General features: G+C 38.1%; 1 protein-coding gene across 1 annotated transcript; it reads left to right on the top strand.

Annotated features, from left to right (window-relative positions):
- The first annotated feature begins 48,958 nt into the window (after positions 1-48,958).
- ankhb (ANKH inorganic pyrophosphate transport regulator b) lies at positions 48,959-241,786 on the top strand. Its single transcript, XM_039754879.1, has 12 exons — positions 48,959-49,474; positions 146,460-146,676; positions 173,210-173,328; positions 189,681-189,764; positions 191,125-191,295; positions 191,663-191,797; positions 191,904-191,996; positions 195,525-195,620; positions 224,880-225,009; positions 231,605-231,728; positions 232,346-232,445; positions 239,186-241,786. The coding sequence occupies exons 1-12, from the start codon at positions 49,379-49,381 to the stop codon at positions 239,309-239,311; spliced, it is 1,491 nt and encodes a 496-aa protein (XP_039610813.1). The 5' UTR covers positions 48,959-49,378; the 3' UTR covers positions 239,312-241,786.
- Positions 241,787-243,793: the final 2,007 nt, after the last annotated feature.

Raw genomic sequence — 243,793 nt, forward strand, 5'->3', positions numbered from 1 at the left:
CCAAACCTCCTAAATAGAAAATGCTTTGTGAATATGTGAGGTGAACTGACAGCAGCAGCTTTGTTGGATGAGAAAAAAATGCAAGGGATATGGAGGGTCTCTGGGCTAGTACCTGAAGAGAGAAAAGATTCTAACCAATGTGTGTCCACTTCAGCAGGGAAGTACTGGGCAGTACAGTGGAGGGTGTTGGGGACTTGCAAGTGGGGAAAAAGACATGAAGAAAAAGAGTGTAGGGCTTTAAGGAGAATGGTGTGTGAGGAGATGTTCAGGGTCTAGGCTGCAAAAGAGGGCTTAGTGTGGGGGGAGGTTTGGTACAGGAGTTTAGGAATAGAACAGTAAAACCCTTGCTCGGTTAGAGAAATAGAGAGGGAGAGCTTAGTCATCAGATCCCTTCCTAACAGATTAACAGAGCAGAGTTTATTTAACAAAAAACGGTGCATCAAAGTGGAACCACTGAAATGAAGCTGAACACGAAGAGGTTTAGACACCAGCAAAACATGTGGTTGCCCAGAAGCAGTAAGCACAGTCAGTGTATCTTTCAAGGTAGGGACCTCCTTCAGCGAAAAAGTGGAACGAGTAGCTCCAGTGTCAACTAGAAAAGCAGTTTCAGTGCCATTCACCAGCAAAGTCAATAAAGGATCTGTGTCCGCATGGTGAGTGAGCAAAGGCAACTGAAGAGAGTGGCTGGGGGTCCCTGAGAATATCTAGGACCAAGAAATATCCTCAGGTTCAGGTAAGGGAGGCGGGGGAGGAAGCTGATGTGGGCAATTGCGGCGGAAGTGTCCCGTCTCACTGCACCCGTAACAGGCATAAGATGTACAGTAGGTGCTTGATATGAGGGGAGAGGCAGCTGAGCAGACAAAAAATTCGGATTAGTAAGCAAAAATCCACAACCTCGCCCCTGGCCTCGTCCCTGTCCTCGGAAACATCCACGTCCTCCACGTCCTCAGCCCCTGCCTGAGGCAGCTCCACCTGCATAATAATTCTTTTGTGCCGCGATTAACTTGGTCTGAGTATCTGACTCTTTTTGCTTAGTCTGTCGTTCAACATGTTCCGTGTGTCTTTTAACTTCATCAAAAGTGGCACTTTCTCATCCAATACAGGACGTGCGTACCTTATTTTGGATATCACTTCTGAGTCCTGACACAAAAGGTGAAACAGCTGCCTTGGCACAGTCGTCTGGGCTGTCTAAGCCAGAATGGTTTGTCATCAAGTCCTGAATGCGGTGTGCCCATTCATCTACCGTCTCATCTTTCTTTTATTTGGCAGCTGAAATAAGGGACCAGTCAGTGCCCTTTTTATATTTTGCGGCTATTGCAGTTTTCACATGTCGTCTAGTTGCTGCACCTGTTCCACAAACTTCATCCCACCGATTACCTTAGGATCAGGCAATTCGGACACTATGTCTTTCAGCTCTTGAATATCCCAGTTACGATGTATCATTACAGTCGTGGGGTTATCATTTCCTGTGGGTTGTGTGGGATCGTGTCGGGGGTTAGGGACTTCAATTAAAGGGCATGAAAATGTGGGTGCTAAAGGTTTTGGGGACTTAAACGGGGTAAGGTTTTCAGGGGACTTATCTTGGAGGGTCTTGCTTCTAGTACGTTGTGAAATGGAGGGCTTTTTGTGTAAGTTAGCAGAGCCTCCCATAGCTCCTAACAAGAGGCCGTCAGTCTCATCATCTGGATCCGTAAGTGAGGAGGGGTCGCACTGATATTGTTTATCAAAGAAATCATCAGTAGCTGGGGCATCGGTAACCAAAGGAGACATTGAGGCAATGAGTGAATGTGGCAGTGGAAGGGGTTGTGGGTAAAGTGTTGGGGAAGAGAGCATGGGATATAAAGGGTCTTTTTTATCACTCCTTTTCCTCCTTCCTTCAGACTGGGATCCCGAATCAGCCTGCACTTTCTGTAAAGCTATAAGCAGCTCTTCCTTTTCCTTTCAAGTCTTAACTTCGGCAGCTAAAAGCTCATTCTGTTTCTGTGCTGCTTCCAACATACGGATTTTAATAACCAATTCCCATCTGTCATACATATCCATCCGATAAAGACCTCCATTACAACAACCCTGTGTATTTCTGCACAGTGTTTTTCTAATTTCCTTCATCTCACTCATATCTCCGGTTCCTTCCACTGGCCATCTAACTCCACTGTCCTTATTCCACTTTCTACATGCCTTTTTTAAAATCTAATTCTGTCTTCTTTTCAAAGAGCTTTCGATCCCGACAGCACACTAGGATGCCTGGCGATCCCCCGAAAATAATCCTTCTAACATTAGGTTTTTTGGACTCTGGGGGGACTGTTTGACTGGCTTGCTGATTGTTTTTTCCATAGTGAGTGGCGGGATATCAGAGAAAGTGACTCAGCCCTCGATAAACCCCGTTCCACCCGCCGTCCGCTCCTATCCCCGGATTACAGTTTCAGGTGACTTCATGTCCATTTATTCGCATCAGTAGAATCCTACATCAATATGCCCCATGGAGTCCAGGATATTGAGGTTTTAACCCCGATCCCTTCATCAGACGGTTTGTATTCGTCAATCTGCCAGGGTATTGTCTCCGTCACCTTAGCAACCTGTTCAGACAAGAGTATAACTAGACAGCGGATGAAAAACTCGACCTCCCGTTTATTTAGACACACATTCTCTAAATAAGCCCTTTCACCCCCATTCCTCTAATTATTATAGGAGAGTGCCACTCGCCCCTTTCTATTCCAGTTCACAAGGGTGACCAGCTAACATTCACACTGTGCCATATTCTGTAGGGTCCCAAAGCCACTTTCCGTGAGTCCCTAGAACCCTCCTATGGGTCTGATACAGTATGCTCTCTTATTCTTTATTTTTGCATATGCTTTCTATTCTGTTTCTTTCTAATATTCATATTACGTTCGGTACACCAGTCAAACTAATAGGAATCCCCCGATCTACTCACCATGACTCCATTCACCTGCCTGGAAATGCCTGTCAAGTTGTGCCTTGTATCGGCTAGGAAGAGGTCAGGGACTCCCCACGCAGGAAACGCCCAAGGCAGGCCAGTCCTAACTTTTACCGGAACTGGACCCGATCAGGCCGGAATTGGCTCTACTACGGTCCTCTGGACGATCCTGCCCGAGGAGTCGTCTGCCCGTCTCCTGCCCCACGTTGGGCACCAAAAAACTGTGGACGAAGACTTTAGACTAGACAGCAGGTGTGGTTATAAAGCAGCTTTATTTTGCAGAGTCAAAGTGAGAAGAGTTTCAGAAAAGCAGACAATCAATATACATGACAGCGTCAGAGCTCTTCCGAACCCCGTCTGTTGGGTGGGGCAAGTTTTTATACCCCTAGAATGCGTGATTTAATATCATTATAAAATGTAACAGTTAACTTGTTTATTATACACAATCCTTGAGCCCCTTCAACGCCCCTTTGTGCAAATTGATTTCTTGGCCCTTTTTGTTATGGCGTTCAGATGTAAGCTAAGGGAAAACGTGATAAGGCAGACTCATGTGTGGAATGCTTAGACCTTGAGTCCTTTACACAAATATTTTTCTGTTTGCTAAAACAAAGCATGCTTTTACATGGTTTCGTAAAGCTTACTTCTCAGACATGAATTAGTACAAGGGAACAAAGAGAACATTCGTCTTCAACAAAAGTGCGGACTGCAAGGCCTTTTCCAGTTTCAGATAATCTTCTCCAATCGGCGAGCTATCGTGACCTGCGCCACTCACAAGTGTGCAGGATCAGTGGAACAGCCACATTTTACTTTGAGTTTTGTTTCACATTAAACATTTGAATTGTTTTCATGCCTATTTTGATTGTTTTAAAGATAATCCTTTTTTATTCTATATTTTTTCAAAGGTAAAATGTTTATTTTTGCTTTGTCGGTTGTTAAGAGAATGAACTGCATTGTGAAGCCTGTAAAACAATACTTAATATTTGTGAATTAAGCGTATCGTTTCTTAACTAGTAAGATTTAATCTTGTGTGTGCATGTATTATGGGGGGTTTGGGGGTGCGGGGTTGGCGGTAAGGTGTGTCAATAATGAACTTTGCCACAAGTGGTATTGTTCCATACACCAGACTTGGACAAACACAATTAGGTTCCAATGTTTCCTTTTAGCTTTGGTACGCAAAGATATGAAGTTCCTCTTTAATACCTGAGATTGCTGCAAAGCGATATTATTAGTGCCAAAGTGCCAATAAAGTGGATATTTTATTGTTGGCTAGAAAGCAAAATTTAGCCTCAGTGTCAGATATCTTTGCCCCTAGGGGTCAGTTTACTTTAACCGTATTACAGATTAGCCAATTATAAGCATTTTCTTGTTTTCAACCTCAGCAGACATGATGCATAGTGCTGATTACCAGTTCTGGGGCTATATTGGCAACCTGGCTGCCAGGGTACTAAACTTTGATTTTACACACTCCCCCATCTCACTGTCAAGCACTCATTCTCAACCCCTGTCATTGTGGTTGGAGGAATGAAGATCATAATAGTGAGAACTTGATTGGATGTTCAGGTTTTGTGGATTTATTTTTTGCTCTGTTTTTTGACACCACCTTTGGATTGACAGAGATGGTAATGATTTTTGACATGCACTGGGGCCTGAAGAGACTGTAGCTGAAATAAGAAATAGCCAAGTTATTTAAATAAAATGGAGTCATAAATTTTTGATTTGTCTATATCTTATCAGGTTCCAAAAGTGGTCCTCTAAAGCACAGCTTTTTTACCACCAATTCTAAATTAAGTCGAAGCTATCTGTACTGTGATCAGGAAGGCCTAAGCTGCACATACTACAGGGCATACAAAACTATAAACATACCATTGATAGACAAACAATGTACTGTAATTATCTTCAAGCTCAGGTTCAGTGACAAGTTCATTACCATCTGCTTATGCACTCACTGTCCTTTGTAAAGTTTGCACTGTGGGCTTAAATACCCGTACCTTTGTATTTTTGTATCTTTTTGTTAATTTAGCATATCCTTGAGGAATCTCCACATTGTTCTCATATACTCCCATGAGTATATTGCTGTTGTTTCTTTTTTTTGTGCTACAACATCATTGTGATTGTTACATTTGTTGGCAATTTCAAGCTGGTCTTAGTATAATGCAAGTGTGTTTATAAGTGGAACCTATGATGGAGTGCCATCCTTTCCAGGGCTGTTACCTTCCTTGAATCCAATGCTGCCAGGATATCCTCCATTCTCAGTGACCATTGCTTGGATTCAATAGGTGTGAAAATAATTTTCCTTTCATTTATTATTGCAAACATTTGTATCCTGCTTTTCTAAGTCACATTAGATAAAGGTGTTAATCAAGTATACAATAATTTATCCCAAAATGCTTCATTTTAATAAACCTGATCACCATTCTTAAGTAGATTAATTCGTCAGAGGCATTTCAAAGCATTTAGGTACAGTTTTTTGATTCTTTATTTTACTGGTGAGCTTAGTTCCCCTACATTAATCATGATCTTCTATAATATTTGTTCTTGTTTTCAAGATGTTTCTTGCTTTATTTCTGATTACTTTGCCTTACAATATGTTGAATGCTGCAGCCTATTCTATAGTAACAGAGTAACAGTGAAATGATGCATTGCTGCTCTTTGGCCATTTTACCCGCCACAAGTAAGTAAATAGTCTAAAAGTGAAACCACATTATATTTTAATTCTTTTGGACTCAGCAATTTGATGAACCAAAAGAAAAAAAAAGGTTCCTGAACAGACCGCCTAAAATGAAAACATTCACATTATTCCTAATATAGAATTATTGTAGCATAATGCGGGTCTTCTTTTTGTACACAGCATCAAAGAAACACATAAACATTGTCTAAATTCATAATTTGAGGTTTAGTAATTAAAAAACACACAAAAATTATTTCTGTGTTGGAACCCATTAGACTATCCAAAACAGTCACTGCAATTTGATCTCTGAATGCCACTAAACTTTATTTCTTTGCAAAATATTTTGAAAACAAGCAAGTCTTGTATTGAGATTGTATGAACAAATATGGTTGGCTTAGAGTAGTGAGGGCAGCATGATAGTGATAGATAGATAGATAGATAGATAGATAGATAGATAGATAGATAGATAGATAGATAGATAGATAGATAGATAGAAACTTTATTACTCCCAAGGGGAAATTCACAGTATACTGATACAAAAAAAACAATATTAAATTAAAAAGTAATAAAAATGCATGTAAAAACAGACAATAACTTTGAATAATGTTAGTGTTTACCACCCAGGGTGGAATTGAAGAGTCGCATAGTGTGGAGGAGGAACGATCTCCTCCGTCTGTCAGTGAAGCAAGACAGTGACAAAAGTCTGTCACTGAAGCTACTCCTCTGCCTGGAGATGACACTGTTCAGTGGATGCAGTGGATTCTCCATGATTGACAGGAGCCTGCTCAGCTCCCATCGCTCTGCCACAGAAGTTAAACTGTCCAGCTTCATTCCTACAATAGAGCCTGCCTTCCTAACAAGTTTGTCCAGGTGTGAGGTGTCCTTCATCTTTATGCTGCCTCCCCAGCACACCACTGCGTAGAAGGGGGCACTCGCCACAACCATCTTATTGCAGATGTTGAAGGACGCCAACTTTCTAAGGAAGTATAATCGGCTCTGACCTTTCTTACACAGAGCATCAGTATTGGCAATCCACTCCAATTTATCATCCAGCTGCACTCCCAGGTATGTTATAGGTCTGCACCCTCTGCACAGTCTCCTCTAATGATCACGGGGTCCATGAGGGGCCTGGGCCTCCTAAAAGGTGTAAGTGGTTTGAGTCACACCATTTAACAAAGTCTTTGATTAGCTTCCTATACTCCTCCTCCTGCCCACTCCTGATGCAGCCCACAATAGCAGTGTCATCAGCAAACTTTTGTACGTGGCAGGACTCCGAATCGTATTGGAAGTCTGATGTATATAGGCTGAACAGGACCGGAGAAAGTACAGTCCCTTGCGGCCCTCCTGTCTGTCTGTAAGATAGTGCAGTGGTAGCACTGCTGCCTTTACTCCAAGAAGACCAGGATTTGTGTCCTGAGTGCTCCCTGAGTGGAGTTTGTATGTTCTCCCCGTGTCCCATTGTGGGTTTTCTCCAGGTGCTCGAGTTTCCGCCCGAAGTCCAAAGACATGCAAATTAGGAGGATTGGCAAGGCCAAATTGGACCATTTGTGTATGTTTGTTTGTGAATTTGCTCACCTACTGATAGACTAACGCCCTTTCCAGTGATTGTTCCTGCCAGGGATGGAAAGTAAATGGATGGATAATGTTTACTGAAATAGTTCTTTAAGTATATTTATTTAGACCACATCCCAGCAGAAACAGACCTAAACATCATATTCAGATGGGGCCTTTCAGAGAGGTGCCCATCAAGGCTGTATACATTCCTCCTACTCTATTTCCTGTATCCCAATGACTGTAGGTCCTCTGACCCTTCAGTAAAAATAATTATGTTTGCTGATGACACCACCATTATTGGACTTGTTACTAATGGAAATGAAACATCTTAAAAAAAGATGGATGACTCGTCTTGTGTTTTGGTGTGCTACCAATAACCTGGTGCTCAATACCACCAAAACAGTGAAATTGGTAATTGGCTTTCACAATCAGCACTTACAACCTCTCCCAATAGAAATCAGTGATTCTGTAGTCAATATGATGGAATTCTTCAATTTTTTTGGGCACAGATATCATGAACACTCTCAGCTGGCACAACCTTCATCACTAAGAAGGCTCAGCAGCAGTTGTACTTTTTACGCCAACCAAAGTAATTAAATTGAAGTAATTTACTAATCTTAGTAAAATTTTACAAAACCATAATTGACAGTGTGATCACATTCACCATTGTTGTCTAATTTGACTCTGCAACAGTTCACTCCAAAAATAAATAACAGCATGTTGTGAGGTCTGCTGCTGAGAAAATAATTGGCTGTGCTCTTCCTTCAGTTGCAGACCTGTATGCATCTAGTGTCACTAACCATGTCAAAAGGATCATCATGAACTCATCTCACCCAGGTCACCATTTGTTCCAAAAACTCCCCTCTGGTAAATGCTTCAGGTCAGTTAAAACTAAACTAACAGGCACCTAAGCAATCTGTTTATTAGAGCCATAGCCCTCACAAATCAGTAATTCGCTTGTCTTCCAGGTTTACTAATGTGTTATCTTATACACTGTTTGAAGGTGTGTGTATGTACAGTACATGTACGTGTATTTTTGTAAATGTGCGTATACACTATGCACTCACACCTTCACTTGTGCATCATCATTTGCACATCTCCTTTATAACTACACTCTTCTGTAACTGTTTATATGTATGTTATTTACCTTATGTTACTTTTGTTATTTCTATGTGATGTTGTGTAATGTTATAAGCAGATCCAAAGCTACTAAGTTAAATTTCTAAACATTAATGAGTGGCGAATAAAAGTGATTTTGATTAATAACTAGCAAACTGGAACTGCCTGGTAGATATAGTACCTTAGACCTTGTGGTGTTGTAAGGTCAATGTTTAAATTGTGCTTTTAGACAACAGGCACACACTGAAGATCTGTTAAACCAGAAGTAAGTAATACATCAACCAAATGGATGCTTTATACAACTCCCAGAGAAAAGAACTGGAAATTAACTGAGACAATCCCAGCAGAGAAAGCAAGAGTCAAGGAAATGTTGCTCACAAAGTGTCACATTCAGCAGTAGAAATATCATGTAAGCTTCTAGTCTGCTTTATCCAGTCCAGGGTCACAGGCTGTCCCCTATCATAGCTAGCACAGGGCACAAGGTAGGAACAAACCCTGGACTGGGCACCAGTCCACTGCCGGACAAATACATACACACACATTTAGTGTTGCCAGTTCACCTAACCTGCAGGTTGTTGGACAGCGGGAGGAAACTGGAGCATCCAGAGGAAACCCATGCAGATACAGAGAGAACGTGCAGACTCTCTGCAGGGAGGACCTGGTATGTGAACTGTCATCTCCTTACTGCAAGGTCACAGTGCTGTCACTGCACCACCATGCCACCTCTGCAGAAGTAATGACGATTTAAAATATGACAATCACACAATATGCAATATAAGAAGAAACATTTTCTTTTTAGTTCGTCCTAGGAGATGCGATGCAGTGAGATACTGATTAAGATTTTTGTTGCTGCATTCTGAACTAACTGCAACAGACTTATATCTTTCTTAGGGAGCTCAGTTAAGAATGAATTATAATGATCTTATCATTAACAGTTAGAGTAATCACCTTCATGAAATTTGAAGGGAAGTCCAGGTAGCACCAGGCAAAGGGACTAACTCTGGAAAGAGTCACCAGTCCATTAAAACAGAGTGAGTTTCTATTTGCTTTACTCAATTTTGTTTTACAGGGAACCACTGCGCTCAAAGCATCTCTCAAGGTCATATTATAAGTTGATCTCAGCTGATCTACATTGTTTTCCATGACTACACTTGACTTATTAGAATATCTATAAATTTTGAAGATGAACTGCAATCTAGATATAGTACTGTCTTTGTTTTAATCTGTGACTGTATTGGTAAGGGCTTAACCAAATCACATGTACATAAGTAGTGTTCAGAAATAATATAATGGAGTCATATTTAAATTTTGAATTTCAAGTCTGTGAGTTATAATTAAATCTAATGGTGATGGTTATGATTATGAATAACAACAACAACAACAACAACATTTATTATATAGCACATTTTCATACAAACAGTAGCTCAAAGTGCTTTACATATTAAATAATAGAAAAATGAAAGACACAATTTATAAAATAAAATAAATCAACATTAATTAACATCGAATAAGAGTAAGGTTCAATGGCCAGGGGGGACAGAAAAAAACAAAAAACTCAGACGGCTGGAAAAAAATAAAATCTGTAGGGATTCCAGACCATGAGACCGCCCAGTCCCCTCTGGGCATTCTACCTAACATAAATGAAACAGTCCTCTTTGGATTTAGGATTCTCACGGAAGGACTTGAGGATGATGATGGTCACGTAGACTTCTGCCTTTTAATCCGTCCATCATTGTTGGAGCATCATGAAGCTTTGAGTACGCCACCACCACAAAGAAACCGGAAAAAGAAACAGAAAAGAGAGTAGGGGTCAGTATGGATTTTAGAGCCACCATGAATAGTTATTATGAGGAAAATTGAACATACAGAGTATCAGGATTAAGTTAAATTAAGATTAAATTAAAGTTATAGAAAAGCCATGTTAAAGTATAAAGTGAATAAGACAATTCACAGTCTAACAAATAAGTAAAACAAATAAATAAAACATTTTCTAATAGTGCTGGTTTCCAAAACAATGTGTACCTTAATGTCATCAATGTGAGTATCGAATACAAAAGTTCTGGTATGATGACACCCCTTTCCGATACTGTGCTACAAATGACTACCAGTCTTTTGTGCTACATAGAATGAAGCTTTGTATATTAGTAAAGCAGAAACTGCAAAGAGAGTAGTTAAGGACCTAATACTTTGGGGCTGCGTCACAGGGATTTAAGGGAATACTGGCAACAAAACTTGCCGGTCAGAAATTTTCTTTAAACCTCCATGTTTAATCAGTAAAGACTTGGCTCCATCTAGTGGCCACTGCAAAACTAAAATAAGCGATTGATAGCAAAACCTTAATACTCAGCCTACTGTGGCTGCAACACGTGCTTAGACAGATAGATAGATATGAAAGGAACAACATTAGATAGATAGATAGATAGATAGATATGAAAGGAACAATAGTAGATAGATAGATAGATAGATAGATAGATAGATAGATAGATAGATAGATAGATAGATAGATAGATAGATAGATATAACGGTGTGAATGTTTCATGTCTTCTTCGCACAGGTCAGTGGAGAAATTCCTGAAGCTCAGTTTCCACACATGCTATCACTGAGGTATATGCTTCATCTTGCGTTGTCAGGAAGATGGCACAGTCATTGACAGGCTTACTTTACAAATAAGAAAATCCAGAATATCTGATACTGTATGACTTTAATGTGAGGAATTTATATTCAATTCATAATACCAGAGTTATGAAGTAATTTTTTTTTTGAATTTGATAGACATTGTTAATCCACATGCATGACCTTTGGGGGTCAGATCTGGGAGAACAATGAGTTTCTTCTTGAAGAAATCAAGTCCGCAGCCTTGTTGATACTGAGCATATCTTTAAATACATTAACAATTGCAATTAGCATGAACTGGTATACTTCTGTTAAAACTGTATGAGCCACTAGATTCATGTTTAATTTTTTACTTTGATTTTTTTAAAGCTGTAAACATCAGGTAGAGTTTTCAGCAATACAGTGTCCTTTGTTTCCCTTTTAATTTTTCTTTTTGTCGCATCACTCAGGTTTCATTTTGAATCAGCATCCATCCTCATAAATGTGACCTATCAGACCCCTGCTTTGATTGTTCCCCACCCATATCAACCATCTAGGACTCATATTTTATCTTCTTTTATAGCTTATTATCTAGGTCTGTTTGGATATGTTTATTGCTAGGTTTAATGAGGGTAGGGGTGTGGGCAGGTTGCTGTGAGTGAGCAGGGTCCCAGGGTGTGCACTCAAGTCACCCTGCTGGTAGACCCAGCCTTAAGTAGGCGATGCAAGTTGGAATTTCACTAGACTCTGTACACGTGAAAATAATGACAATAAAAACCTACAGATGCCATACATAAACACTTTCAATTTATGCTAAACGTTTTATATCTTAGAGGCACATTGCATATAATTTTATGAAACACAGCCATTGTATGTTTTTATACCATGGACATTATTTTCTGTTGAACTGCCGCAGTAGCAATGATACAATAATTTGTGCAGACTGTGACATGCCAGACTTCCAGAAAACACAAAAATAATAACAAAGTGACCTGCCAGGATATCATCCAGATGTTCGCTTCTGTAAATTCTCTAAAGTTTTTACAAAATTTCTGCACTCACATGTCCCTGGAATTGTGGCTTTAAATTAATGATGCTGAATCTACTCAGCAGCTTAAGATGCCCTGTGCTTTTCTCAGCATTTCATTGTACTTTGTCAACTGAAGGCATTTTGAATGCAGGGTGCTGGATTCATAAGGCAGCTGTGTTAACACTGCACTGCCCCTTTTAGTACCAGCTTTATATACAGGTAAACATACATATTTCATACACTAGCCAGCATGAGAACACCAGGGCCACTAGAGGGTGGTAGGTGCTATAGGTACGTCCTCTGATAACACTGCAGTAGACTGTAAGGTGCAGCCTGGATGTGCTCATGCAGTACTCTTTTAGGGAGCTAACTGATAGGTAAGGACTCTCTGTTTACACAGTAATTGGGGCCAAATAGAAATGACAAGAGTTAAAACAGTACAGTTGATTTCAAACATGGCTGAGTGAGATGGTGCTGTCCTTTTAATAAGTAGATATCCTAATGGCTGATTGAGAGACTCGATCCTCTTAACGGCAACTAACAGCATAAGGGTGAGTGAACATAAGTTATCTATTTGTGTTTAATTCGAATGACTCTGGTGACAAAATGTTTTCCATTTTTCATCCCAAATTCATGGTTAAACTGCACCACACCAGGCTACATTATTGTATGTTCCATCTACCTATCAAACCAGCTTAATTCAATTCAGGGTGTGGGGGCTGGAAGAGAGAAGGTGAGCCCATACTGCACATAAAGAATCCTACTTGATTAACTATTTTTGATTTCCCTGTCAGAGAGCTCAGGTACAAAAAGGATGAAGTGAAAGTAACGCAAAGACATCAAGGTTAAAATCAAAAACACAAGAGATATGCAGTAGCTAATACTTTAGCTAGTCACTTATTGCTGCATTAGGAGACTTTAAGAAAGCTTTGTATTAAGCGGAAATTAGAAATTAACAGATGCACTACAGCTGACTCCTGAAACCTTTATTCTGAAGTGTTACGCAAGGAAGAAAAATCAAGAGGCAGAGGAGCGAGAAATTGACTGAATCTTTAAGCAACACCAGTTTATAATGAGGCTGGTAAAGTTCAATTTCCAGTAAGATGATAAATGACTGCCAAACTACTGTCATGCCACAGAAAGCAAGACACTAGGCAAGAGACAAGAAGCATGCAGAAGACATCAACAAAGATGTAAGATTGGGATATTTTACTTGGGAGAAGCCTTGGATTAGGTCATCACACGGACATTTTAAACAGACTGGAAAAAAGGGCCCACACTTGACTGCTGCTCTCTGCACAGCTCCTAAGGCTGCTATATTATTTTAGACCTTTTCTTTCAGAATGGCACAGGGGTGGTCTCTCTGGTGTATTATCAAAATAGAGCCTAACCCTTTTCAATTTCATACAGACACTGCCACATGCCCAGCGCTGTCTGGATATACTCTAGCTCTCTGTGGGCCTGAATTGGATTATGTTGGTACAGAAAAATGGATGGCTGAGTTGAATTGACAACTTATTTTCAGAGGAGTAAAATTTAATTGAAGAAATGAATACATAAAATAGGTTGTAGCTATAATGTATAGTTAAACTCAAATGTTGAATTTCAAATACAACTGTAAAAACCAATTAATTGCGAACAAAGTCACAAGAATCAGCAGAGCACTTTTATTACGTTAACATAATATAACATCAAATGCGCAGTTCAGGGTTACGTGGTGCTGCAGCCTATTCCTGAAACATTGGTTACAAAGCAGGGACCAACACCAGACCTTTATGACAGTCTATCACAGGGGTCAATCAAACCATTACAGGGCCAATTTAGAGCCACCAGTTAATCTAACAAGTGCATCTTTTGGGATATGGCTGGGAATCTGGACCACCTAGAAGAAAACTCATGCAAATGTGCAAAGTCCACATCACAGACTACAGGGTGTAGAATTTAAATCCAGAATACTGCAACCATGAGGCAGTCATGCTGACCACTGTACCAATATGGAGAAATGTTCTTGGCAAAATCTGTATTTCTTGGACATAAAGCTGTGCAACAAACCACCAACTATTTTCTGTTACTATCTGTGAAAAAGAATAGAAGACTGTGGGGAGATTGGGTGTACCTTGGGAGCATGAGGCACAAATCAAGAACCAGGAAGAATGCAGTCATCCATTAATTTGGAACATGGGAAGAATATTATAACAATAATAGAAATTCTTTACATTTATATAATACTTTTCTCACTACTCAAAGCACTTTACATAGAGAGTAGGGAACCACTTCTACCACTACAAATGTGTAGCATCTACCTGCACGATGTGATGACAGCCATTTTGAGCCACTATGCTCACCACACATTAGCTATTAGTTGGTGAAATGGTGAGAAAGAGATAGTTATCCAGTTAGGAAAAGGGGATGATTATGGGGCCAGAACGACCAGGCCATGGTGGCCAATTTAGTTAGGACATTGGGAAACACCCCAGGAATCTTTAATGACCACAGAAAATCATTTACATTTCAATCGAAGGACAGTGCCATATTTACTGCACTGGTACAATTGGATTCACACACAGACTACATAGTAAGCACCACCTGATCGCCTCGCTAACACCTCTTCCAGCAGCAACCCAAGCTTTTCCTGGTTAGTCTCCCATCTAAGTACTAGCCAGGCATGAAAATGCTTAGCTTCAGGTGAATCACCTGTTTGCAAGTGCATGTGGTATGGCTGCTGGCTTTAGAGCGATGATCCAACAGAGATGCAGGGAGAATACACAAAATGTGTCTAGACCACAATGTTTGAACCCAGGACTCTGGATCTGTTAGGCACTAATGCTAAATGCACCACACCAAATACACTAATGGAAAGTGTGCACCGCAGAAGTGGGGTTTATTTAGGAGAATCACCTGAGTGTGTGATGATTTCCTCCTTTAGAATGCCAGCCCATGCTTTTTTTTTTACCTGGAGGCAAAACTGATCAAGATTCATGGGGAGATATACAATCCAATCCAATCCCATACATGTTTGATTGGGTAGAGGTGCAGTGCTAGCCAAGGTACAGTATTTGAAAAACAGCCTCTAATGCATGCTGATTTGCAAAGGCCAAATGTGGGTAGGCGTTGTCCTACTTCAAGAACACATTTCCCATTTCATGCAGGAACGGAATCAAGGAAGGCTGAATGATGTCCCTGACACCAGGAAAGCTGGTCAATGTCCCCTCCACAAATATCAGAGCACTGTACCTGATAGCACTTCACACCATGATGCCCAAAATGGACCCGAAGTGTCACAGATGGATGTAACTGCTCACCAGGTTTCCATCAGACTCATACACGACAATCACTCATTTCAAGGCAGGATGTGCCATCCTCAAGAACAACAACATTTATTTATATAGCACATTTTCATACAAACAGTAGCTCAAAGTGCTTTACATAATAAAGAATAGAAAAATAAAAGACACAATAAGAAAACAAAATAAATCAACATTAATTAACATCGAATAAGAGTAAGGTTCAATGGCCAGGGGGGACAGAAAAAGCAAAAAAACTCCAGACAGCTGGAAAAAAAATAAAATCTGTAGGGATTCCAGACCATGAGATCGCCCGGTCCCCTCTGGGCATTATACCTAACATAAATGAAACAGTCCTCTTTGGATTTAGGGTTCTCACGGAAGGGCTTGATGAAGATGGTCATGAAGAATTCTGCCTTTTAATCCATCCATCATTGTTGGAGCATCATGAAGCTTTGAGTAGGTGGAGGTGGCGCAGGCCACCACCACAAAGAAACCGGAAAAAGAAACAGAAAAGAGAGTAGGGGTCAGAAGAAGATGACAGACTGGCATTTGTCCCTCAAATCACCTTTTTTATGCACCGTTTTTATGCACCACTGCAGGTGCATGTGGTAGAGACAAAGAGTAAGTTGCAGTCATTCCAGGCAAACACATGACTGCAAAACTACCTTCATTAGTTGTATAGACATTATTTCTTGTATAGACAGATGTACTGTATATGATTCAACTGGACAATCTGGCATCGCTCTGATGCTTGCTGCTATTGTTGGTCATTCTGTCACAGCCTCCTTTCTGATGTCTGGGCTGTCTAAAACCCAGTTTACAGCAGCATGAACCTTCTTCTTCCCACTCTCACAAACACTGGTGTACACCACTCATCCAATTCATTCAGCAATTTGGCCGTAGGGGCACCATGGTTCATGATGTCCCTTCAGTAATTGCATGAACAGTGCAAAATGCAATCTACCAGGAATTTTCCAGAACTCTGTGAGCACCACCTATTATTGGCAGTGGTATGACATTTGCCATTGTCAGTAATGCTATGTGGTGCTCCACTGACCTTGGGACTTTGACCACATTATCGTCTGTTCTCTATCTTTATCAGATGCATTATAATATTCCATACCAGATTCTTTCTGATAGTTCTGTTTTCATTTTCCATTAGTGAATATAGTGCTATTAATAAATGGAATTAGTTTTATTGATCATGAAATATTATTTGTCCTCTTTGATAGCTGGGAAAACCCATTAAAATAAAACAATTTATCATTATTATTTATACATTCCAGTGTAGAGAAAAGTATTTCCTGCTAATCCCACAAATACAGAAACATATAGTGGCATTACAGAACAGAGATATTGTAATAGAAATAAAATAGGCATTAATACATATATAACTGTGTCAAAAATAAGAATACAGTAAGTATCAAACACAAACATACCACATGAATCAAAAAGAGCAAGTAACAAATCACACAATACAAGTAACTGGGCTATTAGCAGGAATTAAAGCTGTCAGCCATGTTTGTCAAAAGGAAAACAGTGAAACATCAAAGTAGAAACAAAAAGTGTCAGAGAGCCAATTTGTCTGGTAATGTGACTTCAACTGTCCTGCCCCCTGTCTGCTATCAGGCCTGGTTTTGATGAGGACATGCTTCATTTCAAGACAAGTAAAAAGACATCAGAATAGTGTGCTCTCTTTTTGCTATTTAAGTACTAGGGTGTTGTACCGTGTTAGCCGTTATGAATGTAATGAGAAGTCAAGTAAAATTACACCTTTTATTGACTAACTAAAAAAGATTACAATATGTAAGCTTTTCAAGGCAACTTAGGCCCCTACTTCAGGCAAGATGTAAGGCCTCCAAAGCTTGCATATTGTAATCTTTTTTAGTTAGCCAGTAAAAGGTGTCATTTTACTTGACTTCTCATTACATTCTATTTAAGTTAAAACTACCAATAAAACACTCAGTTGCTCCAGCATGTTATGTATGTAATATGCTGGAGAATGTTGTTACAGTTCTACTGTCAAATGCAACCTTGTTTTAAATTGGCAGAATAAAATCAGCTATCCACAATGCCATATTGTGAAATGCATAATCTTCATGGAACTAGGCAGAGTTCTTTCATTTTATCATACAGCATATGACTCATTTATTTTTATATAATTTTCAAAAGCTGCCTACTTACAGATTTGCCAAGTGTTTATGATTCTTTGAATATTCTGAAGGAAGTGACACATTTTTTATCCATGAATTTTCACAGAGGAATGTATCACTTCAGGCCTAAAATGATAACAGGATCTTTTATATGTTCTGTAACATCTATATTTTAGGAGACACCTGCATCCACCGCAATACACATATGTCATGCTTCCCACCAGCTAAGGTATCAGACTGCCAGCTGAAATCGAACAAGTGACATCATTTGATTGTCCTCCAATTCCAAAGTTCCACGAGAAGTGTCCACTATAGAAGCATGCTTAATCCATGATGTCCAAAGTCTATCCTGGCAAAACTGGGTGCAATTTGGAATAGCCATTTAAACTACCTTACATATCTTTAGTGATGTGGCATGAAAAATCGTGCAGACACAAGATAAGATACAAATGTGCTATGGCCCAGATGAGAATACCCACTGCACCACCACACAGACAGATGCAATATAAAACCCATTTTGTTTGTTTTTCAGACAGTGGTAAAGACATTGATAAATAGTGGGCAACACTGCCTTGGGTTTTCTGTGTAAAGAACAGCCAAGATATGTATATTGGTGCCCACACTGAACATGTTATCCACCAATAAGACAATGCAAGAGTTTTTTTTTTTGTCAGATATATAAAACAAATGAATAATTAGATAAAAAAAATCCTGTAAGAGTTACCATCAGCCTAGCCTTACACAACAGTCATTATATTCATATTACAATAAAAAATGGAAATAAAACAGTATGCAGAGAAAGGCAAAGTGTACACGTATCTAGAAGATGGAAAATGAAGGAAGACTTGTTATGATCTCTGTAAAGAATCCTTGCTATTTAAATTTCGATATTGTGTTCATCATTTAGTGCTTTGCATATGTGTATGATTTCCATGATATGTTCTCTGATGCCTATCACTCTTATAATTCAAACCTGGACATATTTTAAAAATGCCACAATATGGCATGGCCACCATTGCCTTCTAGAGCTATTTAGAATTTCCACTCTATTTACAATTTCTAGTAATTTCAAGATTTTAATAGATTGGCAAAGATTTTTGTCTTTTTTATTATATTTTTCTTCCTCACATAAGCCAAATTAACTTCATATTCAATATTTTAAAACTCCTTCCTGAATATAAAAATAACAGGTTCTAAAGAATATAAAAAAATAATAAAATTCAAACCAAGGTATAACTGCTGTGGGTTGGCACCCTGCCCAGGGTTGGTTCCTGCCTTGTGCCCTGTGTTGGCTGGGATTGGCTCCAGCAGACCCTCGTGACCTTGTGTTCGGATTCAGCGGGTTGGACGATGGATGGATGGATGGTATAAAACTTTTCAGTAAATGGTCACCAGGACTAGAGCTGCAATACCTAATGGTGGCACTGGGTGGCAGAGAAGGACAGCTCTTCAAATTTCTTACATGTCAGTCTCAAGCACACGCAATCCAGTTCAGCATCATATTTTAGTATTTGGTACACTGTATTAATCTTAGAGGGGAAACTGTCTTTTCGCATGACCTTTGGAGGTCAGAGCACAGGGTTAGCCATTGTACAGAGCAATTTTCAGGTCCCATATTTGGTGTATGCGAAATAACCATTTAAATAATAATTTTGAACATTTCATAATTTGTATTTGAAATGTCTGAAAAAACTGCATTCTAATTTGTTATGTGATTCTTCTGTGGACAATGATCAATGCACTTTTAAGACATTTATTATTGTGACATAGCTTCGATAAACTGCTCATGGTGAAGTGCAGTGCTGTGACACGCTGACAATGTCTAATTTGTACACAGAAGGTCTGTTAATCACAGTGTCTGATCACCAAATGAGAAAACATTACTGGTAAAAACAGCATCAATCAAAAGCCATGGATAAACCCACAGGTCACAATATTACCCACTGATGCAGCGGTTAGCACTGTTGCCCGATTCCTCTAGTCCTAGGTACTGATAGGTGTGGAATATGCACGTCCTCCCTCTGTCAATGTAAATTCCCCTTTCCTCCCATCTATCAAACATGGGTAAATTTTGTTAAGTTGCCTTACTGTGCCCAAAACAAGGCTAGTACCAGTTTTGTGCCCAAAGTTGTTGAATTACTGAACTCTTCCTTTTTTAATTTACATTAGAACATTAGAACAACGCTATCAAGTACAGACCATTCAGGACAACTATCACATCTGTCCTTTTCACTTAGATTGTCCAAATTAATATCAATTTGAGGGTTGAAGGTCTCTAAAGCCACTACTTCAATGAGCCTTCCAGACATTTTCTTGAGTTATCATTACCTGTTCTCCTGCTACCAAGCTTCACGCTGATTTCTTTTAAACCCCCTCTCTTAGCACTTCCAAGGTCATTGGCTGTTCTCTCACAATTAGATCCAGGGTACCATGATAAAGCTCCATGTAGTGGTCTGTGCTGTTGTTGTAATCTCATGTACAATTTACTTTTAAGGGCTAGAAAACCATAACAGTCCTCTAACTATTATACATGCCCTTGCTGGGCAACCTATCTGCAAATGTTTCTTTTGTATTTTATAGCTTATTGTGATATATTTATTGAGAAAGTGTAATTAATAACAAGATATATTCTGACATGCCCTGCAGTGGGCTGGCACCCTGCCCAGGGTTTGTTCCTGCCTTGTGCCCTGTGTTGGCTGGGATTGGCTCCAGCAGATCCCCGTGACCCTGTGATAGGATATAGTGAGTTGGATAATGGATGGATGGATATATTCTGACATTAATTGAACTTACTGTATTTCTTCCGTGAAACAGAAATAAACAGTGATTATGGCATCCCCTCAAACTGCCTATCTTAGTGTAGTGTATTCTGAGGTGGACACCTGGAAAGATAAATGATATACATGCGTTACAGGTGGCCTCCTACCCAGCTCCAGTACAATTCATTTAGGTTAGTATGCCCAGGAATCCATTAAAAACCCTAAGAAACATTCCATATCAGGGCCAATCCTCTAGCAGACATATGTGTTCGATTGGTATAACAGACAACATCACTGCCTTTCAGGGCTTGGGTTTTAACTTTAGTGAAACTTCATTATAGAATTAGTGTGCTCTACCTGCAAGTCTCTGAAGTGCTGGTTTACTACAGTACTATAATGGAGAAACCAAGGTTTCATCCTTGGCTCAGGGGCCACTTCTTTTTATTTGTTGTTTTTTAAATATTATTTTTATTTAATATATTATTTCTTCTGTCTTAGTAGTATTGTTTTGTTTTTAAAATTAATTTATATTATCATTTTCTAATCCACTTAATCCAGACCAGGGTTGTAGAAATGGGCTAGAGCCTAACCCAGCTAGTATAGGGTACAAGGCCGCAACACTCCCTGGACAGGGTGCCAGTCCATTATTGGGTGAACACACACACGCACACAACCACACACTAAGAACACTCCAAAGCCAATTTAGTGTCACCAATTCACCTAAATAGCATGTCTTTGGACAGTGGAGGGGAAACTGGAGCACCCGGAGGAAACCCATACAGAAATGGGGAGAACATGCAAACTCCGTTAAGGGAGAACTCGGGACGTGAACACTGGTCTACTTACTGTGAGGCAGCAGCACTACCACTGTGCAACCGTATTTTATATTTAGTATGAAATATTTTTTTGTCATTATTGTTTCAATTATCATGGATGTAATTTTGCTTGTCTTGTACAAGTTATGTTGAGAATAAGGAGAGCCCTCTTGCTGTCACAGTTTTTTAATCATCTCCAGTTTAAGGGATTAACAGGTCATGAATTGAGCATTGTGGCATTAGAAATACTCTAAATTTATACTATACATGTGTTTTTTTTGTTCTTTTTGTTCCCTTGCTCGTATTTCTTATTCTTAAGTCTTGAATTGTGAATTTGTTAGTTTCTTCAATTTACCATTTATAGGTCATTTTCTGTTCTGTTTTTGCTTTGGTTTTTGAATCATTAAATAAATTCTTAAAATATAAAGACATGCTTGTTGTTGTTGTTGTCCATGAGTTTTTTATACATGGTTCACCTCTCCCATTTCTCTTCGAGATTTTTTTAAGACTTTACCCCTTTATGGCATCCACAGACCTCCAAAGCCTGCTTCTCAGATTTGGCTTCAGACTTATATTTGTGTTTAAGCCTACCCTGAGGTTGGAGGAAAATTTGTGGATGTAAAGCCTGGTTTTGAGTTTAGTGAGCCATGCAGATCATTAACAACTACCATGTTTCTGAGACAAATTTACACCTTCAACAGTTCTGGATATCACCTGTCCACCTGTATGTTATTTAAGGGACACGTTGAGACTGAAGACCTATAATAAGGCAACAGAAAGACCAGTGATTAAATTAGTCAAACAAATTCTTTATTTTGTTGTCGTTTACAAAGTGCAAATCTGAGAATATCAATTACATTCAAGAACATAAGATTAACATAATTGAAAAAGAGTGGGAGAGAGAAGATAAGAGATAAAAAATAAATTTGCTTTCAGATTTGTCCAAAAAATCCAAACACTCTTTTATTCTAATGAGCGCCTCAACTATACCCCTTTTATTTAGGCAAAACAGTGGTTCTGAACAAACAAGTGGCATAGTCAGCAGGATACAAACCAGAAAACAAACTGAGCCAGCCAAGAACACAGAAATGCTTACCCAAGCAACCTTACATTTCAAGAAATGAGGAACATCAGGAAATGCAAATAACAGATCACAAGACCCCACTGAGAGTAACAGTGAAACTGGAAAAAAGATGGGGAAAGAAGCCAAAATGAATTGGAGAGTAGGTAAATTGAAGAAAAACCAGCTCAGTTATCTCAGTGTAGAGCTATGTAATCCATTTTTGGAAAAGAACATAGATAAAATAGACCATAAGCAAGTACACAAATATTGCTTTGCTTGTATCTGCCTCATAGGACATTACTACTGCCATTTAACAGTCTGTTGAACTCAGCATTTGGACTTTAATTAGAATACCTGGTGGAACTGTCAGGTCTAACTATTTTGTAACGGCCGACCCCTTATTCCCAGCCGGCAGCTACACCTCCAAGACCTGTGGCCTGGATAATTAACTGAGAACCTTTCCTGCCAAGCCGTACTCTTACACAGATAAACTTTCCCCCCCAATCGACGGTTTGAAACGCAAAGACAATAAGCAGAATGTAAAATTAAACAAGAATAAATGTATTAAATGACACAAGACACGCCACAAGACAAATGTACACCCAAATATTCCTCCACCCCAACAATCCCAAAGCAACACTGACAAAATATATATATACAAATCCCCTCCCTTGTCCACGTAACATATAACACACACCACACAAACGACAAATGGCTAGCAAACAGAATGAGTGTGAACTTGAGTCCGATACGTGAATAAATGTCCTGAATACGGGTACTGATTAGTGGCGATTGTAATGTTTGTATTTCCCGGCGTTTGGAACAACCTCACCGTGATTCCTCGGCGTGTGGTGAATGATGATTCGACCCCGGGGTCTTCAGCGGCAAGCAGGTTGAAAGGCAGTCCGGATGAATGAAAAACAAACTGGATGAAAGCGCAATGGAATGATTCGGCAGGCAAGTTGTGATTGTGAATGCGATATTGTTCTCCTCTTTTTCTCTCTCTCTCTCTCGTGCTAGTCTTCTTCGTCTCCTCCTCTTCTCCTTAAATAGTCCGTGACAGTAGTAATTGATTAATTGATATACACAGGTGCTTTCCAGATTAGTGGTTGTGAACTCCTCCCATCATCCATCCTCCTTTACGGGGACAACATTAACTGATACACATACACGCAGTCAATGGGACAATGAAACGAGACACGCACAGAACTGACATTTAAACACTATGTGGCACCGCTACAATTTCTGTGTCATTATGATTACTTTTCCTCATCATGACTTGATTTTAAGTTAAGTTAAGTTAAGTAAACCCATTAAGAAAGCAGAGGGTAGACAGTTGTGAATGAAAGGACAGGACAACTGCTTTTAATAAATGTGGATTAGAGTATACCAGATTATGTAACAGGAGGATATTACAACATAGCTTAAACAGAAAAGGCCAGGGTAAAAGCTGGTTAAAAAATCAGAGCAAAAAGGAGGAAGAGAAGACAGTGAAATAAAGTCAAGCATTGATCCAGACAAAATGAAGAAGGAAAAAAAGTAAAGTCAATAAGTAACAAGCGTAACATCAAAAATCATGAGAGGTATACAAATCTGTAAAGTTACAGAGTGAGAGGCTATAATTTGATGACATTATTCCTAGTGACTCTAACCACTCTGCTTAAATGTACCCTTTCTGAAACTCTAAACAGCATAAGCGATAGTCAAGGCAGAGGTGTGATATGGGCAGGTTGATGGGCATGGTGGAGCATAACAGAGTACAAAAGTAATTAAAGGTAGGTCTTAGCTCTAAAATAAAAAATGATAATGAATATATTATCATACTTATATTTATTAAATATAAATATCCGTATGAGACAGGTAAGTAAACCTGCTTTTATCTCTACACGCTGGGACAGCTCTTACCTGATAATAGAAGCAGACCTCTCATTTTACGTGTTCTAGTCAATACAAACACAGAACTGCCATTGTCAACACAAGTCACAAACTTCCCATAAATTGCCTGTTAAATATGAGTTACAATATCTTTATATTTCTTGCTGACCTCTACCACATATTGCATCCTGTCACTTTGTGTTATTTGACAATTGTGATTTTAGGTGACATATTTTTTAACTTTCTTTGAATCTATTCATTTTTATTTAAAGTCAATAACTTCGTGTAAATGTTTTCCCCGTTTCATTCATTAGGTGTACACTGAATTATTCTGGTCCAGCCTGAGGTCATCAGAATGCTTGAGTGCTAGTATGTCTGGGAAGAAAACTTTGGATCAAACCTGAAGCACATCTTGGATGTACTACAGTATAAAAGGTTTATAAGGCTGTATGTAGCATGTGTATTACTGAAGGGTAATAAAGCTATAACCGAACAACAGACCACTAGAAACTACCAGGAGAGATTTGGGCACCAACCAGGTGATCCTTTAATGAACAAAAATGAAATTAACAGGTGCACATTAGCACAACAAAAATGTCGGTTGCAGTAGCCCAAAGTAACACTCAGTGAGCTTTTCTTGCTTAGTTAATGGCTCAGTCCCCAAAAGAAACCTCTTTCTATTTGCTCAGTAGTGGTAGAAGGGGCTAGGTGTCCATACTGGGCAGTTTCTCAGAGCTGAGGGTGAAAGGGAAAAAGCTGTAAGCATTTGCACCTCCTATCTTCCAGGAGTGGTAACGCTTACCTGAGTTGAGCCTTTAAGGTGATCCTGAAATGCACATGGGTGACAAAAACATAATCTGTCAGTGAATTGAAGAACAGTTTAACATAGTAATCTGGCAGAAGGTGTGTTGCGAACTTAGTAGTAGTAGGATTCAATAAACTATTATGTATTGTATCCTGCCAGAGACACACGCACCACTGCTGTACAGATATTAAACTATATTAAGCATGACTACAATACCACTCATAAAGGACAGTATTACAGTGGAAAGATATGTGATGTTTGAGTAAAGCTTTGGGAAATTCCATAATGTTAACCTGCTTTTCCAAAACTGTCTGCCGCATCATAGAACCCACACATCAGATGTGAGAAAAGTGCACACATGACTTTGAACCAGACCCAAAACACCACTCTACCTCTCATAATTTAAGCAACAATAAATAAAAAAATAAATACGGTAAATAAAAAATATTTTCTGATTATGATGGAATCACAGTTACTGGCATATTCAAGTGACTTCTGCAGAGCATTAGACCAGACTTCTGTGAAACATGATTTATAACAATTAACTTGTTGAAGTAATAATATTTGGGTGAAGAATCCACATAAAGGACACAACACAGTTCATGTTCCATTAGCTTTGTAGAGAAGCACTACTGAAGATTATATTTTTGTCTGACTAAAGAATTTCCACTAAAAGAGCAGCTTAGCCATCCCAGAGAAATAATAACTTATCTATGAGAGTTCTCATTCTCATGAAGAAATGGTACAGAATGCTTTTCAATGTGAGTTTATAACATGGCTAGCTACTCCTTACAAACTGTATTAAAAAAGAAATATTTTTTGATGTTATAACAAAGTACTGGGCTTAAAGCTCGATCTGCAATGTGTATGCTCTCCCAGTGAATTTGTAGGTATTTTCTAGGCATTAAAATTCTTCCCATGTCACAAAAATATAGGTTAGGTTGATCGGAAACTAAAAATTGTGTTGTGTTTATTGCAATGGATTGACTCCTGCCAACATCTTGATCTTGGCTGGAAAAGCAGTTTTTTTCCACCTTGGGATTGTTTTCCAGTGGATTACAATACTTTGATGCAGGCCAGACTCAAAGAGTCAAAGACTACAGCTTGGAAGGGTCTTTTTGAAATGCGTAGGGAATTTTCTTGGATCAGGGTTGAAGTAGAGAGAGGGTGACACAATGAGAGAAAGGGATGATCCACATGGCTGCAGAAGATTTTGTGGAATAAAAGAGGACAGAGTAAAGACAGCTTATACAGTAGAAGTGATTGACTGCAGTAGGAGTAATCAGAATGAATGCTACATGAAAAATGTCTGAGGATGGTCTGATGGATGCCAGGAAGTGGCAGGCTTAAAGAAACTTCTTCACATGAGTAAGCTATCCTTTGATACCCTATGATGAGACTGCTGTCTTGGCCTAAATGACAATGGAAGCAACATCCTCATTTTCAGTGTTCTAGCCTGTAACTAAGAGCACAAGCTGGCTCCACGAGTGTTGCAGGAAACCCTCAATTAGTCAGTCAGTTGCTAATAACGTCATATTGACATGAGAGCTCAGGGGATATATCTAAGCATTTAGTGCCACCATGTAATCAGCACTGTCTATTGGATAAATGTAAAGAATGTTAAAAAGCACTGATCAAGCTAGTATATTATTTGTCAATCTATGCAATGTGTTAATTGCTACAGCATATAAGCAACATTTGCCTGAGGATATCAGTAAGAATTAATAGAAACTCCCAACTTTTGCTTTACTAAAAACTAATGTGTGACATTTAGACTTACTAAAAAATTAAAGCAATGTTAAGAATAAAAAACAAACCTGAAACAATTCATAACAGTTAAACAAATACTGTACACTTTAAAACTGCTGAGCTGATGCTTTGCTAGAATATTTTCTTATGATAAATAGGAGGAACTTTTGCAGTAAACAGCCTTTTTTCTGAACCTGGCTTAGACGTATCAACTGTGTATTAATACTGCAGTTTATACCTTATTTACCCAGCATGTGCACAGAAGTCAAAAGATCATCATGTACAGATCCAATTCCAAAAAAGATGGGACGCTGTGTAAAGTGTAAATAAAGCAGTGTGCAATAATTAGCAAATCTCATAAGCTCTTAGAAAACATATCAAACGTTGAAAATGAGACATTTTTACTATTTCATGAAAAATATTACCTCATTTTGAATTTGATGGCAACAACACATTTCAAAAAAGTTGGGATGGGGAAGAAAATGCTGAAAAAGTTAAGTGATACTTAAAAGAAACAGCTGGAGGAACATTTAGCAACTAATTAGTTAATTGGCAACGGGGTCAGTAACATGATTGGGTATAAAAAGAGCATCTTAGGGAGGAAGAGTCTCTCAGAAGTAAAGATGGGCAGAGGTTCGATAATTTGCAAAAAACAGCATCCATAAATTGTGAAACAAGTTCAGAATAATGTTCCTCAGCGTAAAATTGTGAAGACTTTGAATAACTCATCGTTTATAGTACATAATATCATCAAAAGATTCAGAGGATCTGGAGAAATCGCAAGAGTCAATCTGAGGTGGCACTACATTAAAAACAGACATGATTCTGTCTTGCACTGCAAAAAATGAAATCTAAGCAAGTGAAAAGTATTTTTATCATGACATTAAATCTTGTTTTCCTTATTGTAAGAATGATTGACTTATCAAAAAATTTGTATTTACGATTATTTTGCTTACTGTAAGAAATCTTGTCAAGTAAATTTTGCTTACCCCATTGGTAGATTTTTCTGCTAAATAAAAGCAAAACAACTCCCATTTCAAGTTTTTTTGTCTAGTTTTTGCATATGCATTTTTTGCTATGTGGAAATCGCTGCATGGGATCAGAAACACTTTCAGAAATCATTGTCTGTTAACACAGTTCAGTGTGCCATCCATAAATGCAGGTTTAAAGCTCTATCATGCAAAGAAGAAGCTATATGTGAACATGATCCAGAAACGCCAATGTCATCTCTGGGCCGAAGCAAAGCAAAGTACTGTTTTGTGGTCAGGCGAATTGAAATGTGAAATTCTGTTCTCTGAACTAAAGAGTAGAGGGGCTATCCGGCATGTTATCAGAGCTAAATTCAAATGCCTGCATCTCTGATGGTGTGGGAGTGCATTAATGTCTATGGAATTGGCAGCTTGTGCATCTGGAAAGGCACCATTAATGCTGAAAGGTATATACAGGATTTATAGCAACATAAGCTCCCATCCAGATGACGTCTTTTTTCAGGGAAAGACTTGAATATTTCAACACTAAACTTCATGCTGCATCTACTGCAAAAACATGGCTTGATAGTAGAAGAGTCTGGGTGCTGAAATGGCCTGCCTGCTGTCTAGATCTTTCATCAATTGAAAACAATTGGTGTATCATGAAATGAAAAATATGACAAAGACGACCCAGGACTGTTGAGCAGCTGGAATCCTATATCAGAAAAAATTGGAACAACATTCCTGTCCCAAAAGTCCAGCAACTGGTCTCCTCAGTTCCCAAATGTTTATGGATTTTTGTTAAAAGAAGAGAGGATGCTACCCAGTGGTAAATATGGCCCTGTCCCAGCTTTTTTGTGACATGTTGTAAATTTTTGCATTCTGGTTTTCTTTACATTTTACACAGTGTCCCTTGGAATTGGAGTTATAATTGATTAGATATACAGTATTTATGAACACATATTTGGTGATTGGTATATTAACTCTTATACCAAATACAATTCAGTGTCTGTCTGTGTGCTGTCTCTCTTGTTTTTTCATGTAGTGAGAAGTCAAGCAAAATGACACCTTTTATTGGCTAACTAAAAAGATTACAATATACAAGCTTTCAAGGCAACTCAGGCCCCTTCTTCTTGCAAAATGTAATTGAAAGCTTGCATATTGTAATCTTTTTAGTTAGACAGTGTCACACACGTGCGAATTGGAGGCTGTCAAAGAGCCTAAAGGTGAGTGAAATCTCGCGAGACAAGGGACTGTCACGTGGTACTTACCTGAATCTCTTTCTACCTGCAGAAAACTGGAAGAAAAATAAAACCTCTCCATTTCCGGCTTCAAAATGGCCACGATGACGTCACTTCCAGTCCACTCCAATGACGTCACTTTCGGTTCCACAATCCATTACTTCTGACTACTCCTGATGATGCTGGTTCCGTGTTCCCGCCTCCAATCATCACTTCCTGCCAGCCATTTCCTCTCCCATCATACATTCTGTTATATAAACGCCATCTTGTCTACAGTAAATCATTCATTTTGTACTGCAAAGTCATTCTGAATCGCTTTCTTTATTTCAATTGTCTGGACGACAATATATGGGGACGATCCCCAAACCTTTTTCTATTTTGTGAAGACTCTTCTTTATTACAACAGTAAAAGGTGTCATTTTACTTGACTTCTCACTACATCCATAATGGCTAACATGGTACAACACTCTTGTCCTTTCATTAAAGCCTTAACTTTGTATCCAATTATTCACCTGCATTTGTGAAAAAAACAGAAAGAATGAATCTAAACTGTAATACAAAATAATGTACTGACTAATTGAGGAACATGGGTTTGTCACCTTTAATTCCACATTGTTTTTCACTATTTCCAGTTGATAAATTAGCATCCCTTTAGGTCTGTTACTGGATCTGTCCCAAAAAAAAAATCTGCTGAACTCATGCCTCTAATGATGCCACTTTCAAAATGTCACCTACATACCGTGGGTGACATTTTATCCCTCCTTGGGTCAAATAAGGTTAATGCTAGTGGCTACCAGCCTACACTGGTGTCGCAGTGTCTGTGAATAACAGCAATTCAGTAAGAACCATTACCTAATTTTGTTTGGTTTTAGTTTGAGTGTCAGAGATATGCACATGCAGAGGGCGCTAATATCAATGCACAAAGTTAAAAGCCTTACAAATGGGACCCCCAAGTAGCTCCTACTGGACATGTTTTAGGGGAACACAAAAAATGATCAGAGTCTAACAAACAAAGCTACATGTCTGTCTGGTCTCTCCCAGGTAAAGAGTTTGACATGTTACCAGCATACTCAGATGCATAATTCCACTCTGTACAGCTACGAGCAATAAAAGCAGCTCCCATATTTTATTAGGGAGTCAGAAAATCTATGAGACAAAGGGGAACAGACTCAGGTGTTCAGAAAGACACCGTCCTAAAGCACCTACTATGAAATTGCTGTCTTTCAGTTAAGCATAGTGACAAGCAGCAGCCCACATTGACCGTATGCTGTATATTTAAACACATTCTTGCCCCCTAAACTCTGGTCATCTTACTTTAGTGACAATGAGGTCTTCCTTTATCCACTTCCCTAAACTTGGATTCCCCTCTCATGGAACCAGAATTTGTACTGTGTTGCAGTTGACTGACTGAGGACTCCAGAGTTATTGCTGAGTCCAGATGATGCAATTTAATAGGTTTATTCAACTAGATGCTTAACTGAAGCCTGCAAGTCTGGAAAACGCTACACTGGCGTATAAATGGGATACACCCAGTAACAAAAATATTATCTGAAAATTAATGCACCCAACTATGTTCAAGTATAATTCTACTCCTACACCCCAACCCCAAAACACCCATTTTTCTCCAATGAAATACCACAAGCAAAAACAAGAGCCATTCACTCCATCATACATCTAATATCTATGTATCGTCCTTCCATTTTGCTGGCCTAGTGTTCCTAGTGTTTTTTGGATGGTCTTATTTTTAGTGAGACATTAGGAAATGGAGTAATGGGGCAATCAGTAGAAAATACATCTTTGTCACCATCATCAATTTGTTACTCAAAAAGGCGTAGTAAAGCTCTAAGCAGAATCTGGTCCTTTCTGTCCTTTCCATCAGGAGGCCAGCAGGAAATGGTATAGTCATTATGCACTTTATTAGGTACACCTCCTTGTCAGCACAGATAGCCTTATGCCAGGTATGTGGTAGTAACTCAATATCCAGAATTCAGATGTGGTTAAGAGCTTTAGTTTTTGTTTAACAAACATTAGCATGGGCAGGATGCATGATCTAAGAGACTTTGACTAAGGTATGATTGTTACTGTTTCAACGTTTTATATTTTCTGGTGGTTTAAGTTCTGCTTATAATGTGTTTTTTTATTTATTGTTTGTTCAGTGTCCTTGAGTGCTTAGAAATGTATTATTATTATTATTATTATTATTATTATTATTACTGTCACTCATTGTGATCCCAGCATCTCAAAAACAGCTGCTTTTTTGTGATTTTAAGATACTACAATCTCTAGTTCTTATAGAGAATGACGCCATTAAGAAAATGCAGTAGCCATGTGGGTGAAAACACCTTGTTAATAACAGATTATTATTATTAGTTAATATCTGAGATGAAATACCAGACTCTTTCAAGTTAATAGAAAGGACATCAACATTCAAATAACAATCCTTTACAAATGTGCAATGCAAAGGACATCTGGGCTGCAGCAGCAGAAGACCATACTGGATTCCACTACTGTCTGTTGAGAACAGGAAGATGAGGCTGCTGAATATTGGAAACTTATCACCTGGTCTGATGAATCATGAATTCTGCAGTGACAAGGTCACAATTTGTCATAAAAATATGAATTTATGGAACCTTACTTTTGTCAGCGGTAAAGACTGGTGGTGGTAGTCATGTGTATAGGAGTGCTTTCTCAGCACACGTTAAGTACCTCACATCGATACATTATTTGAATACCACAGTGTGCTTCTACTTTTTGCTGACCATTTGTATCCCTTTATATACTTTAGCTACAGACTACCCACTTTCAAATGGATACGTCCATTAGAATAATGTCAAAAAGCAGGCATCATCTCAAACTGGTTCCAAACATAAAACTGAATTAATTCTTAGACCTTAGGCCAGTACAGCAACTTTGGGATTAAGCTGAACATGTAAGTGTTCTAAAAAAAACTGCAGGAACTCTATTTCTGTTTAGTTAGCATGGACCAAAATTCCTAATGGATATTTCAAACACTTTGCTCAATCCACAAACAACTCAAGACTGTTCCTGAGGCAAAATTACCAAGCAAGTGTAAAAAATTAAACACAGGATCACAAAGATCATTAGAAATACAGTATAGATTAATAAAATATATAAATATATATATATACTGTATATATATATATATATATATATATATATATATATATATATTGTGGTCTATGGCCGGCTTGTCATCCCAACCAATACCCCCAGGCTGCCAGATGGAGTATGGAGGTGCCCCGAAGACCAGCAGGGAATTATGGACAATGGAGTTTTCATCCACAGCCCTGCTGGATACCCCAGGGGCCGCAAGAGGGAGCTGCAGGGAGGAGCAAAGAGTCATATGTGCCCTATAACCCGGAAGTGCGTCATAGGCAGAGCGACGGCAGAAATGACGTACTTCCGAGGTGAAGAAAAGGACTTTTGATCTGATCCAGAAGTGATAGAAGATCACATGGACTGGGGATTGGAACACTTCCGGTTCAGGGACTATAAAAGGATTGTGGGAGCTCCCAGACGGAGAGCTGAGCTGGGTGGTAGGAGGGCAACGCGTCTGGGAGTGGTGGAGAGTTTATTAGTGTGATTATTGTGTGTTTAATGAGTATCGTGGAAGAGTGGGTGCTTTGTGCACTGTGCTGTATGAATAAAGTCAACATTTGGACTTTTACTTGGTGTCTGGAGTCTTGGACAGGGGTTCAAGGGAGCGATACTGCCCCCTATCTGTCACATATATATATATATATATGGTCAGACATCCATATCTGTGTTAGCCATTTTTGCTGTTCAAATATAATTGACAATTGGCTAGTAACCAATATTTTCCACAATTTCTCCAGATTTTTCCATATATTGAATTAAGTGAATCCACACCTTTAAGTGAGTGTAGCATTGGGAGAAATTATTACATTTCAGATTTCATTTGGCAGAGCAAAAATGTAATGAAGTTGGGTTTTGAGTAAATGAAAAGTCTCTCAGACAGCCGAGCCACATCCATGTATTTTAATAAGTAGGAAGAATTATTAAATTGGAGAGATTATTAGGACTCATTAAACTACCCCAGGGGTTTAAATGAAACTGTGTGCTTATGCAGAGCCACAAGTAGAAGTTTTGGGTCATCAAATAATATTTCATTTAAGCAGAATGCTAATAGACCTCCAATAAATGACATGATTCAGACATTTTCAGATATTTTCAATGAAATCTATGTTCCTTTCCAAGTACAGTCGACTCTAGAATAATTGACACCTAAAGGAAAAGTATAACAACAAATTTGATTGAATTTGACTGAAATACTGATTGGAGAAACTGCTCACAAATTATTATTAGATACAAATTGTTATTATCTAATAAAAATAACTCCTACAAGGACATTATTTTGAGAATAGTGTATTCTCTGAAGAATATATGGGACATAAATATTGGACCCCATAAAGAATACCTTCAATAAAATCAAATTTAATCTGCATCCTTGGTAAAAAAAAATAATTTATTTTAATTGCTCCTGTTGTCCAGGAACTCAGTTGTTGTATAAAACTGTTTCCAGTTCCAGTGGGGTATAAGTACAAGGTTGCACACATGCAGAATCCTTTTGTCATCCATCAACATGGGTAAATCCAAAGAGTTATAACCTCAGATGAAAGTAGAGGTTGACCGGCACACATTAAGCAATAGCTATAAAAAATGAATAGGCAGCTGCAAGCACAACAAGTACAATCAGTGGCATAATAAAAAAGATTCCAAAGTTTCCAAATTTTTCCACAAAGAAGATGTATGAACATACTGCCCCTGTGTACAGTGAGAAAGGATGACAAGAAAGGCAAAGAACACCCAAAGACCACAGTTTCTCAACTGTACAGTTTGGTCGAATCTTGGGGTTATAATATTTCTAAATCAGCTGTTAAAAAACCACCTCCATGAAGTTTAACTTTTTGGAAGTTTCCAGGAAAGAAGACAAGCTTAAGAACAAGCTACAAAATGTGGCACCTGAAATTTGCCAAGCATCATCTCACTGAGACAAACTACAGATGAAATTGTGTGTTGTGAGACGAAAATTAAACCTTTTTCATGCACACCACTGTCATGTTTGGTGCAAAAACTGGTCGGCATACAAGGAAAAGCACCTGACACCCACTGTTAAATATGCTTGTGGATCATTAATACTTTGAGCATTGGGGCTGATTTGCTGCAAATGGTTCAAGAGCTCTTGTGAAGATTAACAGGAGAGGGCATTCCACTACATACCACCTCATATTCACCTAAAACCTAGCTGTCTATGCAGAAGGTTCATTCAACCATAACCTCATTCAAAACATCCACGTATGCAAAGGGTGACCCTACAAAGACCTAAGGAAGAAGGTGGCATGGCTCTACCTAACTTTCAATCTTATTACTGGACAGCAAATATACAAGCTATAAAAACATGGACATGGACACAAATAGATGAACAGACACAAGCTTGGTCTACAATGCAAATATAATCCTGCAGTACTTCTTTATATTTCTTGCTTTGCGCCCCAATAAATACAAGTTATCGCCAATATACTAACAACCCAATTGGGCTTCACTCACTCAGAATATGGAACCAATGTAGGACGCACTTCAATATAAAGAAGCTTTTATCTGTGGCACCTCTGCACGAGAACCACCTTTTTCCACCCTCTTAAACATATGCAGTTTTTAATGTCTGGAAAACATTTGAGATTAAATCACTTAGAGATTTGTACATAGACAACGTCTTTGCATTGTACGAGCAATTACATTCCAAATTTAACTTTCCAGCAACACATTTCTTTCACTACCTTTAAATCAGAAACTTTGTTAAACAGAACCTGCCCAATTTTTCTCATTTGCCACCTACCTCTATGCCGGAAAAAATATTGATCAGTCTTGAGGACTCAACCTGCAAATGTTGCAATCAAGTTCCAGCCTCACTCGGTCACATGTTTTGGACCTGCACCAAATTAACATCATTCTGGACCAAAACTAAAAATGGCGTCACAATCCCTCCTAACCCATTAACAGCTGTATTTGGTGTACTCCCACATGGGCTTAAAGTGGAGAAGGACAAACAAACTGTAATTGGCACATCTTGCTCAACTGGAAGAATCTTAAGTCTCCTATTCTAAGTCAGCGGGTAACTAATGTTATATACTATTTGAAACTGGAAAAAAATCAAATTCGCACTTAGAGGATTTGTACAAAACGTTTTCAAAACCTGGCAGGATCTAATCAATAACATTTTAGAATAAGCATTTAAATTGAGGAAGCAGGTTCTCTCCCCTCTTTTACTCCATTTATCTTTATTAATTTATTAATTTATCTATTTACTTATTTTTACTAGCTTAAACTTTTACTCTGCTGGCCTAGCTCTCTTTCTCGGGGGTGGGGGTTGATTTGTTTTGAACCTTTTTTTGTAGAACTTGAGTTATTTGCATGGAATGTTATTTGATTTTAATAAAATGAAAAAAAAAAGAAACTTGGCAATGCATGGGCCATTCAACAAGATAATGACCTCAAACACAGATCCAAAACAACACAGAAATTGTTGGGAGAACACAAAATCAAAGTTTTGCAATGGCCTTCTCAGTCTCTACATTTGGACGCAAATGACAATCTTTGGTGTGAACTGAACAGGGCTTTTCAAGCCCAAACAAAACAATTGTCACACATGTGCGTCAGTGGATCGCCTTCCATACTCAGCTGAGGTACTGTATGTATTACCACCCGATGCAAGAGAGGCCACTGGCGCTAACTTTGTCACCTGTTTCTGCCTCTACAGCTCCAAGATGACAGCCAATGACGGCAACAGACTCCGCCCCTTCTGGGCCAGGTCCTACTAAATCAGGCATCGCCGGAAAGAGGTGTCTCACTATGAACCGAGCCAACCTAAACAACGGAGCTCCATGAGAAGCAAAGACCTGCTTAACTGACCAACAATGTTACTAAAGAGAAAGCTACTGCCTGTAATTTCCCTTTTGTAAAGCCATCATTCATTTGTTTTGGTTTTCTATTGAAAGAATTAAATAAGACAACCCAGTTGGAACCTCAACATTTCACCCTTGAGTTCGGGTTTCACTACCAGTATTAAATGTTTTACTGTTAAGCATGGAAATGTGGTTCAAGATTGCCCTACAAGTGTTCTCTAATCATGCTAAACATTACAGAAAGGGGCTCAGTGCTGTTATTTTTGGTGGAAAAAGTTTCGCTAGATATTAATCAGGGGAGTGGCAATAATTTTGTAACTTATCTTTTTCAATGAAAAGTGTATTACTAAAGAAAGGTTTTTGTCTGAAAGAATGAACTGTGTTAAAATAAGGAACACGGTTTACACATTAGCTCATTCCCAAAGGATCATTCACTGCATGTATGTTCACCTTACATATTAATGTTTAACTCATCAGCATAAGGGATGCCAAAAATTCAGTAGGTGACTGTGTATTCTTGTAGAAAATGGTCTAGTTTATTTATTGGTTTTCACACCTTGTTTGTTAGTAGGAATTTTTCCAAAAGGTGCAGTTCACTCTCAGACATGCTTTAGTTGCCTATTTTGATCATGCAGTAGCAGATGAACAAACTGCACAAAATGACCCAGTAACAGCACGAGGTGAAGAGGAAGGTTTCGTAATCCCAAAATCAGGTTATGCCTTTGTATTCCACCCTGTTATTAACACCCAACTTACAACATATACAGTATAATGTTCACACTGTATAAAGTGTTTTGTAATCTGTTATTAATGACATGTCTACAAGCTTATTAATGGCATGTCAAATTATTTTCATCTACAGCAAATGAGGTTTTGCACTTTACTTTCCAGAGGTATTTTAATTTAAAGAAAAAAACAAAACTAAAGTCAACAATTATGGCCGAGAAAGTCTCACAGATATTGCAACTCCAAACACTGAAATCTGTGTGTTACTTTAGCTTGATAGCCTGCTGTTTGTCTCGTTTTTAGGGGAGTTATTAGTTTAACGATTTATGAATTAGTGGGAGGCCTGCACAAATGCACATGTGAAAACATATATACAGGCAATGAGTAAGAAATATTTTTATTAATAAAATATTCATTTTTTTCTAAGTGATGTTAATTTGCTGTTGGTCACATTGCATTCAATATTACATGTTAAGCAAGATACACCACTCCATTTTAAAAAGTAAAAGCTTCACATGGCCCTCCCTTTCAAGATTGTGATAATTGCAAAGCTTTGGGAGGTCGAATTGTCTTGCAACTTAGATACTACATGCATGAGTAGGATACATTTGCTTTGAAAATTTTGTAGCGTGTAAGCAAATAATAAAACCTCAAAGCCACAAATACTGCTGGATTCAAAACAAAGTAATCTAATTGAGTACAAAGGCCGCTACCATGCTGAGGAGGGGTTATTATATGTGGCTCTTTCATTTTGTCATCCGAAAAGTATAAAGTAAGCTTCCAACCATGTCTGGAGACAAAATAAAGATAGGGAACAACTCAGTTTTGTATTGCATAAAGTAGGTTTAAATAACGATTGGCTGTTTAAATGGAATTCAGTGACCTTCAATGAAACGAACAATGCATCTGGCACTAACTTAATGTAGGTGTTTTGAAAAGGTCCCTGTGTTGCACCATAAGCTATCTGTATCAGCTCCAACAGCCTGCTGTCAAGAACTGGACTATGCTGGCAAGTAACAGGATGGATGGACGGATTAAAAAATGCCATTTACAAATTACATGATGTTTTACTCAGTGTCTAAAATGCTGAATGATATCATTATTGTCCTTATTATTAATATGATTGCTTATGTGACACTTGCAGGGATCATGGGAGTCACAATCAGTATATCAGTGATATTTATTTACACTACTAACATTTTAATCACAGAAGAAACAGCAAAATAAGGAAACAGCACATGATTCATGATGTCACTAGATAGATAGATAGATAGATAGATAGATAGATAGATAGATAGATAGATAGATAGATAGATAGATAGACACTTTATTAGGGGAGATTCACATACTCCATCAGCAGCATACTGATAAAAAACAATATTACATTAAAGATTGATAAAAATGGAGGTATATCAGACAATAACTTTGTATAATGTTAACGTTTACCCCCCCGGGTGGAACTGAAGAGTCGCATAGTTTGGGGGAGGAATGATCTCCTCAGTCTTTCAGTGGAGCAGGACAGTAACAGCAGTCTGTCGCTGAAGCTGCTCCTCTGTCTGGTGATGATACTATTTAGTGGATGCAGTGGATTCTCCATGATTGACAGGAGCCTGCTCAGCACCCGTCGCTCTGCCATGGATGTCAAACTGTTGAGCTCCATACCTACAATAGAGCCTGCCTTCCTCACCAGTTTCTCCAGGCGTGAGGTGTCCCTCTTCTTTATGCTGCATCCCCAACACACCACTGCGTAGAAGAGGGCACTCGCCACAATCGTCTGATAGAACATTTGCAGCATCTTATAGCAGATGTCGAAGGACGCCAGCCTTCTAAGGAAATATAGGTGGCTCTGTTATGTCTTGCCCAGAGCATTAGTATTGGCAGTCCAGTCCAGTTTATCATCCAGCTGCACTCCCAGGTATTTATAGGTCTGTAACCTATGCACACAGTCACTTCTGATAATCACAGTGTTCGTGAGGGGCCTGGGCCTCCTAAAATTCACCACCAGCTCTTTGGTATTGCTGGTGTTCAGGTGTAAGTGGTTTGAGTCACACCATTTAACAATGATTAGCTTCCTATACTCCTCCTCAAATCCTCAAATGAGTGTCTCCTTAGAATTCCAAGAAGAAAGCTCAAAAGAAGTGGTGAGACGGCCTTCTGCTGCTATGCACCTAAAATCTGGAATAGCCTGCCAATAGGAATTTGCCAGGCTAATACAGTAGAGCACTTTAAAACACTGCTGAAAACACATTACTTTAACATGGCAGTTTTATAACTTCAATTTAACTTAATTTAACTTAATCCTGATACTCTGTATGTTCAATTCATCATAATAACTATTCATGGTGGCTCTAAAATCCGTACTGACCCCTACTCTCTCTTCTGCTTCTTTTTTCCGGTTTCTTTGTGGTGGTGGCTTGCGCCACCTCCACCTACTCAAAGCTTCATGATGCTCCAACAATGATGGATGGATTAAAAGGCAGAAGTCTACATGACCATCATCATCATCAAGTCTTTCCGTGAAAACCCTAAATCCAAAGAGGACTGTGACATTTATGTTAGGTAGAATGCCCAGAGGGGACTGGGCGGTCTCATGGTCTGGAATCCCTACAGATTTTATTTTTTTCTCCAGCTGTCAGGAGTTTTTTTTGGTTTTTTCTGTCCCCTGGCCATTGGACCTTACTCTTATTCTATGTTAATTAATGTTGACTTATTTTGTTTTCTTATTGTGTCTTTTATTTTTCTATTCTTTATTATGTAAAGCACTTTGAGCTACTGTTTGTATGAAAATGTGCTATATAAATAAATGCTGTTGTTGTAAATGTTGTTCCTCCTGCCCACTCCTGATGCAGCCCACAATAGCAGTGTCATCAGCGAACTTTTGTACGTGGCAGGACTCCGAGTTGTATTGGAAGTCTGATGTATATAGGCTGAACAGGACTGGAGAAAGTACTTCGCTCCTGTGTTGCTGACAATAATGTCAGACCTGCAGTTCCCGGGACGCACATACTGAGGTCTGTCTGTAAGACAATCCACGATCCGTGCCACCAGGTATGAATCTACTCCCATCTCTGTCAGCTTGTCCCTAAGGAGCAGAGGTTGGATGGTGTTGAAGGCACTAGAGAAGTACAGAAACATAATTCTTGCAGCACCACTGCCTCTGTCCAAGTAGGAGAGGGATCGGTGTAGCATATAGATTATGGCATCCTCCGCTCCCACCTTCTCCTGGTATGCGAACTGCAAAGGGTCGAGGGCGTGGCAGACCTGTGACCTCAGGTGGTGAAGCAGCAGCCACTCCTAATTATTATTATTACCATAGCCTTTCAGTGAGCTCAAACCAGTCTGACCGTTCTCCTCTGACCTATCTCATCAACAAGGCATTTCCATCTGCAGAACTGCCGACCGTTGAATGTTTTTTGTTTTTTGCACAGTTTTCACACCCTTCTGAGTAAACTCAAGACACTGTTGCATATGAAAATCCTAGGAGATGTAGCATATACAGTTGTGCTTGAAAGTTTGTGAACCCTTTAGAATTTTCTATATTTCTGTATAAATATTATCTAAAACAACATCAGATTTTCACTCAAGTCCTAAAAGTAGATAAAGAGAAATCAGTTAAACAAATGAGACAAAAATATTATAATTGGTCATTTATTTATTAAGGAAAATGATCGAATATTACATATTTGTTACATATATATTACATATATATATATATTACATTACATTTTGTGAGTGGCAAAAGTATGTGAACCTTGCTTTCAGTATCTGGTGTGACCCCCCCTTTGCAGCAATAACTGCAACTAAACATTTCTGGTAACTTTTGATCATTCCTGCACACCGGTTTGGAGGAATTTTAGCCCATTCCTCCATACAGAACAGCTTCAACTCTGGGATGTTGGTGGGTTTCCTCACATTAACTGCTCGCTTCAGGTCCTTCCACAACATTTCGATTGGATTAAGGTCAGGACTTTGACTTGGCCATTCCAAAACATTAACTTTATTCTTCTTTAACCATTCTTTGGTAGAATGACTTGTGTGCTTAGGGTCATTGTCTTGCTGCATGACCCACCTTCTCTTGACATTCAGTTCATGGACAGATGTCCTGACATTTTCCTTTAGAATTCTCTGATATAATTCAGAATTCATTGTTCCATCAATGAAGGGAAGCCGTCCTGGCCCAGATGCAGCAAAACAGGCCCAAACCATGATACTACCACCACCATGTTTCACAGATGGGATAAGGTTCTTATGCTGGAATGCAGTGTTTTACTTTCTCCAAACATAGAACTTTTTGGTTTAAATGAAAAGCGTTATTTTGGTCTCATCCGTCCACAAAACATTCTTCCAATAGCCTTCTGGTTTGTCCACGTGATCTTTAGCAAACTGCAGATGAGCAGCAATGTTTTTTTTGGAGAGCACTTGCAACCCTGCCATGCACACCATTGTTGTTCAGTGTTCTCCTGATGGTGGACTCATGAACATGAACCAATGTGAGAGATTCCTTCAGTTTCTTAGAAGTTACCCTGGGGTCCTTTGTGACCTCGCCGACTATTACACGCCTTGCTCTTGGAGTGATCTTTGTTGGTCGACCACTCCTGGGGAGGGTAACAATAGTCTTGAATTTCCTCCATTTGTACACAATCTGTCTGACTGTGTATTGGTGGAGTCCAAACTCTTTAGAGATGGGTTTGTAACCTTTTCCAGCCTGATGAGCATCAACAACTCTTTTTCTGAGGTCCTCAGAAATCTCCTTTGTTCGTGCCATGATACACTTCCACAAACATGTGTTGTGAAGAGTAGACTTTGATAGATCCTTATTCTTTAAATAACACAGGGTGCCCACTCACACCTGATTGTCATCCCATTGATTGAAAACACCTGACTCTAATTTCACCTTCAAACTAACTGCTAATCCTAGAGGTTCACATACTTTTGCCACTCACAAATACATAATATTCGATCTTCAATAAATAAATGACCAAGTATAATATTTTTGTCTCATTTGTTTAACTGGTTTCTCTTTATTTATTTTAGGACTTGAGTGAAAATCTGATGATGTTTTAGGTCATATTTATGGAGAAATATAGAAAATTCTAAAGGGTTCACAAACTTTCAAGCACAACTGTAGATGATGGCATTCTCTGATCCCACCTTCTCCTGGTATGCGAACTGCAGAGGGTTGAGGGTGTGGCAGACCTGTAGCCACAGGTGGTGAAGCAGCAGCCGCTCCATTGACTTCAGAGTGATAGGGCGGAAGTCATTCAGCTCACTGGGATGTGATACCTTTGGGAGTAGTCTAACAAAACAATTTATTAAGTTCACATGAGCAGACCTGAAAGATTTCTCATGTTCTCATCTGTCTGTCAGTGAACACATGTGAATTATTGTTTGAAGTAAACTAGCTTCTATAGAGCAAACAAAACAAACAGTGCAGTAAGATTCAAAAATAATTTCAGACAAAAGAAGCTGAACAACAAAATTCAGGATGACAAAAGATGAAAGTGAAAAAGGAAGAAGGGCAGGATAAAAATTTGAAAAGCCTCCCATATGTAGCGTTTGGGTCTCAAAACCTTCAGAAAAGCTAATGTGCATCTAAGTTTCTTTTTTACAGCGACTGACAATGTGCCCAAGCATGCCTGTACTCAACAACCTGCAGGACCATAATGACTGTAGTGATGACATCACAGTGATGTGACAGTCCTGAGAGTCTGGAACATCAGTGGGGTGAGTGTCAGATGTTTAAGGTTGAAACTTGAAAAAAACAGTGGGGAAATGCACCTGAATATCTAGCAGTCTGACACCTTTCCACACTGAGTTGTGTCTCTAAACTTAGAATACTTCCTATGTGTGGCTCACTTTTGGACAGTTTTCTTTTCTTCTTGGTAATTATTGCATCCACATATCCTATTACAACTAATACATAGAAAGGAAACAATCATTATCTTTGAAAATCTTTACCTCATTCATTTTCTTTTTTTTTTTTTTTTTTGATTTTATTGATTTTAATAACAAATAACATTCCATACAAATAAGTCAAGTTTTACAAGACTTGGTTCAAAATAAAGCAACCCCCACCCATGAGAAAGAGAGCTAGGCCAGCAGAGTAAAACTTTAAGCTTGTAAAAATAAGTAAATAGATAAATGAATAAATAATTAAAAATAAAGTACAAAAAGAAAAGAAAAGAAAAGGAAAAAAAGAGGGGAGAGAATCTGCTTCCTCTATTTAAATGCTTATTCTAAAATGTTATTGATTAGTTCCTGCCAGGTTTTGAAAAAGTGAGAATTAGATTTTTTCCAGTTTCAAATAGTATATAACATCACTTACACACTGAATTAAAAGAGGAGAGTTAGGATTCTTTCAGTTGAGCAAGATAAGTCTACGTGCCAATAGTGTAGTAAAGGCAATTACAGTTTGTTTGTGTCAGAGCTTGGTCCGAGTTGGACTCCGCCAGGGCTGCACTTTGTCACCGATTCTGTTCATAACTTTTATGGACAGAATTTCTAAGCGCAGCCAGGGCATTGAGGGGGTCTGGTTTGGTGGACTCAGGATTGGGTCACTGCTTTTTGCAGATGATGTTGTCTTGTTTGCTTCATCAGGCCGTGATCTTCAGCTCTCTCTGGATCGGTTCGCAGATGAGTGTGAAGAGGCTGGGATGGGAATCAGCACCTCCAAATCCGAGACCATGGTCCTTAGCCGGAAAAGGGTGGAGTGCCCTCTTGTCTAAATTCTATAAGTTTCATCAGAAACTGCTGTAACCTTTTAACAATCAACATACCCTCTGTAAATATATTAATATAGGGATAGGTGATTCATGGCAAAGTATTTCAGTGGTCGTCTTTTAAGGGAACTTAATGATCATGCCTGATAAAACCTTCTTCAATTTTATAAAAACCTCTAGAGCTAAGGGCCAATAACTACATTATTTTAAAACTCCACTTGAATGCTGCATATACCCGGAGAAGCAGATACCCATCAGAGATCCCCTGTGTATCTAAAGACCTAATTTCACACCAGTCATAAACTAACAGGAAAGGCAAGATTCAAAGCCCATCTTCTAAAATCATTGAAGTTGTGCAATACATACAGTACCTTGCAACACTAACTTATACCTAACATCTACTGAAATGACTCAGTATACATGATATAAATGGGCAATATAAAATAAAACAAAAAAATCATTAAAAATGTATAATACATTACATTATTCCAAAACAGGACTGGTACGGCACATACTGCATATCTTTGGGAGAAGAGGAAACACAGTATGGCAGGTAATAATATAAAAATAGTATTACTGTTGGAAACCTAAAAGAAAAAAAATCACAGGGATTATGTGCAGCTTTCTGAAAATTCCTTAATCAACTTTTGAAAATGACCATTGCCAAATATTTCATCAGCCTATGCCCTTATTGTGAAGTATTTGGTTTTACCGATTTGTAGGTGAGTGTCAGGAAATAGCACAAGATTCTAAAACAGACTTGGAGGTGTAATTGGACCAAATGTGGGGTTTAGGAAATTGCAGAGGATTCTGAAACAGACAGGAAATCTGGAGGTGTAATTGAACTAAATATGGTGTTACATGGACATGGTGTTCTGAATGTGTAACATGTATTGTCTTAACCACTGCTTTTATTGTTTGTTGATGACTCTCACATTAGTTTTTGTTTTAATAGTTTTTTGTACATAAAGTAGATGCAGTCAAACAGTATGATTTGGCCTTTTGATCCTTTGTAACTTTGAAATAACCAACCATAAGACAAATAATCAACTGTGAAAAGTTAAATGAGAAACTGTAATTATGCAGCAGCCATATACAAATCATCAAGTACAGTATATCATTTATTTAGCATTATGAAGGTTAACAATTGCATAACGATGAAATAATTATTAATTATGAACCTTTTTATGATTATATTTTAGTGTGGATATGCAATTTCTGGTTTGATTAAGTTATCTGGTAATATTTGATAACTATTTACATATAGCATTTTTAGATTGTTATACTGTAATTTGCAATTTATTATCTCTCATATGTATGATGTTTACTCCTCTGTGAAATACAACATAAAGACTCACTACAATTATCCTTCCTTATTAAAGAAGATACAGAATATTACTATTTTAGTACTGACATGTTCATCTTTCCAGGGCTCATACCACTGGACAATTGTGTCTTAGCTATCTTGAATCTAAAATTGTGCTGCCTACCTAATTAATCTGACATTTTGATGGTCATTCAGCTCATTCTAGCATCTCAACCCATTGTGACATATTATTGAGCCAGTGCGTACATCTCTACAGATGACAGGCTTTACCATTGCTGAAAAGAAAACAGAAGGTGCGTGACTATGTACGTATTTAAGAGATGAAAATAAAAGCATAACTTGCAACGTTATACTTTAACAAAGAAGTGTCTACTTTCCTTGCAGAATGAATAAACATCTTCAGTGAGCCAGCATCAGTGCTCAGGACAGACCATTGTTTTTGTGATATTAGCATGTTCTGTGTGTCCACCTAGATTTTAGCAGTTATTCCTGTTTCCACACGTATCTCTAAGATAGGCATATTACATTTCTGTTAAGAATATTTCATCCTTGCCTCACTTCTCTCTAGCACACTATGCTTCCAAGGTCACCTGCCATAACCTGCATTGGATATACAGATTTCAAAGTATATAATTTATATGCAACACTTAGTGTTGCTAATTCTCAATAAATTACAGATCTATTTTATTTATATGTAACTGTACGGTATGTAAATGAACAATATTTTCATAAAATGTAAGAGCATCAAGGACTTTAAGAGAGTAAACTTTCTAGGTTTTATTTATGTCTTTGCTAGAATCTACACATTTTCTGCAATGGCATTAACAAGAAAAATTAAATGAAAGACACTTATGAGCAACAGTTCAATAATTAAAAAAGCTTTCTTCACAAATGTGAAAATTACATATACAAAAGATGAGTCAATCATAAAGCTTAAAGAGTACAAGGAATCCCACATATTTGCACAAAGTTTTGTTTGTTAATGTTACATTTTCCTTTCATTTTCCTAACTAAACATGTATCTATCTCAGCAATTCAATGAGCTAAGAGAGGGGTACTATAGGTCTGCAAAATTCCACTTATATTCAGGATTGTGTACACTATGGAAGGCTTACTTAAAAAAAGACAATACACAACAGCCTATCTCAAGGAAACAAGTATGCTAAGGCTATATTTACAAAGCAGATCTAAGAGCACAATTACATTTTTCTTATTGAGTTCAGTTATTTATCAGAAAGCTGATTAAGATATTTTCATGTCATCTGTCTCTGATTTCAAAATTTATACAGTGTCCTGAAATGACAGACATCTATAAAATGTAACATTTTGTTTCCGTCAATAGCACATCATGACCATCTTCGCTAATGAAAATGTGAAAACAGGAGACTGACTTTTTTCTTCCTGTTCCTGTGGTTTTTAATATTTTGTCAGGTACTGAAGATGTTGATCAATTAAAATGTAGTGGTCCACTTCAAACATTGAATATTAAAAGTGGACCCCTTGTGGATGTAAAGACTGAAATCAGGGTAAAATGTGTTAGACCTTTTTCACCATCAATAATACCTTGTAACCAAAATTAGATAAGTAAAAAACAAACGCACGCCTTTTTAGGAAATATAATAAAAAACCGCCTTGATTGCAAAGTGTTCTCTTCATTTATATTGGGAGCTGCATCTTCTTCTTCTTCTTCTTCTTTTGGCTGCTCCTGTTAGGGGTTGCCACAGTGGATCATCTTCTTCCATATCTTTCTGTCCTCTGCATCTTGTTCTGTTACACCCATCACTTGCATGTCCTCTCTCACCACATCCATAAACCTTCGCTTAGGTCTTCCTCTTTTCCTCTTCCCTGGCAGCTCTATCCTTAGCATCCTTCTCTCAATATACCCAGCATCTCTCCTCTGCACATGTCCAAACCAACACAGTCTGGCCTCTCTGACTTTGTCTCAAAGCTGTCCAACCTGAGCTGACCCACTAATGCACTCATTTCTAATCCTGCCCATCCTCATCACACCCAGTGCAAATCTTAGCATCTTTAACTCTGCCACATCCAGCTCTGTCTCCTGCTTTCTGGTCAGTCCCACCATCTTTTTACTCATATAACATAGCTGGTCTCACTACCATCCTGTAGACCTTCCCTTTCACGCTTGCTGATATCTGCCTGTCACAAATCACTCCTGACACTCTTCTCCATCCATTCCACCCTGCCTGCACTCTTTTTTTCCTAATGATCCATTGTGGGAACCCCTAATGGGAGAAGCCGAAAGAAGTGAAAGAAAATGGGAAAAATTGTTCTGAAATAATTTGTCTGGAGTTATATACCAATAATAATAAGAACAATTAGAAGTAAATTGAAAGATTTCATGGCTTTGAACACTGGTTCTAAATAGTGAACTTGAAGGTTGTAATAAAATGTCCTTTATAAAGTTAACATTTATAGTAGATGGAAAAAAAAAAAGAAAAGAAAAAGAAAATAGACAATTTTAAGAAGATTTGAATGATGGGTCCAATATTTGGAAAAACATGAAAAATTATCCTATACCAACAATTTCACCAGTAAAATAATTTAAATGTAAACAAGTAATACATGCATATAAAGATTTTAGATCATTTTTAACTTTAAGGAAGAACCAATTCATGTTACTGTAGAAGACAGTTACCGTATTATTGACATAATTGACATCTAATGGAAGAGTTGATTTAAATACCTAAACATGCTATACATGTAGCACTTCGTCAAATTTTTTGGATTTTTTCCAAAAACAATGAGCATACAAATTACTTTAGAAAGCTAGTAACATCATATAAATGCTGCTTTAGAAAGTTAATAACATATTAAGGCAAAATTAATTGTTTTTCATCTTTGCAATTACGTTTTTTAATCAAAAACGAAGAGTATAACTATGTTGCATTTAGAACATGCAAAATGTACTGAGACCAAATCTATTCTCCTTACCCAAAAAAGTCTGCTCTGGTTTGTGTTTTAAAAAGGAAAATTTGACTCAGTCAGCTGAGTTAGGAAAGTTTTTAAAAATATTTTTTATAAGGCATTTAAGGTTTTTTAAGGTCACATTTCAGTGGCATGAAGTGTGAGAAAAAGCAATGAAATGAGACAGCAATTCTGTCTGTTTCCTGACTGGATACACCAAGCAGCTTAGACCTCAAAGCTGAATCATCCAAGGCATGCGATTACTGGCTCATATATCAGGCAGGACCTCCTTAGTAAGTACTGTTTTCCAAGATAACACCATGGTAAATCATCTCGTGTACTGAGGATGTTGCCTTACTGAGTTAATGTTTGTTGACTTACCTGAATTTAGACTGAAGTTAATGTTGTCCCATTCATTTCATGTACTGTATTAACAAAACTATTTGTAACTTGCAATTCTCTTATTGGCATTTAATAAATATTTGATTTTTTGGTGATAACACCCAGATCATTGTTGGTTACTGCTTTGCACCCACTGCAGCCTGTTGTAAGCCTTAGAATGCATAACACCAGCACCTTTACTTTTTCATATAAATTTCTTCTTTTTACCTTCTGCGTTATACTTTACTCTGTAATTTGCTTTACTGAACTATAATGATGTCAATAGATGACATACGCCTATTTTTATTAAAAAAAAAAAAACACTTTAAAGGAATACAAACCAAAGTCTGATTTAATATAGTCTGTATGCCACTAAACTTAGAAAGAGGTATTCCAAGCATCTTAGACTGGTATGTCCGTCATGAAGCCTCTAACAGGAGGGCTGAAAAATCCAATAACTAATAACAAGTCTTAGCAACACTCAAACAAAGGCTTTGTAATGAAATTAAACTGTCTGTTGTGGCGCATACAACGTTTAATAGAACTAAGATCGCATGAGGAAAGTAGAATAAAATGAAAACTTATTCATTCTGTATGTCGGTTCGATACTGCTAGTTCCTTGTAATTTTGTGTTAGTGACTAAAAAGATTATTTTAGCTAAGATTGCAGCATAACAGCCTCAAAGGCTTAGAATGATGTAGCGCTGGTACACAGTGCACGGAGAGCAAAACGTATTTATTTAAACTTGCGATTCTGTGTTATTTCCGTGATATTTTGAGGCTGTTTTATGTTATTGTGTTCGATGTTTTATGATTTGCAATATATCCTTGAATGTTTTGAAAGGCACAATTAAAATGCATGGTATGTTAAGTATATAAAAATATATGTTGGAAAAGGAAAAAAAACAAGCACTACAATATCAAAGGCCCAGTTGTTTAATTTTTAGTCTAGTGCTTCACTGCCTTAAGCATCTTATGTTATGACAGATGTACTGACATCGATTAAACAACAGTTAGAAATTACCAAATCTCTTCTTCATTTCTATTTTGACAAATATTTTGGATTCACATACCTGAATTATTTCTCATCGTATTTAGACACCGTTTACCAAAACAGATGTCAAAATGGTTAAAACCCCAACCGAATGTTTTAAAAATGCATTTGAATCGTTTGCCTTCAGTAATACATATGTTTGTAATGAAAGTTCAACATGTTTGCCGTTTTCGTGCCGCTTTGGTGTGCATTTTTGGAAAAGCGGCAGATAAGCCGCTAGCAGTGACGTCACCCATGGGGCGTGTCCTCATGTGTCAGTCCCACGTGCTAAGGCAAGATGGTTCAAGTGGCCGCGCAGAGCCGGCTGCTCCAGCTACCGCAGGGTGTTACTGCCTAAGCAGGCAGGCGCACCAGAACCGCTGGCTCCCTGTGACCGCCAACTACGCAGGGACGTAATGATCAGATCATAATGTTTTTTCCTGTCTGATTTTATTTTTTTTATTTGTCTCTCTCTTTTTCACTCTCTCGCCTCTCAATGAACAATGGGAAAGCTGTCAGCAGAAATTTCTAGCGTACCTCCTCTTTTTTCCTGCGGCAGATCATTGTTTTTGATGCTGTTGTTGTGTAGGAGGGCAGGGATGGACCAGATCTTTTTGGATTCCTGCTAGAAAACACGAAGAGGAACTGCACTATTGTGTCTATCGGCGTTTCGAGCACAGCAGATGTATTTGGGCTCATCGTACAAGCGAGACTATGGTGAAATTCCCGGCACTCACGCATTACTGGCCTCTGATCCGCTTTCTGGTTCCATTGGCGATTACCAATATAGCTATCGACCTCGGAGAGCAGGTTAGTATCTGGTGTTTTATTTTTGTGATTTATTTTAATAACACTTTTTTTTTAATTAAAGCCCTGTTGACCTAGCAGCTAACGGATCATTGAGCGTTCTCCATTCCACTACGTTGACATGTCCGCACGGCGACTTTGGCGAATACCTTCCGTGTATCACCCTACAACTGTGTATTTGGGGATTAAGTGGGGTATTTTTTACAGCGAATTAGTGCGTGTGACACATTTCTGGTTTCAGTACTTCTTCTATGACGCTAGGTGACAGCGCGCGTGCCTGTCACTGTGAATTAAGGTGGCTTCTCAACATCACTGTTTATCGACTCCTCTCTTAACAAAAGATAAAACGAATGAGCGAGGGGACACTACGGTTCAGTGTGGATTATCCCGAAAGGATATGTCTGCGCCGGTCACCTGCTCCAGCAAGATAATAAATACGAAGGCTTGAGCGGAAATCCCGAAAGGCTGATGTGTGCTTTAGAGACAAGCCGCTAGCCTGCATAGGCCATATCGCCAGTAAATGAAGATGCACTGTGGCTAGCTAATGCGCTCATTACAGCATACTGTACGGCGTAAACCTGCCTTACTATGATGCCTCCAGAAATCAGGGCTTGAAGAATAGTGATCGCCTGCCTGAGGTTTGTTCGCGCACCTCTCTAAGGTGTCAGTTGATTTGCCTTTGAGTACTCCGGTTTCCACTCCCATAGTCCCCAAATCTGGCATTTGACGGTAACTGCCCATTCAGAATGGGCCCATAATGAAGTGTTGGTGTGTATATGAGCGGCCCAGGTAACGAAATAATTTCTGTCTTGTGCCCGATGTGGCCGGGATGGCAAACGGCCTTCGTGCCCCAATATTGGATGGGAGAATGTTATGTTACATGGAAACACACATACATTCTCAGACCTGGTAAGTTTAATACAGGGGTGTAAGGGCTTGGAGCCCTTTCCAGTACACTGCATGTATTTGAATATTTGACTTCACCAAATCTTGAATGAAGTTCTTGGACGTGCCAGCCATAATTGCATGGGATTTCAGGCTTTTGATTCAAGGACTTTGCCCTCTTGCCCTTCCACATCCCAAAAGACATTTAACCTTGGGGAAATGATACTGGGCCTGTGAGCAAATTTCAGTGTGCATCATCGAGCCCTATTCTTGAATGGCATCTCTTCCAAACTTTGTTCCTACTTCTGAGGGCTGGATTGTGTGGCTTAAAAAGGCAGATTTAAGCACAGCTGTATTACAGTATAATTTAACTACAGATTGTTGCCTTGAAAGCTTGCATATTGTTCAGTTAGCCAATAAAAGGTGTCATTTTGCATGACTTCTCATAACATAAATAAAAAAGACAATTCAGACCCACTGTTTTCCTGTTTGCACATACTATATAATACTGTATATTGTCTATATGTTTTTATCCCATTCATGCAAACAACTGTATCTTTCAGTGTTAATAAATGTAGAGCAATTTTCTCCTTTTGTGAATACCTCCCTAAATTGCTGATCTATCTATCTATCTATCTATCTATCTATCTATCTATCTATCTATCTATCTATCTATCTATCTATCTATCTATCTATTGTAAAATATACCAGCTTCAAAGTTTTTATTGAATCAACCACTTTACAATGTCCATGTGTTTTTCTGCCAATTTGTCCATTTAAGCATTGAGTTCCATCTGAGTTAAAATATATACTGTACTTTACAACAGGATTTGGCTATTTTCCTTTAAATTCTGTTTTGCTGAATGACATAGGCTTTACATACATACATAACTGTATTCACACAATTTCTTAATGTATACCACTTGTAATCTTTGCAATGAAAAAACAATATTGTTAAGTAAACACTATTTTATAATTTATCTACATTAATGAAAATACATTTTACATATACTATAAACGTCCTGTGTCTATTATGTAAATGGATTAATAACCCGTACAGTATATATACAGTATATTGTATCACTCTGTCTAAAGAAATACACATTGAAAATATTCCTATATAGTTAAAAGGGAATTTTTTAAAGACAGGTGGAATATTTGTAACTAGTACTTGTTAGCCTCTTTGCTCTGGTCAGGTCTACATAAATGCTTTTTAATGGAGCAAAAACAATTAAACAAAAGCCAAACTGTATACATCAGATGCTGTAAAACTAAATATAAGAATAACATATCTGTTGTGAATTGTTAATTGATTTTGCTGGGGTTTTCCAAGCCCCCAGAAGTGTGACTCTTGACTGCCTTTGACATGGTGCTCTGGTGGCAGCACTACCCATCTGACACAGGCAGTGTTTTAAAGCCAATGGGCAATTATGTTTTGGTTATATTGTATATTTGATATGTGGATTAATGGAAACATATCTTTGTTATCTTGCTTGATAGCACATAAACACCACATGAAATCAAGCAAATTAAGTACAATGTTTCAAACAAATTACTGCAAAGCTGATTGTTTTATGACACAATTGATGTTCCTGTTTAGAAGGACTTTGGTGATCTGCCTGTCCTCTGTTATGCATAGCCAGTGCACTGTCAGTTCTGACTTATACTTTAGTTGAAATTGTATATTTTTTATTGTATGATGTTACATTTTAAGTTCTATGTATTAAAAATATGAATAAAATAATACTTTAAATATTCTAATTTAGTCCATTCAAAATGAAACAGAATATTTCAGATCAATGACCACACAGTTTTTAAACGATCATTATGGCTGGAACATTGAAGCACAATAATAAATTATGAAATAACATGTACCTAGTAGAGATGATGATTCAGGGAGTGTATGAAAAATAAGGAAATTACCTAAAAACTTTGAATAGAAGCAATGGGAAAATTTCTGTGGTTTAAAAGTATATGTCATTTGAATAGAGTATGAATGCAGGTTTATTTTGTGGTGGCAGCACAACACTGTAGTGTGTGTAGGTTAAAGAACAACGGTGAAGTCTTAAACCTAATTAAATGTAGGTGGCACTGTGTGTTGATTTTTTTTTTGTATAATTGACATGGAAAATTTCACATCTGTACATCCTTTTCATAACAGAGTCAGCTAAATTACAACAAAAACCACAAGAAAATATGAGAAATGAGGCAATATTGAACCCTAATTAGCTGGAGCCAAATAAAATGTCAGGTATTTTGTGAGAGAGCAGGCATGACATGAGCTTCCAGAAAGGCATTTTGTAATTATTTTGTGCTGTAAAGAATAAAGGATGTAGTACATTTTTTTCTTCATCTCATTTCCACCTCTACATTCTCTGTTGCAATTTTAGACACTGTGAAATAGTGTTACCACATCAGGAATACAGAATCCTAGGTGTCAATCCCAGGTCCACTTCTCTTCTATTTAGCTATTCCTCTTGAATTATTTTCTTCAATATTCCCCATGACATGAGCATGTTAAATTAAATTGACCATGTATAGTATGTGCATGTGCCCTGGAATAAACTGCTGCCCAGCTCAGCTTTACTTCCTGCCTTGCAGCTAGTGCTGCCGGGATAGACTCTAGCTCCCTGAATTAGGAGAAGTGGGTTTGCCAACGCCTGCATGTATGTTATACCTTTTTATGCCAGTGTTTATTGACCATCAAAGGTTTTTGTTTAACGACCAAATTAAGTTCTAACATTTTTATATATCCTAGTTTAAATAAAATTTGGATTATGTAGTTAGTAATTTTTTATGCAATCATTGATATTTGGAATCCATAACAGAAACATTTGTCAAAGTGCACAGATCAACCCAGGGTGAGAGTCCATCGCAAAGGGTGAGAATCCAGACATAAAGAACCTTAAACAGGGACAGAAGGCTCTATCTCAAAGCAGGCTGGAATTTGTACCAAGGACTGTGAGTTAACCACTGCACTTCTCAGTGGTTTAGTTAATCTAACTTCTCTGTTAAGAGTATAGCAACAAAAAACCCATGAAACGTTCTTACTGCAGCTTCATGAATTAGATTTCTATGCTAAACCAGAACCAGTGTGATACACCCTGAGTGAGTCTACTGTTGTACTTAAGGTAGTAGATCTAAACCTTTGTGGGCATATACTGTAATTCACTGGTTTCATCTGTCATATATTCTAAGTGGGGGTGGCACGGTGGTGCAGTGGTAGCGCCGCTGCCTCACAGTTAGGAGACCTGGGTCCTTCCTGCGTGGATTTTGCATGTTCTCCTCGTGTCTGCGTGGGTTTCCTCCCACAGTCCAAAGACATGCAGGTTAGGTGGATTGGCAATTCTAAATTGTCCCTACTGTGGGTGTGTGTGTCCTGCAGTGGGTTGGCACCCTGCCTAGGTTTGGTTCCTGCCTTGCACCCTGTGTTGGCTGGGATTGGCTCCAGCAGACCCCCGTGACCCTGTGTTCGGATTCAACGGGTTGGAAAATGGATGGATGGATATATTCTAAGTGTCATTAATAGGAATAAATTAAAAATTTGGATGTACTGCTCATGTTCTGCATATTGTATGGCTACATTTCCATCATATTCTGAACTAGTCTTCTTCTTCAAGACTGGTGGTGTCTTTCCTAGAAATGTCATTCACATTGTTGACAGATTCATGCACACCTTAATTAGGTAACCCAACTTGTCTCTCTTGGAGATGTGAAAGAAAACCAGGAGACCATAAAGACACAGAGAGAATATGCAGACTCGACACAGGCACTGCTTGAGCTGGGATACAAATTCAGAACCTTAAAGGCCGTGAGGAATACAAGTGTACCTGTATGCTGCCCTGTAAGAACTAAAGTACTAGAGTGCTGTTAGCACTGTACTGATTTCAAGTGTGCCCTTGCTACCCTGGGATCCAGCTCCTGTACTATGTATGTGTTTTGCCTATCACTGACCAGTGGTTAATAAAGAGGGTGGACATGAAGATAAGCTTAGTAATCTTCTTTTCAAAAAGATGCAAGGAAGGTATTCAGTGTCTTCATGTGTGACCTATGGCTACGGGTGCTGGGCTGTAAATCGGAAAGTTGATGACGTAGTAAACCACTGTGTGTCTGTGAGTACTTCACTTAACCTGCTTAAGTTGTTAAAAATACACGTGCAAACAACTGCAAAACATGTTTATCCTTGTTAAAGGTATGGACTAATTATACTGTAATAAACTAAGTAGTGACAGTTAACTTTAGTTTTCACCATTTGAAAACCCACACATCCTTATTCAGAGAAGCTCATAACAGGCCTCTTTTTGGATCACTCTGTATGTAGGCACAAGACATATTCTGCACATTTTGTAGGTCTTACACCAGACACCCTTGAGCTTGATCTTTCTTTCAGATAATTGAATTATTTTGTTGAAAATCTGCAGGTGCACATGCAATATGACCTTAAAGATTGAAAATAATGTTAAGTTTAGAAATCAGAAAAAAAATGGAAATATTGTTTTCTTGGCAACTTTAATTTAGCCTGTGTGGCTGCATGCATGATTATGCCCTGCCATGAAGTGGGATCTCCATTACAGCAGTTTCCTGCCTTTCACCTTTTAATGCTAGGATAACCCCCAGTGCTGGCTGTGGGAAAGAGATGCATGGAAGGAAGAATACAATTAAACCTACTAATTTGGATATTTTTGTTCCTCTTGAGTCATTCCGCTGTGACTGTTCTATCTAAAATGAAACTGTTGATGAAATCGAATGAATGAGATTTTGGCTGGTGTTTATGGTGCTAATTAAAAAGGGATGAACAGTGGGTGTTGAGTTTTTTTTTATGAGCAAATGTGTTCCTTATTTTATAGCTCGATTACAGTATATATTATTTCATGTTGGAATGAATCATCAATCTCCATGCTAGGTTACATTAGGAGATGAGAAGACTTATACTTTACTTTTACTTTTTACTTATACTGTTTTACTATACAGTAAATAGATAATAAAATGTGTCCGGTATGCTTTGTTCATTCTTAAGTGCAACAGTAAGTGAGGAAAACCTTTTTGAAATCCTAAAAGACACTCAGCCAGTGGCCAGTTATCAGAATCAATCGTTACATCTGTCTGTATTTATTTTCAGTCCCTGGCTGAGGGCTACAGGCATACATTTTCTAAAACCACTCAAAACAGTAATAAAGGAAGCATAATGACATGCCTCTAAACTGTCTAGGGCTCCTTGCTTATTAGAAAGTACCCAAAAGCTGCTGGCTGTTAAATATTGAATGTTACTTAATATATAGTACTATCCACTGGAACACAGAATTTAGTGAACACAAAAAAGCTGACTGATGCCATGTAATCCTAAGTATTCATACTTTCATAAGAAATACAGGAAAGATGCTTAATATCCTTTATGTAATAAATGAAAAACTTACAAAACTTACCAAACCTTTAAAAAGAAGTTTATCTTAACTTTATTCTCATCTGTTTTTCCTTCCTGTATATGAGGCGCCAAGTTTGGCTAGAAAGATTGAGATGCTGACACACCGCCCACCTCTTTTCTGTTCTTGTCATAGCTGCAGATGCGCAAAGTATATTTACTCAAAATTCAATCTGACATATTTTCATGAGGAATGATTAAAGGTTTTGAGCCTGACATATTATGAGAAGAATTGGTAAAACCAAATTTTTCAACATAATCCTGATGACCTCTAATATACCTAATACTTGCAAAGCTTTTCAGTGCCAGTCACATACAGTTTTTTGTGTTCCTTTTGTAAGCAGTGTTTCTGTAGGTGACTTGTTGTTTTCATCATTGGCATACAGGTAGTGTGTCCTGTGGAGGTGGCCCTTCAGATGGTTGTCACATGAGGTCAGGTCTGACGAACAGGGTGGGTGTGGCATTTCCTTGAATCCACAATTTTGCAGAACCGCCTTTGTAACATGAAAGAAGCATGGTAGTTGGATTTCTTTGCGGCTTTTTCTTGATTGACTGCCACAGATGACATGTACGACACTATCAACAGCATAAAAAAATCATGCAAGTGATCTTACTGGCCCCTAATTGGACCATCATTTTCTTCAGTGTTGGATAACCACTACCCTTCTTTTGTTTCAATTGTCATTAAATGAATACTCCACCTAAAAATGATATTTTTAAACTGTTACCACATGTTGTTTGTAGTGATGATTGAGAAAAAAATATAATTTCATGTTTTCATGGAGAACGGAGATAACAAAGTTTCTTACTGTATATAACAGGCTTCAGTGGGCACCAGTAGGGAATAAAAGCTAAGCAATGGTCAACATTATTAACATGTCCATGTAAACAATCTTTGGCTACTCGTTCTGCATAATCTATGTGTCCAAAACACTTGTTTTTATTTTTATTTTTCGGAAAATAAAAGTGTCTGATGATTGCATATAGCGCCGAAGTTACTGCTCTTTACCATTCTTTCCTCTGCATGTCCTGGAGTACAAAAGAAACAGCATACAGCAACATGCGGGGACTGGCAGGAACACTCAATAAAACTGAATAAAAAGAAAAGCAAGTGACGGTGAGATATGAAGAAGGCAGCTTCGCCAGCGTTTGTGTGTCAGAACCCTTGGGGTGCATTAGTATGCATCGTGGTACACTGCAGAGCTATAGCGCGTCTTTAGTGAAAACAGCCGTGTCAGATGGGGTTGTATGAATTGATTCTGAACGCGACTGAGAGAATGAAAAGTGAATTTTAAAAAAAAAAAAGCTAACCTTTACAAGGATCATAAATTGCACCGGCTGTTACAGACTGAAATCAAATGTATGCTTTTATTCTAAAACAGTAAGACTAAGAGCAGTTTACTTCTCAAAACGGAGTGGTGCAGGATCGAACTCGCGACCTTTTGATTCCCAGGCAAGAACTGATTCTATTGCACCATGGAGGCAGTTACAGTAAACGGGTGTCAATATCGCATGTTAAGGCGGCTTTTTGTTTCTGCAGTTATATTTTTGAATAAAAGCGCAATTGTGTTACTCTTATGAAAATGTTTCTTTGCTATTTGGACTTCAGGCTTCATACATTATATAGTTTATGCCTACATTTTGTCATCTACTACTAGAATATAAAAAACGTTTCTGTTTTAACAATGTGTTTACACAGATTACAGTAGAAACGGAACAGACATGAAATGCTTGTGTTCCAAATAACGATCTATTATTTCCACTCTAAAACTCCACTTTACTCCCAGATACTCAATCAAGGCATGAGCTGGAAGAAGTTCGTGCACGTTCTAAATTTGTGGGGGGATGGAATAGCCGGCTGCTCCTAGCTTCTCTTTATCAGCACATTTAGAAGACAAAGGACGCTGGCGGAGAGGTGTGAAGAAGCGATTTAAGGTGGGACGGAATTACAAGTTTTTTCGTAGGCTCTGGTAATTCTAGTGTTAATACAGACAGATGCTAGTGGAATGGGCTGTGGTACCAATTTGACAGCACTGCCTCTTTTGTCACATTGTTTACTGATAAAAGATTTATTCAGGCATTGCATGAGTACTGATGAAATGTTCTGTATTAATAAATACATCACAGGTCAGAAGGAACATAATATTTTGGTGCCGCTTCTGTGCATTTTATCTTTTTATCTCATTACTGTTTTTACTTTGTCAATGATAAAAAGTAGCACATTCATACTTGTATTTTTTAATAGTGTGTGATAGTCTTTGGTACCTGCATCCCTAGTCACATTCTTTGCTGGAATGGCCCTTATGTTATGCTTTCAAGAGCTACCCATTTCTGCCTCAGTTTTCTTAAAGATATGCTGTAATGGAGATAATAGCTTGACTTGCATGCTGGTGCTTGTGTAAGCTCAAGACACAGAAGCAGTAGGTGTGTGTGTGTGTGTGTGTGTATTGGTCTGCTTGCATACTTCTCTCCACATCATTTAACTGGCCAGCTTTGAAGGGTCAGACGGCCAACTCAAATTCAAATTGAGGCCTGCACTGAATATGTGCCTTCAGTCTCTTTTTTACCTATTGTTGTTCATAGTTGCCAGATATGTCGAAGGTAATGTAACTAAATATAATAAGGATGAGCAGGTCATAGTCTCTGTGGATTTTACATGCCTTTCCTTCCAAGACTTACAGGTTAGGTTGATAGGCAATTCTGAATTTATTTGGTGTGAGTGTGGTATGGGAATTTGACCCGCACTTGACTGGCTCTCCATTCAGGATTAGTTCCATCATTGCTCCTGGTATTCCTAATATAGGCTCTGGCTTCTCTTGTTTTTAAAAAATGGTTTAGGAAATGGACTGATTTATAGCTAATGAGACTGATTTTACTGTGTAGCAGTCCTTTAAAGCACCAGACATGTCAAAGAATCTCCCCACACTTGAAAGTTGCTGGTCTGGCAAGTAGTTTTTAGAGCCTAAATTAATTCTCAGATATCTATTGTGTGTAGAATTTGGCTGCACTTATCATTTAGCCTTAAATGGCTATCCATCTGGAAAAAACATATTTGTCTGTTATGTCTATAATGAGTGTTGCCGTGGATAACGCTTCAGTCTCTCAAGTACATGGACATGATCGCCACCTGTGTAGTATTTGCTTATTTTCCATTTGTCTGTCCTTTTTTTTTCTAGGCCTCTGCTTTTACACACATTGCAAAGATAAACACATTAGAGTTATTTATGTCTCTAACCTGGCTCATAGTGTTTGCGTTTGTCTGAGTGTGTGCATCTGTGTGCCCCGCAGGTTCAGAAAACAGATGAAAGGATCTTATATGTACCTGCGTGATATGAGGAGCATTCTGTTTCCCTGAGGGGAAGCAAATGTGGTAACATCTGGCAATTTCATTTTTAAGAAAGATTACTTCAGTGTTTACTTAGAGTAAGTTCATCCTCTTGATTTTATTATGAGTCTTGAGCATGAAATGAAAACTAAAGCTCTACTAGAAGCATATTTCTTGATAAAACAATTCAAGTGGCAGTTCACTGTTTCGAAATTCCTTGTTAAGGATGGCAGAAGTTTCAAAGTTGAACCAATGTTAGTATTGAAGTTTCAAAGCTGAACCAATGTTAGTATTGAATCATCCACAAAGCACTCTCTGGACAAACCAAAAACCAGAGAGTAAAATACTTGTGTACAACAACTTGTTGCAAGCTTTCAGAGAAGTGAAGGTCTTATTGTGAATGAAAATCGTTAGTTGTGTATTCTGTGATTGTAGAGACATATTTGGCTGAATGTGCAGTATTTCCATTACCCACGCAGGCTGTGGATTATTCAGTTGTAACAGTAAGGGTCTCCTTGTGCAGAAATTAGGTATACTGAATGATCAAAACCAAAAGCAAAAATAATACATATATCCCAATATATACCAATATCCATCCTTCTATCCATGCATTTTTTTTGTCTTTTGATCCCTGGATTGCGACAAGACGGAGTTGTTTCCAGAGCCCGTATGTTACTGTGGATGCCACTGGGTTTTGAGTTTCATTCATAATGCATAAACATGTTATGCAGTCCATAGCGATTGCCATGACATCATGGAGGCTATGTTGGTGGTTTTTCAAGCCCTCTTCAGTTTGCTTGGACCATGTCTTCTTTTGTGAAGATCTCTGTACCTTCCAGTTCCATTACCATTGCCACCATAGACGCTAATATGGTATTTGACTGGGGTTTATGTGGCATACATGTCCAAACCACCTCAGTCACCTTAGTTGAATTGCCACTTCAATACTTGGTTAGTTGTCATATATTGACAGAATGATCTTGTTTCAAATTGGATTGCAAAGAATAATACTTAAAATCTGTCACAGGCATTGCATTTTAAAAACCTCAAGTATATTCAGCTCTGGTTTGAGCATAGTCTACTTTTCAGACCCATACAGGTGAAATGGCAGGATCAGTGTCTGGAAAAGATGAATTTTGGTCTTGATGGTAATACTAGCCTTTTTCCATAGTGAACTTTTGTGGTAGAAGCTACTTTCTTCTCCTGGACCAGTGACCCCACATATTTGGACAAAAGGAGGGCAACACGGTCCTACTCCTTCCACTCAGTGCCTGTTTGTTACCATCTAATAGGTTAGAGAGATAAAGAGTCTTCAGAAAGTTATTTAGCCCTTAAATGATTTTCATTATTTGTTTCGGTTATACCTCCCAATTTTAACACATAGAAATTGTTTACATTAATATTTACAAAAATATGAACTCAGTTGAGGCAATATTTTGTACATTCTGTAGTCTTTCAGCAGCAGTTACAGCTGTGAGTCTTCATGGGTGTGTCAGTATGAGCTTTGCACATTTAGATTTTACTGTTTTTGCCTTTTCTTCAATGCAAATTTGCTCCAACTATGGCACATTTGATTAAGGCTAGTTTTCTAGTCATATCACATATTTTCAATTACTTTCAAATTTGGTTTATGACTTGGCTGTCCCATAATACTGACTTATTTTTTAGGCACACATTACTGGATAATCAACCTGATTTTGGGCCAGTTTCAACCCTTCTGACAAATTGATTTCAGTCAGGTCTTAAATGATAATTTTCACAGATAGTCCTGAAGTATGTGGTACAGATACTTTAGTAATCCCAAGGGGAAATTCAGATACTCCAGCAGCAGCATACTGATAAAAAAAAAAAATAAATTAAATTAAGTAGTAATAAGAATGCAGGTATAACAGACAATAACTTTGCATAATGTTAACGTTTACCCCCCAGGTAGAGTTGAAGAGTCGCATAGTGCGGGGGGAATACATACTGTAGTCCTCAATATTGACCTCCATGATTTACTTACAAGCCAGTCGGAACCACACCAAAATCTTTTTTAAATTGTATCAATATTTTTGATTCCAAATCCTATGATATAAGGGAAACATCAAGTTTTGTTTAGAAAATTTATCTTGACGTCATGTGTGAAAGACCAGTAGCCAGTGAGAGTTAACTGGAGGAGCTCATATTGCAAGACAGACAAGCCAAGCTGACTCTGTCTTCCCAGTCACAGTTTCATCCACCTGTTTCTTTTAAATTTCTGCTTTTCCCTTACAAAATAATAAACTATTGCAACAAGATGAACTTGACTGTCATCAGTCAAGTTTGTTCTGATGTCACATTTTTGTTTGCAAGGAATTCAGCAACATCCAAATAATAAAAAGATGCATTTAACTAGAACAACTGGTAAAAAAATGCAGCACAAGAAGACTGCAACTCCAGGACCCAGTCTCAAAGCCTTCAGAGCCTAAGGGAAGCCTGGAATATAAGGGTCATCAAGCCACATTTCCATGGCCTAGCCCAATTTCATGCCTACACGGACAAAAAGGGAGTCTGGAGCGTGAGAACAATACAGGCTAGTCACTCTGTGGTCCTTTCTGAAATCTGTGCTAAGATACGGTCTGTCCAGAAACCATTACTCTTAGTAAATACAGTACAAGCAGGGAAAAAGAGGGTGGCTACAAAATCAGAAGGACAGTGCCTATCACTTCCTTTTGGTTCCCCCATGCATTCCGGAGATCTATTGGGAAAAGGGTCTAATCCAAATAACCTGAAAAAAGATCTCTGGCTGATTGAAACAGGATCCTTCAAAGTTTTTCTTGTATTTTGCTCCCTCCGTGTTGCCATTGGTTAGGTGTGGGTGATATGCTGGTTGATCCTGTATACTGAATGAAATGATCCTTGTGGATGCGTTTTGTAAAAATGTTTTATGACATATGCATGTTTAAAACTAGTGGTCTGAAACAGGTTGAGAAGGTAGAAAAAGTACGTGCCTTGTTCTGTGTGCTCTTGGTGACGGAGTGAGTAAGAAAGAAGCTGCATACCTGATAATGAACCCATTAAAAAGCATTTCAACAGATATGTGGCATGCCTGTGTGCACAAATAATTATTAACATAGTTATTTTTTTTAAATAGGTTTCAGTCTTATAAAATATAGAAATAGAATTTTACATTATACTGTGATCAGGATCTTTGGCCATACTTCCCAGTCCTACGTTTGACAGCAACAACCTCCCAATGAAAAGCAACCCAGGAGCATGATGCGGTCTCCACCATACCAGACGTTTGAAGTCATTTTACCCAACATAACATTTTGCTTAGAGGCCAAGGAGCTAAACCTTAATTTCATCAGACCACAACATTTGCCCCCAAAAGGTTTCAGATTTTGTCACATAGCAAACTCCAGGCCTGACTTAATGTTGGTGTGTTCCCCCATTTCAGCCAAAAACCTCTGGAGCTCTGTCAGTGTTGTAGATGGCCTCTTTGTAAATTCTGTGACAATTGCTTTACTTTCAGTTTCTTAGTGTGGTAGGTTAGCCTGATCTTGGTAGCACCATTTTTTTGCTTTGTGTTACTTTGCACTTCACAGGACTATTCAGAAGGTTAATGCTTTGCCCATCATTTTATAACTTTCCCCAGCTTTTCTCCCTTCTAACAACAACATCTCAACATTCCACTGGCAGCTCCTTGGTCTTCATGTCAGCAGAACTTTTGCTGCTTTATTTATGAGATCTCACAAAATCAGGGATATTTACAGTATGCCTCTCTGTCCTGTGCCACCTTTGGCTTGCTAGACCCACCCGCCCCTGTCTAGCCAGCAATATATCATAAAGGTTATTAGCCATAATCTGCTTTTAATAGAGCACGTCTGAGATTGTATTTTTTTCATTTGGCAGTTATATTTTAGTTAATTATTTATGCTGTGATGGACTTGCACCTTATCTTCTTGTTCAGTTAAAATTGCTGACTGGCATGGCATTTGCAATACAGGCATGACGAGTGGCCATGCCAGCCTGATAAATTAAACATGTTATGCCCCAGATGTACCACTTTCTCATTTCTTAATTCTGTCTTCATATATACTTGGTTAAATTGATATGTATAGAAGATTATATATTAAAAAAAAGCATGGTACAAGTGAAACAAATCATTAGTTACAGTGCAACAAGCTAGATAAATGAGTTTTAATTTTAAAGAACTGCATCAGACATACAGTACCATTCATATGCAAGTGATGTTCTTCTAATAGCCAATCCATCTTTGTTTTATGTAGCGCCACCACAAACTCTTTAAAAAGAAAATATGCAATGAGTGCAGCAAAGTCATAAAGAGAATACTGTAAAATTAAAAAAAAATTGTAAAATTAATTAAACTGATTTTTGGATGAGTCAAAATTAGACTATTCCATAGGCCAAATGAGATTATTTTCAGAAAAAAAATATGCTCAGTTTTTGTCTATACATTTGTAAAGGAAAGTTACTGAGTGGTATAACATGTCCATGATGGGCATCATAAGCATGGCTTTCTAATAAGATGTGAACGTGCTAATCATTTGAATAAGCACAGACTTATTTCTGGATCACCTTAACATGGACATGGTAATGTATTGTATATCTTTGTGATATAAGCCATTAAATAAAGAGTTTTAAAAGAGTGTACTGAAAATGGCATTGATATGCATCTTGTGTTTCAAGCCTAACTCTTCTTAGATGATCAATGTATTAATATTCCATGTATAATGTATTGTTCATGTATGTATATGTTATGTATAATGTATTAATCAATGTATTAATATTCGGCCCAGTAGGGGGTACTGACTCATGAGGAGACTCATTGTGTAATGCGTGGTCTCCTCTATGTGTTATAATAGGCTGGCCTCCATAGGATTGCCTACCCCTTTAAATTTAAACTGGGGTTCATGACTACAGGGAGACGCATGGCTGCAAAGGGGGCCATTACAGGACATTATTGACAACAAAAGTTATGTGGGAGTTAAACATAGAAATGATCCTTGGAAGAAACACGAGAGTTATTTCCACTGAAAGTTGTTGATGAGAAGAATACAGTTGGTGGGAGGAAGTGATACAGAGATGTTGATAAAGATGAAACCGTGTTCAAGACAGTTCTTGTGTAATCAGATTTTAGAGCCTTCTACTGTTTATTTTAACCCTGTTAATTCTGGATAGGCAGGTCTTAGCAGGGCAGTGCAATCAACTCCAACTACCGACTCCTCAATTTATGGTACCATAGACTTCAACTCAGACCCAGACTCCTCTGTTTGTAATTATATTAATATATTTAGTATGCTGATTGAAAGCACACAGACTACTTTGTACCACCCAAACCTGTTAAAATTTGGGTTTAAGGACTGTAGCAATGCAATTGTGGCTTTTTTATATTAATTGTTCAAGAAGTTACAAACATTGAGTAGCATTAACATACGAAAAAGTTGCAGGCTAAGGCCTGTTTGTTCAGCAAGTGTCATAGGACAGGTAACAAAAAGTTGATCGCCACAAGTGAAAAAGATATAATAACCAATAAATATGCCATCATGGATTACAATCAATAAAGCGGTAAAACTTAGTGTAACCACAAATTAACAAACAACATAATTTTTTTTTCTTATCAGTTAGACAGATATTTTCAGAACACATGGATTTTCAATTGGTTCTTGAATACAATGAGGAAGTCAGCAGTACGGATGGAGGTAGATAACTCGTTCCACCAACTAGTAACTACACAGGAAAAGAGTCTGGAATGAGACGTGATACCACACAGATCCTGTTCCCTAGCAGACTTAGTTTAATCATATTAGCATATCTGAATTTGAAAATTATAACATATTATATTACAATTTACATTCATTAGCAGTCAGTACATTTTTACCAACTCTGACTCCAGTAACCCAAAAATTGCTTCTGACTCCGACTCCATGACACTGACTTGACCAGCCCTAGTTTAATTGTGTTAAATGTATAACTAGGGTAGAGTGTGCACCTGCACTGCAGCTCCTCTACTCCCTGCTCACATGGGAATGAAGAAGAGTGTCTGTTCTTCTTCCGAAATTAAGGCTATGTCCACACTACTACATTTTCATTTAAAAATGTTTCTGTTAGTTTCTGTTATTGCCTTATTGCAACACTGCAGTGTCATTTTTAACCACCGGGATCGGCAAAAAGAAGAATTTTGAATAAGCAGACTTTGATCACACTCTGATTGGTTCACGATTATATGGCCCATTCCTAATTGGATGCTGTTCATCACATTTTCTTAGCCATTTTGGATAAGCCATATTCAGGATATAAAACATTTGCTGCCTTGGAAAGGTGAACAGCAGAATTAACGAGCTTAGCCATCTTGTACAGTTGCTTTTCTTACTTCATCTTTCCGGCAAATGTTACAGGGCCATTGACATTCACACAATTAGATTCAGGGGCAGGGGATTTCAAATACATCTACTGTTAACCGTATATATATATACATATATATATGTATGCAAAGTTCACTCAGTCACTCACGAACAAAAATATAGTTTCCCATTTAGTTAAAAAGCAGGATTGTGCAACTAGGGTAGTAGGTATCCACTAACAAAGGACATTCTGATATATCAATATTTAAGGGTAAACTCCTCCCACAATAGAAAAAGTAAATACTCCAAAAAATACTTTGATTTGATTGAAATTTAGCGAGGTTTTAGAAAAAAGAAAATTAGCTGACCTGTGTTTTTTATTTGTCGATATTAATATTAATACTGTAGCTATGCTCATATACATGCTCTGCCTTGTGCGGTGAGGGGGCTTCATGCAAATGAAGGCCACAGCAGAAGCAGTTGACGGGACATGTGAAGACCTCCATTGACCATTACAGTGGACTGATGAGTGAAGAAAGAACAGTGTCCTGAAAATGAAAAAAGAGATGTGATCACATTTGGCCAGTACAGTGAGGTGTGAAATGGAAGGAGAAAGTTCAGTTAAGCCCATTATAGACATGGGAAGTAAGTGTTATAAAGCAAGAGTGCATAAGCCAGGCATTGTAGCTGTGAGTGTAGGTTTTACTTTGCTAGAAGCAAAAAAGGAATTAGAGAGAGGTTGAGGTAGAATTGGTCTACATGAATATATGAAAAGTTGAGACCAACGGCGTCACTTTAAACTTAATGGGTCCCCTACGAGCTACATCATTGTAATAAGCATTTGCATCTACGGACTTTGACCCTCCAAAATGGTTTACGTTTACATGTATGCCCCATCCCCTTGCTGTCTTAAATATATGCATTTGCAAACTTTAAAGGGGGACCACATACAACTGATGAAAAATATGAAAACAAATACCTGGCTGAACAATATAAACAAATGAAAATCATAAACATCTAATAATGATAATAATATAATACTTAAATTTGACATTATTCCTCCTGAGTACACGTTTCAATTCAAAAGATTACAGTTTCCTGTAAAATCAAGAAAAGCAAGAAGTGATCTGTGGCAGGAATGTTTTGCTCATGGGTATTTGTGTATACCAAGTTCAAAAGTGGCCTAGTAATATTATTATAATTTGACCGATGCCTTTATCCAAGGTGTACAACAACATTTGAGATACAATAGGTTACATTTCTTTTTGTTTTTCCAATTGGAGCAGAGTCAGGTGAAGTAGTTTGCTCATGGTCACATAGTGTCAGTAGCTGGATTTAAACCCACAATCTCAGAGCTTTAAGGCCAAAGCTGTAACCACTACACCACACAGACATGTCAGTAGTAGTAGCCCTTGATAAAAAAAAACAAACTGTATTTCTGATACATCTGATTAATTGATGGCATTATAACTGATAACCATTATCTAATGAAATTTCCTAGGCAAAGCCAGCTAGCACAACTGCTAATGTATATATTGTGTATAATTGTAAGCACACTTTTTATGTATGCATTTAATTACATTTATTTTTGTCTACTGTTCTGATGAGACATGTGACTATGAACTTCATTGTACTAAGTACACATGACAATAGACTTGACTTGACTTGAAGGTGTCACCCATGAGTTTATTGGGGTTATTTGGCCTGTTGTTAAATAACTTCTGTGGTTTTGAGAAGTCACATGGGATGTCATGTGTAGTTGAAAATCATACATTTTAGTTTAAGTATGTTAACTCCAAAAGCACTGCTTTTTCGTTGTTACTATAAAAAATAAAATTCTACGTACTCTTTTTTTAATTAGCATTCTAAAGCTTTTGTTCCTTGGCTTAAACGTAGCACTGAAAAAAGAAGCAACTTTTCAGCAGCTGACTCCTTACCCTACGGAGCTCATTTTGCTTTGCCGCCTTCCCTCTAATCTTCTATTCTCAGCGGCCCAGTAATTTACTCTTAATTGTTATTTACACCTGAGACAGAATAGTCTCTCAAGCTCCTCAGGGAGCCGGAGTGAGAAAATCTAAAAGAGAACCATCACTACACAACACAGCTGGAAATGGCTGAACTGAATGCAGTCTATCTATCTATCTATCTATCTATCTATCTATCTATCTATCTATCTATCTATCTATCTATCTATCTATCTATCTATCTATCTATCTATCTGTCACATTGTGTAATGTGCACATTTAATTGATTTATTCAAGGCATGTAAACACAACTAAAAAGTAAAGACATTTTCTGCTTCTCAGACTACAAACACTTGTGGCATGTTAAGATATCTATCAATGCATCCATCCATTCAACCATCTGATTTCTGAATCTGCTTTGTCCATTATACGCTCAGAAGAAATTGCAGCCTATTCTGGGAGCAAAAGTTAGGAGGCACGGACATTAACTGGATGGATAACTAGTCAGCAAAGCCAAACATATTTCTTATTATTGTGATTTGTTTTATTTTTACACCATGGAGAAAACACACACATCCACACACATATATACATAAAGTACCTGTACAAAAAGCTTTGGAACTTCAGATAGTTCACAGATGTTATTTTGTGTCTTCTGGACTAGTGTGTCAGTAAAAATAGAGTATTTTAGACTTCCAAACTTTCCTTTTTCAAAAAGTGAAGCAACATAATAAGATATCTAAATGTCCCCAAAGAAGGAAACTAACATCTGTGGTGGAGGGGGGGTGGAGAGCAAACATAGGGCATTACCTCCTGTGGAGTGCTAGATGGCAGCCCCCCTGGGTTGTTATGGCACAGCAGATTTCCACAGGAATCCATGGGAGTTGTGACTTCAGTACAGCCCTGTTGTGTACTGTGGGTGCAGCCAGGGAATGCTGTAGGGATTGTGAGGGATCTGCCTCAACCAGGAATGGTTCCTGGACTACACTAACGGGCCACTGGAAGCACTCTCGGGTGCGGGATTAAAGAAGCCTGCTGCACTGCTTCAAGAGCCAGAGTCGGGAGGGGGAGGACAAAGCTTGCTGGAGGAGGATTGGAGGTGGATTAATTAATTTGTGTTGTGCTGTGCTTTGTACTGGGGCTGTGCAGGTGGGAAACAAAAGAAATGCGTTTCCCACAGCTGAATAAATCTGTGTTTATTGTCTGCATCTGTCTGTGTTGGGTTTGGGGAGCTGGAGCACCCCCTGCAGGCCACACATCATAACAGACCACATCCCGGTTAAGGAAGTGTAGGCATATAGTCCAGTTCTTGATAGGTGCTAATGATTTCATGAAGGTTGAACCAAAGTGACTGAAACAGAAACAGTTGTGTAGAGGGAATAAAACTCAAAAGGGACAGCCATACTAAAACGGTGAGGTTATGGCAGAAGTGGCAGTTTAACCTGGAAATCTTACACCATGGCTAAATTGAGCATAGCAGTGAGACACAAGGTGACAAGGTGGTCATCGTGCATCATCAAGGTCTCTCCCAAGCAGATCATTTTCAGCAGTGGGGAGTTTTTAGATATGCTATCCCATTTCGCTCATTCACTCATCCTGTGTCAGAGGCAACACAGTGTATCACACTTTCCAGCAGCTCTATGAGTCAACCCAATGTCAGCACCCACATCTAAGACTAGCTGTCAGCCATGCTGATGGACTTTAGCAGTATGAGCACTTGGTCAAAGTGGCTCTCTAAGTGCTGTATCTGTGCCCCCAGCTCCACGCTCTCAGGGACTGCTTTGATGGACGGCTTCTCTAGGTGTCACCACTCGCTCTGAAAGTCTGTGGCCACCTGAGGATTGCGTCTTGCTCAGGTTTGGACCCAGGGAACTACAGTATTGACAAAGTTTTCAATTTGTATTTTCTGTTTATGGGATACCCTGTATTTTCTTCCACTTTCCAAACACTTTTTTTTCTGCTGGTTAGTGTATATTGTTGTGTTTAAGTAAAATACAGTAAGTAGCCATATATGCTCAAAGAATATTCTAGCATCGTATTGGAGTTCTGGATTTAGCAGCTGAATCTAGCAGAGGACGTGTGATTTTGATGTTTAGTTAATTACTGAAAAAGAATAATGAGTGAACTTTATGGTCCCTCTTAAGTATGCATTTTTTTCTTGGAGGTTCAAGTTGTTTGTAGCCCTATTCAAAAGGGCTATTAGTTTTACACCAGGACATGGGTTAAAGTAATTTTTACTGGAAGAACTCTGTAATTTCAGTCCCTTTTGAATAGCTCATGTTAGTAACATTTCACAGACTGTGCAATCATGGTTTAATAAAAATTACAGAGGTTTTTACCTTCTGTAAAAAGCCCATAAAAAATACCCCAGGTTAAACTAGTCCCGTGCAGATCAACACGTTAGTAACTTTCCATCATTTGAGCGATTCTAATGGGACTAAAGTTACAGATGTCCTTCGGTAAATTATTTTACCCACTCCCAGGGGTGTACTTCTTGTTGTGCACTCTGAATAAGGGGGGTGTCATATCCCCTCGGAGGTCTGTTGGCATGCTGATATGCACAATTTATATAGAAAAGCGATGGGTGCATGACCATCCCCTTGTGAACAAACACAGATTATTCTTATAAATAAGGGCTGCTAATGTGGTCCGAACTGATGGTACACTATCATTAACTAAAGGGAAATGGGAAATTGTCGGTTCAGGGAAAAGCACTGCCAGCAAATCCCCAACTTCACACCACATTCTGGTGTAAAAAATAATCCTATATGAATACAGTTTAAAAATGACAGAGGTCCTCCAGTAATTATTACTTTACCCCATTTCCTGGTGCAAAATGAATCCTGTCCAAGTAGGGTTTTATGCAGCAAAAAAAAAAAAATCCTTTAAGTTAACGGCTATTTCTAAAGTTGCACCTCATAACATACCTGGCTAGAAGTCAGGGCAAGAAACTGACCTAACATGTTCCCTTGATTTATCGTCTGCCATCGTGTCTTTAGTTGATTTTGCCCTGCTTTTAGTATTTTGTGTGTTAGGTTTGTGTATAATTGTTCAGTGTCGATCAAACACAGCTGCAACAGGTGTTTTGACTGATTATTATCATTAAGACCTCCTGTTTGGGAGCTTACTGGCGGTGTTTTCTGGTTTCATCTGGATAGCTTAGCTAGAATTCCAGGATCTCTCCATTAGACTCATATTCTCAAAAGGCAGCAATAGGACACGCATCATCAAGACCCTCAGAAAACCACAAAGCCTCTTTTAATTACAGAGCCATGATCTACAGCTACAACAAGTCTAATCTTTAAACTGATGTCTCCTTTTTATTTTATTTCATTTGGTTAATTTGTAAAAAAGTACTTTTTCAAACATGTTTGCTTCTCTAATTTCCCCTTATCACTGTTTTCTTTAAAAATGTTCAATACATTTGTGTTAATTCTGCACAGTTTTACATTTGAAGTGTTTCTGAAAAACTGGAGGCTGCTCGTTATTCTGCAGTGCAGCCTAATGGTGAATGGGACAGCAGTTTGTTTTTATGGTGGAATTGGCATAGAAGGAGAAAGTTATGCTGAAAGTTCGGTCTAATAGTATATATATATATATATATATATATATATATATATATATATATATATATATATATATATATATATATATATATATATATCCTTTGAAGGACACCCCTGCTGCTTATGTTCCAGGGGAGCCACCATGGGCAGTCCAGTATCTCCCCCGGGACCCTTGGTGGCAGCCTCCCTGGCCGACAGTGACTCCCAAACCACCTGCAGGGCTCCATGGGAGATGGAGTCCTCCACATCTTGGTTGGGGCCCAGGGTGGCCACTAGGGGGGACTGTCTGCTTCCAACAGCCTGGCTGGACGAGTCTTCAGCCCCACCCGGAAGTGCAATTAGGACCAGGTGGTCAATCACCTGGAACGCTTTCGGGTGGGCTATGAAAGGGCCCGGCCACCACCACTCGAGGAGCCAGGGTCGGGAGGAGGAGGACTAAGCTTGAAGAGGAGTGGAGGAATAGAAGAGAGTGTTTTGTGTTGTGATTGCTGTTTGGGACTGTGTATTGCCTGTGGGTCACAGGGAAGACGTGTGCCCATGGGTGAAGAAAAATAAAAGTTTGTTTATTTTTATATGTGCCTCCGTGTTCATCTGTGTCGGGTCAGGCGCCTATATAGCGCCTTTGTTACAATATATAAAATAATACTGACTTTGGATTAGAGTAAGTCCAATATACCTCTTGTGTGTCATAAAAGGGGACTAAAAGAGGTTGGCATCAGGAAGGGTGTCTGCCTGGGAGGATTTCAGCTGCAGTACCCCAAGATTTGTGAAACCAGAGGATGGATGTTAAACAGGCAGACACAGAATAGTACAGTAGTTGAATAAATACGAAGACCGGACCCCAGCCCCTGTCTTTGTGCATTCTTACATTCTTTTATATCTAAATCATTTATATGTAGGTATGCACCAAATTAACATCATTTTGGACAGAAGTCTTTGAATGCCTATCAGATAGCCCTCGTGTCACAATCACTTCGAACCCATTAACAACTGTGTTTGGTGTACTCCCAGATGGCTTTAAAGTGGTGAAGGACAAACAAGCTGTATGCCTTTACCTCAGTACTAGCACAGAGACTTATCTTGCTCAGTTGGAAGAATCTCACCCCACCTCATTTAAGTCAGTGAGTGACTGACGTCCTATACTATCTGAAATTGGAAAAAATCTCATTCTCACTCAGAGGATGTGTTTAAAACTGTTTTTAAAATATGGCAGGATCTAATCAATTACATTTTAGAATAATCTTCTATATCAGGGAAAAGGTTACTCTTCCTTCCTTGCTGCTTCAAAGATTTGCTTTGTTGGCTGGCTCCCCTCTCTTTCTTTCTTTTGGATGGGGGTTGAATTTTGGTTTTGTTAAGTCTGATTTGATTGTATGGTTTGTTATTTGCTTTAAATTAAAATAAAAAAAAAAATCCTTTTATATGTATGTTTTGTGTTTTTTTTTTTTGTTATCATATTCTGTTTTTGAGGTGTTTTTATTTTTCATTTCATTTATTTTGGCAAAGTTTAATTTCATTCTCATTTTTTTTTTTTTTTTTCCCAAAACGTGTCACGCGATCACGATCTTCACTCTAATGATGTCATGAATGTGACGCTGTCAATATGGCTGTGGTTTCATTATGTGTTATCCCTCGATGGGTACACAACATTTTGAATAAGCTTTACTTCCAATTGGGCCCTAGTGTCAGGTTTTGTTTTTGGCTACAGAGCAGAAGTTACGGACAAGGCCAAGCAATGACCTCAATGGTGGAAGCCAAGAGCTACGGTTTATAAGGATTTTTGACTTTTGATTTTTGTTTTGCCTTTTTGATTCCTAGCTGCCTGGTATTTCTGACTTCTCAGTTTTGACCCCCTTGCCTGTCCTGGCTATCATCTCCTTTATCATCTCCTGGTCTAATTTGATCATTCACAGTAATCTTTGGACACTCAGGTGTTATGTGACAATGTTTTAAATTATTTATTCTTATTGCACAGAGTTTATAGTCTCTTTTTTAATCAAATAATAATTATTTATATTATAAATACACAACTATTTTATATTATTAAGAAGTCCTAGGGTGTTGTACTGTGTTAGCCATTATGGATGTAGTCAGAAGTCAAGCAAAATGACACCTTTTATTTGCTAACTAAAAAGATTACAATATGCAAGCTTTTAAAGCAACTCAGGCCCCTTCTTCAGGCAAGATGTAATACAGAAACTGGAGTTCCCTGCGTTTATATAGACACTAAGACAGATATAACATGTTTTCCAATGTTGTATCTGCCCTGGGGTATCATGCATAACGCCGTGTGTAGAACTCACAATATAACATGATGTAAGCACAAAAGCCAAAATGTGCTTACGCACAGAAAAATCCAGATGCAGGAATCTATGCGTTCGCCAACTTCCGTGTTCTTCCGCTATATAAATCCCGGTCAAAAAAAAAGGCACACAATGGGAAAAAGGCACGAAATGTTAACTTTAATCTATAAATGTCCACTTTTATCACGTAGTTTATTTTGTCATTAAAGTAGAACATCACAAACTTCATCTTAAAATCATTTAATTAACTAGTTTCTCAAATCACATCGTAAGTAAAGTAGCACGGTAAATGCTTTGTTTTGTATGTGTTCTTATATGTGCTCTATGTGTGTGAATGACTACGTGCTTCTTAAACCGGCTTTCTCTACCTCTGACAGGAAACAGAATCCATTACATTTGTGATTTTACAGCTCTCTGAATAACTAAAATATTGAGATGTATACGTGATATCATTTTCATGATGATAGGAGTTAAAGCACGTTATTAAACATGTGAACACAGTGGCACAGTGATTGTTTGCGACCTTCGATGAAATAATTTATTGCAGCAGTACTCAGGGGCGGCTCTAGGCTCGTGGCGGCCATGGGCAGAGGAAGAATCGGTGGCTCCTTCACCCGCCAATGTCAATATGGTATCTTATGCACGGCGGATGGCCACATCCGTTCCGGACACTGCATAGCCGCCTCGTGCTCTTGACGTAAGCATTTAACTTTTGGCGAAATTTGCCGCTGCGTTTTTAGCTCTGTCGTTATTTTCTCTTTCTGTTTTATATTCAACTAGCAAAATACCCACGCTTCGCAGCGGCGAAGTACTGGCTTAAACTTTTTATTAAGAAGAAAATGAAACCTTTTTAAACTGAGGGAAAATATACCAATAATTATTTGTTAAGGATCTCTTTGTATACCACATTTTGAGTTCAGCCCTCCGGTTGTAATATGACCAAGCTGTGCACTGAGCTTACTTTTGAGCATGCAACATACAGTTGGCCATGTGAACAGTAATCTTGTTTCAAATCTCACAGCTTGGATTGCTGCTGTCATAATCGGTTTGAGTTTCATGGTTTCTTTCAATGACGACAGTATTTGCAGGACTGGTGTTGAAGTGATATTCGGCATCTGTCAAGCGTTGTAAGTATACAACCGGTTTCATCAATAGCATCGCATCCAACTTTTGAGAGTTTAAACATTCATAAACATCAAAGTGTCCACTACTGAAATCGTCACCTGTGAATCTAAGATGTTTAAGAGGCACTGGCAGTTGTCGAAAGGTGTAAAATATTTGGCCATTTCGGTACACTTGAAAGCGACAACAGAACAATTCAGCGGCATCCATCAACTCACATGCAGAACCATAGGTGAAGGGCTTAAGCATTTCACTCTTATAGTGCTCCTGTGTAGTACAATTATCTCCTGTACCGTCACCAGTCCACACCTTGAACCTGTCCCAGTTATTCAATACATAAGACACAATGTTCCTCCGGATATCAAGAGTGAGCCTGATATGGCCGTGCAATATGTAACAAAGAGAATGGAAAAGGCAGGTGCCATCTCCGGGCATGGAAACCACTCGGTAAGTGACAGTTCTTTGATCGATGGTAATCACCTCGCTAGACATGTTAATGGGGGTACGGTCGGAATGATAAAGGAAATGGGTACTTGAACAATGTAAAGTAAGTCTAAAATACCTAAACAATAATTATAATCATAATAAACTAACAATAAAACAGTGGAGAAGCCGTGGATTAAACAAAAAGGCTGTAGTTATCAGTAGGGAGACGTGAATCCCATGGCGAAGCAAGGAAGGGAATGTAGAGAGCAGAGCGACGGACGGCCTTATATAGGCAGGCAGCCAACAATGTGGGAGGCGTTGGGATGGGGAACCCAACGCCGCCTCACACGGTGACCGAGCTGCAGGCTATGGACGTATATATGTACATAAGTAGGATTCAGTTAGCGTTGGGAACCCGTGTACCAAATTTCTTGAAGATGGGCCCATAAGTAACAAAGACCGTTGAAAAGTTCAATATGGTGGCCGACAGTGGCATCATACCACCGAAATAAGTACGAACATTGGTTTCGGTTAGTGCAGGGAAGACGCCTACCAAATTTTGTGAAGATGGGGCCATAAATAAGAAAGTTCAACATGGCGAATGTTGTCGACCATTATCACCGTTACGCGTAGAATTTTGAAATGAAACCTGCTTAATTTTTGTAAGTAAGCTGTAAGCAATGAGCATACCAAATTTCAGCCTTCTACCTACACGGGAAGTTGGAGAATTAGTGACGTTGGAAAGTTCAATATGGCGGGCAACAGTGGCGTCATACCACCGAAATAAGTACGTACATCGGTTTCGGTTAGCGCAAGGAAGCCGCCTACCAAATTTCGTGAAGATGGGGCCGTAAATAAAAAAGTTCAACATGGCGAATGTTGTCGACCGTTATCGACCGTTATGACCGTTACGTGTAGAATTCCGAAATGAAACCTGCTTAACTTTTGTAAGTAAGCTGTAAGGAATAAGCCTGCCAAATTTCAGCCTTCTACCTACACGGGAAGTTGGAGAATTAGTGATGAGTGAGTGAGTCAGTGAGGGCTTTGCCTTTTATTAGTATAGATATATATTGGTGTGGCGGCCCCTGGGATTTGGCGGCCCTGTGCAGGTGCACAGTTTGCACATGCCTAAGGCCGCCCCTGCAGTACTGTCTCTTTCAAACGTACTAACCTCCAATTCCTGTCCTTCCTTTTCTTTCTTCAAATAACCGATCACCACACAATCAGCTCTGTAATGGACGTTAAGCCATCTGTAAGCTTATAACGCTGATTCCTCGGAACTTTTAAGGAACATTAAAATATCTTCGTAGTAGATGTTTAATTATTCTATCCTTCACGCCAGTCCCAGTGAAGCATACAGTGCGAGGCAGGAACAACCTTTAATTATTAACAATATAGATGATTTAAATTAAGTTAAAGTTTTATCTGTATAATATAATAAAAATATTTTGCTGCATTTCATCTTAAAAATGATATTGTCATTATATGTAAATACACTATAAAGTGGATCAGGTTGTGCAATATTATAACTGTAGTGCAAGTTTACAGTGAGGTAATTGTACTAATAAGTACTAACAGTTCTACAAGGAGCAGTTGATGGACTGATTGAGTGCGTTTAGAGTTCTTGGGATGAAACTGTTTCTGAGTCGCGAGGTCCGTACAGGAAAGGTTTGAAGTGTTTGTCATATGAGAAGCAGTTCAAATAGGAAGCATGGCTGAGGCAGCATGTGTTTGATGCTGTATACCGATAATTCCCTTTCCGATCAGCTTCTCCGAGTGGTGCAGTGAGAGCCAAATAGAAAAAGATGATCTGCTGTGGCAACCCCTAACGGGAGCACCTGAAAGAAGAAGAAAGTGCAGTGAGAGTAACAACGTTAAAGCAGCTATGGTATTTAGAATAGTTTGACCATTCTGTGGACCATTATATTGTTACTGGTTAATTACAATCAGATGCATTAAACTAATAAACAATATGCGGTTAATTTCAGTGTATTTATAAAGCTGCGTCAGGAATACAAAGGATAATCACACAGGAACAGTAGCACTGCTTTGACGCTGGGTGCCACCAGTCTGCAAAACCAAGTAGAGAACTTGCGTATGACAGGGTATGAGGTACCGTGGAAATGTGCGTGGCTTTATGCCAAGTTTAGGTTTTATACATCGTGATTTAAACGTGGAAACATTCTTACACAACATTTCTGTGTGTACGCACCGTTTTTACATGAGGCTCCTGGTGTCTATATATAGGGTGGTCCAAATCTAATTATGCAGTTTTCATTATGCTATAACATATTAAGTTTATTACATAGAAAATCACCCAAAAAATCCCAGACCATCGAGAAGTGTGCGAACTGACGACATGAAGAATTGTCTTCACGCCGAAAGTATGTGAATTTCCCCTTGGGATTAATAAAGTATCTATCTATCTATCTATCTATCTATCTATCTATCTATCTATCTATCTATCTATCTATCTATCTAAATCAAACATCCAGACAATCTGGATCTGCATAATTAGATGTGGACCACCCTGTACACTAAACACAGGGCACTACAGTTTCTGTATTACATTTTGCCTGAAGAAGGGGCCTGAATTGCATTGAAAGCTTGCATATTGTAATCTTTTTTAGTCAGCCAATAAAAGGTGTCATTTTGCTTGACTTCTCACTATTATTAAGAGAAAGACGTGCCTTTTTAATGTGAGTGCCTAATTCAAAATGTAAATTCTTAGTTGTTTATCTAATTGCTATAGTAGTATATCAGGAGACAGCTAATCTGAGGCACATAATTTAAAACAAAACATGTTAAACCTCCTTTATTGCAGTTTAAAATTTGTCAGCATTTTTTAACTTTTGGGTGTGCAAAACATTCGCTAGCCAATTTAGTGCTGTTCTATCAATAGGCTTTATCCTGCACACTCTGTAAATATAATGACATGTTTTGAGAGTGTGTCAGGAAGCCTTAGATGGAGCTACAGCAAATAGGAGTATCACCCATGTGCTCTATGAAGAGGGCATCCTGGGACTGAAGCGCTGAAAGGTTGCAGGTCTTTTACATTATGAAATCATACAGTAATCATTACAGATCATTACACAGATTACAGTTCATAACATTCCCTATTTGATAGGCAGAAAATGCTTTTAACAGATCGAGATGTACTGCTGTCGTAATTATGGTTGTAATTAATGGGTTCTTTGGAACTGGAAATAAGACATTTTGCCATCAACGCTGAGCACTTAAGCTTGATACTTGACTCAGTTGCCTACCTAGGCTAAGCTATGAATAAATAAGCTCACGTTGAATTATGAAAAGCGCTCCTGTGGTTTACAGTAGAGGTTGGTGTGTGCAGGAGGCCTTCTGCTGAACGTTAGCTGTGACAGTGAAAATGTTCTCTGTTGCAGTCTTCCTCTCTTGACTTTATATTTTTGCTTGAGAATTTTTCAAGGCAGGAGAAATAAATAGCTGAAATGCAAGAGCAGTAAGTGTTTCCAATGTAGCGTATAATAAAATAAAACACCTACTGTGTAAGACAAAGTATTGAAACTTGTATATAGCTACTGGTTAAATTGTCTTGTTTTCTGTTCTGCCTTGTTTTGTGTAAGCAATCTTTCACCTAAAAAATATTAAAATCAATTTAATAAAATTTTGTTTTCAGTTGCTGCATTACCAAGCCAGGGAACTCCTCTGTAAGAAGTCTATGTGCATTTGTCATGTCTGCATATGGTTTTTCCCACCTCCTGGAGATTTTATTAAAAAAAAATGTGCCAGTACTGAGCTGAATTACACTGACAAGGTTTGAATACCTGCCTGGTTAACGTTCCTCTGCAGTTTGCATGTTAACAATAATACATTTTATTTATTTGTAGGCACTTTTCTAAACACTCAAGGACACTGAACAATAGACAACACACAGATTATAAACAAAACTAAAATACAAAAGTTAAAATCAGACAGAGCAATTGTAATCAAAGAGAAAAAGCAGTCTTAAACAAATGAGTTTTAAGTTTAGATTTGAAAAGTGAGAAGGATTCAATATTTCTAAGCTCAGGTGGTAGTGAGTTCTAAAGCTGGGGAGCAGAGAAACTGAATGCTCTGCTCCCCATAGTGATAAGACGGACGAAGGGGACAGTCAAGTGGATGAAGGAAGAGGGTGAGAGGGTGAGGGTGTGGGAAGGAATGGCAACATGGAGGAGGTCAGACAGATATGGAGTGGCAAGGTTGTGGATAGCCTTAAAAGTTAGTAGGAGAATTTTGAATTGAATTCAGAACTGAACTGGAAGCCAATGAAGCTGCTGCAAAACGGGAATGATATGGTGAATAGAGAGGGTTCTAGTAATGATGTGGGCAGCTGAGTTCTGGACCAGTTGAAACTTATAAAGAGATTTGCGAGAAAGACCCAAGAAAAGGGAATTGCAATAATCCAGACGAGAAGTGACAAGGCTATGAACAAGGATAGCAGTGGTGTGGGGAGTGAGGGAGGGGCAAATATGATTAATGTTAAGCAAGTGGAAATATGCAGACTGGGAGATGTTATTGATGTGGGACTAAATGGATAAGGTACTGTCAAGGACTCTTAACCTGTGGGGAGACAGAGGAACCAATAACAAATGTAAAATGATGAGTTTTGGATAATGTTGATTTTGTACCAATGAGAAGAACCTCAGCTTTGTCAGTGTTTAATTTAAGAAAATTTGAAGAAAACCAGGATTTGATTTCTGCTATGCAATTGATAAGTGAGGAGGGTGGAAAGGAAGCAGTAGGTTTGCTAGTGAGATAGAGCTGGGTGTTATTAGCATAACAGTGGAAGCTAATGTTATATTTACGAAAGATATTACCAAGGGGAAGGAGGTTCTCTCTATTTCTCTGTTAGTGTCAATTTTATGCCAGGTTTCTTCCAGTAACCTAAGCCCAAGCGTTTTAGTACTTGCAACACTGACTTGGATTGACTGTTTATAATTATCTAGTTTAGCAATACAGGAGTTTTACATGAACTATTCTATTATTTTAAGTAAGTGCATTTCCTCTTACCACTACAGTACGTTATACAGTAATTACAGACATTATATGAAAAGCATATAAGACAATTAGGAAATAAAAAGAGAAACATCATGCAATAAGGTCAGCGTCATGCAGTTTCTGGTTGTCCAAGATTTTGGATTTAGCAAAACATATGTGCATTTCTAAGTGATTTAATGCTTCTGATTTTTTGATCTATTGCTTTTAAATTTTTTGACTACAGTTTATTATTTTGTTGGTTTTGCTGACTAGTATATTGAATACCTGGCACAAACCCTTGTGTATTAGCCCATAGTCCCTAATTGGATCAGTGTGCCATGCTTGCATGCCTGATGCTCTGATAGATTTATCATTTGGATGTCTCTCCCAGAAGCGGACAAAATAAAGATGCTCACAGACTGATGAAACCCCACTGAAGACTGTAATAAGTGATATTAGGGAAAGAGAATTTCGTGAAAAATCAGCCACAGGTTCGCTGGGTGAGGAGCACTCTCCTTAGGTGATGCTCAAATGCTATGGCTCTTAGGATTGTTATTCAAATAATATCAGACCAATACAGATTTGTCCTATTTTGGTCAGTGAACCTTGAAACTTCCAGCTGGAAAAAATGCATTCAATTATTTGTAAATGGGAAACGACTCTGATTATTTTAAGTACGAGTAGTTAAGTTCACTGATGGCTCCTGGACACTTCTCTCAATAAATGTTCTCCACATTAGCTGGCTTACATGTATTTAGAATTAGTTAAGAAATGCTTTAGTAAACTGGAGAAAACTGTGTGGACATCTGGGAAAACTAAAACTCACCCACTGGCCCTTTTTCTTTGTAAGTAAGTTAATATACTGTATATATTCCATGTGAATATCCATTGTCAATATTATGTCAATATTATAAAACTGATGTTTGACAATACAACTCCCAGTGTCTTCCCTCCTCCTGTGCTTAGTCATGGCTGCCTTTGTCTCTTTCTTACAGCAGCAGCCAGAAAGCTGTTAGTTTCAAGGTTGCCTTGACTGAAGACATGCACTCTCCTGCCTGGTACACCTGCTAGCAAGCTTCTCTTTTTCCTATGAAGAACAAGCTTAGAAAAAAAATTAATTGCATTTTTAAGGATACTTGGCAAATTATGCATTCAGTATGTTAAACTGTTTTCACTAAAGTCTGGCTGACACACTCACATTTATATAGTTCATTCAGATTATTAATGTCCAAGCTTGATTATTTTAAATGTAGGCCTAATAGGATTATTACAATTGCCCTAGAACACAACAGAATAGAACTGAGTTGTGTTTCATGTTCAATATATTTTTGTTTCCTTTCTTTTTGTATTTTATAATTCTTTTAATCAGTGCTGTCTTGTTTATTAATCATTTTCTATCTTATGTTAATTCTGTTAGTTATTGTCCCTGTTTCTATATATTGAGCCCACTAACGCTGCAGCTGGGGGACCATCTTCAGTCTGATAAAAGGCCTGTGAAACCTCAGCATCATTGCTAAAGCATTCATTAGTCTTCTTGTATTACTGTTGTTTGGCTCAGTTAGATTATTTGGATTTTCTTAAGTGCCGTTTGTGATTATTCTGATATTTGAATTCTTGCTCTTGTTGCTGGTTTTGTTTTTGGAATATAGACTTGGCTTTTTCCTCTTTTGATGTGCCTTTTAAACAACCTTTTTTGAGATTTTTGTTCTTGTTTTATTTTTAACTTTTGTTAATAAATCCTTTTATTATTGAGAATCATTGATCCTGATATTTTTGTTCCAGGGGCTTCATGGTTCCCCTCTTTTTTTTTTTTAAAGATGTGATTTCTCACTTAAGATACGCACCTCTATAGTTGTAACATTCTACCATAGTTGATTTTTTGGATATTCCATAATAGCAGAGTGAGAGTTAAATGTTCAACCAACGCTGAACAGAAGTGGAACCCTCTAATTACCATGAGGTATTTTTTCTACCATTTGAAATACAATAATTTTAAGTTGTACTAAGGAAAATCACTGGCTACATATTGTATTACTGGGATTACTGACTGCACTAGCCTCCCTTATGGGGAAAGTATGCCACGCAAGTAATCATGAGTTTGTTAAAAAAAATGCAGAAATAAAATCAGTCTATTAAATATAGAATTATTTAATTGAAGAGTATAGCATATGCCATGTGGGGCACTCTTACAAAGCTAACCATAATATGAACATCTTCCTTCATTTTATATGTTATTGTTTTCTAAGGCAGGTTAGGGTCATGTTGGGGAGCATGCACTGGTACAGAGTGTTGCTGCACCCACACATGACGAAACAGCTCAGGATCCTGGTTGACAACCCCCCAGGGAAACACACGGTCCAGTCCCACTCTCTGGAAGTAACCATCTATCTGCCATAGCCAGGTGTTATGTTGGCGTCGCCTTGGCCTGGTCCAGCCAATCAGTTCTTCAACAATAAGGATCGTGGAAGCCGAACCACCCTCAGGGAATCAAAGCACATGGCTGGAGTCCCGTAACTAACACTCCCTCAAAATGCAGGTAATGTGCTTCATTCGGGACTCCATGACCAACCACTTGTTCAACACTAAGTCAAATACCCAAAGATTCTCCAAAGATACAAAGTACCGAAGGAATCCAGTCTTCGTCTCAGGTCACTGGATATCGTCTATGACTTGCAACCATATAGCAAAACAGGAAGCACCAGGACTCTAAAGACTTGAACCTTTGTCCATATCTTAGAAAATACCACACTAGCAAATGTGCAGATGTAGTTTGTGAATGAAGTGTGAAGGCATGCAGAGTTCAGTGACGTGATGTCTAGATTTTGTTGTTCACTGTTATAAGTTAAATGGTAAACATTTTATATAATAGCTCCACTGAGACTCTTTGTGTAGAGTTAATTGCTTTGTTAGCCATTAAAGGCCCTGTTGTACACATGCTTCAGTGTTATGAAGAGTTGCAGCTCATTATTTTAGATAAATATAAAGTTAATTGCTCAAAATAAATATAGAGTGGTCTGAAAAAGAATTTTTCCTGTTTTTGTTTGTTTTTGTTGTTGTTTCATATACTGTATTTCAGCAAACAGTATGAGGTCCACAGCTTTAAACCTAATATTAGATAAATAGAAAGTTGTTGATACTTTATTTCATTTTAATTATTATTATTAAAGCCAGGGAAAACCTCATCTTTCTAGGTGACCCAGCTGTTCTTCTTGTTCAGTTTAGGAATGAGTGGCTAGACATTCTCCTACTTAATTATAAAATTAAGAGCAGAATTCATATTTGAAAAATTACTGAAATACCAGAGTTTTACTTTTGGTACTATACCAGCGTTATATACAACACGGCACCAGAATTTAATTGTTGAATGAAGTTACATAGTTTTCTGTTATATATCAGCTTGATTGTAACTCCAAGAGGGACCCCCTATATATATATATATATATATATATATATATATATATATATATATATATATATATATATATATATATATGGCAATGTTAATGATTGAATCACCAAACCTGTGTAATAGCATGCTGTAGACTCTGAGAAGAACCCATCCCTCTCCCTGCTATGATGTGCGGCAGAGCAAGGAGGCATGTGCATTTGTTTTGAAGGAAAGGAGTGTGCATGTCTGGGGAACTAAACAGCTGGGTACTTGTTTTGGTATTGGTATTGAGGTGTGAAAGTTGGTATCAGTACCAAAATCAAAATTTTAGTATTGATCTAACACTACTGCCTAGCAAATAGGGATTTTGATTGCATGTTGTTTATCATTGCACTTTAAGGGCTCAGTTGTTTGTTTCCATCTTGGCCCTTTGTCATGAATCTTATATTTTCTCAGGGTCTTCCTTATAGTAGAAACAATAACCTAATCTTAGTCAAGGTGCAGGAGGCCTTTCTTTCTCTAGATGTTATCCTACGGTTCTTGGAGAGTATAAACTGCAGGCCTAAACTTTATCTATTTGGGTGGTATGTGACTTTGTGGTTTGGCAGAGCCGCTAGACATCAAGATTATTTTAAAAAATGTTTTCATATTACACTGTACACTGGTACTGTAAGTGCTGTGCAGAGTGGAGGCAGAACCTCTGTGTTTTTCCCAGTTGATTCTGGGGTTCATCAGGGGTGTGTTCTTGCTCCTACTCTGTTCAATACTTTTATGGACTGGGTGCTGGGCAAGGTCGTGGGGTCTAACGACTGTGGGGCATCTGTTGGTGAAGAAAGATTAACAGATCTTGACTTTGCTGACAATACTGTGATCTTCGTGGAGTCAGTGGAGGCTCTGATCGGGGCACTCGAGAAACTGAGCGAGTAATCTGAGTGTGTGGGCTTGCGAGTGTCCTTGATAAAAACCAAGATCCAGGCCTTTAATGACCTCTTGGGCACAGCCATCAGCAGCGTGTCTGTTTGTGGAGAGAGTGTCGACCTTGTCAAGAGGTTTACTTACCTCGGCAGTGACATTCATGTCTCTGGTGACTCTTCCTATGATGTCAGTAGACGGATTGGGAGAGCATGGGGGGTCATGAGGTCACTGGAAAGGGGTGTGTGGTGCTCCCGATATCTATGCAAAAGGATGAAGGTCCTAGTCTTTAGAGTTCTGGTGCTTCCTGTCTTGCTATATGGTTGCGAGACATGGACACTATCCAGAGACCTGAGACGAAGACTGGACTCCTTTGGTACTGTGTCTCTCTGGAAAATTGGGTACCGTTGGTTTGACTGTGTCGAATGAGCGGTTGCTCATGGAGTTCCGAATGAGGCACATAACCTGCATTGTGAGGGAGCGTCAGTTATGGCACTACGGCCATGTGGCGTGTTTCCCCGAGGGTTATCTGGCTCATATGATCCTCATTGTTGGGGACCCGAGTGGCTGGACCAGGGACTTGACCGCATGTATGCCTGGGGAGTTGCAAATCGGGATTCTGAGTTGTTTTGTCATGTAGTGGGTGCGGCAACGCACTGTACCTGTGCATGCTCCCCAACTTGACTTGACTTGGCTTTTCATATTAGGGGATGATGTCATGTAGAAGCTTTATGCCAATAACGCCTATGGGATAATAAGGGCCCAAATTAGTCAAACATAAGTTGGGCAGGCCTGGCCTAAATTGGGCCTGTTTACAAAGATCACTTTAATTGATTTGTGTTTCTCTTTCTTGGGTGGGAATAACTGTTTCAAGCCTAAGAACTGCATATTTGATTCTTTTACACACCAGAAATGAAAATGCTCCAAACTTTGGTGTCTTTGGTGTCTCCGGAGACAGGGACAAGTGGGGAGTTTGACAGGGTTGTCCTAAGGCATACTTAAGGTGGCCAGAAACTTAGCTGTGGAGTAGAAGGGAAAAAGCTTCCTTGATCTTCATTTTCAGTATGAGTATATAGACCGTGAAAGTGGAGCCTCATGATCTTTATGGCTGTTTAGATTTGAAGCAGAAGCTGTCAGAAAAGTTATGTTCACAGCAATGTCGCTTTTCGATCCTTCAGTGTTAGTTCTTCCTGTTATTGTGAAGCTGCAGAGTTCAAACAACAATGGATTGTTCATCCACTAAAAGGGAATGTGAACTGGGTTTAGATTGCTATGAGACCGGTTAGTTTTACCCTACTGATGATGTGTTGTTGCAATACCAATCCTGCTCAGTACAAGAGGAACTACGGATTCAAACATTTGCAGTATACAGTATGCTTGGCTGAGAAGCCAGTGGGGCAAAGTTGCTTATCATCAGCAGGATTATAACTGAACGCCCCTACTCTTAAACATAACAACACCATAGAGCCGTGGAGCTATCTCAGAGGCCAAACCCTTATTTCTCATCACCTCAGGGCAGACCAGGCTGAGAGCTGTTCAAGACGTGGTTGGAGAGCAGGCCAGATGAGCAGCCGCTCCCTCTTCCTCTTTTGCAATACGTGTGGAGAATCCATTGCTAAATCATTCACAAATGACCTGAAAAGTATGCAAGTTTAAAAACCACACAGTGACAAATGCTTTTGATAGCATGTAATAAAACAGGGGGTGAAACAGATGAAACATCTTTTTCATTCTGTTTGTGATTTGTTTTCATGTGCTCATGTCCCAGCCTTCTCCAGTAATTTCAATGTACAAAAGAAGCCTGGTCAGTAATGCAACAATTTCATATTTTAATACTGACTTTAGCAGGACATGTTTACTAGTCTGTAGCAGAATGTGAACTTATTAAAGATAGATTTTTTTACTGATGTGTCTTTCTGAAAAATAGTAATTTACACCGCCATTTCTGGTAGGTTGTCCTGTGCTAAAAGCTGTTTGAATCCTTTGCCTATAACCTGAAATGAAGGGGGTTTGGGGAACAAAACACTAAAGGGATGATTAATAGTTCTTAGAATCAGCCAGTAGTAAATGACAAATAATTCTTTAGCGATTGTTTAGAAATATGATCATAAGAAATAATTTTTCAGATTTCATTAAAAGATATTTAAGTAATTACTTTTTACCAATTCTTCCATTGGTATAAATGGCAGTTCTTCTAACTTGACCCACGTTGTTTTATGTGAGAGCAGAAATCACTATTGGGCAGAGTACTGGGTAGCACTGTTAACTGACATCTACCGTTTTTGTGGCCTTTGTATCTTCTCACCGTGTCAGATGCTCTTGTTTTCTTTGAGTACACAGCTTTTCACAAAGAAGGTTTGCACATTCGGGAAACTGATGATACGTGGTGAATGCCCAGGGATGGACTGATCCTCTGTCTCCACCTTTCACGCAGTGCTGTCAAGATAAGCTTCTATTACTTACAGCTCTGAGCTGGACAGATGAGATAGAAAATTAGTGGTTAGACAGAAGAAACTATTAACGGTTAAAGCAGAGAAAAAGTGAAAAATATGAGGTTGAAGATGAGCGGAAGAATTTATATATATTTTATAGACAAATTAATCCTCTGAGGTTTCTGCAGGAATACTCTAGGAAACTCTGAAGGCATTTTTAAGAGGACAGATTATCTCATTCACTATTAGCACGTAGACTTATTTTACTCAAATGGGAGAATCCTAATCCACCCCTGTTAAGTCAGTGGGTAACTAATGTTATATAAACAACTATTTGAAATAGGAAAAAATCGAATTCTGTCATAGAGGATCTGTTCAAAACTTTTTTAAAACCTGTCAGGACCTAACCAATAACATTTTAGAATAAACATTTATATTAGGAAAAAGACTCCTTTGTCTCTTTACTACTCTCGATTGTTTTACTCTGGCTTTTTGGATTCCTCTCTTTCTCAAGGTTGGGGGTTGATTTGAATTTAGTTTTGTTATGTTTTGACTTGATTGTATGTAATATTAATACATTAAATAAAACATCAAAAAAAGAAGATGAGCGGAAGCTAATCTGCTAGATTAAACAAAAACTGTAAACTGCATTTTTACAGTGCCTCCATGGCTATGAAGTGGATTAACCAGGCTTGAGAATGTGAAGTTTTCTCTGCAGTGAAGGTGAGAGGGCAGATTTACAGAATGAACATCAGAAAATTATACGCTAATATTACAGATTAAAGGATTTCCATTTTATTCTCTCTTCTTATTGTTTTGTATCTGCTGCTGATAAAGGCCCCCAACTCTTTATTGACCCTTTAACAGACAAAATGGGTTTCAATAGACTGGCCTCCAATTCAGGACTTGTTTTAGCTCTTTCTGTATTTTCATTAGGATAGGCAATGTCTCCCATCCCTAAAACAAGGAAAATGTGGGTTTGAAAAATTGATATTTTATGAATAAAGAAAATAAAAAAGAAACAGCGTTTAGTTGCTAAAACTACAAGAATAAAATTGAAAAACTTAACATGTAATATCAACCTCACTATCAGCCCATCATCAAAGCCCCGTGTGCTTTTTAAAGTCACAAAGAGGCAGAACCAGTCTTACAAGCAGCGGAAAAAATGCAGGATATGACCAGACTGCCCCCAGCAAATGACTAGTGTCACCTGCACAGACCCTGGGGATCTTTACAGTTAAGAGTCAGTGACATTTGGCTTTGGACCGGAGGAAAAATTACAGTCTTTAGAGGATATACACACAAACACAGGGAGAACATGCAAAAGGGGAAAAGGAACCTTAGAAAAACTTTTTTAAGGGTAAGTAAACATCCACTAGAGATGTACTTTTCTTTGTCACTGTTTATTGGCTTCTGATGGCACTGTGTAGTGTGCTACTTGGTTGAGTAAAATGTGGCCACCTCTGCATTGTCAAGTAAAAATTCTTATTGCCTCATTTAGCATAAACACTAGTATACAGTATATGCAGCTGGCACCATAAAGGAAGATACACAGTGGTGCTGTGTATCGTTCAACAGGCTGTCCTGTTATTTCACCACACAATAAAAATTGAATAATAAAAATAGAAGGTTCCTTCTTAATGGCAGAGACCTTCCAGTTAGTAAAGAAGTAAGTTTTAATTCTGATTGTGATGCATTTATACCCAAATTGGCTCACAAATCTCTCTGGGGAATCAACTCTGTTTTTGTCATATCTACGCCAATGCTAAAAGAGGAAAAGTTATTAGCAAACCTGATACTATAAAAAAATAAATAAATAAATAAAGGTGGGAGGCTGAAATGTTAGTTAGTTCTGCAACTGAGGACATATGCAGGCAGTTGCACTGGAGTCCTTATTTGACAAGTGTCTTATATAGTGTCTACTATGAAAAGGTGCTTGGCAAAATCCTGTGCTCACTTTTTCATTTGTTCATTTTTGCCACCTACTTGTTCAAATACATGCTTGCTGGAGCCTCACCAGGCAGCACTGGGCACACAGCAGGAAGAAGTGTTTCTCAGAGTATGCCACGAGTGCCATTTTAGGATGTTGAAGGAAACAGAAGTACATGTAGAAACCCACTTCCACATATGGAGAACGTTCAGACTCCACATTGATAGTGGGCAGCACTTTGGAGCTGACTGCCAACAGTGTTCTACACTGCATCTGTCATGGCCTGGTTTCCTTGTTGGTGTCATCTTCTTGGTTGATTTTCTGTTCTATAGAAACCTTCCATGTTCTCTTTGATAGGATAGACATTTATTTAAAATATCGATCGAGAGAGAGAGAGGTTAGGAGCACGTGCTGATACAAAGCATAGTCACACCCACCACATGACAAACCAACTCAGGATCTCAGATTAGGACCCGAGAGCAGCCATGCAACGGGTGATACCTTAGCAACACACAAGTTCAGATGGAATGGAACATATTTAGGCTTAGCTTAAACATTCACAATGGTAAACTTCAGTTCACATAAACCAGTGGTTCTGAAGTTCAGTCCAGGGTGCCCAGTGTGGCTTCAGGTTTTTATTTCAGCCAGTTTCACAATCATTAACTAACTTCATTGTTAAATCTGCCAGTTTCCTTTTTTCTTTTATTGTTCTGCATTCAGTAATTTGTGAGATTTACATTTACAGTGGACCCTTGACTTACAAACTCAATTCGTTTGCGAGGGCTGGTTGTAACTCAAGTTGGTTGTAAGTCAAGACTATTTTTCCCATAAGAAATAATGGAAATACCCATAATGCGCTCCGAACCTCCCACAGCAACACTTACTTAACCTTTTCATAATAAAAAAGGGTTGTATAATGTGCATAATTTACCAAAACACCAATAATTTTTCTAATGTACTCACCAAAAAGTTATAAAAAGTGCCTAGCCTACCAGAAACAACAATTTCATACTGTACTCACCATTTAATTTGACATCTTTGGGCTGCAGGAAGGGAGGAGGAGGAGAATGAAACGGAAGGTGGTTATTGTTTAGAAGGAGCCTCCTTATGCAAATCTTTTCTTTGTAAAATTGTCGAGATGGTGGATTTCAACATGCTGTACATATTAGTGAGATGGGTCACACGAACACCACTCTCATATTTCCACATACAGTAATTCCCTTCTTTGTTTCGATTGTGATCGCTTTTTCTCAAGTTAATAATGACAGTAGTCGAGCACTCAGTTCAAAGCTGGTCGTGTTGTTAACTGCTGTAATAATTACTCCAAAGCAAGCCGGTGCTGACTCAGCCTGATGACATCATCATGTGCCGCGCCAGCCCGCTAGCTAACATCCCTTACCAATCGCTTTCTTTACCTTCTCTTCCTTCCTTAGCAATTATGCGTCTTGCTTGCCATGGTCTTAGTGAATTATATATATAGATAAATCACTGCACTGACCGAAATTACGTCCACAAACACATGTATCTGGGCTCCGACTGACGCTTATGAACGCTCTCAGCTGTTTGTTTACAGTCGCACAATCGGATACACGTCACCGCATTCAGGTTGTAACGCAAGATGTTGGTTGTAAATCAAAACAAAAATTTTGGTCGTAAATCAAGTTGTTCGCATGTCAGGCCGGTCGTATATCAAGGGTCGACTGTATAAGAAATGTAAAAATTTTATCTTTTTGTTATTTGCCTGGGCAGTTTGCTCCATCGATTGTATCCAAATAAAGACAACAATTGATAAGTACTGATGGGGCAAATAGCAGTGAAAGGCTGTAGCTACTTCAGTGTCAGACCCATTAGTATGAAAGTTAATAAATAACAGCTTAAAGTAGTAGTGGATGATAAAGTAGTTACTTCAGTATATCCAGTGACACAATTCAACCAGTCTGTGACTCTGTTTGTGCTAGAGTTGAAAACCAATGAGCAGTCAGCCAGAAGTACACTGCATAAGGGATCCTACTCTGCTGAGCCCTTGAGCAAGTCACTGTACAATGGCTGACCCCCTATGGCCATCCAAAATGACCAAGTGTAGCAAATCAAGTATAATGCGGTGACGAGGAATAAGGAACATGTCTTAGACATCGCATTCAGAACAGAAATTTGTCTGTTGATACCTTGTGTTTTATGTACCACAACAGGATGAAGAAAGAAAAAAAGGACATAAATTATGGCAGACCATGCTATACATGGAAAGCACTTGAACAGCACACACTTTGTCAGACATTATGTTATTGGCAGTTAGAGAAAACATTATTACAGTATTATAGAAATTATAATCTGAAATACTACGACGACGAGATCAGCAACTTTAGTCATCAAATTGAAATCCCCTGGAAGATGTGTAAAGTAACATTGGCTTTAGACAGTCTAGTCACTGAAGAACTCCATTGTCTCCAATGAATAATTCAGCATCTGACTGCAATGACTGCAACTGCAGTGGAAACATTCCATTTGAGTCCTGCTAATGTCAGGGCTTATCACACGTGTATTCCTTGAAGTTGTGTAATGTGCCACTGGCTTTAGAGTAGCACAGCATTAACAAGGACTTCTACGGATAAGAGACTAGCCTGAGCGCACAATTATTCATTAATACAATTGTTAGTTGTTAGAAAGGCATGTTTTAGTCTGAAAATATTTTTCGATAAATTATACCAGTACCTGCTGAAACCAGCACAATTTTTAATTACACCATGAAATAGATTTGTGGCAATATATTGAACCCTTAAAGCAAAGCTTAAATAATCAGAACACCTTGAAATACAGAATGATAATTATGATGATGTTGGTGATAAAAAAAAAAAACTACATTATTCTCACATAACATACTTAATACTTACAACATTCCAATCAAATATTTGTGATCCCAGTGAAAAGAAGACGTTTCTATAGGGAGAAAACACTGCAGCCACGGTGGGCTCTCAGGACTGAACTTCAGAACTACTGCTGTATAGAACAGAATACCTTCCATTAAATCAACTTCACAGGTCAATGACAATTATATTAATACATTCAGGTCTCAGTTGGGGAAAGGCAGCTTCAGAAAATGAATGTGTGTCTAGGTGGAAGCTATGTGATGCTCAAGAATTTATTAAAACCAGTGGAGTAAGAAATCTCCTATTTTTTCGAGCTTAGTATTTAGCATATTCTTTGTGCATTTGATGCGTCATTATGTGTCACTCAGATTCTTTTCGTGTTCTTATGTCGTACTGTATAATCATATTAATATTATATCAAAATTATTGAAATCTGAAACGCTGGGGACGGCTCTCAGCCACTGCTATTATTATTTTGGATGATTAGTTTCTCATTTTATTCTGCTTTAGTGTGGGATTAAAAGATTAATTAAATTGTCCTTTTATTCTATTCTTCAACAGAAACAATTCAGGTGCAAATGCTTTATCAGAAAATTGCCTGTCAAGTGCTTGTCAACTGAAGAACGTTTCCACCTACAGTTTAGTACATCGCAACTAATGAGATGTATTATATAGCATTCATTTGTAGCACTTTCGTTTATGGCTGGCAATCATTACTGTGGTATTTTTGTTACACAGACAAGTAATAGTTGAGGGCCCTCACCGTATATTTTCATTCATACTTTTATAGCATGGCCATTGCTTGTTGAGGTACTTTCATTCATTTTTAATTTTTGTGCTTGCAACATTGAGCCCAAGGAAGGAACCAACCCTGGACCCTGCCCCAGTGTATCTTGGGGTCCAAACAAGGTCACATCCATACTCACATGTGACCAGTTTACTTTTGCTAGGTCACTTAACATGTAAGTGTGACAGGAATACCAAAGCACTGTGGGGGGAAAAAAGAGAGATACAGTGAACATACAAACTCAACTTAGAACTTCATTTCCACGTAAACATATTTTATGAGTCCATCAAGTGGTACTGGATAATTTTTAGGACTAACAATTGTGGAAACAGCATAAAATATCATTTCAAAAAAGATTTAAACAGATGGATAATGAGGAACAAAATGATCTTTTAAAATGTTTCAGTCAGGATTCCCTTTATCAGTCTATACATTCCAAATGGTCTGAAACACAGCTGTCTGTTCCATTTAACAGTTAAGGAGGGGGCTTTACTGGTATAATTTAAAATCCCACTTCATTCCTATTACAGTACGATCTGGGTATGAGGGTAGTAGGCATGAAAAACTTCATTGTTCTTGTCTTTACAATTCATTTCATTTTTATAGTGCTGTTTCATTTGGCAAGCACAGAATTCTAACACATTTACAAATGTAGGTAAAATAAACCACTTTCAGTAAAAATAGTTACAGCAACTGTCAGTAGAGATTCTCAGTACTGAATGTATTAGCAAAATGCTGCACGATAATCAAGGCTGCAAACAGCCAAAAATAATTTGCATATAAGAATTATTCAAACAGAGATTAGGACTCCCAGCCTGTTTGGCAGTGACCTTACATCACGTAAAAAGTATCTCATTTACTCACAGGTAATTTTCAGAAATTATCCTACAGAGATCTAGGATAATCAGATAATTGAATATATGAATGTGTGTGCCATTGCTTTTACTAATTATTGATTCCTTCATTTCTGAACCAGCTTGTTGTACTACATAGCCATGGGTACCACAGCCAATCCTAATAGTATTATTTGCACAACAGACCAAGTCATGGATTGGGTGAAGGTCCGTTGCAGGGCACACTTTTACAGGGCTAATTTAGAGTCATAAATTTTTGAAATGTAGGAGAAAAACAGACTGGCTGGCCATTTGAATGTGCAACCTCTACATAGACACTGCTTGGGTGAGGACTCTAGAGCTTTAAACCAGTAATTCTGACAATTAATGCATGAGTGTTTCTTGTATATACAATTATACATAGTGTAAGCTTGTGTGTGCATGAGTATGTACATTCACCAGCCACTTTATAAGGTGCATCTTGATAGTACGGGATTGGACCTCCTTTTGCCTTCAGAACTGCCATAATTCTATGTGGCATAGATTCAACAAGATGCTAGAAACATTTCTCTGGGATTTTGGTCCATATTGACATGTTGCTGCTGATTTGTTGGCTGCACATCCATGATGCGACTCTCCCATTCCATCACATCCCAAAGGTTCTTTACTGGATTGAGATCTGGTGACTGACTGTAGAGGCCATTTGAGTACAGTGAATTTACTGTCATGTTCAAAAAAAAGGTTGAGATGATTTGAGGTTTGTGACATGGCGTGTTATCCTAGTGGAAGTAGTCATCAGAAGATGAATACACTATGGTCATAAAGGAATGGACATGGTCAGCAACAACACTCAGGTAGACTGTTGTGTTTAAATGATGATCAATTGGTACTAAGAGGCCCAAAGTATGCCAAGAAAATACCCCCCACACCATTACACCACCACAATCAGCCTGGACCATTGATACATGGCTGGATGGATCCATGCTTTCATGTTATTGACACCAAATTCTGACCCTACCATCCGATTGTGGCAGCAGAAATCGAGACTCGTCAAACCAGGCAATGTTTTCCCAATCTTCTATTGCCCAATCTTGGTGAGCCCATGTGAATTGTAGCCTCAGGTACCTGTTCTTAGCTTACAGGAGTGGCACCCGGTGTGGTCTCCTGCTGCTGTAGCTTCTAGGTTCAACATGTTGTGCATTCAGAGATGTTCTTCTGCATATCTTGGTTGCAAATATTGGTTATTTGAGTTACGGTTGTCATTCTATCAGCTCAAACCAGTCTGGCCATTCTCCTCTGTCCCCTTGTATCAGCAAGGTATTTTTTGCCCAGACAACTGCCATTCAATGGATATTTTCCCTTTCTTGGACCATTCTCTGTAAACCCTTGAAGTGGTTGCAGATGAAAATCCCAGTAAATCACCAGTTTCTGAAATACTCAGACCAGCCCGTCTGGCACCAACAACCATTCCACGTTCAAAGTCACTTAAATCACCTTTCTTTTCCATTGTGATGTTTGGTCTGAACTTCATCAGGTTGCCTTCACAATGTATACATTCTGAGAGGCATGGAGTTGCTGCCAGGTGATTGGCTGATTAGATACTTTTGTTGCAAGAAAACAAGAAGTTGAACAGGTGTACCTAATAGAGCTGCCGGTCAGTGTATACATGTATTACATTTAGTGCATGATTTTTGTGTGAAATCCCATGGGACACATGTAAATAAGAATTTAAACTACTGTACATCCAATACTTTTAGCATTCCTACTGGGAATTGAGGATTAGTAACCTCAATTACCGTTTTAAAAAACAAGAGTTAAGAAATAAACCAGTGCTTGTGTAATACAGTACAACCCAACGTGAACACCATACACTTACTTCAGTTTAGTATTTGAACAACAGTTTAGCGCCATGGGTCTGTTAAGGTTGACATAGCCGAGTGCTCTACATGAACAGCTTGAAGATTGTAACACTTTACTCCTGTCATTCTAGATTTTACTCATGCTTTATGTATGAGCGCCCTCACTTGGAACATTTAGCTAAAAAATATGAAGCTGTTCTTTAGTAATTTACAGATTTTATATGAGCAAGATCTGAACAAAGATGAGCAGATGAAAGTTTTGGCTGTGAACAGTGCCATTTTAACATTTTACTTATGGTACTATGCCTTGTTATTGCTGCTAAACTGATTTAGCATTCTGTACCATAACCTAGCAATACCCATGACAGTTACTAAATTATACTGGAAAAATGTACACTGATGTCATAAAACTGAGACTGAAAACAATTGTTGGTAAAGTGATTGGATACCTTTCTCAGCCCCATGCCTGCCATCTGTCATGCAGTGGCCTTTAATTTACTTTTATGTTATATCATATCTGATGAAGCATTCAGCATAAAGTGAATTAAAGCAGAAATTAATAAATAATAAATTATTTTTCAGGTACGAGATCATGTCCATATTTTTACATTACAATAATAATAAGAAGAGAAAGAAGCAGTCAATCTGTCTATAAATTAAATTATAGGATACCCTTTGAGATCAGATGTGCTACCTTCATCTTTGACAGGAACTCTACCGGTGTATACATTAAATTAACCTTTTATCCAGCAGATATGGGAATTGTTTATTTCCTCTGAATTTAATATCTTGGAAAGCTAACTCACTTCTTTGTATATGTTTATATTTTAAAATGCTAAAATGTACTTGTTTGTTATGGCTTTTGTATTATCACTTGGCATGTCCACATTTTCCAAAACAACTTCATAAACAGAAGGGTCAAAGCTTCAAAATTTAATTAGCTCAACAGAGAACTTTACCCTGGCACTGCATTAGTCTGTCACAAGGCTTATACTGTGGAAAATTAGTGAGTTAATCAGCTAAATGGAATGTGTTTTAAGTACTGGAAAAAATTCAAGATTTATGAAGAAAGCTCACTCGGACAGTGGGAGGGTAGACTATTCTCCAGGAGGCAGTGTGGTGTAATAGCTAAGGCTTTGGACTTCAAACCTTGAGGTCGTGAGTTCAAATCCTGCTTTTGACACTGTGTGACCCTGAGCAAGTTACTTCGCCAGCCTGTGCTCCAATTGTAAAAAACAAAAGAAATGGAACCAATTGTATCATGAGTGTTGTAAGTCACCTTGGATAAAGGCATCAGCCAAATAAATTAATATAAAGTCACTGAAGCACACACTTCTGACTCATCTGTTGCTTCCAGAAGCATACAGAATTTTGCACCCTTAAACCAGTGTTGCATTTTTAAAAGTAACCAGTTACAAGGAATGTCCATCCATCCATCCTCCAACCCGCTATATCCTAACTACAGGGCAGCCAACACAGGGCGCAAGGTAGGAAACAAACCCTGGGCAGGGTGCCAGCCCACTGCAGGGTGCGCACACACACGGGTCAATTTAGAATCGCCAATCCACCTAACCTGCATGTCTTTGGACTGTGGGAGGAAACCCACGCAGACACGGGGAGAACATGTAAGCTCCACGCAGGGAGGACCCGGGAAGCAAACCCGGGTCTCCTAACTGCGAGGCAGCAGCGCTACCCATTGTGCCACCGTGTCGCCCTACAAGGAAGGTGCTATACCTAATATTCCTTAGTGCATATCTTTTTTTTTGTTAAAAACAGCAGTAACTAGGATACTTAATCCTACCTCTCACAACTCTGAGGCAGTGTTAACTAATGCCGCATTTTTTTACATTCTGTTTAATGTGAAAAATGTTGACTGGTAGTAGCAAGTTCTTTGTAATAATGCTCAAAATAAAAATTGTTTTATTCTAATAATAATATTTTACACATATAACAGTTGTAACAGTTTTTTCATTGGACACCAACTCAAAAGGCTTTTGAAAACTCTAGAGAACAGATAAGTATTTTTGGTTTTAGTTTCACATTACACAGTAAAATTCTAGTGAACTGATTTTTTTGCTATAATAGACCAATAAAAAACAGTAATACTACTACTAACTTCAAATGTTGGCAAGTCATCAGGTGGATCATCAACACGTATCCTTGAGGTGTTCTCTTCCTGCAGGGCAGTGGCAGGGTTGAAGACTTGGTAAGATCACACATACCATAAGAGTGTCACCAAAATGTAGACTTGAAATTCTATAATAACCTAAATTCAGAAAGGGAAATTACTCCAATTAAATGTAAACGTACTACACAAAAATATCAGGGAAGTACAGTATATATGAAGTTTCTGCCGTGGGCTGGCACCCTGCCCAGGGTTCGTTTCCTGCCTGGCATCCTGGGCTGGCTGGGATTGGCTCCAGCAGACCCCCATGACCCTGTAGTTAGAATATAGAGGGTTGGATAATGGATGGATGGATATATGAAGTTTTGTCAGTGCTTGATTTTTGAATGTTTTTTTCTTTTGAGTATTCAAATATTTAAAAGAAAACTAGCTTATATTTTGTAATTAATGCTGAAATGAGAGTTGTCAGAAGTCAACAAGCAGATGGTAAGCTGTCACCAGAATCTGGACTTCAAACCATACAATAACTTGAATATAAAAGAGAAATGATTTCAAACTAAATGTAAATGTACTACAATATTTGGGATGTGCATATAAACTTATTTAAGTGCTCGATTATTGACTATTTTCTTAGGGATATTTGATCATTCATAAGAAAACTAGCCTATTTTGTAACCTATCATGTGGATTTCGAGTGAACTTGCTTTGACCACAGAGATACAGTAATTTTAACAATAAATAAGAACAACATTAATTTGCTTTGAGATCAGTTTATTTAATCTGAATAGACGTAAGTGGATGTAATGGCACAAAGAGCCACATACTGCACTGTGCCTAAACTGAAAATGGACTGAAATCTCTTTAGTTAGGCTATCATAGGGTATAATTTAAATTCAGCCACAGCTTAAATGACTTTCCAGAATGCGTCTGCATTGTGCATTTAATGACAAAGTAAAACGTAATTAAAAAAATCATAATAAAAAAAAAAGATTTAAGAAATAAAAACAAGTAGGCTAGACAGCTAGAAAGTGCAAGCTGCACCACAAAAAATCTGCATGGCCAGCAGCTCAACTGTCTCAGGTTATTCATAAGAAGACAAACCAGTCTGTACGAGTGTCCTACAGAGAGCTGGGTTTGAAGCTTACTAACAACCAGCCATCGAGAAAACGTATTTTCTCTACTGCATTGGACTGTGATGAACAGCAATGGGTGGCTCACTGAAAAATAACTCTTCTCCTTCCTATTGTCAGTGACACTGTAGCTGCTTCCCTGCAGAACAGCAAACAGTAAGTGAGTCTGAACTTGTGACAATTTCTGTTGTTTGATCATTTTTAGTCAGTAGGGTTCTGGGTCCTAATTTTCTATGTGTTTCCTCACATGTTTATATCACGGATTCATCGCTGATGAAATTAATGATGCAAATGTTTTTGCTTTAGTCTGTTTGGGGTGATAGCGATATGTTGCCATTTAATATGAATTCAGATTGTTTTGAAGTCAAATATAACAATGCCAATTAAAATTAAACTCTGTAAGTCCACTGTGATAGTTGTGGGCTGAGTTTGGGCTGGAGTTTCAATCAAAAATCAAGCAGTAATGGCTGTTTGAGTATTCAAGTACTCAAATATTCACGCGTATTGCCATAAAATATTGTAGGCAAAGCATTAAAACATACTGGTGGTCAAGTTGAAAATAAATGAATGAAAACTGAGCTGTACTGAAAATGGCGTATACTGTACTAGAGTTGAATGATGTACTATAGATAGATAGATACTTTATATGGAGGATGGGCTGCTTAGTCCTAGTGTAGAGTGATCAGGGTACATGTTAAAGTTTTTATTTCTCCTGGTTAGCTGCTTTATACATCAAAGCAGTTGCTTTTAAACATGCATTGGCAGAGGATTATCCACGGCTGTCTGTGTGGGGATAAGATGGGTGATGGGTTGAGCAGATATCTAATAAGTATAATATTCCAAGAAAACATTTCTTTAAATATTTACAGATAAGGAGCTTTGTTCTTTCTAGGCAGAATCAAGCACTAAACTTGCCTGTACTTTCTTCTTTGGAGGAATTAATTAATTACTAAGAAGTGCAATAATAAAGGATTAATATCAGTTTTTTACAACTGGCTTGTATCAGGGTCTACTGAATCAACAACACCAAAACTTGAATTATGGAAGACGGGATTGAACGAGGATATATCTGAGGATGAATGGAGACAAGTTTGTAAAAATTCTCAGAAACAGTTAGGGAGCGTTAGCTTAAAACTACTTCAATATAACTGGTTGATGCAGACTTATATAACTCCTGTCAAAATAAATAGGTTTAATAAAAATATTCCTGATACATGTTTCAAATGCAGAGAGGCTCAGGGTTCATTTGTGCATTGTGTTTGGGAATGTAACATTATTAGAGACTTTTGGGTGGAAGTGATTAATATTACAAAGATAATTGTACCCTTGAATATTCCCTTAGATGCAAAAATGATTTTGCTACATTTATATCCAAAGAACCTTAAACTAAATCTTCAGCAGCGCAAATTCATAGACTATGCTATATTACAAGCTAAAAAAACGATAGCTCTTAACTGGAAAAGGCCTGATCCGCCATCTATTGGAACTTGGATTAATGCCATGGCACAGTGTATGGTCATGGAAAAAGTAACATATTTTATTAAAAACAAAATGGATGTATATGAAGAAATATGGAAGCCGTTTAAGTACTACACATTAACAACAATAATATTGGTCATTTATTACAAGAGGTGTAACTATGTATAATTTTTTATTATTTTTTTTTGGAAAAGGTAACTTTTATGTGTAAAGTACAGTAATGTATATTTGGTTTTTGGGTACCTTGCAATATTTGTTTTGCATTTAAATTGTCTCGTGTAACAGAATTCTGTGTATATCTATAGGGGAGAAGAGAGTGATGTTCTCTTGTTGGGGTGGGAAATAATTGTGACGAAATGGAAATGTGTTTCTATGCTACCTGTTTTGTATAATTAAAAACAATAAACACATTTTTAAAAAAAAAAAAAAGATGGGTGATGGGCATCTGAGCTATGGATCTGTCAGGCCTCATCGTACTTTTGTAAGTAACATAACATTTCTAAGAAACCCACGTTGTATTTAAGTTAATGGTCATGTAACTGGGATCTCTTTGCTTGGTAAATATGGTATTCCTCACATAGTTCTCTGCAGGCTTCCCTAGACATGAAACTTATGTTCTCACTCTGCACAGAGTGCAAAAAACAACTGAATAATTAGGCTTCTGACTGTGATGGTGCCTCGTGTTTACAGTGGGAACATTACCTTAGAGCCCCACTACAGTCAGTGCTTCACACACATTTATTGCTTGTGTGAATGGCAACTCCTTCAGGTTACACCTTTTGTAAAACTCCATCCACCCATCCATTATCCAACCAACTATATCCTAAGTACAAGGTCACGGGGGTCTGCTGGAGCCAATCCCAGCCAACACAGGGCGCAAGGCAGGAAACAAACCCTGGGCAGGGCGCCAGCCCACCGCAGGGCACACACACACACACACACACACACCAAGCACACACTAGGGATAATTTAGGATCGCCAATGCACCTAACCTGCATGTCTTTGGACTGTGGGAGGAAACCGGAATACTCGGAGGAATTCCACGCAGACATGGGGAGAACATGCACACTCCACACAGGGAGGACCCGGGAAGCGAACCCAGGTCTCCTAACTGCGAGGCAGCAGCGCTACCCACCATGCTGCCCTTTGTAAAACTCTTTCGATTAAATTAAAAACTTTTTTCATTTTTTTTCCTCATGGGCCCTCTTTGCTTTAACAGCAGGGCCAGCTGTACCACTAACATTTTTCTGTCCATCATAGACCTCAATCTACAAACACTTGTACCCAAAACAACACCAAGGGTAATGTCATGATCAATACTCCAAGTGAGTGTGCCCCCAGTCCACTGTTTGATATATGAATACACTATATGAATATCTCTGTGGCTGAATCACCAAAGGGAAGCCGCTCTTTTATGTAATATATAAATAACATTGCCTTCAAATCTCTGAGTTTCGGGCATGACATTCACAGCTTTGCCTAGGGTAGCAAAAAAGCTAAAGCCGGCTCTATCTGATGGAGTAGTTCAGAGCCATATGTGGGCCCTGCATTGTGCTTCCAAGTCATAGCTTCTTGAATTAATTCTGAAACTGCCATTGTGTCTTTTTTTGTATCCAGCTTCTCTGAAATTACAGTAAATATAAATTCTCTTCAGCCCATCACATCTACAGCTGTTTCAACAGTACATATTTACTGTATGTTAATACAGAGTTACCAGCTCTAAACCATGCGTTTCCTTAGGAGGCATTAGCTCTCCGGAAATGAGTTCATTTGAAATTGCGGCACATTAAGTAACTAAACATTACAGTAATATGACAGAAAAGGCGATATCCCTCCCATCGTGATTACGGCGGTATAAGAATCACATGAGAAAAATATACTTTAGCTTACATTTACTGATGGTTGACGCGATTACAAACGGGAAGCTTTATGACAGACTTATCAAGGTGGGAATCTTGATCTATGTAGTCTGCCAGTTTTTCGTCACCACGCTGAGAGGGTTTTCGGACGGAGGTCCGACACAGCTTCAAAGGGTTTGGCTGTTGTCCAAGCCTTTTAATACTGTCTGCTTCACTTGCTGGTCTTTTCTGTCACCAAACAAGGGCTGAACTCCTCCTCCACAAAATACAGAAATATCATAATGCCTACATGCCGGTTCTCATTCTCCTAACAAGGAAAGAAGATTTTTGTACTGACAGAGGACAGAAATATTTTTCTGTGTTTAGGCTGACTATACAATCCTCCAGTTGTCTTTGGCTATCTAGTCTATGCTTGGCTAGCAATTCTAAATGCTGAGCCCCTGTGTGCCAAACTTAGCATGCAAATGTGAATGAAACTCATAACAGCTTGCACAGAGACAGTTACAATGACTCTTAACAGTGTTGTCCAGATATAGTGACATAAGTATTAAAGAAAAATGTATTATAACACCATGTCTCCTGCAGCCACACAAAGAGGACAATAATGTCACGCATTGCTTTTATCAGTAGCATTGAAAAGTGTGCCTGACAAATGGTTTGTCTGGTCCATGGTAATGAACATAGCATCCCTGTCAGTATTTGCGTAAATAATTATGTGGTTTGCGTTTCTAAATAACCTGGCTTTAAAACAGGATTATGAAGACTTTACCTTGGTGTTTACAGAGTACATAGCTGTGGCCATTCAATTCCACTGTAAAAGCATTGAGATTTTCCTGTATAGTCACCTAATCTCAACTACAAACTCTGTTATTTTCATCCTACAATAACGTTTGAATTTGGGTGAACAACGTCTGTGATATGCTAGAAAACAACACTAGAGGTAGCTAACATTTTTATAATGTCATCTTTCAATTGATAGGGAAAAAAGAAAAAAAAACAAATGTTTTAATCCTAATGTCACATACAGTACACATTTTTACCACAGCTTTTACACATTTCAAAAACCAAAAACCGCTACAAACAGATGTTTAGCCTGTGTGCCAAAACCTAGTAGGGAAAACCAAGGATAGATCAAGGTTTACTGTAAGTACATAAGTTAGAAAATCTCATTTTAAAGCCTCCTATTGTGTTATGGGCCTTTTCAAACATAGGTGCACTCTAGTAACAATGGGCAGATGACAACAATTCTACCAAAAAACATTTCTAAGTAAAAGTGTCCAATTAAAATGTGGATGCAATGTATTAAATGTTGTTTCCAGAGGTTCCTGGATCTAGTAAAATAACTTCTAGCTTGCTTATTTACTGCTCCATAAGTGAAAGCCCCCCTTCAACGAGACCATGTTGGTAATCATGATGATGGACTGATTTCAGACGTGCAGTTAAGAAAACTATAGTTAATGCATGGTCTCTAATTTTGCATGCACTTTAGTTGCTTGGATAGGTTTTGTGTAACGCAGTTCTAGATTTTTGTTATAAATGGAGTCACAGCTGTGTTGAACCACAAAGTACAATTTGAAGTTTGGGCCGATGATGGTGTCCTGTGTAATTTGGAAGTAGAGGCATGCAGTTTGTTGAGCCAGTTGTGAGTGTCCAAAGAGAATCTGCTGGACCACAGCATAGTCAGTATCCACTTGTGTTTTTGGTTTTGGCGGATCTCCTTCAATTGCCTGTTGGCAGAAATGAAATGTGAGAAACAGGAAGAATGGTGTTAACTGGACTGGAAGATGCACGTTCATTCGAGAAACTTTAATGAGAGTTAAAGTGGAAACATAAGAGATAGATAGATAGATAGATAGATAGATAGATAGATACTTTATTAATCCCCAAGGGGAAATTCACAATTGTTAACTACAAGTTGCATTGTTACAAAGACTGAGATGCTACAACCATGAACAAAGTCCAGAATTGGAATGCTATGTGTTATAAACCAGAAGACATGAAATAGTAAGAGGGCGTAGACTTAAGTTGTTCAAAGGATGAATCCATAAATCAGAGAATCTGTAGCCAAAACTGAAGTGTAAAATTATGACTAATGCTGAAAGAGGAATTGTCAGAAGCAAGATTTTGCAAAGATCTGGACTCAAAACCATTGTGGCGCACAGCTGGTGCCCTTGTCCGTCCTGGGTGCCTTCTTAATGAAAGGACCAGGGGAGAGAACATCAATAGGGTGTTATCTCCCCCAAAGTGCTAGATGGCAGCTCCCCGGATTGCAGCGTTGCCTCAGCTTCCCACAGGGCTTCATGGGAGTTGAAGTTTGGCACAGCCCTGTTGGGTTTTGTGGGTGCTGCCAGGGGGTATTACAGGGAATGCAGGCTTCCACCTCACCCGGATGTGCTTCCGGACCACGTTAACAACAACAACAACAACAACATTTATTTATATAGCACATTTTCATACAAACAGTAGCTCAAAGTGCTTTACATATTAAAGAATAGAAAAATGAAATAAAATGATGGTTATTGGACCACCAGAAGTACTCTTGGGTGCAGGATAAAAGAAGCCCGCTGTCATTGCTCCAGTGCCCTCTGCAGGCCACACCATACATTAACTTGAAGGCAAGCTGCCTCAAAAAAAAGAGTGTAGATTTAAAACCATGCTGTACATGAAGGTTAGTTCACAAAGTTTAAAGCCTTCCAAAATCCAACAATTAAGCTGTAGAGAATTTTAACAAACTGGCTCAAATCATAACACATTTCTGCAGGAATTATGACTTTATCCTTGACTGTAGTGCATTGGGCAGATGAAAGTGAGAATTATGATGGTTGTATGCATTACTTGGAATTAACCTGAGATGAAGTCTTTAGAGAATTTGCAGGAGTGGCATTAAAAATATCTGTCATACACAGCATTCTTACCCCCATTTCAAGATAGGATGGGAGTGAAAGTGACAAAGGGATGGTAATTTCATTGTGCTTGGAGAGGCAGGACAACGTTTAATGTGTGGGAGAGAAGCAGGAGGAACTGAGATTGTTTCAGTGTGGGAGTGGGATGAAAAATTTTGAAAGGTGCAGGTATGAGTGGTATTTAAAGAAACAGTTCTACAAAGCCCTCTGTTTTGAGACTTTTATCAGTAATGAAAACGTCTTTAGGTGAATATAGTACAGTGAAAATCTTCTTTGCACGTACTAATCTTAAATTGAAGCCTCTGTCTTCCTTAACTGAAAAATCCTTGTACAAATTTGTATTTAAAAGAGTAAGAAAATGTAAGTTATTCAGAGTTAAATTGCTAAGTTGTTCAGGTATCAAGGAAGAGGAAAGAAAATTTTATTATACCCAATATTAAAAGAATAAAGGAAAAAGATTAAACAAGCATGAAAAGGTAAATGAACACTTCCGTGTTCCTGTATGTTATCTTCACTGTCTAATTCAGGTTTATTGTTTGAGTGCACAGTACAATGAGATTCTTACCTGAGACTCATGACAGTACTAGTATTAGTGCAATACAAACAACAGAAAATGAAAACAACACCATATATATAAGAAACACACATCAGGAATGCTCAAGCAGTAGTCAGTATGCACAAGTGTTTGGTAATCTTGTAAGCTGACAATAAAAACTGTTCCTGAACGGAGTGGTGGTGTAAGTTTGAATGGATCTGCACAGTTCAGTGGAACCAAGGAGAAAGAGAAGTGACTGTAGTGGCTGAAGTCTTTAATAATACTATTTGCCTTTCTAAGGCGGCATGTGATATACTGTATACATGATGTTTAGAACAGAAGGCAGCCTGTGTACAGTATATCATTAAAATTCTGAGGTGACCTCACTACTCACCGTAGCGGACTGTGGCTAAGCTGAGTGGGTGCCATATCATGCAATAGTGTGGATGGAATTCACTGACTGTATAGACTAGGTGAACATTTGGGCTTATCTTAAATATCTGAGCAGGGATACCTTCTGCATAATAGTTGAGAAGTGTTGAGTCCAGTTTAGGTTCTCAGTGGTGATGATTCCAAGAAACATGAAACTGTTATTCCTGATACTCAAATGTCTGCATCATTTGTTTGGTGTAATCAGTTTAGAGGTAACCCCTTCTTTGGGGCTTTTGTTCATGATGTAAACTAACTGGAGTATTTCAGTTTCCTTGGTTTTATTGTAGATATGACATTAAACAAGAGATACAAATTGATGTATTGCTGACTTTCAACATTTTTCATACTCAGTGCTAGAAATGTGTAATTGGCATTCACATTATTTTGGTTCATGACCAAGGGCAACTTGTAGGGCATTAACAGTCCACTCAGGCAATAGAGGGCCACAGAATGTGCGGGTTCTTAGGCCTAATTAGTGACTTAATAATATTTACCTTATAGGAATTGTGAAGAGTAAGATTAAATTTATTAAATGAGAGATTTGCTGTGTTATTTGTTTTGAAATGTCATTGTTATTAAGAAGTTATGATCACCTAAATTGAAATGTTATTGAAATAACAGCTTCTCTTTAGGACTTTGTGTTCGAGTTAAAGTTCTATAAAAAGGAAAAATAAAGAAAATAAAAAATAGAATCACATTTATTGAAATTTGTCGCAAAAATATAAATTCACATTGACTTTACTTTCTGGCTACAAAATAAGGGTAGGGAAAGGCCACGTAATTAAATGAGTGTAATTGGTATAAGTACCACTTTTTTGTACAGTGTCAGGTATGGATATTTCATTGTGGTGTCTACTTCTGTTATAATTAGTAACTTTATTAAAAGTAAGACTTTTTTTAAAGAAATAAATCAGCCATATCTTAAATATAAAGTATACATTAATCCTTCTTGTTAAATTCCTTTTAAAAGGGTAAATGACTCCTGTTATGCATTTGACACATATGGACACAATAAAGACTGAAACTGCCAAATAGTGGCACGTTTAATTAAGATGGGGGTCCAATTAACAGCAAGAATTGCTTGGAAGAAACTCCTCTGTGGTCTAAGCAGAGTAGTTTGGTTCTTGGTGGATTCTTCATGTTCTTTTTCGGAAAGGATAGGTCTAACCCACAGCATTCTCTTTCCCTGATCATAATCAGGATGCAATGGTCATACGTAATCAAAAATTGTATTTTGGGAATGTAAATAATAAAATTACAAATGACTTGTTTTGGTATTTTTTTAGAAATGCTCACAAATATATCTAAAATACACTGCTCAAAAAATTAAGGGAACACTTAAATTACACATTTGATGTTGATGAATTAAATAAAAGTGGAAAATCTTTACTGAGAAACACTGTGTATTTCATTGAGAACAGAATGGAGTAACAACTGTCAATGAAAACCAAAATCACCAATCCACTGAGGGCTGGATTCAACATCATACTGAAAATCAAAGTCAAAAATTTAAATCACGAGCTGATCCAATTTGTGTGGATTTCATCACAGCAACTCATAAAGTGACTCAGTATTGTGTATGGCCCCCATGTGCCTGTATGCACTCTTGATAACATCTGGGCATGCACCTGATGAGACAGCGGATGATGTTCTGGGTGTTCTCCTCCCAGACCTAGATCAGGGCATCAGTGAGCTCCTGGACAGCCTGTGGAGCTACTCGGCAGTGTCAGATGCACTGATACATAACATCCCAGACGTTCTCAATTGGATTCAGGTCTGGGGAACATGTGGTCAGCCAATGGCATTAATGCCTTCATCATCCATGAGCTGCCTACACACTTTGGCCACATGAGGCCGAACATTATTCTGCACCAGGAGGAATCCAGCGCCCTTTGCACCAACATAAAGTCTGACAGTGGCTCTGAGGATTTCATCTCAGTAGCTTACAGCAGTCAGGGTACTATTACCTCGCACATGGATGTCTGTGAGACTCACCAAGGATATGCCTCCCCAGACCATCACACTGATCCACCGAAAAACCAGTCATGATGGATGATGTTGCAGGTTGCATAACATTCACCACGGCATTTCCAGACTCATTAATGTCTGTCACATGTGCTCAGTGTGAACCTGCTCTCATCTGTGAAGAGAATGGGGCGCCAGTGATGGAGCTACCAATGGTGGTATTCTCTGGTGAATGCCAGTTGAGCTGCATGGTGATGGGCTGTGAGCACAGGTCCCATTAGAGGATGTCGAGCCCTCAGGCCACTCTCTTGGAGTCTGTTCTTGACAGTTTGGTCAGAAACATGCACACCAGTAGCCAGCTGGAGGTCATTTTGTAGGGCTCTGGCAGTGTTTCTTCTGTTCCTACTCACACAAAGGAGCAGATACCAGTCCTGCTGCAGGGTTGATGCTCTTCTACGGCTGTGCAGCTCTCCTCAAGTTACGGCCCATCTCCTGGTATCTTCTCCATGCTCTTGAGATTGTGCTGGGAGACACAGCAAATCTTCTCGCGCACGTGAATGTGTCATCCTGGAGGAATTGGACTACCTGTGCAACCTAAATCGGCTGCAGGTAACGCCAGTAGTGACAAGGACACTAGCAAAATGCAAAACTAGAGGAGAACCAGTCAAAAAGGATAAGAAGCGAGAAATTGTCTGTGGCTGCCACCTGTAAGAGTTCCCTTTTTGGAAGTTGTCTTGCTGTTGCCTCTCCAGTGCACCTGTTGTCACTTTCATTTGCACCAAAGCAGGTAAACTTGATTCACTATCGCTTATGCTACCTAACTGGACAGATTGATATCCCGGAAGCTTAATTGGTGTCAGACTGTGATGATTAAGTGTTCCTTTAATTATTTTGAGCAGTGTTGTATCGTTCTTGGGAACTAAACAAGTTGCACGCTCAGCTAACTAAATCCAGTGTGATAATGTTTAATTAGTGAAATAAAACTACTATGATCAGTTGGGATTAAGTGGCAAGGGAGCAAACATTTACCTGCACATGAAACCCAGCTAGCTGCGAATGACAGTAAAGTTAAAGCCAAGAGGCAGTGTTTCCACTTGAATGGTTACAGAGCAGAATAAAGAACTGTTGGAAATGTACGATTGGGTTTAAATACTTGAGGTCCAATGCTTTATGGGTCCATCCTTCTGAATCTCATGTTATTAAGGCTTCACAGATGTAGGTGAAAGCATTGTATTTAGCTGTTGTGAAGGACAGTCTTTGATTTCTACCAAGATTATTTTCCTAATGCAATTAGAATTTTCTAGTAGCATGCAAATTCCCAGTCAGATGCTTGCTGACTTTCATCCTGTGTTGCACAATCACCTTTAACTGACTTTAGGGAGTCTCTAAGTACATTCCTATGTCAACACACATTATATTTTACTGTGCCTGATTAGAGGGTATTAATAGGTTTAAAGTTTTTTTTTTTTTGCAAGAATATTTGTGCAAAGGTGTTGCAAGTTAAACCTTTTGAAAAGCACAACCAATAAGACTAAGGTCGTCAAATTTTATTGTTATGCAGTTTTTTTATTATTTACCACAGATGTCAGTGTGAATACAGTATACTGTGAATACTCAACAGTAGTGTAAAAACCTACTCAGCACCATACGCAGAATAAAAGCAAAGTTTAAATTGTTTAATAAAATGAACAAATTAGCCAGTCATTCTAGTAATTGATCAATAAATAGGTAAGAAAATAAACAGAAGATTGATTGAAGTATTGTTCCATCAAATTTGCCAGAAAGTGAAAACACCAAATTCTTTACTACTATATACGGTATACTGTATTAAACTGTTTGGAACAAAATTTAAAACAACGAGTGGCCCTGAATTGGACAAACCAGATAAACAGAGAACACCAATTGATCCCAAAGTCATATTCTTTTTCTCAAATTTCTCAAATTTCAAATCTCTTTTCTCCATTTTTGAAACCAGTGCTGCAACTTATTATTTTCTCATTGAAAATCAAAACCTGTAAAACATTTGTGAAGTATTAATTATTAATTGCCCCAACCCAACATTGCTGTTTGTGGTAAGCCACTCTTAATCACATTTTAAATTCATCTGTTTTGATGCTAATACCCCTGTCCAGAATGAAAAACCCTCTGACATAGCAATTGCTTCAGTTGTCCACTGTCTGCAGCTACACAGAACTACAGAACAAAATGGAGCCAAGCAGCTCACATTGAATATACTCACGGATGAGCATATAGAAGGAAATGCTTGGCGATTTTTTTTCTTGCACACCTTTGCTCATGTGTAAATGCTTCCTTGTGTTCACAAGTCAGATCTTATTTTTCCTTTATTCTTAATCCACCATTCAACCATTTTATCAAATCCTGTCTACGGTTGAGATGAACTACACAAACTTTGCCTTTTCTTCATAATAGTAAAAAAAACGAAAGAAGCCAGAAGCCATCAAAGCGCAAACAGTTTAGACTGATGCAAATCAGAAACTTTTAAAAAAACGAAGTGGCTCCCTAATGTCCATTTTGAGTACAAACTTCAGAAAGTCGCCTGTATCAATTATTAGTTATCTTATATTTACAGGTATTGCAGTGAACATTCAATAGCGCACAATATACACATGAAGGCTCAGCTCTGAGTGACTTACTAGGTGATGTGGTGTCTCCTGGGATACATAGCAAAATAAATTGGGGATAACAATGAAAACAGTTTCGAGGGTAAAATAAAAAAGGATTTTTAAAATAATTGTTAAATAAAAATATATTTAATTGTACACTTGGGAACACAATTATTTTAAACTTCTCAAAAACATTTAAATGTATTTTATAAGAATTTAGCTAAAACATTTTGTTCTTGTTTTTAGCATGTTACAACTGAAAAGTGAACTCCTGGACATGAATAATATACTTCTTAATTCAAACCATTATGTGTAGATCACTCAACTCATGATTTTACTTTGTTTCATTACAGTGTAGTAATAGTTCATGCCCATTGTTTGTCACAATGGCACAACAATAGGTGTTAGCAGTAAAAAATGTCCATTCAAGATAAGACAAATAGTCTCTTTTTCGCTATTTTTCCAAAAAGAAAACATCACTGGACATTTTTTCAAACAGGATGTTGCAATCCTGAGCAAACAACATGTGCTTTATATAATCTAGGCTTTTCTAAGAAGATCTCTTAGGATTGTTGTATTGCTGGCATGTTTAAACCCATGTCCAAGGTAGGTCAGCATTCTTGTGTTTTCATGGAATCATGGAAACTAATGTCACACTGGGGTTTACATGGTAGTTGTACAGAACCTGCTTAGGTAATGTACAGTATTTAATCAGAACATAGAAAGAAAAAATCTATCTATCTATCTATCTATCTATCTATCTATCTATCTATCTATCTATCTATCTGTCTGTCTGTCTGTCTGTCTGTCTGTCTGTCTGTCTGTTGCCAAGGTACCTATTATGACTATTATGCTAAATGATGGTGAAATCAATGAATTGGTAGCTGCTACTAAATATTGCTACTACTTCTTAGCTTTACTTTACATTATTTTTTTTTTAAACCATCCACAATCAGGTCCTACCTTGCACACTGTTCAGCTGGAATGGGCATATTTTCTCTACAACACTTTAACTGAATATTTGGGTCAATACATGTATGGACAAACCACTCAGGAGTCCATTATTTATGTGTGGACAGTGAGTTTACTAAGGAGTTATATCTCCACTAACTCTTCTTACATAATTCTTCATTAGATCATGCTGTTTTTTTCAAGCTATAGAGCAACTAGAGATAGATAGATAGATAGATAGATAGATAGATAGATAGATAGATAGATAGATAGATAGATAGATAGATAGATAGATAGATAGATAGATACTTTATTAATCCTAAGGGGAATTTCACATACTCCAGGAGCAGTACACTGATAAAAAACAATCCTTCTATATAAAAGCGGTCGGGATTGTCCTTCCGTCCCGTGAGTGCTACGCAGGCGCGGAGTTTCACACATGCCCCGTCCATTTTGCAATGCATAATGGGATTTGTAGTTTCATTTTTCCAGGTAAAAGATGATTTTCTACTCCAGACTGTGCGATATCTTTTTCTTCTTTCTTACTATATAAAAGCGGTCGGGATTGTCCTTCCGTCCCATGAGTGGAAAGCATAGCGGTATTCCGCTTATCACAGACTTACTACTTGCAGCTTGCGGTACGAAGCGACATGATGTGAGCAGAGTTCTGGTGCTCCCATCGTTCCCTTGCTTTTGTGCGCGATGCACTGGAAGAATAGACAAAATTATGTCTCTGGAAATAATTAATGTTGATGGAGTATAAATGCCTCACCGCGTAGTAAATATCAGGGGGGTTCAAAAGGGCGACCTCAATATAGAGAAAAAATTTAAATTTCATCACAAAAATAACAGAAACTACGAGTATTAAAGTAATACCGCTCAAATGCAATATAACCAAATTAATGAGTTTGTATAAAATATCAAATTGATCTACATATTGAATTGCCTTAAGAAGTGGTCAACTTAAAAGTCGGTCGCCTTAAAAGGCGGGTGAGCCAAGTATTAAATTAAAGAGTGATAAAAACACAATAATATAATGTTAATACTTGTATTATATTGATTTTAATCATTTTAACGTATTTCTGATTTAGCATCTTTCACCTTTGGACTTTGAACCAGATGGCTGCTGAATAAATGCACACCTCTGACTTACTGTGTGGCCATGAGCAAGCCACTCGGCACACCTGTCTTCTAACTGTAAAAAACTAAACGTGTACAATTGTTCTGAATAATGATCTTCTAAGTAATTTAGGTTAACAGCAAATATAAAAGGAATGTGCAAAATCCACCCACACAGTGACCAAATGGGGATTCAAACTCTGTGCCAGCATGCCACCCTCTGTTCACTATAATATTCCATGCACATTAACATGCAGTATATGGTGTCACTGTTGCTTTAATGCCAGGCTTGAGCATATACAAGAGGCCTCCTTGAATGACAAGAACTAAAATAGCAACTATTTATCCCCATTTCTGTAATTTAGGTGATTTTCAGGATAAATGACTGTTGTGGCACCTCATCTAGTGACTGAAGAGCTATGCCACTTGTTCAGTTCTCAGCCTCACACATTCAAAGCACTCACCAAAATTCAGCTTGATTAGGTTGTTATGCTGACTCAATGAACAGATGGGAAATTCCACTTTTGTTTGGTTCCATGCCAGTCCTTTTACTTTGGCTGAAGATCAGCTGCCTCTTCCACAATCAAACAAAATCACAAAATGTCACTTTCGCTTGTACACTGTAAAATTGCTATAACAAAATGGGTGTATTTAGCCATTGCTAAGTCTGCCTTCACTTATATACTGCAGTCTCGTTCAGTTACTCACAAAGTACAAAGCAGTTATATATAAAAAAAAAAAATGTCTTTGCTTCAGAAAGCTGAATGTATGGTAATGCTAGCCAACTTTTCTTCCTGTCTTTTGGTCATCACATTTGTCATTTTTTGAATTGCTTACAGCCAGACCTCCATGTGTTTCTATTTTTCGGTCTAATATTAATAATCTGCAGCTCTCAGTTTCCGGCAGATAGTGAAAGGCATCTCCTGCTGGAAAGCTGCATGAATACCAATTAATGAGCCTTTATGTAAATCAGAAGAGCACAACAATGCCTACAGGGCCCAGAGGAAATGAAGACAACTTACATCATATGCTTTTGTAGTGCCATCATTACCCTTCAGTATGTTTGTGTTAACACTTGCAGCTCAAGAAAAAAGGATTTTGATTCTTTTAATGGTACAAATGAAATACTGTTTATAACTTTTAATATCAATTATAAGACTGTACTCAAATGTGTGTGACTTATTGTCTTTTTGCAGTAATAGTGCATACCCCATAAGCTTATTATACACAAGTTATCATACATTTATAAAATGCTTTAGAAACAGATGCAGGCACATTAAAAATGTAATGCAATAATGGTAATCTAGGTAAAGAAAGACAAGAGACCATGGTCAAAGAAGTTATTAGGGAGCAGAAATGTCACAGTACCCTGATAAAGCTGCAGAAGTGTGAATGGCCTTAGCCCTCATCACATTACACAGCTTTACCAGCAGTTTTCAGTTGTTACCTTACATAATCTTAGCAAGTCACAGACAGTCGTGATATACTGTATATGCCATCCCCAGTAACTCGGACATAACACTCTGTGACTAGTCACAAAGAATCAAACAGGTTTGATTTAAGGGCTTGCTTCTGTGTGCATAAGAGTTAACAAATATTGAGGGCTCAGATGAAAGTACAACACATGCAATGTCGAAAAACAGAAAAGTGCCCAATCAAATCTACAAGATAAAGGAGAACACAAAGGGAGAGACAGTGCAAACAGAGGAGAGGCTCGTGGAACTTTAGAGGCACCACAAATGTCTATTTGATGTCTTGTTTTTGCCATACCATGCTGAGAGTAAAAAAGAAAACATACTCCATGTTAATTGACTGCCAAAATGTATTGATATCTCTTTACTTTTACAACACGCTATGACATTTGAGACTGCTCTGAGAGGCTGCGAGGAAGTCGTGTGATCAGTCATCCTCTGCTGTTCCTAGTCATGTCATCTTTGATGCAGTGAGATCCAGCAAAACTGTGACATAATACTGTCTGATGTGAAGCTATATAGTTAAATGTTGGCTTAGTAGTTGTATTGTCACATTTTGACTAGTTTCTTACCAGGCTCAATATTGCCTCTTCAGAAAATGAACGGCGGGTAGTAGTTTTTAGAGGTACTCGACATTTTTCTATTCTTTAAGAATGTATTTCTGTGCACTTATTGCCTGGTGTTTGTACGCTTCAGCAGTATGTTTGTTTATTTGTTTGGGGTGGGGTAACATGTTGGTGATTTACTAAGTAGTGCTGCCTCACACTGGGTTCAGCTCTTGCCCCAGGTATAGTCCCTGTGTTTGCCTTGGGTTTTTCTCTGGACACTCCACCTTTTCTCAAACATTGAAACAACATGTGTGTTAGATTGATTGGCAGTTCAAAGTTGACCCAATAGGGATAATAATAATAATAATAATTACTTTTATATAACGCTGTTCTAACCTACTCGGAGTGCTTTACATAGACATTAGGGAACCACTTCAGCCACCACCAATGTGTAGTATCCACCTGAACAATATTGATGGCAGCCATTTTTGAGCCAGTATGCTCACTACACATTATCTATTAGGTGGTGAAGAAGTGAGAGAGAGAGAGAGAGAGAGAGAGAGATACATAGTTAGCCAGTAAAGGTCAGGGAATGATTTTGGGTGAGTAGAGTGTCCAGGCTATGGTTGGCAATTTAGTCAGGACATCAGGAAACATTCTACTCTTTTACGAAGGAGACCCAAGTTTATTTTTTGATCATAGAGAGTCGGGATCTCGATTTCACATCTCTTCCCAAAGACAGCACAAGTTTTTACTGCACAGTGTCATCGATACTGTGCTGAAGCATTGTGATCCATACAAAGGCCAGAGAGTTAATGCTCCAGCAGAGACCCAAGCTTTTTCCTCAATGGTCTCCCTTCCAAGCACCTGCTGGGCCCAAACTTGCTTAGCGTCAGGTGGTCTATTTTGTGATAGACAAGTGTTGGGTTTGGTGTTGGTCCTGCCTTGAACTTACTGTTTTAAAGGACTGGTGGTGATAAATTAGACCAGTGAAAGTGTTTGTGCATTGAGATGGACTGGCTCCGCTTAAAGATTTAATAATGCTTTGTGCTCAGTGCTGCCAAGAGAGATGACCCTAATGTGCATTACGTTAGTTTGTTGCTGAGTTTTTATTTAACAATGACTCCCTGCTCACTTCACTCTCCAACCCCGCGGCCTGTGCTGTGCACCAGCCACTTTGCGTCTCTGCCTGTCGCGTATGTGGATTTCACTTTCACCAAACAACAAATCTTTTATTTCTTGTGGATACGCCTCTTCATTGGGAAGAAACACTAGCTTTCCCTGATGGCAACACGAATTAGACAATCTACAAGTCTCTGACTTAAAGTTTAATTCTGAACAATATATTCGATCACTTTACGCTGTTCTGTTATTTCACAGAGTAATAATTTCAATTTGTTTGCGCTAATGCGATCTTTACTATCATTTTCTTGAGACTTTCAAATTGTAATACTTTCATTATCTCTAACCTGCTCAGCATGTGTATCATGCTAACATTTTGGAACCTCTTTACGACGTCGTACTGTGTCATCTACTCTTTGTCTTTTATTTCCGGCCCTAGGCGCGGTTAAATCTCTTGGCACAAAATCTCGTCTTGTGGGACTTGAAAGTATCTCTCTGAAAAAGTCACATCTTGTCCCAGGCTAAAAGGTCTCATCTCATCCCAGGTTTTTTTAATATAATAGAGAGATGTATGTGTAGTAGGGAAAAACATTCTTTCTATAAGTCAAACTGTATTTTATCAGTATAAATTGAAAACATTTTTTTCCTAGTTTTCTTTCACTGTTAAACCCCCCACACCTAATGGTTCAGAGACAGGCTTTAGCTCCTGTGACATTGTATTACTTATAGAATAAGCTGTATGTGAAATCTTTTTATTCCATTACCCTGAAGTACTGATGCCCCTTAAATAATACTGACTCACAGTAGCCATATCTGTCATCTGACTCAACCAGACATTTAAACTGTTTATCACCCTGGATCTGCTGTTTGATATCCTGTGTCACAATGTTTCCATCAGGCCCTTGGCACTATTAGACTGAATGATAAGCCCATTTGTTAAGGTAGAATGAAATGAGAGGTGATCCAGTAGACATCAAATAATCCCTGGTGTCTGAGACTTGCTTGTAGAGTACCCTTATATCTGATCGTTTTTTATTTATCAGTTTTTTGAGTAGGGACCAGTCCCTCCATTCATTTTCTCAATATTTAAATACACTAGGTTTGGCAATTTACTTTTAAAATAAAGATATCTATCTGAGTTGTAATTTTTATTATGAGTCTATTAAAATGTTAGGTATTATTTTTAATGTATTCATGTTGTGCCTCATAATTATTTGCCCTTAACTATACCAATGAGAAACAAGCAGACCCTCATGTTCATGACACAGTAGCCTACTTGGCAGCAGCTTCCTCTATTTCATACTGTAGGTTGCCCATGATTAATGAGTAGAAGTACCTTACCTCAAAGCATCTGTCTTTTGTGTTGTAAATAACTAACTCCCTTATCTTAAAATAAAAAGATACTTTTTGGTTGTATGTGCATACCTTGAATAAATCAATTAAAAGTTCACATTAGATAAACTATAAAACAACAACAGATAGAGAGGGAAAAACTACATACAAATTGTATATACATAATGGGAGCTAATAATATGGAAAAACATGATATCATATCTATCATAAAATAAAGTTGATTAAAGAGCTCCTGGTTATTTTTAGTATTTTGGAAAAAAAAATGTGTGCTTGGTGTGTGTGTGTGTGTGCCCTGCGGTGGGCTGGCGCCCTGCCTTGCGCCCTGTGTTGGCTGGGATTGGCTCCAGCAGACCCCCCGTGACCCTGTGTTAGGATTTAGCGGTTTGGATAATAAACGGATGGATGGATAAAAAAAAAAATGAAGTAAATACACAACAATAATATTCTAAAACAATAACCTATACCTAACCTTTGCAATTGCAGCATATGAAATGCAAACATCTATCCTATTTCATAAATCCATGTGTGTCAGTGACGTTGGGAGTAAATTAACAAACAACCCTAGACAGGGCGCCAGTGGTTCACACTCACAATCACAAAGACATTGCACTCAACTCTCTGACTTGCAGGTAGTCTTCCCACATGCCTGCTCTACACAGTTTTTTTGGCACAAGTGGCATGGCCTCCTGCTGTTAGTGCAATTTGCCATGTACCAGCCTATCAGAAGCACATAACTAAGGATCACTGGGAATTATTATTGCTTTCTTGGTATACTTTATCATTCTAATTATGTTTTTTGTGAAGTTATTAACATGACATATACAGGATATGGGGGATGCCTTTATCCAAGAAAACATGAAAGATCAGCATACAACTCTATACATATCTATTTTTCGGAGCAGGGAGGTGTCAGGTGACTTTCTTAGGGTCATGTAGTCAGATATAGATTGTAACAGAACAAGTGATCATGTGATTTTAAGTCCAGCACCTTAATCACTAAACTGCATTGCCCATTCAATTTCCGAATTTAAATGAGAAAAACTCAAAGCATGCTCCCAAATTCCAACCTCCAAACTAATCACAGATCTCGAGGGCTTTCACAAATAGGTTTATGAAACACAGAAAATTCTTTCCTTATATCTTCATTGTCTGATATCCACTGACCATTTAAAGACCAGTTTAATAAGTTGGGAGTTTAGTTCTTAGTTATTTTTCCAACACAATTTGGTAAGACTCTTATCAATTAGCGGTTTCAGAAGATGAACTACGGAGAAAGAAAATGGAAATGGCAAGAAGTACTGAAACATGAAGGATTAAGAGTAAATGCCGGAAGGACAGACATTGTTGTGATCATTAAAGTAAGGATAAAAGAATTAGAGTCATACACAGGAGTTAAAACAGATCAACCACTTTAAATACAGTATCTGGGCTCAGTGTTCAAGGCAGGTGGTGGTGAAAAACAACAAAAGAGAGTTAGGTCAGGATGGATAAAATGGAAGAAATTTTGAGGAATAATGAATAATTACAGACTGTCAAGAAAGGTCATGTGAAAGTAGTCTTAAGATGGTGGTGTGACCACAGTGTTGCCATATGGGTGTTAAACTTGGACCTTAAGAATTAAGAACAGTAAGGCATATGCTGAGAATGCTGCTAGAGCTCTCATTAATAGAAATAAGAGCAGATCAGATAGTGACCGACATTTGCGCGATAGACATATGAGCGGCGACAGAATAGCGCCCATTAAAACGCGGCGTCAAAATCGCGAAAGTTTTATTAAATATGAATTACTAGTTTAAAGCATATATAATAATTTTTATTTTAGAAGTCAATATTATGAGACACGGCATGCAGATAGTCCTTAAGATCACGCCCTGCATATGTAGGAAGAATTGCAGCAAGACGTCTTGATAGTTGAGCGTATTTAGACTTGCTGGCTGCCTAACTGCTGGTAATTCTGCTTTGTATACAATTGCGTCTCTATCGACCAACGTAATTGTCCTCCCAGTAATCATAAACATTCTGGAGATTGTCAGGTCTACTCTTGCTCAGTTCATCGAAAGTGGACCCTACATCTTCCGGAGGAATGAAACTCAGTGCAATTAGCATCTTTGAATAAAGTTATAGGCTAGCACATAATGTGTACATAATGCGCACGTACGCGTCCCACTCTCTTGGCCTCTCTCGCGATTTTTTCGTGGCGATTTTGTCGGCGCACATTTGTCGAAAACCAGTTAGCGAGTTGGTCGGCGCTCATTTTTCCATCGTGGTTTTTTCGGGGCTCATATGTCTATCGCGCTTTTGTCGGTGAGCCGATCAGATTAATTGGGGATCCCTGTACTGGTAAGATTGTGCGTGTAAGCTCTGTGAACAACTGGTTCCCCAACCTTCCCAATTGATTCATGCCTAGTGTTTCAAGGATAGGCTTTTGCGTCACAATCCTGAAATAATTGTATCATGTTAGATTATGGACTGATAGATGGATAGATCACATAAATGTTCTAACATGTTTACAGTTTTACCATTGGGAAATGAAATGCAGAGAAATGATAGCCTGTACTGCACTCCTCATCTTTTTGACTCCTTGATTTTCCTGTCAGAAAATATATTATTTTAATGGATGATTTTGATCATTTATATTTTGAGAGTTTATAATAATTTGATCTGTTAAACGGCCTTGCCAAAACCTTCTGAATTATTGAGGTATAAAATAACTATTGTGTAAACATCAAAAGCTTTTTTTCGTGTTTTCTGGTTCTCTTCATAACTTACAGTATAACAACAGCAAACTGAATAAACTGATATCCACAACAAACAGGCTTCCGCTCCACTTTGAAGAACATTTATGTACATAAAATGAAAAGCACAGCAGTAGTACAGCACTTGATTAAAACTGGGAGAATGGTAGGATAGAATCAATGAAAGTAACATCAGAGGTACAACACTGAAATCTAATGTCACATGATTATGGTATTTTTATTTTTAACAAAAGTGGGAGTAGGTACTGTAAATACAGAGACAGTTAAACTGTTTATCTTAGACACAGTTCAATTTATGGATTCTTGGATTGGAGTCAGTCCAAGACAACACCCTGGCTTGTCCGCCTGTCTACAGACTTCAGCTGCTTTTTTGCAGAGTTTGGTCTGTAAGAATGCACTGTCAACACTAATGGCAGAAAAGCTGGTTGTGTTCCATCGATATAGATGATGATGTCAGCTCTAATTTAGAAAACAGAAAACCTGTAGTAAAATTTTACAAGTGCCTGAAGTCAACAAGGGAACACAATAGGTAATTTCCATGTTCTGCAATCGAAAAATTATAGTAAAGACTCTCCATCCATTTAGAGTGCATTAATTGCATTATTTCTTTTTTAGACCATCCCAACCACAAAGAGAGGAAGCTGATACCACAGATCTGGAACTAGGGGTAAGAGGGGCATACTGACGGCCACACACCAACATCAACAAAGTAGCATCTCCAGTCCAAGTACTACAGTGTGTCTGTTACTCAGCTGTATTAGATCATCTAAAATGTGAGAACATTCAAAAGAAGCTATGAAACAGGCCATATTGGATTGAAATTTAGGATTTCTCCAACTATATTAGTTTGATACGTATGGCAACTTTCTGTCATAAACACTTTTGCTAAGGTGCTTTACAAGAATACAGCTTTACTCCAAATGGTTTGCATAGATGTTTTGCAATTGGAGAATGGCCAAGTGAAGTGGCTCGTCAAAGGTTAATAGGATTAAATCAGCAAAGTTTTAAAATCTTCTGCCTTTGCTACAAAGAAATAGATGAACAGATAAGTTTGTAAACAGACACATACTGTAGATAGACAGATAGATAGATGGGCCTCTGTAAAGCACAATCTCCATTTGTATGTTGATTTTTTTGGGCACAGCTTCGTTTTCCAAACCACAGAGTTGACATTTGGCACACAGGTACTTCTCACTGTAACTTTCAGCTGGGGATGGCTTGGGTTTGAAGCAAGTGGTACGAAATACTAGAGAGAGATCTTTTGACAGAGAAACAGCACCACAAGTGGTGTGATGGTTAGCATCCTTGCCTTCCAACTAAGAACTCAGGGTTCAGGTCTTGCCCATTACATTTATCTTTTTAATTATGTATTATGTATCATGTAATGTATTACATATGTCACTTAATTGACCACTGTAACATTAATCACATTTTGAGATGGGACTGGGACGAAGAATGTAAATACAGAGGAGGGTTGAAGATGGTAGGTATGGAATTATTTTAAACTCCAATTCTTGTAAGAAATCTGTGCTTTGTAAGATCTATACAAAATAATTCATTTAACACACAAGCGCAATAATGTGGAAGCCACTCAAAAAACTACATCGGAGCAATGAAGATCCATCTTTTACTCACTGATATTTGGAGAAAATCTAGCAGCACTCTCAGTGTCACACTATTCTGGCAGCTCAAAATCTGGTTTTGCAGAATTCGAGTTATCAACAATATGCAAAACTTCTTCTTTTGATGATAGAGCTGGATGGTATTTGATGTTGTATGGTAAGAATAAAGGAGGCTTGAAGCGTGTGAGACTCAGTTCTTCTTGCAAGCTTTGCTGATGCCTAGCAGACAAAATCAAACAATCCACTCCAGGTAACTTTTGTTGATGCTCAACAATGGTTTCAGCCTTCTATTGCTTGATAGTGACTTTGAAAGTGGACCTCACAGTTAGTAAGACTGTGACTTATTCTGTTGCACCTTTTTGGCAAATGTGATTTGGTAACACACTTGTATTGTTTTTAAAAAAGTAAGAGCATTGTGCAATTTTATTGAATTTATGAAAACCCCTGTATTTACTGGTTTTTAGAAGTAGTAAGAGACCAACTCATTAATTAGCCACAGCCCTAGTATTATCACAGTACAACTCACCTGTCAGGATAATACAGTATATGGTGGGTTCCTTTATAATTCCCGCCTCTAATACTCACTACTTTCACCTGACTGGGGTCATAAAACTTGAGATGGCACTCTTTAGCTCTGTGAAGGGCAACTTCTTGCCTACCAATAAGGGAACAAAAAAGGCTGCTTACAATGGGTTATATCTTGTTTCTTTTACTTATGTAAGTTTTAATTTTATTCATTTACTAGAAATACTTGGATCCTTTGTCCTTGAAGAAGCACCTCTCACAAAACACAGCATCCCAGGTCATTCTACTGAGGTTGCTGTAACGTCCTTCACTGCAAGCCGTTGTCGCTTTATGAGTTACATTAATTATGCTCATGTTGTGTGGTTGACCTGTCACTTTGGTATGGCACTTTGTTTTGTGATTAGAGTGCCTGACATTCGGTTATCAGTTGGCTTGTGCATAGCACTTGACTCTCAGTATTGTGTCTTAACGCACTTTTTGTTATCTTGCCAGCTAGGACATGTGCATGCACTGCCACTTGCTGTGTTTGTGCCTGTATGGCTGTTGGTTTCCAGGCTGCAGGCATGCTGCCATATTGTGATACCCTGGAAACCTGCAGGCAATTATCCATAAAAGCAGTGCTTTAGGAGGTTAAAGATCCAAAAAATAAGGGCTGAGACTCTGCTGACTGTATTCCACATAATGACTCCCCTTGTCTTACCACCTTCATCAGCATCTGCCAGACGCTAGAAGCATTCCATTGCACTGATTCCCAAGCTCAGCAGGAGTAAATAGATCTGGCCCTGGACCACCAGAGCCTTCGCTCCTTCATAGGACTTTCTCGATTGCTCGTTTCTTTCACCTGCATTGGCTCCAACTTGATACTGTTCTTTTCTTCAATTCTGTTTCTTTCTCCCCCATCTCTGACCTACTCAGACCATTTACAGAATATCCTTCTGTCGTAGGTGCCTTCTCAACTATCCATTGAGCACTAATGAGGGATGGCATAGCTGATCAGTGTCATGCACATGCAAACCATTCCCCTATTAAGCACTCTGTAGCTGCCCATTTCACCTGCTCACACTTACACCTGCTAGGTCTGGGCTGCACTATTTTTAAAAATATCCTTCACCCACTGGATCTCAGTATGGACCCCAGACCTGCTCCACCACACGCGCCTCCACTTGCCATGAGAAAGACCCAAAGCCAGATTTTGTTGCCATGGTACCCTGTACAACCAAATCATGGGGTGTTTTACATGTGTCATGGCATAAGCTCTCGATAAGACCCAGTTCGTACTGCAAGGCCCATGGGAGTTTTTCTGTGACAGACAGATAACACCTACCATTTTATATACATTGATCAAGATTATATAATCCATCCATCCATTTTCCAACCTGCTGAATCCGAACACAGGGTCACGGGGGTCTGCTGGAGCCAATCCCAGCCAACACAGGGCACAAGGCAGGAACCAATCCTGGGCAGGGTGCCAACCCACCGCAGAGATTATATAATTTGTTCCGTTATTTTATTTTGGGAAACATAAATTTGATGAATGTCCTGGTTCTGCTTCTGAATTCCCTTATAATGTTGTACCAGGGAGTCCAATTAAGAGAAAGGAATTAATAAGTCAAAAGCTTGGGGATTTTATCACTTTGTTTTACAACTCACTGTATGCATATGCCACACCTATAAAAAAAGTCCAATGGTTTGAAATAGTCATATATTTAAGATAATAGCATTTATTGTGGCATAACTGTAGCTCTTCACAGTTTACCTTATCAAAGCTCACTCTCATTGAGCACCAAACTCATAGTAATTTACACCATACAGATATTCATACTGTGGCACAGCCATGTGATACTCCAGTAACATTTTATAATATATTTAATTAGTCAATCACTAACAAACATATAATTATTTTCTTAAGTCACTTATTCAATACTTGTAGGTCTTTTTGCAGTACCTAATCTAACTTTATTCATCCCTTATAAAGGTTTATTAATGAAAATAATTAAAATTATTATAAAATGTTACCACTATTTCAGTCAATCATATTCCATGACCATTTATTATGGTAGTTTACTGTGTGATGTGTGACCCATTTTTTTTATTAATATGCATAAATACCATGGTATATTGTATTACTGTGATTCTTATTACTGGCAAAATGTATACTGTATATAATATATGTTATAGGACTAATATGGCATCAGTGTAAATGTACTTGTTTTGAAATCCAGGACAGCAGTTCCCATAGCACTTCCTGTTAAGGTTAAATCTCAAAAATATATAGAATAGTAAGTGGGTAATGTCCCATTATTTATGGCACTTTGCCATGTTTTAGTAACTTAGTTGAAGAGGGCATCTTTTGTGTACCATGGTTTAGGTTACTTTATGTGAAAAGCCTTCTGCTTAGCACTGAAAAAAACAGGGGCAAAATAAGCCCCCAAATTAAGCAATTTTTGCCCCTTAAAATACAAGGTGAGAAGCAAAAATACACCAAAGATTAAACATAGTATTCATTTATAATATGCCTGACTATCACAATCACTCCAATTCCATCAAATGTTAGGGTTTCTCCCTCTCACACACTGGCTGTAATGGGGACCCCCACACCTTTGTAGAGATAACCCTGGCTGTCAGGCTTCCTACTGTCATATTTCTTGGCTGAGTGGTTATTATACATCACCAGGGCTTTCAAACACAAATTTGATTAGAATTTGAATTAGAGGTCAAATTCAAATTCAGAATATCTATTTGAATAGAATTACAGAATTATTTTTCATATAAATACCATTAGCAAAATAAACAGGGTGACTATAAAGTGAAATTAAGCTACAGAGTGCCAGCTGACCCTAGGTAGTCCACTGTTATCTTTAGTAAACTGGTCCTGTAGTCTGAAACACTTAATAAGTACCACGGAAACAAATAAAGGGTGTGTTTCTCTTGCATGAATCAATATACTGCTAATCGCTTATGTTATGACAATTGCTTTAATGAAAAAGTATGGAAATGAAATATATGCACTGCTTAATTTGTATATGTGCTATTAATGAGTAATAATAAATCTCTTTCACTGTTCTGAAAAGGTAAAATATTACCTTGTATATTTTGTGAAATACACATACCTTTCTGTCAGTGGGGCAAAATGGCAGTCTTCTTCTTCATCTTACCGAGTTAAGTGAAGGTAATTTTGTCCACTTGCTTATCAACTTGATGTCTTGCCTGTTTAACAATCAGGTAGTTGAGTCACTGAGGCCAGAGTGTGTTGTGTTAGTGAGAGTATGATACTCCAGCCACAGAGTGACTTGAATTCACTCACTTCAAGCTACGAGGAATAGCAGGAGCCATTGTTTCAATTCAGTGGGTGTTCAGAGTGAAAGAACAACTCATGTTGACCTATGAATTGCTGTCATGTTTTGCTCATACAGAGACTACTTAGGAGCTATAAATAATGGCCTTCATCACTATGCTAGTTATGACTTGCTTGCACTTTTGTGGTTTTTAGTAGGCTGGTAGGTAATTTGTTAAACAAGTAACCCCTAAGTTTAATCACATCGAAGTAGCTCTGTGCTGTGTTGAACATCACTTAATAGAATTCAGCACTACTGTTTTAAAGAACATTAATGTTTCACTTAATTGTGCTTTTAAATGAATAACACAGCTATATATCCAGAGCCCCAACAGAAAAGAAACAAATAAGCCTTCTTAATTGACAATTAAGGAAATGTATATGTTAATTTATTAAAGTGTCCTGTGTGAGTTGAATGCATGAGTCTGCATAGCATTAGCCAGTGTACACCTGATTCAGGCTGTCTTTAATTTTCCCTTCATTTGTTTTATCCATTCATTTTTGAAACCCATTTATTACAGACACTATACAGTAATATGCAGACTTTCATGCAATCAAGCCAAAGATTGTCTTCTAAATGTAGTTACATGTACAGTGGGCCAGTATTTTAGTACCAGGCTCTTCAAAAAGTTACTAGCAGCAGTTCAAAATTTCTTACACTTGTAGATGTTCTTAAATTGAAGTTAAAGCTAGACTTCATCATGCTTTTGTTTTGAATAACAAACACAGGCTCCCATTTCCTTATCTGAAATCTTTTGGAATTCAGAATTTTAAAGATGCTATAATGGTACTATCAAGCCTTATGAATATTCTGAATGAGTGATCTAAATAAAGGCAATCAATGAAAAGTACAAGGCAATATTTTGTGTTACTTTTTAATAGACAACATATTGATAATCTCACTACCACCACATGGGACGCTTAGTCCTGAACAAGGTCGCAAGGGGTGCAGGAGCCCATCCCAGCCAGCATAGGATGCAAGGCAGGAACACACCCTGGACACAGCGTCAGTCCACCACAGGAAGAACACACGCACACCCTAACCACACACATTGGGGCCATTTAGTATCACCAGTCCACCTATCCTGCATGTCTTTGGACTGTGTGAGAAAACCAGAGCACCTGGAAAAAAAAACACACAGACACAGGTAGAACATACAAAGCCCTGTTGTGTTGCTGAGGATATAAAAACAGACATAACACTGGGTGTGGAGGAGGAGGAGGCGCATTCTCACTTCTCCCACAGAGATTAGTCTATTTGGGCCTCATTCTCTTTTGAGTGTTGATATTATTAATTTGCTTCACAATTGTCAAAATTGTCATTTTCATTTATCGAACATACAAGAGCACAACAAAATAAAACTTAGCTTAGACCATTTACCAGTTCAAAGGATTCAATGCATTACTATTATCAAACATTAAAGAAAGGAAACATTACACAAAAACAACAGCTTTGATATTTTAGTGATGTACCACTTAAGATTAAACAAACTTCATGAAGACATTTTAAGACTGCTACAGCAGCTTACCAGTTTCTTCCATGCATTCATCACTGCCTCCTCTCCTGTTTGCACCATAATGCTCTGCAGGGAACACACAGCTTTGAACTTGACTCTCAAACATGCACAAAGGCTCAGAGTGTAAACCACCTACACATTATCTGGCATCACTGAAATTCAATTGTGCAACATTTTCATGCAGCACTCATTTTTCTTTAAAGCCATGCATCATATAGTATACAGTATGTCTACTGTAATAAAGGCGCTATATAGGCACCTCTTGAACCCTCCGATGACACATCAGACACCTGGTATAAGTCCAATATTTTTAACTTTTATTATAATACTGTGCACAAGCACCACTATTCCACACTACTCCAATAAACAATACAATAAACAATCAATCCTCCACTCTTCCCAGCAGCTCTGTCGCACTTCCTCCCAACTCCGGCTCGGGCTGCTGGGGTTACCCATAGTCCCTTTATACTTCTCGACCCAGAAGTGTTTCTGTCCCTCAGTCCATGTGACTCTTAACACTTCCGGGTCAGGTGAAAACTCCTTTTCTTTAACCCGGAAGTACAACATTGCTTCTGTCCCCTCGACTGGGAAGTACTTCCAGGTTATAAGGCAAATAGAAGTCCCTGTGCCTCCCTGGCGGTCCCCATGGTATCCAGCAGAGCTGTGAAGGGAAACTCCAAGGTCCATGAGGCTCTACTGGCATCTCCACGTTACAGGGAGGACTCCACCTGGCGGCTTGGGGGTATTGGCCGGGATAAGCTGCCGGCCATAGTCCACACTATATATTATTTTTTGTCTTCGTTAGGAGAATAGAACAATGATACTCTAATGTCAATACAACCAATTTTACCAATTTTTAAAAAAATACATTATATACATCTGCTCTGCTAATAATAGTAGTGGTTCAGTTGTGTTCCAGCAGTTGACAAGCCACGCATGTGACGCAAAGGCAGTGTAGCTGTCTCTCAGTAAGCAGATCATGAGTTTGCGTCCTGGGTCCTCCAATGTGTAAAATATTGTAAAAAGGATTATTTTTTTCATTTAACAAAAAAATTCCACTATGATATAGAAATTAGCCTGCTGAATGAGCATAAGAAATTTGCAAGAGTGCAGACTATGGTTTTTGGTACAGTGAAACAGGAAGGCAGGTACCTGTCATTCCTGTCTGAAAATAAAAATAAGGAACGTGCTAATGCAGAATATAGAAATGGATTTGCAAGATTTGTGTTTTCAAACTACTGAGTTAAATTATTTGTTCTGTTTTACCTATCATCCATCCATCCATTATCCAATCACGGGAGTCTGCTGGAGCCAATCCCAGGGCGCAAGGCAGGAAACAAACCCCGGGCAGGGTGCACACATACACCAAGCACACACTAGGGACAATTTAGGATCGCCAATGCACCTAACCTGCATGTCTTTGGACTGTGGGAGGAAACCCACGCAGACACGGGAGAACATGCAAACTCCACACAGAGAGGACTCAGGAAGCGAACCCAGGTCTCCTTACTGCGAGACAGCAGCGCTACCCACTGTGCCACCGTGCTGCCATTACCTATCATTGTTCTAAAAATTAGCTTTCATTAAACCAATTTTAAGTTTGTGGTTTATATAAAGGCTGATTAGTATGAGCAATATTAGAATGTCAGAAAATTAGAAAGATTTAGACGAGAACAGGCCATTCAGCCCAACAAAGCTCGCCAGTCCTATCTACTTTATTTCCACCAAAATAGCATTAAGTGAAGATTTAAAGGTCACTATAATCCTACGGACTACTGCACTACTTGGTAACATATTTCTTGTGTCTGTGGTTCTCTGTGTGAAGAAAAACTTCCTAATGTAAAAAAAAAAATGGATGGTAGAATAAAGCAATTTTTAACTATTATCTGACCTACAATAATAATAGTGTGTTTGAAGTATATTATTCATCTAGAAGATCTGCTAACCTGATGGAGATATGTTTCTGTAGGAAATGGGATGGAATGACATGATTGTCAAGGGAGACTGTTTTTAGTTCATACACATGTCATGTCTACTGCATTACTGTAATGACACTCACTTCTATTTTAGGATAGATGTGGGCTATTAGCCGATGGCACTAGCACTGAGGGATATGATGCCATCAGTTGCGACCCACTTGTCACACTGTATTATATTATGAGTCATGCTTAGGTAATTATATTGAGTAATATAGAGGAAAATGAAAGTGTAATATTCTCAACAAGTCGCAGGCATCATTTCCTTAAAAGCGGGTAGGTGGGAAAGAAGGCTCCACCTTACTTTTAATATGTTGGATTAAGAAATGGAAAATTTTAATTTATGACTGTAGATGTCTAGTAGCTAAGAACAGAACTTCCTGAAATCCTGGTACTTGATTTAAAAGTCTTTAAAATTGTCAAGTGGTCTTTTTGGTCTTTAATATTATTGCTGTCCAAACAGTCATAGTATTGTGTCTCTAACTTTCTCTTTAATTTAACAACAAAATCTTTTTTATTTTTCAGTTTTCAGCATCTAACTAAATGGATGTTCAATATTGGCTTGAAAATATATAATATTAATATATAAATATTTTTAACATGTAAAAAGAAACATCATTTAGAAATTATATTTTAATCATGACTTTGATATGGGAGCACAGTGGCTGAGTGGTTAAGGCTTTCTTGATCACCACTCCAGGAGAAAACATTAAACTCCATTAAACAGACATGGCCTGTGTGGTTCTTGCACATCCTTCCAGTGTCTGTGTTGGTTCTCTAAATACGTTTTCTCCTCCTGTGTATCAAAAAGACACATTGGTAGGGTTGATTGGTCAAGTATAAGTAAGTGTCACCTGCCACCATCAATCTCTGGTAGAAAAGTGTGTGATTTGAGGCTGATTTTAGCCCCACTCCCCTGGGATTAGACTCCAGTTCCCAAACACCTAGACTAGAATGAGCAGAGACAGGAAAATAATGGATATATGGATTTTTTGCAAAGAGTTTGGCAGAGAAACAGACAGACTATTAATGTTCTAACATTTCTCAATCCATTAGACATCAAATTTGCGTAATTCTAATTCATTTAAGAATGTTTTATAGAGCATTTCCCAAACCTTCATCTGCAGGACCCACATTAGTAGTTCTTCCACATATTGCAAAAGTTCAATAGCATTTCAGATATCAAAATCTTGACTAAGCTTGGGAGTTTCTGACCAGGATGATTAATGTCTCTCTTTGATGCTGTGATCTGTTTTTCATTTTTATTTTTTCATTTTACTATCACAATTGCCCATTGCATTTCTGTTACATTTAGAATAAGTGATATTAAGTATGCAGTGGTGTTCATATACAGAAATGTGAATGTGAAGAAACTTTAATCAATAGATCCAGTTTCTTGTATGTATTGTTTGCCGTTACATCTGGGAAAAAATCTACATCTTTGCTCCTGGTGTCTTTTTTCCCATTAATACACAATAACATGCCAGGTAAATCATTCATGTTGTTCCCTTACTGTACCATTTTGATAAATATCAGCCACACTCTGCAGTATTTGCTTTCTCTCCACATGATAGCTCTCAGACTGGTATATTTTAAATCATTTATTTATTGGTTTTTTCTTTTGTAATAATGGAGGCTTGCTATGAATGTGCACAGCACCCTATTTCTTTAAAAAATATGTTTTCTATGTTTTTTAACTATATTCCAGTCTATTGTGCTAAATCTTTATTATTTAAAAAGGCCTGCGGTGGGCTGGCAGCCCTGCCCAGGGTTTGTTTCCTGCCTTGCACCCTGTGTTGGCTGGGATTGGCTCCAGCAGACACCCGTGACCCTGTAGTTAGGATATAGCGGGTTGGATAATGGATGGATGGATTTAATAAGGCTGTCAGTTGAGGTAACTGATAGTAATCAATGTGTATTTATTCAAATATATTTGAATGTGGATTAACATTTTGGGGGCAACATATGAGGGAAACCACTGTAGCGATGAGTCTGTTAACATGCTGCTTATTGTAGTACATTACTAAATATTCAAAAAGACTGAACATTGTTATAGATACATGGTAATTAACCAAAAATACATATTGTTCACATCACCCCCACTCCTTTAAGGACATATTTATTTGTTGATTTTTACCTTTTTGTATCACTTGTACACAGTGCTTTGTTTCCTTCCAAGCTGATGTGCATGTCCCGAACTTTGTTTTGCCAGGATAAAAATGCCCAGAGCAGAAAACAAAAGATTATGAGATTAGATGAAAATGTATTCAAAATAGGCAAAGGTCAGAGCCAGAAGATTAAAATACCAATTTCTAAAAAGGAAACAAAAATTGAAGTTAAAATAAGCAGCAAAGTTTAGAAAAACCTTTCTTAAAAAATAACACCACAGAAGAGAATTTTTTAACAACAGCTTAGAAACATGGACATGAAGTAATGGCTGGCCGCCACATTTTATACTCTAGTTGCAATGATATCATTAGCGCTCCAGTAGGGGCACCAGTGCCATGTTCAACACTGCCACGTGGTAGCAACAAGGGGGCCATTACTAACAACAAAAGACACGAAAAACAACGGCCAAAAACAATGAAAATGTTAGTGAATAAACAAACAAAGCAACATTAACCCATTTATGCCTAAGGAGTCTGTGCATGAAATTCACATATGTTGCGTAGTAAAATATAAGGAACAAGAATTTGAAGAGAAAAAAAAATTATTACATTCCATTGTTGAGTTATGTGGTGTTCCAAAATTGGAAGACTAGGCAAATCCACTTCTTACATTATACATAACGCATAAAATGACCTGACTGTCATTCCAATAATGGAACACGAGGTATTAATGGATTAACAGTGAAGGTTTTGTGAAAATAATAATATATCAAAAAGACATTTATAAAATGAAATTCAGCAGTGACCAAACCCTATTTCATTACAAACCTCAAGTTTACATGACTTGTTTGAAAGACTCAGACAAATGTGGCAAGCTGTTCTGTGCCCCTTCTCCTGGATGAATACAGCCATACTGACCATAACAAATATCACTCAGTTATCATTTTGTTAGACTTGGATTTTTTTCTGGCTATGGGAGCATCTTGTGCTCCACTATAATCTTTTGTTCTTTATTTGGTAACCTTATGCTTTTCTGCTAATCTGTTTTATTTATACTGATTTCTTATAAATCTCTTCTGATAAAAGTGTCTGGTAAATGATTATTGAATACTGCAAAAGTATAATTACAATAAATATTACATGCAGTTGTTTTGTGAAACATCAAAAGACTCAAAATATCTCAGTTTATGTATAAAAAATCTGCCTCGCACCCAATTTTACTGGATCCTTATGACCCTGAATTGGATTAAATGGGCCATAGAATAATTGGACTGGCACTGCTAGTGAAACTGCCAATAAAGGAGTATCAACTGCTGTAGTATGTTTGACCAGTTATATGTGACTTTGTTATTTGTGCCAGTTTGTAATAGCCCCAACTGTTCACATCAAGTACAACATGACATATAGCACACAAATGACATGCTTCTTTGCTTTCTATGATTATGCCACACTGGTGGTTTCCTGCCTGGCACCCTGTGTTGGCTGGGATTGGCTCCAGCAGACCCCCATGACCCTGTAGTTAGGATATAGCGGGTTGGATAATGGATGGATGGATTTAATAAGGCTGTCAGTTGAGGTAACTGATATTAATCAATGTGTATTTATTCAAATATATTTGAATGTGGATTAACATTTCGGGGGCAACATATGAGGGAAATCACTGTAGCGATGAGTCTGTTAATGGATGGATTATGTCACATTGTGAATGCAGAGAATCTAAAACTCTCCTTCATACCTATCAGCAGAAGTCTATAGTGGGAAGCTCTGTAGACCTCTCTGTGTTTGAAAACGAAAAACATAATTCTTTTTTTCTTTGGACAGAAGGCTTTCAGTTTCATTGTTTAAAATATTTAAAATGAACGGGCACTTCTTGAAAGTGCTGTATGAATAAGGGATATAATAAGTCATGCAATGTTATGTGGTTTTTGTATGCTTCAGGCAGTTTCCAAAAGGGGAGGGGAAATCGTCAAAACCCTGGCCAAAGCACAAAACTATTACATTATTAAAGTAAAAAAATTGAAAATTAGAGAGAAGGAAAGTAAAACAATTTGAAATAGGAACACAGATTCAAAAATCCAGAAGTCAAAAAAGCAAAATGTGAAATGCAAAGAAAGGAAACAGACAAAACATAATATCAAAGCCAAACTGTACATACCAACCTAAACTTTGAAAAAATAAAAACAAGAAATTCAAAACCAAATGGTCTCTAACATACAAAACAATTGGGGAGCAAAAACACAGACTAAATCTAATGACACTTTACTCCAAGAATAGCCTTGTCCCCTCGCCATCAAACACAACATAAAAATTCACAATATAATTACTAAGAGACTGCACAAGCAAAAGCAGTCAAACATCAAAAACTAAAAAATGATGACTAAGAATAATGAGAAAATTAAGCAAAATAAAAAAGGACACTACAAGAAAAAGTGAAAAAAGAAAATACACAGCAAAACATAGAAATAGTGAATAGAAAACTTTTTAAACGTTTAGTTGACTTTCAAAAATTATGCAAATTCAAACTTATTTAAAGGTCATGACCCTGTTACGTAATTTCAGCTAGTGAGTATTCATATTTAAAAATGAAATTTGATTGATGAAACTGTTTGCTGTGGCCATGTGAATTTAATCAGACTAAAAAATTGAAGGGTATTTTATTATCTTGGTTAAAATTTGATTTTCAACAGCCAAACAAACATTAGCCTGCAGTTAGACAGTAAGGTCACATGGGTGAGGTAGTTGACATCACATGGGTGTGACATGTGACCTCACCAGGCTGCTGTTATAGAAAATGGCATCATGCAGCAGTGAACGTTTTGATAAAAAAAATAAAATAAAAAAAAACAGTGATTTGATTTTTTGATTTTTGTTAAGGAAACTATTGTTGGTAATTATTCCAACCTTTTCTTCTTGAAGGTACGTATTCCCTTAAGGAAGTGATTTAAAATAATTAGAGAGTATTGTGCCTAGCAAAGGATTTTATTGTGGACAGATAACAGCAGTGTTAATTTAAACAGGGAGAAGTCAGTACAGGGAAGGCTAGCCGTGAGGAGTCTAAATTTAGAGTTTTGACTTTGAAGCCATATCAAAAGTTGCAATTTTAATTGTTTTCTAAGTTTTCTTGCTAGTAGTGCAAAGGTAGAGAATGTCACATACTATTATCCACTTCAATAGCAAATACAAACGACTCGGGTGCTTCGCTCAATCCTTAAAAAACGATCCACCATTCCAGCTTGAGATCAAGGTACTGCTTTCCCCTGTAAGTCACCTTTGGGTCTCAAAGTACTGCAATCAAAGATCACAAATGTTCAAGAAATCATTTGGAGTGTATTGTTCCAGTGGGTGCTTACGTATTGCACCAGGATATTCTAAAGCGCCCCTATCTGCTGCTGTCTAGTCTTCAGCAAGGTGCATTCTAGCTCAGGTTTCTTAGTACTTATTAACACTTAACAGTTATAGCACCCCCAGGGGCCTGAGTTACCTCAAAAGCTTGCATATTGTAATTTTTTTAGTTATCCAATAAAATGTGTCATTTTGCTTGACTTCTCATTACATCCATAAACACCCTATTACAGGGGTGCCCACACTTTTTCAGCTTGCAAGCTACTTTTAAAATGATCTACCTACATTAAAAATATATATACTGAGTATACTTTATACATAAAATATATGTTGTTGTACCTTGCATAACTGAATAACCTTTATGGAACAATAACAATTCAATACATTTATGGTTGTTACAGTATTTGGATTTAATAATCTTCATGTGGGAAAAGGCTGATTTGCATAAATAAGTAGAGCCGAATAATGCAGTCAAGGAGCTTTTGAATTCAGCCAAGTGAAAAATGACGGCTGTGCGATTAACTGCGATTTTAGTTCCCTCTCCTTTCTCTTTCTCTGATCGCTTTTCGGAAGGAAGTCAGTTTCGTAGTTTTATGAACAGTTCGAAAGTGCCTTTCCACATTTTCCTTCTTTGGAATAGCAATGATAGATTGACAGATCAGACAAACGCACTTTGACTGTGACATTGTGAGAAAAAAAATCCTCTTCCAATTCCACATCAGCCCATACCCTCCCCAAACAATTTTTTTTAAATCCTTTCTTTAGTCGTTATAAATTGGAAGGCTAACTAGATCACAGCCGGAGTTTTGCAGTAGCTCGCGCGTTTGAATGTGTGTGCGGGATGACCAGGGTATTAGAAGAAAAGGGATCTCAGACTGGCCGCCCTGTATGTCAATCAAGTGGCAAATGCCATAGGGAGGATATATAGATAACGTTTTAAAAATTTTTTTTGGAATGCAACGCGATCTACCGGTCGATCGCAAACGACGCATTGGGCACCCCTGCCCTAATACTACTCTGTTATAAAAAATCTAATTTGCTCATCTTGTTCAACACATCTGGTGGTGGTGGTTTCTACTCATGTGTTCATATAGATTTGTTAAAGAAACGTCCAGCTTGCTGGTGAGCATCATTCAACAGCAATTGATTTTTTTTGTTCTTTATTTCGCCTTATACAATTTCTTGTATTAGGACTTTGTTAGTTTTCGCATACCCCTTGGGGTCAGAGCACAGGGTCAGCCATTGTACAGCACCCCTCGAGCAATTACAGGTTAAGGGTCTTGCTCAAGGGCCCAGCAGAGTAGGATCTCTTTTTTTGGCAGTGACAGGGATTCAAACTGGCAACCTTCTGGATACCAGCACAGATCCTTACCCTCAGAGCCACCACTTCACCCATTTTTTTTTTTTTTTTTTGTTCTTTATTTCACCTTATACAATTTGCAAGTCTTTATATTTGTTTTTAGGAAATTCCTGCATAGGCCATATGAGGACATTCTGTTTTTGTTCTGAAAACACATCAGTTCAGTCTGAGGAGTTTTGTGTTTTTTTTATGTCATTCCAAACATGCTGCTTCTTGCCTGATTGTTAAGATTAAGAAAATGTTATTCTGTAGGATGGCTGCATGCTTTTTTATTTCTTTAACAGAATGATGGGGATTTTCAACACCTTTCTCAAGCCTATAAATTTACATTATGTTTTGAATTGAAAAACAGAATTGAAAAACCACATCTTAGTCTTCATGACAGTATTTCTGTTTTAATATGCATTGTCAAACATGTTTTTTTGAAAGACAAGTATATTTAGTCTAAAATTGTTTTTGTTAATTGAATTGAGGTTTAGAGTAACTGCATAAGGAAATTGGTTGCACATAAGCAAGTGCAAAGAAAATACTTTTCAAATGAAGATGTTCCCCTTGTTTTACTTGCAAGTACATGTACAGATGTTACAAATTTTCAATTTTTTTTTAAGAATTGTTAACTAAATTTCACAGTAGAGGTAAATTAGAATTACTAAATAATTTATGATAGGTCAAAGCTTTCCATCTCAAATTCTGAATACTAAATAGAAAAATTGGTTGCATGTGCTGAATTTTCAAATACATTGTTTTCCACTCACCACTAGAAAAATAATATCTTTTGAAAAGCGCTGGCTCTGGGGTTTCTGTCTGCCATCTTCCTTTTAACCATATACCATGGAGGGCGGGAAATTCCAGTCCATCACTGAAATCCATCTTGTATCTTTCCAGCTTCTTTATAGTCTCTCTAGCTGTGGACTTGTCCCAAGTAAACCTTTTTATTTGCTGCAGATTGTCAAAGGAGATAAAAACTATAGACCCTTATATATGACCAGCTACATTCCAATTTTACTGGAATGACTGCCTTTAGTCTATTTAAAGCTTGTGGATAATGTCAGTACATTGATTAGAAAAAGATACTTGTTTGTTATTGCACGGATACAAAAGAAATATGTGGTTTAATATGTGTTTGCATAAAACAGTATGACAAAATAAACAGAGGCTGTTAAACACCTTTTTTTAAAGGCACTGCACAGATACTGAAATGGTCAGGTATTTAAACAGGTAATTGTTAAAGGCATAATTTTGGTTTTAAGCTTTTTCCTAATCTATTTGTGCACTGCTGAAACGAATGCTTTAAAATTATAACAAAATTTCACAGTTCCACCCACATGATGCACAGAGTCCTAGAAAAATATGTTAGCTCCTTCCCTTCTTGGTTCTAAAATTTCCAAATAACAGATATATAAAGCATGCCTCAGCAAACTATTTAATGAAAAAAATAAAGAGAAAAGTATTTTTTAACAATTGCAGAAAACTTGATGTCACTACTCCCCAAGGCTAAAACCACCAGCTTTTGTCGAGGGGGCATTCAGATGGGAATAACATGTTTGCGTGGATAGTGGAAATAGCGTGCTGGAACAGGAATACGTTAATGACACAAAAATGTTATCATCCTGTAATTATAATAAAATGGTACTTATTTAATGTGCAAAGCTGTTACCTAACAAAATAAAGTCACAAGCAGATCATCTGGATAGTACAAGTCCTGAAATGCTGTGGCAGACTGTTGTCCCATTCAAGGCTGACTACTCCCTTGTGCCCATTGCTACTGGGGTTGACTTCTGCTTGCTGTGACCCTGACCAGGATTAAAACGGTTTAGAAAATAAATGGTTGGGTAGACAGTGAAAAATATCATGTAAGATGCTTACCACACTATGTATTATTTAGTGGCATTTACTAAGGGCAGATGGGATGAAAACATGCAGCAAGAGCAGAGGGTTACTGTTCAAGTCACATTATTGTTATTAAAGTGAAGCTACTTTTACAAAGTATCTTTGGTTATGAGGGTGCCATGTCTTTTCTGAACTTGCTTACTAAATTATAGGGTTTTTTGGAGTGTTATTTAGTCACAAGGCAGGAATGAATGAAACAACAGGCTTTCACAGGGCATGCACTCACATTGAAGGCGGATATAGACTTTAGGAACCTGAAACCCTAAATTGGATACAAAGAAAATGGATGGATGGATGGATGGAGGCAGCTGAACAAGTAGAGTATTGTCCTGGACAGGGAAAAATGCAAAATCCACTTGGTATTGACCAGAATGAGATTTGAACCCACATTCTTATAGCAATGAGGCAACAGTATTGCTGCAGTGCCAGCATGCCAGCCTGCTAAAAAGTACTGTAAAAATAAAAATAAATACCCTATTAAATACCAGTTTTTGAATACAAGCAGTAACTCAGGGGTTCAATGTTTAAATTATTCTAAATTATTCGTACTACATGAGATAATTACCTTGGATTTTCCCACATTCTTAGCACATCTTCTAGTAGAATAAGATTATGCAGGCAGGCACTATGGTGTAGTGTTTAGGACTTTGGACTTCAAGCCCTGAGGCTGAAGGTTCAAATCTAGGTGCTGACATGTTGTGACTGTGAGCAACTCACTTCACCTGCCTCTCCTCCAATTGGAATAAAACAAAAGAAATATAACCTGTTGTATCTCTCAAATATTGTACGTTGTTCTGGATGAAGGCATCAGCCAAATAATATGTAATATTATTTCTATGTCTGCCCGTCTGTCTTTCTCTGTCTGTACATGCAGTATCTCTGGAAATAACTGAACAAATTTTCGATTATCCTTTGTGCTTTGGATAGATATGGAAAAGATACAGCATACATGCCAAACTTAGGGCCCGTGGGCCAATTGCAGCCTGTGTTACAATTATATTCAGGCCACGAGATTATAGCTTATGTCTATCAGAGCTGGCCTGCCGGTATGTAGTACACGCTTCCTTAAAACTACCAATCCATGATTGCACTGAAATAGCTAGCCCTTTGTCACATCAATCAAGGCCTGCAAGTGCCAACTCTCCTTGCCTCCCTGTTGATATACTCATCAGTAGCCTGGAGTCATACTTAAGCTAGCCCCTGAAAATGGCCAAATGATAGGTGGACTGTGAAAACAGGGGCTTTCATGACAGTTGGGAGGCAGATTGTCTGTTCATTAATATAAAGTATAATCCTGTTTGTCTTGTGCGCAGAGCTGATGTGACCATAATTAAAGAATATAACATAAGCAACGCTATGAAACAAAACACCAGGACAAGTACAAGGATCTGAAAATACAGTAGAAACTCCTGAAAGTAGAAGAGTTGAAAAGAAGTCTGGTCTCACAGTGGACTATGTTCACAAAAGCAAAATCACAACATAATGCTGCTGCTGCGGTGGGCTGGCGCCCTGCCCGGGGTTTGTTTCCTGCCTTGCGCCCTATGTTGGCTGGGATTGGCTCCAGCAGACCCCCGTGACCCTGTAGTTAGGGTATAGCAGGTTGGATAATGGATGGATGGATGGATAATGCTGCTGTTAAGGCTAGTTTTATTGTGGCAGCCTTGCCATTTACCAAGAGAGAGGTTGTCAAAGGATGCAGGATTAAAATGTGTGACATCTTGTGTCCAAGCAAAAAGCAAGAATTTTTAAATGTGAGCTTGAGGAGAAACACCATTGCTGATTGTGTATGTGAGCTTGCCACTAATCTAAAACAACAGCTGATGGAAAAGCATATTCCTTTGCTGTGGGTGAGAGCAGTGACATATCTAATACTGCCTAGTTGTCAATATTCATCCATGGAGGGGGCTCTAGTTTATGCATTGCAGAGGATCTTTTGGGAATTAAATCAATACATGGCACAACCATATGAAAAGACATATTTGAAGAACTATCTAAATGTATAAATGAAATGAAGCTGCCTTGGGACAAACTGGTAGGACTGGTGACAGATGGAACACTGTGCAGTGAAAAGAGTGGAATAATGGGCAGGAATTGAGAAAAAATGTGAAAGGACAATTACGCAGGTGAACTGACAATTTATCACTGCATCATACACCAGGAATTGATGTGTGGTAAGGCCCTGAAAATGGAGCACCATAACACAAGCAGTTAACTTTATAAAAGCCAAAGGTTTAAATCACCATCAGTTCAAGTCTTTCCTGGAGGAACTGGGTTCGGAAAATGGTGGTGTGTCCTGTCATACAGAGGTACAATGGCTAAGTCAAGAGAAAGTGCTGAACAGATGTTTCAAGTTGCGTGAGGATATTTGTCAGTTTATGGAAAGCATAGGGCAAGACACCACAGAGCTCCAGGATGAAAAGTGGCTGTGTGGAATCTGTGCAACATAACAAAGCATCTCAGTGTGCTCAAGCTGCACTTCAAGTGGCGGGACCGTGTGATCACGAACATCAATGCTGCATTGAGGGCTTTTAAAGCCAAGTTACACCTGTGGGAGACACAAACGCTACAAAGGAAACTTGGGGGTCACTTTCTGTGCTGCCAGTCCATGACAGACCACTGCATTTCCATTTGCACATTATGCTGAAAAACTGAGTATACTGAATGCTGAGTTCACACAAAGCGATTTGCTGACTTTGAAGTTCAGAAAATTAAGTTTGAATTTCTCAGTAATCGATTTGTAGTTGACATGGAAAGAGCACCTATGAACGTCCAAATGGAGCTGATCAAACTCCAAAGCAGTGACACACGTAAGGCAAAGTATGACTGTGTGGGCTATGCACAGTTTCCACAATTAATCCCTGACCCACTCAATGCCCCAGCTCCGCATACAAGCTGCTCAAATGTTCTCTATGTCTGGCAGCACATACCTTTGTGAGCAACTTTTCTCTGTGATGAAGATGAACAAAACATCACACAGGAATCATCTCACTGATGCACACCTTCATTCAATCTTGAGAATTTCCACAGCTCAGAGCCTAATCCCGAACATTAATGAACTTGTAGCCAAAAAAAGATGCCAGGCAAGCAACAGAGAGTGTGCATGTTTTCTTTTTGCTCTTTTCTGTAATTGCAAGGTAGAATCTTAGTATCTGTATGTTTAGATTTTCACTGAGGAAATTTTTTGGCTGTTCTGATGGCTTGCAATAAAATGTTTTTATTAGAAATGATTCGGTGCTGATAGAGAGCAAGGCATAAGAAATGAATGCTAGTGATGTCTTTTATTTCAAATTTGATCTCTCATTTTTTTATTTAATCAATAAGCTAGGTTTGTTCTGAATTCTAAGATGTCTTGGGAAAAGTTAAGTTCATATTTCTGTATGAATAATTTGACATAATACATGTGAAAAATGTGCTGAATTTTTTCTTAATAAATACTGACCCCTTGTATGATTGAGTTTGACACCCCTGAGCTATAGATTTATGTGCAAGTGTTTTAACAAAATAAATTGGTATATTTTTCTTGAAATTTTGAAGAGCATGTGTAAGGTTATTTGGACTTGCCCTGAATTCAGAGAGAGAGAAGAGCAGATTTTAAGAGGTTAAGTGTAGCCAAGTGCTGGACCAAAGTCTAAACTAGATGGTCTACCAGGACTGTCATCAAAGCCTAAACGCTAACCAGAATTCAGGGTCTTAAAGCCAGAAAGAAACGTTGAGAACCCAAATCTTATTTAGAATTGCTAACCAAGCATTGTGACTTATGGAGGTTAAAGAGGAGGCTAACGGATTTTTGTATACGCTAGTGATGAATAAGACGAGAGATCAAGTCATGGAAGGACCATGAAGCATAGGACTGATGTTAGTAATTTTGAGCAAATTGTTTGGCGGAGCTGAAAGTACAGGGGATTTGGATATTTCTCCAGAGCAATATCGAACGTGCATATTGATGTTTTACAGAGGAAGGCAGATACCAGTGAGTTCAAACTGAAGTGTTGTTAAAAATGAACAAGTTGATAATGTTGTAGAAGGAACTAATTTATGAGTTACTGTCTACAGAAAGGAAGGAAAGATTCACCTTTAACAGAAAGTGAAGCTGCTAACAAAGCATTTGTCCAGCATTTTTTCTGCTATTTTGCTGCTATGCAACTGGAATTGTTAAGTTTAAATTTAAATAATACAGAGGACCATATATGAAGATTATCTCTGTACATTAGAAATTAAAAGCAACTGTTTATAGTTCTGTGTATGCATGACTAGTTTGTCTTTTGCATGCATCTGTTATTTTCCCTACGTACATTACTCAACAGTTTAAAATACCAGTTTTTGTCTTGTAACACGTATAGAATTCTGAAGAAGCCTAATTGTCCATCTTAATATAGAGTTTACAGGCACAGCTGATTTAATAAGCAACCTTTTGCGTAGAAGTGGGAAAATGGGTAACTCTGCAGTGTATGCTGCTTCCTATGTAAATTCAATACAAACATACAAATGTCTGATACTGGGCACTAGTATTTGTTTGTAATCATGAATATTTGTGAGTGCAGTACAGGTCACAGTTCTTAAATCAATGGCTCAACTCTGGTTTTGATTAACTCTTTCAGGGCTAATGTTGACTTTTTTCAAAAGAAGGAGTTGACGATGGTAATCAGCTGTAAACTGTGACAAAACCAACCATTACATTGGGCTCTTGTTGCTAGAAGGAAAGTCAGATTCATTGGTTTGACCGAGATTCCCTACGCTGTCGTGAGCAGCAAAGCGCACACAACGGCAAAAATGGTACATGTCATCTGGCGAGAGATCAAATCGAATGCGAAAAGCAAAATAGTCTGTGGATGATGCTTATCAAACTTATGCCTATTATCACCGAATTGGACTCTGACTTGTTGGACTCAGATTTTGATACAAGTGATCGAAAACGAATGTGAGGTTCCAGCTTCAGCTGATCAGTCTCCAGCTAGTCATGGTACTGACAATGTTTGCCAGGGAGGACTACCACTTAACAATGATAAAATGTAGAAACCAGATTGTAATGCACTGCAACCGTGACCGCTGCTGCTGTCCCAGCCACTTGAAGATAGCCTGACAGCAAACTTGACAAACTGGCAGCCACAGCATGCAGCAACAGACGTTTTAGGTTGATTTCTGTGTGAAAGAATAATTTTTTGGAAAAAATATTCAGCCCTCAAAAAGTTAATGGTTATATGCAGACCACGATTTGGGTGTGGTTTAATAACTGTGGGTGAGAAAGTCATACAAGACTGTACTCTAGAGTGTATTTTGGGGTCATTTTGCTGCCAGATGATTGATATTTCCAGTCTTATTTCTGTAGCAGGATCTCTTTTAGGATTTCTCTCTGCTACTTCAATTTTACCTGATTTTCTACTAGGCTGTAATGTGGAAAAACAACCCAATACGCCTAATACTGTGTTGCAAAGTTGAATTTAGAATGTGTGTGAGGATGTCTTTTCCTTGGTAAGTTTACAGTTGATCCATATTTTGTCATTTTTTTCATATATTGGACTACACTGTGCTTTACTGAAGTGTTAATGTCTTGGAATGTTATTGTACTTTTCCCAGGTCTTGTGTGTTTCAGTAACCCTCTCCCAGATTTCACACTGCAAAGTGAGTTTTGCAAACAGCCTAAGGTAAACCATTGTTAGGCATTCTGTTTATTGAACATCATATAAAACACTTTAATTCTACAAAGATGAGGCTCAGTTTATATGAGTTCTAAAGAGATCGTGTTGTGTTTAAGTTTGGTGTCTCAGTAAGTTACAGTACTTCAGACTGATTAAAAATGGGCATGTTGCAAGTTGCAACATTGATGATTTGAGTTGAAATGTAGACAGATGACTATGTATTACGACAGAGTGTTTGTAAGTGAATGTGTAAATGCCAGTTAAAGAGTACTGTAACCTCTTCTAATTTCTGCACCTATTCTAGATTATGCTGTCTTAGTGGGGTATACTGTACATGGAACTGATCATGCTAGGTTTTTGTTTGTACAGAAGAAATTAAGAAGGATCCATATAACTTTGTTTTTAATTTGAATTTATGCAATTTGGTTTTGTGTTATCTCTAACTCTAACTGGATTAAGTGGTTCAGAGAATAGATGGAAGGCTTTGCGCTGATTAAATGCAGGAAATCCAAGTTAAATACATTGAGTCCATATTGTTACACAGTAAAATGTGTCCTGATGTAGCCTCATATCATGGAGATCTTTTATAAAGCTTTGGCCATATGCTGGTAATGCAGTTACATCTGCTCAGTGGCTTTGCCTGATAAATTATCCTCTGGTATATTTGTTAGTGCCAATGACTGGTAAAAGCATTTGCGTCTTCAGCACTTTTGGTCAAACAACCATTTTGGGCTTTGATTTTGACCACATGTGGCACCATTTTAATTTTTTTTCAGTCAGTCTTGGCCATGTTGTTCACAATACTGGCTTCCCATTGCCAACACATGATCATTGCAAGCATGGCAAGTGAAATTATTGTAGTGACACTGCACTCTTATTCTAGAGTACAATATTTTGGATTAAAAACTGAAACATTTTCAGTTGCAACTTATTTATGATTAATCAATCTAGATTGCAGGCTCTTTGTGTGTTTTTTGACTTTTAGTATCATTTGTTTTACCCCTTTTGGTTTACTGATTCTCCAGCTTTAGACTTTTCCTGTTTAGACACTGCTTCTCATTCATCCCCCAGTCCTTTTCTCTCTAATGTGGCCTTTTGGCTTGCCTGTTTTTTCACCTATGTAAAATAATTGAGAATATGAAATCTGTTCAAATGCTGATTTCTGAGTGAATGTTCCTTACTAGGCACAACTACATTCTTTCAGACTGCCACTTGTCAGACAACACATATGCAAAGACCCCAAAAGATTATGTTATTTGGAAATTTAGACATAGAGAGCTAATAGAATAAAAAATAATTAATTAATTAGTGGAAGATTAAAACCTCTAGCACAAGTGTACAATGCAATATTATATATAGTTATATTAAGCGTATATTATATATATAAACATGCATTTTAGTTTAAGCATATATTACAAATAGTAAAAGAGAGTAATTTCAGTGTGCTTAATGTAAGTGAATTATGATGATATTCAGCAAAAAAAAGCTTTGATTCACTAATAGTTTTGTGAAGCTAACAACAAAATTCATTTTGCAGATAATTTATGGATTGCAACATACAACATAATACATATTTTTTTAGTGTTTGAAGGTTTTTTGGTTGGAAAACAAGAAATATTGCTTCTGAAAGCTTCATTCACACATCTGTGTTTACTGGTGTTCTTTTTTGCAGCTGCTTAAGCCATGTGATCCATTGTAGACAAGTACGATCAATTTACTGTATGTCTTTCGTTCACTCACTTTTGAGAAGTACAGTACATTTTTTTTTAAAAATGACAGCATGCTATGTATTTTTCACAAAAAGATGCACCAAAATGCACCACTGTGCACATATCTGTGGTTTTGCCAACTATCTCTATTGTTACTTCTTAAGGTCAGGAGAAGCAGGGACCACAGTAGGAAAACAGAAGAGGGTCTGTTAAAGTTCTTCATTCCTGTAGGCATTTTTGTGCAAATGACAAAAAAATAGAATTGTAATAGTAACAACTAATCAGCTTATCTAATCAGGAGATATGCTACACTAAAATCTTCAACATGGATTTAAAAAGTGAGAATAAAGCTGCATCTCTTATACAAATACGCAGATCACTCAGCAGCTATGGGGCCTTTCAGGTAAAATGTGACCTGCCAATGTTGTAATAATCGTAGGCATTTATGGTAGACAAATATCTTAATATCATAATTTATTAGCATGGTAAAGGAGCTATATAAATAAAATACATTATTATTATTAGGCCTATTATTAACAATAATCATATTATTCTGATATGCATGTAGTGATTAGTTCAGACAAGTAAGTAGGACCTTAATGCTGTGTCACTCCTTCCAATTACTATTATTACTTTATGGTTATTAAAGACAAGTACTTTTTGCTCATTGAAACAATTAAGGATACCGGAGAAGAAATGTTATTTAGCCTGAAGAAAAGATATAGCCAGATATCATCTGCATACAAGTGATACGATGTCTTACAACTGTGTCTCCCAGGTTTAGCACTGACTGACACCATATGCACATGCAGAATGTAATAACAGAGTATTGTCATTACATTTCTGTACATATTGACTATACTATAATATAGTGTATGATAATTAATAATATTATAATGCACTGGGTCAATACCTTAATATCAGACATGCAAAAGAGGGTCAAGTACTAGGGAGTTTTCCTCCATCATAGCAAACAGTATTTCTCCCCACCACCCAAAGAAGATTTGATTTTCCATTTGGGAAATGTAGTGTAATGAGATTTAGTGATAATGCAGCCTGTCTAACACGGGCACCATCTACACTTAAGAAATACTATGGCAGGGGGACCTACACTTTTTCGGCTTGCAAGATACTTTTAAAATAACCAGGTCAAAATGATCTGCCTACATTAAAAATGCTATATATATGAGTATACTTTATACATAAAATATATGTTGTACCTTGCATAACTGAATAACCTTTCAATACATTATAATAATAATTCAATAATTCAATACATTTATGGTTGTTACAATATTTGGATTTAATAATCATCATGTGGGAAAAGGCTGACTCGCATAAATAAGTAGAGCCGAATAATGCAGTCAAGGAGCTTTTGAATTCAGCCAAGTGAAAAATGACGACTGTCCGATTAAATGCGATTTTAGTTCCCTCTCCTTTCTCTTTCTCAGATCGGTTTTCGGATGGAAATCAGTTTCGTAGTTTTCATGAACAGTTCGAAAGTGCCTTTCCACATTTTCCTTCTTTAGAATAGTAATTGGATTGACACATCAGACAAACGCACTTCTACTGTGACATTGTGAGAAAAAAAATCGTCCAATTCCACATCAGCCCATACTCTCCCCAAACAATTTTTTTTTAAATCTCTTCTTTAGTCGATATAAATTGGAAGGCTAAATAGATCACAGCCGGAGTTTTGAGGTAGCTCGCGCGTTTGATCGTGCGTGAGGGATGACCAGTGTGTTAGAAGAAAAGGGATCTCAAGACTGGCCGCCCTGTATGTCAATCAAATGGCAAATGTCATAAGGAGGATATATGATAGACTAACGTTTAAAAACATTTTTTTGAACGCAACGCAATCTACCTACACTACCACGATCTACCAGTCGATCGTGATCGACGCATTGGGCACCCCTGTACTACGGTTTACCAGATGTCACAAGGAGAATTCATGTGTGCTGACTGAATATTGAATAATACCAAAGTAGTCATTACTGAAGGAACAACAGATTCAACTGTGAGGTTATCAATAATGATATTAACACTATAGAGTTGTGATTATGATTTTTTTCATATATTTGATGCAGATTGAAGTTTTGTGTAAATTCCCAAAATCCATACAGACTCAAATTGTAGAAAGTAAAAAAATATATATGAAAGTGCATTCTGATTTGTGAATCTATAACATAGATAGCCTTTGCTTTTTATACTAACAGTGATTCTCTTTCTATCTCTCTTTCCTTTCTTTCTTCTATAGGCTTTAAACCGGGGTATAGCAGCAGTAAAAGGAGATGCCATTGAGATGCTAGCCAGTTATGGGCTAGCTTATTCACTGATGAAATTCTTCACAGGACCCATGAGTGACTTCAAAAATGTTGGGCTGGTTTTTGTAAACAGCAAGCGGGATCGCACCAAGGCAGTCCTGTGCATGGTCGCAGCTGGCACTGTGGCTGCAATTTTCCATACACTTATCGGTAAGCCCCGTTTCAATTCTAAATTTGCTTAATAAGTTACTGATTTATGTTGTGGCAGTGACTTTAATTAGCTTTAGTTCAGTGAACTGATGAAGTGCACGTCCTTTTAACAAGACTCCAAAGTCCTCTTCACAAAAATGAGGTCTAAATGTAATAGCGTGACAATACGTTATTATGAAGGTTTTGGAAATTACTTACAGTTTCATTAATCTTTTACAATCATGGTAAGGCCAGCAAGCTGAGTGAAGATTGAAGAAAAATGACAGTAATGTGGTCTTATAGACAATAATATGTAAACTGTCAAACGCCTTCATTGTTTTATGTTGTTTTTTAAACACCATTTATCAAATTTCATCAAGTATTCCATTAGTTTAGAATAACTGATCTGGACTGGTAAAGAAGATAATCTGGGAAACCAACCACTTTTATTTTATATAGTGGGTTTTTGTAATGAACATCATATTAAGATGCTTTACAGGTATAGAGATACATCACAATTGTTTGCATGCAGCTTGTACAGCTGGAGTACAGGAATGTTGAGTATCCTGCTCTGGAGCACACAGGTCAATGTGGCGATTGAACCAGCAAATGTGAGGTTTTGTTATTTAGCACAGTACTTTAGTACCATGGAGCCCCATGCAGGGCCGGCTCAAGGTATAGGCTGAGTAGTCACTGGCCTCTGGCAGCGTATCCTGGGTTGGGTTTCCAGACCATTCCGTAGATGCATGCTGAGCCAAACCCTGTGCTTGTCAGTTTCTTATTCGATCAAAGGGGTGCCAATCTCCGAGATGGACCCTCTGTTCATGAATGCTAGCCTTACTTTAAATTGATCTCATTGTTTAGTTATCTGGCCTACATATATTTCTAAGAAATTCATAAATATTTGTTGCCTTAATAGTATCCAAGTGTTGATTAGCAACAAGCACTACACATACGGGTGCAAATGACATTTAATTCTAAAAGGGACTAATAACTTAACTGCCATTTTCATTGTTGCTTACTAATTATGAAGTAGCCTTACAAATGAGCAGGCAAGTTAATATGGCACTGACGTAATTTTTCCTCTTTAGTAAAAAGAACCATTTTAATCTCATGTTTTCGTGCAGAACACAGCTAGCAAAGTTTATTATGTAATGGAAATGGGTAGTGACAACTCTGGACAACAGCCAACAATATCAAAATGTCCATGAAAAAAATCTCACGTTACTCATGTTGCACAATCCACATCAAGTCATTCAGAGTGTTTTTGATTTTGCAATGCAACGGGCAGACATCCCATCCAGGAGTGGTTTTTGCCCACAATAACAGTGCTTCTCAGATAGTTTTTGGCAGCTGAAGTTTAAAAAATAAATAATTGCTCTAATGGACATTTCCTGGGAAAAACACATCTTACAGCAAAACATCTATCTGTCTATATTCCAAATGTGTGTTCTTTATTATAGAATTATTTCATTTCATGGGAGCATAAACACAAAACACGATCAAAGCTATACTCATTATTTAATGGATTTAATTTTTAAAAATATATTAATAGTTGTTACTTGGTGCAGAGTCCCGGCATAGACATTTAACATTGCTATAATGGTATAACAAAATGGTTCCATTCTAGCTCCTGTTGCTCTGAGGAATCTATCTATCTATATATATATATATATATATATATATATATATATATATATATATATATATATATATATATATATACTAGCAAAATACCAGTGCTTTGCAGCGGTGAAGTAGTGTGTTAAAGAAGTAATGAAAAAGAAAAGGAAACATTTTGAAAATAACGTAACATGATTGTCAGTGTAATTGTTTTGTGACTGTTATGAGTGTTGCTGTCATATATATACACACACACACACACACACACACACATATAAACATATATATACATATACACATATACATATATACATATACATATATATCAACACATATACATATACACACATATACACTGTGTGCACAATTATTAGGCAAGTTGTATTTTTGAGGATTAATTTTAATATGGAACAAACACAGTGCTTTCAGTCAATCCAAAATGTTAATAAACCTGAAACCTGAATGTTTCACAATGGAAATGTGAGTGTGAACATCATCAGGGGAATACATATGTGCACAATTATTAGGCAACTATTAGTGTGCAGATTTATTATGCAACTAAAGGAAAAATGAAAATTTTCCCATCTCACTTGTTTATTTTCATCTGTTATAGTGAGAATAATAAACAAACACCTCAAAATTTACAAATAAACATCTCTGACATTTCAAAAAAAATAAATCAATCAATCAATGACCAATATAGCCACCCTTCTTTCCAATAACAGTCATAAGCCTTGCCATTCATGGAGTCTGTCAGTTTCTTGATCTGTTGACGATCAGCTTTTTGTGGAGCAGTGACTACAGCCTCCCAGACACTCTTCAGAGAGGTGTATTGTTTTTCTCCCCCGTAAATCTAGCGTTTAATAAGTGCCCACAAGTTCTCGATAGGGTTTAGGTCAGATGAGGAAGGGGGGCCATGTCATTATTCCTTCATCTTTAAGGCCTTTACTGGCTGGCCACGCAGTGGAGAACTTTGATGCAAGTGATGGAGCATTGGCCTGCATAAAAATCATGGTCTTTTTTCCTGTATCACTGTTTGAAGAAAGTGTCTTCGAAAAACTGGCAGTAGGTTTGGGAGTTGATTTTGAGTTCATCTTCAATGCAAAACGGTCCAACTAGCTTATCTTTAAAAATACCAGCTCATACCAGTACCCCACCTCCACGTTGGAGTGGAGCTCTGTGCCCATTACTGATCCACAGGTCCATCCATCTGGTCCATCAAGAGTCACTCTCATCTCATCGGTCCATAAAACCTTTGAAAAAATCTGTCTTCAGATATTTCTTGGCCCAGTTTTGACGTTTCAACTTATGTTTCTTGTTCAGTGGTGGTTGGGTTTCAGCCCTCCTTACCTTGGCCATGTCTTTGAGCACTGAACACCTTGTACTTCTGGGCACTCCAGGTAGGTTGCAGCTCTGGAATATGAAAGTACTGGAGGATAATGGGTTCCTGGTAGCTTCACGTTTGATTCTTCTCAAATCTTTGGCAGTTAATTTGCGTCTTTTGTTCTCAACACGTTTCTTGCGACCCTGTTGACTATTTGCAACAAAATGTTTGATGGTTCTGTGATCACACACCAATATCTTAGCAATTCCAAAAGTGCTGCATCCCTCTGAAAGACTTTTTACAATTTTTGACTTTTCAGAGTCAGTTAAATCTCTTTTTTTGGCTCATTTTGCCTGAGGAAAACTAGCTGCCTAATAATTCTGCACACCTTGATATAGGGTGTTGATCTCCTTAGGCCACACCCTCCCTCATTACACAAATACACATCACCTGACGGCTTAAATCCAATAAGCATTCAAGTTAATACAGCTTGGAGTTGGAATATACGCATTAAAAATGATGATATGGTCAAAATACTCACTTGCCTAATAATTGTGCACACAGTGTATATATATATACACATACATTCACATATATACATATAGCAGATCTACATATATATACATATCTACACACATATATATATATATACATATCCACATATATATACACATATATATATACATATCTACATATATATATAAACATACATACATATATATCTACATACTGTATATGTATACTGTATATAGCAAAATCCCCGCACTTCGCAGCGACGAAGAACTGCTTTTAAATTTTTCTTAAGAAGAAAAGAAAACCTTTTTAAACTGAGGGAAAATATACCAATAACTATCTGTTAAGGATCTCTTTGTATACCATGTTGTCATTTCAGCAGTCTGGTTGTATTATGACCAAGCTGTGCACTGAGATTACTTTTGAGAATGCAACGTATAGTTTTGTCCAGGAGGAAAGCAATGTTGCCTCAAATCAATGGCAACCTTTTGTAGGGTGTGTCCCTGAGACTTATTAATTGTCATCGCGAAGCAGAGCCTTACTGGAAATTTGAGGCATTTCAATTGAAATGGGAGATCAGAGGGTATAACGGTGATGCCAGGAATACATTCAGAGTGTGGCACTCTGCTGTTGTTTTGTGTAGCTGCCTTCACACAGCTTCTCCTCAGCTTTATAAACGAACACCAAATAAGGCCATCGTTTCTCCTTGCTTCACGGTTCTGTACTGTTTTATTGTTTGTTTATTACGATTCTTATAGTTATTGTGTAGCTATTCGAGACTTACTTCACTGCTCAGGTACCCATTTCCTTTATTTAATCCGCGGCTTGTATGTTATTTTTTGTTCCATTATTACGATTATAGATATTTATTGATTCCCTTCTTTAGCTGACTGCCTGCTCATATAAGACGCTCCGTTGGTTTTTTGTGAAACAGCCTTTACACAGCTTCTCCACTGTTTTATAAACGAACGACATATAAAGCCATCACCTTTTCATTTTTGTAATGCATTTTTTGAACAGGTTTGATGCATGGAAGTGATCACTGTCATCATGCTCAGTCAGTTCATGTGAGCTGCTCTCTTGTGTGATGTTGCGATGTCCACGGCTTTATTTGATGTTAGCTAAGACCCGGCACTTAAAAGTTTCTCGCTACAGCAAGTTTAACTCTGTTACAAAGTGATCCTAAGTCTCGTTTATACCTCGTATCTTCTTTTTTTTTTTTTTTTTTTATTTATTAATTTTATTACAATCAATACATAGCAATCAAGTTTTACAAAAAAAAAGAATTATGCTAAGAACAGATCGATCCCCACCCTTGAAAGAGAGAGCAAGCCAAAGCGGTGTAAAATTTAAGGCTTTTAAAAATACCTAAATCAACAAATTCTCTGTGCTTTATAAAATCATTTCAAAATATTACTGATTAGATCCTGCCATGTTTTGAAAAAGTCTGCACAGATCCTCTAACTGAGTATTTGATTTTTCCAATTTTAAATAATATAACACATCAGTTTCCCACTGACTTAAAGAGGAGAGTTTGGGTTCTTCCAGTTTATCAGAATAAGTCTGCGTGCCAACAGTGTAGTGAATGCAATCACAATTTGTTTGTCTTTCTCCACTTTAAGACCCTCTGGAAGAACCCCAAACACAGCTGTTAATGGGTTAGGAGGGATTGTGAGTCCAAGACTGTCTGAGAGGTAATTAAAATTTTTGTCCAGAATAATGTTAATTTGGTGCAGGCCCAGAACATGTGACCTAGTGAGGCTGGGGCTTTTGCAGCGTTCACAGGTTGGATCATGCCCTGGAAACATTTTGGAGAGTTTTAGTCGAGACAGATGTGCTCGATATATAATTTTGAGTTGTATAATTGTATGCTTTGCATATGGAGCTTGAGTGAATTCTCTGCATTGCTACTTTCCACTCCTTTTCTGATATATTAATTGAGAGGTCATTTTCCCAGTGTCCTCTTGGATCTTTGAAAGGAAGGGATTGTAAAAGGATTTTATATATTGTAGAGATGGAGTCTAACTCCTTGAAATTGAGCAATAATTTTTCCAGCGTGGATGAGGGTGCAAGATGAGGAAAATCTGGAAGGTTCTGTTTAACAAAGTTCCTGATTTGAAGATAGTGAAAGAAATTTGTAGCTGGAATGTTAAATTTGGAATGTAATTGTTCATAGGATGCAAAGGCGTTGTCTATATAAAGATCTCTAAGCAAGTTAATTCCAAATTTTTCCAGATATTAAAACTGCATATGTTTGTGAGGGTTGAAAGAGGTGGTTCTTTTGCAGGGTGCCACAGAAAGAAGCTTCTCCGTCTTAAAATGCTTTCTACATTGGTTCCAGATTCTAAGTGAGTGGAGCACAATTGGGTTATTAGTGTATTGCCGATAACGTGTGTTTATTGGAGCACAAAGCAAGGAATACAAAGAAGTACTGCAGGATTTTACTTCTATTGCGGTCCATGCCTGTGTATGTTCTTCTATTTGTGTCCAGGTTCTTATCGACTGTATATTTGCCCAGTAATAAAACTGGAAGTTAGGTAGAGCCATGCCGCCTTCTGCCGTTTGTCTTTGTAGGGTCGCTCTTTTGATGCGTGGATGTTTAGAATTCCAAATAAATGAGGTTATTGTTGAATCTAATTGCTTAAAGAACGATTTATTAATGTATATTGGTATGTTTTGAAATAAAAAGGAGCTTAGGAAGAATATTCATCTTAACAGTGTTAATTCTTCCAGCTAGTGTGAGATGAAGGGTTGACCATCTATGCAAGTCTTGTTTAATTTTTTCCATGCAGACACGAAATTTTGTTGATAAAGAGCTTTATGTTTACTTGTGATGTTTACAGGTATTTAAACTGTTCTGCAATGATAAAAGGAAGGGTGTCTAATCTAATATTATATGCTTGCGAATTCACGGAAAGAGTACACTTTTATTCAGATTAATTCTGAGACCAGAGAGCTTTTGAAATTCTGTGAGTGCTGCTAAGACTGCAGGCACAGAATTTTCTGGGTCCGATATATACAGTACCATGTCATCTGCATATAATGAGATTTTCTGTTCCAGTCCTTCTCTGCTAATCCCCTTTATCTGATCAGTATTTCGACAATGTATTGCCAGTGGTTCAATGGCAATTGCAAACAGCAGTGGTGACAAAGGGCATCCTTGTCTTGTGCCACGTTCTAGTTTAAAGTAGTCTGAGCAAATGTTATTGATGCAAACTGAAGCTTCTGGGTTAGTATACAGTAATTTAATCCATGCACAAATGTTGGGCCAAACCCAAACTTCTCCAAAATAGTAAAAGGTATTTCCATTCAATCATGTCAAATGCTTTTTCTGCATCCAATGATAATAATATTTCTGGGGTGTTTGATTTAGTTGGTGAGTATATTACATTAAACAGGCGTCGAAGATTTGAAGATAAGTGTCGGCCCCTAATAAATCCAGTTTGGTCTTGTGATATTACTGAGGGAGCACTTTCTCCATCCTTCTAGCTATGATTTTAGAGAGTATTTTAACGTCGTTATTCAGAAGTGAAATTGGTCTGTATGATGCACATTGTAATAAGTCCTTATTTTGTTTTGGAAAGACAGTGATTAGTGCTTGGCGAAAGGTTTGTGGAAGAGATTGGTTATCTCTGGCTTCTGTAAATGTTGCTAATAGGAGGGGAGTTAGCTGAGCGGAGAATTTTTTGTAAAACTCTGCAGGGTAGCCGTCAGGGCTATCCAGTAATTCTGATAATGACAGAGGTTTATCGAGCTCCTCCACACTAATAGCGTCAATTTGTGGTATCTGTAATTTATCCAGAAATGCATTAGATTGTATATTGTCTTCTTTAAACTCAGTAGTATATAGGGATTTATAGTAGTCTCTAAAAGTGTACATTATATTTTTGTGTTCGATGATTTTATCTCCATTCGTGTTAGTAATTACGAGATTGCTATGCACATCTTGCTTGTGAATTTGTTGCGCTAAAAGCTTATTAGCTTTCTCTCCATGTTCATAATAATGATGTCTGGATTTGTAAATTAGTTGTTCGGTTTCTTTAGTTGTCAAGAGGTTTAATTCTGAATGTAGAGCCTGCCTCCTCTTATGTAGAGTCTCGCTTGGTAGTCTGGCATGTTCTTCATCTATTTTAGTAATTTCGCTTTTTATCTCTGCTACTTTCTTCGCTTCGGATTTATTTCTGTGGGAAAGATATGAGATAATCTGTCCTCTTAAGAAGGCCTTAAGAGTTTCCCAGAGTATTCCTGCAGAGATCTCAGGGGATGTATTTGTCTCTAGAAAGAATTCAATTTGTTTGGATATAAATTCAGTACAATTCTCGTCAGCTAATAGAAGCGGATTGAGACGCCATCTGCGGGGTGAGTGTATGGGGCTTAGTAATTTCAGCTCCAAGATCATCGGAGCATGGTCTGAAATAACAATAGCATCGTATTTACAAGATTTAATCTTAGGCAAGAAGTTATTATCTATAAAGAAGTAATCAATCCTTGAGTAGCAATGATGTACTGGTGAGTAGAAAGAATATGTTCTTGAATTTGGGTTTAAAAACCTCCAGGGATCTGATAAGTTGTGATCAGTTATAAACTTTGTAATTATCTTTGCGGTGTTAGTTGCGTTCCCCTGTGGAGGAAGTCTTATCTAAAAGTGGATTTAGAACACAATTAAAGTCCCCAGCCATTATAAGTTTATGAGTGTTCAGATTGGGAATGGATGCAAATAAATTTTGTATAAATTCCTTATCATCAACATTAGGTGCATAAACATTTATCAAAATCATTTTACAGTTAGATAAGTCTCCCATGACCATCACATATCTCCCTTCAGGATCCAATACTACATCTGATGCTACAAATGGTACTGTTCTATGTATGAGAATTCCCACCCCTCTAGTTTTCTTTGTAAAACTAGAATGGAACATTTGGCCAGTCCAGTCTTTTGCAGCCGGAACTGATCCTTACTTAGTAAGTGGGTTTCCTGTAAAAATACTATTTTAGCATTTAGACCTGTTAGGTGAGAAAGTACTTTCTTTCTCTTTAATTCGTGATTCAGGCCTTTAACATTCCAGCTTACGGTTAACTGTCCCATCATGGAGACACTGATTCTGAGTTTTTGGTGTCATATTATAGTCTTAACTGGAAGTGAAATAGTTTAGGTCTTAATTTCCTATTCCCCCAAGAGTTGTTGCCATGCAGCTTATTATTACGTTGATAGTTATAATTATAAAGATTGAGATGATAGATTAGATATAGATCAAGCCTGCTCTCTTTCTCTTCCCCTTAACCCCCACCCTCCCTTTTTGCCTCCCCAGGTGAGGCTAAAACCCACTTCATGCAGTCCCAGTCCTCTGACATACCCAGAGACAGAGCACGTCCAAAGCACATCAAGCCCCCATGCAGTGGCGCTTTAAGGTTAAAAGATAGAGATATCTGTTACCAATATAGTCTTTAAAAGAGGAAAAAGAAAAAAAAAAGAAAAGAATTTTGCACTTATATATATATATATATATATACATACATACATATATATATATATATATACATACATATATACATATAATCTTCATCAATTTTAGTGCATTAAGATGATATCCCCAGATAATAAACCCAGGTGATGGTGTTAAAGATGTGTCCAAAACAAGCATAACAAGTCTTAATGCAGTAATAGCAATAACAGCAAACCAAGGGTATGATATTGAACAGTCTCATTTAGGGTACACATGAAATAATTAGAAAAGAAAAAAGAGGAGGAAAACGTAATTAAGCACAATAAAACATAAACATTTAGCGCCTAGTAATACTAAGTAATGATAAGTAATAAGTAAGTAATAATAATATAAGAATATGAGAATATATGCTGATAAAAACCCGTATTTTAAAACAAATAGATCAGACAGTAGATTATTAATCCTAGCTTTATCATTTACCGCCATGACTCACAATTATGTATCAGAATAGTCCGGGATCAGCTTTCTTAACTCATTTTCTGCCTCCTCCTTGCTAGCGAAAACATAGAAATGACCCTGCCATTCCACTTTCAGTTTTGCGGATACAGGAGGCCGTATTTGACATTGGCTTGCCGTAGCGCTGTTTAATATTATAGAAGGCGGCGTTTGATAGCTGTTGCTGGAGAGAAGTCAGGGAAGACGAATGTGGCAATCTTCATATATAATATCTTCCTTTTTTTCCTGAGGAGTTCCATCACCTCTAACTTAAATGATAATCGTTCAAAACGAACTATAAAAGATCTTGGTCGGGGTCTGACGGTGTTTGATCCGCGTACGCGTAAGCGCTGCTATCTCAGATTCTGCTTTAAAGTCGCCCCGATTATTTTAGAAAAAGTTCAGTTGCGAATTTCACGGGTTTAAACTTTCGATTCTCCGCAGCCTTCAATTCTGACATTATACCTTCTATTCCCATCTTCTAAAGCAGCCAGTCTGTCTCCAAGTTTTTCTCCGAGTTTTTACATTCAACTGACATTTACTGCTCTTTCCTCGGCACTGGCAGCTAGATGTTCGCTATTTCGATCCGATTCGTGAATGTCTCACTAAGATGCTCCAATCGATCAGCAAGCGTGCTCAGTTTAGCGAGTTTTTCTCAATGCGCTCTTCAATTTTACCCAGCACCTGTCGAAGTTCAAGTTGTACCTCTTGACGCAGCCTTTCATTTGCCTGTTGGATTTCCTGTCGCAGCCATTCATTGCCTGTTGGATTTCCTGTTTTAATTCCTGTTTCAGTCTCTCATGTGCCTTTGCCGTTGCTTTCTCATTAGCCTTCTCGCTTTTCTTTATATCTTGCCTGAGCTCAGCGAGCAACACTTTCAGTTCAGATAGCTCAAATGTGCCTTCTTGTACCGTAGATGAAGCAGCAGACTCTGCTGAAGCCGGTGTCCCTGCTGCTCCAGTCCCGCGTGATTGCGTAACTGAAGCCGCGGACCTCCCGCCTTTTCCAGTTTCAGGTAATCCTCTCCAATCGGCGAGCTATCCACATCTGCACTCACGATCGCACCTTCGCTCCCCTTTTCGCTCTCAGCTGGCGACGATGTAGCGGACCGTGGTCCCGAGGAGTCTGTACTTTCGCCCATCTGATCCAGGTCTGTCTCTGAGAGGCCGTATCTCGAACTAGGGCTTGCTGATCGCAGCTTGGATGTAGCTTTAGTCTTGATTCTTTGGACCCCCTTCTTGTTGGCCATGTTTATATGTGTTTACATATACTGTAGCGGTCCCTCTCGGGTTGAATAAATACAGGATATCTCAGAGTAATAAGCAAATAATATGAAAAATAGCACCACTGCTAGCGGAGCTCCACTTCAGACGTCCATCTCTCGCATCGGACGAGACCAAACTCCTATACCTCGTATCTTCTCATTAAACTTGTATCTCGCAATTAAAGTGTTCAGCGTTTTTCTTCAGCGCTCTTTGGGAGCTCTTCCTCCTTTTCTACGTACTGCGGTCACAGTCAGTTCACTTGATTTCGTGGGAGGCGTGATGATGTCACACGCAGCTCCGCCTCCCACGGCCATCGAGCTAACGTCCATTACAGTATATGGAGAAAAATAGGTTCCAATTATGACCATTACGCGTAGAATTTTGAAATGAAACCTGCCCAACTTTTGTAAGTAAGCTGTAAGGAATGAGCCTGCCAAATTTCAGCCTTCTACCTACACGGGAAGTTGGAGAATTAGTGATGAGTGAGTGAGTGAGTGAGTGAGTGAGTGAGTGAGTGAGTGAGTGAGTGAGTGAGTGAGTGAGTCAGTAAGGGCTTTGCCTTTTATTAGTATAGATATATACATATGGTCCTGGGTAACAAGCATGGGCTGTACAATACCTTCCACGGGGCGTTGGATGGAAGCCCCCCTGGATGGCAGTGATGCCTCAGATACCATGGGAGATGAAGTTCTCTTCGGCCCTGTTGGGGCTCGCCTTTACTATATATATATATATCTATACTAATAAAAGGCAAACTGGAACCTATTTTTTTGTCCATATACTATAATAGACTTCTGCTCATATAAGACCGTCCGTCAGCGTCAATCCAATAGAAACACTGCTGCTAAATATTCATGGGTGAAGGACTGTGCTTATGCAGAGGAAGATGAGATGGTCAGGGTGGTGTTTGGCACAAACTCAGCGAAACTGCGAGAGGAACTTTTAAGTGCCGGGTCTTAGCTAACATTAAATAAAGCCGTGGACATCGCACGAGATGGCACCAGCACAGCTGTGAACCTTCGATGCAAGAACACCGAGCGGCTCACGTGAACTGGCGCGAGTGCACAGACAAAAAGCAACAGTTCCAAAGAGTGCTGAACAAAAACTGAATTACACAATTGAGAAGGCGGCAAAAAAATATGAAGCGTGTGATACATACAAGCATATTCATAAGTGCAGCTACTGCGGAAACAAAGCACACGGTGGAAAAAGTCAATCTCCCGCTAAAGGAAGACAGTGTAAAAAAAAACCTGTGCATGCAGTGTGTCACGTCTCAGATAAAGAAGATGAGCTGTTTATTGATGCAGTAAGAAACGAATCGATGAATGAAACCTGTTATCTTTACAACGATTGACAAACACGGAATGTAACTTGAACACAACACATCCTACAAATACGAACCTGATTGAAAGAAATAATGATAATCAAATCCTTGATGACAGCAACACTCAGTAACACTCACAAAACAAATACTGTATATTGACAGTCATGTTACGTTATTTTTAAAATGTTCCCTTTTCTTTTTCATAACTTCTTTAACACACTACTTCTCCGCTGCGAAGCGCGGGTATATATATATACTTTGTATATGTATATATATACCCCGATCTACATACTCTCAAATAGACAAACCACACGCCGTGGCGCAATGGTAGAGACTTCGCCTCTAGCTCCGAGGTTCGATTCCCGACAGGGGGTGCACTGAGTATGTACGCGCGCTTCCAGATTCATTTTACCCTCGCATCCCCTTGGTTTGAGACATATGAAAAAATATGCTGTTAACGCAGAAAGACAGATCACCAATTGAAGCTTTATGAATAATGGATACAAACCACGTTCCTAAGACTGATCGGAGGCAAATTTCATTTCAAAACACTACCCGACGGAAACTTTGATAAAAGCGTGGTTTTCTCTGTCCAAATACGAACCTGAGTAAAAGAAATTATAATCAAATCTTGTTTCTGTTTTGAATTGAAATGCAGTTTAAAAGCATTTTTTTTTTAGGAATTAAAAGAGCTTGAATTTACAATATTCATGTCCATGTCAATTATTTGATTCTGTCGCCCACTAAAACCCTTTTAAATTAAAAAAAAACATTTGCGATTTGGGGCAAATTTTCATGTGTGATTACATATGATTAATCAAGATTAATTATTACACAGCCTCTAATTAATTAATTATTTTTTTTAATCGAGTCCCAACCCTAATATATATATGTAGATATATATATATATGTAGATTTGTATATATATATGTGTATATATATATCTGTATATATGTATATATATATGTGTATATATATATGTATATGTGTATATATGTATGTATATGTATATATATATATATATATATATATATATATATATATATATATATATATATGTGTATATATATGTTTATATGTGTGTGTGTGTTTATATATATATATATACACTCACCTAAAGGATTATTAGGAACACCATACTAATACGGTGTTTGACTCCCTTTCACCTTCAGAACTGCCTTAATTCTATGTGGCATTGATTCAACAAGGTGCTGAAAGCATTCTTTAGAAATGTTGGCCCATATTGATAGGATAGCATCTTGCAGTTGATGGAGATTTGTGGGATGCACATCCAGGGCACGAAGCTCCTGTTCCACCACATCCCAAAGATGCTCTATTGGGTTGAGATCTGGTGACTGTGGGGCCATTTTAGTACAGTGAACTCATTGTCATGTTCAAGAAACCAATTTGAAATGATTCGAGCTTTGTGACATGGTGCATTATCCTGCTGGAAGTAGCCATCAGAGGATGGGTACATGGTGGTCATGAAGGGATGGACATGGTCAGAAACAATGCTCAGGTAGCCTGTGGCATTTAAACGATGCCCAATTGGCACTAAGGGGCCTAAAGTGTACCAAGAAAACATCCCCCACACCATTACACCACCACCAGCCTGCACAGTGGTAACAAGGCATGATGGATCCATGTTCTCATTCTGTTTACGCCAAATTCTGACTCTACCATTTGAATGTCTCAACAGAAATCGAGACTCATCAGACCAGGCAACATTTTCCAGTCTTCAACTGTCCAATTTTGGTGAGCTTGTGCAAATTGTAGCCTCTTTTTCCTATTTGTAGTGGAGATCAGTGGTACCCGGTGGGGTCTTCTGCTGTTGTAGCCCATCCACCTCAAGGTTGTGCGTGTTGTGGCTGCACAAATGCTTTGCTGCATACCTCGGTTGTAACGAGTGGTAATTTCAGTCAAAGTTGCTCTTCTATCAGCTTGAATCAGTCGGCCCATTCTCCTCTGACCTCTAGCATCAACAAGGCATTTTCGCCCACAGGACTGCCGCATACTGGATGTTTTTCCCTTTTCACACCATTCTTTATAAACCCTAGAAATGGTTGTGTGTGAAAATCCCAGTAACTGAGCAGATTGTGAAATACTCAGACCGGCCCGTCTGGCACCAACAACCATGCCACGCTCAAAATTGCTTAAATCACCTTTCTTTCCCATTCGGAGTTCAGGAGATTGTCTTCACCAGGACCACACCCCTAAATGCATTGAAGCAACTGCCATGTGATTGGTTGATTAGATAATTGCATTAATGAGAAATTGAACAGGTGTTCCTAATAATCCTTTAGGTGAGTGTATATATATATATATATATATATATATATATATATATATATATATATATATATATGCCAGCAACACTCATGACAATGACAACACAATTACATTGTCAATCATGTTACGTTATTATTAAAATGTTTCCTTTTCTTTTCATTACTTCTTTAACACACTACTTCTCGCTGTGAAGCTGGTATTTTGCTTTATATATATATATATATATATATATATAAATATATATATATATAAATATATATATATATATATATATATATATATATATATATATAAATATATATATATATATATATTGTGGCAGTAGGGCAGTAGTGCACCCTCGAACCCTCAGGTACGACTCCTGACACCAGGTAATAGTCCACGACCTTTTATTATTTTCTTTAGTGCACCAAGCACCTTCCACACTACAAATAAACACACTCTCAACACTATCCACAAATCACTACTAACAAACTCGCTATAACCTCTCCTCCTCGCCCAGACACTTTGCTCCTCTCCCACCCAGCACAGCTCAGTGTCTGGACTGAGGCAGCGTCCTTTTATAGCCCCTGACCCGGAGGTGTTCCTGTCCCAGGAGTCCACAGTTCCCTACTCCTTCCGGGTCAGGGCAATCAGTCCATTACTTCAACCGGGAGCACGCCATACCTTCCTGTCACATGACCGTGGCGTACTCCCGGTCATAAGGCACAACGGAGCCCATAAGTCCCCCCACAGCGACTCCTGGTGGCGCCCAAGGTATCCAGCAGGGCTGTGTATACACACCACAGAGTCCATAAGGCCCTGCTGGACCTCGAGCACGATCCGCTGTCTGGAGAGCTCCTCCTGTCGGCCTGGGGTGCGGACCGCCTCGGAAGCCGGCAGTCTTCCACAGTTCCCCCTTAGTGACGACTTCTGGGGCGGAGCGTCCGGCCCCGAAAGGGACGTCCTCCTCCAGGAGGACGCGTCATCCGGGCCCTGAATGCGTTGTCCCTGTCCTCGAGCGAACCTTGGAGGGACGGTGTACTTCCTGTCCCCCCGGGGACAATAGCGCCTCTCGTGGCCCGGTTGCCGGCAATTATAGCACCGACGAAGCCCTCCCGGTTGCTTCCCTCTGCGGGACCAAAACACCTCGGAACTCCGTCAGCGTCAACTCCGCCTTCACCTGCCAGGGAGGGCATTACGGCCGCTTGGCTGCCCTCAAGCCTTCTCTTCATTATGTCGGGAGACCCACCTTTCCTTTGGGGATCTCCGCTGATTTGGGCTTGCGCCAGCCTGAGACTCTCCATGGAAAGAGGGAGCCTCTTTACTGTCTGCACACCCGTTTCCTTACGTTTACTAGGAGCCGGCTTCATTAGCACCGTCTCGCTCCGATGAACAGCACCAGTCAGCTGCACCGCACGCGGCGCTTCGCCGCACTCCCATCACCGGCGTTACCCCGCATTTATGACCGGTCGGGTCCTCGGGAGCCGTACTGCTCCGGAAAGCCACGCCACGCGCATGCCCGGGCCGTTTGCTCCGTCGCCGACCATTGGTCATCATGCCCCAGTCCTTGTCGGGCACACAGTGCTTTGACACGCGCTACTCATTCTCAGCGGTGCCCGATCGCACTGTGTCCCCTTACACTCTACGACACGGAGGGACTCACCTGTACTCCGCATCGATCATCTCCGGAGGTTCCCGCCCAGCCGCTGCACGTAGTCCTGTAGACGCTTTAACGGGGCTGCAGCCGTCGCTCCCAAGTCCTCCACACGTTCCTTCAGCTGTTGTAAGTCCTGTAAGAAACGGTGCAGGGGCTCGAGGTGTTTCTCGAGACCCCGTAAGTCCAAACAGTTAGTTATCACGGCCGGCTGCATTTTCGCTTCCGCGTTGAGCTTACCTTCCGGCCGGGAACCAATGAGCACGTCGCCTCCAGGCACGTGTTCCGCTGGGTCGCGCAAAGGCTCCTGGGAGTTGGAGTCCTCAGAGGGACGGCTGGCTACTACAAGCCGGCTGCGATCTGCCTTCTCCTTTACCGCGGCAGACTCGCCAGCCACAACCCGTCCCTCTTTGTCGGCGGCTTTCTCTTTCGGCGGCGCTTCGCCCGCCTTCCCCTCCCCTTCGAGGAGGCTCGGACCCGTTAGGGGACGACCGGCCTCGTCGGCGGACTCCGGATTTCCTCCACCGTCCCGACACCCCCCGCGGGTGACCAGTCTGTTGTCCCCAACCGCGGATGTCTCTAGCCGCCTTTCACCGCGACTTGCCTTCTGGGAGCCGCGGCCATTTTGCCGAGGCATGAGGCCGTCATCCAAGACGCCGCTGCAATCCTCCCGGCGGACGTCTGCAAAATAGGAAAAAAAAGACGGGACGTCGGGCGGTTTACCTGCAGCCGCCTCCGCAATGGCATGCGGCACCCCCGGACCGTCTAGGGAGTATGATGCGCTCGGCAATTGTCCGTGTCCCGGGTCTTTCGCGGCCCGGGCTTGTTTGGCCCGTATCAGCGCTCTGTCTTCCTCGCTCCCGGTCAGGAGGGTCCAGGACATCGCGGCGTCCGTCATGCCCTGCAGGCGGCTGGGACTGACCTTCTTTTTTCCCGTTTTCTTTCCCATGGCCCTGTAGAGCGGGATAGCACGCAGTGTTGCCGCTTCCTCGACAGCGGGTGGTGTTGTGCACCTCCGTGTAAAGATGGGGAATCCCCTGAGGGTTGTCTGCCCACACAAAATTTGTTTGTTGTGCAGGTCCTCTGCCAACAGACGGCCAGAGAATCCTGCCGACTACGCCAGTGTGGCAGTAGGGCAGTAGTGCACCCTCGAACCCTCAGGTACGACTCCTGACACCAGGTAATAGTCCACGACCTTTTATTATTTTCTTTAGTGCACCAAGCACCTTCCACACTACAAATAAACACACTCTCAACACTATCCACAAATCACTACTAACAAACTCGCTATAACCTCTCCTCCTCGCCCAGACACTTTGCTCCTCTCCCACCCAGCACAGCTCAGTGTCTGGACTGAGGCAGCGTCCTTTTATAGCCCCTGACCCGGAGGTGTTCCTGTCCCAGGAGTCCACAGTTCCCTACTCCTTCCGGTCAGGGCAATCAGTCCATTACTTCAACCCGGAGCACGCCATACCTTCCTGTCACATGACCGTGGCGTACTCCCGGGCCATAAGGCACAACGGAGCCCATAAGTCCCCCACAGCGACTCCTGGTGGCCCAAGGTATCCAGCAGGGCTGTGTATACACACCACAGAGTCCATAAGGCCCTGCTGGACCTCGGAGCACGATCCCGCTGTCTGGAGAGCTCCTCCTGTCGGCCTGGGGGTGCGGACCGGCCTCGGAAGCCGGCAGTCTTCCACAATATATATATATATATATATATATATATATATATATATATATATAGTGGTGTATGGCCAGCCGTTCATCCCTGCCAATACCCCCAAGCCGCCAGGTGGAGCTTTCCCTGCAGTATGGAGGTGCCCCGAAGACCAGCAGGGCATCACGGACATTGGAGTTTTTATACACAGCCCTGCTGGATACCATGGGGGCCACTAGGCGACGCTGCAGGGAGGAACGATGGTTATTTGCCTTACGCCCTGGAAGTACGTCTGAGTCACATGGACAAGGGGTATGACGTGCTTCCGGAGTGAAGAAAAAGACTTTTTATCTGACCCAGAAGTGATAAAGAATCACATGGACTGGGGATTGGGAACACTTCCGGGTCAGGGAATATAAATGGATTGTGGGAGCTCTCAGACGGCGAGCTGAGCAGGGTGGAAGAGTGGCAACGTGTCTGGAAGTGGTGGAGAATTTATTGTAGTGATTATTGGTTTATTGTATGAGTATTGTGGAGAGTAGGGTGCTTTGTGCACTGTTGGTGAAGAACAAATATATGTTTAAATATATATACACACACACAGTATATCATCAAAGGGTGAATACTTTGATGAATTGAATATTTGAATAAAATTTTGTTCACTTAATGATTCATTGACTTATGTTTTTATTTGCCTTAGTTTATTTGTTCTATGCTAGTGTAATATTGTCCAAGTAGTACTTCAGAGGGTGTAGTAACACAGTCTGTTCCCGCTCTGCTTTAAGATGGACAGAGGTTTTCTAAGTAATTAACAGAAGTTTGGACAATTGTGCAAATTGTTTGCTTTAACTTGCAAGGCTTAATTTATTTTAATTGCTCTCAAACATATGTAGGTTGTAACCTAATAGTTGTTTCCTAAAGAAGGTGAGTTTGTAATATTCAGAAATTTCTGTGTTTTCAGTTTTTGCTAACCTCTGGCAGTTTATTGTTTAACTTTTCACCATTTTAGGTCATTCATTGCATACAATATATATATATATCCATCCATCCATCCATTTTCCAACCTGCTGAATCCGAACACAGGGTCACGGGGGTCTGCTGGAGCCAATCCCAGCCAACACAGGGCACAAGGCAGGAACCAATCCAGGGCAGGGTGCCAACCCATCGCAGGACACACACAAACACACCCACACACCAAGCACACACTAGGGCCAATTTAGAATCGCCAATCCACCTAACCTGCATGTCTTTGGAATTGTTTCAATTCCTTCATCCTCCAGGTACTGCCTGCATACTCTTGCCACATGAGGCCGGGCGTTGTTGTGCATTAGGAGGAAACCAGGTCCTACTGCACCAGCGTAGGGTCTGACAATGGGTCCAAGGATTTCATCCTGATACCTAATGGCAGTCAAGATGCCGTTGTCTAGCCTGTAGAGGTCTGTGAGTCGCTCCATGGATATGCCTCCAAGATCATCACTGACCCACCACCAAACCAGTCATACTAAACGATGTTACAGGCAGCATAATATTCTCCACGGCTTCTCCTGACCCTTTCACGTCTTTCACATATACTCAGGGTGAACCTGCTCTCATCTTTGAAAAGCACAGGACGCCAGTGGTGGACATGCCAATTCTGGTATTCTATGGCAAATGCCAATTGAGCTCCCCGGTGCTGTGCAGTGAGCACAGGGCGCAGTAGACATTTGGGCCCTCAGGCAACCCTCATGAAGTCTGTTTCTGATTGTTTGCTCAGAGACATTCACACCAGTGGCCTGCTGTATGTCATTTTGTAGGGCTCTGGCAGTGCTCATCCTGTTCCTCCTTGCCCAAAGGAGCAGATACTGGTCCTGCTGATGGGTTATGGACCTTCTATGGCCCTCTCCAGCTCTCCTAGAGTAACTGCTTGTCTCCTATAATCTCCTCCATGCCCTTGAGACTGTGCAGGGAGACACAGCAAACCTTCTGGCAATGACACGTATTGATGTGCCATCCTGGAGAAGTTGGACTACCTGTGCAACCACTGTAGGGTCCAGGTATCGCCTCATGCTACCAGTAGCGACACCGACTGTAGCCAAATGCAAAACTAGTGAAGAAACAGTCAGAAAAGATGAGGAGGGAAAAATGTCAGTGGCCTCCACCTGTTAAACCATTCCTGTTTTGGGGGTCATCTCATTGTTGCCCCTCTAGTGCATCTGTTGTTAATTTCATTAACACCACAGCAGCTGAAACTGATTAACAACCCCCTCTGCTACTTAACTGACCAGATCAATATCCCATAAGTTTCATTGACTTTATGCTATACTCTGATTAAAAAGTGTTCCTTTAATTCTTTTGAGCAGTTTATATAAAATGCAAGACTGACTCTCACTTTCTCACTCACTTATCAAGAAAAACAATGAGAATTTAGGCAGGATGGCACATCTAGGTCAGTAGGTATCTGTTAAGAAAGAACATTTTGATATATCAAATTTGGCGATGGTATGGTGAGGTATACAAGTGGTTTCCAGCACAAGCAGGTAGAGACTATGTCAGTTTAATTGCTAGCGCAGCTCAGTTAATGCCTCCAATATAACCAAAAGGGAATGCGTTGGATGACTGTACCTATACTCTAGTTATTTCTTTTTATCTGTTTTTTCTTTTTATGTGTTCTCTTAGTGCTGGGCGGTATGCCAAAAATTCTGTATCACGGTATTTTTCAAAATTATACCGGTTTCACGGTATTCAACAGTATTTTTTTCCCATGCATGAGTGGATGTTAACCACATTTTCCATTGCAATTACTGCAGTAGATTGGCTAAGAATAACCTATTCCACTGTCCTGGGAATTGTACATTGTACAAAAAAAAATTTAATGTCCACACAAGTATTAATACAGGTTTGCAAGGCCCCATAAAGTGATAGTTTTCAAGGGGGTGGCATGAATGAAGAGAAGGAACCACATTGCATGACAGTTGCAGTCAAAATATAGTCTTTTTATTGAATATATTTTGCAAACAACTTAAACTAAAATTTTGACAACATATTTTCAACTAACCAAAGAGGCATTTAGACTTAGTAAAATATTCAGATGTGCTTATCAAAAGTTGTATTGCACTGAACATGTCTTAGAAAAGGAATAGTAAATATTTTTTGTAAATCAACTACACTTTCTGTTAATGTTAACAATCTCTGTCCACTGACACATCAAAGTGACTTCTTAAACAACTTTACAATCATTAAACTGCATAATATTTAAACTAATAAATAACAATAAAATAAATAATAGTGCAACTTCCAGTAATAATACTATTATTTCAAGACTTCAAACCCAGGTGCATTACACAGTATTCACCAAATAAAAATAAAATAAAACAAGTGCAACTTGGTTATCAACTGAACCATCATTAAGGCAAACTGCATTAATATGGACCTTGCTTCAAGCTAATCTATATACATAAATAATAAAACTACAACTTGCATTTATAATGATATTTGTGGTATAGCCCTACGGAATTGTATTAGGGAAACGGTGAAGAAAAAAAAATATGGACAGAGTGAAAAAAAAAACTATGTGTCGAGAATAAAGTCGACATGTTGACTATATTCTCGACATTTCCACTTTAATCTCGCCATTAATGACGAGATTAAAGTTGACATTTCCAATTTATTCTCATAGTTTATTTTTTCATTAAAGTAGAATGTCGTAAACTAAACTTCATCCTAAAATCAATGTTTAATGTACTAGATTTTCTCAAACCCCGTCATAAATTAGTGTAGCACATCGAATGCTTTGTGCTAAGTGTTCCCCGACCCAGTTGTTAATCGCTACACGCTTCTTAAACTGACTTCTGGGACCCCTTTGCTGCGAGGCAGCAGCGCAACCTCCATGCCACCGTGCCCCCCACATGATTAATACATGCTTCAATGCATTTCATCATGAAAATTATATCAAGTATTGATCTTAGCATTCTAAATTTACAGGAAGAGGAATATCATGAAATTAATGTATTCTGTGTGCTGCCTGCGCCTCCTCTTCGTGCAGAGGAAGTCAGTTTAAGAAGCACGTAGCACTTAATACAAAACATTTAATGTGCTACATAACTTATGACGGGGTTTGAGAAAATCTAGTAAATTAAATATTCATTTTAAGGTGCAGTTTAGTGTACAATTTTATACTTTAATGACAAATTACGAGAATAAAGTCAACAAGTCGATTTTAATCTCAACATAAACGGCGAGAATAAAGTCAACATGTCGACTTTATTCTCGTCATAAGCGCCGAGATTAAAGTGAAAATGTCACACTATTACACAGTACCCAGGTACATTACACAGTATTTAAAAAAAAATAAAACAAGTGCAACTTGGCTTGCAGTATTATCTAGTAGTATAGAAACAGTATTCACACATTTGAACAAAATAGTCCACATCCAACCTTTTAAAACCAAAGTATCTCCAGACAACAGTCATGGCTCCTTTCTTCGGCAAAAGTTCTTCTGTGTCATCATGTTCAACATTATCGTCTGCTACAGCTTCAGTTTCAGAATGTTTTCTGTCCATTTTCACTGTTTAATACCTCTACTAGTGCATGTTAAATAAACCTGGCTGAGATCCCTTACAGCTAAAATTTTACCGCCCAATTTCTAATCTTCCATTTATGACTAAGATATTAGAAAAGGTTGTCGCTGCTCAACTCAATGATTATTTAAATTTACATAACCTTGCTTGAGTCTTTTTCAATCTGGATTCAGAGCCCTACATAGCACTGAAACTGCTTTACTTAAGGTAACCAATGACTTACTGATAACCGCAGCTAATGAAATGGCCGTTATTCTAGTTCTTCTTGACTTGAGCGCACCGTTTGATTCAGTTAACCATAACATTTTACTGTCCCGACTTTCAGCTATTGGCATCTCTGGTCCCACTCTTTCTTGGTTCACATCATACCTCAGTGATCACCAGTATTACGTCTTCATTAGGGAATCCTAATATAAATAGCACACACACCCACAGTCAATTATCATACTGCTTCTTCAGTATGACTGGAAAGTTTGTTCTAGATATCCTTTATCTTATGTTAGTAAATAAAGATTGCTGAAGGAGAAGTTATGAATCATATATTAGACATATCCACAGCTAGTATTTAAGTTCCAGGTCACCTGGGTTATTATTCAGGAAGAATAATTAAGCAAGTCATATGGAAACAGTGGTAAGGAGGAAAGCCTGACTGGTAATATCAGACACTGATATATAACGCCGATTTTTGGTCTCCACATATGCATCAGTATTGGTTGAACCAGCTCTGATATTAGGATCCTAAAACTCATCCAAGCAAAGCACGTTCAATTGTTAATTTTCTAGTGTAAAAGATTATAGTTTGAAAAGCCTTTTGCCTTGACTAATATGCATAATGTTGGTAACAAAGTACATGCTAATTAGATCCATGTGCTTCAAGATGTTAAACTTTACCCACATTCAATGTCATTAGGACTGACAAGGCAAATTTTTACACAGGATACATAAAGTCATTCTTTTACTTACTGTTATGCTTAAAGTTCACAGTTTTTCTGTTAAAATGCTGTATTCCATGTTTTTCTGTTTCCCCATTTCTTTCACTCCTACCCAAATTTTTTGCTGCACAGCGTACTCCAAGTATGCAAGATCTGGTCCTGCACCCTCAGAGAGGTCAGACCTATAAAGTTCAAAATGGGAATAGATAACTTATAAACTCCTCACCTAAAGAAAAAACTGTTTTATAATAATAATATGTTTATTTAAAATGTGTTCAAAAAACTAAAGAAGGAATTTTAAAAAATGTTCAAGGAGAAGACCTACAAGCAGACACAATCCAATCTGAAACATATTCATTTGAAAACGAAAGGCAAAAGAAATTCAGGAAAGGGAAACCAAACAGTAGCTACTGTCTCAGTAATACACAGAGGTATCTCAGGCATTTATATAGGCCAATGGCTGTCCGCACAGCTGCAATGTCATAGGGCCCCATTCCTTTTAACTCAAAATGGACACATTTGTTGGTAACCCTCCATAAAAACAGAACAACCCACAACTGTCTCTGAAATAACTTGAAACTGACAATAGTAACTGGCACCCATCATTGTTCATTTCATATGTAACAAACAACAGACTGTTTTTGAGTTTTGATTCAACAGAATATTTCAAATAATAACATTTGAAAATGGCATTAACAAAAATGATGGAACCCTTAACCTGATCTTTTTTTGCACAATCTTTAGGGGCAATCTCTGCAAACAAACAACTCCTGTAGCTGTTAACAGGTAGTTTCACCCACTCTTTCTGAACAAACTTCTCCTTCACTATAGGTATGGTGTTCTTTTCTCTGAAAGATTCATTTTTTTTGTCTGTGGACATAGAGGTGATGTGACTTGCAAAAACAGCTCCTGTTTTGTCTCATCTGTCCTTAGAACATTCTCCAGGAAGCATTGTGGCTCTTCCATTATGTATTTTAGCAAATTCCAGTCTGTTTTGTTATGTTTTTCTTTGAACAATGGAGTCCTCCTGAGTCTTGTTCCATTTGAGCCCACTGTCATTCAAACAGTGACAGATGATACGATCAAACACTGATGGTCCTTGACCTTGGAGTTCACCTTGTACAGTATCTCTTTGGAAGTTGTCCTTGGCTTTTGGTCTGCCATACTCACTATCCTACTACACATTCTGAGGTCAATTTTCCTCTCACATCTACTGTACATCTAGGGAGATTGGCTAAAATCCCTTGGACCTTAAAACATCTTAGTAATATTCACAACTGTTGTTACAAGAACATCAAGTTGCTTGGAAATGATTTTATAGCCTTTGCCTTTAACATGTCTGTCTATAATTTTCTTTCTGATCTCCTCAGACAGCTCTTTCCTTTATTTTATCTGGTTTACGTTCAGTGTGAGACACATGATATTACCAAACCGCGGAGTGACGGCTTTTCTCTATTTAAATAGGCTGCGTGACTGATTGCACGACTGGAGACGTGTGATACTAATTAAAGGAAACAGCTTCTCCGCAAAATCATTCTAATTCAGTCATTTATGATCTTTCCTAGGGGTACCAACAAATGTGTCCAGGCCATTTTTGAATATCATTGTAGAATAAGCAATACTTTACATCTTTTCACACTTGATTTGCTCTATTCAATGACATAGCAAAGGAATGCAGGTATACATGGAACAATTGCTTTTTATTTAATCACTTCCCAGGAGGCAAACATCACTTTTTCAATGAGTATTGTAGTTCTGTGAAGTTCAAGTAAGTGTTAAATCATGATTTAAAAACAGAAACTGAATGAGATGATTTAACACTGAAAGGAAAACTATTCCAGAGTCTTGAAACCCTAACAGCAAATACCTGCAAGCCCTACATTTTAACCTTGAATTATGGACATTCAGGAAGTCCTGATCTGGTGAGCTGAGAGTTTCTGAGTCCCATAAAGGTTCAGCATTCCATTAATGTGTCGTGGAGGCAAAACAACGGAAAGTCAGTTCTAAAACCCAAAGGCAACCAATGCAGGGAGGCAGGCACAGGTAATATGAGCTTAAGATTTTAATTCACTAAACAGTCTTTCAGCAGGATTTTGTACACACTAAAGCTGATTCAGTGTTTGAAGACCTGAACAAGGAAACAAAGCATTGCAACAATGTGGCTTGGTACGATTTATAGGTTTTGGATCTTTCAATTTTCATGTTCATTTTGTTTATTTTTAAGTAAATTTTATTGCTTTCAAAATAATTTTTCATTATGTGTTTTGGGAATTCCACACTACCATTTTGTTTTTTGTTTTGATCGCGGGAGCAGTGAATTTGCCCACATTCATTGGCCATGGACATTTGTTGTTAGTAACAGCTGCCACGTGGTCGATGAACGTTGCAACAACACGTACCATCATGCCTGTGATCATTTATAAAATGATTCCAAGATTCAAAAACAAATATTAGCAGGTCACTCTTATTTAATTATTTAGTTAGTTATTTTGATTACGAGTTTTGGTTAATGTCTTGGTTTTAGGTACTTTCAGTTTGGTTTTGATTCAGACCCCCTCTGCACATTATTAGGTTTGAATTTTATCTTCACTTCCTGGTCCTTCACTGCTCGATACACTATCCTACCATTTTCCTTCAGACAGAACACAAAGCAAGATAAAAATAATCCAAGTATTATCTTTTCTGTGTCACAAAAAGATAACATACATCTATAGGTAGTTTTGCTATATTTCTAAGTTGGTAAAAACAGCACTATACTAGTTTTCACATGTAACACCTAAACTTATTTTTGAATTGCAAATTACTTCTAGGTTTTTAGGCTGAACAGTAGAAGCCATTATCCCATGCACATCTTGAATTTGTTTAGAATACTGATTTGATCCAAATATTAAAATCTCTGTTTTATTTAGATTTCGCAGTAAGAAACTGTACAACATCCACTTATTAATGTAGGCAATATAATCATGCAGCAGAACAATCCTACTGATTTCATTAGAGTCAATAGACATTTAGTTGGGAGTCATCAGCATAAACATTACCATGCACACATCACTCTGTGTTTCGGTAGTAAATATAAAGAGGTTTAATAACAAATCAGAGTGACAAATAGAAATAGGTTGTTTAAATTCCACAATTATGACTAACAAAATCAGTAGTTTCACTAAATTCAGTTTCACTAATTTGAATTTATTCTTGTACATGTCACTTCTATTTCCATCCATCTAATATCTAAACCCTCCTCTCCAGTTAGGGGTCACAGGGAGCTGGTACCTTAACTGCAATGCTGGGCACAAGGCTGGATTCAAGCTTCAGCGGGGCACCAACTTTTCACAAGGACCAATCATCAACCTAATCATACTTTCTCTTGATTTTTGTACACATTTTTCAAAATGCTCATTGTACTGTATATTAAATATATGTATTTTATTATCTTTCAGGCAAGCATCCAAAGTATGGGAATTAATATTTTAAATAACTTTTATCTTCCTAACAGCTTATACAGACCTGGGTTATTACACCATTAATAAACTTCATCATGTGAACGAATCTGTTGGGAACAAAACTAGGAAGGCTTTTCTGTATTTAGCTGCATTTCCACTCTTGGATGCACTGGTAAGTTATTCTTTAAGACATTAAGCTTTTTGTCTTTCATAGTGTTTTAATGAGAACATTTTGGATTACAGTATCCACAAAAAACATTAAATTCTTTTCATAATAGTTTGATCATTTTTCAAGAGCAAGATGCAGATTGTATGAAATATGTTATTAGCCACATAACTGGAACAGACACCAGGTTTAAAGGCGGTGAAGCTTTTAAAATACATTTTATATAAAAATGAATTTTTGCCTAATGTACTGTAGAGTTTTAATTTCTACATTATTAGCAGAAAATAAAACAAAGGATGTTGGGGATCCAATGTTGAGTACCCTTTTAATTGCTGATTATGCAAGGGAATTGGTAAAAAAAAAAAAAAGAAAAGTAAAGAATGCTCATACTTCACTTACACCAGTGTGCATCCGTCACTCACACATCCGGACTGATGCTGTTTTGGAGGATCTTTGGGTCTATATGCTCTAGAGACCAGATGATGTGGTGCTTAGGGCAGGTCAGAGGTGGGCTCAGAGGAATTGTTTTTAGTCCTTCTGGCTGCAAACAGTCAGTACATGGTGTAAAGTCAATCCCCCTAAACTGGTTCCCTCAAGGAACTACACACATGTCAGCAGACGTATTTGACTCTCCTAACAGTGAATTCTTTCTTGCAGCATCCAGAGTTATAAATCATTAGGTGGTCAGTTCAGCTGGATGTATGAATCACACATCTTTCAGAGTAAAAGGGAAATGAGAAAATATGTACAATGGGATGCATTCTGTAGAAACAGTAGGAGTATGCAATTCTAAATTTAATGTGGCTTTATTTTACATAGTTCACCCAGTGCATTGTGCTGATCAAATCATTTCATCAGCAATAAAATATTTTTTGTGTCTGCAGTCCAGCATTCTATGTCAACAGTTATTCATTTCTGCTGAACAAACACGTCTTGTGGTAAAAAGGAAGCCCAAGCTTTACAATACAAAGAGTAATTTGGAGCACACTGTTAAGGTTAAACAATTGCTGTCTCTTGGAAACCATCTCTGGGTTTGCACTTTGAAATACATGGCCAGATTGCTTGACTAGATGCATACTAGATGATCACATCTGTCTTACTAACATGACAAGCAACCACCTGGTTACATTGATGTAAGAAATAAATAGACAAAGTAGTTCAGTGGCCTGCTTGGATTATGAGTCTTTATTAAAAGGGAGACTTCAACACATCATGTAAAATTCTAGAAGCTTTCATACTGAATTGCAAATCCGCAAGACAACTAAGCTACTGTGCTTCTGTAGAGGTTTATGAAACTTTTTGAGTTATTCTCATTTTGTCCTTCATTTTGTAGTTTCATTAAAAAATGCATTAATTTATGAATAATAAAATTATTATTTAAAGTTATATTTTGCAACATTGTAGTGCCTTATTGTTTTGATTTTTGATGCAGCCATCCAGTTGTAAATGTCATGCAATATCATGGCTAAGATTGTGTTTCCTTGATACTGTGGTGCATGTTATCATTAGTGGAAAATTTAGACCAACTACACAATTCAGCTTTCATCCAAGGATGTGTGCAAAAGTATTTTGAAGAGTTTTAGTGAGTTTTTGGGTTATGAATTCTTGCCATGATCTTTTGACTTTGAGATGTGTTTTGTTAACTAGGTCTTTGATGTTTGACTTTGTTCTGACTTTCAGTACAACTGTGATGCATTCTTTGACTACGATTCTTATGTAGTGTTTAGGATTTGGTTGCTGTTTTCTCAAGTTGCCCAGACTTGTGTTTTCCTGGTACTTAATATCACATTCATATCCTGATGCATACGACTTATTTTCCATATATCTGCCATTACAATTATTAGGCAGAACTTAAGGAAATGTGCTGCTCCTTAAAGAGAGTAGTGGAGGCTGCTCGACAAACCTAGCCCATTAGGGGCATCAGAACATGCATGGGTACAGGGACATTAGGAGCACTAGAGGTGTCTGGTCTTCATCTTCCTGAAGTTGCCCCAATCTTGGAAATGATTTTGCATCTTGGGTGAAAACTTTCCTATGGTGGGATTTTCTAAGCCTGATAGCTCATAGAGAGACTGCAGTAAGGCAAGAAAGAAGGGAAACATGGTAAGTGTACATGTGAGCACCCAACCAATGTTGCTAAACTACAAACACAGCACCCCGAGGCGCTTGTGCTAATCTCTGGAGACTTTAACCATGTGAAGCTGGACAAAACATTACCTGCCTTCTCCCAGTATGTGGATTGCAACACCCGGGGAAATAGGACTATTGACCTACTGTATGCAAACGTTAAAGACGCATACAGCGCTACCCCACTGCCTGCGCTTGGGAAAGCAGATCATAACCTGGTTCTGCTTCAGCCTCACTACAAACCAAGAGTGAGGGAGCTACCTACAACCACACGATCATTCAGGAAGTGGTCCCCTGAGGCAGAGCAGGCTCTAAGAGACTGCTTTGGAACCACTGACTGGGATATCCTGCAGGGGTCACATAGTGAGAACATTGAGGAGGCTGTTGACTGCACTACTGACTACATCAACTTCTGTATGGACATTGTAGTTCCAGTAAGAACAGTACGCTATGCTAACAACAAGCCATGGATTACAAGTGACATCAAGGGCCTTTTGAACCAGAAAAAAGGGCTTTTAAAGGCGATGATCAGCATGAGCTCAAGCGCGTGTAGTAGGAACGCTGAGTCCAGCTCAGGGCAGCGAAGGAGCAGTACAGGAGAAAGCTGGAGCAGAAGTTGCAGAATAACAGCATGAAGGAAGCGTGGGATGAGATGAAGATCATCACTGGCTGCAGCTCGAAGCGGGGTGCCACCATCGAGAGAGACAATGAGAGAGCAAACCTGATGAACAACTTCTTTAACAGGTTTGACCACCCTAACCCACTCTCACCTCAGAGTACTGCATCCTCCACCCATCCTTCTGCTGATACCAGCATAGGAGAGAGTTTCCCCCAACCCACAATTACAGCAGCCCAGGTAAGCAGAGAGCTGAGGAGACTTTGTGCCAGCAAAGCAGTGGGTCCAGATGGAGTACCGCTATGACTGTTGAAGGCCGGTGTGTTGGAGCTGGGGAGTCCTCTACAGTGCATCTTCAACCTGAGCCTGGAACAGGGAAAAGTATAGAGGCTTTGGAAAACATCTTGCATCACCCCAGTCCCAAAGGTATCACGTCCTGGTGGGCTGAATGACTTCCAGCCTGTTGCTCTGACGTCACATGTGATGAAGACCATGGAGTAGCTGCTGCTTCACCACCTGAGGCCACAGGTTCGCCATGCCCTCGACCCTCTGCAGTTCGCAAACCAGAAGAAGGTGGGAGAGGAGGATGCCATCATCTATATGCTGCACCGATTACCACTCCCAATTGGACAGAGGCAGTGGTGCAGTAAAAATTATGTTTCTGGACTTCTCTAGCACCTTCGACACCATCCAACCTCTGCTCCTTAGGGACAAGCTGACAGAGATTGGAGTAGATTCATACCTGGTGGCATGGATCATGGACTATCTTACAGACAGACCTCAGTATGTGTGTCTCGGGAACTGCAGGTCTTTCATTGTTGTCAGCAGCACAGGAGCACTGCAGGGGACTATCTATCTATCTATCTATCTATCTATCTATCTATCTATCTATCTATCTATCTATCTATCTATCTATCTATCTATCTATCTATCTATCTATCTATCTATCTATCCAACTAGACAGGCTGTCAGTCAAGACCTATTTAGGAAGGCTCAGTCGTTTTGTGTTTTCATTGTACTTTGTTTAATGCCTTTTTTACAGTATATATGATGTTTAGTAAAGGAGCCACTTTTAGTTACTTTCTTACCTTCTTTGAGTATTTCCACAAACCCCATCACAATGTGTTACAGACAAAACTCTTGAATTAAAACAGATGTCAACATCTGAAAAAACAAAAATTGGCATAGAATGGTCCATACAGTAGTTTCATGTAAACTGAAATCACTTAACGATGTGTGTGCACTTATGTGTATGTGACCAGAATGGAGCAGACTGCAAAGATCCCAGGTAAATTAAACAGATTCTAAGGCAGTTATCATTGGGCATAGTCAAACTGTGTTTTTAAGATATGGAGATAAGTGCTGGATTAAGCTGAACAAAAAACAATAGCCCACGAGTATGTGACAAGACAAGCACGGTGAAACTTTTTTGAAGAAGATGGGTCAGGTTTTTTGGAAATTATCGTTGTGCATTTCTTTCTTGTTTATCTTTGCTTCTGTCATTCAGAAGCTCTACACAATGAAAAAAAACAACTTATAATTATCTGATGAAAATTGTAATTTTAAGATATGAAAATCAATTTTGATTTTCTGCAGATACACAAACATAGACACCATGACAAAATCAATTTTTCTCATCATTTTGAACATTGTAGAATCAGAATTTGAACTTGATAACGCATTTATAATCCCCTCATCAAGGTCCCATTTACATGGAAGTAAAATTTTAAACAAGAGAAACATAACAGTTTCTTATTGCAGTAGCTCTTAAAAAAAAGATAAAGCAGTCTCTGGATACTGTCTTCTGAAAGCACCACTTGTCTTGTGAGAGTTAATAGAATAAATGCTGAATTTCTATCTGTTTACGGAATATATCCTCCAATATTAAGTTATATGTTGCAATAACAATGCCAGACACATGAAATTTTATTTGGTGATGCACAGTAAGACAAACTTCAGTACCAAACATACAATATTTTTTGTCACGTTTATACTTTTATAAGTCAATTCACTAAAGTTATTAAAAATATTATTAATGTTTTATTATAAAAGTATTATTAAAGTTATTTTAGAATTTTCTGTTCCTTTCAATAAGATTTTAAGAATATTTTTGAACAGCTGTTAAAGAGTGTACTGTATTTACAAGTTGAGTTTCTGTTGTGTCTCATTCACATATTTTCTGTTAATTTAAATTGCACTAAAAATATTACCCTATAACTATACAAGGCTAAGACAACTTTTATGCCTTTCATTTCTTTTAATCTACAGTCCATATTTCTAAGGAAAGAAGCTCCATAGCAATCAGATACATTTCAGTTTCTCTGTATTAGAAGTAAGATCACCTTAGCTTCTTGGTGCAGAATGTGGGGACATGAAACTTAAGTCTTTAGTTTCCTTCGTTGTGCTTTTGCAATTGTATATTGTTTGGCTTTGGGTTGATTAAAATTGTAAATCTGGCTTTTAAAACTCCACATTTAAGTAGTATTTTGAAAATCTGTGCTATGTTATTAGGTTGTGCCTATCAAGTGACCGAGATCACTGCTCTTTATTGGGAAATGGTGCCAGCCTATGCTGCACCTTCAGAAGAGTGACTATATTTTGGTGATAGCGATGAAAAGAAACCTTTCTGATGAACTTGGCTTTGTAAAGCACAAGCACAGTTCCTCTGTCTTCCCATGGCATTCCTACTAAACCTACTTAACAAGTCAGCTGCCAGCTGTCCAACCCGATACTATCCTCAGCTGTTAGAGGAGTAGCACTCCCACTCTTCCCTTTTCCTATGGCAGCAGTTTAGATGTGCATATTGACATTCACATTATAGCTTCATCCAGACTCTCACTCCATTGTCCTGTACTTCCAGAGCCTACTGTGAACCACCTCTGTTGTGATTTCCCAGGTGGAGCTGGATGTGAGGCTCTTCTAAAACAATGTCTTTTGTTAGTGACAGAGAGAGAGCTAAGCTTTTAAATCACAAAACTGATATTGAGCAGAACATACAACTTTGTGCTTTTGGAACTTCTAAACTGTCCACCTATTACAGCATTTTGAAAGAAATATAATGTAAAATAAAGCAATGCAATAACATTTCAAACATACTTAATTTGTAAGTAAAGATATTGCTTCTTTTTACATACAGCCTAGCAATATCAGTCAGCATAAGTGTGTTCAGAAAATGAAGGGGTGGGAGAGTCAACAGCATAAAAAAGTAATAATGAAGAAACAAATCATGAAGAAAGCAAATAGTTTTGTGGTGTGGTGTAACTGCATGTTGCTTTTGATAATGACATGGAAGGTTATGTATACAGAGGAAAAAAAACATAATACTTCCCTGGAATATGATTAACCTAAAAATAAACAAGTGTTTCAGTGTAATCTAAACACTAGATTTGCTAGAGTCCATAGGCTCTGTGTCAAAATGCAGCACTACCTGAGCTTTTTGAATTATCAAGGTTAATTATGTTTGGCATACAGCATATGTGGCATATCATCATATAGACTATAAATCCTTGTTTAGATGCCAGCATTCCATCTACAGTTGTGTTTGAAAGTTTGTGAACCCTTTAGAATTTTCTATATTTCTATGTAAATATGACCTAAAACATCATCAGATTTTCACTCAAGTCCTAAAAGTAGATAAAGAGAAACGAGTTAAACAAATGAGACAAAAATATTATACTTGGTCTTTTATTTATTAAGGAAAATGATCGAATCTATATATATACAATTCACTAAGGGCACGCAAGACACTGAGCGCAAAAAAGACACTGAGGGCACGCAAGACAGTGAGCGCAAGCAAGGCAGAGCCCCACCCGGCAACTCTAAGACCATGGGATACGCTCGACAGAGCCCCGCCCGCCAACTCTAACCCTCCTACCGCGTCATGGGATACGCACGACAGAGCCATGCACGCCAACTGTAACAGTCCTTCCGAGTCCAGTGTCGCTCTCGAGACACGCAACAACTCACCAAACACAGCCTCAGTCGCTTTTGTCTGTGCAAATGTCCACATGCACCTCTGAGCCACGTTGACATTACACCGCACGCAAGACAGAGAGCCATGATCGCCAACTCACAGAGCCCAGCCCGCCAACTCTAACTAAGGGCAAGCAAGACAGAGAGCGCATGCAAAACAGAGAGTCACGCCTGCCAACTCACAGAGCCTCACCCACCAACTCTAAGACCATGGGATACGCATGCATTTAGTGTATAAATGGATATAAATAATTGCATGTAAACGATTCGCCAAAATCTGTTAACGATTGTAAACGATACTGTTTAAAACATTATTGTTTTTTCATCAGAAAACTCGGTTTCCACGTTTACCTGTATTAGTTTAAATGGCACTTTTACTACTCGCAATAGGGCAAACGTGCTGACTTATCGTGTCGAGTGGGCAACACAGTGAATGCGGCGTCTATCTATATATGTCTATGTTTTCCGTAGTTTGCTACAGGAAGGTACTCTCTCGACCATTTGCATTGGTTTGCTATTTTTATTATACTGCGATGGTGGTTTCCTAAGCCTTTATTATACTGAATTCCTTTCTCACCGTTTTCCATTCCTATTCTTACACCGCCGTATGCTACGGCGGGCTTCGACTAGTATTACATATTTGTGAGTGGCAAAAGTATGTGAACCTTTGCTTTCAGTATCTGGTGTGACCCCCCTTTGCAGCAATAACTGCAACTAAACGTTTCCGGTAACTTTTGATCATTCCTGCACACCGGCTTGGAGGAAGTTTAGTCCATTCCTAAGTACAGAACAGCTTCAACTCTGGGATGTTGGTGGGTTTCCTCACATTAACTGCTTGCTTCAGGTACTTCCACATTTCGATTGGTTTAAGGTCAGGACTTTGACTTGGCCATTCCAAAACATTAACTTTATTCTTCTTTAACCATTCTTTGGTAGAGCGACTTGTGTGCTTAGGGTCGTTGTCTTGCTGCATTACCCACCTTCTCTTGAGATTCAGTTCATGGACAGATGTCCTGACATTTTTCTTTAGAATTCTCTGATATAATTCAGAATTTATTGTTCCATCAATGAAGGGAAGCCGTCCTGGCCCAGATGCAGCAAAACAGGCCCAAACCATGATACTACATCATGTTTCACAAATGGGGTAAGGTTCTTATGCTGGAATGCAGTGTTTTCCTTTCTCCAAACATAACGCTTTTCATTTAAACCAAAAAGTTCTATTTTGGTCTCATCCGTCCATAAAACATTCTTCTAATAGCCTTCTGGTTTGTCCACGTGATCTTTAGCAAACTGCAGATGAGCAGCAATGTTTTTTTTGGAGAACAGTGGGTTTCTCCTTGCAACCCTGCCATGCACACCATTGTTGTTCAGTGTTCTCCTGATGGTGGACTCATGAACATGAACATTAGCCAATGTGAGAGAAGCCTTTAGTTGCTTAGAAGTTACCCTGGGGTCCTTTGTGACCTCGCCAACTATTACACGCCTTGCTCTTGGAGTGATCTTTGTTGGTCGACCACTCCTGGGGAGGGTAACAATGGTCTTGAATCTCCTCCATTTGCACACAATTTGTCTGACTGTGGATTGGTGGAGTCCAAACTCTTTAGAGATGGTTTTGTAACCTGTTCCACCCTGATGAGCATCAACAACTCTTTTTCTGAGGTCCTCAGAAATCTCCTTTGTTCGTGCCATGATACACTTCCACAAACATGTGTTGTGAAGAGCAGACTTTGATAGATCCCTGTTCTTTAAATAACACAGGGTGCCCACTCACACCTGATTGTCATCCCATCGATTAAAAACACCTGACTCTAATTTCACCTTCAAACTAACTGCTAATCCTAGAGGTTCACATACTTTTGCCACTCACAAATATGTAATATTTGATCATTTTCCTCAATAAATAAATGACCAAGTATAATATTTTTGTCTGATTTGTTTAACTGGTTTCTCTTTATCTACTTTTAGGACTTGAGTGAAAATCTGATGATGTTTTAGGTCATATTTATGCAGAAATATAGAACATTCTAAAGGGTTCACAGACTTTCAAGCACAACTGTATAATTCCAATCTTTCCCTATATTCACAAGGGTTTCTTAGAAAGAAATTCATTTGCGCTCCACAATCTAATAAAGCAACCTCTGAAACGGATTTTGGGTTTTACGGCAACACCACATTCTCATCATTTAGGTTATGCCAGAAGCAACTAAAAAGACAAATATTAGATTAGGTTATATTGTAAAATGTTTAAAAGAATTAAGAGACATAAGGGTCAGACTGTGTAATGTGCAAGTAAGAATGCATGTGGAGAACCTTCTGCAGCTTCTTCACCATGCTACAAAAACGACATAGAAGCAGTGCAAAGGAGAGCTACCACAATGGTAAAAGGCAGGCCCTAAGGGTATTAAACCTGTTTTTTTCTTGAGCAGCGAAGGCTGTGTGAGGTTTGATCCAGGTTTTCAAAATTCTCAATGGCATTGGTGAAGCTGATTCATCAGAATTATTTTGATTAAATGGTGAATTGCGAACTTAAGATCATAAATTGTCTACTCTTATTTGTGGATCTTCTTTTATTCTTATATCCTGAAAAACCAATCTGAGGTAGGGAATTAGTGAAGATTTATGTAGGATGAGAGCAAGTATCATTCACTTACTGTCAGTCCACTTCTCTTGCATCAGACACAGCAATGTCAATAAGACTTTCTTTCATGTAGCAACAAACATCTTGTGGGAATTTCCACAAACTCCCCGGCCGACTGCGTTCTCACATAGTAGCTGTTTATACAATTCAGAACTGACACAGATATCCAGTAGTGATTTACTGCTCAAATTCATAAACCAGAAATCTCAATTAGGTATCTTTGTAATTCAGCACATCCATCCATCCATTATCTAACCCGCTATATCCTAACTACAGGGTCACGGGGGTCTGCTGGAGCCAGTCCCAGCCAACAAAGGGCGCAAGGCAGGAACAAATCCCAGGCAGGGTGCCAGCCCACCGCAGGGCACACACACACAAAACCACAAACCAAGCACTCACTAGGTACAATTTAGGCTCGCCAATGCACCTAACCTGCATGTCTTTGGACTGTGGGAGGAAACTGGAGCACCCAGAGGAAACCCACGCAGACACGGGGAGAACATGCAAACTCCACAAAGCGAACCCAGGTCTCCTTATTGCAAGGCAGCAGCGCTACCACTGCGCCACTGTGCCGCCTTGGGAGAAAGTGTTAAACGTAAACTGCAAAGGCATCATGGTTTTTCATTTTGTTTGTAGTTTAGCTGCCAGACACATGAAAATGATTACAATTTTATCAGAGCCTTGACCTCCTTGTTGTTGTCATTTTTTTCTTGCTTTTCAATTTTCTGCCATTTTTTGTTTACCTGAAGGCTATCTATTGAAGAGGAATACATAACAAAGAGCTGTGCGAGGATGATGTTCAGATAGCATTGCTAAACTGGGGCACATGTCATATCATGTTTGTTGTTTTACGACAGGGAGAGGAAATGGGGTGGCATCAACACCTTAAGAAAAAACCCACAAAGAAAGAAAGCTTACTCTTGAGTGAAAAGGTTTATTCTTGTGAAACTTTCACAGATCTTTAAATTTCAGTGATGGTTGGGGAGTGGTGGGGTTATTACAAAGTTGACAATATTTAAAAGAAAATGTAATGAATTTGTGCAAAACATCTGCATTATATAAATAATGTAAATAGTGAACACATGTGAAGTGCTAAAGACATTTCAGTTAACACATTGTAGAGATCTGAGACACATAATGGACATACCGGCATCCTGGCAGTTGAGGAGAGTGATCTATTACCCTTATGGAAGGACAACATGGATGGATGCATCTCCCAGCCGGGGTGGTACCTGTTCCCTTTCTCAGTTGAGGAGAGACTATAATGCACTAGGGGAGACGGCATCCAAGGAGTAGTTGTTACCCCAGTGAGATGGGTGGCAGTACTCATTTGGTTTGGCTCCAGTCTAGACACCCACAGGGCTGAATGAGACTTGCATTATGGGAAGGCAGCCCTGTTGAGTTCCTCAGGGACCAACAGGGGGTGCTGTGGAAAGAGACAGCCTGTAATTGTGGAAGAGAGTCTCTTTAAAGGTATTGAGCTTAATTAGAGTAAACCTATTTGAACCTGGGACTGTTTGGGTGCCAGTGTGTCTAGGGGTTTGGGGTTGAATCACATCCCCTAGTAGTCACAACATTCATTGCAATGAGAAATGAATATGTAACTAGTGCCATAATTAGAATGAAAAAGAAAATTACATTTTACTGTTAAAGACATCTGTAAACACTGAAAATTGTAAAGTGTTCCCTTTCCTTAACAACTGAGAAAATAAACAAATAAGTAAGCAACAATATAAATGAAGAAAGAATTGCAACATAGATTGTTGACAGATTGAGGAATAAAAATCAATGCAGAGTAAAGCAGCAATCTTTAGACAATACTGAAAGTGCACAAGTGGTTCGCTTACTGTGAATGACAGCTAATGCTTCACAATAGATTTTTGGTTGCATACACAGTTTGGCATATTTGCAGTGGAAGCTGTGTTGTCTGGCCCACCCAGTAATGTTGATGTAAATCGGAGAGCACAAATAGCCGCCCTGTGCATTTGATCCATGTTATGCTATAGCTGTATCTTTTTCTGTTTCTTCTACTTCGAAGCAAGCCCACAACCATTTATTTTTAACATCTTATTCTATTGCAGATGCATTTTCCCCAGTCTTAAACTACTTTGATTCTGTTTTGAACACAGACTTGAAATTGTGCTCACAGAAAACTCATGGCATCTCACAGAAGTCAGTCTGCTGATGATTAGCTACCAGGCTACCCGGCTCACATATCATTGGTAACTGCCAGAATACTAATACATGACTAGATAAAATATTTATTAAACATAACCTGCATTGTTCCCCTTGACTTTTAATAAGATGGCATAACAAGCACTCAATAATTTTATGAATCTAAAATTCCTATACACTAGAAATCCAGCATGTTGCTGGAAAATTTTAGGCCCTGCCCTACTTCTCAGGATACCTTTCATGTATTGTGGGAATCTGGATCATACTGCTTTGTTATATAACCGAAGCAGAAACTGTGACAACATTTAAAAGGTAGAAAAAGATATTAGAACAACTTAGTAATTAACCAAATAAGCATGATGCACTGAATGGTTTCCACTGATTTGTCAATCTTTTAATGCTTTGATTTTCTAGACAAAAAAAAAAATGTGTCTGAATGGTGTCGCTGTGCGTAGTAGTAGTAGAATTGCCAAGTCTACAAAGTACAATAACATTGTTACTTACATGCCCAACTATCATGCAACACTTTGCCACTATCCAGAGCCATGATAAACAAGAATATATTAAAACAACAGTTTATTTTATTTAATAGGAAACAAAAATCCACTTTCCTAATGTACTCCCTCTCCAGCTATACTCCCAGTTACTGAAATGTATGTTCATTTACCCTGCTAAAAACAATCCCATCCCTCTATTTTCAAAGTGTCGTATCCATTTTAATGGTCTGTAGAATACATTTAATATGTTGAAACATACATCCCCTATACATGTTGTCTGTCAAAAATCAGAATTTATTAAGTACTTCTATGTAAGGATTGTGTAATGTATACTTTAAAGTCAAGTTCAGAGTTAGGGTGGGAGCCATTTGCTTTTTCTGACAATTAGCAAAATAAGCAAAAATAGAAGGAAATACTGAGTATTTAAAACATTTTCCAAAAAATATGATTCATAGTATCCAAACTATCTTGGCAGTGCTTATCCAGAGAGAAAATAATTAATATATCACCATTTCTCAGTAAGTGTTTTGATGTCTGTGAGAAAATCCCAATGCTGTCTGACTGACTAGTGGACCTATATGGTGTAAACTTCAATTCACTGTTACTCAGTTTCTCTTCCTGTACAAAAACACCTTAGCATATATATACTCACCGGAAATTTTATTAGGTACACCTTGCTAGTAACGGTTTGGACCCCCTTTTGCCTTCTGAACTGTCATAATTCTTGTGGCAAACATTCAGCAAGGTGCTGGAAACATTCGTCTGGGATTTTGGTCCACATTGACATGATTACATCACACTGTTGCTGCAGATTTGTCGGTTACACATCCATGACACAAATCTCTCATTCTACCACATACCAAAAGTTCATTACTGGACTGAGATCTGGTGACTGTGGAGGTCATTTGAGTACAGTGAACTCACTGTCATGTTCAAGAAACCAGTTTGAGATGATTTGAGCTTTGTGACATGGCACGTTATCCTGCTGGAAGTAGCCATCAGAAGACTGGGTACACTGTAGTCATAAAGGGATTGACATGGTCAGCAACAATAGTCAGGTCAACTGTGGTATTTAAATGATGTTCAGTTGGTACTAATATCCCCCACATCATTACACCACCATCATCAGAAAGGATCGGTAATACTGGGCAGGATGGACACATGCTTTCATGTTGTTGATGCCAAATTCTTACCCTACCGTTCGAATGTTGCAGCAGAAATCAATACTCATCAGACCAGGCGATGTTTTCCTAATCTACTGTTGTCCAATTTTGGTTAGCCTTTGTGAATTGTAGCCTCAGTTACTGTTTCTTAGTTGACAGGAGTGGCACCCGGTGTGGTCTCCTACTGCTGTAGCCCATCTGCTCCAAGGTTTTTAATGTGTTGTGCATTCAGAGATGTTCTTCTGCATACCTCGGGTGCAATAAGTGGTTATTGGAATTACAGTCTGGCCATTCTCCTCTGAACGCATATGATCCATTTGCTTGAAATCCAAGACTCTTCATCTCTCCTTGGTTTCCTGTATTCTGCATTTTTCTTTCACCAGTGACACAGGATTACCGTACACCTATTTACAGTGCACATTACTTTTGAGGGCAGCTATTCCTATTTATTTTATTCTAAGCAGTAAAGAATTTTGAATGTTTTAATAGTTTGCTGCTTTTGTTAGCTACTGTTTTGGCTCTTTTTACAACTGTTATCCCTCATGTTTGAAATTATGTTTTTCTAGCATTTAAACTAAATCTTATTCTACTTAATTTTATTACAAGCTTATCTGTGCAAATGTCAGAAAAAAAAGTTGTATCATATAATATCTTAGTGTAAATATTTCTTTTCTTTGCCAAAATGTCAACTTCACAATACTTCCACACTGCAGTAGTAGTAGAATTTTGAACTCTGTTAGCCATAATGGATGCAATGAGAAATCAGGCAAAAATTACATCTTGCCTGAAGAAGGGGCCTGAGTTGCCTCCAAAGCTTGCATATTGTAATCTGTTCAATTCGCCAAATAAAAGATGTCATTTTGTCTGACTTTTCATTGCATACTACGGTAGGAAATTTAAATCTGTGTTGAAACATAATGCCATCACTCCCTACTATGCCTATTCGTGTAATCTGACATCTACAAGTCCATAACACATAAAATCTGTAATTGCTGAATGTGACCTGCTGTCTGACTTAAGGCCATGTAGTGTGATGCTGACCTTTGACACTCAAGGTCAGAATGGATAGATAGGTTTAGTGTTGAGCTTTCTATTTAACTTTAGTACTAGGGTGTTGTACCGTGTTAGCCATTATGAATGTAGAGAAAAGCCAAGCAAAATGACACCTTTTATTGGCTAACTAAAAAGATTACAATATGCAAGTTTTCGAGCCAACTCAGGCCCCTTCTTCAGGCGAAAAGGGGCCTGAGTTGCCTCGAAAGCTTGCATATTGTAATCTTTTTATTTAACTTTAAAAATGCTAAACTGTCATTGTTTTTTTGGCCAATGCCTTTTCAATTATTTAGAGATATGTTTACTGTTGTAGCACAGGCAATTAAAGTGGCATGCTTGATGGGACACATAGTGAGCCACAGAGAGTTTAAAGCTGTATTTCTGGGGTTTACCATCCAATGCTTTTGCCACAACAATGTACCGCCTGTCTATTTCTGTTGCTCCTGTTAAATTTTAGAATGTATGAATTTCCAAACATGTCTATTCCAACAGGGTATAAATACAGTTACATCTTATCTCTAAATGCACAATGGTGTTTTCTTTCCGATATACAATGTAAAACAAAAGAATGGAATCTTTCATTTGAAACTTGCTGTGCTACTCATCTAAGATGGATTAAATTGTGAGTAATCAACGTAGACCTCAGTGTTATAGTTTGCAGTACACCATGCCGTGCTTATGGCTCTATTATATAACATTTGGTAAAAGCAGTGTTGATGTTTGCGATGCTGGAGTGACACATGCAATGAATTTTATTACTAAAAATGTTAGTGTTGTGCCAGCTTTTGCCATGACGGAGACATAGCCATTTGACATACATACATACAGACAGATGTGCGGTCACTTATCCTTTTGTTAAGGTGGATATTCCCTCAGTTCATTCAATCATTTTCCACATCCAGTTACACTAGTTCAGGGATGTTAAAGTAAGTACTTCATTTGAGGAGGATCAGCTATCTTACTAGTTAGACAGGGAACTTACAGTAAAAAACTTCAGATTTGTTCATTTCCACTGGTTTTGAACTTTGAGCCTCCTTTAATTACATAATTAACCATATTTTTGTATAAATACATTTTATCTTCCGTTTTTGTGGCTTTCTTGCTCTCATGTTTGAGCACCTCTTAATATCCACACAATAACAGAAGAGAACATTTACATGAGGTTAATTAACTGTATTTCAGCTGCCAATTTCAATGTCAAAAGAGTAAAACCCATGTCAAGTTTACTGATCTTTTTGAGGACACTGATCAGCAGTAGTCACATCTTGCACCTACAAAATGCCTGCAGTCAGGCCACCTCCTTCTGAATTTTTTATGGTACACCAATTAATAGTGTCACTTGAACTTGGCCCAGATAATGAATTACTTCCTATTATTACACCAACCAGGCCAAAAAATAAAGAGCTGAGCTTGTATATGGAGTATGATTTTCTGCATTCCATCTTAAGAGACCAGTTGAAAAACAGAAACTGGTAGAATATAATACTACAATAAATGTTCTGAATCAGAAGTGGACATTCCAGAAGCAATGGGGAGACAACACAGGAAGTGCCATGGATGTTTTTAAATAAAATTATGCCTTATTTTGTTAAGGTTTTCTTGTTCATCACTTTAATGATTGTTTGCTTTTACTTTTATAAGGTGGTTTAAGACTAATGAATAGTAGTTCTCTGTTATTTCTTTATAAAGCAATGTGTTAAGTAATTAAGTAAGTAATTAGGTAAGTTGAGTAATTAAATTAAGTAAGAATAAGAGTAAATCTGTTAAATTAGGTGATCACTGTGGTAGTGCTAATAAAGTGTGTTTAATTAAGGGGGAAAAGCAAAAACTCTTTAATAGAGGATAACGAGGGTCGAAGTCAGATGATTCAAGACACATAATTCAAGATAATACTAAATTGTGTCTTCATCATTACCATAAGTAAATAAATAAAAGAATAGTGCTGTAATGTAATATTGCACTGTTGTTGGCAACAACCCCTCTCCTTGTACCACCCTGTCAGTTCTTTATTATATGATGTTTAGGACATCCCTGTGACGCTGAATTCATGAATTGGTCAAAGTGGGTATGTTATGTTATGGAGTTATCTGACTGAGTGGTTTCTTTTACTTTTGCAGGCTTGGACTCATGCTGGGATCATGCTGAAACACAAGTTCAGTTTTTTGGTGGGATGTGCTTCAATTTCAGATGTTATAGCACAGGTAAAATCTATCCATCCATTATCCAACCCGCTATATCCTAACTACAGGGTCACGGGGGTCTACTGGAGCCAATCCCAGCCAACATACGGCACAAGGCAGGAAATAAATCCCGGGCAGGGTGCCAACTCACCGCAGGGCACGCACACACTCACCCACACACCAAGCACACACTAGGGACAATTGAGAATCGCCAATGCACCTGACCTGCAGGAAACACACGCAGATACGGGAAGAACATGCCAATTCCACGCAGGTTCGCTTCCCGGGTCTCCTAACTGCGAGGCAGCAGCGCTACCCACTGCGCCACCGTGCCGCCCTGGTAAAATCTATATATTTTTTTAAGTGCATTATGTTGTGCCATTCACAATAGTAGAATGGTGCCTTACTTTGCTAAATTAATTCAGATATTTAAATTACTGGAGGTATTGGTTAAAGGTGGGTAAATGTTAGGGTATATATGACCTTTAACTATCAGAAAGGTACTATTCAAATAAAATATGGCATAAATTATTATTCTTCTCTTCCTTTTCAACCTATTTTCGCAGCCCTTTCAACATACCTCTCACATACTTATATTTTTTACAGCATTTTCTGAGGTTAATTTAATATTAACAAAAATGTAGCTTTATTTACTTTGTTAGGAAAACAAAACACCCTGCATGAAATAAATTAACATTTGAAAGAGTGTTGATAATGGTAAGTGAAAATTCCAGAGGCCAGAATAAGAATACTAATAAGTGTATAGTTGGAAAAAGTGCAGAAGTCATAGTAGCCCATTTACTGTATATACAGTCTATTAATTGGTGGACAATGCAGTTTGTAATAAACAGTATATTTCTTTACTAAATCAAGGCAAAAGGAAAGAAAATTGCTGAATATGGAAAGGTTATTAATGAGTAAATTCGGAGAAAAAGGACTTTTGTATCTTATTATAAAAAATAGGTGAGAAAGTTATGTTGGTCTACTGTCATTAGCGGTCTTCATATGCTTAGATTTCTACCTTTTTATTTAACATTTAATGCAGAACACTAAAAGTTTTTCCTAGACTACACATCTCTATGAAAGCTCGTGTATAACGGTCCAATTTGTTCTCAGTTTCCACTAAATATATGTGTATGTCAGTGACATTAAAATTGTGAATTTTTATCTCAGTTAATTTTGTTTTGTTTCTTAATAGCAAACTGTACTCTCCAAACTCTGAAATGCATGAAATATTAAATATCACAAATGACGTAATTGAAATTAAAGTTCTGAATGTTTTTCTGCTTTAATTAAAATATATATAAATATATAGTAATGCGCTAAAAATATTGCTCCTGAAGTAAATTCTGTTAATTTCTGCTTCTCCCTGCTCCTGCAGATTGTCTTTGTTGCCATTCTGCTTCATAGTCATTTGGAGTGCCTGGAACCGCTTCTCATCCCAATCCTTTCCCTGTACATGGGAGCATTGGTGCGTTTCACCATCGTAGGACTAGGCTACTACAGAAACATTCATGATGTTATTCCTGATCGGAGTGGGCCTGAAGTTGGGGTAAGATTAAAAATGCTTTCTTTAGGAGATATTGTCAATGAACTAAAAGTTCCACTCAAACACTCAAATGTCATGGCAGTACACAGCAACAGGAGTGATCCAAGGCTGTCTCAGCCCTTTCCTGACAGACAACTGTGCTTTGCAATATGTACTCACGAATACATCCATAGTCAGTCACACAGGAACAGTTTTGAGCCGCCCATTAAGCTAATACATGTATTTGTGGAAAGGGAAATTGGAGTACCCAGAGAAAAAACAATGCAGACATGGAACAAATGTAATGCAAAAAAATATTCCTTAAGCTCAATCAGTGGAACATATAATAAATTGCTATGTATATTTCTAATTTATTTTTATTTGTACATAGGGCGATGCCACAATAAAGAAAATGCTCAGCTTCTGGTGGCCGTTAGCGCTTATACTTGCAACCCAGCGAATAAGCAGGCCCATTGTGAATCTGTTTGTGTCTCGGGATCTAAAAGGCAGCACTGCTGCCACTGAGGTAAGCGATTTTTCAGTGTTAAGCAGCTTAAAATTGAATATACCTTTATAATATTCAGTGATAAATACTGCAGCACTTTCTAACATTTTTTTGTCTCTTCTTATAGGCAGTGGCTGTTCTAACAGCAACTTATCCTGTAGGCCACATGCCTTATGGATGGCTTACGGAGCTTCGAGCTGTATATCCTGCCTTTGACAAGGTATGATTGTTTTACTCATATTTGTTTGATTATGAGCTTAAATCCTCTATACCGCTTCTTTATTACTATACAATTTGACTTCATTTAACATGACAAAAATTAAACAAAGTAAAGGTTAGACAAAGACATGTCACTTAAGATGGGCTTTTGTGCACACCAAATGTATGCTCATCAAAGAAAAATTGAAGTGTACTTCTGAGGAAATCAGATGATGTTCAATGGAATCTGCCCCTGATTGGCACACCATAAATCTCTACCATCAGTAATTCAGAATTATTAATCACAGTTTTTCACTTTCTCTTTGTCTTCTTCTTCCTCCTGTTCATCTTTTTCCACTTCTACACAGGGTGTATGTGCTTAATCAGCCCTCCCCAAACAGCTCGGTCCTGCACCTCCTTGCCAGTCAAGCATTTTTCCTTTAGACTTCAGTTTTTCTTTGTAATGGAAGCATATTCTCTATAGTAATTTTATGATTTTTGAAGAAATATGGCTAGTCCTGTTTATATGCAGTAGTACTTTTAGGGTTAGTTTTATACACTGCTATAATGGAAAGCTGGCAAATGTGAAACATCTCTCAATAGGTCACTGGCTCATGCCAGAACACCTAGACATTTACACAGAATTCAGTAAGTGCTACAACATCACTAAAAACCATTGACTGAAACAAACATGTAGATGTACTGTATGTGTTAACTATAGAACTATAGAAGCATTGGGAAATTTAAAAGAAGCTAAGAAATGTTACAAACAAAAAAATCAGCATATAGTTCCTTGTATTATTATGAACAAATGTTCTTAATGGATTATATGATTTTGGTAATGGATGAATGAATCACAACATTTGTAAATATAACAAAAATCTGAAAAATCTTTTGACCGGTAGGTCTAGTATTTTATGAGTAACCTGTTTTTGACAACAGGTTCAGTCTCATTGCAGTGTTTATTTGACATCGGTTTTGAACTATAACTGAATTATTTAAAATCCTCTGTACATTGCTATTTAAAAACCGAGTTCTTTGCCCAGTGTTTACTACTGGGTATCATTAGTACACCCTTACACGCTGTACTCCTTTTTGTAACTTCATTTAGTTTGCCCTTCAGAAACAATGAATTAATCAAAACAATACTACTACGACTACGACTACTACATACATGAGTTGTCTGCCTTTATGATGCTCTATTATGGTGTCGAGTATGTAGTTAATATCGTCTGTAGAATGTAAATAATTGAATGTCCTGAATAAAAATTTGTAGATTTTTAAGGCGACCTGTGTTTAATTTTATTATTCTAGTTTTCACTGTCTTATGTTGGCATTAATATCTTCTGCCAGATAAATGGAAATGAAATCAATTTATATATTTTATGAGAAAGAAATTTGTAAAATGGCTTTCAAACTCAACTAAAAATTTTTAAAAATCTAAACTTTTGCCTTTTATTCAGTGTTTTTTATAAATCAGTTTACGTCCTGTTTCACAAATCAGCAAAAAGATTTCACAAGATTCAGATTTTTAATTTATCACAGTAAGAAGTCATTCCTATCCTAAAATGTAAATGTAATTTTATAGATTTTTGAGTTCAGAAATGCAACATATAGTGTAATACTTTCTTTTATCAAAACCATGGAAAATCTTTGGCTAAGTTAAAAGAGTAAATATTTGAGTATGTATGTCTGTCATCAGACAATGCTGTATATCTTGGCTACACTCACATTCTTGATACAAATGAAGCATACATATTTACACCATTTGAAGTTTGTTTTTTTTTAAATCAATGCATGCAGTACAGCTTAAGCAAAGATAAGCACATACCACAGAGATGACACATTTGGGCATTTAGCTCATTCAGCTTCTTCCCATACACACTTTCCTTCCATGCTTAATATCCCATATAATTTTTTCAAATGACTGTGGAGCGATGATTCAGACATTGATAATAAAAGTTGAGGGTGTGCCATAACACATCTAGTGGTCCCAAACATCATTCTTTCAGAATCACAGGAGAATGAAGGCTGCTTTGTTTTATGCTATTTTTTGACTTGAATATCTCCTTTCATCTTGAGAACTTCATTCTTCCTCACAGGATAATTCATCTTCACGGTTGGATTCAGTATTGTCTTTGGTTTCAAAAGTTCCCTATTCTTTTGTACAGTAATTATTCTTTGTTTTATGGTCATGATCAAGGTATTGATCAAGAATATTTATGAACAGTAAATCCGTTATTCATTTTTGAAATGACTTATACTACCCTAAAGCCAAAACATTAAAGTATTTAAAGCAAACTTTATTTTAGCTTTCATCACAAACAGAAGTTCTTTTATCGAGGTTAAACCTTATTCACATTCCTTCCTTCTTTAGATCCGGTGATAGTAACAGTAATAATTAGTAATAAGAATTCTGAGGTTGTGAGGTAACAACAAGGGGAAATACATATGTATGTATGTATTTATTTTTATAAGTATGAATGTTTGTATGTATGTATCAAAGCTCACTAGGTAGATAGTGTGTGTATGTGTGCATAGTGTGTGAACATGTCTGAACCTGGTTGTTGTGTGTTGTTGGAATATCTAATTTCTCTTCTATTTCTTCCCACAATCAGCAATTATTTCAAGTAATCTTTTTCACTGCTAGATTAATTATGACCTAACAAATAACAAAACTCTTGAGTGACTCTTCAGAATTACCAAAACTGATAACTTTTAGACCCAATGTTAACAGTTTGGAGTAATGATTAATTATCAACAACTCCAGACTGGACAGTCTAAGTGAACTGGGTGTGTGCCTCATAATAAAATGGCACTCTCTCCAGCTTTGGTTGCGGCCTTACTCCCAACACTATCCTAAAATGGGGTCAGTCGGGTTCATTAAGTGGATGGACAATAAGAATATTAAGCAAAAAGTCAAAAGTACTCTGAGTGTGAAGAACATGTGTAATCACCCATTTGTAATTGTTGAATTGCTTTGTATGATACATCATACTGTTTTTCCTATATGATATAATAACACCATTTTAAGTGCAAGATCAATAAAAAGCCTTTTTGAGACCCTTTTGTTATTCAAACATAATTTTTTCCCTCTACTGACCAGTAACGTGTTAAGTGACTCTGTATTCAGGAGCTTTTCATTTCTTTTGTTACATTAGTTTATTATTTGCTTTCTGCATTTCATTTTTCTGGTTGGGAATTTATTTTTCAACAATATGAGAAAAAAAATAAGTTTGGATTTGTACAATTAACAACAGTGCTAGATGAATTAAATCTCTAGACCTGGTAATAAAGCTGCCTTGTGACTGATTAAACCAAACAGACAAAACCAAAACCTTAAAAACAAAAAGTAAATATGTTTATTGTCTGTGATGTTGTTTTTCTTCACCTTTCATGATCCTAGCCCACTTAATTGTTTCTGGATTATCTAATTTTTACTTTTAATTAAAGATGTTTATGATACTGATGTAGAAGGTTTGACTGTACTTTGTTGAATAATATATTGTAATTATTTATTAATAAGTAATATTTGTCTTTTTTCTTCTAGAATAATCCGAGCAATAAACTTGTAACTAGTGGGGCAACTGTCACCAAATCACACATCAAGAAGTTCACCTTTGTTTGCTTGGCTCTGTCCGTGACGGTAGGCTGATTTACTCTCCAGTTGAGCTATTTGAGAACCTTGTGCTGCACACAGCATGTTGTGCAAACTATAAAGTTTAATTATGCTTGTGTAATGTGTCTATCGAGACGGCTATAATCCGACTCCTGGCAGCTGTGTCATGGAAATTTGCTTTCTGATTGTAGTATCAGGTAAGGGGTGAAATATGCAATGTTCCAGGGAAACAGAGACCCTCTAATGAACTCTTTGAACTCCCTGAAAGGTTCAAAAAGAAAATAATACGGGACCCAGAAAATATATTTTTAAAACATGTTATAGTGTTACAGATCACCCATTGCCCATTACTGAGTTTGAGAAATTGTGCTCAAATCCAAAATTGAGATTAACTTTTAGGTTTTTCTTTTTAATTACTGCCTGCCTTGTCCTCAAAATGGCATGCTTCTGCTTTCCATGCTCTTAACTAAGTAGAAAAAAAAATTAGATGCTTGTAAATTTTAGATTTGCATCTAAAAAAACAATGAAAATGTTCCAAAAGAAGAAATGTCAACTAAAAGGTTTGCTTTTGCTGAAGCTAACATCCGCATTGCTATTGCATATGAGTTTTGCTTTCCTGCACATGTGTCATGAAAAGTAGCTGTTCTGCATGATGCTGGTCAGAAGGACAAGGAGGTTACGTGCCTTTTATTTACAAACTTGGTATAAATGTATGATATGATTTGTCTGTTAAGATATGAATAATCTAAGTGTAGCGCTATATAAATGTAATGAATTATTATTATTATTATTATTAATGGTATTATACATAGCTAATTGTATTTTCCATTGTAGCAGAGTACGACACTGCAGGACAGGAGTATTTTGTTGATCACATGCATGTTAATTGTCTCTAAACCATTGTTTAGCATTACTTTGTGTTCAGTAAAACAGTTTTTTGTAATACTGGGTATGAACAGGGTATTAAGAAAGAATGCCTAGGTTGAACCTTTGCTCACAAATCAGTCAGTTTTGACAAACTTTCATATAAACACAGTATGCAACTTTTTAATATCAAACTTGCTGCACTACACATTGGTGAAAGTCTTATTGCTTTTTATTCTGTGTGGTATTTAGCACATTGTGGGTTTGTAATATCACTTTATATCCATCTTCATTTATTAGTTCATTTATTTTTGTCCCTATTAATAAAAGTAAAAACAGCTGTGCTTATATGTGAGTGAGAGTGCAATACAGTGGGCAGGGGCTCCATCCAGGGATGGTTCCAACCTTTTACCCAAACCTGCTAGAATAGGCTACAACCCGCTGTGGTCCTAAACTTGAATTCAGAGGAAACCGAATGGATATGTAGATGAATGGATGGATGGATATACAGTATTTGGAATTATTTTAGATCACCTTGTAGAAATCTATTTTCACTTTGAGATTAAAGAGTCTTTGTCTGTGGATCGGTGTCAAAGATAATAATAATAATAATTCTTCACATTTATATGGCACTTTTCTCACCACTTAAAAGAATCTGAATTAAATCCATTGAGATGCAATGATGTATACGTGTAATAATAAAATCTGCAGATGGATGATTATATATTGCAAGTAAAACATAATCCTTAACGTGTACCGCAAATAAAATATTGTCAACACCATTGTCAACACCATTGTTTAATTTTACTCTTACTTTCCATATTTGTAACCAATCCATAGAAGTTAATGGCTAATGGCAGTGCCACTTGGACACAGACCTTTATCTTGAGAGATGATCACACACCATCACTCAACATTTCTCATACTATAGAATTAAACAGGTATACAGGGTGGTCCAGATCTAATTGTGCAGATCCAGATCATCTGGATGACTTTGATTTATGTGGGGACGACTCCTGTTCAGCGCAAAGACAATTCTTCATGTTGTCAGTTCGCACACTTCTCGATGGTCTACTAGCCAGTGAGAATTGGCAGCATTGTGATTTATATGTATGAGTTTAATTAGCATCGACGTGCATTCACACACATTTATATATTGATTGTGACTTTATAAAGATTGTGGACTCTGGCCCGGACACACACAGATGGACAACATAGTTTCACCCAACACACCGTTTATTTACAATATTTACAAAGTCTACCGTACTCACAAACCCCAGTGCCTCTTGCACCAATCCCCCAATGTCCAGGCCACACAGTCCTGTGCCTCTCTTTTTCCTGGCCGCCTCCAGTCCTCACTTCAGCTCCGTCCTCTTCCACCCGACTTCCGCCAATGACTGGCCACCACGCGCACATTTTTTCCCAAAAATTAGCATTAGAAAATCAGGTGCGCGTCATACACGAGGAAATGTGCGTGTCATACACGAGGAAACTTCTTCTGCTTGGGCGCGCTCTCTCTTGCTCGCCCACTCGCACTCTCTCTCGCTCGACAGTGCTCGCTCTCTCTCTAAACGCATCCTATACAATCACAACGCGCGTCGTACACGTGGCAAAACTTTTTTTGCGATTTTCTTTGTAAAAATTAGGGTGCACATCATACACGAGGACGCGTGGTACATGAGTAAATACGGTATTACTTTAATTTAACAACAATTTAAATTCAGTTTGAATCTGAGTTATGAACACTATGTTGATTTTATGCTTAAGCATCCTGATATTTTTGATAATGACACTTTATCTCATGGAGTTGGAAAAGCAGATTGCGTTTTTTCCATTGTGGTTTAGCACTGATTCAGTGTTATCTGAAACAACACTTTCTTTCCTTCACATAAATTTAATTTTTCTTTTCAACCCCACCACCTTCACGGCTGCTAAATGAACAAAATGATTGATAATTATGACTAAATATGTCCAGTAAAGCTCTACAATATGCCTTAGCATTACTTTCAGTCGTTATGTATTCCTCCTCTTAAAAAAAAGTTTTATTTGTAAGTAAAAATTAGAAGTAACTATTTGAAAAGCATATGAAATTCAGTGGGGAAAATAACAATTATTAGATTATGTGTGTTTGTTCATATCCGTGGCTTGCCATAAATTGAACATTTTAAACTCCAAATAACAGAAGATGTCTGACAAACAGGAGGAGACCATTTAGTGCATGTAGACTGTTTAGTTATCAGAACTGTACAGTTATCTCATCCAGGTGGCTAAGTTTTCTGCTCATTTACAAGACTCTGCAGTTGGTTTCACATTTTCACCAGCCTATGTATGAAGATTTTTCTTATGACATTGGATTTGTTCAAGCATATAATTCACTGAAAAAATTCACTTGTCATGGTTGATACATAAAGATTTTTGAAGGCCTGAATTTGGTCCCCACAAAGTCTTATCTGTTGAAGACTAAGAGGGTTAATTTCCTTAACTTTACGTAAGATTACCAAAGCAACCTTGCACTTCTCATGTATCTTTACTTTCTTGTTCAAAATGCAACACTTTCAATGCAGTCTTGACCACACAGGTATCCTCCAAGATATAAAGGTTCTAGTTAAAAGTTTTCAAATTTCATCTATTGCCCTTTATCAAGTTACGAGGCATCTTCTTCAAAGCTGTAAGAATCAATGTAATATTTTTTTAATTTCTACAGATAGCTGTATGTACAAAAAGTCAAGCAGACCAGCATCTTATTGTTCTTTCCTGAAACTAATCTAATTAGCTTTTGCAGTCACTCTTGCCACTGACGCATCTGTGCCCTTGGCTTCAACATCTGGCCTTTTTTGCCCTCCCGGTGTGATGAAAGAGAACGATGCAAAAATCAAAGAATGAAGATCTGGACAATCCTAAAAAGAAATTCCACGAGAGTGGTGGCTGTTTATCGTTTCCTTACTGATAACTCACTTATTGCAGCAGTGATGCTGCCTCCACTCTTGCATTTTCTGTTCACTCTCAGTTTGCTTGCTGTGTTGGCAAATTACCTGTAAGTGTATGCAGTGTAACACAGTAGCTGCAAATTAGCTTAATGGGAGCTAGTAAACAGTTGTATTATTGAGCCATTAATGAAGGAAAAATGACTAATTAGATTTTTTTGGTAACTAGTATTAACTGTTGAAGTGGCTGGGATGTTTTAGTAAAACGTTGTGTTAGCTTTGGACTCAGAAATGCATTGCATTTTTTCCTATTGTAATTAATAGTGATTTATGTTTTTGAATTACATTACAATTGAGTTTTTTCAGGAATGCATTAAACTTGTAAAGAGATGGAATGTTGAATTTATTTTAGATTCATAGTTTTCAAAAATAAACCTGCACTGTACACTTGAAATAAACACCCCAGTGACGTTTGCATTAAGGGTTTAGATGCAACAAAAGCATTACAATACTATCTAGTCTTCCGTCCATTTAGCAAATAAGTTCTGGAGTCATTAATACACGTATACTTTAAAGGCAAGCTGTAGTTGTGCTGTCATTGTTATCATGTATTCCTTCTTTTAAGCTACGGTGAATTTTTTGTTTTTAATTAGTAAAACAGTTTCTGTCTGTTAACCAAATAAAAAGGTGGCTGTAATTCTTTGAAGGCTACATTTCCAGTGGATTATCAGCCCTTCATTCTGTTTTACTGATTAGAATTGGGTAACTAAATGTTTAAATGGTTCTGTTTAGCTTTGAGTTTAGATGAAATGCCTCTGTATTCATGCATCACAACTCTTACCATTAGACTAGCAAATAAATGCCTTGCTCTATTCATTCTAGTGTATACGACTAGTGCACTGACTAAACCTTCTGGAATTTTAGTTTCAAATTTTTTTACTTACCTATATAATACTCCCAGCATGCCTTTATTTGGTGTAACAATTTTCTGTAATTGTTTCACCCTCCTATTCCCCTCATCCTGTGTCTTATTCCCCATGTGCTATAGTCAAATGCAGTATGTTGTCAAACCTTAAAGCTTTAGGTCAGGAAATTGATTAAGAAGTGTGCAATTACATTTGAATTTCATATGTGTGATTTTTTTGTGAGTATGTACTGTACATATCAATGAGACATGCTGTATGTAGTCTTTGACTTTCTGCTTCCAGGTCTTCTTCCTTCATGTTTGCTTGGTTTACTTTATCATACTGCAGGGGTCCACAGCTTCAGTCCTGCAGAGCCTCAGTAGCTGCAGGTTTTCATTCTAATCCTTTTTTTTAATTAGTGACCTGTTTTTGTTGCTAATTAACCTCTTTTGGATTAATTTTAATTGACTTGCTATTTAAGACTCAGACACCATAATTGTTTCTTTTTCCTTAATTAGCAGCCAAACAGTGAGATACAAAATGAGCCAAAACATGACCAAAAAACTGTGTGCATCATACAATACCTGAAAATAAAGAAAGATGATGTTGATCTGCTCAGGTCCAGAAAACATTTTACCAGTGCTCTTAAAAAAGAGAAAATCAACAATTTCGGAAGTGTATGCTATTACACAATGAGAGCAGCAACAAGCCATGGAGTTAACAAACAGGCTTAATTAACAACTTGAATCAACACCTAATTAAGCAACTAGTTGGAGTGAAATTGGTTAGAATTTGAGGCCCTGTCTTAGTTGGTCTTCTGTTGGCCAACAACTTCACATTTCATTTCTGTTTGGGTGCCATTTAAGGAAAGAAATGAAGCAATTCAGAAGAACGATGAAGACATTTGGGGGAACAGATCTTAAAAAAAACAAGTCAATTAAAATTAATTCAAAAGAAGTTAATTAGCAGCAACAACAAGTCACTAACTAAGAAAATGGTTATAATAAAAACCTGTAGCCACTGCGGTCCTCCAGGACCACTGCCATACTGGTTTCTTCCCACAGTCCAAAGTCTGGTTTAACAGGCTTGGTTAAAGATGGCATAGGCTGATTCAAGCAGTATGCCATTTTCTCCAGCAGCCTGATGATACCCTGCCATCTTATACAGGTGTGGAATTTTGATGAATTATTGATATTGTATATAACTAGTTGCAACACAGTAGTTGTATCTGACTTTTTACTATTAAAAAGCTAAGATTTCTCTTAAAAGATATTAAAGAGAACATATCTTTGTTAATTAGATAGATCTTAGCAAGTTATTGGAAAATTAGATTTAGCACTCTTGTACTTTGCACTGTATTGTCCAATTAGCAATGTTGTTTATGTTCTTAAAAAAAAAAAGTTAAAATTCATAAATGTATTTTTAATAAATGGGAAAAAGTCATTTATTTCCATAGCTGTCATTTAGTTCTGGAAAATATATGATAAAGAATTATTGAAAACACTGTTGGCTAATTGTTTATTTATGACAAACATTTGGCTGACAGCCTCTCCCAGCAGCTGACACCTTATGAATCATGAAGAGCCATCAAAACCTTAATGACAATAACTTCTCCCATAGTGTTAAAAAGTAGCAGATACTGTAAGTCTGGCTCACATTTGCTTAACACTTTGAAGGAATGAGTATCATTTTACCAGTGTCTGTTGACATAAAAATGTGCGACAGTGAACTTTACTGAATAGCGGCCGATTCTCTCACATTGATAGAGTGAGAATATGATGCAGTAGTCTAGAGTGTAATTGTTTGATCTAATGGCAAATGAGGATCTTAAGACAGTCCAGGTAGACTTATTTCTAATCTTGACTTACTGAATAGAATACTACAATTGGCTGTTTGAAATAATTCAGTTATGCTAGGTGCAGCTTTGTGTGGCATAGATTTTCAGTGATTACTTTGAATTTTTCAGGTTACAATTAGTATCTACCTTAATGTAACTGCTTATATAAATTCTAATATGCACTGCTCAAAAAATCATCACAGCCTAACACCAAGTCAATTAAGCTTCAGGGACATCAGAGTGCTGAATTAGGAAGTCTAAGCGATTGTGAATCAATGTCACCTGCTTTGGTGCAAATGAAAGTGACAACAGGTGCTTTGGAAAGGCAACAGCAAGACACCCCCCAAAAAGAGAACTGCTTTGCAGGTGGTGGCCACAAACAATTGCTCTCCCTTTATCCTTCCTGACTGATTCTCCTCTAGTTTTGCATTAACTAGTGTCCTTGTTTCTACTGGTAGCAAGAGGCGATGCCTACAGCCGATTTAGATGGCACAGGTAGCAGCTCCTCCAGGATGGCACATCCACGTGTGCCATCGCAAGAGGGTTTGTTGTGTCTTCCAGCCTAGTCTCAAGAGCCTGAAGGAGATACCAGGAGACGGATGCTGCAGGAAGAGAGCTGGAAAGGGCCATAGAAGGGCATGAACCCAGCAGCAGGACCAGTATGTGCTCCTTTCTGTGAGGAGGAACCGGAGCCTTACAACATGACCTCCACCTGACTACTGATGTGGATGTTTCAGGCGCGCCACTGGTTTCCACAATGTGTATATATATATATATATATATATATATATATATATATATATATGTTGAGAGACAGAGATTGTGCAATATGAAAGTTTAAAATGACACTTGGTAGCCATTAAATCACAGTATGCACATCAAGTGTTAAAAGAGTCTGACTCTTCAACCATTTATTTTGAGAGAGAAGAAGAGAGGAGGGAAAATTAAAAAAAAAATCCTGGCGCCTAATTATTTTTGCAGTATCTGATAACACTGTTTTGCACCCTGGAGATACATGAACAGCAGCTTTGAAAATCACCCAAAGCTCAAGTTACAACATGCACATTCAGAAGAGGCATCAGAGTTTACTTTTTAATAATAATAATAATTAATAATTCATTTTATTTAAAGGCACCTTTCAAGGCACTCAAGGACACCTTACAATAAATACTATCCATCCATCCATTTTCCAACCCGCTGAATCCAAACACAGGGTCACGGGGGTCTGCTGGAGCCAATCCCAGTGAACACAGGGCACAATTCAGGAACCAATCCTGGGCAGGGTGCCAACCCACCGCAGACAATAAATACTAAACAAAACAATAATTAAAAAGAAAACAATACAATGAAAAATAATAATATACAACCAAAATAACATTATCCTCTTTAATAAAACCCCTGTGTGTGTCCAGGTGTCCGTGTGTGTGTGTTTTTTTTTATAGTGTGCATGCACGGTGTTGCGCCTCACATCGCGCCATGCCCCACCCATGCACATGGCACCATGGACGTACTCACACTGGAAGCTAAGCACACAGTGAACGGCCTAGCTGCGGCCGCGCATGATAAGCAAATTAAGGACATCATTGCTGGGGAGAGTGCTGATTGGGTAGTCAAAACCGCGCACATAAAATCCGTTGCTGGGGAGACACCACACATACAATAATCAGCTGCATGCCACCACAGATTAAAATACTTGCTGGGGAGATGCCACGGCAACGATTATCAGCTACACGCCACACATTAAATCAGTTGCTGGGGACACTCTGCTGATTGCCCAATGTTGTGAAAATTAAAGTCATATTACAGACATCAAAGCTAGTATTACTGTCAGAGAAAATTAAAGGCACACAATACAGTGACGCATATTACAGCCACATACAAGCCAGTATTACTGTAAGAGAAAATATTACAGACGTATCTACTAACAACATGCCATTCAAAAAAAAGGACACATCAAGTAGGACAAAAGACACAGACAATCAAATCCTATATAAGCAACATCTCCTGGAAAAATGGTCAGCTCAACAAGTAAACATCAACAAAAGAAAGGCTGAAAGACAAAGACAAATACGAGCAAATAGATCGATTGAAGAAAAAGAAAATGACCGTCAGAAAAATGCTAAAAGAGAAAGACTCAGAAGAGCAACCTTAGAAAAGTTGGCATTTACTTGCCAGAACCAGTATTCAGCCACGGTCAGTTATATATTGCACTATCAAGAGTTAGACGTTTTCCAGATGTTATTGTCAACATTGTAGATGGTCCTGAAAAAGGCAAATTGTTGCCAAACTCGAACAGAATATTTACAAGAAATGTTGTCTGTAATGAAATTTTATAGAAACATTTTATGAGGTAGAAAAATAGAAAATTTTTCCTAAATATCTTCTTCAGATATTGTGTATTACAGATTGTTACAAAGTTCTACACTAAGACAATATTAATTATACTTACTGTATTGTCATATACATTTCTATTTTTTTTTTATTATTATTTAACTTTAGGCTTCTTGCAAAAATATTTTTGACAAAAAAAAATTAAGACAACAAACATAATGAGGTCAAGGTCCCTTGCCAATTAATTTAGATGGTTAAGACAGAATTGGGCTTGTTAGATAAATACAGCTGTGTGTCAGTAAAAACTGAATACCAAATCTTGTAAAGATGTTACCAAGTGGTACCATGTTGTTTACTAGTAACGGCATACTTGTTTTAAATTATTACATGTGACATCACTGTGGCATAGGTATTTGAGATGGTCTTGATGTAGAGATGGCGTCCTTGTAATGGTAATTTTTGTACTATAAAATGTCAGCTTCCAGCAATGTCTTAAAATTTAAGTCTCCTCCTTGTTACTAAGTGTTACAATATGTTTGTTATAATATGAAGTTTAATCTCACTATCTCTGTGCACACTGTTATGGATTTATTCATACAGGCAGACCAAGTATGGTACACAGGGACTAGGCTGCATTTAGAAACCATTAACCTAGCAGTTTGGAGAATGAGACAAACTGCAGTGTGAGCATTGTGCTATTCTTGTTGGAGGTGGGATTTGAGTTTACTGTCCTTGTTTGGAGACCAGAGAGTGGCATTGTACTATTCCTGAGATGAAACTGAATCCTTACTTTCCTTGTTTGGAGACCAGAGGGCCCTGCACGTGGAGAAGACAGTATAAATACATGGAACAAGCAGTCAAACCCTTTGAAGCTGTCGGACGGAAGATTATGTCATCCGTCCAGAAAATCCTTTCAGCATAGTGACGAAAGATGGCAGACTGCGTAGATCAAGACTCCCACACCTTGATAGTCTGTCATAAGCTTCCCGTCTGTAACTGCGTAAAACCGTCAGTAAAGTAAGCTAAAGTATATCTTTTTCTCTCATGTGATTTTTGTACTTCTATAATCACAATGGGAGGGATATTGCCTTTTCTGTCATATTTCTATATTTTTCGGTTACTTAATATGCCGCAATTTCAAAATAACACATTTCCGGGGAGAGCTGATGCCTCCTAAGGAAACACTAAGCTACTGGCTGTTTTTGGACTTTTGAATTTTGATTTAAATTTTGTCTGGTTTTCATCACTGGTATTCCAGCCTTTTGCTTGCTCTATTATAAAATAAAAATGTATTATTTAATCTCCTGGTCAAATGTATCTGATATTATTTCTGAGCAATTTGCTTTTTTCTTTCAGTGCTCACAGTAATCCTTGCAGAAGATTTTAAAGAGCAGTTTTAAATGATTGGGATCTGGGGTATATTAAAATTTAAGGCCACTGAAATACAGATTCCATGGATGACCATAGAAGTAAAAACAGAAAGGTGTTTGAAAGAGCCTCCTCTATTTAGGAAATAAGGTGTAAGGTACTCAAGTTTAAAACTGTTGCTTCATTCTAGCAGACCAAACGTACCTGGCATGTTTTATTCAAAAAAAGGATTGTACTTACCTTCAACTACAACAGCATTATATTTACAATATCAGAACTACTTCTGATTGATTTCTAAAACTAATTGAAGCATTCACGAATAGTCAAATCCTAAATACTACTACAGCAAATCAGAACATTTTGTTCCTGTCATAAACTGTTCTTCATTGTTTCTCATTGGACAAATTTCTGAGGAACATAATCATTATCATTTTATTCTGGGAACACACCTGTAGCGTTTTTGCAGTGCAGCCAAAAGGTTAAGGTGATTGAATCTGTCATTTAGCATTTACGCTTTAACAGACTGTGTTATTAGGTTTGACATCAGTAATCATTGAGCTTATTTTACATGGTACAATGAGCAGAATATTCATGCAGAAATTGTTGAATAGCAGTGAACATTTAGTCTGCAGTAAGGGAAAATATTTTATAGCGTTTTACAGATAGTGAGAAATCCAAATTTTGCTGCACTGCAGATTACTGTTAAGAAAAAAATGTTCTTGGTAAAATATGTTTAGCGTGGTACTTAAAGTATATGCATTACAGTGAGTTGTACTTTTATTATTACAACATTAGCATAACAAATCATATATGTTGTGATATCATCACAATTTCAGCTGCATTTGTTTGTGTATTTCACAAACCCTAATGGAAATATGTACAGTCTAAGTGACTGCAGCCAGTGTGATACCATTGGAAGTGTACAATATAAGATAGAGCTGTCCTTTTGGGATTTTCACTTTAATAAATCCATGGGATATTTTGAGAATGGCAGACCTGTACACAAAAACACCTGGTTGATGGGACAGATAGACATTCACGCAATAACTGTTGAAATCAACACTTAATGAAATGCACAGCCAATCAGACCCAGCCATTTATGGGTTATGGAAACCCATATGGAATAACCCAATATGTATTATTAAAAGAAAGGCTCTTGCAGTAGCTTATGGCCAAGAGTGCAGCTCCACAAAAAAACTAACCAAGAAAATAGTGGATAAGATCAATGCATAAACAGATTCTGGTTAAAATGAACAGAGAGACGGCAACAGAGAGCAGTCTGAGAGAAGTTTAATGAATGCAGTTGCTTCATATTGAGATTAGGACCAGAGCATAGTAACAGCTGTGTAAGCTAATGGTCACTTCATGCCAGACATCAACACTGCACACTGTGTTTACCTGGTACATATTAGTTGATGTAATGTGGGCGGATTGATATCTGATTTCCACAAAATAACTGCACATTGAAGCTGGCCAAGTCCATTTCTGTATGACCATTATTTATCTGTCTGGTGATAGTTATTTCCAGCAGGTCAATCATGCCATCTAAGAAAGCAAGTATTGTCTATAAATAGTTTAAAGAACATAATTGTTTATGTTGTTCTATTACAGACTGAAATTCATAAAATGGATTTAAACATAATATAACATAATTCAGTATCAGAATGATGAATGTGAGATGTTTACATGATGGATCCACTCTTTCTGTTGTGTGTACTGTATAATTTGGCTGTTCATGCACCAAATTTAAATGAAGTGCAAGTTTGGTGGGAAAACATAAAAGAAGATATTCATGAGAATGATACACCATGGACAAATGTATGTTGGTAAAGAAGCATTAAATAGTACCTGGGCACTGAATAATTTAAGATTTTTGTGTGATCATATTTTTTCACACAGTATAATACTGGACACTTGAGCTATATAAGTGATTTTATAACATTTCATCATAGTAAGAACATGTTTTTCCTGTGTTTGTGTGATTTTTTTTATCCCAAAGTCACAACTTTGGCAGCTTAAGATATGTTAATTTTTCGACTAATCAAATTAGATGTACAAGCAGTATCAAATACCTATGCTGAACTTGCCTGTATACTTCATTATGTAAAAAAAAAATCCATCAGATATGTGAACTAATAGATTTATTAAACAACTCTGCTATTTCACATTGAAAGAAATCTGCAAATTTGTTAGCTCATGATGGAAGGAAGTGTGGACGAAGGTTTCAGACCAGACAGCAGGTGCGGTTGTAAAGCAGCTTTATTGTCAGAGTCACGGTGAGAAGAGTTTCAGAAAAGCAGACAATCAAATATACGAGACAGCATCAGGGCTCTTCTGAACCCCGTCTGTTGGGTGGGGTCCAGTTTTATACCCCTAGAATGCGTAATTTAATATCATTATAAAATGTAACAGTTAACTTGTTTATTATATACAATCCTTGAGCCCCTTCAATGTCCCTTATGCAACTTGATTTCTTGGCCCCTTTTGTTATGGCGTTCAGATGTAAGCTAAGAGAAAACGTGATAAGGCAGACTCATGTGTGGAATGCTCAGACCTTGAGTCTTTTGCACAAATATTTTTGTTTGCTAAAACAAAGCATGCTATTACATGGTTTTGTAAAGCTTACTTCTCAGACATGAATTAGTACAAGGGAACGAAGAGAACATTCGTCTTCCACAGAAGTTAAATTAAAAATGAAAAATTGTAGCTGTTGCTTTGAGTGCAACCATCACTGCCATATCAGTACACACAAACAAGTGGACATGAAAGAGGAGCCACGACTGCTAGGAGGAAGATATAGATTGTTCAGATGCAAACCAGGGGTTAGACAAATTCAGAAATACAAGGGGACATTTGATTACCTTTGACAACATCTGTCAAAACAATATGCACTTGAGGTGTGTTATTTCCATTAGAAAACACATAGCATATAACCATATACTGTATGAAAGAGGTCCAAAAAATCTGGAAAGTTTTGATTGCATGTTTTTTTTTTGTGTTCACACTTCTATAAAGTGATTGCATCTCTGTCATATATGAGTGAAAAAATCAGAATTCAGCTACAGTAAGAATATAGCCTTTAGGAGTCTAAATTGGCCCAGTGTGAACAAGAGTGGATGTCAATGTCAGTTTATTTATATAGTACATTTAAAACAACATAGGAATGCTGTGGCCAAAGTGCTTTACAATAAAAGAAGAAAAAACATACAATTAACATAAATAACATAAACAGAAATAAAATAAATGAACATAAATAAAATAAATAGAAGTAAGTTTACATAATCACAATAAGGAAACCATCAGTATTACTGAAGGTCACAGAAAGCAAGTGAATAGAAATGAGTCTTTAACACTATAATTACCAGAGCCTACGAAAAAACTCGTAAATCCGTCCCACCTTAAATCGCTTCTTAAAATCGTTCACACCTCTCTGCCAGCGTCTTTTGTCATCTAAATGTGCTGATAAAAATCAGGCTGCAAGAAGTCGGCTATTCCATCCCCCCACCAACTTAGAACGTGCACAAACTTCTCCCAGCTCATGCCTTGATTGATTTTCTGGGAGTGAAGTGGAGTTTTAGAGTGGAAATAATAGATCGTTGTTTGGAACACATGCATTTTATGTCTGTTCTGTTTCTACAGTAATCTGTGTAAACACATTGTTAAAACAGAAACGTTTTTTATATTCTACTAGTAGATGACAAAATGTAGGCATAAACTTTATAATGTATGAAGCCTGAAGTATAAAACAAATACTTTCACAAAAGGTACAAATCTAACACAACAATTGCGCTTTTATTCAAAAATATAACTGCAGAAACAAAAAGCCGCCTTTACATGCGACATTGACACTTGTTTATTATGACTACCTCCGTGGTGCAATAGAATCAGCTGCCGAATGGGAATCAAAAGGTCGCAAGTTCGATCCTACACCTCTCCATTTTGAGAAGTAAACTGCTCTTAGTCTTACTATTTTAGAATTAAAACATACATTTGATTTCAGTCTGTAACAGCAGGTGTAATTTATGATACTTGTAAAGGTTAGCTTTGGTTTTTTTTAGTCAGTTTTATTATCTCAGCCGCATTCACGAGCCCAAACACACCCCACCCCGTATCTGACACTGCTGTTTTCACATAGACGCGCTGTAACAGAGGTAAACTCAGCTCCCTTCTACATCGGAGCAAGAATGCACATACCATTGCTTGCATACTAAAGTGTCAGCAGGCGCTTTTCGTGGCATTACACACATTTTTGAGCATGCCCTATAAAGGTAAATCATGTCATAAAATGATTTCTTTAAAACTGTGTGTAATGCCATGAAAATTGCGGCAGCTGATTGTATTGCGCCACGGAGGCAGTCATAATAAATGGGTGTCAATGTCACATGTTAAGGCAGCTTTTTGTTTCTGCAGTTATATTTTTGAATAAAAGCTCTAGATGGCTGGTGTAAAGCACACAATTCAGATAAATAGGCAGGAGCAAGCCCATGTAAAGATTTAAAAACTAGCAACAAGATTTTAAAATCAATTCGAAAACTGACAGGCAGTCAGTGTAAAGAAGCTAATATTGGAGAAACAGAATCAGATTTTCTTGCCCCAACCAGAAAGCTAGCGGCAGCATTCTGGACCAACTGTAACTTGTGTATCAGGGATTTGCCAATATCAGAATACAGCAAGTTGCAGTAATCAAGGCGAAAAAAAAATAAAAGCATGAGTAGCTTTCTCAAGATCCCTAGAAGATAAAAAAGACTTGATCTTACCCAATAGACGAAGCTGGAAAAAGCAACTCTTGACTACAGAATTAACTTGTTTCTCAAAAGAGAGGTTACTGTCAAAAATAACACCTAGATAGCGGACATGAGGTTTGCAAAAGACAGAGAAAGAGCCGAGAAATCCAAGACCAATTTGGGTTTTAACTGATGAACCCACTATAAGCAACTCCGTTTTATTTTGATTCAGATCAAGAAAATTATTAGCCATCCAGGATCTTAGTTCCAAAAGACAGTTGTGCACTTGATCCATTGCAGAGTTGCAGATGGGAATACAAACCTGTGTATCATCAGCATAGCAGTGAAAAGAAATGTCAAATTTCCTAAAAATAGCTCCAATAGGGCGAAGGTATATAGAGAATAAAATAGGACCCAGGATGGATCCCTGAGGAACACCACATTCAAGAGGAGCAGTAGACGTAAAAGAGGAATTTAAAGTCACTGAAAAGTGTCTACCAGTTAGATATGACAAGAACCAGTTAAAAGCAGCCCCTTTAAGCCCAACAAGATGCTCAAGCCGCATCAGCAATATCGCATGGTCAATAGTGTCAAAGGCAGCGGACAGGTCAAGAAGAAGGACAAGGACAGTAATAATAGAGATGTCATTGAATACTTTCAGGAGGGCCATTTCAGTACCAGGAGGGTGTGTGCATGAATATGGTCACTTGTCCAAGACAAATTCCTGTCTTGCACCCAATGCTGCCAAGAAAGGTTTTAGCTCCCTGTGACTATAGAGGTGGATTCAGTTAGTTAAATGTATTGATGGGTGAATGGTACTTTGATTTCCTAAGTGACAGTTTACATTGTTTTGTTTGAGTTTCTTTCCAGAAATCTTTCTTGCTGTCCTTTTCACGGTATATACATTACCTTGTTCCTATTGGCAAAATAATGAACAAGCTTACTTCTACTATTATACTGTATAAATATGAAGGGTGTGTGGTGGTGAAATAGCTTGTACTGCTGCCCACCGCTCCAGTAGACTGGGTTCATATTCCAGTGTTTGAGTATCCTCTGCAGCTACACTAGTTTATTCAAAGATATGCAGATCAGAAAAATTGGTGACTCTGATTTTGCCAAATGACGGTGTGTGTGAGAGTAAATAGATCCACCGGTTGTTTCTGCCATGCACATGATGCTCCTGCTAAAGACTCTTGTTCCCTATTAAGTTGAATTAGAATTTACAGGCTAAATAAATGCACCAGCAAAAAATTTTATTTTTTTAAATGTTACTTTTTTTAAAAGTGCTTTGTAGTGATAGCCGAGAAATACTTGTATACTATTCACTACAGCGTTCTATTATATCAAAAACTTTTTTCTTTCTGTTCAGCATGACAACATAAAATTAAAAATATTTATTGGTCATCACTACAAACCAGATGGGGTAACATATAAAAAATATCATTTTTGGGTGGAGTATTACTTTAATTAATTGATGGGCTTTAGTATGATAAAAACATTGTGACCACTATTTGGGAGGGTCCTAAAATTTTTCTGGAGTTACTACTAAGATTGTAAATAGAAAGTTTAGAAAGCTCTGTTTAACATGTGTGTAAAAGGCATAGGAATTTTTTTTATTATTATTAACTTAGCAAAACTAGTCATTCAAGTTGTATGTCTAGCACATTCTGTCCATTACACAGAGAGAGGAAGTTAATGTTAACTGACATAAATATAACCTTCATGTTATAACCTGCAACATAGCAAGAGTTGAGTATAATATAGGCATCTGAAACAGCTCCCACTTTGTACCAGATGTCTATTCTGTTTTGTAACCAAAGGCAGACAGCTGAAGCTGCTATTAAGATGGGAGGGAGATTTGGAAAAAAATTATCATAAAAGCTTCTCCATGAAAACAAAGCACTCTGAAGAAAACGATCAGAAAATGCTAGCAGAATCTGTGGTACACCTCAAATGGAGGATTTTTTCAGAAAAGGATGATGATGAAGCAATACTAGCTAGAATGTATGAATTAATACTGTACAGAGCACCACCTGCAGTTTTCTAAATATAACAACATCACACATCTCACTGAAAACCATGAAGCATGCTGTTGATGTCAAAAGGCAAAACTGAGAAATGCTGTCCGCATAACACTTTGGTCCCAGGAGAAGATTTATCCGTCAGCAGGGTGATGATTCAAAAATACCTGAGCAATGTGCAAACGTTCCAGTTTCTGGATGTGGAAAACTAGAGACACAAGATTTGTATGCCTCCTGAAAGCCTGAAAAGTCATGAAAAATGAACAAGTCAAAATCCAGTATTGAAAAGTTCTTGAAATTCTAAAACAAATTTAAATGACAGTTAAAAGTCATAGAAAACTTTAAAGTGAGTGAAGTAAGCCAAGAAAAATATGCACATCTCCCATTAATATCATGTTTAATGAACGCTGGCATTCATATAACCTTGTGTTTTGGTCCATGAGCTTGTGTGTGTGTGTGTGTGAACTGGTATAGCTATGCAGTAGCTGTTACTTCTCTGAGCTTGCATGTCAAATTTTTACAGTCCAGTTAGCACTTTGACGATAACGATAATTCAAGATAATGTATTATTTGAAATTATATTGAATTATATTTTTGTCATCTATAGCTTTACTTATCAGGTCTTTTTGTATTTTTAAATGTCATAATAAATAAGGTCAATTTAACCTAAACTGCATTTTATAGAGGAACCCCAAATTACTCACCAATCACAATATAAGAGCCTATGCCCAAAACAAGGTAGCCTCTTCTAGTTATTAATCTGTAGTGCACTGACAATGTTAGCCCCGCTGTCTGTTGTCATGCAAACCATGCGGTCTCCTCGCAGTGACCATGATGCCAGCGCATCTTTCAGACCTTGCGCAATGATGTCGCCAGTGTGATCTTGTGGGAAGTAGGATGTTTGCAAACAGAAGCTTTGCAGTTGCCAGTTTTCTTCACCGTCAGGGCTCGGATTTTCGGCTTGACCATAAATCCGTTGTTGTGGCAAAATGTGAAACCTTTTGCAGTTTATGCGTCAGAGTTTGGCAACACGAATCATACAACTTAGGCAGAGCTGTTTGACTGAAATATTTTTGGCCAGGCAGTGTGTACCTTGGGTCTAAAGTATTCAAAAGTTGTTTGAAACCATCTCTCTCAACCACTTGAATTGGCACCATATCTTTTGCGATGTAATTGGTTTGTTATGTCATGCCATCTGTTGCTTTTCTTGTCATAAGGCACTTTTTTGCAGAATGAGTCCGCTAAAGTTTGCTTAGTGTTTTTTTGTGCTTGTACCATGGTTACTTTAGACTTGCTGCACAGTTGACTCCTTAAGATTTTTTTGTATTCTGTACGGTGGTTAGTTCGCAAATGGTGAAACAAGTTAGTTGTTGAGTTGTCTTTAACGGCAACCGATTTACCACATAGTTTGCAGATTGCCATCTTTTGAGCAACAACAGTCTTTTCAAAACCAAACCATTGCCATGCGAGCGAGAATGAATTAACTCTAACGATTTAGATGGCGAGGTTGTTTTATCATCTGGCGCTATTTGTTCACTCATTTTGATGCAGGGAGCGATGCTAACTTGTGGCTTGCTGGATGTGCACGCCTATGCAACTCACTTTGCGCACGTGCAGTGGTCTATACTGTTACATTAGTGAATGAACTCTGTTTCTTTTTTTTGCAAAGCGAGTTACATACTCGATAATTTATTCTCGCATATCGTTAAAACAGCAATTAAGATATAATCGTAAATGATGTATATCGCACACGCCTACCTCTGGGTTTTAAATGTGATGGACAAACATTATTCATACAAGTTGTTCAAAGACACACATAACCTTTTTCAGGAAATGATTCCTGATCCTGAGATAGCAAAATCATTTACATGTAGGGAAAGCAAATGTGCCTACTTATCTTGTTATGGATTTGCATCATATTTTAAGTCAATTCCTGTTCATTAGGTGAAGAATACTAATGGGCATATGGTTCTTTATGATGAGAGCCTAAACCACAAATCACAGCACAAAAAAATGAATATTCATGTCCAGGTGTGGGAAGGAGATAGGATCAGCAAAAAATATTTTGGTTCTCAGTTCATGGTCCATTCAGATGCAGACACAATGCTGCTGCATTAACATAAGTGTGTTTGAAAAACTTAACCTACACAATCTGCATTCTGCAAGTATCAATGGATGTCCCTAATACAAGCTGGAAATTTCTTGATTCTTTACAAGAACCACTGAAATCAAATTTCCATTCTGCTGAACAGTGGAAACTACACCCTCCACATTGTTAATGTTGCATTTAGAACAAGGTTTCTCACCTCTATACTGGAAGATAACAGATCTGCTCTCTGCCTTGACTGGTTCTATTCAAAGATACACCTGTAAGGAGAGAAAACTATGCCAGGGCATGTGGAACAACTGACACTAAGTTTTTCCATAAGTTCTGTCAATGTAGGTAATTAGGAAATGTTCCTGCACCCATAGGAACAACAGAAGTTGATACTGTTATTGTGTAAGGATATGCATTGTATGCTGAGAGGTTTAATGCACTCTGTTGAAACTGATGAAGGTTGATCTATCTAAAAGGGAAAACAATTGTGTTTTGAAAACAGCTGATACTTACTGTATTGGTATTTATACAGATAGCCGTTTGAAACAACTACATTTTAAAACAAACTGTAGAGATATCTTCAGTACAATAGTAAATAAGATTCTCAAGGAAGTGCTACTCAGGAACAAACTTGTTTAGTGCTTGTCTGTGTTGCACGCAAGACTCATGGCTTCTAATTGGGAGAAATGTAAAGATCATATGGAGATAATGTTGAAAGTACTGGCAAGTATGCCAAGGAAGTGAACCCAGTCATATGCAACATTTTAATGACAGTTTTGTGAATTTATAGACACCACTCCTGCAAACAGCCCTCAGAATTTAAAGATGTGATGCTCCTTAGCTATGGGCATTACCTTCAATTCCAGGATATCAATAGTCATGAACCGAGAATGGACCAGAGCAAGACAGCATATAAGTGAGACTTTAAAATCACTTTAAAGAAAGACAGTTTATTTAAAGCATGAGACTAAAAAGTGCCAAAGTGCAAAACAGTGCAGTCAAATAAATAGTTCAATAAAAGTTTCTTTGGTGTGCAAATAATCCAATAAATAACATATAAATTTATGTTATAAATTGCAAAAGGATGAGAGGTAAAACATTAGGTTCTTCAATTTCCTGTATTTCCTCATAAGGACAACAGGAGACTTCACTTTTGCAGCCGATTGTATCCCCAGTTCACCAAGCAGATCTGAACTGCTCTGTTTAAAACGTCCTTGTTTTCCAGGGCTCCTTGCCCTTCTCCAGATACTGCTGCATCTGGCTTCTTCTCCAGTATAGCCTGCCACATCTCCAATCCAACATGCAAATCTGAACCACTAGCGCCAACAGGTGACGTAGCTTCCTGGCTCTTATTCTCTCTCATCAGTGCCACATCTCAGCTGATGAGAGTAGTGCTACAGCACTGAGCCTTGACAGCTATTGGTTCTGCTTTTTAAAAGATGGTCAAATAAATTGATGCTGCTCTTTTCTTCATCCTGCTATAGTACCTCTCCCATTACCACATGACTGGTAATCATCTAATTAGATCAGAGCACGGTTTCACGTAACACCTCACACTGGCACAAGTTAAAACAGCGGGTTGCACCTAAAATCATCAAAACCACTAAATTAAACAATTAACCCCACCCCTCAATGTCAGTCTCTCCACATGAGACCTTAATTTAAGTGAAAGAGTGGCTATTCTGTTCAATCGGAATATGGTCAATAACACCAAAGAGTCAGATATGGTCAGTATGCTGTGCTCTGTCGATTCTCTCAAACAGACAGGACAGTATGGAGTGTGGATTTATATATTGATTATGAACTTGAGGTTGAGAATCTATGCAGTGTTTGTCTAGCTTTAATACATTTTTTTTACCTTTATTTTTTTTATATAGTTTATTTTATTTTTTAGTTTTGCTTTTATCATATAGTTTTAGCATTTTAGAATTAACCTTTAGTTTTTGTCACGCCAAAAATGTCCATACGAACATGATTTTGTAAGTGCAAAACATTATACACATTGTGTCACATTATAGTTTGACATTTCAAAACTTCCAGTATAATCAAAATGTGGAAGAATCAAAGAAGTGTACTCTGATGTCATGTTACATTAACCCCCAACAAGTTTAAGCAAATTATTATTTAATTTTAGAAATGCTTAATTTGTCAAGTTTGAGATTTGCTTTCAGAACCGTAAGATCACTACGCATGTATACTTTCATTTTATATTTACCTGATACGGACTATATGTCATCTACCCATTTCCAAACTTTAAAAGTGAATTTTTTTCAGGGAATTCTTACTTTGTCATTTTTTGAAATTCTATTGGAATCACTACTTGAACTGTGTTAATAACAATAATAGCAAAAATAGAGATGAAGTATTTTCATTTATATACTGTACTGCATTTCTACAAGCATAACATTTACAGTAAATACTGAACATCTGTTATAGCAACAGATGAGAGTGCATTATGACCACTTCTAATATCCAGCTATTAAAACAATACCTGAAGTTATGCACACTCGCTTCATATACCCATGGCGAGATTATGAAACTACAAAGAAACACTGACTAGGCTACCAATCAAATCTGAGCTAATTATTATTACTATTTTATTTATATGGTACATTTCTAATACTCAGAGTGCTTCACAAATAGTCAAAGGAATACAAAAGAAATAATAGCATAGATGAACATGAATAAATATTTGAAAGTCAAAGTTCTGAATTAGATTAACAAACAAGCAGAAAAAAAGAAGAAGAAAGACATGAACATATAACAGAAGTTTACACGTAGTAGCATAAACTAGATCTTACAATCACCCACATTGTTAGGAAATAATGAATAGGATAAGTGTGGATTTTGCTCTCAGTTTTACAGAGAAATTCTTTTAGAAGGATATGGAACATTTAATGATTATTTGTTTACTGTTTAGCCCGGATCTAACAATCCCAGCCTGACCACCACAATGCTGCAAAGTAAGCAGACAAGAGGGAGCCACCTTACTTTAATCAATTGTAATAATCTGATTAAAATTAAACATATACATGTAATATGTACATTAGTCCATCTGTTTCAAGATTCAACGTATTGTGTATTCTGAGATGCTTTACTGCTCACCACAGTTGTACAGAGTGGTTATCCGAGTTACCAGATAGATAGATAGATAGATAGATAAATAGATAGATACTTTATTAATCCCAAGGAGAAATTCATATAATCCAGCAGCATCATACTGATAAATAACAATATTAAATTAAAGAGTGATAACAATGAAGGTATAACAGACAGACAATAATTTTGTATAATATGAACGTTGCACTCTCTTTTTCACCTCTCTTCCACAATCCCCATTACTCTGTACTGTTGATCCCAAGTATTTAAACTCATCCACCTTCGCCAACTCTACTCCCTGTATCCTCACCATTCCACTGACCTCCCTCTCATTTACACACATGTATTCTGTCTTGTTCCTACTGACCTTCATTCCTCTCCTCTCTAGAGCATATCTCCACCTCTCCAGGGTCTCTTCAACCTGCTCCCTACTATCGCTACAGATCACAATGTCATCAGCAAACATCATAGTCTATTTTGTCTTTTCAGCCAACTAGTCCTCAAAATATCAAAAGACATTTGTAACTTTTCTGATTTCCATTTGCGTTCAGCCCTTCTGCATTCGTGTCTGACAGCATGAGTGGTGTCATTTAGTCATGGTTCACCTTTAGATTTAGAACACATACTTTAAATAGGGCAACACTATTCAAAATGTTTTGACAGGTAGAGTAAAATAGTGAGATTAACTCCTCAGTATCAGAACAAGATGAAGTCCCTGAATGAATCCCTGTAATATTATTAAAGGCAGCAGAAAACTGCAGAGAAGTGGAAGAGTTAAATGTACAACAACAGCAGCAAGCAAAAGAACACAATTTAGGGTTATCATAATCATAACTGGGAAATGGTATTTCAAATAAAATAGGCATGTGGTCATAAAAGAATACATCACAAAGTTCAATGTTAAAAACAGGTACACCACATGATAAAACAACATCTAATGGATGTCCATGCTATTGAGTAGGACCAGTCACAGATTGTACAAGATTAAGAATCAATAAGAGCTTAAAAGTCTTTAGATAACGGTTTAGTAGGGCAACAGACATGAATATTAAAGTCACCAACAATAAGGACTTTATCATATGGTTGCATAATCAGAAATCAGAGAAATCATTGGTGTAAAACCCATATTGTATTTAGGTGGACATGATATCAGGGCGCACAAATCTGAATAAATTTGATCCCTCTTTAACACATTCAGCTCAAATCTGGAATAGAAGTTTTATGACACATTCTTACAATTAAAACTTTTCTTATAAACAGCTTCTACTCCTCCTCCACGTCTAGCAGTTCTCATGAGTTAAAGTAAGTACAATCCTGCAGTAAAAATTCTGAAAATGTTGTCAGATTCTCCAGCAGTCAACCAGGTTTCAGTCACACACAGAAAAAATCAATTTATGGGTGGTAAAAAATAATCATTAAGAATAACTATCTTATTTGTTTGTGACCTAGCATTTTCCAAGGCTATCCTGACTGTAGCCAGACCAATCGCCATGGGGTGCCTGAACTAGCTGCTTAATTGCATGAATAAGCAGGTTTACAGGTGTAATTTGCCCAAAAAGTATTTGTATGTGTATGTTTTTTTATATGTTTATCCGTCTATTTTTTTAACCCAATTATGAAGAGCAACATCACAACAAATGACATATATATATATATATATATAAAAGTCAACGTGTGTATGTATGTTCCAGCATCACGTCCGAACGACTGGAGCGATTTTCATGAAACTTGGTACACATGTTCCTCATTGGTCAGCTAAAAATACTGTAGGGTGAAATCAGCCGTAACCTATTCTGGGTAGGGTGGGGGGTGATCTTGCGGTCTTGTATGCATGTTATCATCCATTTGACACTCAGAACAACCACCAGAGAGCGAACTGGAGGCGACTGCCAGCATTCTTTATGTTTGAGCGCCAGGGCACCCCTGTTGCTTTTGAGATTAAATAAGAGTTCTACGCATAGAAGTGTGTGTGTCTGTCCGGCCAGGAAGTGAGACATTGAGTCGGGGTGAGAGCTCCAGCTCCGAGGATACTTTAGCGAGGCCAGTACACCGGCAAAACAAAACCTCCTAAGAAAGACAGTCGCTTAGCTGCTAATTTACAAACGATGCAAGCACTTCAGCAACATGAATCCTTCTAGCAGAGAGATGCCCAGAGTAATTCTGACGATTTAAATATTTTACAGGCTTACACAGTTAGTATATACCAGGCGACTGCCAGCATTCTTTATTTTTGAGCAGCACTGCGCCCCTGATGCTTTTCAAATTAAATAGAGTTGGCTGGTTCCCGGCGTCAACTAGATGATAACATACATATAAGACCGCAAGACAAGGACATTAGTGAGTCTTTGTTTCTTAATTTATTTGTATTGACCGAAAGAGCAAGATCACGGATACAAGCGGCCGAAATGAGTTTTCTTCGCAGGGTGGCTGGACTTTCCCTTAGAGACAGGGTGAGGAGTTCAGTTATCCGGGAGAGACTTGGAGTAGAGTAACTGCTCCTCCGCATTGAGAGAAGTCAGTTAAGGTGGTTTGGGCATCTGGTTAGGATGCCCCCGGACGCCTCCCTTGGAGGGTGTTCCGGGCATGCCCCACTGGGAGAAGGCCACGGGGCTGACCCAGGACACACTGGAGGGATTATATCTCCCGGCTGGCCTTGGACTGCCTCGGGGGTTCTCCCAGAGTAGCTGGAGGAGGTGGCCAGGGAGAGGGAGGTCTTGGCTTCCCTGCTTAGGCCGCTGCCCCCGCGACCCGACCTCGGATGGATGGATGGATGGACATATATTATGTATTTCTGTGCACTCTATCTTATCTAGCATGATTATTTTAAAATCAACAGAAGACATACTCTTCAGAATGTTCCACACTGTTATTTGGCAGCAAAGAAAGTACATTACTCCACTTTTGCTTGGCTTTTTCGTACAGCCAGCATCACCTATTAGGATGTTATCTCCTTAGTATAATGTTTAACAGAATGTCACCTTTTGCTTTGTGATTGGTTAATAATTCATTGCTGTGTTAACAGCAGAACACGCTGGATCAATCAAAATGGACAGTTTCTTTATAAAATAATTGTCATTGATAGCATTTTCACTGTGTATATTTTTGTGCAGCCTAAGACATTCACCTTTCACACAAAGCACCATTCCAGTAGCCTGACATAATTTGCTGTTTTGTGCCAAATAAATATGGGCTGTTTTCAATGATCTGTAGTATCATAGGCTTCACAGTGAGGCATTTAGGAATCCAGGTTAATTATAAACTCTGTATTACATAAACCACAACTGGGCATCAGAGAGCACTGGGTTGTGCTTCATGAACTGTCCTTGAAAGAATGTACTTGCAGAAGCAATTTTGATTTACTCCTCATACTCATTTGAAAAACATTTCACACAAATATATACATATAATAATCTAGGGCAGCTGCCCCTGTTTAAATCCGCATGGGGAATGCAACGTGTTTCAACTGTTTATTCCTATACTGGAATATACATTTCATACTGCAGTTTAAAGTTTTATAGGAAGCTCTGAATGTTTCCCACTCACTTTCACAGAGTCTGGTGATTGTTGAGTTGATTGAACTTTTATTTGGATATTTTTATACAGTAGGGCAGAACTTAATTCCATTTTACCAAATTACATATTTTATATCTGTTCTATAGAATCTGTTATTGTTTTTACTGTAAGAAATACTCCTGGTCACTTTCATCCATTCACCAACTTATCCACATCTCACACACATTAAGTTAGTTCAGACTTGTCACATTTACATCCCTGCAAAAAGAAGACTCTTCAAGCTTATTTTACACTGACTTGCACTGACTTTGTTATTATCATTCCAAAGTAGCAAGTTCAGTCATTTTAATTCATATGTTTTAATCATGATCTACAGTGACTGTAACCAATTATGTCACTTTTACTGATTAGCCAGGAAGTAATATTCAAAATTCACATTGCAAATTAGCTATCAAAATGAGTTACCAGAGCAAATGAATGAGCAAAAACATCTCTGGGTAAGCACAGTAAACCATAATATGGAGGAATAAGAATAGGGTGGGACAGACATTTATCAAAGCTTCCTAGAAATAATGTTATTGAATCTGTGAAACAGATACCTCTTTAAGCTTCAATTGCCACATGTTGTTTCTTTTTTACAGGAAATATCCATAGTCAGGTTGACAATCATGGCTGGTCATATATTAATCTACAGAACACACAGTCGAGGCACAACTCTGATATTCAATATTTTGATATAGCAGAATTCGGAACGGAATATATTTTTTTTAATACCAATGCTATTTTCATTTATATGTTGTGGACTATGGCTGGCCAGTCATCCCGGCCAATACCCCCAGGCCACCAGATGGAGCCCTCCCTGCAGCATGGAGGTGTCCCGAATGCCAGCAGGGAATCATGGACATTGGAGTTTTTCTTCACAGCCCTGCTGGATACCCTGGGGGCCACCAGAGGACGCTGCAGGGAGGCCCATGGACTATTATTTTTCCTATAATCCGAAAGTACGTCTTAGTCACAGCGACAGGAGAAATGACGTACTTCCAGGATGAAGAAGGGGAGCTTTGATCTGACCCAGAAGTGCTAGGAAGTCACATGGACTGAGGGTTCAGAAGCACTTCCGGGTCAAGGACTATTTAAAGGACTGTGGGAGATCCCAGGGTTGAGCTGACTCGGGTGGCAACGCGTCTGGGAGTAGGAGGATTGATTTGTGTATTGATTTATTGGTTATTGTATGAGTATTGTGGAGTGTAGGGTGCTTTGCGCACTATTTTGTCCAAATAAAAATAATTATTGAACTTTTACCTGGTGTCTGGCGTCTAATCCGAGGGTTCAAGGGGATGACAGCGTCCCCTATCTGTCACAATGTATACTAACTCTTTAAATGTGCTTACAGTACAATTTATACTGCATATGACTAAGAGTCTTAGAATACTGATCTCTGTAATAATTTACAATGCACGTGTGGACTAAATATTCAATACAAATCCAAACTGACAGCAGCATACATGCCCATAATAGAAGCTGGCCTATGAATTTAGATGAAACACACTTCAGCACCAAATCACACTAAATCAGAACATATTGATGGCATGTAAGGTAAGCCGATTTGTGTTTTCTATTAAAATAATGTATTTTAACACATTCTTATTTATCATGACACCAAAGAGTGCAAGTAAGATTTTCCTTGCGCTGTGTACATGTGAGTGTGCTACTACTAATACTACTACATCAAGAAAGGGTGTACGACAGACCAATTGTAAGATGTGTTGGGAATGTATTTATGATGTGAGATGAAGAATGGATTGATTGAAGTTAATGAAAGCATTTTCTCTTTTAAAGGTTTTTTTTCTGGCTATTAGACTTATCAAAACAACTGAAGCAAACAGGTTATAAGAAACAGAATAATACAATTGACTAATAAACACAAAGAGTCGAAAAACAAGATAACTGCATATATATCGTCATAGAAGACAGAAGAGACAGAGGAACATATAACACAGAAAAGGCTGACTGTTACAGGCTGTTTAGAATCATAATTAATATTTCCACAGATAAACAGTTTTACGATATCAAGTCTTTAAAGATGTTATATGGTGCTTTATGGAGTTAAGCGTTGTTGTTCCAGGTTCAAGTGGAGAACTCTTCTTGTACTGGAGTGCACTCTTTCTCTTTGCTACTTGGTCCTTTGTCCATAGTGCGGTGTGATGTTGCCTTCACCAGGTCACTGTTAGGCTCTTTGCTGTGTCCTTTGCAACTTCATAGGGAAAGCATTACTCTCCCTGGTATAAGGGTGTAGGCACTGAAGTTCAATTCTTGAACTAATGCTGCTTCTTATTCTTCTTAGACTGGGCTCAGTCATTGGCACAGAGCTTGGTTTGGCAGAGTGGATCTTATGGTTAGCTCAGGGCATTCAGTTCTAATACTTTATGGAGATCAGCTTCCAAGCTAAATAAGGCTTGTGAGCTTCTTGCTGCACAGGCAGTGGGTGGATTCTCACACCAAAGAAAGCAGATGATCATCTTTCACCTCCAAAGACTGTCAGCATTCAGCCCCCCACCAAAAAAAAAAAGTGAATATTCTTAGTTTTGAATGAAGGTGTAACCTCTGTTGATTGGATCAAGGTCAAGCTACAGATCCAGTACATATAGATGCCTTATTCTGTCAATCACATCCAGCCAGAGTTCAGTCTGCAGTAACCAGCCTAAAAGGAATATCCCTTTGAGTGGCCTTTTCATCTGAATGAGTCTCTGCAGAGGTCTCAGCTCAACTCTGATTTACAACTTTATTATTAAATGAAGTACAGAGCTAGCCAAAGTGTTGGTAAAGTTGCAGTTCAGCCATTTATTTTAGTGTTCACTCTAGAATGCAGGTGCGGGGCGTAGCCGGCTTTTGCATCGCTAAATCATCAGTTTTTCTTATTTCTTTTATTTGCTCCTTATGTATTTATGGTCTTGTTTCTCTGAATTTAGGGTAATGTATTATGCTTCTCAGTACGGTGTCACAGTGGTACAGTGGCTAGCACCTCTGTTCCACTCCTGTAGATGTCTGTTCTTTGATTGCACATCAAGTTACTTTTTGTGTAGACACTGTATGTTTCTTGTAGTGCTCACCAGGTTTTCTCTGGAGACTCCAGTCCCGCAGGGATTATAAGATGTTAGCCTCATCAACCATTTCAATTGTTTCAGTTCATGTATGCAAATGAGTAAGATCTGTAGTGCATTAAAAGCCCATCCAAGGTTTGTTGCTGCTTTATATCTGATGCTGCCAAGGTGGGCCGTGGCTCACAAGACCATGTTTTCAAAGAAATGCCTAAAAAGTGGCAGTCTTGTCATTTGGCAACTATTCGGTTTAGGCTACTCATTAGTACCAACTGATTGTTTTATTTTATTTTTATTAAGTATGTCTTTATTTCTTGTATATACAGCTGTTCAGCCCCTCTTGACTTGCCTAATTACTGCATTATTGGCTTTTCATTAAAATGCAAAGACCAGTATCATGCTGGAGTCTCAGTAATCTCTTCTACACTGGCTATTGTATATGACTGCTTCATGTCATTTTTGTGCTGACTCTTTTTTCTAAATTGTGTTTCCCTGTTCCCACAGCTGTGCTTTGTGGTTTTTTGGACACCAAATGTTTCTGAAAGGATCTTGGTGGATATTATTCGGGTGGACTTGGACTTTGCAAACCTTTGTGTGATCCCATTACGGATTTTCTCCTTTTTTCCAATACCTGGTATGTCATTAACCCATTCTGAATTTGTTTTGAGTGACTGTAATGTTGTAATGTGATATATCTTGGTTTTATAGGAGAACCTGGTTTTAATTTATAAGAAGCACACAACTCTCAACAGAATAGCTGAATGAATTTTTATGCTGTTGGTATTCATTTTTGATGGATAACTAGATCTCTAATGAAATGGCGTGCATAAATCATTATGATCATATATTTTATGGGCAGCTGAAGCAGTATCAATGACTATAAATAATTCAACTCCCCCAGTCAGTCCTCAAATAGTTTTTAGTCTACATAACAACTCATCCATTTATTCTCAGCGTCTTTTAAATCATTGGCCTCATTAACAGCATCTTGTTTGCCTAATTATCTGCCTTCACACCAGTGTAACTGTGGTGAAAACCACTGATTAGTTCCTATAGAACTGCGAGAAAATGATTTTAAAACCAGTAATTTTTAGATTACACATATTCAATAATGAGTTTTCTTTACATTCTCTGTTAAAGCAGCCTTAAGCTTTATCTTCAGGTAAAAATACTTGACTCCCATTTTCAACCACTATGCCAGTGAAACGCTAAACACAAAACGACATGCACACTTAAATCAACAAGAAGGTTCAAACCCTGACATGGGCATTATCTGTATGGAGTCTGCATGTAAACTGTATGAACATAAGAACATTAGAACCAACTAGACGAGAACAGGCCATTCAGCCCAACAAAGCTCGCCAGTCCTATCTATTTATTTCTTACAAAAAGAACATTAAGTTGAGTTTTGAAAGTCCCTAAAGTCTTACTGTCTACCACACTACTTGGTAGCTTATTCCAAGTGTCTATCATTCTTTGTGTAAAGAAAAACTTCTTAATGTTTGTGCGAAATTTACCCTTAACAAGCTTGTTACTTAAATTTTTATCCAAATCATTAATATATATTAAAAATAGCAACGGCCCTAGCACTGACCCCTGTGGAACACCACTCTTAACATCGGCCAGTTCTGATGAGGTTCCTCACACCATCACCCTCTGCTTCCTGTGTCTGAGCCAATTCTGCACCCATCTAAAAACATCACCCTGAACTCCCACTTCTTTTAACTTGATGCCCAACCTCTCATGTGGCACCTTATCAAAGGCTTCCTGAAAGTCAAGATAAATAATATCATAAGCTCCACTCTGATCATATCCTTTTGTTGCCTCCTCATAGAATTCCAGCATGTTAGTAAAACACAACCTCCCTCTTCTGAACCCATGATGAATGTCCAGAATAACTCCTGTCCTTGCCAGGTGTTGCTCTACTTAATCCTTAATAATTCCTTCCATTAATTTTCCTGTGGTGCATGTTAAACTAACTGGCCTAAAATTGCTTGAGCGACTCTCCAAGCTAGTGTTTTGGTCTAGACAGTGTGTGTGCCCAGAAAGAATTCTAACTGCATTCTTGTACAATTGCTCGCATACTAAAGTGTCAGCAGGCATTTTTCGTGGTATTATACAGTACGTGTAATTTGTGAGCATGCCCTTGTCGATCAAACAGAGGAAGCTCTGCAGTCTACTTGTAACTTTACGCTGTAGGAAGATAAGAAAATAAATTTTTTTAGCTTAGGTACCTGACTCTGTGATAAACAAGGCTTTAGTTGGGAGAGGTTTTTGCAGTTTCTCCGGTGGTGGTGGTGGGATGGTATAGCAGGCTGCTTGCTGCTTGGGATCATTGACACATTTACAAGATAAAAAACGCTGAATGGAGACGTGCGAGTGGATTTAAGGTGGGCCTGATTTATGAGTTTTCTCGTAAGCTTTGGTAATTCTAGTGTTAAGAACTCAAGGGTAAATATTATCTGGTCCTGGTGATTTGTTTGATTTCAGGCTATTTAATCTGAGCAGTACTTCTCCCTCTACAATTTCCAAATCCCTCAGTACCTCCTTAGTAGTCCCTCTTACTGCTGTGAGGTTATCCACTTTCTCACTTGTGAAGACCTCAGAAAAATGTAAGTTAAGGGCATCCGCTGTTTCATTGTCTGTATCTTTTAATTCCCCTTTACTATTTCTGATGCACTTCACCTCCTTCTTGACTGTTCTTACTAAAATACTGAAAGAATCTCTTAGGGTCTTCTTTCACCTTATCTGCTATATTCTTCTCCTGCTGTCTTTTAGCCTCCCTGATATCTTTTCTTAATGGTTGCTGTCATGTTCTCATACGGTCTACGATTCACTTTGCAGTTATTAGTCTTATATTCCTTACCATTAACGGCACACTGCACGATAGTGTGCAGTGAATACACTTGACTTGAGCATTCATAGCTTTCATCCTCTTTCTCTGTACGTTTAGCATTTGTTTGCTCAGAGGTTGATGCGCTTGCTGCTTCCTGAGCAGCTCTTCTTTTCTGCTCCCTAGCGTCCCACTTCTTCTCTTCTTTCGCCAGCATCTTTTCGTGTTAAAACTGATTAAGTCAGTGTTTGTGTTGCAGTTACTAAGTACATTTTCTTAAATGTTTCACTTAAGCTGGCACTTAAATCTTCAATTTGCCTCAAGAATAATTTAAGATATGAAGAGGAAGGGGAAGTGACGATGAAGGTGGTAGGGATTAGAACCGCACCAATATGCATTCTGTCCTGCATTACATGTAAAACATTTTTAAACCTGTTCCACTGCTCTTCGGCTGTCTTACACTTAAATGCTTATCCCAGTGTATCCTCCTTATACTTTGTTGCATCTGGTCAAACTTTGCCCTACCAAAGTTCACCTAAACAATTTTAATCTTTGCATCTGCACTCTTACAAAATACTGAGAATTGTATTATATTATGGTCACTTGACCCTAGTGGTTCAATCACCTCTATACTATTCTATCTTGATTATTACAAAAATTCTACCTGGATTATTACAAATATATGGTGTAGGATATTACCATCTGGTATTATTCCAGATATTTATATTAGTAGATGTGGAGTTATTTAAATCCAAAGCTATCCGAAAGCTATACAATATTTTTCTCCATATGGTTTAAATGTACAACATTCCAAAAATGTGACCCAGTGATGCAGGCATCTGAGGATATCACTCACAGGTTGGATCTTGCCCGGGTTATATTTTAGACAATTTTAGATGAGATGCGTTAAAAACAATGAACAATTTTATTTGAACCATGGTGAGCTTGATACATATTGAATTAGAGTATATTTTATGAATGACTGAATTCTGCTGCTACTTTTCTGAAATTTTAATTGAGAGTTCAGTTGTCTGTCACTCTCTAAGATTATTAAGGAGTAAGTTCAGATATTGATATTGGTTCAGATATTGGTCAGTAGTGTCAAACCTTATTTTTCTAAGGGTCAAAGATAATAACCAATGTGGGCTGGCATGTAATCATCAAACAATTGCCACTACATCTTTTATAAAACAAGTCACAAATTTATATTCCGACTTGTGTGTCTCTTAACACTGCCTTCCCTCTTAATCAGTTTTTCTTTTCTTTGAAATTGCAGCAGGATGGTAAATCTAGCAGCAGCCACAGATCGTAGATCAGCACTGACTGAAAAAATAACTTTAGCACATAATGTTTAGTGAGAGCAGCAGTTGAGACACATGCAAGAATTTGTAGCTAAAGAAAAGTACGTGGAACACATAGGCCACATTTGGAACTGGCCAAAAAATAGACAGCAGTCTCATTTAACACAACTGGAAATGCAAAAGTGTTTTCTATAAACATACAATAACCAAGTCAGTGGAAAAGACAAAAGAATCATGTAGGACAGTAGCAGCAGCCAGGTAAATCGTGGAAAGTTGGCCAACTCTGACTCCTGTGCATCTTTAATAAGTGAAGAAAAAAAAAATGAGTGTCAGCAGTGGCATGTGTGAAGTTGGGCTATCTTCTCCATCATAGGACTGACATATATTTGGCATTACGGCTAAAATGCTAAAGTTGTTTATGGTAGTGGGGCATGTCATCTTCTTTACACTTTGTCATTTTTGAATAACAATGAGCAGCCAGTTTCCATACTAACTAAAGGATAGTAGCTGCAGTGCTTCAGATAAACATCAGTGAATACTGTAAAATTATTTTAATGTCAGGTGTAAATTTAAATTATATACAGATAGAATCAACATATGAAATGCACGTTAAAGGTGGTCTTTGAGAAAACTAATGGTCATCGCAGCCCATGATTCTTAAGTTTGACGTACCTGTTATAGGTAACAGATGAGTAACTTGGGTGAGTTTTAGTGGTATGTGGCATGCCGGAAAAATGATACACTGGTAGAAATTTTCAAACTGGGGGAAATTTTCATGTTTCATTTTAACTGTGATTTAGCATCTTTGTTACACTCACATAAGTATACATATGTGTAGTGAGGAGAGGGTGTTCCAGTACCTTCTGATACAATGCGTCATATGGTGATAAACTATAGAGATGGAAAAAGAAGGTGAAGATAGAGGCTGAGACTGCCTTACATCCACATGACCAATAAAATTAAGAGCTGGTTTGGAAAATGCTTAGTGCTCAGTTTCTCACACTCTTTATATTTAACTTTTTATAGGTAAGTCTGAATGTTCACATGCAATTAACCAGCATGTAGCTGACATGTCCAAAAACTAATAGTGCGTTTGTTTCAGAGATTAAATTTATATAAACAAATGTGTACTGCAGAAAATAAATGTTATAATATTAATCATGGACCGTAGAATCAGATGGCACTAGGGCTCCACCTTCTTTTGTTTTATTAATGTTAAAATTTGTATTTTGCATTATATTGTACATGCTGCGTGACAAGATGACAAAACACTACTTTTTTTTCTTGTCAAGTCTATTGATTTTTGAAGGGGTCATTTCAAAAACACATGTGCTTATCCCGCTATCAATTAAAGTGGCTTTCTCTAGAATGTTCGTGTATGCATTTTACAAATCTGAAATGACTGAGCGACTAAAACTAATACAACAATTTGAAAAATTACAAAAATAAAGAAACAGAGTACTTCAAACAAATGGTAATTATTAAGATGTTGTCAGGACAGAGTGCTGTCAATGGAACATACATTTATGATGGGTTTTAATACATGTAGGCAGTATGCAGATGCTTTCAACAGTGTAAGATATTCAGTGCTTGAAGTGGGCTGGCACTCAGTGCCAGCATTTTTCCTTTTTTCCTGAAGGGGTACTGACAGTAAGGGCATTCTTTAGATCTCTATGGAGCTACCTTTTTAACGTGTGGCCATTTTGAGTTCCAGATAAATGATGTTACAGTTTAGTCGAATTTCATAAAGAAGTATATACAGTATTGATGTATATAGCCAGCAGCCATACCACATGCACATCAGAATAGCTCATCCACTTGAAGCTAAGCATGATTGGGCCTGTCCAGTACTTGGATGGGAGACCATCTAGGAAAGCTTGAGATGCTGCTGGAAGAGGTGTCAGTGAGGCCAGCAGGGGGCACCTACCCTGTCATCTGAATGGGGATCCTAATCCCCCAGTGCAGTGACGGTGGCACAGTGTTGTAATAATTGCACCATCCTTCAGGTGAGACATAAAATCGAGGTCCTGACTCTCTGTGGTCATAAAGATCCCTGGGCATCTTGATGTCCATTCTATATTGCCCTTCACAGCCTAGTCATTCTGGCCCCTCCGTCTGAAATTGTCTCTCTCTCTCTCACCACTTCTCACCTAATAGCTCATGTATGAGCATACTGGCGCAAAAATGGCAGCGGTTGCATCATCCAGATGGATGCTACACATTAGTAGTGATCGATATAGTGCTTTGAGTAGTGATAAAAGCACTATATTAATGTAAAAAATTATTATTATTATTATTATTATTACATAGGGATGCTGTGAATGAAGTATAGTAGCTTTGGATGGCCCTTAATTTTGATAGAAGGAAACATCATTGGGGACTGGAAAGAGGATGGAAGCCCTCTGCACTCTCAGAGAGTAGCACACAGTCACAAGCTGGTGGCCTCATTACCTTTTTAAGAGAACATGTAGCAGTTATGGATAGAGAAGGTTCAGGGTCAGAAGAATATCAAGGGCTGCTAGAGTGAGCTCTAGTCAGGTGTCACTGTTGCAAATGAAAAAAAATCAACCATCAACTGTGAATTTGGCTGGGATGTGATTTTTGTTTTGAGGTCTGAAGGCCTGGGCTCAGGTGATTATCTCGGGCAAATGCTTACCTGGCAGCAGGAAGACAAGCCAGAATGCAGAGAGAGAGAGAGAGAGAGAAAGGATGTGTGAAATGAAATGCTTGGTACTACTTTGTTAGGCAAGTGGAAAGCCATACTACCTGCAGTAACAGACAGGGGTCAGCAGCTTGTATCGGTCCAGACAGGCTGTGGACTTTCTTTTGTTTCGTCCGTTTGTTATTTTGATTTCTCCCTTTTGTTCAGCCCTCATTTATTTTAATTGTTTATTAAGTTTAGACTCTTCTGTAGATTTCTGGGCAACCTCACATTATCCTACCTGGGTACAAAGTATGTTGCAATTACACTTCCTACTTGTGAAAAAGTGTTCAACAAAAAAATACACTTTTTGCCAGAAAGAATGTAATATTTGTTCACATCAGTCCATATAAAAATCTTTTTCCCCTTTTTATCATTTTTTTTTCTTCAACAGTTACAGTGCGAGCTCACTTGACTGGTTGGCTGATGACTCTAAAGAAGACATTTGTGCTGGCGCCCAGTTCAGTATTAAGAATCATAGTCCTTATAACCAGTCTCATTGTGCTGCCTTACTTGGGGTAGGTCCATTCATCTTAGAAACATTTTGAACTTTTGGTTGTGAAATCTATGATTGATTTCAATACATGTAGTTAATAATGAATGCATTAAAAACATATTTTGAGTCAAATACTGAGTTACCTTGGTTTGTGGTGATCTACAGTATCAGAGCAAAATGTACATACAAGTGGGAAGTTTATTGGCTCTAATCAACTGTCATTTTTTTTAAACTTGTTACTTCCGATTGTGTACTCATCACATAATGTCTGCATGTTTTAAATAATTTTCTGAAATCTCTGTACATTTTAAGACACTTGAAAAATGTGTTTCTATGTACTTCCATCATTGCAGTTTAGCCTAAATAAGGTCAGTCCAATGCAGGCTACACAAACACTCATACAGGAATGCTTTAGCATCTCCTATGCACAGTAACACTGGCAAAAAGTCCCTTAAGGGGGAACCAAAAGCTATAGCATGCATCCAGTAATTCATGTTACCGGTGTTACAGAGGTGCTTATTGTAAATGTGGCCATCAACCAGTGGCTGACAGCAAATACATTTTCTCCAAATTTTTATCTAGAAATAAATTCAATTATATCATTTTCAAGTTAACTTATAAAACCTTTTTGTTCTTCAGGGTACATGGAGCTACTCTGGGTGTCGGATCTCTTCTAGCTGGTTTCTTGGGAGAATCAACCATGGTGGCAATAGCAGCTTGCTATGTCTACAGGAAACAGGTGAGGCAAACACAAGATTTCACTGTAAGTGTACATAGCTTTTAGACTCAAAACAAAAACCTTTAAAAATGTTAACAAAAGTGTATTTCATGCAGTTCACAGTCCCTAAGGAAACAAGCAAAATTCATAAAAAAAAACAAGGGCAAGAACCATTAAGTATATACAGTTGTGAAAAAGAAAGTATACTCTCTTTCAATTCTAAGGTTTTACCTATCAGGACATACTAAAAATCATCTGGGGCCTCTTGTATAAACGGTGTGTACGCACAGAAATGTTGCGTAAGAACTTTTCCACGTTCAAATCGTGATGTATAAAACCTACACTTGGCGTAAAGCCACGCACTTTTCCACGGTACCTCATACCTTGTCGTACGCAAGTTCTCTGCTCGGTTTTGCAGACTGGCAACACCCAGCGTCAAAGCAGTGCTACTGTTCCTGTGTGGTTACACCTTATTTTCCTGACGCGGCTTTGTAAATATACTGAAACTAACCGCATATTGTTTGTTAGTGTAATGCATCTGATTGTAATTAAGTTGTAACAAAATAATGGTCCAGGGAATAGCCATAGTATTCCAAATACCATAACTGCTTTAGCGTTGTTACTCTCACTGCACCTTCTTCTTCTTTCAGCTGCTCCCTTTAAGGGTTGCCACAGCGGATCATTTTTTTTCATATTACTCTCACTGCACCGCTCGGAGTATTTATATCACTGTATCTGAGTGGGGAATCATAGCAGCAGCTGATCGGAAAGAGAATTATCAGTATTACAGCATCAAGCCCATGCTGCCAAAGCCACGGCAAAACACTTCAGAGCCTTTTCTTTGCGGACTTCGCGATTCAGAAACAGTTTCATCCCAAGAACTATAAACGCACTCAATCAATTGCTCCTTGTAGAACTGTTTGTACTTATAAGTATAATCACCCCACTGTAAACTTGCACTACTTATAATATTGCACAACCTGCGCCACTTTATAAAGCGCGTATTTACATATGATGACGATATCATTTGTAAGATGAAATGCAGCAAAATGTTTATTATATTATACAGATAAAACTTTAACTTCATTTAAATAATCTGTATTGTTAATAATTAAACATGTGAGGACACGGTGGCACAGAGCTAGCAAGTTGAGCTTGCGCTGTATATTTGCTGAGACTGGCGCAACACTGGAAGGATAGACGGATAGAATAATTAAACATGTACTATGAAGATATTTCAATGTTCCTTTACAGTTTTGAAGAATCGTCGTTGTTAAGCTTACAGATGGCTTAATGTCTATTACAGAGCTGATTGTGTGGCGATCGGTTACTTGGGGAAAGAAAAGCACTGACTGCGGTGACAGCTACGCCAATATACACTGCTCACAAAAATTAAAGGAACACTTTAAAGAAACACATTAGATACATCAGATCTCAATATAAAGTTGGATATCTATACAAATAACGACAGGGCAATGTCTTAGGAACAAAAGGATGCCAAGTCTTTTAATGGAAATAAAAGTTTTCTGCCTACAGAGGGCTCAATTGTGTAGACGCCCTAAAATCAGAGTGAAATGAAGATGTGGCAGGCTAGTCCATTTTTTCAAAAACTTAATTTACTGCTACTCAAAATGCTTTTCAGTATCTTGTGTGGCCCCCACGAGCTTGTATGCATGCTTGACAACGTCGGGGCATGCTCCTAATGAGACGACAGATGGTGACTTGTGGCATTTCCTCCCAGATCTGTATGAGGGCATCCCTGAGCTGTTGTACAGTCTGAGGAGCAACCTAGCGGCGCCTAATGGACCGAAACATAATGTCCCACAGATGTTCTATTGGGTTTAAGTCAGGAGATCGTGAAGGCCATTCAATTGTTTCAATTCCTTCATCCTCCAGGTACTGCCTGCATACTCTTGCCACATGAGGCCGGGCATTGTCGTGCATTAGGAGGAAACCAGGACCTACTGCACCAGCATAGGGTCTGACAATGGGTTCAAGGATTTCATCTCAATACCTTATGGCAGTCAGAGCACCATTTCCAACGCAGTAGATGTCTGTGCGTCCCTCAATGGATATGCCTCCCCAGACCATCACTGACCCACCACCAAACCTGTCATGTTGAACGACGTTCCAGGCAGCATATCGTTCTCCTTGTCTTCTCCAGACTCTTTCACGTCTATCACAGCTGCTCAGGGTGAACCTGCTCGTCTGTAAAAGTACAGCGCCAGTGGCGGACTTGCCAATTCTGGTGTTCTTGAGCAAATGCCAGTCGAGCTCCACGGTGATGGGCAGTGAGCACAGGGCCCACTACAGGACGTCGGGCCCTCAGGCCATCTTCATGAAGTCTGTTCCTGATTGTTTAGGTAGAGACATTCACACCAGTGGCCCTCTGGAGGTCATTCTGTAGGGCACGAGCAGTGCTCAGCCTGTTCCGCCTTGCACAAAGGAGCAGGTATCGGTCCTGCTGATGGGTTGAGGACCTTCTACGGCCCTGTCCAGCTCTCTGAGAATAACAGCCAGTCTCCTGAAATCTCCTCCATGTTCTGGAGATTGTGCTGGGAGACACATTAAACCTTCTTGCTGCAGCACGTGTGGATGTGCCATCCTGGAGAAGTTGGACAACCTGTGCAACTTCTGTAGGGTTAAGGAATCACCTCATACTGCCAGTAGAGATAATTACTCAAGCCAAAACTAGCACGAGTGGAAAACCAGCCAAAAAAGATCAAGAGGGAGAAACTTGAAATGACCTCCACATGTAAAACCAGTCCTGTTTTGAAGGTTTTCTAATTGTTGCCACTTTAGTGCACCTGTCGTTAAGTCCATGAACACCAATACAGCTGAAAGTGATTAACAATGACCTCAGCTGCTTAACCAACCAGACAATTATCAGACAGGTTTAATTGATTTCATGCCAGGCCCAATAAAAAAAGTGTTTCTTTAATTTTTGTGAGCAGTATATCTATACTAATAAAAGGCAAAGCCCTCACTCACTCACTCACTCACTGACTCATCACTAATTCTCCAACTTCCCGTGTGGGTGGAAGGCTGAAATTTGGCAGGTTCATTCCTTACAGCTTCCTTACAAAAGTTGGGCAGGTTTTATATCGAAATTCTACGCGTAATGGTCATAACTGGAAGCACTTTTTCTCCATTTACTATAATGGAGATGAGCTTCAACGCCGTGGGGGCGGAGTTTCATGTGACATCATCACGCCTCCCACGTAATCACGCAGTACATAGAAAACCAGGAAGACCTCAAAAAAGCACTGAAGAAAACATGCATTATATAATTGAGAAGGCAGCGAAACAATAAGAAGCGAGAAAGTGACATATACAACCATATTCATGAGCTCTGCTACTTCGGAAACAAAGCACGATGTAAACCTACACTTTAAATTAAGTTCATAGACAGGCTGCGCTGGCGCTTGTAATTTAGTGCCTGCCCATATAAGGCCGTCCGTCAGCGGCAATCCAATAGCAAACTGCCACGGGTAAATATTCACGGGTGAAGGACTGTGCTTATGGAGAGGAAGATGAGATGGTCAGGGTGGTGTTTGACACAAACTCAGCGAAACTGCGAGAGAAAGTTTTAAGTGCCAGGACTAAGGTAACATTAAATACAGCCATGGACATAGCACGAGATGGCACCAGCACAGCTGGGAAACTTCGATGCATGTACACCGAGTGGCTCACGTGAACTGACGAGTGCACAGATAAAAGCAACAGTTCCAAAGAGCGCTGAACAAAAACCGAATTACACAATTGAAAAGGCAGCAAAAAATATGAAGCGTCTGATACTTACAAGCATATTCATAAATCCAGCTACTGCGGAAACAAAGCACACGTTGGAAAAAGTCAATGTCCCGCTAAAGGAAGACAGTGTAAAAAACCCGTGCATGCAGTGTGTCAGGTCTCAGATAAAGAAGAAGACGAGCTGTTTATTGATGCAGTAAGAAACGAATCGATGAATTAAACCTGTCATCTTTACAACGATTGACAAACACGTAATGTAACTTGAACACAACACATCCTACAAATACGAACCTGATTGAAAGAAATAATGATAATCAAATCCTTGATGACAGCAACACTCAGTAACACTCACAAAACAAATACTGTATATTGACAGTCATGTTACGTTATTTTTAAAATGTTCCCTTTTCTTTTCTAGCTTTTTAACACACTACTTCTCGCTGCGATACGGGTATATATATATGTATATATATATCCCGATCTACATACTCGAATAATGGATACTTTATTCGCCATCAATGATTGTTTTGGTAAAGCCATACTCGTGTATTCATTAGATGAACGGTAAAAAAGTAAGAGCGAGGGAGGATGACTCATTGAGGCATGCAGGCTGTAGTCTTGCGTCAACTCTATCTGAATTGCGTGATCACATTTGAAAAAATATATATCTTTTCAAGTTCTATTTAGTCCATATGTGTCAAACTCAAGGGTCGGGCCACATCCGCCCGCGTGTAATTATATCCGCCCGAGATCATTTTATATACTGTATTATTGTTATTAATGGCCCGGGTATATGAAGCGCTGGTAACACAATAAACTACAGATCCCATAATGCAGTGCTTCAGCTGCCTTGCCGAACACTTACCGCGTTAATCAAGTCTACCTTATGATGCTGCAAGTTATTGTGAAGCTAGAGTTATTGTGCACTGAGTTTGCACAGCGCTTTGGTGACTTTGAAGAACAAAAAAGTCCGTCTACATGCGGCTCGAACCTTGTGCATGTTTGGTAGCACATATCTGTGTGAGAAGCTCTTCTCAATGATAAAGACTAACAAAACAGCACACAGGAGTCGCCTCACTGATGAGCACCTGCAATCCATCCTGAGAATCTCCACAACACAGAACCTCACACCAAACATAAACAAACTTGTGGCCAAAAAAAGATGCCAGGCGTCCAGCTCTAAAATGACATATGAGCAAAGACAACTGAATGATTTGATTTGTTATTGCACGTAAGAGCGGAGTCAACCGTTTTAACAAACAGCGTATTGCACTGATACGAAATAGCTGTGTGTGTATATATGTAGATATGTATGTATATGTATATATATGTTTATATATGTGTGTGTGTATGTATGTATATATATATATATATATATATGTATTTGTGTGTATATGTATAGATATGTATATATATATATATGTTTATGTGTGTGTGTAAAAAAAAATATGACAACAACACTCATCACTCACAACAGTGACAAAACAATTACATTGACAATCAGGTTACGTTATTTTCAAAATGTTTCCTTTTCTTTTTCATTGCTTCTTTAACACACTACTTCTCCGCTGCGAAGCGCGGGTATTTTGCTAGTATTGAATATAACACAGAAAGAGAAAATAACAACACAGCTAAAAATGCAGCGACAAATTTTGGCAAAAGTTAAATGCTTGTGTCATGAGTACGAGGCGGCTATGCAGTGTTTGCAAAGGACGTGGCCATCCACCGTGCATAAGCTACCTTACTGACATTGGCGGGCGAAGGAGCCACCGATTCTTCCTCTGCCCAGTGCCACCACAAGCCTAGAGCCCCTGAGTACTGCTGCAATAAATTATTTCATCGAAGTGAAGCACATGTTTAATAACGTGCTTTAACTCCTATCATCATGAAAATGATATCACGTATACATTTCAGTATTCTAGTTATTCAGAGAGCTGTAATATCACAAATGTAATGGATTCTGTGTCCAGTTGGAGGAAGAGAGCCGGTTTAAGAAGCAAGTAGTGATTCACACACATAGAGCACATAGAAGATCAAATACAAAACAAAGCATTTAACGTGCGACTTTAATTACGATGTGATTTGAGAAACTGGTTAACTAAACGATTTTAAGATGAAGTTTATGATGTTCTACTTTAATGACAAAATAAACTACGTGAATAAAGTGGAAATGTCGAGATTGAAGTTGACATTTCATGCTTTTTCCCCACTGTGTGCCTTTTTTTTTCTCTGTACCCTAATAAGCTTTCATATGACACTCAGACAGTGGGCTACAACTCGCCTTTTCACGGCGACATTGAAATGTGACTTTTTTTATTTCCGGCACTGTGCGATTTTGTGAACATGAGCTTTCAAGTTTCTTCAACACGCTATGTCACAAGATCAACTTCCTTTTGTTGATTATACCACGGTTTATTTGAACAAATAGTATGTTTTTCCTTTGCCTCCACTTGGTATTCGCTGAAATTCTTATATTTTCCCCCGTGCTTTCCCATTGTCTTTTCACAGAAGGCTGAGCTTAAGGACGATTTATATTGATTTGCATATTCAAAGAGGCGTAATTCTGGGTGGACTTGGGGCGTTACATAAAGTGCGTGCATGAGCGTTAGTTTTCACGATGATCGGGATTTATGTAGCGGAAGAACGTGGAAGTTGGAGTAGGCACAGATTTTTCTGTGCGTAAGCACATTTCGGCTTTTGTGCTTACACAATGTTATAGTGCGAGTTCTACGCACGGCGTTATACATGAGGCCCTAGGAGAAGATCCACAGGGACAAAGGGAATGTGTCCAGACTCCAAATAGATAATATCTTTAGGTTGGCAGCAACATTAATAAATGCATATGTGAATGTCTACATTAATCAGCCAATACCTTGTCCAAAATTGTCTGCCATGCACTTAATGCTGCCAGAAACCTATATTGAAATAACTAAGTTTGGTATATGAATAAATGTTTACTAATGCTAAAACATGAAGCATTACCATAACGGCCATCTTTTGATTTTCAGAAAAAGAAGGAGAATGAAGATGAGGCAGCAGCAGAGGGAGACTCATCCCCAATGAATGATGTCAGATCTGGGGAAGAAATGACCAACATTGTAGAGAGGAGAGCTGAAGGAGAGGATGAAGAATAAAGGAAACCAGGAAGATGGGGGATAGTGCTCCACATGAAGAGTCTGAACAAGAGTCTGACGGCTCGGCATCTAACTTATGGAGCATATAAACCAAATGCCTAAAAGAAGGACACAAGGAAGCCTGCATGCGGGGTCTACATTTTCTTCTTTCACCAAGGAGAACAATTACCGTGTCATGACCTGCCCCCAAAGAGTCTTCCAGCTTCTCCACCGGCCAGCAAAGACAGACTTTATTTGTATCTTATCTCTTGGCGATAGTGTCCTTTAACTTTCTCTCTCTCTCTCTGCTTTTATTTTTGCGCAGCCGTCCTATTCTTTCATAGGAACAAATGAAAAACAAAAAACTGGAAGTGAAAAAGTTTATATGCTAATTTAATTTATTTGCTTGAAATTATTACAATTTTGATCCTGAATGTAAAAAGAAAAAGAACGAAAAAGAACTTTACTGAGGTCTCTGTGTAGACCTGTGCGCTTATTTGCAATAGTGCTGCTAATTATTAGTTATGCAGTAGGAAAAAAAACCTATATTATATATATATATATATATATATATATAAAATATATATATTAAATATATTTCAAATCCATAATGTTAAAGGTAGTTAAAAAGAAACAGTTAGTACATATACAAAACATTTGTAAAACATCAGTATTTTAATTGTGATTGCAGGATTGGTGCTCAAGTGCCATTTAAAGATAAGACTCTTTTCTAAAGATGGTGCTGATGTATGAATGGTCTTGATGGTTTACTTTGTAATTGTAAGACATGAATGCGATAGCCAAGGTCATAGCTGTGAGTGGCCCCCTTGGCCGCTTAATAGTTTTATCATGCTAATTGAAGTGAATATCTTGAAATGGTTCTCATTTATCTCAGGAAGAATGACATTAAACATCCCATCTTGTTACTAGATTAGCTTATTTTAAGTTTCGCACCACCTCTTCACAGCAGTTTTTATTGTATGTATTTGTACTTTAAAGTGTTCCGTGTTTATTTCTTACCTGTGTATTTCGCACACAGAGATGACCATTATCACAATTTTTCTTAAGTGTGCGGAGTGTCAAATATCCATATTCCTCCACAAGTGAAAAAGAGCTCAAGTATTTATTTCAAGTACATCTGTGACAGGATATGATGGCTTTTTACAAAGTGGGACACTTGTGGGAGAACCTTCACATATACTTTACTTTAACGGAAGGACAGAACTGTCACAAGCAAAAATGAACTGAACTGACTATGCAGAAGTAACTGGACAGAAAATACACTTCACATGAATCAATATTTAACTTTCAGAGATTATAACTATTAAAAAAAAAAAGACACAGCGCTTAATAATGTATTTTTGCTAAAAACAGAAAAGGTGACTGGAATGGTTCTGCTTCACAGATTTAAGATAACTTTTTCTTTAATTAAATACAGCGTGTACATAGTTTTAACAGATTTGGTTTTCAGGGAGCCATCTTTGATTGAATTTCCTGATTTTACAGAGAACGATCAATGTTTAGTGTAAAATTTCACCCCCAGTAGTTTATGCTTCTCAAATTTTTATAATTTGTAAGTGACAGGTAGTCAAATTCATCAAAGACTGGACTTGGTTATTACTGCTGCCTCACCACCTTATGGACCTGCATTCAGATGTTGTACATATACCACTGCAGGTTTCTCTCTAGATGTTTTGGTTTTTCTCCTTAATTCCAAAGACCTTTGTGTATTCCACAGATACATGGAATAATTTACCAATTAGTGAGGTAGACAATTTGGGGTCAATCAAAATTTGCCTCAGTATCATTTTGGAGAAATTAGATAAATAGTGTTGACAAACTTTGCTTAGTTTATTCCCATCAAAACAATTCAAATGTTCTACTGTGAAGTTAATCCATAACTCAGTATAGGCGAGTTCAATGGTGGGTGTATGTACTTTTGCAATGGGACTAGGTTCCTTTGCAGGGTCATATGCTGCCTTGAATTCAAATCAATGACTTTTGCCTACACTGTACTGTCATGAAATAAGAACCCGTACAGTTGGATGTACACAGTGATAGTACTGAGAATGCATTAACTTGATTTTTCCACCATTTCTGTGACCTCTTTTCTTTCTTAGTTGTTTTTCAGAAATCTTTGCACCTAATGGAAAGTCTTTACTTTTTTAATGACAAGATTAAATGCTGCTTTTGTGACAGCCACATATACCTTGCTTGACATGAGGTGCAGTGGCTTGGGATCAGTCAGTACAGCTCAGGTTGGTTTTATTTTAGTAATTGTGCCAATGTATTGTGAAGTGTTTACCGACATGACAAACTGTTAGAGGTGCCAGTTACAGAGAATGGCCAAACCGTGGACTATGTTTCTAATAGTGATGTATAGTAAGATTAGACTTCAGAGTTGCTCTTTTTTATGTATGGAATTCTTTTTTTAAATTCAGTTTGTATATTTTTTCTGCCTGGACAGCAAACAATTAAACTGGGTTCTAAATCATTTTTTACTTGGCCAGTGCCTTCATTTTAATAAATGCAGTAGTCTTGCTGACCTTAACAGGATAAGAAATTGAGTAAAGGCTGTAAATTCTATATGCTGTGAGCAATGTGAAAGTGGATCACTTTGTACTTAGCAGTTTATAATAAGGGATCAGTTATACAACTTTGATGTTAAAGGCTGTTTTGTTTGATGTTAGTAGTGGTGTCCACCCTTCTTGATAGAACAAGTACAGACAAAAATAAGTAATGTAATGATGGTCAGCAGATAACTAATGGGTATGTGATTATATATTCTTCATTATTTTTTTTTTAAATCAGCAATGGCACAGAGAATATCCAGAATTGGAAGTTAGATGGTTATTTGGTAACAGCCAATTCTTAAACACGAATCAGTCTAGAAATGAGAGAAAGTAGACTTTTGAAACACTCCAATCGAGGATGTCATATTATGGGGCAAAATAGGCATGTTTTTAGCATCTGAGTACTCTTGGTGCTAAACAATATTTTTCTATTTTTCTGAATCATTTTGCGCTGTAGCATAGCCTGCAGCAATGTGAGATATGCATCATGTAATGTTACTGGTTAGAAATAGGAGCAGTCTCGTCCTCACTGGGTGATTTCCTGTTCAGTGGCTTTAACTCTTACACACTTTCCTTTGCGATCATTTTCTGTGGAACTCAAAGCATTCACTATCCACGTGTTCAGAAATAATGCATTTGTTTTATAAATAAAAAAATTACTGGCCAGGCAAATGTGTGTGTTTTTATAGATCTAGTTATGTATTATTTTTTTCAATTTATTCACACTCATTGTTTTAGATAGCTTGCACTGTAAGAAAGTAGTTTTCACAACACTTCAGAAATAAAAGTGTGGCTCTCACACTGCTTACAGAAAAGAAAATACAGTACTGTGTCAAAATCTTCACATTCTTTGGCTTTTAAAGCCAAAAACAAATCAAACTGAACATATTTATCTATATTTGCACATGGTATTACATAGTCCAGCGAAAAACATTAAACACTCTTGAAAATGAATTTCAAATAAATCTAAATAACAGTTACAAATCTAAAACAGCCAACTGCCTTTGAAATCCTATGAAGTGAAAACTGCACTCAAATCCTTAAAATCTGATTAGTTCATAAAATTCTGTGGTTCCCGTAGATCTTCACTAGAGCTGGAAATTGTCACAGACACCATTATATCATGATGTAATATATACAGGTATATATATATATATATATATATATATATATATATATATATATATATATATATATGTGTGTGTATGTATACACTAGCGACTGGGAGCCTGATCAAATCCATACTTTCTCTGCAAAGAATTATTTGTTTTTTTTAAGTCCTTGAAATGATTGTTATCATGGCACTGATTTGTGCTTAAAATACTGTAGACCTTTTCGGCCGATGTAATGAAGAGCTTCCTGTTTAAACGGGGCTGCGAGACGTGAACTCAGCTCTTCGGTGCACCTTATTTGATTTTTTCCAGCAAACAAATTTTCAAAACAAACCGTATTTTACGATTCTAATCGGAGTTGGAGTAATAATTATGTTGCTGTGGTCATTTTAGATCTGAGATCAGCTAAAATTTAAACAATGACAGTTGTTAATACCCAGCCGTCATTACTGAGTTTGCCAATAGATGTCAGAAGAACGGATGCCAAAACTGAACTGCCCAAAGATAGATTTCGACATGCCAAGCAAATGGCGATACATTCTAAATTACTTACGGTTCCGGAGCCGTTGAAGGGTTTAAGTCAGTCAACGATATTAGTCCTGGAAAGTACGCCACACCAAAGCAACGTTCCAAAAAGCAACCGAACTTACTGTTATCTGCTCGAACCAACACCAACTTACTATACTCAGCCATCCAGCAGTGTCACTGAAGCATTCGACGCAGCATGTGATATACTGTATCCACGTTTGCCATGTTATGTTCTAACTACAGAGGCAGAGTTCCATTGCATGGTTCTAACTTGCATTTAGTCGAGGTAT

The sequence above is a fragment of the Polypterus senegalus genome, chromosome 5, assembly GCF_016835505.1.
Source record: "Polypterus senegalus isolate Bchr_013 chromosome 5, ASM1683550v1, whole genome shotgun sequence".
In the NCBI taxonomy this organism is placed as follows: Eukaryota; Metazoa; Chordata; class Cladistia; order Polypteriformes; family Polypteridae; genus Polypterus; species Polypterus senegalus.

What these genes read in the sequence shown, in the direction of transcription:
- ankhb (XM_039754879.1), top strand. Translation starts at nt 49,379, where the DNA reads ATGGTGAAATTCCCGGCACTCACGCATTACTGGCCTCTGATCCGCTTT. An exon ending in GGAGTGGGCCTGAAGTTGGG is followed by an intron (nt 191,296 to 191,662) that starts GTAAGATTAAAA and finishes ATTTGTACATAG; the next exon opens with GGCGATGCCACAATAAAGAA. An exon ending in GCTATGTCTACAGGAAACAG is followed by an intron (nt 232,446 to 239,185) that starts GTGAGGCAAACA and finishes TTTGATTTTCAG; the next exon opens with AAAAAGAAGGAGAATGAAGA.